General features: G+C 45.5%; 1 protein-coding gene across 44 annotated transcripts; it reads right to left on the bottom strand.

Moving 5' to 3' along the window:
- Positions 1–76,714: 76,714 nt before the first annotated feature.
- MAP4K4 (mitogen-activated protein kinase kinase kinase kinase 4) lies at positions 76,715–259,552 on the bottom strand. Of its 44 annotated transcripts, none has more exons than XM_062209965.1 (32): positions 259,387–259,551; positions 258,987–259,052; positions 167,880–167,936; positions 141,691–141,816; positions 139,967–140,077; positions 136,127–136,217; positions 132,769–132,899; positions 129,126–129,180; positions 127,671–127,749; positions 123,117–123,292; positions 120,259–120,331; positions 118,748–118,958; positions 110,481–110,642; positions 107,309–107,395; positions 104,703–104,930; positions 103,723–103,884; positions 101,015–101,248; positions 100,023–100,129; positions 98,590–98,741; positions 97,556–97,653; positions 94,795–94,970; positions 94,262–94,382; positions 93,021–93,212; positions 90,922–91,039; positions 90,453–90,623; positions 87,252–87,395; positions 85,553–85,687; positions 83,157–83,257; positions 81,260–81,433; positions 80,629–80,788; positions 79,808–79,947; positions 76,715–78,327 (listed from the first exon to the last, which is right to left on the bottom strand). In XM_062209965.1, exons 1-32 carry the CDS (start codon positions 259,441–259,443, stop codon positions 78,244–78,246), a joined length of 4,179 nt encoding a protein of 1,392 aa, XP_062065949.1. In that variant the 5' UTR covers positions 259,444–259,551; the 3' UTR covers positions 76,715–78,243. The 44 variants fall into 44 exon arrangements, with proteins under 44 accessions (XP_062065949.1, XP_062065950.1, XP_062065952.1 ...); XM_062209966.1 differs by having other exon boundaries at positions 98,590–98,738; XM_062209968.1 differs by having other exon boundaries at positions 104,703–104,837.
- Positions 259,553–288,358: the final 28,806 nt, after the last annotated feature.

Here is a 288,358-nt window from a genome sequence, read left to right as displayed (position 1 = left end):
AGGTGAAAAAGCAGGTATAGAAAATCTTTTAAGATTTCATTTTTTATGGGTGAGTAGTATTTCATCACCTATATATACCACAGTTTATCCAGTCATCAGCTGATGGACATCTGAATTGATTCCAAATCTTAGCTATTGTTAGTTGAACTGCTATAAACATGGGGGTACAGATAATTCTTTCATATGCTGACTTCATTCCTTTGGGTAAATTCCCAGGAGTGGATTGCCTGGGTCATATGGTAGATCTACTTCCAGGCTTCTGAAGAATCTCCATACTGACTTCCATAATGGTTGTTCTAATTTACACTCCCATCAACAGTACATTAGGGTACCTTTTTCCTTACATCCTTTCCAGCATTTGTGTTGTGTTGTTTTGTTTTGTTTAATTTTTGGGTGATAGTTATTCTAACACGTGAGGTGAAGCCTCCTTGTGGTTTTTATTTGCATTCCTCTGATACTGGTGATCCTGAGCATATTTTCATGTGTCTCCTAGCCATTTGCATTCCATCCTTTGAAAAATGCCTGTTCATGTTCTTAGCCCATTTCTTTCCTGGATTGCTTCCTTTGTTGTTGAGTTTCTTTTAGCTCCTTATATATCCTGGATATTAATCTTTTATCAGATACGTAATTTGCAAATATTTTCTTTTTTCATATTTTTATTTGAAATGCAGAGTTACAGAGAGAGAGAGAGAGAGAGAGAGAGAGAAGGAGAGACAAAGAGAGGTTTCCCATCTGCTAATTCACTCCTGCAATGGCCAGGGCTGTGCTAGGCCAAATCCAGGAGCTAGGAGAGTCTTCTGGGTTTCCCATGTGGATGCAAGGGCCAAAGTGCTTGGGCCAATCCCTCTCTGCTTTCCCAGGTGCATTAGCAGGAAGCTGTATTGGAAGTGGAGCAGCCAGGACTCAAACTGTTGCCTGTATGGGATGCTGGCACTGCAGGCAACAGCCCGACCCACTATGCCACAGTGCTGGCCCCAAATATTTTCTCCCATTCTGCTGGTTTCTCTATTTTGCTTAGTGTTTCCTTTGTTGTACAGAAGCCTCTTAGCTTAATTAAACCCCATTTGTCTATTTTTGCCTTCATTGCCTGTGTTTCTAGAGTCTTATCCAAGAAGTCTTTGCCATTACCAATGGCTTGCAATGTTTCCCCTATGTTTTCCTCTAGTAATTTGGTGGTTTCAGGTCTTAGATTTAGAGCTCTGATCCATTGTGAGTTGATTTTTGAATAGGGTATAAGGTAGGGGTCTTGTTTCATACTTCTGCATGCAGAGATCCTATTTTCCCAGCCCGATTTTTTGAAGAGACTTACATTCTCCAGGGAGTGATTTTAACTGTTTTGTCAAAGATTGGTTGGCTGTAGATGTGTGGATTAATTTCTGGGATCTCTAGTCTGTTCCATGGTTGACATGTCTGTTTTGCCAGTTCCAAGCTGTTTTGATTATAACTGCCAAGTAGTACGTCTTGAAATCAGGTATTGTGATACCTCCAGCTTTATTTTTATTGTTTAATATTGCTTTAGCTATTCAGGATCTCTTGTGATTCCCTATGAATTTTAGAGTCATTTTTCCCCAGCTCTGAGGAGAATGCCTTTGGTATTTTGAGTAGAATTGCATTGCTCTTTGCAACAAAATGGGTGCAAATGGAAACAATTATGCTTAGTGAAATAAGCCAAAGAGACAAACACTGTATGTTTTCCCTGATTTGTGGTAACAACATACAGAGAACAAAAAAAAGTAATTGGTATGCATGAAATTGACATTTTGAGATTTGATTATTATTTATACCGCTTGTCTATACTCCCGAGGATCACTGGTTTTTCTACTTAGTACTTGTTGGATTCTTTATTTAGTGGAGACATAAAGACAGTATGTCATTGTAAAAATCAAAAGAAAAATAAGAAAGAAAGGAGGAGGGAGGGAGGGAGGGTGGGAAGTGAGGAGGGAGCGAGAGTAGGGTGGGAAATATCGTTATACTCTTAAAACTGTATATATGAAATACATGAAATTGGTTCCCTTTATATAAATTTTTAAAAGTAAAAAGAAATTAAAATAAGAAAAAAACAAAGTAAACAAAAAAAATCTTTCAGAGAAATCTCAGGAATTCCATATGCAGAACAAATGGCTCAGAATCCAAAGGCTCTATTGGCCCTAGTTTTACTCTTTTGCTGACAAAGAAGGTAACACTTGAAGGTCAAAACTCAGATTGGGTAAGCAAAATACGAGAAAAATACAGTGGTAGATGGAAACTTAGAGGCGATCAAACCCATCCCACAGTCTGAAGAACAAAGTGAGGTCCAGGCATTTGAGGGGGTCTCGGGTAACTAAACTGCTAATTTCACGCACATACAACCTCACGGTGGGCAGTGTTCTCACGGTGGGCAGTGTTCTGGGAATAGCCTGATGTGGAAGTTGTTATATCTATGTTTATTCTTTTTCCAAGGACCAGTTGAGGAGGCAATATTTGTTTTTGTTTCATATTTGATGTGGTAAAATTAAAGAATAAGCTATAAAGCTGTGAGTGGAGTCAAATAAGTTTTAAGGTTGTACATTCACCCCAACAGGAAGTTCTCCCTAAATACCATCATTATCCCAGAATAAAGAACATGCAAATGACTGAGTTCTCACCATGCTCTGTCTGTGGTTAACCAAACACATCACTCCCAGCTGACCTGCCTTGTTGGGGATCCCGTTCACTAAATAACATAGACAGCCCACGGCTTAACATAGCCAAAGAGAGGAAGAAAAACTCTGCCTTTGGCCATGCTCAAGTATTATTGCTGATCTTGTGATCTAGAAAGAGGAATTTACGTAACCTCTTTTTTCTCTATGGGAAAATGTAGTCAGAGAGCCACATGAATTGCTTCAATGGCCCAGTCAAGAATGAATGTTCGAACCCAACAGTTGCCCAACGTAAGTCCCCACACCTGGCCTAGAGCTCACAAGCAATGGCTACTTTTTCTGCATCAATCCATCTGCGTTCATAGCCTACACTATGATGGCCCCACCATCAGAAGCATGCTCACTTCAATTTCCCCACCAGTTGATGGGAAGTGAACAAGGTACAGAATGTTCTGTCATATCTCAAATCCTCCCAGGATGTTTGTTGCAAAGACTGGGGAAATGTTTCTTCACTTCTTAGACCTAGCTGTTCTTTCCAAAGTCTGGCCTAGTTCAGAGGTCAGCAGCATCCTCTAAAAACCCTCGTGGCAAGGTTCTGCTCCCCACCTTCCTTCCACAGGATGTGCGGGCCAGGGGGTGCAGGAGGGAGGGATGGGAGCTTAGGGAGAGGAAAAGAATGTATGCTGGCTGCTGTGTTGTGTGTCACAACAGGGTCTGTTTGTTCCCAGTCATGCGGGACAGGCTCATTTCCAAATACTCTACCTCAATATCTCCATACATCACTCATTCTTATCAGAGAACAGATCTACATCAATGTGATTCCAGGACACATGGTCATGAAATCCGTAAGATAAATTATCATGAAGCCCCATAAACTGACAATTAAGGCTTTCCCTGAGCAGCTGGATAATAACAGAAGTTAAGTCTACCTCTGACTTACAGTGGCATGAGAAAGAACATTCCTTTCTCATTAATAATTTGCAAATTAACCACTAAAAAGGATGACAGTGGCTGCAGATGGGCTTCCGCCTCTTCAGTTGGGGAAAAAGGAGTTTGTGATGGGTTCCCATTGCTGCTGCACCACACTGCCTCACACAGGATGTCAATCCTGTGTCCTCTGGCAGTGCCGGAGGGCTACGGTCTGACATGCAGCCCAGGGGGCTGAAATCAAGTTGTAGGCAGTGCGGAGCTGCTCCTGGAAGTTTCAGAGGGACAATCCATTCCCTTGCTTTCCCTAGCTTCTAGAAGCTTCCTCATACTTCCTCCTACAGCATCACTTGCTGCTTCTTTTGACTATCTAGTCTCCCTCCTACAAGGGCCCTGATATTATAATCAGAGTCCATAAAGATAACCCAAGTACCAAGTCCTGGGTATGACTTCGGTTTACTGTATCCCAAAGACCCATACGTGAAAGGTTTGGTCCAGAAAGTCTATGTTAATGGTACCAAAAGCGTGGAAACTTAATCTGATTATGCTGTTTGGAGGTGGAGCCTTTGGAAGATGATGGGATTGGGTTGGGTCATTAGGGTTAAGCCCCTTGATGAAATCCTGGTGGCTTAACCCTAATGAGACTACGTGGACACAGACAGCAAGGGAGCTTTTTCTTGCCAAGTGAGGCTCTGAGCTTCCAGCAAGTATACCACCACCAGCAGCAGCATCTATCCCAATGGGACCTGCCCAATCTTGGACTGTGAACCTCCAAAACAATAGCCAAGGTAAGCTCTTTTTACAATTGGTTACGTCGAGTATTTCATTGTAGTAACTAAACACTGGCTGATGCACCGGGGTAAATGTTCCACCTTAAAATCTTGATTATCTCATCCACAAGGTCCCCTTTGCTGTATAAGGTAGCACATTCACATCTTCAGGAAATTAGGTTGAGGACAACTTTGGGCTTTGTATTCAACTCAAAGATCCAACTCTCACAGTTTGTGCTTTAGGATTCTTTAACAAAACCATGAGGAAATGACTCTGTGGGTGGGAATACCATGGTTCCTTTCAGACCTAGCCCAAGTTGTCTAGAAGGGGGAGACAGTAGGCATAGAGCTTTTGAAGCATACAGGATTTCATTTCATTTCAATTCAGAAAAAAAAAATCTACTCTTTATTGCAGAAGACTTTTTTCTGTTGCTGCCTTTCTTCTGACTTCCTTCTCCCTATCTCAAGCTTCTGGAAGAGAAACAGGAAAGGGTGAGAATTCTGGGGAATCCACCTGTAACCTGACCACCACTGCCCACTCTCTCTCCAACCCATCCTCCACAGGATCCAGAACACGATGGCAGAGAAGTTGGGACCCGGCCCCATTTCAGTGCCTACTCTCTCCCAAGGGTGCCCAGGTCCAATCCAGCACCCTGCACTCCAGGTGCTCTATTCTCCTGCTCTTCCGTGCACACAACCAAGCCTTCCCCCTGACTTGGGGCTCAGCACCATGGACTCTCATCTGAGGCCTGCAGTCTCCCTTGCATGTGTCAAAACCTAATAACAAAGATTCTCCAAAGACAATGAATTGATTTAGGAACGGATTTGCAAAGGCACTGTGCATGCAACAGCAGACAATGTGCATATTCAAGGAGCTCCCGGCAAGGGCAAGTTTTTCAAGGCAAAACCAGGAGGATTATATATGTTACTTTGAGACAATCGTCCTTAGGCACGAGGATTAATAACGAGAGCAGCATTAGTCAAGGATTAAATGGGAAGTTGCCAGGCAGACATCTTTGCAGAAGTGTTTTTAGGGCAAGGTTGTTGTGGCCTTTTGCCTTTGTGCAGGGTTTTGGTTTGGGCAGTCTTTGGGGTAGTTCAATTATGAGGCATGTGTGCGTGAGATGCCCTCCTTTGCAACCTCTTTGCTTTATTATTATCCTTTTTAGGGTTTGACAAAGGTGACTCCATTTTGATCCTAAAAATTTTCACACATAGGATGGAAGCCCCTGGGTTCTCAGCCTCACCCTTCTGCCTTCCTGGAGTAAAAGAAACTGACCTCCAAGGGCACTGATGGGCACCATCGGGAGGTGGGCCCTCACTCTCTGCTCTGGGGGACAGATGGGAAAAGATCTCCAGGGAAGGAAATTTGACTTGCCTACTATCAGTGAGCCACACGATGGTTATTCTTCCTGCTAGGAGCTAGCAACACCACACCAATCCTGCTCCCAGGTAAGCAGATCAATCTTTCCCACCACCAGTCCTAGTTGCTTTCAGATCTGCTCCAAAGTGACAGAGAAGACCCCAAATCCTGATGATCACACAGACACAGCCCAGTCACCCTCACGTGCAACACCTTTGTTCCGACAGATGACACAGTGCATGGATCGAAGCAAAACTCCAGTCTGGAGCCATAGGAGCCATCATTCCCATGGCATCCATGACCTACAGGGCTCATCATTATGAGAGCTGATGCTAGATTTATCCCTACCATGCTCAGCAGGAAGAGGTGGAAGGAAAACTATAGGACAGCAACTATTAGATCCCAACCAGTGCCTAATGTTAGCCAACCCCCAACACCTACCAAGCTGACCACAGCCACCCCCAGCCCATTTTCCAACATTTCCCTTCCCTCTTCTCAGTGACCTACTACCAAGCACTCCCACCAGTGGTTCTGATCAATGCCCTCATTGGACCCTCTCAGCTCCTGCTGGTAGGAAGCACAAATAGCTGATTGGTAGAATTGACTTTTGACTCATAATAAAGGTGGTACCAAAGAGAGGGGGCAGGGAGAGATCTACCCTGTACCTTGCAGTTCCCAGATGTGTGGAGGTGCATGCTGTGTTGGGGTGGAGTTGGGGAACAGCATAAGCATTGTGTGTGCTTGTTTGGTTTTTAAGATTTATTTTATTTATTTGAAAGACAGTTACAGAGAGAGGTAGAAACAGAGAGATCTCTTCCATCCACTAATTCACTTCCCAGGTGGCCATAACAGCCGGAGCCAGGAGCCAGGAGCGTCTTCAGGGTCTCCCACATGGGTGCAGCGGCCCAAGGACTTGGGCCATCTTCTACTGCTTTCTCAGGCCATAGCAGGGAGCTGGATAGGAAGAGGAGCAGCCGGGACTAGAACCGGCGCCCATATGGGATGCCAGCACTGCACACCAGGGCTTTAACCTGCTGCGCCACAGCACCGGCCCCATGTGCTTGTTTTTAAGGAACTGCTGCCCTTCACTCCAGCTCCCCTCAGAGCCACGCCCAACCTCCACCCCCACCACTGCCTAACCCGTAAATGGTGCTTCCAGCTGGCGCTGAAGAAGGGAGTCTCCAGTCACTACAGCTGTGCAGGTCTCTGTACAGTAAAATTTAAAGAGCTGTCCCTAAGCAAAGTGACAGGCTTCTGGCTCTATTGTTCAATGTTATGTTTTGAAAACAAATGCTTTAGGGTTCAACTCTCATATGTATAACTCATTTGGAAATAAAACCTCAAGTCTCCATCCACCCTTTTGTGAGAGGGGTCTTGGTCAAAGGGCCTTTCTCACATACACCTCCAGCCCCTGCCCACTCCCGCTGTCCTATCCCCAGCTCCCATATCATCTTCCAGCTTCCAGGACTTTTTTTTTGCATTAAATCCTCTGCTTTCTAATAATCTGTCAGGACCACGCTGGACATTTTGCTTGGTTCAGCTGACATCTGAGCCCCACGCTTCTGAAAAGCATTTGATGGAGGCTGAATCAGCCCGCAGGCCCCCAGAGCAACCACTTCCTTCTCTGCATGGGCCCTGTTACATAAAACAACAGCCTCGTGGAAGCCCCACCTGTGCACTGGGACATGCTAGCCCAGCCGTCAGGCACGCCAGCATCATGCAGGGAGTGAAGCTTTGATTCATCATCTTTGTCACACTCATCTACCCCGAGGCAGGTCAGCACGGGCAGGCTCAGCAGCCCTTGACGGCTGGAGTGATGGCCACACAGGGGAATCCGTGCCTGTCTGGTGTGCTGGCCTGGGCTGGCACAGCAGCTCTCCCAGGAAATGACACTGGGCATGGTCACCCCATGAAGCTGCTTCGCCCAACACTGCTGACACGAACACTGCTGCCCATGGGCACGTGCTATTGCAGACAACCTTGCTCCATGGAGTGTAGGGAAAAGAACCCCCACCCAGAGTGAAACAGGAGGGTAGGCAGCCAGGCTCCCTCTCCTGGCACAGGGCAGACTGGCAGGGTCTAGAGACGAGGGCAGTTACACACCACTGCCTATTGATGGACTAGCCATTGTATGTGTTTTCATTTTTAATCTTTATTTAAAAGGTAGAGACACCTGGAGATAGAGAAGTCCCATCCACTGGTTCACTCCTCAAATGGACCAGGCCAAAGCCAGAGGCCAGGAACTCAAACCCATCTCCCACATGGGCGACAGAGACCCACCTACCTGAGCCATCCTCTGCTGCCTTTTGGGTGTGCATGAGCAGGAAACTGAAGGCCACAGCAGAGCTGGGACTTGAACTTGAACCAAGACCCTCTAGTCTGGGATGTGGACATCCCAAGTGGTATCTTAACCACAGCACCCATACCTGTCCCCAAGACAAAGACTTCTAACGGGATCTGTAAGGCATATTGTTTTGGTTTTTTTTAATTTTTATTTTTTTGGCAGGCAGAGTGAACAGTGTAAGAGAGAGAGTTAGAAAGGTCTTTTTCTGTTGGTTCACCCTCCAACGGCCGCCACGGCCGGCACACCGCGCTGATCCGAAGCCAGGAACCAGGTGCCTCTCCTGGTCTCCCATGTGGGTGCAGGACCCAAGCACCTGGGTCATCCTCCACTGCACTCCCAGGCCACAGCAGAGAGCTGGACTGGAAGAGGAGCAACTGGGACAGAATCCGGCACCCTAACCGGGACTAGAACCCGGTGTGCCGGCGCCACAGGTGGAGGATTAGCCTATTGAGCCACGGCGCCAGCCAGGCATATTATTTTAATGTCTGTCCAGCTCAGAGCCAACAATTCCTCATTGTTCTGTCAAATACCCTGTGTTAACCATGTCTTCACTTTTCTGTATCCTGAAGCTTTGATACGTGGGGTCTTGCTGACCCTGGAGGGACTACCCTTCCCAGAACTAGATTCTTCCGAGAGGAGCAAACATCTCACCCACATGCAAATTGCTTAGACCAACCCATCTGGAGCCCACAGCCCAGCCACCTCCTCTAAAGGGGCTCTCACATTCTGGGCCACCAGCCCCTGCCTTTATCACCCCAGGCCAGGCACCCCAGAGCCCCAGGGTCACCTCTATGTCCACAGCCCACTGATATTATTCCAACCAGCCTATGCTAAGGCTACCTGCCCTGCCTCACCTCTTATTTGCTTCAAAACCACAATAAAGGTAATGTCCTTGATCCCCCTCCTCCTAACCCAGCCCCCAGCTTCTCCTTGGGCCCTCCGTGGCCCTCACTGGCTCTCAGGGACCTGTGACTATAACGGTCTCTTCGATGACAGCCACCCTCAGATCTGTCAGCTTTGCCACACTTCACTGATTTAACAATCCCGGCATTACGGGACCCTCCCTCCCCAAGTCCCGGGAATGTTTGCGTCCCAGGGGCTGACCCCTACATTCAGCTTCTCATCATGTTGTTTTCCTTAGGAATTTTAATTTGGGCCACAGGACAGAAGTTGTTCCCTTTGAGGTGCTAGACATCAATCATGTAAGGTCAAGAGCCGAGGGGCCACCGTGTCCCACTGGGACCCAGCAGGCTCACAATTCGAAGAGCTAAGAGCAAGGGAGACCCAGAGGGAAGCAGCAGTGAGCACTGCACACAGCCCAGGGGCCCCAGCCTCTCCCCAAACATTGGTCTTCTCCTCGCTTTGAATTCCAGCTGCTCCCTGCGCCTTCACAGCACACCTGGGCATCTCCCAAGCCACATCTCTGGTCCAGACAGCACTGGTATGCACTTCCAGGCTGTTCATTCCCCACCTGGGCAAGCCCATTGGAGAACACCTTTCGAAGAATTTGCTGTGGTTTCAGTGTGCCCCAGAATTCATGTGCTGAAATTAGAGTCCTCAAATTTGTACAATAATGGCATCTGAAGGCAGGGCCTTTGTTGTTTTCTTTTTTTTTTTTTTTTTTTTTTAATTTATTTATTTAGGCCGGCGCCGTGGCTTAACAGGTTAATCCTCTGCCTGCAGCGCCGGCACACCGGGTTCTAGTCCCGGTCGGGGCACCGATCCTGTCCCGGTTGCCCCTCTTCCAGGCCAGCTCTCTGCTGTGGCCCGGGAGTGCAGTGGAGGATGGCCCAAGTGCTTGGGCCCTGCACCCCATGGGAGACCAGGAGAGGCACCTGGCTCCTGGCTCCTGGCTTCGGATCAGCGTGGTGCGCTGGCCGCAGCAGCCATTGGAGGGTGAACCAACGGCAAAAAGGAAGACCTTTCTCTCTGTCTCTCTCTCTCACTATCCACTCTGCCTGTCAAAAAAAATTTATTTATTTATTTGGAAGTCAGAGTTAGAGAGGGAGAGACAGAAAGACAGAGAGGGAGAGAGATCTTTCGTCTGCTGGTTCACTCCCCAGATGGCCATGACGGCCAGGACTGGGCCATGCTGAAGCCAGGAGCCAGGAGCTTCATCCAGGTGCCAGGGGCCCAAACACTTGGGCCATCTTCTGCTACTTTTCCAAGGCCATTAGCAGAGAGCTGGATCAGAAATGGAGCAGCTGGGACAGGAAGCAGCATCTATGTAGGAAGCCTGCAACGCAGGCCACTGCTCTATCCGCTATGCCACAACATTGGCAAGGCTGGGCCTTTGTGAGGTAGTTAGGATTGGGTGAGCTCCTGATGGCCTTGCTGGCTTTATAAGAAGATGAAGAAGGGGAGGGATGGGCATCTGGCCTGTGCTTTAGGAGCTGTTAACATGTTGGTGCCCCATATTGGAGGTTCTATCCCTGGCTCTGGCTCCTGACTCCAGCATCCTGTCAGTGCAGACCCTGGGAGGCAGTGTGATGGCTTAAGCTGTTGGGTGTCTGCCACCCACAGGGCACACACCTGAACTGAGTTGCTGGCATCTGATTCTAGCCCCTTCCCAGCCCTAGCCATGGCAGGCATGTGGAGAGTAAACCAGCACCTAGGATCTCAATCTCTCTCTCACTCTGCTTCTTGAATGTTAACATTGAAACACACACACACACACACACAATAGGAAGACCAGAGCTGGGACACTTGCTCAGTCTTACCTTGGCTGCTGTCTCCCAGCAAGAAGGCCCTCACCCATTCCAGTGCCCTGCTCTTACTTCTATACGCCAAAGACATCTTATTCTCTATAAATGACCCAGCTTCCAGGGTGGTGTTGTAGCTACAGAAAATGGACCAAGAGCCTTCCAATTCCCTTTGGGCTGAGAAAAGTAATCAATTTGTTTCCTCCCTCCTGGGAGGGATCACCCAGAGTCTAGTGTAGAGAAGAACATGAGTGCCCCCAGGGAGAGAAAGAGAAGAGCCAGGACAGCAGGGTAAGGAAGCAGGAAACTCTCACGGTCAAGGTCAAGGTCTTCGGCGTGGCCATGGCAGAGCCCTACGGCTTGGGAGCTTGTTAGAGCTGCATAGCCTCAGGTGCCGCCCAGATGAATGAACCAGAAGCAGAGGAGGGGCAGCAGTTTGTGGTGAACAAGCTCCCCGGGCAACTCTGAGGTTCAGGAAGCTTGAAAGAACACTACTGAAGTGGTTCTGCCCAAGAGGCTCAGCCCAGGAAGCTCACTGGAAGCCCTGATGCCCAGATCGCCCCTTCACACCTGTAGAGACCTTGAGAGAGTGGTGCTGGGCCAACGAAGCCTTCCGAAGCTCCCCAGGTGATTCTAATGCGTGGCCTGCCAGGGTTGAGAGTTAAACCACTCACATTCTCCGTGACCTGTGCCTCCGACTCTCACAGAGAGAAAAAGGCAAGTGAATAGGGAGGGAAAAAATCACAAAGCTGAATCACAGATGACAGAGACTGAGACAAAAAGTGAGGCCGGGGCTGGCAGAAGAGATCTGAGCGGGCCTCACGCACAGCGGTGCTTCCTTGGTGAACTTGGGGACAACTCAGGGGAACTAGGGGCATCGGACTCCAACTCCCACTAAGCCAAGGTCAGCCTCCTCACGTGTTCGTTCATTCCGACTACTAGTACATCCTGTTTTGTGCACCTGCTCCAAGCGCAGAGTTGTTCTAGGCACTAGGGATTCCCACTGCAGCGGAGAAAAGCAACAATGATTGAGATGTCCACAAGTAACTGTCTTCATTCCTGCCTGTGAGACGCACTAGGACCCCTCCCCAGGCCGGTCCTCTTCTCCGGGCAGAGCCATTCCAATGTGACTCCTCAGAGGACTGGGTCTCCGTCACGGGGAGTATCTTTTCTCACCCTTGGGCTTCCAAGCCTTGAACTGACTACACTGATCCAGGAAAACTAGAGGAGCCTTGATGCTGACATTTTTGTAACAGGATCACGGTGAACTTTATTCTGATTCCATCTCTTGGGAAAAGGGCGGTTAAGTAAAAACCACAAAATGCAGAGACTACACATCACATACTTCAGAAAAAGCTATGCACCGTAAAGTGATGACGCACAGATAACAAATCATAACTATGTGTTCCAGGTGTCTTCTATTCAGAACACACCCCTGGCCTGGACCTGTTTCCAGAATGTTCTTGGCAGACTTCCAACTACTTTTTTTTTTTTTTTTTTGGACAGGCAGAGTTAGACAGTAAGAGACAGAGAGACAGAGAGAAAGGCCTTCTTTCCGTTGGTTCAACCCCCAAATGGCTGCTATAGCTGGCGCGCTGTGCCGATCTGAAGCCAGGAGCCAGGTGCTTCTCCTGGTATCCCATGCAGGTGCAGGGCCCAAGCACTTGGGCCATCCTCCACTGCATTCCTGGGCCACAGCAGAGAGCTGGCCTGGAAGAGGGGCAACCAGGACAGAACCCACGCCCCAACTGGGACTAGAACCCAGGGCACCGGCACCACAGGCGGAGGATTAGCCTAGTAAGCCGCAGCGCCAGCCCCAACTACTTTTTGAAATATATACAGAAGGGCACTAACTCAAGCCCTTCTGCTTTTCAAAGCAATGGGTGAAAATCAAAGTTGTTAGTGTCTTAGTTCGGGCTGTGTATAACAAAGTACTTGGTGTCTGAAAAACAACAGGAATTTAAACCTCGTTTCTCACAGTTTCTGGAGGCTGGAAGTTCAAAATCAGAGTGCCAGCATGGTTGGGTTCTGGTGGGGGTCCTCTTCCTGGGTACAACCTGCCCACTTCTTTTTTTTTTGACAGGCAGAGTGGACAGTGAGAGAGACAGAGAGACAGAGAGAAGGTCTTCCTTTACCATTGGTTCACCCTCCAGTGGCCGCAGCGGCCAGCACACCATGCTGATCTGAAGCCAGGAGCCAGGTGCTTCTCCTGGTCTCCCATGCAGGTGCAGGGCCCAAGCACTTGGGCCATCCTCCACTGCACTCCCAGGCCACAGCAGAGAGCTGGACTGGAAGAAGAACCCGGTGCCCTGATCGGGACTAGAACCCGGTGTGCCGGCGCCGCAGGCAGAGGATTAGCCTAGTGAGCCGCAGCACTGGCCTGCCCACTTCTTATGGAGTCCTCGCATGTGGGAAAGAGGGTGAGGGGCTGGCCCTGTGGCATAGTGGGTAAAGCTGCCGCCTGCACTGCCAGCATCCCATATGAGCACCAATTCAAGTCCAGTTGCTCCAGTTCCAGCCCAGCTCTCTGCTATGGCCTGGGAAAGTAGTGGAAGATGGCCCATATCTTTGGGCACCTGCACCCATGTGGGAGACCCGGAGGAAGCTCCTGGTTCCTGGCTTCAGATCGGCCCAGCTGCGGCCATTGCGGCCAACTGGGGAGTGAACCAGCAGATGGAAGACCTCTCTCTCTCTCTCTCTCTCTCTCTCTCTCTCTCTCTGCCTCTCCTTCTCTCTGTGTAACTCAAGTAAATAAATAAATCTTTGAAAAAAAAGAGGGTGAGAGAGCTCTCTAGGACCCCCCCTTTTATTTTTAAATTATCTTTATTTTTTTGACACATAATAATTTTACATACTTGTGGAGTACAGTGTGATGTTTTGATTCACATGTATATTGTGTAATGATCAAATTATGGTAATCAGCATATCCATCATTTCTCTATGATGAGTGAATACACTTAAAAAAATGCTGTCCTCTATTTACTTTTAAATCATAGTGCATTACTATTTATCATATTCACTCCCAGGACTTATTCCTCCGATCTAATTGTAATATTATATGGGTTCCTTTTATTGAGACTCTAGTCACATTCATGAGGGCTCCACCATCGTGACCTAATTATCTCCCAAAGACTCCTTTGGCTGCACAGGGCCAGGCCATGGGACGCGACACTGGTCTTGACAGAGGCCTCTCCCAGAGCTGTGTCTGGGTTCAGGCAATCTTAAGTTCCTAATCCAGCTTTGAAACCTCTGGCAAGTGCCTCAGCCTCCCAGGGCTTGGTTTCCTGCAACTCTAATAAGAGGGTCATGGTCAGAGCAGCTCTCACACAATTACTAATGCCTGACTCTGTCCTAAGCCTTTATTCACATATTGGCTTATTTTACCATCCCACCAACCTATGAGGATGGTATATGGGGTGTGAATGGCCCCGTTGTTCAGATAAAGAAACTGAGCTACACACCTGTTAAGTAACTTGTCAAAGGTAACACAGGGCTATGGTTGAATTATATCCCCCGAAAATAGCTGTTGAAGCCCCGCCCCCTCCCCAACACCAGTATCTCAAGATGCAAAGCTTTTTTGGAAATAGTGTTTCCCCACAGGCTATGAAGTGAAGATGAGGTCATTAGAGTGTGTCCCAGTCCAATGGGACCGATTCCAAAAACAGTGGGGCCAGGGCTGTAGCTCAGTGGATTAAGCCACTGCCTGAAGCACCAACATCCCATATGGGCACTGGTTCGAGTCCTGGCTGCTCCATTTCTGATCCAGCTCCCCACTAATGTACCTGGAAAAACATCAGAATATAACCCATGTTCTTGGGCCCCTGTACCCGTGTGGGAGACCCCGAAGAAGTTCCTGGCTCCTGGCTTCAGCCTGACCCAGCCCTGGCTGTTGCAGCCATCTGGGGAATGACTCAGTGGATGAAAGATCTCTCTCTCCCTCTCTCTCTCTCTCTGTAACTCTGCCTCTCAAATATTTTATTTATTTATTATTAGTAGTATTTATTTATTTATTTGAGAGGCAGAGTTATAGAGAGGGAAGGGGAGAGGCAGAGAAGTCTTCCATCTGCTGGTTCACTCCCCAAATGGCTGCAATGGCCAGAGCTAGACCAATCTGAAGCCAGGGATCAGGAGCTTCTTCTGGGTCTCCCACACAGGTGCAGGGGCCCAAGCACTTGGGCCATCTTCCACTGATTTCCCAGGCCATCAGCAAAGAGCTGGATCAGAAAAGGAGCCCCCAGGACAGGAACCAGCAGCAAGGACAGAAACCGGCACCCATATGGGATGCCAGCGCCACAGATGGAGGCTTAACCTAGTACACTACAGCGCTGACCCACATAAATAAATCTTATGGAGGGGGGGAAGGCTATAAACACAGAGATGGGCAGGCACAGGGGAAAGATGATGTGAAGACATCCAGGACACTCCTGATATGACTCAGTGACGCCTCTATGGGCAGAGGGACATCAACACCAGAAGCTGGAGAGGTGAGGAGGGATCCTCCCCAAGAGCCAGCAGAAAGCCAGCAGGGCCCTATCCATGCCTTGACCTTGGACTTCAAGCCTCCAGGACTCCTTGTTCCAAGCCACTCACTTTGCGGTGCTTTGTTATGGCAACCCTGCACACCTAACACACTTTGGTACTTCCAGTTGGAGCTGGGCGTCCATTCCCCCATGGTGGGGGTGGGGGCTGGGTAAGCACCCTAAGGGGATGGAATAGACAACGTTTTATTGCTTGTCCACCTATATTCTCAGAAGATCAAAACAGATGATAAAACACGGTAAATATCACTAACAAGACTGAAACCATCCCAGCTCCTCGGCATGTAGCAACAGAGCTGCTCCTTCAGGAATGGCTTGTACCTGCAGAGATGGGCAGGGTTTGTTTACCGCTGTCCTTTTGTAAGCTCTATCTCATTCACTGGAAGTGAGTGACTGCTGCTCCTGCCAGGTGGAATGAGGCCAGAGCCATACATCTTCCCAGGAAGGCAGGTGAGAGGCCCTCCCCAAACCTGCTCCTCACTGAGCCTGGTCAGCACACCGGGTCAGCCCTGGGTCCCAGACCTGGCACAGCCCCACTGTAACTCGCTGGAAGTGCTGCCCCTCGCCCTGCTCCAGAATTAGAATCTGCATTGCTGGGGGCGAGCATTATGGCACAGTGGGTTAAGGCACCACTTGCAACACCAGGATCCCGTATCAGAGTGCAGGTTTAAGGCCCAACTGCTCCACTTCCAATATAATTTCCTGCTAGTGTGCATAAATGGGCAGCAGACGAAGACCTAAGTGTTTGGGTACCTGCCTCCTGCATGGGAGACCCCAATAAAATGTCTGGTTTGGGCCTGACCCAGCCCTAACCAGCAGATGGAAGATATGGCTGGCTCTCTCTCTCTCTCTCCCTTTCAAATAAATAAATCTTTTTTAATGTGACAGAGAGAGAAGGACAGACAGACAGAGATCTATTTGCTGAATCATGCCCCAAATGGCTGCAACAGCTGGGGCTGGGCCAGGCCAAAGCCAAGAGCCAAGAGCTTCATCAGGGTCTCCTATGTGGGTGCAGGATCCCAAGGATTTGGGCCATCTTCCACTGGTTTCCCAGGCACGTTAGTAGGGAACTGGATCAGAAGTGGTGTAGCCAGGTCCTGAACCAGTGCCCCTATAGGATGCCAGCGTTGCAGGCAGAGGCTTATCCTGCTATGCCATAACACCAGGCCCTAAATAAATGATTTTTTTTTAGTTTAAAAAAAATCTGCACTACTGGGCTTAAACATACCCCTTAGAGATAGAGGCTCCTGGTGAGCGTGAGTGGGGACAAAACCCACACAAAGCAGAATCACTCACTGATTCAGGCCAGTTTACCAAACACTAAGCACCAGTTTAGTTTGTGGCTTAAAGTGCAGGGGTGAATATGGCTCTACTAGTTCATGGCTGGGTGCAAGGCTTCAGCTCTGTGTCCCTTGGTTTTCCCTTCTACACCATGGAGACAATAGTAGTCTCCATTTAAGGAGATTTCAGGATGAAATCAGCTTTCAGAACAGTCTGGGCAAAAAAGGAAAGCAATACGATGTCAGCCAAGTAAACATCAACTAGTTAACGTGCAGGACACGAAGCCGGCCTGAAGTATGAGGGCACCCAGACAGCTGTTCCTAGAAGGAGGACTCCCCCTGGGAACAGAACCCTCTGCCCAGCTCCCAGCCTGGGCTGCCTGGATTCTCAGCCCCCATCCGCAGGCCCCATGCTGGGAGATGGAGGAGCCCAGCCGATTTCATGCAGGGGGAGAGTTTTGGGAGCCCTAGCATGGCCCAGGATGGCTTCAGCCACGCCAGCCTCTGACCTTGCTCCTGCCAAGCCCCACTCCCAGGGCAGGCTGGGACCCGCGCAAGCGGCATTGCAGACTGTGCACAGACATCTGCAGAAGGCCCCGGGGGAAGCAAAGCCAGAGGCCAGGACCTTGGCCAGGTGCTCGGAAGGTGGTGATATCCGTGGGGGAAGAGGTAGGTGAGCACGGTGGCAGCAGGCGGCTGGGAAGCAGCAGGAAAGCAGCAGGTGGTAAACGGTCTGTTTCCCCTTCTAGACTCTCCTAGCACCTGTGGAGTGGTCCTGGGCTGGGCTTGGCCTTGGGGCCCTAAGGAAGCAGATCCTTGATCCTCCATCCTCATGACCAGCCTTCTCCCATGTCCCTGTTCCCATGAAAGGAGGCAGGAGGAACTGCAGTTCACAAGCTTGCCTTTCGCTGCAGGCACCAGGCTCAATGCATCACATGCGTGGTTGGCCTGAAGCTCCATGCAGGAAAGAGTAGCATTCCCAGATCCGCTCCCTTCTCGTGCCAGGCTCGGGCGCCACCTCCAACCCACAGCTCAATCCCCTGCTGCCCCAGCTGGCCTGGCCTCTGCCCCCTGACCTTCTCAAGGGCCTCCCCTAATTGCCAGGGGCTGCAAGTCCATCTTTGAGTGACACCTGTACCCAGTCCGGGCCGTTCTATGTTCTTCAGCACCCTGTTCTCATAGTGGGGTATCTTTAAAACTGATTGCTCTGATTGGGTGGGCAGAGCTGAGAAGTCAGAGAGATGGGGCCCTAACAATTCCTGCCTGGGACACAGAGGGTTGTGAGCACTGGGCGGGAGGTGCTGACACACATACACCTGCAAGACACCACAGGGGGTCAGGGATTCTGAGTCCACAGGACTTCTCACCACCCCAGCAATGCTCTTGGCCACACAAAGACTCCTAAAAGCACCCAGTTGCCCACTGAGTAGCATGACCACAGTCGAACCAGAACTTGGCCCCTGTCCTGCAGAGAGAGGGGTCCCTGGTGGTCTCCTTAGTAGCCAAACTCAAGATGCTGCCCTTGGAGCTGCATAAAAGGACGGTCATTCCCCACCATCACCTGCTGGCCTTGGCCGTGCTATCTGCTGACCAGAGGCCCAGATCTGTCCTCAAGCCTTCTTCCTATAGATCCTGTAGATGCTCACCCAACCCCTTGCTCCCAGCTGCCTCCCCCATCCTCTCTCACCCTCCCTCCTCTCCCAGAGCAGCCTCTGCCCCCCTCACCTCTCCACCCCAGGCCTCACCAGGTGAACTGCTCCCAGAGGGCCACAGTCCCTAATCCCGTCACCTGGGAACCTTGGCTCTTATCCCTGAAGTTCAACAGTTACGGGCATTGGAGCAAGCACTTGAACCCAAAGCCCTGCTGACCTCCTCCTCAGTCAGGGAGGGGACCGTGACTGCCTTTGTCCTTTCAGGATCCTCCTTCTGCCCTGAGAACCAGAAAGTGGCACCCCAAAGGGCTTTCCCCTGCCCACGGGCAAGTGCGTGGTTGTTAGCTCCCTGCTGAGGGCCCCAGTGGGGGAGGGCAGAGCCGTGCCGGTGCTGAAGCCCTGCGCCAGGACAGCCCCCACCACGGTGAGTCCATGCACAGCATAAAGGAGAAACAATGCAACTGGACATGAATTAGACCCTGACCCTCCAGAGGAAGCTTCTAGAAACACTTAAACATGGCTCTCTCCCCGCCATGGGTGCCTTTCTCCCATGATGACCAGGAAGCTGCTCTCTTGGCTAAAAGTGGGTGTATGAGAACAGCATTTGACCAGTCTGGAGCCAGACCCCACCCCAAGTCTCCAACCAGGCCTTCTTTGTCAGAGCCGAATTCCTTCATTGTTGACACCTGGGCATTGCAAGGAAATGCCCCAAAAGTGAAGTGGCCAAGCACACTGGTGATGTCCACAGCACAAGACCCCCACCTTCATGACATCCTCCCCTAGAAGAACATTCCAGTCTCTTCCTAGCCCAATGGCTCCTCTCTTGCAGGGGCAGGAGCTAGGGCTCAGCTAGCTAACCTCCTGTGGGACGGGTTTCTTTCTCCAGTCACTCTCACCTGGCTGGCCCTGGTCATCACCCGGAGACTCAGCCATCAGCACCACAGCTCGCAGTTGGTCTGGGCATCAGAGCCTTTAAAAGATGCCCAAGGGCATCCCGGCGCTTCTTTGAGTTGGAGATTCACAGCTCCACGCCCTGAGCTGGACTTCACTCTTGTACAGGTTGAATAGCCCTAATCCCAAAACTTGAAATCCGGAATGCTCCAAAATCCAAAACTGTTTGAGCATCAAGGTATCATCACAAGTGGAAAAATCCTCACCATGGCACCTTGCTTCATGTATAATATTTTATACGTTAAAATATTGTATAAAATTACCTTCAGTCTACGTGGCTGAGGCATATATGAAATAAAAATGAATGTGGGGTGTAGACTTGGGTTTCATCCCCCAAATATCTCATTCTGTATGTGCCAATATTCCACCCCGCCCCCCGATGAAAAATAATCCAAAACCCAAAACACGTTTGGTCCCAAGCATTTCAGGTAAGGGACACTCAACCTGTGGTGCCATCTTTGTGCTCTGTCTGTCACACCAACGGACAGGAGACACCCAGCATCCCTCAAGCAAATCTCCAAGGAGTGCTGTCGAGCAGTCAAGAAGAAGGCTGAAGACGGTGAAGGCTGCTCCTCCTCCCCACTGCAAACTTGCTACCAGCTTACCAAGTCTGAGGCCAACTCTTGCCCGAGACACATACAGACATGTTGTTCTAGAGTAAACTTTCATGAGCAAGCAAGGACCAAAAACACTGCTCATACATGCTGTTCTCTAAGCTGCAGAAGTTTCCAGAGCTCCATCTTTGTAGATAGCCTCAGGCATGAACTATTCATGTAAGCGAAAGTCATGCCAGTATTAGGCAGCCGGAATCTACCAGGGGCCAGGGCCGGATGCCAAATGAACAGGGCAGCAGCCCTGAGGATTCTGATGTCCTGTTTATGCAAGAACGAGGGGTGCTCCATAAGTCTACCAACCTACTCGTCTTGAGTGTTTATGCTCAGCCGTGAGAGCCCATTTCCAACGAGCATTAGCAGGCAACTATTTGCACTAAGGAAACCCACTGAAAGTTCAGCCAGTGATCCGTGGAGAGACAGGTGGCAGACGCCTCCTCTGGGCCATGCGTTTCTTACCAGAAGTCCAGCTGATCCCTTTGCCTGCCCTCTCCTAACGGGAGTGCTAGCTGCCCCCAGCCATAGGGTAATCTCAGGGCCATGTGTGCAGGTTGTGATATCACACACAGATGCTACATGACTTGAAAGTCAAGTCATTGCCTCATACACTGAGAAGATCGTGCTGCCCACCCAAGGCACAAACTTGCATCTACCCATGAGCAAATGTCAGCTAGAAAGCACGGGACATGGCCGGCGCCGCGGCTCACTAGGCTAATCCTCCGCCTTGCGGCGCCGGCACACCGGGTTCTACTCCCGGTCAGGGCGCCGGTTCTGTCCCGGCTGCCCCTCTTCCAGGCCAGCTCTCTGCTGTGGCCTGGGAGTGCAGTGGAGGATGGCCCGAGTGCTTGGGCCCTGTACCCCATGGGAGACCAGGATAGGCACCTGGCTCCTGGCTTCGGATCAGCGCGGTGCACCGGCCGCAGCGCGCCAGCCGCGGCGGCCATTGGAGGGTGAACCAACGGCAAAAGGAAGACCTTTCTCTCTGTCTCTCTCTCACTGTCCATTTTGCCTGTCAAAAAAAAAAAAAAAAAAGAAAGAAAAGAAAGCACGGGATGAATCTCTGTGGAAAAATCCACAAATGTCCTGTATATTAGACAACTCAAGAGGACTCCAAAACGTTCCTGGAAAATAGCATTAAAAGATAACACTCGTTTTGGGATCAAAAGAGCTTTTACTTAAATCCATGCACCATTTTCTCATAATATAGATTTTCAGTTATCTTTTTGAAGACCCATGAGAATTCTTTATCATCAGGAAATATACCCTGAAGTATTTAGGAGAAAAGTGGAGTACCTGTTTATACTTTTAAAAGAGTCAGAGGAAAAAATACAAATACACACACACACACACACAGGAGAGAGAGAAGGGAAAAAATGAATATAATGAAATGTTAGCAAACAAGGAATCTGGATGAATAAGGTAGAAATTCTGTTTACTATTCTTGCAACTTTTCTCTAGGTCTAAAATTAGGTCAAAATTTTTATTATCTTTTATTTCGGAGACAGAGAGACAAATGCACACATACACACACACACACAGTGGCGGGGGGGAGTGGCACCCATTTACTGGTTCACTCCCCAAATGCCTGCTATGGCCAGCAGCACAGTTACGTGAACCATCTCCACTGCATTGGCAGGAAGCTGGAGTCAGCATCCAGAACCTGGTATTGAACTTGGGCACTCTGATGTGGCACAAAGGTATCTTAACCTCCAGGCTAAGTGCCCATTCTCAAAATCATTGTTTTACTTTTTTAAAAAAGTCTGTCACCAGCCCCCTCACGCCATCTCTACCTGGCTGGAGTTCCCATCTGCTCATGGATCTGTATCTCCTCTTCCTGGTCCCAGCCCCTGTGCACATGCCTGGGACCTCCGAGGGCAGCCACACAGGCCTGTTTGCCAGGCTCTGGCGCCCCTTGGCTCCACGGCTCACTTTCAGGGCCTCACTCTAAAACTGCCTTGCAGTGGTCAGGACAGAGGCCCTTGTGGAAATCCTTCATCTCTCCCCGGAGCCCCTAAAAATCTTCCCCCAGCCTTGTTGCACTTCCTCTCCAGCCCCCACTGACTCCTCCCTCCCCTCTTGCTCCCACTTCCTCTGAGAGCTGGTCAGGTCAGGCTCTCTCTGAGCTGGCCTGGCCCACTTGGTTCCAGATCTCTTCACAGGTCCTGATCCAGGCTTGTGCAGACATAAAACGAAGACTATCCAGAGGAGGAGAAGAGACTTTGTTCAGAGTTTGCTAACGCGTGGGAGTCAGCACTGTCATTTGCATTTTTGCAGAGAAAAAATGCAGGTAGAAGAGTAGGAAGGCTATAGAGTGGAAAGAAGAGATGATGATGTCAGGTGCGCCCTGATTGGGGAGCGGCAGGTAGAAATGGGACAACGTAGCTGATTGGTTAGGGGAGAATGTTTGCCTTTCTCTGATTGGTTGACATATTATCCCATTTTGTTGTTGCTGTTGTTGTTACTAGAATGAAATGCTTGAGGCTAGGGACATTTATAAAGAAGACGTGTTTATTTATCTCGCAGTTCTGAAGTTTGAGGGCATCGTGTCCACATTGGCTTGGTTCTCATTAGAACCTCCTGGCAGAGGGTCTCACAATGGAGTAGAACCTCCTGGCAGAGGGTCTCACAATGGCAGGCATGCATGTGAGAGGGAGCATGATGAGACAGGAAGCCAGAGAGTGATTCAGGGGTTGGACTCACCCTCACAACGCTGAGTTCTCAAGAACTCAGTGACCCACAAGAATTCAGGGGTTGGACTCACCCTCACAACACTGAGTTCTAAAGAACTCAGTGACCCACAAGAATTACACATTTGCAACAATCTAAGAACCTCTCTCTTAATTGTCCCACCACCTTCCAACATCACTATCACCTCCCACCATCCCTACACTGAGGACCGGACCTATAATATATGGACTTTTGTGTTACAAACCACATCCAAACCATAGCAGTTGTAAATTGAAAATAAAGACAAAAAATGTAAAAACTAAAAGGAAAACAGATAATCCAGCCTAAAAATTAGCAAATGATCTAAAAAGTCATTTCTCACAAAGAAGACATACAAATGGCCAACGAGTATATGAAAAAATGTTCAACATCACCAGTTATCAGGAAAATGCAAATAAAAATCACTAGGTATCATCTCATGCCAATTAAAATAGCTATTACCCAAACGATGCAAAAAATAACAAGAGGCTGGTGAGTATGCAGAGAAAAGGGAAGTCTTTTTTTTCTAAGATTTATTTTATTTATTTGTAAGATGGAGTTATAGGGAGAAGTAGAGACAGAGAGAGAAAGAGGCCCTCCACCCACTGGTTCACTCCCCAGATGGCTGCAACAGCCAGAGCTGTGCCGATCTGAAACCAGGAGTCAGGAGCTTCTTCCAGGTCTCCTACGTGGGTGCAGGAGCCCAAGGACTTGGGTCATCTTCCACTGCTTTCCCAGGCCATAGCGGAGAGCTGGATCGGAAGTGGAGCAGCCAGGACTCGAACTGACACCCATATAAGATGCCGATGCTGCAGGTTGGGCCCTTAACACACTGCACCACTGCACAGGCCCCAAAAGGGAAGTCTTATGCACTGTTGGTGAGAATATAAATTAGTACAGTGATTATGGAAAAGAGTATAGATGTTCCTAAAAAAACTGAAAATAGAATTATCATATAACCCAGAAATCCCGCTTCTGGGTGTTTCATAATAATTATATGATTATAATTATTATGTCAAAGTGTGCAGCACAACGCACAAACGCCAAGACATGGAATCAACCGATGTGTGCACTGGTAGATGAATGCAGGTTTTTAGCGTGGTATATACGCTCAATGAAATATTATTCAGCCATGAAAAACGAAAATTCTATCATTTATGGTAGCATGGATGGAATTAGAGGTTATTGTGTTAAACAAAATAAGCCAGGTGCAGAAATAAAAGTGCTTCATGTTCTCATTCATTTGTGGAGACTAAGTACGTTGATCACACAGAGGTAGACCTTAGACTAGAGGTCACTGCAGACTTGGAAGGGCAGGGAGTGCAGGGAAGCTGAGAGGGTTAGCACCAAAACACAGTTAGACAGGGAAGTATGTGGAATGTCCCACAATGGTAGGGTAACCATAGTCTACAACAAGTAATTAGCCATTCCAAAATAACTACAGGGAAAGAGATGGAAGATCCCAAACACATACAAATGCTAATATTTGAGGGAATGGAAATGCTATCTACCTTGATTCAATCATCACCCATGGTAGATATGCCACATTACAATACAGTGTCTCGGCCAGCGCCGTGGCTTAACAGGCTAATCCTCCACCTTGCGGCGCCGGCACACTAGGTTCTAGTCCCGGTTGGGGCGCCGGATTCTGTCCCGGTTGCCCCTCTTCCAGGCCAGCTCTCTGCTATGACCCGGGAAGGCAGTGGAGGATGGCCCAAGTCCTTGGGCCCTGCACCCGCATGGGAGACCAGGAGGAAGCACCTGGCTCCTGGCTTCGGATCAGCACAATGCACCGGCCGCAGTGGCCATTGGAGGGTGAACCAACGGCAAAAAGGAAGACCTTTCTCTCTGTCTCTCTCTCTCTCTCACTATCCACTCTGCCTGTCAAAAAAAAAAAAAAAAAAAAAAACAATACAGTGTCTCCAAATAAGTACAAATTATTATGTCAGCTGAAGAGAGAAATACGCTTGTCCCAGTCTTCCCGGTTTACAAATAATGTCCATACATTTTATTCTTTGGTCTCTTGAAATAGGCAAGGAATCAGCAGGCTTCATTTACGGCTCAGGAAGCTGGGGCTAGGAAGGACGGTCTAAGCTGCCCAAGGAGACTATGCTGTTTTCCTGACTCAAATTCGAATCTCCTTTTCGCTGTTCCTGTTAGCCTCATCTGCTTCATGTGGACATTGCAGACCGGCACATGGTTGAGAAAATATCCCAAACTTCGCAATTTCTAATCTTGTCAATTATTGAATGCTGGCTAATATTCTCCTTTACTCTCTACTATGTCACCATACATTTGTCCTAGAAAAGGTTGCAGGGTGGTAAGTTGCTGTGAGTTGAATCAATCGTCCCATTGACTCACCTGGAAAATCATATATAGATGGGGCCGGCGCAGTGGCTTAGCGGGTTAAGCCACCGTCCGCAGTGCTGGCATCCGATGTGGGTACCAGTTCGTATCTCGGCTGCTCCTCTTCCCATCCAGCTCTCTGCTATGGCCTGGAAAAGTAGAAGATGGTTCAAGACTTTGGGCCCCTGCACCCACATGGGGGACCTGGAAGAAGCTCCTGACTCCTGGCTTGGGATTGGTGCAGCTCTGGCCATTGTGGCCAATTGGAGATTGAACCAGCAGATGGAAGACCTTTCTCTCTCTCTCTCTTGCTCTCTCTCTGCCTCTCTCCTTCTCTCTGTGTAACTCTGACTTTCAGGTAAATAAATAAATCTTAAAAAAGAAAATCATATAAAGATATGGATGACACACATATATAGCTTGTACATCAGATATGTCAGTAAATAAAGCATTTCTCAGCATCTCTCCACTCCACATTCTCACCTCCTACACCATTTCTCTCTTTTGTTGGTGTAGTCATTTAAGGTGTGACAATAAAACTGAAAAACAACATTAATCCTGCTTATTATCATCTTCTAACTTTACTCTTTAATTTAATGCAATGTTTTCCACTTCAAAAGTTCTTAACCTGATTGTAAAAAGGGGTTTAAACTTTCCATAGGGAACTTCTTTCTTAAAAGCAATAGTCATACCCAACACCACGTCAGGTCACTAAAAAGATTATATTCCCTCATGAACTTCATAAATTGGCAGAGACACTTAAAAAAAAAAAAAAAAAAAAAGCTAGAGTAGCTCTTGGTTACTAACCAAGTGCTGGTTTGGGGCCAGCTGTGACTGGGGTTATTGTTTGGTCTCCTGGGCCCATTGCTAAAGAAGTCCACTGGTTTCCTCCATGTCTGGTTTAGAGCAGGCTGGCTTCCTGAGCTGGTTGCTAGGGATACGAGTGGGTTTCCTGCGTGGCTGTTGCACGTGGGCCGACGTTCTATTTTGGAATATATCCTGACCCTTGTCCTTTATTCGGTCTCTCACTTTCCAAGTCAAGGGACTTACGTTGGCTTTCAAGTCCCACACATGGTAGCTCTGGAAGGAGCTAGAACAACCCCATTCTCTCCGACAGGTGCCCAAAGATGTGTTGGGGTGTATTTTGCAGTCCTCAGTCAGCCAACCAAGGCACATGCACTGTGAACCCTGGGGCCTGTCTGCCTTAGCCGCCCAGGGCTGCCACTGCCCCAGCATCTCAGATGAGTCAAGGTTCCAGCCCTCCTGCCCAGGGGCGATAAGTCACCCCCTCCAAAACGCTCTTAATTTCTGAACATACTCTGTTGTCTTCCTAGCTATCAGGTCAGCCTGTCCCATTCCCTGTCCATCACGCTGGCCCGTGCATGTCAGGCCTACAGACGGTCTTCCCAATTTCTACTCAACAGCCCCGTGTACCCCTCTTCTCTCTTGGAAGGGTTGCTGAATTTGGAGAGTTTGTTTCGGGAAGTTTCTCGTGTTGCAATTGTTGCTGCTGCTGCTGGTTTAGTCATTGTAAGGCTGAAGTAGGATCCTTAAAATCCCCTTCCACATCCTTCCCTTTCTTCGCGGTGCCCTGTCTTCTAAAGGACTGCAGGTGCAGTGAGTCAGCACAGGCCGAGGCGGCACGAAAGCTCGCTGCAAGCCCAGGCAAACCGCCCAGGGCAGCAGCCACGGCACTGGGTCTATAAGTCTTAGATGCAAGACACTTGGCCTTCTTCATTTTCCCACATCAACTTAAATCTGGCTCCGAGCCTACCAGCCCTCCTCGCCAACTTCCCTATCAGAAATACACCTTAGAGCAAGGTGAGAAATTCAGCCCCAGCCTACAGTCCAATCTTGGCAGAACCCCTTCCATTGCCTGGATCAAACGAAATCCATAGGATGGGCCTCACTCACCGTAGGGTCCTGGCTCCCTGCCAGAAGAGACACCAAAAGCCCTGTGCAGGCAAGCCCAGCCCCCAAGCCCCACAGTGCTCGGAGCCCAGCCTGCTGTGTAGAGAGTGCTCAGGGCCACCTAAGGCCATCTGTCTTCGAAACACCACCCCTCCACCCAAAGCAAATAAATACACCTGATGTTAGAACACAGTTTTGGAAAAAAGGTGAAATCACAATTCTTCTACAAATGTAAAAATAAACATGCAGAATTTACTCACATGACATGAGGCACGCAAGCAGATGTTATAAGTGGATCAAAGAAAACATTAAAAAAAAAAGCCACGTGAAAAAAGCCATGTGGGATGAGTTGCAAATGGACACGAAACTGGTTGTTCCAAGGAGGTGGAGGGAAGCCAGTTAAATCATCACCAGACAGAACACACTTGCGATCACAGTTTGCTCAGAGTTATAGAATAGCTTCGAAAGCACATCTCGACTCTGATAACTCAACTTGGAAGGTACACTATGGATGATGCATAGACTCCCATCGAAACACACACTGTCTTTCTTCAACACGAAGTTGGGCTCCACCCTTGTTCTCCCTTCCCAGCCCCAGGCTAATCTCGGGCAACAAGCCCATTCCCCCTGGAGGCGGAAGGGGATGAGAGACGGAATACCCAGCCAATGGCCAGACATACTCGAGGACTTCAAAAAGTGCATGGAAAATGGAATTAAAAGATAAGTTTCTGGAAGGGGCATTTGGCATAGCTAGGCAGTTAAGATGTGTGCATCCGGCTCCTGCTATCAACTCCAACTTCCCACCAATGCCAATCCTGAGAGGCAATGGTGATGGCTCAGATGATTCGGTTTCTACTACACACATGGGAGCCTTTGCTGTAGCCCAAGCACAGCTCTGGCCATTGCTGGCATTTGGGAAGCGAACCAGCATATGGGCGTGCTTATTCTTCTCTCTCTCTCTCTTCCTCAAATAATTTTTAAATGTGTTTATTTTGGTGCAAAAAATGTTGCAATCCATGAAACGGAATATATAAAAATAGCAATCTGATACACAATGTGTAGCACCCATCCAGGACATGAATCTTTTTTTTTTTTTTTTTTTTTTGACAGGTAGGGTTATAGACAGTGAGACAGTGAGACAGAGAGAAAGGTCTTCCTTCTGTTGGTTCACCCCCCAAATGGCTGCAACGGCCGGAGCTGCGCCAATCCGAAGCCAGGAGCTAGGCACTTCTTCCCGGTCTCCTACGCAGGTGCAGGGCCCAAGCACTTGCGCCATCCTCCACTGCCCTCCTGGGCCACAGCAGAGAGCTGGACTAGAAGAGGAACAGCCGGGACTAGACCCCGGCGCCCATATGGGATGCCAGCACCGCAGGCGGAGGATTAACCCAGTGTGCCGCAGCACCGGCCCCCTGGATACCAATCTAATACATCTAGTAGCCAGCTGAGGAAGGCAGAGCACTGTCTCCAGCAATCACTCCAGGCAGCCAAACAATAATACCCATGGCAATTAGCACAAAATAATCACAAGTTGATTAATAACGGTTAGCTGCCCTAATCCACCCCCCCCCAACACACACACACACACACACACACCCTCAGCTGTGAGTTTCCAATTTAGGACCAACCAGAGAAAGCCAAATACGTCCCCCACACCAGTCACATTGTTGCTCATTTCCAGCTGGCCGCTTCGACCTCCCCGACACACACAGCCTCCAATCAGGGCTCAGCTGACATCTTCCCTCGTCTCCACCATGCAGCTTTCCCTTTCTTCCGTTTGCCTTTGTATCTCTGCCAAAACGCAAGGGTCAGAGGGCAGCTTCTTGGCCACAGTAAGCTCCGTGTTTGCTTATTCTTATTTGGGTGAGTGCCATTATTTACACGAGGGCATGAATGGATATAAGTGTGTAGTATATCCTTGCTACAAGGGAAGCCAGAGTTCAACACCTAAAGGCTGTGTCCACCCACCTGTAGCAGACAATAGAAACCTTACTGGGCCTGGCACTGTGGCACAGCAAGTTAAAGCCCTGGCCTGCAGCAACCGCATCCCATATGAGGCTGGTTCGAGGCCTGGCTGCTCCATTTCCAATCCCACTCTCTACTATGGCCTGGGAAAGCAGTAGAAGACGGCCCAAGTGCTTGGGCCCCTGCACTCTCGTGGGATACCTGGAAGAAGTTCCCTGCTCCTGGCTTTGGATCAGCCCAGCTCCGGCCATTGCAGCCATTAGGGGAGTGAACCAGAGGATAAAAGAACTCTCTCTCTCTCTCTTTCTCTCTTTCTCTCTCTCTCTCTCTCTCTCTCTCTCTCTGTCTCCACCTCTGTGTGAGTCTGTCTTTCAGATAAATAACATAAATCTTTAATTTTTAACAAAAGAACTCTTACTTTGCTCATTCTCTAACAGAGGCAAGCACAAGATAGAATTCTACTTCACTATGAGCCTGGCTCATGGGTAGGGTGCACAGGACACAACCCAGCAGCACTGTGCACTCCATCCCCTCCCAGCCATGATGTCCTGAGAAAGAAGAACCAAACTACACTACTGGGTAAAAAAGTATGGCTACTTCGCCCCTTCCCTGAGCAAAATCCCTTCATCTCAGCCTCTCCTCCCACCAGACCACCCTGCCAAACTCCATACCTGCTCAGGTCCCCATGGCAGCTCCATCTGTGCTGGCGCCCACAGCTGAAGTTACCCTGTGGGTAAAACAGCCAGCAAGGGGGGCTCCATTCTGGGAGATCTTCCTTGGGGGCCCACCCCCTGATCTCAAACCCCCCAAAAGCCCTCATTCCAAACACTTTGGCAGGTGACCTTACATTAAGACTTCCTACAAAGCTTTCTTTACAAACCTGGGGTGAGGGAGGGGCAGGGATGGAATCCTCACCCACACCAGAAGTTACCAGAGAGTGAATTAACTATACTCACACATGCATAAGTCACCATTTATCAAAGTTATAGAGATAGACGCTTCCTTGCTCCATAAAACAAAATAAAAATTCGTTAAAAATCCATTAACAGCATTGCGGCTTTTTTCTTTGTGTATTTTCACAATAGAAAGATACTTCAGACACCATGACGGCGATCAAGTGGGAGATTACATTGGTTTCTGGACAGACTTCTAGCCAATCCCAGCTTCTGAGTACAGACCCAGGGCCTACAGATTCCAAGAGCACCCAAGCAAGCGTCTGGCAGAAGAGAGAAGCTGTCACAGCTGACCCCACAGAGGCCTGTGTCCAGTGCCTCTACTGTGACTGCGATGAGCCAACCCCCGGTCTAGGCCAGTCCTGGCCCCTCCCACAGCACATTCCCTGAGCAAATCACAGCCTCTCTGAGTCTCCTTCCCTAGGAACTCCCAGGAAGACCTTTCCCGAGCAGCTTACCAGGCTGATAGGAGAATCACATTATGTGGACTGTGTGGTGGTTCTCTGAACATGACTTAAGAATAAACACCTCCAATCACCCACATAAATAAATAAAGACCAAAGCCACAGTGTTCACACACACATAAGATGTTCTCGCCTACCAAATGTCACCTGCCATCTTCTATAATTCTAGAAGGTGTTGGGAGAGGGGATAGTAGCCATGACCCCAGCATTTCCATTCTGTAAACATGTTCTGGAGGCAGAGAGACAGACCGGATTCCCCAAAGACAGGTTCACTCCCCAAAGGCACACAACTGCCAGGTTCGGCCAAGTCAAAGCCAGAAGCTGGGAATTCAGTCCAGGTCTCCCACATGGGCTGCAGGGACGCTACCTCCTGGGATGTGCGTTAGCCGGAAGCCGGGGGCAGGGGCTCCGCAGGGACCAGAGGCCACATGGTGTAATGTGGGACGCAGTTGTGTAACCATGAGATGAAATGCCTGCCCCAGCATTTGCATTTTGTAAGGAACTATTTCTTACTTTTGGGGAAAAAAGAACTGGGGGAAAGAATTTAGTGTGGGCTTGAACCAGCCCTGCTACCTCCAACTGTATGATCTGGGCATCTTGATTGAGCTGCTATGAGCCTCTGTTTTCTCATTGGTAGACTGAGAGATGGTGGCACCTACATTACACACTACTGCGAGGAGCACAGGAGAGAATTCCCACATAATCCTCTTAGTTTTGATGCCAGACCACCTGAGTACTCACAGTAAGTTCCTAATCATTTATTATTATTGAGAATCCACTTGTTGGATCCCTACAACATCAGATCTTTGAAAACGAGGGGAACTAAAACCTCTTCAACAAGAATGTTTGGAGTGTCAATATCGCACGGTGCCAAGCATGAAACCGAAGCAGAACAAGCAGCCCAGCCCACCCACCCCACCCCCATGTGTCTAGAGTTCCCCTGGGAAAGCCATCACACCCCTGAAAACAGGACCAGGTGCCTCTGCCTATGTATTTTACTTCTGCGTGACAGTGAGCTGGCCATGCGAAACATGAAAAGGAGACTCCAGAGAAACATGGGCAGGAGAGGAGTCCCCCGTGCTGAGCCTACAAGGGCGCCCCCAGCAGGCAGAGCAGTCCCAGGGTTCCTCCAGCCTGGACAGAGTGTCGATGATGTCACCCTGCAGAAGGCAGATCTGAGCAGGCACAGAAGGAGGCACCCCCCCCCCCCAATCCTCTCCCCTACCAGGCTGGTGGAATGTGCTTTGGAGTCTCCTGCGACCATCTTTAAAAGGAAGATCCAGCCTTGGAGCCCAGCAGTGGGACAAGGGAGCCAGATGCTTTCGAGAACTGGTACCAGATTTCCCAGAAAGAGGGTGGATGAAGGCTCACAGACTCTCCAGCACGAACAGCACCAGGCTGTTGAGGCTGCTGGTGGAAGTTGCGGTTTTCAAGGCCATATTCCTCGGGGCGGGGAATCGCGCCCCTTGGCAGAGGGAGAGAGGGCGGCTTGTTCGAGGTCACCCACAGGATGAGTGGTAACCCCGGCTCCTGGCTCCGGAGACGCCCCTTTCTCAGCTCTGCCAGGGTAGTGACCCAGCAGATGGGCGTTCTCCCTCCCCCTCCCCCGTCCCCTCCCACTCCCCCTCCCCCGTCCCCTCCCACTCCCCCTCCCCCTTCCCCTCCCCCTCCCTTTCCCTCTCTCCCTCTCCCAGCAGGTGAGGATGAGCATCTGAGAGCAGGCCCTCGCCTTGCTCCTCCCAGACTCCAGCCAGGCCACGGAGCCGTCTGCAGACAGAGCCTGGAACCTCTGGAAGCTTGCAGAAACCACAGAGCTGGAGCTAGGACAGGGCCGGGCTCAGTGCTCACGGCGGCCGTGAGTGGTGGGCTCAGGCTGGTGGGGTTCAGGCTCCTGGGCTCCCACTGGACTGTGGCACCTGTGTTCCCGGATGGAGCACCTGCGTTGAACTTCAGTTTTGTGCAACACCCCCTTGCTGAGGTCTTGACCCACAACGTGCAAGTTTAAAATGGAAAGCAGTCATTGCATTGGCGCTCTGACTAGACTGCCTAATGGTGGGTTTTCAGCAACACAATGTGGCTACCATTTAGTGTGTCTTAGCCTCACATCTCCCAAACCTCAGCCACTTCGGTAGCCACCAAGAGGCCCTTGACAGTCTGAGTCCGGTTCTGCCATCCCTTGGCACAGTCCTGCCCTCCTCTGGCTAGCCATCCTCACTCTAGTCTAAATCACCAGGCAAGAGGAAAGCCTTGCCAGCAGGACAATGCGGGCAGCTGAACATAAGAGGCTGAGTTTCCTGTGTTGAAAATAAGAGAAGAGGCTTTTTATCCCTTCCACTTTCATGCAACATTTAAAAACCTTATGGTGATAGATTCTTTCCCCTGTGTCTTTGAAATGTATTTAAATCTCTTTTTTAAAAGATTTATTTATTTGAAAGGCAGAGTTACAGAGAGGCAGGGGGAGAGAGAGAGAGAGAGAGAGAGAGACAAGTCTTCCATGCGCTGGTTCACTCCCCAGATGGCTACAATGGCCGGAGCTGTGCCAATCTGAAGCCAGGAGCCAGGTACAGGTACAGGGGCCATCTTCCACTGCTTTCCCAGGCCACAGCAGAGAGCTGGATCAGAAGTGGAGCAGCCAGGACTCGAACCGGTGCCCATATGGGATGCCGCCACTGTAGGCAGTGGCTTTACCTGCTACGCCTCAGTGCAAGTTTCTCTAAATCTCTTTTAGAACACAGATAAGCTGCTGGCAGCTATATGAGGCAGGTTTTTCTTCCCTGGGGAGCTAGGAGCCATCTCTCTTTGACATGCAAACACCCTGGAAGAGAGCGCCCCTGTATCCCAGTTTCTGGGGCAGAGCAGGAACCTAACTTCGGCAGGTACCTGGCTCCAAATCGTAAAATGACCTCCTGTCTTCAAGATACTGCTGGGAACCCCAATTACCGGGTGAATTTCGGATGAACTCAGTGTAACACATGGTGCTGCCCAGTCCTCTTCCCGGAGGACTGATGACTGCACATCCCGAGGACACGTCTGGAATGGGTAGCGCCTGCCTGGCTATAGGAAAGGGTGCGATTCCCTCCTGTCTCTGCCATCTCTGTGATGCACCTGCCATCCTGCTTTAAGGTTGCTGTAATGATATGATCGTTTTCTTTCTCTTTGACCTTTGTCGAGAGACTTTCTGGGTTGGCCGAAGATTTTGTTTGGTTAGGCATCTCCATTAGAGCTAAGTAGCCTCACCTCCAGCTTCTCCCCAAAGCCTGGGGTGTCCCCCAGCTTCGGATCTCATGGCATTCGTCTAGCTAGTGCACTCCCACAGCTTCATGCCTTGGATGGTACTTGAACTTGAACCCTGTAGCCCCCGAGAGCCTTTGCCTGCCCTCCTACCTTTAGGAGCAGTTCCCCAGCCCTGAGCACTGCAAGCCACACAGCGTGACCCAGGTGGTTCAGTGAGTGCTGAATGCCTGGTCTCCAGCTAACGCCTAAGTTAACCCGAGGCCAAACAGCGTGGGAAGGGGAGGTGGCAGGGAGCCAGGGCTGGGGACCAGAGACCCTCATAAGGACAGGGCTGTCTGGCCACCAAGAGGCGTGGCTGTTTCTCTGATGAGACCTTTTTCTCTCAATATGGTTCATCCAGTCTTTTCTATGCCATATTCACACCTCTTAGAGCCCAAGGGTTGTGGGAGTGGGAGATGGACCCCCAGCTCCCAGCTGGCTCTAGCAGATCTGTAGGGCAGTGGTTCCTGCTGGGTTGAACTCTGACCTCTGCAGAAGGCCTCGGGTGAGGTAGGGCTGAGGGACATGACATGAAGCCACAAGCTAACGTGCCTTACCCTCCCCAAGCACCGAGTGGACCCAGCTGATATTTAAAGTGTTATCTGTAAAGAATGCAAATGGACATGAGGTTGTGCGGTTGGATTCAAGATTTCACAGCTTCTCAGCCAACACTGGCAAGGGCAGATACACTCTGCCCTTGGCCTCCTCGCCCCAGCTCCTGGTGGAAATGGCTTGGCCAGGGCCCCCTGAGAGGTGCGCAGGGCACGGGTTGTCTGCAGCTTCTGGGGGTGAGACAGAATGGTATTTCCCATCACGCACACACGTGCAGGCGCGCACAGACATGCACTCACTGACCTCTGCTCTCTGCCCTGCTCGGGCTCCTTCTTGGCCTTGGAGATGGGGCATTGCGAGGAGATAAGGAGGGTGTTTCCTACCCACAGAAAGCTGCCGCAGACACCCCCTCCCCATTGTCCCCGTTTCCCGCATGCTTGGGACAGGGCCCTCATTCTCCTTGTCCTTTACAGGCGTGGGGCACCCCCCTGTGGCTGTCTCTGGCTGCCCCTACACCCCGTCACTCCACTAACCTGCTCACACCGCAGCCAGCCCAGCTGTAGAAACACCTGGGATAATTCTTTTGCCTGCTGAGTCCTGGCAGACACAGGGCTCAGCTACAGCTCCTGGGCTCCTGACTGCCCGAGCAGACACCTGCTCACAGGTGAGTGGGAAAGCAGCCTCTGCCGTGGGTTAATCTCAGCTGCTTCACAATGCCCACCCCATGTGTGAGTGACACCTCCCCACGCAGCACCTCACCCTGCCCCCTCCCTGCAGGTGGCACAGGCTCATTCTTTTGGGCTCCTGTGAAAGTTCTTCTAAGTGACTCTTCCCGATGTCCCCAGGGGCCCCAGGGGTGGGGACCTTGGATCTCAGTGGTCATTGTGGAAGATTGGAAAGGGAGCAGGCATTGAGGTAGGGGCTTTGCACAGATGATCTCGTTTGGCTCTCCAGCCTTCATCAAGCTGTATGCGCTGAGTGCCATTTTATAGGTGTGCAAACTGGGGCTCAGGGAGTGCGGGCTGCTGTGGCCGAGGCCTCAGCGCCAGCATGGCACGGTCTGTCTCCCCTCCATGCTGATGTCCCAGCATTCCAAGGCAGTACGCTCTGCGGTGGCTATAGTGAAAAGGACTGTTTTCAGGACAGAAGCCAAAAGCCTCGGGTTTGTTTTAGAAGCTGCAGGGTGTTGCAACACAGGAGTTGCCCAACCGTGTTTTGCTTGCAAAGGAGCGATGCCAGAATTTCTCCCCATGATTGAGAAACTACATACGGTTTGCTCTACGCAAAGCAAAAGCCCATTATGAAATGTGGCAAACCAGAGCCCAGGTGGCCACAATTTCTCCCCAGCTCCAGGGGAGAGGTTGTGGCAGGGGCCCTGGGAAGACTGCCTGAAGCCACACCACTACAAGGCTGCTGGCCCCGAGGCCCCTAAATTCCTTCACTCTGAGGTAAGCTCACAGGCCTCACCAGCACACAGAGATAAAGGCCCATAGCCTAGGGTTTCCAGAGAAAATCGGGACTTTCTTTTGGGTAGTTGAAGTTCAAGGTCTGCGTGACCAGGGCAGAAGGCCACGGTTCAGAGCCTGTTCTGTCTCAAGTCCTGCTGCTGCTTCCACTGCGTGGTGTCAGGCGGGTTCTCACTTCTTCACCTGCCATCAGCATTCCCCGGCCATCGGGTCACCAAGGGGCCAGGGTGGTCAGGAGTGGCTGGGAGGAGCTTGCACAACCTCAGTTCTTCAGGGTGCACAACGCCCCCGGTCACAGCACCTGCCTCTAGGAACCGACTTCAAGAAGCACAAGTCCATCTCCTCTACAACGCCATCAGCAAGAAACAAGATGTGTGCAGGCCTTGCACGGAGCGGGAGGGGAACAGGACGAGTCGGAAGCTCTGGATGACATCAGAAATGAATCACAGCCGCTCTGGGCCTCAGGTTCCCCATCTGCCCAATAAGAGGCATAGGTGAGATCTCCGCAGAGATGACTTTGGAGGTGCAGGCCACTAAAAGCCCTGGCACAGGGCCGGCGTAGCGGGTAAAGCCGCCGCCTGCAGTGCCGGCATCCCATATGGGCGCCAGTTCGAGTCCTGGCTGCTCCACTTCCAATCCAGCTCTCCGCTATGGCCTGGGAAAGCAGAAGAAGATGGCCCTAGTCCTTGGGCCCCTGCACCCATGTGGGAGACCCAGAAGAAGGCCCTGGCTCCTGGCTTCAGATTGGCACAGCTCTGGCCATTGCAGCCAATTGGAGAGTGAACCAGTGGATGGAAGACTTCTCTCTGTCTCTACCTCTCTTTCTCTATCTGCCTCTCCTTCTTTCTCTCTGTGTAACTCTGACTTTCAAATAAATAAATAAATCTTTAAAAAAAAAAAAAAGGATTAGAATACTTGCAATCCTTTAAAAAAAAAAAAAAAGGCAGCAGCCAGGCCCTGGCTGCCCTGCTCACCTGCCTGCCACGCTCAAGCCTGCCTCTGCCTCAGCTTAGATTCATGCAGAAGGCTCAGCCTGAACCCCCCAGCACCCCTCCCCTTGTCCTTCCTCAGTGGCTGAGCCAACTTGAGACCATCTCAGGACAGAAAATCCCCCTCCATGAGAATCTATCATTGCCCCTGGCAGTATCATGTTCTAACTGTCCAAGGCAGACAAAGGAATCACCGTGCAAGGGGTCACTGGATGGAGCAAACCCCAGCTCCTGTTTGCTTGGCCTAGGCTCGCCCTCTCAATAGGATACCTCGCGTCTCTAGGGGATTTGAGCTGAGTGATCAGGTGCACAGGAGAGGGGCTGCTGTTCCAAGCAGGAGAAACAGCATGGTTTGTTGCAGGAACCCCGGCTGCAGTGAACAAAGACCCCACGGCTGTGTCCTGCCCACTGTGTTGTGCCCAGGGTTGGCACCTGCTGTGTTGTGTACAGCCCCCCAAAGGCTCCTGTGCTGGAAGCTTCGTCTTTAATGCGAAGATGCTGAGGTGGTGGATCCTGTAAGAGGCGGGGCTGGTGAGAGGTAATTAAGTCCTTAAGGCACTGCTCTTGGAAGGAATTAATGCAGCTCTTACAGAACTCCAATTAATTCTGACAAGGGGGAGTTATTATTAAAAATAAATAAACAACCCTAGTCTCTGAATCTCTCTGCCTTCCTATCTGGCTAGGTGATCTGTCTCAGACCCTCCTACCATGATACCATCTGCCACACTGTAGCCACGAGGCTCTCACAGAGCAGATGCTGGGGCCGTGCTCTTGGGCCTATAGGCCTGTGAGCCAGATAAACTTTGTCTTTTTTATCCAGCCTCAGGTACTTCATCCAAGCTACAGAAAATAGACAAACACAGCAGCCAATAGAGTTGGGCCAATGCCTGGAAGCACCATCCCCCTGAGCCTGAGCAAAACTTCCAGATGGGACTTTTTATTCTCCTTGAACAACAAAAGAATCAGTTGTTCACGATGCTCAGAGTCCCAAAGGCACCTGAAGGGGTAGGATGAGGGCCTTGACACTCTGCTTAAGGATTGGCCCCGATCAATTGGCTGTCCCTGTGCCAGTTACTGTCAGGATTTACCTTCAGAAGCAACAGTAGACATGGAAACAAGCTGTTAGTGGACTCCCTGAGGCCCAAGACCAAGCAGGCCATTTTTTAAGCTGTGTGAAAGAAACAGGAAGAGGGAACCAGGTGTCCCATGGAAGCTTCTAATACCACAGATCCAAAAGCCCCAGCTGCCAGAGCTCGAAATGCAAAATAGATCCAATCAACTGAGCACAGTTTGAGAGACCACAGGGCACCATGGCCATCATCTAGTAGCTTCTGCTACTGCTACCAGCAAGCAGTATTGGGATTCTGGGGGCCACTTGCCAGCTTTGTGGGTAGTGGGAGAGAGCAGGTTGCGGGGTGGGGGGGGAGGGTGCTGGCAGCTTCCCAATTTCCAGATCAACAGCGTGATAAGCTCATTGCTTCAACGGTTCCAGGCCTGGTCTCCTGCGGTCCCACCTGCTTTGTCATAGTCAAGGCAACACCTTCCCTGGTGGGCCAGTTCTGTGGAATTATTCGTAGCGTCATCCCAGGAAGCATCTCCCAGAACTTGCTCCAGTCCTGCTAATGTAAGCTCCCACCATGTGCCAAGGACTGACCTGTGCATCATGGCAGCAGAAGTAGATCATAGATCGGGTGGAAATGCACAGACAGACAGTGGGCTCCTCCCTCCACCCCTCACTTCCCTGTCCGGGCCCAGCTCTGGCCACGGAAACCCTACTCTTCCTTCAGGGGTTAGCCCAGGTCTTACTTCTGCCGGGGCCCCTTCCTCAATATTGTGCTAGAAGCACTGTGCTTTTTGACTCCTTCAGTTGCAATGCCGTGTCCCACCTGTAGAAGACAGGACACTCATATGGTATGAGTAGCTACTTTCAGGAAAACTACTGTTTCTGTAGGACCCTCACCGTCCCCTTTTGGGGCAGAGATGTTGCCTTTTTTTTCTTTTTGTTTTGGTCCTTCCCAGTAGTTGACCTGATATGTGGTAACTGGAAGCACCCCATCTCATTAAACACCATACTTGTTGGTTGAATGACTGACTCACAGTCAATGAAGAGACGAGACTTGGGCAGAAGCCACTTAGAGAGCAACATGTGCCATTTATGTAAGAGATAAACCAGGTGCTATCATCAAAGAATGGCAGGTTCTTCCTGCCTCCCAGTGGCCAGGTGTCTCCTGTCCCCACTCGCCACCCACACATTAAGCTCAATGCAGATCAATGATCAAAGAAAGAGGGAGAAAGGGATTTTTATCTGACCCAGACAAAAATCTGTTTCCAGAATTCCCTGAGCCAGGTCTGTGTTAACCTCCAGCACAAGAAATCAGGTCGCTTGTGAGAGATTTGACTTGTGTCAAACCCTCAGAGAAAATGTCTCCAGCTTTGGAGATGTGTCACTGGCAAGGCCAGCTAACCATCTGGCCGCCCTCACGAAACCCCAGCCACCATCTCAGGCCTCATAAATGTGAATGGAAGGTGATGAGTCACCAGACATTTCAGGAAAGTGCCCGCTGTGGAAGAGGAACCAATGAGGTAAACAAACACACAGAAAATTAAAGAGAAAAGGAAAGAGGAACAAAAAATTTAAAAGCCTGGTATGTCCTTGAAGTTACAGGATTCTGCACCTGTTTTACCTGTATCTATTGTAAGAACAGTGCCTTACTTAAGGGTAAAGAATAGTCAGAGATCAAGAACAATGTTGGAGAAATTGTAAGAATTTAGCCAATGATCAAGTTAGTGGACAGAGATCACAAAATACTTTGCTCAACGCCAAGTCCCTGGGGTTCTCCAAACCACTCTCAGGATTGACAATTTGCTAGAAGGAATCAGAAAACTCAACGAAAGGTATCATGCACATAGTTACGGTTCATCGCAGGGAACAGCGACAGATCAACAGCATCAGGGAAGGTACATTAGGTAGAGTCCCCGAAAAACACAAGACATCATTTCTGTTCTGAGTCCTGCCCTGATATGGGATAAGGCAGGTAGCCACACCTCCCCCGCCCCTATGGAATCCTATCTACCCACCTGTCAGTCAAATGACCCCTTCCCCAGATGTACCACACGTGTGCATATTTTTCTCACCTTTTAAATAAACTTCATCACTTAGGACATTGTATTTGCGCCTGTAGTTAGAACGCTTCTCCAAGTAAGAGGCAAGAGCCTGGAACAGGAATTCAGGCCCAGCCTAGCCTACAACACCCCAATTGTCAGGGCACTGGACTCCCAGCACGGATTTGCTACCAGATGCAGGAAGTGTTGCTCCGTGGGGAGTCTCACCTGAGCCTTGGCGCACCGAGTTTTTAACTGGGGCTCTTTTATGTAAACATAATTGGTCCGTGTGGTTGGTTTCAGTCTCCACTCCTCCTTCCCTCCAGACCTGACCTGAAGCCCCCAACCCTGAATTACACTGTCAGTCTTTCTAGTGTGGCAACCCCCAAGTCAAATCATACAGCTGCTCTAGATATAAAAGGGCTCCAAACATTCCCTTCCATGGACCCTTAGGAAGAAAGTACTGGAATTTGGGCTCTTGTAGAACTAGGGAGTAGAGCGAAAAGAAATAGCACAGGTTTAAATAGAGTAGGGGGAAAACTGCACAAGTGCTTTGCAGTTCTGTTTTCTCCCTTGCATCCAGGCTGCTCCTGTGACTCATGTTGACCGAAACTGTTTCTCTTGACCTTGATGTTTGGGAAGATTACAGTCAGCTCTTGCAGAGGCTGCCCCACAACGATGTGTGGTTTATCTGAAGTTCCCCACGATGAGATCCATGACCTGAATCTTAGGCAGAAATCTCACCCAGGGAGTGTTAGTCTTTCCCAGTACCATGATGTATCCATTGCTTCACTCCCACACAGGTGCAGGGGCCCAAGGACTTGAGCCATCTTCTACTGCTTTCCCAGGCCATAGCAAAGAGATGGATCAGAAGTGGAGCAGTCAGGACCCGAACCGGCACCCGTTTGGGATGCCAGTGCCACAGGCAGAGGCTTAACTTTCTAGCTACAGCTCTGGCCCCTGCTGTAACTGTTAATGATGACGATGAGTGGCACTCATAGCATGTGACATGGAAATCACAAGCCCACCCTGAGTGACAGCATCAACACTGGTTAGAAGCCAAACTGGGCCGGCGCCGCGGCTCAATAGGTTAATCCTCCGCCTTGCGGCGCCGGCACACCAGGTTCTAGTCCCGGTCGGGGCACCGATCCTGTCCCGGTTGCCCCTCTTCCAGGCCAGCTCTCTGCTGTGGCCAGGGAGTGCAGTGGAGGATGGCCCAAGTCCTTGGGCCCTGCACCCCATGGGAGACCAGGATAAACATCTGGCTCCTGCCATCGGATCAGCAAGATGCGCCAACCGCGGCGGCCATTGGAGGGTGAACCAACGGCAAAAAGGAAGACCTTTCTCTCTGTCTCTCTCTCTCACTGTCCACTCTGCCTGTCAAAAACTAAAAAAAAAAAAAAAAAAAAAGAAGCCAAACTGCTACCTGATTTGGGATCCCAGCTCTGCCCCCTGCTAGCTGTGTGCCCTCAGGCAATTTGCCTAACATCTCTGTGCCTCACTTCTCTTATGTGACCATTAAATGAGTTAATACAAGTGCTTAGTACAGTCCCTAGACCATGGCTAGGGTGAGGTTTAGTATTTGTATTTTTCAGTTGCGAAGGCTTTTTTTTTTTATGCCATTTTTTTGTGCCATTGATGTGCAGGGAAGCAAATGGGTCCTCCCCAGGAGCTCTCATTCAGCCATCACCGTCCTCCTGCTGAAAGACCCAGGATCTCCACCACAAAGCCTCTCCTGGCCCCAGGACCACGGCTGCATCTCCTCTTGCTGGATGGAGCAAACTCCCCTGGGACCATGGTCGCCCACCCCTCCCTGCCCACCTGCCAGCCAGCCCAGCTGCTGCTTGGCTCAGGAGAGAAGCAGGTGGCTGGGAGAGTCTGTGGCCAGGGCCCTGGGCACTTTGCAGATGGCCCCTTCCCTCCAAACCACCTGGGCTCTTCTGGTTCCAAAGGTAGCTGGCCAGGCACGGGGCTAGGTGGGTGAGCCCTTTAAGGCCAATGAGAACACGGCAGTGACTTTGTGTTAGTTCCTGAGGTTCGGTTTGGTGTGTGAGGCATGTGTGCACCTGTTTTGGGAGCCTGTGGGGCCTTAGGTGAAGATCAGCTTAAGGGAGTGAGGTCAGGAAGGAAGCAGATATCCTTAGAAGTACTCACACGCTCAGGAAAGCAATGATGGGGCAAGGATGGCAGAACATGGGTGTGGACTCGGCATCTCCTTTCCCTGACCTCGTCTTCCCAGATAAAGGACTTCTGCTCTGGAAATAGCCCTGCCCACCACCGCCGCCAACTCCTCCAACAGCAGAGAAGAGCTCACAGCCGCCATCCTGCAGAGAACCTGAGACACTGGCAGTGACCACAGGAAACCTGCCCTCGCGCCTACCTGTCCACCAAGTGTGGTGCCAAAGTTCCCCTGGAGGCCTCTTAAACGCTGTTGAATGAAAGGAGGGAAGGGGCTGGCATTGTGGCACCAACAAGCTAAACTTCCACCTGCGATGCCAGCATCCCATATGAGCTCCGGTTTTAGTCCGGCTGCTTTACTTCAAGTCCAGCTCCCGGCTAACGTGCCTAACAAAGCCACAGAGGACAGTGCAAAGTACTTGGGCCCCTGCCAGCCGCATGGGGGACCCAGACGGAATTCCTGGCTCCTGGCTATCGACTGGCCCAGCCCCAGCTGTTGCAGTCATTTAGGGAGTGAATAGGCAGGTGATTTATTTATTTTTAAATTTTATTAATGTATAAAGAACATATTTCATGCATTCCTAGGCACATGGGTGACAGGAGCCCACGTACTTAGAGAAATTAATCAGAGCGCTATTGCATTCTATGTTGGGGCCAGGATGATATGGTGCCACTTTGCCCTTTCCACCTAACTGAACCTTCCCCTCTGTGGTTCTCTGAAAAGTGGAAATCAGCTGGACTGGACAGGGGCCTCAGGCCATGAAGAATGACTCCTTCATAAATTCCCTAAGTTTTCTTGTTTTAAAGATTTATTTATTTATGGGGCTGGCGCTGTGGCACAGCAGGTTAACACCATGGCCTGAAGCGCTGGCATCCCATATGGGCGCTGGTTCTAGTCCCGGCTGCTCCACTTCCTATCCAGCTCTCTGCTATGGCCTGGGAAAGCAGTAGAAGATGGCCCAGATGATTGGACCCCTGCACCCGCGTGGGAGACCCAGGGGAGGCTCCTGTCTCCCAGCTTTGGATCGGCGCAGTTCCAGCCGTTGAGGCCATTGGGAAGTGAACCATCGGATGGAAGACCTCTCTCTCTCTCTCTCACTCTCTCTCTCTCTCTCTCTCTCTCTGTGCCTCTCCTTCTCTTTCTGTGTAACTCTGACTTTCAAATAAATAAATAAATTTTAACATCCAGGGCTGTGCCAATCCAAAGCCAGGAGCCAGGAGCTTCCTCCAGATCTCCCACATGGGTGGAGGAGCACCGCGTCCATCCCTGGCACAGGCGCCCGGCTGGAACTGGAGGATAGCCCTCCGCCCGCTGGAGAGCGGGCTCGCTGCTCGCTGCCTCCTGCTTAGTCCAAGTGCTGGCGCCCTAGGGACGAGTGTCCGCCCCGCCAGCCCGGGGAGGGCGCCCGTGCCAGGGATGGACGCGGTGCTCCTCGGGCCTGTGGGCTGCATGCCGTACCGGGGCCTGCAGGCATGGCTGCCCAGCACCCCCGTGACGGGCCAGGGCCAGCCCTGGCCAGCTGAGAGGTCAGGTGCACCAGGAACATGGTGCGCCGGTGGCGGCGACTGCGGGCGCTCCGGGGATTCCGCCCCCCACTCACAGCGCCGCTCCAACCTCAGCCTCACTCACGGGGCACCGCAGCCCACGACGCGGGACGGCGACAACGTCGCGCAACCCGGGAGGGGCCCAGCTCAGTCCCGGCCCCTAGCTGTTCTGGGGCCTGCCCGCCGCACGCCCCCGCGCCTCGGTCTCTCCAAGGCCCGACACCTGCAGCCCACACTCAACCTATTTGATCTTAAATGCAGGAGTAGGTAAGTTGTATTTTGTTTGTTTAGGCCCAGAATCTTAATTTATGCAAATTGTAGTATTTTTGAGTCTGTTGTTCAACAAATGAGATATAGGTTTTTTAAAATTTATTTATTTCAAAGGCAGAGAGAGAGAGAGAGAGGTCTTCCATCCAGTGGTTCACTCCCCAATTGGCTGCATCGGCCAGAGCTGTGCCTATCCAAAGCCAGGAGCCAAGAACTTCTTTCGGGTCTCCCACATGTGTGCAGGAACCCAAGGACTTGGGCCATCTTCCACTGCTTTCCCAGGTCATAACAGGGAGCTGGATTGGAAAAGGAGCAGCCGGGACTCGAACCGGCGCCCATATGGGATGCTGGTGCTTTAGGCAGCAGCTTTACCCGCTACGCCACAGTGCTGGCCCCTTGATTTAGTTTTATATGTAGTATTTAAAAATTTCTATGATAGTATTTTTAAACAGCTTAATTAAATGTTTAGTTTTTCTATATTACATATTTATATAGATATATATTATATATTAAACTAAACATAATTATATAAATATACTTTCATATATTCATGTCGAGTTGAAGAGCACTGTAATCCAAAACAGTGGCACAGGGACTTGCACCTCAAAATCAGTGAGTGAGTTCACAAAGAAGGTCAGATCCAGCTTTTGAAGGACTCTGGAAGCAGTCCAAAGCCTAGAGCGTGGGTGGCTTTGTGGCATAGCTGGCAACACTACTAGCCTACATCTGAGTGCCAGGTTGAGTCCTGGCTGCTCACTTCTGATCCAGCCTCCTGCTAATGCTACTGGGAAGGCAGTGGATGATGGCCCCTGCTGCCCACATGGGAGATGGGGATGGAGTTCACAGCTCCTGACTTGGCCTGGTCAGGTCCAGGCTGTTGTGGGCATTTGAGGGGCTGAACCAGCAGATAGAAGAGCTCTGTGTGTGTGCATGCGTGTGTATGTCTTCCCTTCTCTCTGTTACTCTGCTTTTGAATAAATAAATAAGTCTTCAAAACAAAACAAAAAACTTAGGACAACCAAAGAAAAGCTTTCTAAAGAAAGCAGCTGTTTCGCTGTGTTTAGAGAACTGTGGTTCCCTTTCACTGCCCATCCACCGCTTCCCAGTGCCCAGTGGAAGGTGTGAACATTGCAGGTACACTCCAGGTGCAAGTGGTTATGGCTGGAGGGACGATTCAGATGTCTTTCTCAAGCACTGTGGTAGTGTGTTTTGACTTGTCTGGCCGCTCCCTGAAAGAAGGGTTAGAAAGTCTGTTTTGATTTCACTGACTTTGAGTAATCTTAGCTGGAGTGGCTTCCTAGTCAGCACTTGTGAAAAGCATTTAAATACAAAAGTATTGACTGCAGCAGCCTGGGGCTAGGGCAACAGTTTGGACAGACAATTGAAGGAGAACCTGGGAAAGAAGAGTTCTGGAAAGATTTCTGGGAGAACTAGGGCTCATAAAACATCCTGCATAAACTGGGAGATTAAGAGGACCACATGGAAGCCCTGCGCTGGACACATGCCTAGAAAAAGCCTGAGAAGGCACTACATTCCCCTCTGGCTGATCTTCAGGCGCTGTGCCAACAGGAAGGGAAGGCTAAGGCAGAGTTATAGCCCGTAAAGGCCGGAAGAAGACTTTTTGTTTTGTACTTCAAATATTTAATGAAGCTCTGGCAAAACACTAGCTGAGCAATAAGTTAAGAGAATTCAGACATCAGTGTCCATACACAACAGAGAATACAGAAACAGCCTAGCATGTCACCAAACAGAAGCAGGCATTGGCCTAGCAGGGAGGAGGCTGGTTGAGATGACCACATCCCATATCAGGGTGCCTGGTTTGGAGTCCTGGCTCCACTTCCAATTCCAGCTTCCTGCGAATGCACACCCTGGGAAGCAGCAGATGATGGCTCCAGTAGTTGGGTTCCTGCCACCCATGGGGAGACCTGGGTTGAATTCCCAGCTCCTTGGTTCAGCCTGGCCCAGCCCACGCATCGCAGACAGTGAACTGGCAGGTGAGAACTCTATACCTCTGTCCCTCTACCTCTCAAATAAATAAATCAGTAACATTTTTTAAAATGTCACCAAACAAATAGAAACAATTACCCCTAACAATCAGGAACAATCTCTGAGGAGATGGGACTGTTAGACTTCCAGAACTGCAATGTAATAATCCCACTGTCCAGTAATCAGCAAGAAGGGATGAAAAAAGAAAAAAATTGAAAAAGAAAGGAAAAGAGAAGAAAGATCCCTGCACATAATGAACTAATAAAAACTGTCCTTGAGAAAGTCCAGCCATTGGACTTAAGAAAGATTCTAAATCAATTATTTCTCTTTTTTAAAAAAAAATTATATTTTATTTATTTGAAAAGCAGAGTTACAGAGATAGAGATCTTCCAATCACTGGTTCATTCCTCAAATGGCTGAAATATCTGGGGCTGGGCCAGGCTGAAGCCAGGAGCCAGGAGCTTCATCTGGGTCTCCCATAGGGGTGCAAGTGGCCTAAGCACTTGGGTCATCTTCCACTGGTTTCTCAGGTACATTAGCAGGGATCCGGATCAAAGCAGAGCAGCCAGGACTCTAACCAGCACCTATGTGGGATGCCGGCATTACAGGTGGCAACTTAATCTGTTATACCACAATGCTGGCTCCTAAATCAATTCTCTTAAATATTGTTAAAAAAAAAACTAGCAGAAAATATAGAAAAGTACTAAACAAAACCAGGAACACAATGCATACACCTGTAGCATATACCAACCAAAAGATAGAAATTAAAAAATAGGAACCACATGGAAATTCTGGTGTTGAAAAGTATAACAACTGAAATAAAAAATCCATTAGAGGAATTCAGCATCAGATTTGAGCAGACAGAGAACCTGAGATAAGTCAACTGAGATGATAAAGTCTGAGGAGCAAGAAGAAAAAATGATAAAGAAAAATAAGCACACAGTGAAGGGCCTGTGGGGCTCCATAAAGTAGGCCAACATCTGCATGGTAGGAGTTTCCCAGAGAAAGGAGAGAGAAAGGGATGAGAAAATATTTCGAGAAATAATGGCCTGCGACTTCCCAGATGGATGAAAGACCTGAATCTACACATCCAAGGTGCTCAGTGAACTCTGTGTAAGATAAAGTTCGAGGTCCACAATGAGACAAATTATAATCAAACTGCCCTAAGACTCGGATGAAGAGAGAATCTTGAGAGCAGAGGGAGAGAAGTGACTGTTCATCCCCGAGTCAGCCTCAGCAGAATCAACAGTCAGTACAGAGGCTGGAGGGTAGGGTACCATACTTGTACTTAAAGTTCTGAAAGACAAAAAAGCCCTAAAAAACCACTCTTGGAAAAAAGCGGAGAAGTAAGCCTTTTTTTTTTAAAGATTTATTTATTTATTTGAAAGTCAGAGTTATACAGAGAGAGAAGGAGAGGCAGAGGCAGAGAGAGAGAGAGAGAGAGAGAGAGAGAGAGAGAGAGAGAGAGAGAGAGGTCTTCCTTCTGCTGGTTCATTCTCCAAGTGGCCGCAATGGCTGGAGCTGCGCCGATCTGAAGCCAAGAGCCAGGAGCTTCTTCTGGGTCTCCCACGTGGCTGCAGAGACCCAAGGTCTTGGGCCATCTTCTACTGCTTTCCCAGGCCACAGCAGAGAGCTAGATTGGAAGAGGAGCAGCCAGGATTTGAACCAGCACCCATATGGGATGCCAGCACTTCAGGCAGCAGCTTTACCCCCTATGCCATAGAACTTATAAAGATTACTGGTTCAACCCCCTAACCACTAACAAGATAGCAGAGAATCTTCAGTGGGCATTTGGCCAAGGGGTTAAAATATTTGTACCCCGTATTGGAGTGCCCGAGTTTGATTTCCAGCTCTGGATCCTGCTAATGCAGACCCAGGGGTTCAAAGATGATGACTCAAGTAATTGGGGTCCTGCCACCCATGTGAGAGACCTGGGTTGAGTTCCCAACTCCCAACTTTGGCACCAGGACCCAGAGCCCCTCACAGATATTTGGGGAAGTGACCCAGGGAATAGGAGCTCTCTGTCTCCCTACCTCTCAAATTTAAAAAAAAATAGTTAAATATTAAAAATAATATTAACAAATCAAATCCAGCGACATGTTAAGGGATCATGTTCCATGGCCAAATGATATTTAAACCAGGAATGCTAAAGTGGTACAAGATGCAAAAATCAGTGTGATGTATGGCATTCATAGAATGAGGGAAGAAAACACCCCATCTGGGGCCGGTGCCATGGCTCACTTGGTTAATCCTTTGCCTGTGGCACCGGCATCCCTTATGGGCACCAGGTTCTAGTCCCGGTTGCCCCTCTTCCAGTCCAGCTCTCTGCTGTGGCCCAGGACGGCAGTGGAGGATGGCCCAAGTCCTTGGGCCCTGCACCCGCATGGGAGACCAGGAGGAAGCACCTGGTTCCTGGCTTCAGATGGGCGCAGCGTGCCGGCCGTAGTAGCCATTTGGGGAGTGAACCAATGGAAAGAAGACCTTTCTCTCTGTCTCTGTCTCTCTCTCTCTCTCTCTCTCTCTCTCACTGTCTATAACTCTATCTGTCAAATAAATTAAAAGAAAAGAAAACACCCGATCACCTCAATTGGTTTAGAAAAAGAATCTGACAAGTACTTACAACTTTTCAAGACAAAAATGTTCAACAAACTAAGAATGGAAGGGAACTTGCTCAACATGATAAAGGGCATTTGTGAAAAACCTACAGTTAATATTTTTGAAAATATTGATTTATTTATTTGCTTGAAAGGCAGTGTTACAGAGAGGCAGAGGCAGAGAGAGAGAGAGAGAGGTCTTCCATCCGATGGTTCACTCTCCAGATGCCCATATGGCCAGAGCTGCGCTGATCCGAAGCCAGGAGCCAGGAGCTTCTTCTGGGTCTCCCACATGGGTGCATGGGTCCAAGGACTTGGGTCATCTTCTACTGCTTTCCCACACGAAATGGAAATGGAGAACTAACCGTCCACCTGAGGGTTTTCCTCTGGCCATCAAGTGTCACCAGGGCACGAGGACCGTGGCAGTAGTTAGATTTTTAAATCAAACAATTGTTTGGCAATGGAAACCCCTGTAAAACTGGTGTGACGTCTGGGGAAGTTGTCACAGCGTGTGACCAGGCTCTGATGGGACCCTGCCCTTTGCATCATTGCAGCTGCACCATGGCCACCCCTCCACACCCAGGGTGCTGCTGTGGCCAGGGCTCTTACCCAGGCCCTCTCCTCGAAGCAGATTGACATGGAGCTGGCTCCTGAGATGGTGTTGGCCGCGTTTACCATGGCGTGTGGTCACAGAGGGTCAAGGATAATCAAGACGAAAATGGAAAGAAGAAGGAAGGAAACGTGCTGATCCTAGAGACCAGCGCGTGGGCCGTGACTGTCACACTTGACTCAGGGTCTTCTCCAGCAAGAAGAGGAACAAGCTTTTGGCACCCCCTCTGCCGCGGGGTAAAGTTCCCATTTCCTTCCCAACCCTCCCCACAAATTCTTGAGCTGTTGGTTCGCTGGAATTTGGGGGATGATTGGGACCATAAGAGATGTTTTTTTTTTTTTTCCCCTACCTGTGTTGTGTAACAAGTGGAGGTGTGCATTTCAGCTGTGTGCTTCTGGTAACAAGCCCTCAGAATAAAACCCCTGTCCCGGGGGGAGGGGAGGTGAAGGCTAATGACAGCCAGGTGAGACAGATCCCTGGGTCACCTGGTCACCTGGTCTTTTCGCTTTGAGATGCGATTGTGTGTTCTAGTTAATCCCAGGCCTTCTTTTAGAGCCTGAAGATTTGTTAACTCCTGGTAGGAGGAGAGCTCTATGGAACAGGTGTTTGGGAGAAGTGGCCTTGGATGGTTTTCCTTCCGGCTCTTTCTCCCCAGGCTGGGTTTTGGATGAGAGGCACAGCGGGCAGGCTGGGCTCGGTTCTCTCCGCGTTTTGCTCCTCCATGAGGCTGGGTCACGGCCGAGGGGCAGACACGGTAAGTGGGTAGGTGAGTTGGTAACCTTCTGTGCAAATTCTGAACCTCACTCCACCTTCTTGCCCCAAAGAGAATGGAGCAAAGCCGAGCTGTCCTGGAAGCAGTCTGGGATTCGCCTCACCACCAGGAAACATTTCGTGCAGGTAAGGTATTCCTGTGCAAAGCTTGTGAGCCCCAGGACGCCCGCATTGCAGTACTGAAACGTGTCCTAGGAAACCTAGCGTGAGGGGAACTTGACCTGGCTTTCTTCGTAAAGACCACAAGCACTTTATTCCCACCATCCGTTCACCAACTTTCCCATAATCCCCTCAACTCTCACTATGACACTGTTTTTAATTTTTTGGTTTTTTTTTTGAAAGCTTTTATTTAATAAATATAAATTTCATAGGTACAGCTTTTTGGAATATAGCAGTTCTTCGCCCCATACCTGCCCTCCCACCCCCACTCCCGTCCCACCTCCTACTCTCTCTCCCCCATCTCATTCTTCATTAAGATTCATTTTAAATTTTCTGTCTAAATATAAATGTACCATTGGGATGTGACAGGAGTCCACCGTGGTTTGTCCTCGGCAAAGCTCGTGGTGAGGCCTGGCTCCTCGGCACAGCTGTGTTGTGGGGTGGCAGGGGTCTCACCCGTGTGGAGGGAGTAACGCAGCCCTCCGAGGGGGCATGAGTTACCACGAGAGTGGGTTACAAAGCAAGCTCCCCTCTCCTCTGCCATGAGACGCTCACCAGGAGCCGAGAAAACACTGCTGAACTAGGAACCAAATGAAACCGCTTTTCTTTATGAATTACCCAATTTCATATATTCTGTTACAGCCACAGACTAAGACAGACACAGTAATTTTGGCAAGCTCAGGCTCAGCTGGTTAAAAGGATGAGTTAGGGGGCTCCATTGCAAGAGGGTAACATGAAAACATCTTTTTTTCTGAACTCCCTACCAAAAAATACGAGGGTACTTCAAAACACTCATGGAAAATGGAACTACGAGATAGTTATTTCGGTGCAAAAAGAAATTGAAATCCATACAGATAAGGGGTCTTCAAAAAGCTCATGAAAAATATGTATCATGAAAAAAACTACACATGGATTTCTAAGTTTTTTTGCACCAAATAAACATATCTCTAAAAACTATTTTGCATGAACTTTTTGTACTGCGTATGTGGATATAGATGGAAATAAATACAAGGAGTGAGTGGGCTTCAATGGATGAAAATGTGAGCATACCTCTGGGCGGGGAGAAGTGGATGAGACTATGACGCTGTAAGAAGTCAAGTGAAGGGAGCCAGGGGCGGGCTTTATGCAACAGAAGGCTACAGGGGGTTACGAAAGAGCTCTTCCCAGAGAAACTCGGGGGCCTCAGAGTCAGAGGTGGTAGGTTCTAAGGAACTCGTAACCCAGAGTTGATGGCCAGGCAAAGACCCTAGGGAACTCTCCTCTACAGAAGTGTACGTAGTTGAGTGGGGATGGGTACTGGTACAGGACTCCTGGAATTTAGAACACTCCCAGCCAAAGGGCTGTCAACTAGTCAAAGCTCCCAGGCAGCTTTCCCACTCAGCCCTCAAGAGGGACAGACCTGCTTAACACCATGGCAGAGGAAACACAGTAGCGTCTACAAGCAAATCTGGTCCCAGGAAAACTCACACACAGCAGATACATGTGGACACCAAGAGTGTTGAAAATGAACAAACAACAACAAAAAGCACCTGCAAAATCAAGAAACATAAGTTAAAAGATTCTCATCTAGGGGCCGGCGCTGTGGCGCAGTGGGTTAAAGCCCTGGCCTGAAGTGCTGGCATCTCATATGGGTGCCTGTTCGAGTCCAACCTGCTCCTCTTCTGATCCAGCTCTCTGCTATGGCCTAGGAAAGCAGTAGAAGCTGGCCCAAGCCCTTGGGCCCCTACACCCGCATGGGAGCCCCAGAAGAAGCTCCTGGCTTCAGATTGGTACAGCTCCGACCGTTGCAGCCTTCTGGGGAGTGAACCAACAGATGGAAGACCTCTCTGTCTCTACCTCTCTCTGTAACTGTCTTTCAAATAAATAAAATAAATCTTTTAAAGAAAACATTCTCAGTTACATCCCCATATTGTATCTATGAAAGAAGAGGACACTATGAAAAAGAAATGAAAACTTACAAAGAGTTTTTGTATCTTGTTGACAAAATTGTTATCTGCTCCAAGCTCAAAATATATTCTTTTATGTTCTACTTTAGCAGTGTTATTGTTGATTTTTCACATGTAGAGCATCGATTTAATGTTCCTGTGAGATCAGGATACATAGGTTTTTACATATGGATATAAAAGTGGCACAGTTTCATTTACTGAGAATTCTTTTTCCATTACTCTGCCCATTAAATATGTAGTTTATTTAAGACTTATTGCAGCTGGCACTGTGGTTTAGTGGGTAAAGCTGCCGCCTGCAGTGCTGGCATCCCATGTGGGCACTGGTTCGAGACCCAGCTGCTCCACTTCCAATCCAGCTCTCTGCTATGGCCTGGGAAAGTAGTGGAAGATGGCCCAAGTCCTTGGGCTCCTGCACCTGCATGGGAGACCGGGAAAAAGCTCCTGGCTCCTGGCTTCGGATGGGCACAACTCCGGTCTTTGTGGCCATCTGGGGAATGAACCAGCAGATGGAAGCCCTCTCTCTCTCTCTCTCTCTCTCTGCCTCTGCCTCTCTGTAACTCTGCCTTTCAAATAAATAAAAAGATCTTAAAATTTTTTTTTAAATTTTATTTCTTTAATCGAATTGCCCATTCTTGTGTGAGCCCTACACTACTGTATAATATCTTGATATCTGGAGTAGAAATACTTCAGTTTTTCTTCTTTATCAGTGTCTTGAACATTCCTATTATTTGCATCTCAGTACACGTGATCGAGTCAGTTCGTCTTTTTATTTTAAAAAAAGGCCTGCTGGCATTGCGCTAAATCCATATAGATCAATTTGGAGTGAATTAACATCTTTTTAAATCTTCCAATTAACAAATATAGCATATCCCTGTATTTGTTTAGATCTTTAAATTCTTTAGAAATTTTCTACATAGAGGTTTTGCACATTTTTTCATTAAGATTGTTCCTAGGAGTTTTATTTCTTTTTTAAGCAGCCATTGTAAATAAATTTTTTTTTAGTTTGGAATTTCTGATGCTGAATAGAAATTTATTTTAATAGCTTTTTATTTTTAAATAACTATACATTCACAGGAACTTGTAGTAACTACCGTTCAAGTCCATTCTGCCCATTTGTAATATCTTAATTATATAATATAAAAACTGAAAGATTGACAGTGGTATAACCTGCAGAACTCATTCATATTCCACATTTTCATATGTGTTTGTTGGGGGGGGGACATGTGCTGTCCTTGTGATCCATACACATTATCACACATATAATTAAACACCTATAATTAATAGGGTCTGAGTAACATTTCATGATATTCATACATCATTTTTCAACCATTCACCCATTGCAGACAACGGAGTGATTTCCTACTTTGTGCTATTACAATAAAACTTGTATTAAAATTCATGTGTGTATGTATGTGTGTGTGTACATGAATTTTTATGTCTCTGGAGTAAATGCCCATAAGTGCAAGCATTGCATCTAACAGCAAATGCATACAATTCCTTTAAGTTGCTGAATGATTTTCCAGAGTGGTGATAGCCATTTTACATTCCTGATATTAATATGTGAGAGATCAAGTTTCTCCACTTCTCACCAGCTTCTGATATGGCTGTTATTTTGCATGTTGGTTCTAAAGGGAGGTAGTGTTATCTCGTGGTTTGAATTTGTAAGTCCCAGTGCCTAATGACATTGAACATCACTCCATGTGCTGATTGGCCATCGGCATCTCTTCTTTGGTGAAATGACTCTTCCTGTCTTGCCCATTTTTTACTTGGATGACAGGTGATATATCTAAGAACTCTTCATTAAGCCCTAAATCTGAAAGATTTTCTGTTTTTTTTTTCTAGAAGTGTTATTGTTTTGTATACTAGATACACATTTTGAGTTAAATTTTAGGTAAATAGTGCGGTTGAGTTTGGGATTTTTCTTTTGTTTACTTTTGGTCCACAGATGTGCAGTTTCTGCAGCACCATTTGTTGAAAATGTGATCTCTCCTCCATTGCATTGTTTTGCACTTTTGTAAAAAAATAAAATAGGCTGGACATAGTTGGGTGTGTTCCCTTGAGCCATTGTCTATTCCCCTATCAGCACCATATTGTCTTTATTACTGTAGGTACTTAGAAATTATTTTTAAAAAAGATTTATTCATTTATTTGAAAGCCAGAGCTACAGAAAAGCAAAAGGAGAGAGAGAGAGAGAGGTCTTCCATCTGCTGGTTTACTCCCCAAATGGCCACAACAGCCAGAACGGTACCGATCCGAAGCCAGGAGCTTCTTCCGGGTCTCCCATGCGGATGCAGGGGCCCAAGGACTTGGGCCATCTTGTACTGCTTTCCCAGGCCATAGCAGAGAGCTGCATTGGAAGAGGAGCAGCCAGGACATGAACCTGCACCCAAGTGTGATGCTGGCACTGCAGACAGAGGCATAGCCTACTATGCTACTGTGCCAGCCCCTCAACATGCATTTTTAATAGCTTCATTTATTTACTTTAAAAGGAGCGAGGGAGAGAGAGTGAGAGAGAGAGAGAGAGAGAGAGAGAGAGAGAGAGAGAGAGAGAGAGATTTTCCTTCTGCAAATTCACTCTCCAGATGCGAGCTGGGCCAGGTCAAAGACAGGAATCTGGAACTCAATCCAGGTCTCCAATGTGGATTGCAGGAGCCGAAGTACTTGAGCCATCACCTGCTGCTTCCCAGGGTGTACATTAGCAGGATGCTGGATCAGAAGCAGAGGAACTGGGCCTTGAGCCAAGCACTTTGACAGGGGATGTGGGTGTCTCAAGCAGCATCTTAATTCTGTGCCAAACGTCTACCTCTCAATACACATTTTGCAATAAGCTTGTCTGCATCTACAAAAACATCTTTTTGGGATTTTGATGCAATTGCTTTATACCCATAAATAAAACTGACATCTTTACTAGGTTGACACTTGCCAACTCAGGAGCGTATTGCATTTCTCCATTTGTTCAGATCCTCTTGGATTTCTTTCATTAGCAACTCGAAGTTTTCAGCACACAAGTCTCAAGTGCTTGAAATTTTCAGCACACATGAATTGTGTGGGTTTTCTTTTAAGATTTATTTATTTATTTGACAGGCAGAGTGACAGAGAGAGGTCTTCCATCTGCTGGTTCACTCCCCAAATAGCCACAACGGCCAGAGCTGCACTGATCCCAAGCCAGGAGCCAGGAGCTTCTTCCAGGTCTCCCATGTGGGTGCAGAGACCCAAGGACTTAGGCCATCCTCTAATGCTTTCCCAGGCCATAGCAGAGAGCTGGATCGGAAGTGGAGAAGCTGGGACTTGAACTGGTGCACATAGCACACATGAATTGTTAGATTATCTAATTTTTTTTTGAGAGGTTGCAGATGGTACTGTGGCTTTATTTTGATTTCCACCTGTCGATTGCTAGTATATAGAAATACATTTGACTTTGGGAATTTGGTTTTGTATCCTGTGAACTTGCTGATCCCATTTATTGTTTCTAGAACTTTTTAAACAATGGATTTGATTTGTTTATCAGTTATAGGGCTATTCAAATGTTCTAATACCTATTAAGTGAGGTTTAGTAGTTTGTGCTATTCACAAAATTGCTCAAAGATGTTGAATTAACGTGTGTGAAGTTTTTCCATGGTATTTCTTTATTAACATGCTACTTACTCATGGCTGAATCTATAGTAATGACTCTCGTGTTTATGTATGATACTGGTAATCTTCATTCTCTGTTTTTTTTCCTTCATCAGTCTTGCTAAATGTATGCCGATTTTACTGATCTTTTCAAAGGATTTGTTTTGTTTCGTTGATTTTTTTTCTTTTGTCTTCAGTTCTATTAACTGCTGTCTTATCTGCACCATTTCCTCTGCTTATTCTGAGTTTACTCTTCAATTTCTTTTTTAAAATTTTTTCTCTTTTTTTCCTTCAATTTCTAGTTGCTTGAGCTAGTACCTAAGATCACTTGATATAATTCATGTCTTTTTTTTCAATGTAGCTACAGGACCATCAATTTTAGTGATTTTTTTTAAGAATCCAACTTTTTTAATTGATTATTTTCTTATCCTTTTGTTTTCCATTTTACTTATTTTTGTTCTTATGTGTTTAGTGTAATGCATTTCTATCTCATCACTGTGTTCGCCATATTCCACATATTTTGATATAGTGTGCTCTCATTTTTGTTTTGTTCAATATATTCATTTTTTTTTTTTGACAGGCAGAGTGGACAGTGAGAGAGAGAGACAGAGAGAAAGGTCTTCCTTTGCTGTTGGTTCACCCTCCAATGGCCGCCGTGGCCGGCGCGCTGCAGCCGGCGCACCGCGCTGTTCCGATGGCAGGAGCCAGGTGCTTCTCCTGGTCTCCCATGGGGTGCAGGGCCTAAGCACTTGGGCCATCCTCCACTGCACTCCCAGGTCACAGCAGAGAGCTGGCCTGGAAGAGGGGCAACCGGGACAGGATCCGGCACCCCAACCGGGACTAGAACCCAGTGTGCCAGCACTGCTAGGCGGAGGATTAGCCTGTTGAACCACGGCGCTGGCTAATATATTCATATTTCTAAGACATTTCTGTGGGCCAGCACCGTGGCTCACTTGGTTAATCCTCCGCCTGCGGCACCAGCATCCCATATGGGTGCCAGGTTCTAGTCCCGGTTGCTCTTCTTACAGGCCAGCTCTCTGCTGTGGCCCCGGGAGTGCATTGGAGGATGGCCCACGTGCTTGGGCCCTGTACCCACATGGGAGACCAGGAGAAGCACCTGGCTCCTGGCTTTAGATTGGCGCAGTGCCGGCCATAGCAGCCATTTGGGGGTGAACCAACGGAAGGAAGACCTTTCTCTCTGTCTCTCTCACTGTCTAACTCTGTCAAATAAAAAAAAAAAAAAAAGACATTTCTGTGAGACTGTCTTTGACCACTGGACTAATTAGAATGTGTTCTTTCCAAATATTTTGATTTTTCTTTATGTACTCTGGATTATTTCAATTCTTTTTACCTTCGTTGTAGTTTATTTTCTAACCAAGGATATGTCCTACCTTGGCAACTGTTCCATGGAAATGTATAAGGTTTTGTGCTCCGCTGTCACTGGCTGGAGTGGTCCATTAGTACTGATCAGATCTGGTTGGTTGGCAGCTTTGTTCGGCTTTTCTAGGTCCTTCTTGATTTTCTCTCTATTGTGCAGCAGTGGCCTCTCATGTATGGGTTTCACTTTCCTTGGTTTTGTTTACTCATGGTCAAGGAGAATCTGAAAACGTTCAAAGGGAAGTTCCAGAGATAAACAATTCCTAGCCTGCATGGTGCCCTCCTGGGCACGGTGAGGAAGCCTCTGCCCCTCAGCTCTGCCCTGCTGAGCACGTGAGTCGTCCCCTTGCCCAGCACAGCCAGACCGCGTGGGCTGCCCTCTCGCTAGCTGACTTGCTGGACTGCCACAGCGCGTGTCTTCAACTAGCTCCTTAGCAGTAGCGCCACAGTGCAAGCTTTTACTGCGGTACATTCTTACAATTAGCCTGTTTTATAATTCTTCTTCTTCTTTTTTTTTTTTTTTTTTGACAGGCAGAGTGGACAGTGAGAGAGAGAGACAGGGAGAAAGGTCTTCCTTTTTGCCGTTGGTTCACCCTCCAATGGCTGCTGCAGCCGGTGCCATGTGCTGATCCGAACCCCAAAGCCAGGTGCTTCTCCTGGTCTCCCGTGGGATGCAGGGCCCAAGCACTTGGGCCATCCTCCACTGCACCCCCGGGCCACAGCAGAGAGCTGGCCTGGAAGAGGGGCAACCGGGACAGAATCTGGCGCCCCGACCGGGACTAGAACCCGGTGTGCCGGCACCGCAAGGTGGAGGATTAGCCTAGTGAGCCGCGGCACTAGCCTATAATTATTATTCTTAATGTCTTACTGTGCCTAATTTATTAATTAAACTTCATCTCAGGTATGTATAAAGGGTCTTGGTCCCCTTGTATGTATAGGAAAAATATAGCAGATACAGCATTCGGTACTGTCCATAGTATAAGGCATCCACTGGGGGTCTTAGAACACATCTCCAGAGCAGTAGGGGATTCCTGTACAAGTTTCTGAGATGAGGCACTGGAATCCCCAACAATAACTGTGGATCTGCCTCTCTCTATTTTACTCAGCTCTGTCCATTTCTGCCTCAAGCATTTTGAGGTTCTGGCTTTTTGGTGCATACACACTGATGATCACTTTGTCTTCTGGGTGGGTTGATCCTTTTTTTATTGTGCAGTATGCCACATCCTTGTCCTTAGAAACATTTTTTTTTTTTTGCCCTGAGGTCCATTTTATATGATATTAAAAAACCTTTTTACATTTTAATTCGTTTTTGCATGCATTATTTTTCTTTTTACTTTGATTGCATCTGAATTGAGTTCAGAAAGTACTTTAGAACATACATAGTTGGGTGAAGGCTTTTTGCCCACTCAGCCAATCCTGTCTTTTAAGTAGTGCAACCAGACCATTTACACTTGCTGATTTTTTAAATTGACTCATTTGCTAGAGAGAGAAGGCATACAGGGGTGTGGGGGAAGGGGGGAGGGACTATGTGCTCCCATTCATTGGTTCTCTCCCCAGATGCTCTCAGGGTCAGGCCTGGGAAACCAGAAGCGGGAAACTCTTTCCGGGATTCCCACACGGACGGCAGGGGTCCACTTACTTGAGCGGTGACCACTGCCTCCCCCGGTCGGCACAAGCAGGAAGCTGGAACTGGGAGCTGGTGGTGGGCCTTGGGCATCCAGCCTGCGTTTTAACTGCTAGGCCAGCCACCCCTTCCTCAATTTCTGGATATAATTCGTGTCTTCTTTTTCATTGCAGCTACAGGCTCATTAATTTTAGTGATTTTTTTTTTAAGAATCCAGCTGTTTCATTGATTATTTTTCTTGTCCTTTTTTGTTTTCCATTTTACTTATTTCTGCTCTTCTCCTTGTCATTTTTTCTTTCACTTTGTTTTACTTGCTCTGTATTTCTAGTTCATTATCATAAATGAAATCGTTCCTTTTTAATATGAACATTAACACTATGTGTTTTCCCCTCTAAAGACTGCTTTAGTAATATCCATTCATGATAAAAAAAATTCTCAGTAAGTTAGAAATAGAGGGAAACTAATTAAATTTAATGAAGAACATCTATCCACACACACACGCACACACACACATACACACAAACATCATGCTTCATAGTGGAAGGCTGATGACTTCTCCCTAAGATCAGGCACAATATCCACTTTCCCCATTCTTATTCGACATAGTCCTGAAGCTGTAACTACTGTGATAAGGCTATCTTAGCAGGGCATTCAGATTTGAAGGGAGAAAATAAAATTAGTACTATTTGCACATCGGAATCTACACTTAAAACTTCCCAGAAGTGATGAGTTCAGAAAGGTTGCAGGATACAAGATAAACATACATATATCAATCACTTTTCTATATACAAAAGTGAATGTGTGGAACCTCAAATTAAAAGCACAATAATCATTAACAAGAAGATACTACTGGGTCTGGCACTGTGGCGTAGCAGGTAAAGCCACCGCCTGCATTGCCAGTATCCCATATGGGCACCGGTTCGAGTCCCAGTTGTTCGAGTTCCAATCCAGTGTCTGCTATGGCCTGGGAAAGCAGTAGAAGATGGCCCAAGTCCTTGGGCTCGTGCACCCACGTGGGAGACCCAGAAGCTCCTGGCTCCTGGTGCAGCTCCGGCCATTGTGGCCATCTGGAGAGTGAAGCAGATGGCAGACCTCTCTCTCTCTGCCTCTCTTCCTCTCTCTGTGTAACTCTTTCAAATAAATAAATCTTTTTTTTTTTAAAAGGAGATACTACCACACACCTATTAGGAGGCTTAAATCTAAAAGCAAGACCACATGCTGACAAGGATGTAGAGCAACAGGAATTCTCCTTCATTGCTGGTGGGAATACAAAACGGTGTGGCCACTTTGGAAACAGTTTGGCCATTTTTTTTTTTAAAAAAATATTTATTTATTTGAAGGGCAGAGTTAGAGAGAGGCAGAGGCAGAGAGAGAGAGAGGGAGAGAGACAGAGAGAGGTCTTCTATCTGCTGGTTAACTCCCCAGATGGCTGCAATGGCCAGAGATGAGCTGATCTGAAATCAGGAGCCAGGAGCTTCTTCTGGGTCTCCCATGTGGCTGCAGGGGCCCAAGGACTTGGGCTGTCTTCTACTGTTTTCACAGGCCATAGCAGAGAGCTGGATCAGAAGAGGAACAGCTGGGACTCGAACCGGCACCCATATGGGATGCTGGCACTGCAGGCAGAGGCTTTACCTGCTGCGCCACAGCGCCGGTCCTGGCCATTTGTTTTTAATAAATTAAACTTACACGTGCTTTGCAATCCAATAATCATAGTCCTTGTCATCTACTTAAATAATCTGAAAACTATGTCCACTCAAAAACCTGAGCACAGATGTCCATAGCAATTTTATTCATAATTGGCCAAAATTGGAGGCAACGCAAATGTCCTTCAAGAAGTGAATGATAAACAGACTGTGGTGCATCTATACAATCAAATATTATTTAGCAGGGGCTGGCGTTATGGTGTAGTGGGTTAAGCTGGCACCTATGATGCCAGAATCCCATATGGGTGCCAGTTCCTGTCCCGGCTACTCCACTTCTGATTCAGCGCCCTGCTAACGGCCTGGGAAAACAGCAAAAGACTGCCCAAGTAATTGAGCCGCTGCCACCCATGTGGGAGACCCAGATGAAGCTCCTAGCTCCTGGCTTCAACTTGGACCAGTGCTGGCTGTTGCAGCCATTTGGGGAGTGAACCAGCGAATGGAAGATCTCTCTGTCCCTCCCACTCTCTCTGCAACTCTTTCAACGAACTAAATAAAATCTTTTAAAAAATATAATTGGGGGCCAGCACCATGGCTCACTTGGTTAATCCTCTGCCTGCGGCGCCAGCATCCCATATGGGCGCCAGGTTCCAGTCCCGGTTGCTCCTCTTCCAGTCCAGCTCTCTGCTGTGGCCTGGGAGTGCAGTGGAGGATGGTCCAGGTGCTTGGGCCCTGCACCCGCATGGGAGACCAGGAGGAAGCACCTGACTCCTGGCTTTGGATCAGCGCAGCGCTGGCCATAGTGGCCATTTGTGGGGTGAACCAACGGAAGGAAGACCTTTCTCTCTGTGTCTCTCTCACTGTCTAACTCTGCCTGTCAAAATAAAAGATATATATTTAAAATATAATTATTTGGCAATTAAAAATGAGCTTCAAGCCACCAAGAGACATGCAGGAACTTAAAAAAAACTGAGTGAAAGAATGAAAGAGAGCAGTCTGAAAAGGCTCCTTAATTGCATATCCCAGTTTTACAACGTTTTGGAAAAGGCAAAACTAGGGAGACAGTAAAAAGATCAGTGATTGCAAGGAGTATAAGGATGTTGGGCAACTGAAATTTTTCACTACTTTGTACATTTCCACAAGTGACGTTAAGTCCAAGTATTGATTTTTAAGCCACTAATAAATTTTAGCAAATAGGCAACCTCACAAATAATAATGGACTGTAATCACTAGTTTTCTTCTGTTTTTAATATTTTCTCTTTATTTGGTTTTCAGCAATGTGCCTATGTCTGTATTTCTTCCTGCTAGGGGGTTATAGCAGTTTTTTTTTTTTTTTAACTTGTCATTTAATATTCTTTCATCAATTTCGAAGTCATTTCCTGAAATCTCTTCAAATACAGCTTCTGCATCATTTTCATTTTCTTCTTCTTCCAGGACGTCATTTTTTAAAAATGTGAAGTTTTTGGACCATGCCCATGTCTCTTCGGCATGTTTCTGTGTCTTCCACTCTTCCGTCTCTCTCTGCTTCACTTTGGGTGCTTTCTACTTTCCTATCTTCCATCTCACTACTCTTCCAATTTGCTGCATCTAACCTGCTCTTAATTCATCTGCAGAGATGGCTTTTTCCTGTTATTTTAAATTTCTTTGTTTGTAAAAAATATATATAACAGAATTTTTCACCTTTACCTTAAGTGTTCAATAGTGTTAAGTTCATTCATATTATTGTGAATCAATCTCTAGAAATCTTTTTTATCTTATGAGATAGAAACTCTATAACCATTAAAGAACTCCCCACTGTTTTGGGTTTGTTTTTGTTTTTTGCAAATTGTTAAGCTCATGCTTTATTTATTTATTTAGCCCAAAGAAACCTTTTATTTAAGGAGTACAAATTTCTTAAGAATAACTTTAGGAATATAGTGATCTTCCCACCATACCCACCCTCCCACCACACTCACACGCCCTCTACCCCTCCCCCCTCCCAGTCCCATTCTCCATTAAAATTCATTTTCAATGAACTTTATACACAGAAGACCAACTCTTTACTACGTAAAGATTTCAACAACTTGCACACACACACTCACACAAAAATACTGTTTGAGAACAAGTTTTACAGTTAATTCTCATAATCCAACTCACCGAGGACAGAGGTCTTGCATGGGGAGTAAGTGCACAGTGACTCCCGTTGTTGATTTAGCAATTGACACTCTGATGTCTGACATCAGTGGTCCCCTGAGGCTCTTGACATGAGCTATGGAAGACGTTGGAGTCCACGAACTCCATCAGTATTTGGACAAGGCCGTAAGCAAAGTGGAAGTCCTCTCCTCTCTTCAGATAAAGGTGCCTCCTTCTTTGATGGCCCCTTCTTTCCACTTCCCCACTGTCCTTTCCACCAGCACTTGACAGCTGCTATTCTGTGAGGAGACTTCAAAAAGTTCATGGAAAATGTGAACTGTGGAAAAATTAGGGATTTCAAAAGTTTTTGCACCAAATAAATGTATTACCTTTTAGTTCCATTTCCCCACAAACTTTCTGAGGCGCCCTCATATTTTCTGCCTTTTCAAATTTAACTACTTTGGTCCAGGTACCTCGTGTAAGTGAATCCAGAGAGTAGCTGCCGTGTGACTGGCTTATTTCACTTTGCAAATGGTCCTGAACGTTCATCCATGTTGTAACATGTCTGAATTTCCATTGTTTTTTAGGCTAAATAATATTCCATTGTATGGAATATTTTTGTTTTATCAATCATCTATCAACGGAAGCCTTTGGTCATTGTGAATAATGCTGTTATAAACATGGGTGTATAAGTATTTCTTTTACACCTTTAAGTTATTTAGATAGCTCTTGTTTGGGGTATATACCCATAAGGGGAATTGCTGGATAATAAGGTAAGTAAGTGTTTGATTTTTTTGAGGCATTGACATACCATTTTCCGTAGTGGCTGAACTATTTTACATTTCCACCAACAGTGCAAGAGAGTCCAGTTTCTCCACATCTTTGCCAAAACTTGTGACTTTGTTTGGCTTTCATCACAGCCATCCGAATGGGTGTGAAGTCACACCTTGTGGTTTGTGCTTTGCATTTTCTTAATGCTTAGTGGTGGTGAGCATCTTTCCCATGTGTCTCGATCAGCTGGAGATCTTCTTTGAAGGAAGGTCTGTTAAAATCCTTTCCCATTTTTAAATCAGGCTGTTGTTGAGTTGTAAGAGTTCTGTATACATACTGGGAATGCCAACCACTTAGCAGATTCATGATTTATAGGTAACGTCTACCATTCTGGGGGTTATCTTTTCTCATCCATGGAGTGATTTCTGTCATCAACTTTCCATTTGCTCCAGTCTCTCTGCAGAAACTTTTTAATCTTTTTTAACATTTATTTTATTTATTTGAAAAACAGTTACAGAGGACCCAAGAGCTTCTTCTGGGTTTCCCACATGGGTACAGGGGCCTAAGGACTTGGGCCATCTTCCACTGTTTTCCCAGGCCATAGCAGAGAGCTGGATCAGAAGAGGAGCAGCTGGGACTCAAACCAATGCCCATATGGGATGCCAGTGCTTTGTTGGAACTTGATATTTACAGAATCCAATGTAACTCCAATATCTGCATCACTGGAAGATTTCTCTATATTATTTTTTATTGGTTTATTTTTTCCTATCCCTTGGGAAGCCTGATTTTTTTTTATTGCATACTAGGCATTGTGCATGAAAAATTGCAGACAGAAATTAGAGGTTACTAAAGTTATCTCCCTCCACAGAGAATCTCTCTTGCTTTCTGGCAGGCAGTGGGAGTAAGGGCAGATCACCTTGCCCCATCTGGGACTGAGTTAATTCAAAGTTAGCTTTCTATTTTGGCAGAAGGCTGGTATTTTTCTGCTTTGCCCTTAATCTTAGGGTATAGCCTTCCTATGCTATTGTGGGAATTCTGGGATATTTACCAGAGCCTCTCCCATGGACTGGGCCACTAACTGAGGGTTGATCCTTCCTAGACGCTTGAGACTACCAAAACCTTTGCTTCATTTCTCAGCTTCACAGCTTGTTGGACCCATGCTGCTTATGAAACAGCATCGTCTGAAGGAGAAACTAGGACAAAACGATGGCTCAATCGCAGTTTGGCTTCTCCTTCTCTGGGCTCTTAGGCGTTCAAGTCTTGACCTCTCTGGTAGTCTTGACCTCTTTGTCTCTCCAGTTACTGTGGGACTGCTGAAAGCTCAACTTAGCTTCCCAGTTTATTCACTGATGTTTTCTGCTCTTGGGCCCATATCGCTTTCAAACGATCAAATCTGTCAAGGGTAGAAGCACTACAGAATATTGGATTGACTTCATGCCTGTCCTCTCTAGCGCCATGCCCCACTAAGTTCTATCTGCTTCAATAGCTCTATAATGCTTTCAAGTAATTTGTTTTGTATTTTTTATAGCTTACATATTTTTCTTGGTGTTCTGGGACACACTATTTTGTCATTACCTGCACTTAAAAACATGGCCAAAATGAAAAACCAAATCAGTAGACAGGCTGAAAACTGAAGCCAAGTCTTTATAGTAAATATGCAGAAAGATGTCCAAAATTTTAATTTAAAATAGAGAAAATAAGAATCAAGCTACCAGAAAATCTAACAGTTATTGAATGTAGGAGACAAAATACAGATCAACAGACTTCAGTTTGAAATGGACTATAAGTGTTAACTAGGATAATTGAAAAAAATCCAAAAAATGAATCCAAATTTAATGTATAGAATATCAAAAAAGGAAAAAATCCTAGATGCTTCCAGAGGTAGAAACTTTTAAGTACAAAAGAATGAGTCACAATGATACAAACCCTTATATTCCAATCAAATGATAGAAGTTAATGTAATAATATCTTTATAATTCTGAGGGAAACATGTTAACATAGTATTTTATTTCTAAGTTAGCTATCACTCAATCTAGACATAGAATGAATGTAGCTATTTTCAGATAGATAGATATAACCTAACCCTTTACCCCAACATCCCTTTTCTGAGGAAGTTACTCAAGGATGTGCTTCAAGAAAACAAGGAAGGAAAAATAAAAAAGAGAAGGAAGTGAAATCCAGAAAGCATTTGAAATCGAACCCAGGTCGGGGGAGGAGCAATGATTATTGAAGCAAGTCCCATAATGAAATTGGGCTGGCAGTCCTAGACAGCAACCCATCCAGGCTGAACAAAGACGTAGTAATGGTCTACAAGGGCTGTTGCCAAGAAACATGATTGCATTGTATAGGCGAAATCAGTGAAAGCTTACATTACTAGGAAGATACCTTTTTTTTTTTTTTTTTTTGGACAGGCAGAGTGGACAGTGAGAGAGAGAGAGACAGAGAGAAAGGTCTGCCTTTGCCGTTGATTCACCCCACAATGGCCGCCGTGGCTGGTGTGCTGCAACTGGCGCACCACGCTGATCCGAAGGCAGGAGCCAGGTGCTTCTCCTGGTCTCCCATGCGGGTGCAGGGCCCAAGCACTTGGGCCATCCTCCACTGCACTCCCGGGCCACAGCAGAGAGCTGGCCTGGAAGAGGGGTAACCGGGACAGAATCCAGCGCCCCGACCGGGACTAGAACCCGGTGTGCCGGTGCTGCAAGGCGGTGCTGTTGAGCCACGGCACCAGCTGAAGATACCATTTTTTATAGGCAGTTTGGGATTCTAGGGAAATACACTACTTGGGAAAACCATGGTTAAAACACGAACGATGGTTTGAAGAATTGATAGAGTATAGGAAAAGATAACTCATTTGATCCAAAGACCAGAAATGCTCTTTCAGTACAGAGGTCACACACTTGACAGCAGAGGGGAAAACACTTCTACCAACCCCTTGCCTAGGCTGAGAATAATATTTATAGGTAGCAGAATGTAAATACTATTGCATCTTTTCAACTTTCATAATCAACCCAGGAGGGGAGTTTTGTGGATGTTGAAAGTGTTCTAAAACTGTTTTGTGGTGACAGATGGGACTATATAAATATACCAAAACTTGCCCAGTGGGCCTTTTGGATGAGTGAATTTTATAGTATTGTGAATTATAGCTCAGACATCTATTTTTAAAATGGGACACAGGGGCCAGCATTGTGGCATGGCAGGGTAAGCCAGTGCCTGTGACACCAGCACTCCACATGAATGCTGGTTTGACTCTTGGTTGCTCCACTTCGAATCCAACCGAAGATGGCCCAGGTGCTTGGGCCCCTGTTACCCACTTGGGAGATCCAAGCGGAGCTCCAGGCCTAACACAGCAATTACAGCAATTCAGGAGAGTGAACCAATGAATGGAAGATCTTTCCCTCCTTTCTCTCTCTTTCAAATAAATAAATCTTTTTTAAAAAGGAGTACAAAGTACATTTATATGGGGTGATCTCCAGGATATATTATTAAATGAGCAAAGCAAGGTAGGGAAAAGTGAGATGGCAAAAGATTGAAAACTCGTTTTAATTAATGGATACTGGGGAGAGCTTGGTGCAGTGGTTAAGCTGCTGCTTGGACACCTGCATCTCAGAATTCCGGGGTTCAATCCTGGCTCAGCTTCAGATTCTAGCTTCCTGCTAGTGAGCACCCTAGAAAGCGTCTGGTGATTGCTTAAGGATGTGGGTCACTGCCACCTATGGGGGAGACCTGGATTGAGTTCTGAGCTCCAACCTTCAGCCTGGCCCAGCTCTGGCTACTGTGGGCCTTTGAGGGAGAGAATCAGTGGATGGAAGACCTCTCTGCCTTTCACAATAAAGAAAAATAAAAAATAAAAAATAGAAGAATGACCCAAAAAAATAATACAAATGATTACAGAGAAAATGGAGGACACTGGTGGCAGGAGGAAGGGAAACTTGAATTCTGTATTTGGTTTTGTCCCTTTGGCTTTCACACAAGATAATGTTTTACATGATTGTAAAGTTTTAAAAGCTGTCCCTAAATATCTAAAGCAAAATGAAATACACACTAAGGTGGTACCTAATAACTCTAAGGACAGATGACAAAACAGGAACAAGACAAAGCCCACTCCCCAAAAAACTCTAATTGCTCTGAGAGCATTCTGAGCCTGTGGTATGTGCACTTTGGTAAAAGGATGCTGGCGTCGATGTTGTTGGGAACAGGGATCTTCTGGATGGGATGAAATATTCAGACAAGGAGAATGAAGAAGTTAAAGAAAAATCCTAGCATATTGAATTCTGGTACAAATTCATGATACATTTTCTTGCACTAAAAAAAAAAAAAATCATCTTTACATTGAAAAGACCCAGAAAAATGACGACTGTGTGACAGTGAGCAGCCACACAGACAGCAGCCTGTGATCACAAATCATTTAGCATGATAAAAGCCCGGAGTCCTGAGAAATGGCTAATGCCAGGGCGAGGGTGGGAAATCCATGAGAGGAGCCTGGAGCTGGAAGAAAGGCAGGAAAATTACCCAAGACCACAACCGTCATGGTGGAAAATAGGTTCAAGAGCCAACTTGAGGAGGCACCTGCTGACCTAAGCTGGATCATTTGAGCAGCAATAATCATGACTTTTAAAAAAATCCAAAATTTAAAAGAGGGATGGATCAAACAATTACAATGTGTTAAATTTGCCCTAAAAAAATACATGTGAGGCAATCAGGGACATCTGAATGGCTATTTGAGGAAATCAAGGAATTTTTGCCAGGTTTTTTTGGTGTCAGAATGGTTTGGTGGATGGTGAACCAGTCATGGCTAAAACAATGTAATGCCTAGGGATTGCTTGTAGACAATCTTTGAGGAAAGTAGGGTGGGAGAATAATTGAAAATAATGGCTGGACATTGACAACAGTGGAAACAGGGTGACAGGTGCACCAGGTCTGTTTTTCCTATTTCTGTATCTATGTAAATTTTATACAATAAACAAAGTGTCCGCCTATTATTTGTACATTATGTCACAAATGCAATTTTGCTTCGTTAACTGGGCAAGGAGTGGCACATTATTTTTAAGAAACCAGATCCAATCTTCTCTAAGCTGCCGCTGGTTAAAATGTTGAGAAGTTCAACTTCCCTTGTGTCTGGCGATGGCGGCTTCTCTGCAGGATCATTCCAGAATCTTTGCGACTCGGGAGACAGGACTGGAGTCTTCTGTCCATGGTGATGCTCCTTGTTCTAGCTTGTGGGAGCTGTCTGTCCCCTGGGGCTCTGCTCATTTCCCAAGAACACCTCACCTCTTCACAGGCCCCCTCCTGGTGGGGGCTGGGCAAGTTCCCACCTGCGGAGAGCTCTCCCACACCTGTCTGCTTCACCGGCTTCGGGGAGCTCACTCTCTTTCCTCAGTTGGACCTTGCGTTACTCTGGTGGACAACAGGAATTCATTTGCTCAGTTCTGGAGGTTGGAAGTGCAAGATAAATGCGCCAAGCAACTTGGTTCTCCTGAGGTCTCTCCCGTAGGCTTGCCAACGCCGTTCATCCTGCAGGTGCAGCCCTGGATGCTGGTCCTATTGGCTCACTCTTACAATCTTATTTCATCTTAATTCTCTATTTAAAAAGATCCCTGCTCCAAATCCTGTTACATTGGAGGTTGCAGCTTTGATGAATTGTGTGTGTGTTGGGGGACAGGGATGTTGGACAATTTAGCCCATAAGAGACCCCTTTGTTTCTCCCCACCACGCTTCCCCGGGAGATCTGGGCAGAATTCTTGGTGAAGATGATCTTCCAGGGGCCTGCAAGCATCTTTTGGTGCTGAAATGCAAAGCCCATCACCGCCCGTGGGAGGACAGTGTCTGCCCCAGCCAAAGCCAAGAGCCAGGAACTCCATCCATGTCTCCCATGTGGGTGGCCGTGATCTGAGCACTTGGGCCATCTTCTGCTGCTTTCCTAAGCACATTAGCTGGGAGCTGGACCGGAAGAGAAGCCAGGATGTGAATCCACACCCAGGTGGGGTGCTGGCATCACAGGGGGCAGCCTGATGCACTGAGCCACAACACTGGCCCCAGTAGGTCAGAAAGGAGACTCTCAGACAGCTGAACTTGACTATCTGAAGTTGAGGAATATTGTCCAAGACCAGGGTTCAGCACTAGCAGGTGAGAAGACTTTTCAATGCCCACTGCATGGTGTTTGCTCCATTCTTCCTTCCATGGGTTACGCGTGGCAGGAACCAGTCTGTGCACAGTGTTGGGCCAGGTTTTCCCCAACTCCGGGAAGTCTCCAGGAACCTCACTTGCCTGCAGGCTGGGCCCCCGCTGGCTCTTCTGAGGGACCGCAGAGGCTCCTGCGGGGGCACCTGGCCCCGCACAGCACAGGGCGTTGTTCTGTCGAAGCAATCACTTGCCTGGGGATGCGGCCACCTGGCTGCAGAGATCCTACACTGGAGACTTCTCTTGGGCCACGGGCGAAACCTCGGCCGATTCCCTCTTACTCACGTTCTTAAGGGAGTGAGGCAGCCGGTGTGGCAGGGAGGTGTCTGTTCTGGAAACACACCTGCCGGTCCCTTGGGGGAAGGAGGAGGCCTCCTTGGGGCTCGGGTGCTGCCCAGCTCAGCCCCTGATTTGTGAGCTACAATCCTCTGTCCATCTCGGACTCTGCCCTCTTCTGCTTCAAGAGAGCCAGGCAACAAAAGTGTCACTGACCAGGGGAGGGGGAACCAAATTCTAAACTCCACGTCTTCTGCCTAAAGGGCCAAAAAAAGGAACTGAGTCCGAATCGCACTCCATCCCTGGCTGCACCCAGGTAACCCTGCCGCGGAACTGTGTCTCACGCAGGCCTCTGACACAACAATCCGTGTTCAAAAAGGTGCTCTTAAAACACTAATCAAAATAATACTAAGGTTTAGAAAAACTCGCCTCTGAAGACTAGCGGACCAGGTCTTTATTCCAGCTCCTCTTAAATTTTAGACTGGAGGCCAGCGCTGTGGTGTAGCAAGTAGAAGCACCACTCGGATTTCGGCTCCGAATTCAAAACGAAGTCCACTATAAGGAATGAAGACACAGTATGGGGCCGATGTGTGGTATAGCAGATAAAGCCGCTGCTTACCATTCTGGCATCCCATGTGGGCGCCGGTTTGAGTCCTGGCTGCCGCATTTCTGATCCAGCTCTCTGCTATGGCCTGAGTCCTTGGACCCCTGCACCCACATGGGAGACCCAGATGGAGTTCCTGCTCCTGGCCCAGCCCACGCTCTCACTAGCACTGGGGAGTGAACCAATGGGTGGAACGATCCTGCCTGCCAAACTGCCTTTCAAATAAATGCATTAAGTATTAAAAAAAAATTTTTAAATATTGATTACATGCTCAAAGTAATATTTTAGAATATATATTCAATTATGTGAAAATCAAGGCGGACTTCAAAAGTTTGGGGAAAATAAAATTTTATTTTGATGCAAAAAATTTCAAAATCTGCACCTAAAGTTTTTTCATCACACACATTTGTCACAACCTTTTTGAAGCACCCTTGTATGTTATTCAATTTTTCTTTTACTATGCCAAATATGTACCTTACACTACAGACCAACGACAGCTTGAGGGGCTGGGCTGATGTATTTTTGTGTACATCTTGAGAAGTTCTCCTGTACCCCTGAATAGCTACAAAGTATTTTTTTTTTTGACAGAGTGGATAGTGAGAGAGAGAGAGAGAAAGGTCTTCCTTTTTGCCGTTGGTTCACCCTCCAATGGCCGCAGCGGCTGGTGCATCTCGCTGATCTGAAGCCAGGAGCCAAGTGCTTCTCCTGGTCTCCCATGCGGGTGCAGGGCTCAAGCACTTGGGCCATCCTCCACTGCCTTCCCGGGCCATAGCAGAGAGCTGGCCTGGAAGAGGGGCAACCGGGATAGAATCTGGCGCTCCAACCGGGACTAGAACCCGGTGTGCCGGCACTGCAAGGCGGAGGATTAGCCTGTTGAGCCACGGCACCGGCCTAGGTTCTTACCTTGACTGTTTAACTGCCTAAAAACCGTGACTGTATACCTGTGGCCACTAAGAATTCTCTCTGTATTGGAGAACTAAAAACAAAAAACAAACTTGTACACACATTGACATCCACAAACTCTGATAGCAAAGCACTATCTGTTCTTCTTGCTTGCCCTTTGAAGAATGTTATAAATTTGAACTTATAATCTCCAGCACTGTTTCTTTAACTCTCTTTAAATACGGGCACGCCATGTTCCAATGCTTGCCAGTCTGACGGCCCTGGGTTCGGGGACACACAGACATGACTTTTGCAGCCTGGAGGGTTGGTGCCACGAGGAAAGCTCTCCAGGGCCAGCAGAACCAAGCCGCCGTGTCTCACCTCCGGCAGGATCTGCCCATTTCCTGTGCTGGGGAAAACTGCAGGCCTCCGACCTGAGCCGCTGTGAGGTTCCGAGGGGACAGGTCAGACCCTAGCAAAGAGGAATCGAGTGTGATGAGCCTTCCAGAGGCCCTGGTGAGATCAGGGCAGGGGACAGAGTTCTCACCTCTGCCTTTGGGGAGACCCCGTTCTTGTACCATCTGTAAAGGCTCATGAACTGTCCCCCACCTTCGCGTATACCCAAGCCCAACCCCAGGTCAAGGCTGGCAAATGCTGGAGGGTGCCAGACAGCCCCATCTCAGAAAAGCCGGCCTCTAGGCCGCAGCCTGGTCAGCCATTGCCGGTGCCTGTTGCATGCCCGTGGACCGGTCCAACTGTCCCCTGCATCCTGCAGGCCAAGTCTGCTCCTGTATACTCCACCCACGTTTCCTAGCTCTGCCACTTGGTGCCTGCAACTGTTATCCCTGGGAACATACTTGTTCATCAGCGGGTACCCCACATCTCCCCTGCTACAAGCCAGGAAGCCATACAGAGGGCCCGGCACGGAGCAAATGCACGCGAGAACCTACTGCCATCATTGCTGTGATGAACGCCAAAAGGCCTGATCAGTCGATCGATCTTCATGTAATTACTCCTGTTACCCTGAGTTACCACCAGCACCTGTCGGCACGAGCCTGCAGCCTTCTCCAGCCGGGTCCCTCTCCTGTGATGAGACAGCATTGGTCTGGAGCTCACTGCGTGTGCGTGGAAGTCGGCCCTGGCCACAATGAGGGGTCTGCTGTCTGCTCTTGCTCCCCAATTTTAACCACGCAGTCCAAACACGCAGGAGCTTTGCGGGCAGCTACCTCTTGCTGTAGTGACCGTGTGCTGTTCTTTTCTGCATGCAATGTTACCAAAGGCTCTGCCTGACCCTCCCGGGTACAGGAAGCCCTGTTCCAAGTGACCCCCTGGTCACCTCTGCACTTCCCCACAGGAGCACCATACCTTCACCCTGTGCTCAGCACTGGGGTTGCTCAATTTGCCGGGCTGACCATCATCTACCGACTTCCCAGAAGTTCACCAGCGTCCACATTACTCAGCAAAGTGCCAGACGAAGAGCCTGGAGGGTGGTTAGGCTCTCAGGATGCAACACTGAGGCAAACGTCCTCGAAGCCAGGAAGGCACACACGAGTAGCCAAGGCCCTCTTGAACCATTATCGGCCCAGGATGAGAAGAGGACCCTCACTCAGCAAGGCTGGCTCTCGCATCCCTTCCAAGGGGGAAATCGGGGCCATCAGAGGGCAGGACTAGGGGCTCAATCTCTGCGGCAGGTTGGGCCACGTCTGCAAGACTGGGCAGCTGGGATCCCAGACCCCTCTCACTTCAAGTCGATCTCCTGCACTCACCAATGAGCTTGATGTTTAGCATCAAGATTGCTCAGCGGGGACTACTGGGTTTCTAAGTTTTTGCTTGACACTGGGGACCTGGCTGGCTAGTGGCTCCCTGCTTCCTCCTCAGCCCGGTCCCAGCTGCCCCCAGACATTTAGGGAGTGAACACCTGGTTGGGAGCTCTCGGACTCCCTCAAGTAAACAAACTACAATCTTTCAAGGCACATTACAGAATCATTTATCGTGAAAAGTTAATTCAGGTTTCTTTTTTTTTTTTTGACAGGCAGAGTGGATAGTGAGAGAGAGAGAGAGACAGAGAGAAAGGTCTTCCTTTTTGCCATTGGTTCACCCTCCAATGGCCACTGCGGCCGGCACATTGTGCTGATCCAAAGCCAGGAGCCAGGTGCTTCTCCTGGTCTCCCATGCAGGTGCAGTGCCCAAGGACGTGGGCCATCCTCCACTGCCTTCCCGGGCCATAGCAGAGAGCTGGCCTGGAAGAGGGGCAACCGGGATAGAATCCGGCGCCCCGACCAGGACTAGAACCCGGCGTGCCGGCGCCGCAAGGCGGAGGATTAGCCTGTTAAGCCACGGGGCTGGCCAATTCAGGTTTCTAATGCTTGCAGACCCATCTCACTCCCAAACCAACCCAAGGATTGTTCTATCCACTTCCCTCCACAGAACTTCTGGTGGGGACCATGCCAGAATTTCACACCTTAGACCAAAACAGAAAAGTGGCTTTAAAAAAAAAAATCCTTTCATCTAATTCAAATTTCCTAGCAACAAGCTAGGGACCTGGGCACAGGACTCGGGTCAGGCAGTGCTGTCAGTTCCCCACACTCCAGCGGGGCAGCACAGAGGATCCCAGGCCTGCTGTGGACAGGGGGCCTCGCACCACACTGCCCCCATCCCCACCCAAACTGCCTGGTCTGTGCAGGCAGATGGCTGCAAGTTCCCCGAGGCACACAGCAGAGTGCAATTCATAAACCGTGTTAGCTCCTGGCTCCTGGCTGCGGTCCCAGCCCTTGTGATCATCTGGGGAGTGAATTAGCAGATAGAAGCTCTCACCATCTCCCTGTAACTCTTTCAAATAAATCAATCATCATGAAAATGAGCAAACAATCTCAACTCACAATGCGGGCTCTGTATCCAGACAGGAAATGAAACAGTGGACAATACCAGCCAAGTCATGAGAGGGATTAGGCTATGGCTAGAGAAGCTGGGGGGAGAGGGGGAGAGGTAGGCAGTGTCCGGAGACTCTGAAACATGGAAATGACCTAAGCTTAAGGTCAAGGGAGAGGAAGGCTTCGCCCGAGACCCTAGTACTCCAGCGGGTTTCTTTTCCTGTGAGAAAATGTAATGCCTTCTCTCAATTTTTAATCCGTTACCCATTCTACTTTTTAAGACACTGTCCACTTCTCCGGAGTGAGGCATGGCGTGTGACTGTTACACTCTAAGAGGTGGATGGTGGAGGCGGCAGCTGGTTTACTGCATCTCTGAACGCCACGCCGGCACAGAGCGGCTGCTGGCTACTGGTCCGATTTGATCTGGGTTCCTTCCTTCAATCTCAACCCTGGGAGGGGAGGGTTGGGGTGGGAGGGACGCATGGCAGTCCGATGAAAATTCCGCCAGATTTTCCCGTGGTCCTTGTCACCAGCCAGCCGCAACAAACATCAAGTCGGAAAAGCAAAAACCTGCTCCTCGGGCAGCCAAGGGATGCACAGCTTCATTTCCACTGCAGAGAAGTGGCGTGTTTCCCGCGTGAAGACAGAGGAGGTGGCCTGGTGGTGATGCAGCCCGGGCGGCCTTCAGGTGTGTGCAAGGTGCTGATCCACAGGGGGCTCCAAACATCAGGCCCCAGGGAGCCTTAAGGCACAGAACTCAGTGAGCTCTTCTGTCTTGTCCACTACCGTCCTCCCGCTACTTGACTTTCTGGCCCGATCCAGACGTGCAAAGACCTTCCCTCTGCCTTAGAAGTCAGCTTATTTAGCTTCAGGAAAGTGGCGATGGACAGCTCAGCGCCCACTTCCTCTCTGAGGTCTTCCCACAAACACTCGGCGTGCTAATGACCCAGGTCAGAAAATCCTTGGGCAAGCCCTCATTATTCAACACAGCAGGGCACAGGGGCAGGTGCTGTGGGGCAGTGGGTCAAGCTCCAGCTTGGGATACCTGCATCCCCCACTTCCCACAAATGCATTGGGCCGCAGCAGATAATGGCTTGCGCACCTGGGGCCCTGCACCCACGCGGCAGACCCGAATGGAGTTCTTGGCTTCTGGCTTTGGCCTGGCCCAGCCCTGGTGGTTGTAGCCATCTGGTGAGCAAACTAGCCTATGGAAGATCTCTGTCACTTTGGCTTTCAAAAAGAAAAGAAAGAAAAGGAGGAGGGGGAGGGGAGGGGGAGGGAGGGAGGGAGGGAGGGAAAGACAGACAACAGACAGGAGGACATGCGAAGGTGGTGTGCATAAAAATATGGAGCTCCACAGAAAAACAAATTCTGAACAAATATGAAACTCATGCCACATGAAGTAAGTGTCATTTTTACTTTATTTCAGGAAAAAGAGGGGGAAGAGGACAACAATAATTTTCAAGATACACAGTAGACAAGTTAGCACTGCGAAGGGAGGGGGGGAGCTATGTACTTGCCATCGGTCTGCTCTGCAGTTTTATTAGTAAATTTAATGCAGTTTGTCACCTGTATTGTTTAGCAAATTTATAATTGGCAAAATTAGGGATTATGAACCACCGTAAGTGTGCTATGCCTAAATAACCCATTAAAATCACCTAAAAATAAAACATAAATATGTGATGCACATTAGTGAAACAAAACCATTTTTGTAAACAATTTCTCCAACATGACATGTGCATGAACAAAAGTAAAAACACTGCACTCAGAATAGAGGGGGTTACTCCCAATGAAACACAGAAAGGCAGTACTTCAGTAAAGCTCTGACTCAACCGAAGACGGACTTGTGTTCTGTTTTGAAGAGCAGTCCTGCAACAGTTCAGTGGTTCCTATTAACGGTTTCAGCATAATACTGTTTCCTCTTGCCATTCTGCCATATTGGCACTTCTGTGGAGAAATCACCACCTTGTGGAAGGGGAGTGGGGGGGGATCACTATTCCGTAAAAGAATCCGAAATCTCAACAACTCATCATCTCTCATGGTGAAACCTTCCTCGGCACACACACGAAGCTGTAGCGATTCAGTCTGGTTTACAAGGTGGTGAAGTCCAAGAACGGAAAGAGCACCGGAGGGCTAGGTACAGCGCGCCCTGGGAAACCCCTCCCCGCCACCACCACAAGGACAGACGCTGTCCAACTGCAGGAAATCAGGCTCAGCCCTGGGTTTGACCAAGTTCCCCCAGCGCACCATGGCATTGTCCCCTGGGCGCCTGGGCTGCACAGCTCAGACCTGAGCTCGGACCCTCTTCCAAGAGAACCTCCCCACCCCCGAGAAACTTCTGAGCATCCTAATGCTAGTGAAACACCCTCTGCGCGACTTACAGACGCTGCCAGCCGCAACGCCGCATCCGCTGCGCAGTCCTCCTCACTGGCGGCACCTGCTCGTTACTCTTCAGGCATCCGCTCACCTCTCTCCACCCCTCCAGTCAGGGCAGGGGCCGCCGCCAGCCACCCCCTTCTCTGTCCCCTTTCTGTGTGCACACGGGTGTTCTCTACAGCGTGTTCCCTCCTGGCAAAGCGTGCACGTTGCTGGGGCGCTGCCGACGGGCAGTGGATTCTCACTGAAGTCCTCCAGGGATGCGATCTGGCCTGGCCTGGCTCGGGTCCCTTTCAACCTTGTCTAGGTTAACCTCAGATTAGTAGGGAAGACCAGTTCTTTCTGCTTTGGCTATCAGCACGATTCCAACATCATAGGAGTGAGAAACTAGTTCCATCTGCCTTTTCCTCCGGAAGAAAAGGCCTTCTCTGCTCATCTTGCCTTTGTGGCCGTGTACAACCTGCTGGGTTTTCCCGCATTTGGGAGTGTACGTATTTTTCACTAGGTTCCTGTAGTTAAGAGGAGAGCCCGTGGCAAGTATGCTGAACCAGGAAGGAGAGAACAGTCGTGGTCAGAATGGAACAGGAAGGTGGGCAAAGCCCTGGAGAAGAGGGGCAGGTTACTGTTACATGGGGGGACCCCCCCCCATTTTCGTGCTGAGAGAAAATGCACCATAAAGGAGTAGGAGCAACCCCCTGAAACACCCAGCTTCTGCTGGTGAATGAAGCTGAAAGTAGCCATCACACAGTGTTCCCGCTCAGAGGTGGACAAGAGGAAAGGGAGGTGGCAGAGCCACGACTCTGACAAAGGGACATCCTTGGAGGGGCTGAGTGAGGACCATGAAGCCACGAAACAGATTATTACCAAGACATTTATTGCAAATGCCGTGAACATGTTCGCAAAGTAAAACTGGTTTTAAAAAAACAGAGAACAAGAGAGCAAGTGAGAAAGGAGAAAAGCCAGGGCTTCGATATTACACCGAAAACACAGGAAGATGCTGTCTTCATGAATGATTAGAATTAACTACATTCTTAAAATAGTTTTAGTGCATTGCATTTTTAGAAAAAGGGAAATATCTCCACCCCCAAGAAAAGGTTCCTGCAACATTGAACAGTTTGTGTGACTATGCTAACGTGACCACCTGTCTGCTACCAACCCCCGACCTGGGAACAATGCGATCTCTGGCGCTGCAGGCTGCAGTGGCCCCAGCAACCACGCATGCTGAATCTGGGGAAAATGAGGCACTCTGCTTTCCAAATGCAGAAAGCAAGCCGCATCAGCCGAAGGCCGTTTCCCATCTTCATGGAAGGGTTTTCTTGTGCTGCTGAGATTTGTAACAAAGTTAACAGTCAAACTGGAATCGCATAGTTTTGGCATTAAGATTAAATTAAACATTAATGGTCTCTTCCAAAAACATATAAACTAAATCACCTCTCAATGCATTAAAAACAATGAGGTAGGCAAAAAAATAAACACGTGGTTTGAATTTTTTCTTCTGCAAGTGCAGACTGTGGTAAAACTGCTGTTGCACTTCTAGGTTTAAACAAAAATTAAACCTTTAACTGAGGCAGTGCTAATACTGTCACACAACAAAGTTCTGGCCATTATACAAAATGCACACATTTTCTTTTTCTTCTTTTTTTTTTTTTTTAAAGTTTCCATCTGCACATGATTTAGGCAAAACTTGGTACACAGAAAAATGACTGAGTTGTTGGCCAGGACCCCTCCCTCCCCAGATCCAAAGAAACAAAATGGGATCCCTTAACCCATCCCACCCCACCTCCCATGCCCCACCCACAAAAAAGTTATCCTAGTAACTGTGTCTTTCACATTTTATAAATATTAACTTCTTAAACCTGCACCTTCTTCTTTGTCCACATATTGTCACATTACAAAAAAGAAATGTCAATTAAATACATTGTTAATGTTACTATATTAAATCTGCTCTCTGCTTTAGCCAACTGCTCCTTCCACCAGCACTCTTCACCTCCTTGTGCCCACTGCCAATAAAATCAACGGCGTGTGCAGCATCGCCACCTTCACACACCCACAGGACAAGAGTCATTCAGAGACAAGGAATTCTGGAGCTGTAGGAAAGATGTTTGCTTTCCGGCCTGATGCTCAATCCCAAACACGTATAGCACCTGATGGTAGGATCCGAACAGCACCAGCTGCATTGCAGCCTTGATTTATTTTTGAGTAAGGAAAAGAACAGGAATAAACTGGTCAGAGCGGGAAGGAAGGGACGGGAGAACCCAACACGTGAGTCTGCACACACAGCTGTCCTGGCTGTACTGGTGCAGCGTGGAGCTCCAGTTGCAAGGAATTCCAAGTTCTCAGGATCTCGAAGACTCTGGAGACCAACAATCCCCGGATCACTCTGCTTCTACCAGCTCAGAAGGGAAGTCCTGCCTAAGGTCATGAAATACACCTGACTGCTGCCACCAGACCGAACAGAGGCAAAGAACACCTGCAAATCAAGAGGAGAGCGCGGGTTAGCACGGCCGTACAGCACCTGCTGTGGGAGCAGGGTTCCCGTGTTTTCCAACCAGGGAACTGAAGCCATCATCTCCTTCAACACTGCTATGTGCAAGGAACCCACATCCCAAAGAGCCCTTGTAAAAGCAGCTCTGGCATGATGCCAGTCTGAATTTGGAAGGAGTGACGCTCTGCAGCCAATTTTCATTACCGCTAAGGCTTGTCAGCTGCACTGCCGCCTCGCCACACTGTGAAAAGTGGGTTCTTTCTTTCCACTTCCACTACCACCACATTCTAAATGAGCATATTTGAAAAATGCAGTGAACCATAAGGACGATACCCGATTTCTTTCTAACGAGCAAGTAAAAATCAATTCATATGATCCCACAGAGAAAGGAACTTCTCTTGTGTCTTTTATTAATAATATTAAAAGACAACGTCATACTTGATAAAAATATTTAACTGCCTAAAGTTTAAAGAATATTTTAGTTATGGCCATAGGAAACACACTTAAGAAAGCTGACAAAACCCCAAATTAGGTCTGAGTTAGACTTTAAGGTAACAGCGTATCTTGGAGACACTCTGTAGCGGCAAATCCGAACGTCACTCACAGATGAGTTCAGGGCTGCAGGGGCTGGGGGCCGTGGGAGCACGTGCGGCACGTGCAGACAAGCAGGAGGACTAGCTGCAAGGGCACACGGCAGCGCTTCCTCCTCGCATCAGATATGTAAGCTTAACCTACAGTCAGCCACAGCTGAAAACGCACTGCAACATGGAGCAGGAGATGGACATGCTCTTCGAGAGGCAAGTGTCTGAGGCATGATGTGTTGCCTTGGGAGTGCCTTAGAGCTCACTGGACAGGAGAGAAGGCTGGGCTTGGGAAAGACCCGCTCAATTCTTCACCGTCCTTCCCAGGGCAGGCCTCCCAGGTCCCCGAAGAAGACAGGGGTGGGGACAGTTTTGAAAAGCAAAAGGGCTTTGATGCCCTAGGATCTAGGAGGCACGTGGTATAGTGCTCCTGGATGAAATAAAATGATTGCTACTGCTGAGCATTCCTGATATGCAAGCTAGGAAGCTGATGCACTAATGCACATAACATTGCATCAGGAGAGAGGAACCTCTCCCCCGATCCAAAGTGTACGAGTGCGGCCTTCTACTCACAAAAAAATCCCATCCAACCCAACGAGCAGCTTTAATGGTCCCCATCTCTAACTAAATACAGCCTCCACACGTAACCCAGTGGGGGTTTAAAGAAAAATACACACACACAGAAAAATCCCTCCATAACCGCATAGCAAAAACAAACGAAATACACTCTGGCCCCACAAATATACCTAAAAAGTCATGTCTAAAATGTTCTCCAATGAATTTATTTCAAAATCTATCAAACATCAAGGGAATTTATCACAGGGAAAATAAACCACTGCTAAAAGATAATAACAACTACAAATAAGCCTTAAGGAAACCATTACCTTGTCATTGCGTTCACATAAGAATTTTAGTCTTTGAGCCCTTTTGTGCATAAACACACCATCCAAATGGCCAGTTTCCACAGACCGGATCTCAATGGCTTTCTCTCCCCAGCCCATTGTCTGATTAGATCGAATATATGCTATGGGGGGAAGGAAAAACAGAAACCATTAAATGTAAGTCAACACCCTAAGATGACAGTGCTAATGTGACAGCTGTATCACACCCTCCTGAAGGCCAAGCAGTTAAGGGCTTGTGTTGATAAGGAACTTCACATTTGTAACTGTCTGTTCTACCCTGGGAAGTAACTTGAATCGATGGTTAAATCTATCCATTTCCCTTAGGCCTTTCACACTTACCTTGAGAATGACCCACTGAGTTTAGAGTTTAGCGCACAGACTTTCATCAATCCAGTCATAAGAGAAGGCAGGGAGAAGAAAGGGCAAGTAGACAGAGACAGTGACTGAACTGCAACAAAATCACATGATTCTGGGATATACATGTGAAGGATGAACATTAACTACCAGCCTCTGTTACCGACTGCAAACTGGAAGACTGTATACGAGGGCGTCTAGCTGGATTCTTCCCCTCAAGCGGAAACCACTTCAACAAAAACATCTGCCCCATTCTCACTGAACGTCTTAAGGATTAAATGAGAGTTTTAAAGTGTATAAAATAATTTGCATTTTGTCCTAAAATAGACCTCTATGTCCACGGTCTACAATCTAACTTCCCATCGTCTGTTGCTGAGTGTCCGCTGGAACAGCATACACAACTGGTGTGATGAATACAGGAAGTCCCGGGGAAGGCTTCACTTTCATACCTACAGATGTGGGCATCTCTCCCCACTGCAGAACCACATCCTTGGTGATCCTCCCATACGTGTTCACATAAACTCCCTCGTCTTCATAGCACACCAGAAGCTCCATCCCATCTGTGTTGGGGAGGATGATGATAGCGTGGGGTTTGATGCTACACTGGATCTAGAGAAGAGGAACAGAGTGCAGGGAAGCATGTTTGTGGCAGTTTCCAGCCTGTGAAAGTGTTCAGCTACACTGTCTTGGCGAATGCACTGGTACCACATTCCTGGTGATAAATACAGCCATTAGAGAACACTCTGGAAAAACCCATGCAATTTACATCCCAAAGTCTACCTGTAACGGGTCACATACTCCCACATTTCCTGAGGCCTCTGAGCCATATTGGGATGGTAAGCTCCTTTTGGAAGCTACTCCCCAGGGGGCTGCCAGCAATGGTCCCCAACCCATTCCATGTTAGTCAAAGCAAATTCTAAGAGGTTTTCAGGAGGGCTTGACAGAGCCAGGAAAGTGGACTTCCACTTGTCTCAGCATGGGGCGTGTCGTTCAAATACTCACCCCCACACCCAGGGGAAGTGTTAGTGCATTATGCAGAGTAAAGAGAAAGTCAAAACAAAATGAAGCCAGTCAACCAACCATAGAGTGTGGGTTCTTTCTTACGTGTGTTGGTAGATAAATGTCGTAGACTGATCCCGAATCCACATCCACGGCATGGAACCCTGCACAGGACCCGTAGATCACTTTGAGCCTCTGGCCCTCTTCCACAGTGAGATCCACCAACAGTGGCTTATGCGCCAGCTCGCCGAACGACTGCAAAGAAGCAATAGTGAGAGAAGCAGCTGAGGCAAAGCAGAACTTATTCTTAACAGAGATCAGGGAGCAGAGCCAAGGCTGTCGACTACTCAAACACCAAGCAGCTGTATGCAAAAATACTCTATAAAATTAGTTTTTAACTATCTTTTTTGTCTGTTAATTAGCATAGGGATGACACTTCTTCCAGAGTTACATATCAAATCCCCCTAGTCAGCCCAAGAATTCTGCCCTGTCATTTGCTGTCCTATTGTTTGTCTAGATGTGTAGTGTATCATTTGACTCTTCACTTGCAGATGGTGGAGCAAGGAGTCATCGTAGGAGGCCCGCACTGAGAATCCACCCAGTCTTTAATACTGGAAAGCCCATTGCTCATTAATGCCAGCACCCACCATTCCTAAGACAGGGACAATGAGAACAGAATGGATTTAAATAGGAAATATTTATAAAAGCAACTAGTATGGTATCTGGTACGTAACAGATATAAACACCACATCTCAGAGGAATACGTGATTTTGTAACCAATTATCTCAATTCAGTAGCACTTGGATTTAGTTTTAAACAAATATGAAAATTCTATTTGTACTGCTTTACCAAGAAATTAAGCAATAAGCAATTTAAAAATTCAAATATTCCCCAAATAACTGAAACTTATCCTTTCAATATATATAAACTATTTTAAAAAATAAGTAAGTAGAAATCAGTTTAAATGAAAACTTCTTAATTTCTTGTCCTATACTAAAATGGCCCAAAGGTTAGCTTAAGGTTTTATGTCTCCTTTTAGAAATTATGTTATTAAATTATTTATAATATGTAATATCAGGATAATATCAATTAAGAATCTCATAAATTTGCTTTGGCGTAAACTCTAGGCTAAGTTGTAAAAATATGTTAAAAATTCACAAAAAACTGCTCATCTTCTATTTTTTTCAAAAATAACTATTTAGATACACTGGAGACTTAATTTTATCTTATACTGAAAACTACTAATTTTACACTGACAACTATTCATTTTATTTTATTCACAGTTCTTTAGATATCAGGCAAAGTGAGGTAATCCACCATGGTTATAAGGGCAGGCAGGAACTCGAGAGAGAACAAACTTAAACAACAGGCTCATTCACTTTCTTCTTCAAACTGTATATACACAAAATGGCAAATCCATTTTAGCTTTATTTATCAGAGTTCAGACATTGTATCTACAGTACTTTTTATTTAAACAAAAATGGGTCATATGATACATATTTTAACTTGCATTTCCCATTTAATGTATAATGCATATTCGTCATCAAAAATTTCTGTAATTGCATTTTTAATTAGTAACGTACTGAACAGATTTTATAACGGCTCCTGCTGAACACTTTTTGTGACTGAGAATGCCAGTGCACCCTAATCCACGCTCGTGACTGTTGGTGCAGGTCTGTTACTGGAGGGTAGAAGTGGTCTTGCTTTGCCTCTTCCTCTGTTACCACATCGCCACGCTGACCAAAGTGTGACAGTGCAACACTCAGCTCTCTTGTTCCCAGCCTCCGAAGGCACAGAAAGTACTAAGCCTACTGCAGCCGTCAGCAGTGGACTTGCTTATGCTTAGGACAAAGTTATATGCCATAACAGCACACAGCTTTCATATCATCATTTTAAGTGCTCGGACTTTTTAAGCTTATTCTCTGACTACTGGTTGTATCTTGCACAGCTAATGCTACTTTTCAATGCACTTGGTTACCTTAAAGGCCATAAATTTGTGATATGGCTTAGGTGCCCACGCATAGACTTCCACAGAACTCTTCAAAGCAATTACTAGAAATTTGATTCTTTCATATTTTACTGGAGGAAAAAAAAAAAGGAAAACACAAGTAAGTATCAACATGGAACTTCTTAAAAATTCTTATAGCCAACTTTTACAAACTTGATAACTATGTCTTCTGGTGATCACTCAAACTATCAGGGGAATCATGCAGTCAGAGAGAGTAAGCCTCACACAGTTCTTTCCCAGTTCTTCAATGTACAGTCCACCTCGTTCTCATGTTGTGTTGGCTCAACTCCAGTGCGCTGGGAACCAGCAGGGAATACTTTCACTAATGTTTCTAACCTTCTTAGACTCCACCCATTGGATAACCAAGGACACTGCCAGGCATCCTAATGTCTCCAGGGCTCTGTCACTACTTCAGAAAGGAAAACGGCAGGATTAATTAGCAGCCGGCTCCCGGATCCCAGATCAAGGTCAGGGTCTCCCCGAGTTCTGCAAGGCGCTCACATGGACTAAGAAACACGGAGGGCTCTGCAAAAAGACTCAGTGGGTCTTGATTCCTGCCAGCGGACAGAAGTATCTGTGCACAAACCCAAGTGCCGCTCCAGACCACTTCCTGATCCCAGCAGAGCTGGGATTTCTAGGATTCACACTAAAGCTCTGTGCCAGCAGAGCACAAGTAAAAATAAATCTCTTTTCAACTGTAAAATAACTGCTTCCTTTCTATAGCTGTTCTGGTTCCCTCAGAGGCAGGCAACTCTGTTAAAACCAGCTGTCCTGAGAGGTCCCTGACCACTTGTGACATACTGCTCTGGTTTCTTTATAGACCATCTAACACCACACTTGATTCTTTGTGCATGTCCGCTGCCTTGTAAACTCGGTAAGTCTCCTTGTCAAACCCCATAAACTGTCACTATTCAAATAAATCATGGAAACTAATATTAACACAAAAAGGAGAATAGGAAGCTGTTCAAATCAATACTACTTAGGAGAACTTTCTGCAATGGTGGAAATGTTTTATTTCTGCACAGCTAACAATAGCCACTGGACATATGTGGCTATGAGCTAGTGCCACTGACAATAAATTTTAAACTTAATCTACTTAAATGTACTTTAAATGGCCCCCTGTCCTTGGGGGCCAACTATATAAATAACAAATGAATGGTATCACCCACACTTATCCCCAGAGACACTTGTGTTTCACTCTGTAAGAACGGATGGTTGAAGACACTGCTCTGTCCTGATGAAAAGCCTTTTACAGTCTAACATGTCTTCCTCTAGCTCCCCCTGTAGGATAATCTCCTCATGTATTTGAGTTGTTATGAGCTAGCTCATTAAACCTGGCCTTACAGGATTTTAGCTATACCTCAACAAATAAAAACACTTCACATATACACAACACAGAACTAATTTCCAGTATCACTCAGAAGCCTTCCAAATGTTGAAGTGGTTCCTGTAGTTATCACGAACCAACGTGCTGAGGGCTGTAGGGAGACCACATAAACAAGAGGACTATGTCAAGGATTACAACATCCCTGACAGTGGAGGAACTCACTACAGCACACAGTTTCATGATATATAGAAAAGAAAACATGCAAGCAAAAAATCAGTGTTCACTAGGTGCCTGCTTTAAATTCTCTTAGAATACATCATCTTTTCCATAGAACTACAGTTCGGTTAAAATCCATTATGTCCCCCTTTACTTCCAACATTGGTATCAGTTATTCTGATTCTTTTCATATGCAAAAATAATTGGCTTTGGTTTAGTTCCTGTAGGAGTTTACCTCATGAGAATCACGAAATTCACACCACAGAGAAGAGAACGAGTGGCCACAGAACATCACCTGGCCAGCTGAACTCATCCACGCACCCAGAGCTCAGCGGCTCTGCACAGCACACCGAGTTCAAAACGAGAAGCCATCACTGTTTGGGTCAAAGTGAAAGCTATCGCTGACTGCCAAGGCCTCATAGTCTTCTTCACAGAAGAGTAAGCCCATGATTTAAAGAAGAAATCCAAATCGGTTGGCTTTCACCTGGCAAGACGTCCTTAAAGAGGTTCCTCCGCTCCACATTTTACAGAGAAGAATGTGGACTAAGAAAAGGGGGTGAAAAGGCTCTTGCGAAATGAACGGCGTTGGGGAGAGCGAGAACACAGAGTGGGAAAGCACCCCATGCCACGTTGCAGGTGCACACAGGTAGTAAGTCACTGTTGCTGAGACTTCAACATAAGAATATGTCTTAAAAACAGAGTGCCAGAAATATGCCACATGTTTCGGAAACCAGTTTTTTACTACAAGCTTGAAAGATCATGTGAATTGTAAGGAACTCTAATGAGAACTACAAAAGACTTCTCTAACGCTTCTGGAACTCACCAACTTTATAGTGCACACACCCTTCCAGATCCCCTACGGTTGTCCATCCCTGCTTCTTCTCAACTTCTGGATCATTGTGAAGTATTTTATTTCTTAACCAAGACAAATAGTAGACACGTAACTTATCCTTTTTGCCTAGAAAAAAATATATTTTACATGCACATTCAAAAACAAGTATTAACAATAGGAACCGAAAGAAAACTCTATAAACAGTAAATAGTTTTTCCCTTGAGAGAAATCATTCCATACCAAAACATTACTAGAAACTCAACTGCTATTTAGATGGACTTTCAAAACTTCTACAGAATTATCATTAGGTATAGGCATGGGTTAGAAGGAAAGGTTATAAAAGAATAACAAATTCAGACTTATATAGTAAGATGGATGGTTAAAACACAAAACAAACAAGCTGGCACTGGCAATGTAATAAATCAATACCACTAATGGTATTGAGACCTGTGTGAAGTCTTAGAATGGTGCCTATCTTTTGACCCAACAATAACACAAATTATTAGGAAATTATGGTCAATGCAACACAGACATGTTATGTCCAAAGGACACCTGTGAAAAATGTTTACAAGAAGGGAATAAACCTCCAGGGAAACAACAGCAGAACAGTAAGAAAGTGTCTTCCAGGCCCGTGAAATGGGCAAAACGGAGAAAGGCTTACCGGCTTGGAATGAAGGGTTAATAACAAGCTCATGGGCTGGACAAGCAGGCTTGAGCCGGATGGATCCACTTAATTTCAGGACAGAGGTCACCATGGGCAGGAAGACGGGGGTGGGAGTGCTGACTGCATGTACAATCATGTATCTTAATGCTTGCTAAGCCTATCTAGCCTACACATGGCTATCATCTGATTCTATCATTGCTATCTGCTGTATGTCTGAAACACCACCAAATGCACTGTGCAGATTTTTCTCCATAAGTGCATATATTGAGTGTGATGTATACTTAAAAGACTGGCAATTAAAAACTTACCAAATACTATAACTGGATGATTTTACTTTTTACTTTTCCTACGTGCTTTTCTATAGTACTTTCTTAATTTCTGATTTCTACAATGGATGTCCTACAGAAAATGTTCTTTTGATAAAAAAGAAACTTACAGTTCTAAGTGTTAATCCATGTAAGGATAAAAGACATGCTATAATGCTGGCCTAGTCACACTGACTGTCAGAGTCCTGAACGCCGGCCTAGTGTTAAGACACCTGCATCTGCATCCCACACTCGAGTACCTGGTTTGATACACGGCTCTGGCTCTAGACTTCAGTCTCCTGCTAACACAGATGCTGGGAGGCAGCAGTGATGGCTCAAATAACTGGGTTCTTGCTAACTTATCCTGGCCCCCAGCTTTGCTGACCCCACACACCGCCCCCAGCTGTGGCAGGCCATCTGGGGAGTGAACCAGTAGATGTGGGAGGGAGTGGACAACACAGACCTAAACACTGGCTGGGGCAGTACGGAGTAGGGGGGCAGGGGTGTGTGGGAGACGTCAGTGAGAAGCACAGGTTGACGTTTTTCTCCAGAGTATTCTTAGGAAGAATGGCAGATCAAGTGTGCACGTGCATCACATCTGAATTCCTCTTCGCCTCTCGTTACTGTAAAGTCACAATACAGACGTATGGCCTTCTGCCAGCACAGACACTACACTGACTGCACAGCGTCAGATAGTCGTCTTCTCTACATAAACACTTACCAGAGATGGTCACCAGGACGTTCAAGCCTTCCAGCACATCCATTTGTTGGAAGCGTCTTCGGTTGATCAGAGGATAAACCTTCCCTTGGCCACTTCTGTCCAGCAGCATCAGGCCACTCTCTGTCCCCACCAGCAAATTCACTCCTATTTCAAGGACACAGAAAGGCCTGAATGTTATGCTCTGCTTGGTAAACAGTTGAGTGATCTGAGCAAGGTAACACCACTCACTTGGAAAAGAGGGCAGCTTCCTTAACTCACCCAGAAATGGAAATGCTTAGAGGAATCAGGGGCTAGAGCAATCACACCTGCAACAGCTCACCATACCGTGGTGATGGCAGCACAGCTGCTCAGACAGAACGAGGCGTAGATACAGGAGCAAGAATGAGGGTGCTTCAGCCCTGTTCTCCTTCACCACCTACCAGGTTCTGGTTTTCCCTCACTTCCCCCAGAACATGGCAAGATCGCTATCTCTTTGGTTTTACAGATGCTACTTCCAGCCAGTCCCATGAGGCTCTTGAACAAACATCCATCTGATACAATGGACTCCTCGTGTTTTACCCTTCTCTGTTTTCACTGGCAAACTTCCAGAAGGAGCTATATATGCTGTTAATCTTGATTTGGCTCCCATCACCCAGTTACACGTTTCTCAAAGACTACTCTCTCCACCACCATCAAGGAAACACCTGCTGTGTTCTTGTCCCTCCACATCTCTGGCACACTGAAGTGTTGTGACTTCTCCCTGTGACCCGTCCTAATTCTCTGATCACACACTGTGATTCTACTGCCGTAGTGTGAATCCAGTTTCACCTCCATGCACTTGCTCTGCTTCGGGTGCTGTTTGGTCACACCCGAGCCCACCCAGCCTGTGTTCCGGTGGTACTTTGGGAACCATGAGTCCACAGGGCACCTCCCTGCTTTGCCACCCACTATATATTTCCACTGAAACCATATTCCTTGCTCCAAGATAAACCAGCGACCAACACCAGATGAGGGCTCATCTCCTCCTTTGCCTCTGTTCTTGCTCTAATCATAAGCAAGGGATAGACTTTTTTTGTTTTTTTTTTTTTTTTAATTTTTATTTATTTTACAGGTAGAGTTATAGTGAGAGACAAGGAGAAAAGTCTTCCTTCCGTTGGTTCACTCCCCAATGGCCACTGCACCGATCCAAAGACAGCAGCCAGGTGCTTCTTCCCCGTCTCCCATGCGGGTTTCAGGGGATCAATCACTTGGGTCATCCTCCACTGCCCTCCCGGGCCACAGCAGAGAGCTGGACTGGAAGAGGAGCAACTGGGACTAGGAACCCGGCACCCATATGGGATGCCGGCGCCGCAGGCGAAGGATTAACCAAGTGAGCCACGGCGCCAGCCCAAGGGATAGACTTTAACTGTGGTTGTTCAAATAGTCTGTCTACCTTCTCATGACTGCCCATCAGTCAAATAGGCTAAATCTTCCTAACTCCTTGGTTGAGTCACTCGGTATCTTTACAGACAACACATTTCATGAAGTTCCAAGAGCCTCAGTCTGGCATTTAAACCCCCTGTCCCTTGAGCTGACTCATTTCTCCCTCTTTATCACACTCATTTCCCCAGATGCACTAGCTTCCTTAGTCTAAAACCCTCACTGTCTATAAATCACTTTTGTAACAAGTAGCATAGATTCCCTTAAAGTTCTTGTGAATTGGGCACATATAAGGTTATTTCAAAAAGTTGATGGAAAGGCCGGCGCTGCGGCTCAATAGGCTAATCCTCTGCCTGCGGCACCGGCACACCGGGTTCTAGTCCCAGTGGGGGGGCCGGATTCTATCCCGGTTGCCCCTCTTCCAGACCAGCTCTCTGCTGTGGCCCGGGAGTGCAGTGGAGGATGGCCCAAGTGCTTGGGCCCTGCACCCCATGGGAGACCAGGAGAAGCACCTGGCTCCTGCCTTCGGATCAGCGCGGTGCGCCGGCCACAGCACACTGGCCGCGGCGGCCATTGTGGGGTGAACCAACGGCAAGGGAAGACCTTTCTTTCTGTCTCTCTCTCACTGTCCACTCTGCCTGTCAAAACAAAAAAAAGAAAGTAAGCAACCATTTTGTTTTGCCCCGAAATGAGGCTTAAACATGCATGCGGCTTCTGACTCCTTCCATCATCTGAAATTATGCTCTGTAAAACATGCCATTCGAGACCAGCCCTGTCCAACAGAACTTCTGTGGTGAAACAAACGCTCTTTACATGCACTGTCCACTAGACAATGGCCACATGCGGCCACTAAGCCTGTGAAACTAAGAAACCGGACCTTCTATCTTAGGTCACTCAAATAGCCACAAGCAGTCAGCAGCTATCATGCAGTTATGGATGGTAATAACATTTTATAAGTGAAACAATATCATCACACTGAATTCAAGTTTATGGCCTGATACCTGCTAAACTTATGGCAAGCCATTTGGGTTTTCACAAGCCATTTCTTCTTTAATGGAAATATCACACATTTCAGTTAGTGAGTTAACACTGTGGAAAAAGAACTGCTATTCAATTTAAAAGCAGATTTATTATCTATAAAAGAGAAATTAATATCTAACATATGCCATGTTTTACTCATTTCATATGTTTTTATTTTGACATCAGCAATCTGGCTCTTACTATATTGCTACTAAGTAGAAACTGGACTATTCTTAGTGCTTTTCTTCCATATTCCTAGATAAGTTAATTCTAAAGCAGTTTATCTATCTGCAGAAAAATCAAACATTTGCTGATGGAGCTGAATCAAAAAGCCTATTTCAAGCTTACATTTTCATGTAGTATTTTGATACTCCATTTTATATAGTATTTAGATATTTTACTGGCCTTTCTTCAATGTCAAGTATTAAGTCATCATCTATTTTTCCAAGCCTCAATGAAGTTCTTCATTCCCCCTCTAAATACGGACCAAGTGTTAGCCTCATCTTTTTCCTTTTCTTCTTCACACAAAGGGGAACTGGTCATTCTCTCCACTATCTGTCTGCTGAAATGGGTACAAGCACACACAAGTAGCACATCATTCTAACGCACCACTCACCCAACCTACAGGAGGTATGGGGTGGCCATCCTAGGAGTCTCCTGCCATCTCTGTCAGAAATCCTTTAAGAACAATTCCCCTGACAACCTAAAGTGGTACTTTTCTAGAAGACCCTCGCACCCTATAGAATAGAAATGAAACAGTCAGACTGGTAGCAAGATACCTACCCCATAAGGCTGCACACAGAATCTCAGAGTTAAACCTCTTCTTGTATTTACGAATCTCAGGGGTGTCACTCTGTGGTCTTGTGTTGGTGGGATTCACATTGACCACTGAGCCCTTCCGGGTAGGATCTTGCCTTATGGCTTCTGGCCTCATTCCATCACAGGAAAATCCCACTGAAACACAGCACATAGGAAATTATTTTCTGAACCTGTATTTACTACATCTGCCTCCCTCCCCACTATATGTCCAGTAAATAATCTTTCTCTGTTAGAAGAAATTTGTAAGAATGTATATGGGAAAAGGACACTGACTTATGCAGCTCATTGCAAACAAGGCGATGCAAGTGGGTGGGGCTTCTGTACCCCAGGCTGAGCCTGTGCACAACCATGATGCCATGCCTAAGCCACCTGCAAGCAACGCACAGTGCCAAGTCCTGTTGGCCAGCGACATTCTTGCTGCTGCTATACTTACCCACAGAAGTCACTGTCGTCCCGCTAGATGGAGAAATCTGTAGTAATCTGGGGTCTATAAAAGGTGTAAAGGAGGAGGAAGATTTGTGTTTCTGGAGTGTGCTACTAGCGGACTGAGTCTGCAATGTAAATTTCAGTTTTATTAATACAAATGACATTTAAAAAGATGAACATTAAAAAAAAAAAAAAAAAAACAGTTTGAATCCCCTCCACATTACACTACTTCCCAGTACAAAGCCCTATCCCTCCTGCCTCACTCCCAAGACGCTGCCGGCAGTGCCGCGCAGGCACAGCACAACCCAACAGGTCACTGCACCTAGAAACACTGCTTCCTGATGAACTGCTCACGCACGCAGCAACTCTGCAAGCCACCAATGAAACCTGCACTTCGTGCTGCCAGGAGTATCTAAAAAAACTTAATAGCTTATAATGACGACTCCGAAAGGAGGTCTGAAAGGGCCTCAAGTCATCAACTTCTGAATTTACTTGTAATCCTGTCCAAAAAAGTCCAATTAATCTATGTTGTAACATTGGCAAATCTTATGTTAAACTGAGCCTCTTGCCAGAAAGCTACAGAAGCTTTGGCTACCATGGTTCCAGATGGATCACTGTTAAATCCACGCCAATCGGCGGCTCATTAGCGAAAGGTGCAAACGACAAAACAAAGCATATCCTTTTGATTTTTCAGGAGCACCAGTGTTTCAGTTAATAACGTAACTTAAGACAAAAAATAAAAATAAAAATAAAAAACAAGAAAGTGAAACAAATTGTTAAGTGGAAATGTAATGACGATTAAAAGAAAACAAACAGAAAAATAAACTTGCCAGTTTAGTGAGTTAAAGGTTATAGTAAAATACTGTACATTAGAGCAAAATGGAGCAAAGTTTAAAATATAAACATAAGGAGGAGTGTGAGTGTAGGAGGGATATACATCTTGGGAGCAAAGGTCAAGTGCTTCTATCCCACTACATTTCACCCCCTCCAGGGCACCTGAGGCTATCACGTCCTGAAGCCCAGGCCCTCCCGCACTCCCCGCCCCTCTCCACCCAGCAGGCTACCCTTCCCGGCAGATGGGTCAGTGGCCAATCCAGACAACGGCCAATCTGATGCCAAGCCTGCCTGCTACTCAAGAGGAGAGAACTGTTCTTATTCTAACAAGGGAACCACAGCAGGCACTGGGAAGGGAGTTCAGTGTTCATGTTAACGCAGCTGGCTGAAGCTACATGTCAGTTCCAGTCTCCCTCTACTGTCACATAAATGCATTTAAACCAATCTCCCATGAAATCACATCACTGTTTAATTAAGTACACAGTGCTCAAGGTGGGCCATGTCACAGCACTTGTGCATAATCATGTTCAAAGAGCAAAGAATCACCCAGCCAGCACCCAGACCAAGCACCACAGCCAAGCCTATGAATGAGCACACAGATTTCCTACACTACATTTTAAATTAAAAGCATGCTCAACACCTTTGTCCTTGCTTAACATCCTGATTTTCTAGGTTTCCCTGGAAAGCATTTAGCCGCTCCTTGAATTCTGAATGACTGTGAATTTCAAGTACAGAAATCCTTTTAACAGGGTTGGTGGAGACAAGTAAGAGTAGCCAACCAACTACCACCCCCCAGAAAGAGAAAAACAGTCCAGCCCTGTTGGAAGGAGGTCCCTGTACAGGTAACATGTTTGTCCAGACAAGGCCAAGTCTGCTTAACCAAACTGGCCTACAATTTACTTACTGGATACAAACAATGAAAAAGGCAGATTCTGTTAACAACTACAATAATTTCATGCCAAATACATAATGGGTTTGAAAACACAGCAATCATCTGATTTAGATTTTTACAAATAAACTGAATAAAGAAAGCCATGCAACTACACTTATCTAGAAAAGTAAAAATGAACTGGCAAGTTTGGAGGGAAATTGCTCTCGAGTTAAGGGATTTGTTTGCAGATCTGGAACATGTTACTTGAAGGCTGGGGGTGACAGAAGAAAGCAGCGGGTAGGGAAGGGGTGAGGGCGTAGGAAAGGTCTCCTTTGCAAACTAGCTCCTAGGCACTGCGGGTCTAACCCCAGGAAAGCAGCCAGCTGTGGTGCGAGACATACCTCATTAGCAGTGAGCTTGTCCTGGGGTGTCTGTGGGGACATGGTGGGTGTCGGCTGGCTGGAGGATGGGGAGGAGGAGGTGGAGGAAGTGGAGGAGGAATGGCTTTGCTGTAAGAGATCTGGCAAGAGGTGAATGCGACCGGCAAAGCCATTGCTCTCATGATGGCTGGCACGCTTTTGGTCAACTGTACTCTGCAGAAAAAACAGGCACACTTGTCTCGCTCAAGCGCTGCTGACATTGCCTATGCTCTACTGATACTGCTCTGTCAAAGGTGCTGTGGGACTTTGCAAACTCTGTTAAATTACCAAGGAAAAAAAACAAGGAAATTAGCTGGAACTGCTCAGACTTCCTCGCCAAATGTCCGCCAACAAAATTCAGACTTCCTCCTCTGGTGGCCCCAGGACAGAAGCAGTGAGCCTTCCACCTGGTTTATCTGTCATTATCTGTTTATCTGATACATTAGCTCCTAGTACCAAAACCATTACCGCCCCACCCTTAGCAAAAACAATCTTTGTCAACCTTTTTTGTCTAAAGCTCTAGAAAGCATCCCGGGATCTCTGTGAGCCCTGGTTTCTTCCAGTCTTCCCCTACTTTCTATCTGAATGCACTGCTAGAGCATGAAACACAATCAGGGAGAGCCCCACAGTAGTAGCTAGATGCCCAATTCTATTGCAATGAGGAGCTTATTGTGTTGACAGTCTAAGGTAGGAAATGAACAGAGCTGTAAAGCTTAGTGGTCCAAATGGGACACACCTGCTGGCACACAGTTATCCAGCGGGGGGGAGGGGGACACAGACACCTGGGAGCACAGAAGACAGGCCACCTCCAACTTGATCTCCAAGGGGCCGTGGCAAGGCTGTCCTGCAGAGCTCAGTGCTCCTGGCAGAACCACCACGGCCACTCTGCCACAGGCTCCGGTCCTGCATTCTCACTCGAGCAGAGCCTGTATAAGGACTTCCCTGTGGTTTTTCTCCCGCTCCGACACAGACCGTGACACTCAGCGTGGTGCTCGAATGAGGGCTGCCACAGACATGCACAAGAGCCGCAATGTGGGGTGGAACTACGCACTGCCTCCGTGGCATGCAACCCACACCTGTCTGCCTGGCCCCAACACACCCCCCGGGTCCTGTTAACATGAAAACAGATGACGATGTAGAAACAGCATGAGTGAGAGAAGGAGCAAGGGTTAATGACCACAGGAGAAGCTCAGCCTCTGACAACAGAGAGGAGACGCGGGTACCTGGCGGACAATCAGCGTGCCATCCTTGGATGGGGTCATGGCCGGCTCACTTTCGACGTCGTCGTGGACAATCATGGTTTTCACAGATTCCGTTTCCCCATTGCTCAAGTTCAGAGACGACCTACGCAGACAAAATCCACAAGTGACGGCCTCGTTCTTGTGAGTCAAGGGTGTCCTGATCAGACTTTCCTGAGCCGAGGTTACAGGCACAGAGTGCCCTCAGCTTCCGCCCTGAGCTCAGCAAAGCATGCCCTTTGCAGCCACTGTGCTTCGGAACAAACACCCAGGAGGAACGCTCGTGGGTAACTGAAAGAGTCGTATCAGACCGAGAGGTCTCTTCCACCGCTTTCTCAAATTAAGAGGAAACACTAAAATGTACATGGGGGTATGGGGCAGGGCTGACAGGGGCACACACTCTAACGGGGGAGGGGGACACGAAAGCTGTCTGCTGCTGTGCCCAAGGAGCCGCGCACAGCAGAAAGCAGGCCCAGCGGAAACACCCTCATGCTGTCCAAGCTACGGCAGGGACTGACGCGGCTCTGGTGTCCTCCGGTCCCGAGGTGGACTCGTCGGCCCCTTCCTGCTCCACGTCGTCGTCCTCCTCGTCCGTCGTGCCGGACTCCTCACTGGAAGAGGAGTAGTCAGTCACTTTGTGAGGAGGCCGCACGTCTTCCACAGCTCGGAGCTCTTTGGCCAGTGCTGTCAAATCCTAACGCGCAAGGGGTGCAGGGGAGAACACAGGGAAGAGTGATGAGATCTTTATCTCAACTACCAATACATAGCCACAGTGTCACTTTGAGGAAATAAGAGTTCAGAATAGTTTCCAGTTTCATATGAAGGCAAGCTTTTGATAGGAAAAAAAAGAGTGAATGGCAGAAAAAAATCAGAAAAGACCAAAAAGAGGACAGGGATGATGAATATAGTTCAAACTCCACAACAATAAACACACAAAAAACCTGCTTATGGTAAGTGGATAGAATTTTCTTTTAAGTTTTCAAATATAATAAAGTAAAATTCCAGACCAGTAAATGTACAGCAGAACCTCAGCCTTACTGTAAACACATCTATCTGTATGACACCTTTCCCATCTAGAAGGCAGGCTTCTCGTCCAATAGGTCTGATTTAAAGTATTTTTGAAGTTTACTTTTTTTCTCTTTTATTATTAAAAATTCCAACGCTACAAGAAAGTGAAAGATGAGTGAGGTGAGCACCAGTAACCACTCACACCTTGCTGTACTGACTGTTAATAACCTGTCACCTCCTGAAACAACGTTATGGCCTTTGTTTGAAGGAAGCAAGCGGCGACCCTGTGTGCTGTGGGGAAAGGTCAAGAGGGTCGCCCCACATTCCAGGTAACCCACATGTCCCTGGAACGATACCAATGCTTGTGAAGCTCCGAAAGAAAAGAAATCGTAATGAAATGTATACAAAAAAGGGCTTCATTTCCCTTTTCTATATTAAGACACTTACAAACTCAACCAAGAGGCGGGTGTTGTGGCACAGAGGGCTCAGCCACCCCTGGAACAGCTGCCTCCCCTAGTGAGGCCCTGGCTTCCTGCTAATGGCAGCAGGTGACAGCGCAAGGGCTGGGGTCCCTGCCATCCACACACAGGAGACCTGGATGGAGTTCCAGGTTCCTCGCTTTGGCCTGGCACAGACCTGTCTATTGCGGGCATTTAGGAAGTGAAGCAGAGGATGGAAGGTCTCCTGCCTTTCCCTGTATCGCTCTGCTTCTCAAATAAATCAACAACTTTAAAAAAAAAAAAAAAAACTCAATTCACTCAAAGTAATTTTCAAGGGTATTACTATTTAGTCTCTACATTTTCATATAAAAATCTAAGACTCTTCTTTCTGCTTGAGAATTTCATTCAAAAGTTGTGACAGTTTTTAAAAAAACAGGCTACACTGCTACTTTTCTCATTTATTCTTAGTTTTCTTCTTTTCATCAGTTGAGTATATGTGCATTGGCTGCGAACGTGACCCTCTAAAATAATAGTGAACGGGTGCTGGGTCTTAAGTCTGGCTGTTTTGTGGCTACTTCTATAGCTTTCTAAATAACGAGTAATAATCAATGCAAGCAGCAGATTTTATGTGTTAAGAAAGCTAAAGAAAGGTTTGTTTTTAAACTCGGGAACAGAACAGAAAGGCCAGCTGAGCAAGGAGGAAGCATGCCGCTCCAAACACGGAAGCTGGAAGGCAGTCGGGAGGCGGCTGTGCCCTGCACCTCGCACACACAGGACTTACCACTTCAGCCTTCATTCAGGACGGGGAAGTTCCAGAGTGCCAGAGACCACCGTTGATGAGCAATGAGCAGTCAAGGGAAGTGCAGCAGAAAGAAGGGAGGGGGCAGAAGTACAGAAATCAGTTGGAGCAGGAAATCACCACGCTGGCAGGTTTAAAATTCCCCAGTGTGAGCACGGTCAGTCAACCCGGCAGGAGCACAGGAGAAGCATGAGAAGCAGGCTTGACTATCACCCCAGATGCCACAGAGCAGCGGTCAGGCAACAGCTAAATCCAGGAAGAATAAAAGTGTATTCTCAAAGTGAGCCCTGCAAGTGCCCAGCTCATCACAAGTAAACAGAGGTTAATGCCAAACGAAGAGATACAAAGGCTTTTCCTTGTCTAGCATTTTTAAAAGTGTCTCTTTCAGTACAAGACAATTTCACTGAATAGAAACCGTGCTCTGTTCAGTGACCTTGGTAAGGCTTTCCACAAAGGATATGGTTAAACACTAGAAAAAGGGTTTTATCGGGGCCAGCACTGTGGCATAGCAGGTAAAGCTGCCGCCTGCAGTGCCGGCATCCCATACGGGCACCAGTGTGAGACCCGGCTGCTCTACTTCCAATCCAGCTCTCTGCCGCTATGGCCTGGGAAAGCAGTAGAAGATGGCCCAAGTCCTTGGGCCCCTGCATTCATGTGGAAGACCCAGAAGAAGCTCCTGGCTCCTGGCTTCAGAATGGCCCAGCTCCAGCTGTTGCAGTCAATTGGGGAGTAAACCAGCGGATGAAAGACTTCTCTCTGTCTCTACCTCTCTTTCTCTGTGTAACCCTTTCAAATAAATAAATAAATCTTTAAAAAAGAGGGGAGGGTTATATCCTGCTGAGGACTTTATGTAGGAAATAAATGTCTAAGGAGAGGGGCATGATTGTGTCTGGGGGTGAGATTAGTCCATGGAATTCCTTCAATCTGTGAAGACCCCAAAAGAAAGAGCTATAAACCTCTCAATATATTTTTTTAAGAGAAAGATCTCATTCAAGACTAAAATAAGTAAAACTGAGTTTATGTCATCCTTACAGCAGGCTTGAGAGGTCTAAACACTTCTTTTTTATCTTCTGGCTTTTTAGTTGCGTTTTCAAGGCGCTGAGATGGAGAGCCTTCAGACTTGGATGACGCTGTTGAGTTTGAAGACAAAAAAGACAGATATTTATGAACACAGAGGTGCATGAAACAAACCTGTCCTAGCCTTCTACTCATCCCTGCCCTCACGCCCAACCCACTGTTAGCCCCACCCACTTGCGAGCAGGGTCTTCACAGGAGGTGTACCCCAGGCAAAATGTGACCAGAGCACTTTATCAATCTTTCTGATGCCTTAATTAAAATCTTCCAACTGGGTTGGACACTGTAGCACACCAGGTTAGTCCACCTTCAGCAGTGCTGGCATCCCACATGGGAACCAGTTCAGGTCCTGGCTATGCCACTTTTGAGCCAGCTCCTTGCTAATGCTCCTGGGAAAGCAGCAGAGGATGGCCCAAGTCCTTGGACCCCTGAATCCACATGGGAAACCCAGAAACTCCTGGCTCTTGGCTTCAGCCTGGCCCAGATCCGGCCTTTGTGACCATTTGGGGAGTGAACCAGCAAATGGAAGATCTCTCTCTCTCTCTCACTAACTCTGCCTTTCAAATAAACAGATAAGTCTTTAAAAAAAAATTCTATCAGCTCATCCTCCTTAACATGTGCTCACAATTACTACATTGTTATGTTATTCCAATAACAAAGAAGAAGGAATTTTCACTACTCTATTATTATGAGTAGATTAAAAGGACCAACATAAATGACAGTATTAAGTTCTGCAGTCCTGGGAAATGGGTTCAAAATCCCAGTTCAGATATTTAGCTAATTGTCTTAGACAAGTTAGTTAATAGTATCAGGCACTAGGCATATATAAAGCTCTCAAAATTTAGTGTCACTACCTACTTACACTAAAACCATTTTGTGGCATGCGGCTATAAGCAAACCACAAGTCTTTTTACAGATTAAAAAGTGTTTCCAATACACGGATCCCAGTCCAAGGTTATCAGCAGGGAGAAGAAGAAGGAGAGGCCACCTACATCTGACTCTGAAGCGTTCTCCGGAGCCACTCTGAGACCCAGGGTGCGACCCAGGCTGGGATCCCGAGTTGCTGGACCCTGAGGAGCTGCCACTGCCAGGCCTGGGCACCAGCTTCTCCACTCTCTCCCAGAGGAGCCTGGGCTCGATACTACTGTTTAAAAAAAAAATGGGGGTGGGGGGGGGTGGGAAGAGGGGGACAGTTGATGCATCATTTCAATATGTGGCACCAAATTAGAAACATGTGTGCATGTCATAGGTTGAAATACAATGCTGAGAAAAGCAGCCTGTAGACATTACTGAACACTAAATTCACCAAAAGTTGGGATGACATTATTCAATGATTTTATCTCATTCTAAAAAGTCAAAAAACCCTCAGTGATAGCCTACCATAAGCAGGCCTAAAATCTCCGTTAGAAGTGAAACAAAGTATAACCACTCAGTTTAGAATTATCACCATTTTGGTCACAGCTACAAACTCAGTTCTTCCTATTATGAAAAAACTACACTTGGATAATTATACACAAGTTATCTTCTGTTCCTAAGCTGATCTAACTCATCCACTACTGCTCTCACATACAGACAACAAGGTACTCGTTGGTCTGAGCTATGCTGGGAACGTGACAGACAACATGGGCTGGGAAGGATTCCTGCCAAGGACAGACTCACAGCACGTCTGTTAGGGAAGAACTGATGGCCACCATCCACCCTGGTCATTGCACTATCACCCAGCTGACCTAGCTTCCATGTGCAGCAGACTGACTTTACAAGCTCAGTGATGATCAAATCACAAAAAAAATCAGTAGGATGGGCTTTTCTTTTCAGGACACCGCTGCTCAGTAGAACTTTCCGAGATGACAAAACGTTCTGAGGGGTCCAGTGTCATAGCCCTAGATACATGTGGCTAAAAAGGCACTTGAAATGTGGCTGGTGCAGTTAAAGAAATGAGCTCTTAATTTTACTTTCATTAACTTAAATTCAAATTTACGAAGCCTCGTGTAGCTGAATGGCTACTCCACTGGACACAGCAGCTCTAGGACCTAAAAAGGATACTAGTTTAACTTATTAGCTTACTGCAGACTTTCCTGAGTGATCTGTGTGTCATTTCTTTACCATTCCAAAGGCCTTACAATATCCTTTAGATAAAAAGCATCCTCAGATCACAACTTCCTTCCCTGCTGTTCTCTCTCCATTTACTTACAGGTAGGTGGCTTTCATTTTGAAACTACTACAATACTCATCCGCGGTCAAACTCTCTTCTTACTACAGATTAACTTTGTGTTATTCAAGTTAATGGATCTTAAGCAGTTTTTTCCCTTTCACAACTGATAATCTCTTTGCCCCAGAACTGGTCTGACTGCAAGTGCTTTTATGAAAGCACTGGACTGCAGGAGAGCGCAGACTGCACAGTACGATCCGGCCTTCACTTCCGTACCTGGTGGAGTTTCTTTGTCCGGCTTGGCTGTTCTGCTGTCCACTGCCCTGCAGTGGGGAATCCCGACGGGACAGAACAGGGGAACGAGATGTTGTTCTCACAGGAACCTTTTGGTAGAAAATAAAGCAATTAAATTACTGAAAACATGAAGACAAAAAAAGATCTCCCTGGCAAAACATGTATCTACAGCAGTCCTCATTATACCGATCTTCCTATCACCATTCCACCCCCACCCAAAGCCTTCCCTGGACCTGCACTGATACAACGGGGAGAGAAAAAAGGCATCCAAGGAGCCCCTCCATGCCCTGCCTCATTTACATCCTGTGTGCATGGAAGCGGGGTGGCAGAGATGCACAGTTATTCTGCTGAGATAATGTAAGAATCAAGGACATAAGCTCAAAGAAACCAAACAATGGTCTACAAATGGATCAGCAGGAAGCAAAGACTGGCAGGAAGCAAGAAAATATTCAGAGGAAGCAAATTCCAAGTGGAGAAAAAAATAAGCTAAAATGTGTTCTTTTGTTCATTTTCCATTAAGCAATTATAAAAGCCAAAAAACTCTTCAATTTGATAAAGAAAAAAACCATTTTCTTTAAGATTTTTATGTTAATTTTTTTCCTTGAAAGAACTTTGTGAAATTTTGATATTAATTTTGCAAAATAATGTACAACTTCTGAATGAACTTAAATGCAAATTGCTAAAATAAATTATGATTCTTTTTTGTTCTAGAAGCAGATTCTAAAATTTGCAAATCATTTTGCTACCTTATTTTTAGGTAAAGCATTAACAACAGTAATTAAAAGCTAACTAGCTACTGGCAAAATACTGCCGAACTATGGCACCTTCTCCCCACTGTAAAAGTTCCTTTGAAATCTCATTGCCCCTTTAATTCTGGTGCAGTCATCATACCCATAATTAAGAAAAATAAAAAAATATATATTTTAAATAACAAAAAGGACAAAGCAGCACACATCTGTCTTTCTGCTCCTTACCCTTGGAGGCACCTCGTCACTGTCTGATCTAGACCAAGCCTTTTGGGTGGGGTCAGGCACCTCCGACTTAGAGTCAGAGCTCTGACTGAGCACCTCACTGCGGGAAGGTGGACATGGGTCCTGAGAACGAAGATGATGGTGTGCAAATTTGGGAGGAGAAGGGTCACTGAAGGAATGGGATCGCGAGACAGGGGAAACATTGTTCTTGAGAGATGCCAGGTGGGACCACTGTACCTTACAAGAGAACAAAACACAAAACATTCAATGCGTTCTGCATAAAACTGGCTTTTCTGGTCAATACCAAATCCAAAGCGGGAACTGGCAAAGGGGGAATGCAAACTGGGGCAGTACAGTATTAGGTAAACCGAGCAGCAAAACAGTTACATTCCAGGTAAAGAAGTGGTCAGAGGAACGCAGTATGTAGAAAGGACAAATGCACATTTATACAGAAAACTTCTAATACCCAAACATTCCACATAGCAGTTAAGTGTGAAGGGTTTTTAGAGAGAGCCTTACAGACTTACTGGGAAGGGGGGAAGCATGTCAGAGCAGAGGGCGCGAAGCACAGGAAGCCAGAGTTCTACTAAGATAAAGGACACTGCCCAAGAGGCAGACACGCCTGGCCATCCTTGCTCGACCTGGTAGTGTGAGGTCTCAGACCAGGGACATCCAAACAGCATGTTTATGAATGGAGACAACCCCCACCCCTCCCATGACTCAACAGATTCTAACAGTATAATCTAAAAACAGCTAACTTGTTAAATACAGGAACTTCTCTTATTTTGGCCAAATCTCAAAACAGGCACAACTAGGTATATCTACACACCTTCATACTCGTTATGAAAAAGGTACTACAATTTCTATAACAGTACTCAGTACAGTGGATTCCCTGATTGGGGTATTTCATCTACTTCACAATTAGGAAATACGACAATTTTTTCTCAACTGAGTTTTTGGGATTGCTTTTAAATTGGGAAAATAATCCCTGAAATAATCCACAAAGTGTTTATTAATTAATTAATATTTTACTATTTTAAAATAATTGTTCAGTATTGCAATTTATATAAATTTATATAATTCTAGCTATGTATCTATTACATCAACCTATTTAATGAAAACTAAAAATCCCAAATCACAATTTGTTCAACCTTTCCAAAAGTAAGATGTAATATTAGTTCCAGGTATATCAGTTCTATGATTTACAGGTGAGATTCACACTACTGGTGTAATTATAGACTTCTAAAATGTTTAAGATGTTCAGGGGGTGGGGAAGCATTACCTGAAATTTTTAAAAAGGGCCTAAATGCACAGTTTCTCCTAAAGACTATTTCAACCAACTTCAGGGTAGATAAGGGAAGACAATTTCCAGGTCCCACATTAATTAACCACAAATATAAAAATTAGTCCACAGAATTCAGGAACTCCTGGATTTTCTAAACTGCTAGCAGCCAAATAGATGGTAGGTTTAACTTGCAGAACAGAAGCTTTGCTCCTGTGCTCTCCAAATTCACCTGGGAGACAGAACAAAGCTGCTGAAGAGCGAGCATCATCGAGCATCATCAACCCCACGTTACTGGTCTCCCGCTCTTCCTTTCCCACATCCCCGCCTGCCTTCCTCACACTCTGGAAGTGCCCAGCTGTAGGCAAGTCAGCTGTCTGGGGCTGCAGAAGCTATGACCCTGTAACTGCCTCACATCTCCTACGCTCCAGTCCTGGTTCTTCTTTCTTCCTATCTCCCAAGAGATTATTTACTGTGTAAGCAGATTCAAATTCTCATTTGCACTTGCTTTCTAGAACACCACAGTTGCTTCTGACACAGCAACATGAACTTTTGTTCTAGACACAGGCAAACATCAGTAAGAAATAAACTCGGACTCAACCTTGTTCCTAACATTCCGGATTATACACAGCAGCCAAAGAAGATGTCTAAATGTCACTTACTTTTGGCAGGAGGATGGTCTCTCAGATTTCGAGGATCCCTGAACTGGGTAATCTGTGCGATTCATTCTCCCCTCCAGACAGTGCAGTGGCCTCTCTTTTAACCACACAACACTCAACCTAACACCTAGACAAGGCAGCCTACTACTGTTGACCTAAGGCGAGGTCACGACCTTTGCCCTGACCTATCCTTCAGGGAAATCCACACTTGAACCACTGGATTTAAATGTTTTTTGGATCTTGGTGAATTCAATAAAAAAAAAAAAAAGGTTTTTTTTTTTTGACCTTTGGGAATTTGATAAAAAGACCTTTTCTCAGAAAAATATCCACGGGGCGAGATCCACAATTTTGACATGGCTTCTCGGGGGTGTATTGGCTCTCTGAGGTCCACCCAGGGGACGGGAGAGAAGCCAGGAATCACAGGGTACGCACTTACTTACAAAATGCTTGGGTGAAAAAGCTCTGATATTCCTTCTTTGTGCTTTTAATAAGAATTCTCTAGAGAAACTAATTTAAAAAGCTTTGTGTTAGAAAAAGGAAACAAATGAGTTAGAGGCAGAAAGTTAGAAGAAATCACTGACTCTTGACATTATTAATGATTTTTTAAAAATCCTTTTTTTGCTATCAACAGAGCAAAGCTGTGTCCTCTGTTATCCTACAGCTACCCCTGCTATTCTGCTCTCCTTTACATGTGGCTGTTCTAAGCAGGCCCACGGCTGGGTGGGCACCACACGGTCTCCTCCATGCGCAGCAGGGCTGGCTGTTGCTACCTGTGGCTCCGTGGGTCTCTGCAGGGCAGGATGCACAGACTCGGAGTTGCCATTGGAAAAAGACTCTGATCGGGAAGGCACTGGCGGCTCCAATACTCTGCCTGTCTGCTTAGACTGGGCTTCGGGGGAGCTGTGGTTAGTTTTCCTAAATCTATCTTCCACCTGCATCAGAGAATTAGAAGACATAAGTCCAGGTTAGTAGGGGAAAGCACAGATGACAAAGAACTCCAAGACAAGTTTTTTGTTCTCTTCAGCTACAAGCAAAGAGAGGGCAATGGCAGGCAGGGTGCAGATCAAGCAGGCCAGGATTGGATTCAGAATAAAGAAAATGCTTCTGATGATAAAAATTGAGTGAGGCAGCTTGTAAGAGCTCCTTGCCCAGAATTCTAGGATTGTATATGGTGAAAAACTAGAAAAACAATTAGTCTAAACCAGAAGATTAAAGACTATCATCAGTAATCCAAAACACATTTCATTCCATCAAAAATAAAGGCAGAACACTTGTCCCTGGAATCGGCTCCTTCTGAGGGCAGATACAGTGGGACAACGCCACCTAGAGGCCAGCATCCCACAGCACTGGAGGCACACCAGCCCGAAGGCACCAACTCAGTAACAAATCAAGACGGTGGAGTCCGTACAAGCCTACCAGCTTTGGAAAACTCGTTAACCAGATCATCATTTCTCCCGCTTACATTTTTAAGAATGATTCCACCACACCATATTCTTTTTTAGTTTAGTTTGCAATTCTTCTGAGATTTGTTAAGCAGGGCACTCTGGTCCTTTGTGCAAAAAGCACCAAGTAGATAGGACACCCTGGGCAAGTCCCTCCACTTCTCTGAACCTCAATTTCTTAGCAGGAAGCAGAACAGGTGGGTCATTAGCCGGCCTCCACACCCGTCTCAGCATTAATATCACACAGTTCTGAAGAGTCACTAGGTTGCTTTCGGACCCAGGTGGAAGCAGCGAAGGGGAGGGGCTACCTCTCGAGCGCGGTCTGCAGGCTCGTAGTGGGGCTTGGGCTCGGGAGCGTGGTAGGCTGGCTTGCTCCGTTCCTGCTGCAGGGGTGGCTGCTGCGGCTGCTGCGGGAGCTGCGGGGGCGGCCTCCTGTGGTCGTGCTGTAGAGACAGGAGATATGCTTGTTCTTGTTGCAACTGCCTCTGGAGCCTCTCTGCCTGCCGGTGCTCCTCCATCTCCCGCCATCGGCACTCCTTGGAGAGGGAGAGGATAACACTAAATCTACGGGACACTGCAGAGCTCGCCTTTTCTTTGCATTTGTTCACAACCTTTTCTTTTTAAAGACAATACTCCCCGCCCCCCATCTTGTTTCATGGCAAGGCAAAATGGCTGAGATTTCAAATAGCATATTACCTGTGGAAAAAATCTGACAGCTGTTGCTAACCATAACAGAAGTGGACAGAGTAAGGCGTGGTGTATGCATCAGGTAAAAATCCTAAAGCCTGTGCTGTGAACCTACATTAACAGCATTCTAGTTTGCTCACTGAATGTGAAGTTCTGTCAAAAACTTGTCTGTATAGCAAACAAAAACAGTTAACTCATGAACGGGAAGTTCATAAGCCACCTTGCAATGAGCCCCAAGCAGTGAGACTCCAGAGGACGTCTCCATTTGAACCTGGCAGCCCACAGCCGAAGCAGAAGGGCCCGGTGATCACCACGGCTTGCCTGACTCGGGGTGGGGGGCCACACGTGAGCCTCAGCACTACAGACAGGACAGAGGCGGGACTGGGGGGGGGGGAACACGTGAGCCTCAGCACTACAGACAGGACAGAGGCGGGACTGGGGGGGCACACGTGAGCCTCAGCACTACAGACAGGACAGAGGCGGGACTCGGGGGGGCACACGTGAGCCTCAGCACTACAGACAGGACAGAGGCGGGACTCGGGGGGGGGGGGCACACGTGAGCCTCAGCACTACAGACAGGACAGAGGCGGGACTGGGGGGGGGGGCACACGTGAGCCTCAGCACTACAGACAGGACAGAGGCGGGACTCGGGGGGCGGGTGGGGGGCACACGTGAGCCTCAGCACTACAGACAGGACAGAGGCGGGACTGGGGGGGCCCCACATGTGAGCCTCAGCACTACAGACAGGACAGAGGCGGGACTGGGGGGGGGGGCCCACATGTGAGCCTCAGCACTACAGACAGGACAGAGGCGGGACTGGGGGGGGGGGGCCACATGTGAGCCTCAGCACTACAGACAGGACAGAGGCGGGACTGGGGGGGGGGCCCCACACGTGAGCCTCAGCACTACAGACAGGACAGAGGTGGGACTGGGGGGGGGGGGCCACACGTGAGCCTCAGCACTATAGACAGGACAGAGGCGGGACTGGGGGGGGGGGAACACGTGAGCCTCAGCACTACAGACAGGACAGAGGCGGGACTCGGGGGGGGGGGGGCACACGTGAGCCTCAGCACTACAGACAGGACAGAGGCGGGACTGGGGGGGGGCACACGTGAGCCTCAGCACTACAGACAGGACAGAGGCGGGACTCGGGGGGCGGGTGGGGGGCACACGTGAGCCTCAGCACTACAGACAGGACAGAGGCGGGACTGGGGGGGCCCCACATGTGAGCCTCAGCACTACAGACAGGACAGAGGTGGGACTCGGGGGGCGGGTGGGGGGCACACGTGAGCCTCAGCACTACAGACAGGACAGAGGCAGGACTGGGGGGGCACACGTGAGCCTCAGCACTACAGACAGGACAGAGGCGGGACTCAGGGGGTGGGGGGCCACATGTGAGCCTCAGCACTACAGACAGGACAGAGGCAGGACTGGGGGGGCACACGTGAGCCTCAGCACTACAGACAGGACAGAGGCGGGACTGGGGGGGGCACACGTGAGCCTCAGCACTACAGACAGGACAGAGGCGGGACTGGGGGGGGCACACGTGAGCCTCAGCACTACAGACAGGACAGAGGCGGGACTGGGGGGGGGCCCACACGTGAGCCTCAGCACTACAGACAGGACAGAGGCGGGACTCGGGGGGGGCACACGTGAGCCTCAGCACTACAGACAGGACAGAGGCGGGACTCGGGGGGGGGCACACGTGAGCCTCAGCACTACAGACAGGACAGAGGCGGGACTCGGGGGGGGGCACACGTGAGCCTCAGCACTACAGACAGGACAGAGGCGGGACTGGGGGGGGCACACGTGAGCCTCAGCACTACAGACAGGACAGAGGCGGGACTGGGGGGGGCACACGTGAGCCTCAGCACTACAGACAGGACAGAGGCGGGACTCGGGGGGGGGGGCACACGTGAGCCTCAGCACTACAGACAGGACAGAGGCGGGACTGGGGGGGGCACACGTGAGCCTCAGCACTACAGACAGGAAAGAGGTGGGACTCAGGGGGTGGGGGGCCACACGTGAGCTTCAGCACTATAGACAGGACAGAGGCGGGACTCAGGGGGTGGGGGGGCCACACGTGAGCCTCAGCACTACAGACAGGACAGAGGCGGGACTGGGGGGGGGCACACGTGAGCCTCAGCACTACAGACAGGACAGAGGCGGGACTGGGGGGGGCACACGTGAGCCTCAGCATTACAGACAGGACAGAGGTGGGCGTTACCAGTAACATGGCCTGCTCCTGGAGCAGCTGCTGCTGCAGGATCTCCAGGTGCCGCTGCTCCTCTTCCAGCTGCCGCCTGATATACTCCTGTCACACAGAAAGTACCCAGCAGTCAATTTATCCACAAAGACGGCATCGGAACCACAGGACTGGAGCACCGAGAAGCAGCTGCTCCAATCATCTTTCGTGACAGTTCTCTGAGGGGTGACTACTTCAAAAGCTCTGGCTAAGGATTTATCCGAGAGTTTCAAATTGGCCAATAAGACCCAAGGAGTCTGATAAACACGCTATGCGCTCCCACGATGTGTACAGAGGCATGGAAGCATTTCTGTTAGAACACGGCTGACACACACAGATGCACAGCTTTGAAGGAGGGCACCACTGGGCTCTGACTCCTGACTGTCTGCTTCTCAGCTGTTATTTGTAACAAGCCTGGCTCACCAAAACTTATTTAACATTAGAAACAAGCATGGTCTGTGCTATCTCAGGTGATCCAGATGCTACCTGGAACGACTGCTCCCTGAAGGCTGGGGCCCAGGCCACTGCCTACTAATAACCCTGCTCCGAGTTCTTGTGAGCCTCGGATGGGGTGATTCTCTTCTCCCTCAACATAGTCATCAACCCGCGTCACGATGCAGAGAGGTGAACACACCCAAACTCACTTCTGGAAGGAAGACTGGAGCTGTGTGCGTATTACAGCGGACACAGCCCTTCCCCTAGCTCTAGCACTCTCTGAACCTCCCATTATCTTGGGCTTCACTTCTGGGAAATGAGAGTCAAAAACCTCCTCTCCCAATGTTCAAGAGCTTTTGTGAAACTTAAATACAAGATGTTAACTTTGAAAAGCAAGAAATATTTTGCTAATAAAAGAAGAGTCCTTTCCTTTTTTAGAGGGGAAAAAAAGCTAATTACCTGCTCTGGGAAGGCAGGGCACAGCGAGAGGGTGGGTAGATAAATCTTATCCTAAAATTCAGATTAATTCTGAAGAGTGTCTACTGCCGACCACCCCCTTTCATCATTGCACACACCTTAAAATTAAAATAGTCACAGGCACGGGCTGTTAGTTAGCCATCATTACAGTGGGAGAATACTGGATATCAGAAATCATGGCAAATAAATATCCTTAAAAGTCCTTCTCTTGGGAGCAGGCATTGTGGCATGGAGGATTAAGCTGCCACCTAGGGTGTAGGCATCCCATCTGGAAGCCATCTGATGTCACAGCTGCTCCATTTCAAACCCAGTTTCCTGCTAACAGCCAGGGAAAGCAGTGAAAGACGGCCTAAGGTCCAAGTGTTTGGGCCTCTGCATCCATAGGGGAGACCTAGCTGAAGCTTCTGGCTCCTAGCTTCTCCCTGGCCCAGCTCTGGCCGTTGCAGACATTTAGGAAGGAAACCAGTGGAAGGAAGACTGATCTTTCTAATTCTGACTTTCAAATAAATAAATAAATCTTTTTTTTTTTTAAAAGGAAATCCTTGTCCCCCCTCCAAAAAAAGCCAATCTGGGGATAGCTTACCCATAAGAATAGTGGCACAGACACCTGGGTCCTAACCAGGCTCCAAATCCCTTTCATTTACACGAGCCCACCCACAACCACGCCATGGCAGTAACTGCCCTTGCAGTTCCTGGGGCCTCACATCACCACGACTGAGAAGGAGCATGACTCCCAACTCACTTGTTTGAGCCAAATTCAACCAAATGTTAACTTGGTAAGCAAGTTAGTACACTCATCTGTTTTCTGCCTTCAAACCACAGGGCAGGCTGGCACCGTGGCTCACTAGGCTAATCCTCCACCTGCGGCGGTGGTGCTCCGGGTTCTAGACCTGGTAGGGGCGCCGGTTCTGTCCCAGATGCTCCTCTTCCAGTCCAACTTTCTGCTGTGGCCTGGGAGGGCAGTGGAGGATGGCACCAAGTGCTTGGTTTGCACCCGCATGGGAGACCAGGAGGAAGTACCTGGCTCCTGGTGGCCACTGCAGGGTGAACCAACAGAAGGAAGACCTTTCTCTCTGTCTCTCTCTCTCACTGTCTAACTCTGCCTGTCAAAAAAAAAAAAAAGAATCACAGGGACAGCCTATCCAAATCACTAAGGTTTCAAGGACACACAGTCCATGAACAAGCAGAATACAACACATCTGTACACAAACCCACACTTGATGTGGGCATGAGCTATGTCCCACTATACTCACTGTAACGGGGAGTTATTATTTTGCAATAAAGAAAACAGAGCAAAACTGATTTTAGATTTTTTTTATGTAAGAGATACAGAATACTTGCTACTCAAAAAATCTACTGTCACACCATCATATCGTTTCTTAAAATGAAATCGTGGGAATTGTTTTTAGATTTAATTCTTAAAACCTTGCCTTTTTTCCTCCTCTTTGCAGATCCCAGGTGAAAACGTAACTAGAATATTAAATTAAGCATGCATGCTCAATCAGTTAACTGCTCAGAGGAGCATCACTGAAGGCCCTAGGACATCTGTGATGCACATGGCCGGCACCAGTCTCTGCAAACCCAAGGCACGTGACTAACGGTCAAGGCTGGTGGCTGAGAGTCACACCTGGAAATCAACTCCAGAGTTTGTGAGCATTTTAAACACGAAGTTTAAGTATTTAAACCGGTCCCCATTCATACTATTTTTCTCTTCATTGAAAGCTCATAGCAAAGACTGATCAAGTAAAAAACATGAAAGGAGACTGGGCATAATCAATTTCTGTTTGTATAGGTGGCTCAGTAATCAATAGAAATTTCTAAATAAAACTTTACCTCATATTTAAAAAATGCTGAGCATTTCAGGCTGAACAATACGTTAATGGGTTTTTTATGTTATACAAGCACAGATGACATTATACACAAACATGTATTACGATATTCGCTTAACCACTGGATTATTTCAAACATTCGTCCTAAGAGATTACTTGCAATGGCCTTACATTTCATTTAGGAGCAGTTATTTATCCTCCAGATACTTGGGGTTTACCGCAATCACAGGGGGGCTGACAAGACACACGCAGAGGCCACTGTCTGCATACACATCACTCAGCTGGCATCAAGAGCTCTCGAAAGGGCAGTGATTAGCAGTCTTCCCGAAGGCCAGACAGCTGCCTACTGTGCTACCCCGCTGCACAGAGTCAGACTTCATGACTGCCCCTTGGAAGAGCCTTTGAGAACTAACCTGTTCCCTTTCAACCCTCCGCTTCTCCTCCTCCGCCCGTCTCCTCTCCTCCTCCTCTTTGCGTCTCCTCTCCAGTTCCTCCAGGCGCCTCTTCTCCTCTTGTTCTCTCCTCCGCTGCTCACGTTCTTGCTGCCTTCTAGCTTCTCGCTCTCTCCTTTGTTGCTACGTAAGTAAGCAAAAGCATACAATTACCAGCCATCCGCTTCTGGCTCCCATATGGTTTGCCGCAGGATACAGGTGCATGGAAGTGAGGGACACCATTTCTACTGCAGTTATTTCCACACTGGCACCTAACCCCATCAAACACCTTCCTCACACGTCTTGGTCAAGGTGCTGCATTTCTGTGACTTCTAGGATTTGGTTTCATTTGGTAACAGTGACTCCTCACTGCATCACAACAACTGGAATACAGGGAATTCTTCCTGTGTGTCACTATCAGAGCTAGTTAAGGCCTTTCAGTCAAGAGAAAGACTAAGAAAAAGGAGTAAAAGACACAAGAGATAGAGAGACAAAGATGAAAAACAGGAAGCACACCTCACGAAAGAGGAACTGGCATCAGTGAGAGTGACAGGCTCCCACTACTACTGCCATGAACAGAACATTTTCAAAACCATCATTTAACACACATGCTTACAACTATGAGCCTGCCACTGTGCTCAGAATCTGTAACTCTGATCACAACAGCAAGTCAGTACTTCATCTCGACGGGAAAAACCAGTTCATGAAAGTTCCAACACTTGCCCAACGCCACACAGCCAGCAGAGCCCCAGGTGGAAGTGCCACTCTGCCTCTAAAGTGCATAGTCCCGACCACATACCACCCTGCAGCAGGTGTAAAGGCTGCGACTGAATCACTCTGCCAACCTCCCAAAGTCCAGACCGCTCTGTGCGATCCTGTGGCATACAGCACTGCACTGACAGCTGTCTTGTCTAGCCCCAGAGGGACTGCTGAATATTAACATTAACCAATTCTGCCCAAGAACATGAAGAATCAGTGCTGCTCAACAGAACTCTCTGAGATGATCAAGATGCTGTCTCTATACTGATTGATACTTAAGTCACTAGTCAAATGTTACTAGTGAGCACTCAAAATGGAGCTGTGTGAATCAGGAACTGAGTTTTCACTCTTATTTTACTGAGTTTACTTTGAACTTAAATGGCCACATGTGGCCAGCAACAGCTCTAGGGGACCCAAAGCCATCAAATTTCTCAGACACAGAAATCTGGTAATAGTACCACAAAGTTTATTGTGACACTAACACTAATATTTAAACAAATAAAAATGTTCGGGGTGAAGATACTGGAAACAGTGGACAGAACAATTTATAATGGGTATATTAAATAAGCATTTATTGGAGCTTAAGTATTCCTTCTGGGTCGTCCCCTCAAATTTGAAAGCAAGACCCTTAAAAATGATAAGAAATGTCTGACACGTGGGATAACTGGCTGGAAATGATGCTTGCTGTTCTGTCTTATCTCAGCAGAGAGAACATTGTCATTATTCTCAGTTTTGAGTGGGCTTTTAGTACCACCACCTCTCGTTACCTAATTTTGTTCTTTTTCCACTGCTGGCTCTTAGACTTCAATGCACAAAACCCACCAGCTTCCCATGGGGCAGGAAACAGAGTCCCGGGAGACTTGAGCACCCGTTCTGATATTTAAAAACTTTCAAGGCTAAGACAACTTTCTGAAATTCTAAGACCTACACTGCGATGTGTTGCCTGCCAGTCTAATGTCTTTAGTGCAGGAGTTGAGATGTCACTTAGGATGCCAGCATCCCATACTGGAATGCCTAGATGCAAGTCCTGGCTCTGTTTTTGATTCCAGCTTTCTGCTAATGTGGAACCTGAGAGGCAGGTGTTGGTTCAAGTACATGGGAGTTCCTGCCACCCACCAGGGAGATCTGCACTGTGATCCAAGCTCCTGACTTCAGCCTGGCCCAGTCCTTAGTGTTGCAGGCATTTGGGGAATGAACCAACAGACTAAAAACTTCTCCCTGGAGGACAAGTAAGAGCAACTCCCATGGACCAAAGTGTGCAACAGCAGGGGCCTCCCTGCCTGGTATCATTCTCTTGTTGCCATGACCAGTCTGCACTCAGGGTCAGAAGGGAATGGGGACACAGGCGCCGTGCCCTGCCCTGCCCTCTGCCCTGTACTAGAAAGGCGGAGGCTTCTGAATGCAGACTTCATGCTCACATGGCTTCCAGAGACCTAAAACCTTTTTTCTTTTCCTTTAAAAACGAGCTACCTGGAAATAAACAAAACCACTGGGCCCCAGGACTCTATGAACAACATAACATAGAACTCTGATGTATGAGATTTGAAAAATCACACCCAAAGAGTGTTCCTGAAGTTTCACTTTCAAAGTAAATTAGGCTAAGACTTTCTATTTCATATCTTTTAACTGCTCTACTCTGAAGCAAAAACTATAGGCTGGTTTTCACCAGGATATAACTTATAACAATTATATATACCTAAGAACACAATCATTTTTCCAACTCTCATAATAAAAATCACTGTATTTTGACAATTGAGAAAAACAAAGTCTCTTTGCTTTGGATGCAAATTACTTAATTCCACTAGCCAGCCCTGTTTAGTTTTCTAAGTAAGGCTCTTGGGATGTTTTCTCTGAACTTTTTTGTTGAGTAAAGCACATTACAAATAGAACAACAAAGACATATGATAAACCTGAACTGCAAAGCATAGCCCTTCATTCCCAGTTTTAAAGCTTAGAACACATGAGCATTTCCCTGGAAGGGGTGAGCATGGAGTGAATGCTGCTTCCTGTCCCCCAGCTCTGAGGAACAGTCGTTGGAAAAGTCAGCCAGCACCAATGGACAATCACAGTGTGTGCAGGCTCCCAAATGAGGAATGACTAGCTCCAACACACTGGGTGGAACAAACACCCTGCCAAGATAAACTAAGAAGGATAAAGGAAAAAAATCTGCAAACACAGCAAAGGCAGGCAGGGAGCTGCTCACTGCAACAGGTGCACAATCTCCTTCAGTCTCAGACAAAAGCAGAGAAAGGCAATGAGTGTGTGCATCTTTAAGATGCCCGTTAGCTTCAGAAAACTCAGGCTCCAAGCCAATCTGATTATGTAAACAGGAGAAGCAGAGGACTACAGACTCATAATGACCAGGTATGTACAGGAGTGAAGATAGGCTGCACAGGGTCTTTGGGAAGTGACTGCAGGGTTGGGGCCACAGACTGGCTGTGCTTCCCTGGTACAATCTTCCTCCTCTGTGGGCCCCACCTTCCTGATTCGACTACACAAGAGGTGTGTGTCAGGTGGAATCTGTGCTAGAAATTCTCACCATGCAAATTCTCATGGTGCAAGGCATATACTTTGCAAGAAGTCATGGCTAGCGTCTAAGAATGGAAAACTTTTATTTAAAAAAATGTTTCTTATCAGTGAACATTAAAAGGATCAGCCCTCTTCAAAAGAGGTGGGCTTACCCAGCCCACCACCCTGATGATGCAATGACATGAAAAGAACAGTGGAAGGTGGGAAGAGAAGACCTGAAATGGTCCACTTCTCTCTGCATAAGTGGTCTCTAAAAGTGAGCACAAAAATTCCTCTGAGTACAGGGGAGGGGAAAAAAACTAATCACAATTTCCGTTTTAGCTCATCCTTTTACAACTGCTATTTTACATTTTATAAAGTATGCAATTAGCACAACCACTTATTAGTAGACACATCTCTGTCAGATGTATGTGGTTCATCTTGTTGCTGATCAGAGGTAAGATCAAACACCTTTCAAGGGACCGGCACTGTGGCTCGGTAGGCTAAGCCTCCGCCTGAGGTGCCGCCATCCCATAAGGGCACTGGTTTGAGTCCCGGCTGCTCCTCTTCCAATTCAGCATCTCTACTATGGCCTGGGAAAACAGTGGAAGAGATGGCCCAAGTGCTTGGGTCCCTGCACCCACATGGGAGGTCCAGAAAATCTCCTGACTTCAGATTGGCCTAGCTCTGGCCATTGTGGCCATCTGGGGAGTGAACCAGCCGATGGAAGACCCCTCTCTGTCTCTCCCTCTATCTGTCTGTAACTCTGCCTCTCTCAAGCAAATAAATAAAAACCTTAAATTAAAAAAAAAAAAAAAAAACACTGAGGGCACTGCTTTGCTCCAAACATCACATGCCCCTGAACACATCCCAAGAACCTGAGAGATGTGCTTACTGCCATTTCTTTTTATTCATGCAGGTTGCTAGAAGTCTTAATTTGAAAATAAACCCTGTCCCTGTCTCTGCTGACACCTTAGCTTTTACCAGCAAGGACTCATCCAGAAAAGAGAAGAACAAGGAAAACAAGACAACTAAGTTACAGTCCTGGCTGCGGCCACACTGGAAGGAATCAGTGCGGCCCACCACACCCTGTCACCCAGCTATCGTCTAGACGCAGTCTAGCATCCCGCTCCAACCAGCCTCATGGTTCAAATCTGTACCATGTCTCCAGAGAAGAGAGAGCGAGCGAGCATGTGTGCTGTGTGTGCATGTGTGCACGTGCGCACATCGCGAGCATCAAGGGAAAAACCGAGGTGAGGGATGAAAGCTCAGAAGTTGAAAGTGTCAAAGCGGACTTTCCACGTACCAGTCCTCTCACCTAGAAATGCTGAGCGTTCCCTTGTCCACCCAAGGGCAGAGAAGAGCTCAGGTCTACACCCGTACCCAAGACCCAGGCCCATCTCACGTCTTTCTGCCTTCCACCCCAACCTGCCTGAGCTGCTGACACCTTCAACACCAAGAAATCACAGGCCCTTGGCACACACTCTCTGGTCACCCTGAGTGAGAGCATTCATTCCCTTAGACAGTGCTAAACTCTTAGGTGGTGAAACGCATAGAATCCATTTTCTTGCTTGCTTCCAGCTGCATAGAGGATAGGGCTTCCTCCAGCTCAATGGAAATTTTTGAATACCTTATTCAATTAAATTAAATGCCTTTTTTTTTTTTTTTTTTGACAGGCAGAGTTAGACAGTGAGAGAGACAGAGAAAGGTCTTCCCTTTTTCCATTGGTTCACTCCCCAATGGCCGCCACGGCTGGTGTGCTATCCAAAGCCAGGAGCCAGGTGCTTCCTCCTGGTCTCCCATGTGGGTGCAGGACCCAAGCACTTGGGCCATCCTCCACCGCACTCCCGGGCCACAGCAGAGAGCTGGACTGGAAGAGGAGCAACCGGCGCCCTGACCGGGACTAGAACCCGGGGTGTCGGCGCCACAGGCAGAGGATTAGCCTATTGAGCCGCGGCGCCAGCCCCAATTAAATGCTCTTAAGAGGAAAATTAAAAATGCTCTTACAAGTAGATTATTCTTTCTTCTTCCATTGTATTTGTCTCAGAATTTTTAATCACAATAGTAAATAGGTGCTTTAAAAAGTCAAAAATAAACTATATGTCAAAAACAAGCTGTCTCACCTCTCTAACTCCAAATTCGTACTCCTAAGGCACAAAATTTTCCAAGAATTTAGTTCTCCTCATAGCATTTACACTGTTCTTTTAAAGAACAGGCTTATCGAGCTATTTAATTTTTGTTTCCAGTTTAGACACCACCTATTGACTGCTCCCAAAGAATATTCATTGCCCTACCCCATCCCATCTCATGCTCCCAGTCCAATCATATGACAAGTCTTGTGTAAATGAAAACCATATTCATGGCTGAGACATGGATAAGTAACTTTCCTTTTCGTTTTTCAAGGAGTGATTAATCGCTTGTTTTTTGTGTGTTTCTTTGACTGGTTTTCTTTGGGCCTATCAGTAAATTAACTAGAAAATGTCTTACAGTGTCATAAAGCTTTCAATATGATTAAACAAACCAGGTCTTGTTTATCGTGGAGATCAGTGTTCTCAGTCATCTTCTTTGATACCAATCTACTGATTACACTACGGTCTTCCTGCATTTCTATCCAGCAGCTTCCCAGGAAAGCTTCTGAACCGTCTCCTACAAAGGATTCTGTCATGGGTTACTTTTATGGTGTCAACTTGCCTGGATGAAGGAATACCTAGCAATCTAGAAAAGTTTTATTTTGGTTGTGTGAGAGGGTGCTTCCAAAATGAGATTAGCACGTGAATCTGGGTGGACCAAGTGGAAGGACTGGCCTCAATGTGGGCAGGCACCATCAATCTGTTGGAGGTTTAGAAAGGAAGGAGTCATGTTCAACTCCCACACTGGGTATCATCGCTGGCCTCTGGACTCCAGGACTCACACCAGTGGCTCACTTGCTAACATTTACACTTTCGGCCTCAAATTGAGAATGACATCCTCAGCTTTCCTGATTCTGAGACCCTTGAACTCAGTCTGAGTCCCCCAATCAGTTTCCCAAGGTCTCTAGCCTGCAGATAACCTATGAGACTTCTCAGCAGTCATAATCCTAAACCAAGCACTCTAATAAATCCCCCTTCATTTGCCTACACATATCTTATTTATTTTGTCTGTCTGGAGAGCCAAACCTGATACAGATTCCCTGCTTCCTGGAACCCTTGGTCATCATCTCAGTTTCGGTACTTCTTTATCCATGTGCTGGGCACTTAATAAGCTTTTCGGTCAGTCTAGAAACTATGGATTGACTCTACTTTTCTTTGGTTCTACTATTACCAATCAATTTCTCTCTCCCCACCCTAAACTTTCTGGAAGTTTTAATTTTTTTTTTTTAAATTTCAAGAATTTTTTCTGGGGTCAGCACTGTAGCATCCCAGGTCAAGCCACCGTGGTGCTAGCATCCTACAGGGGTGCCGCTTTAAGTCCCCGCTGCTCCATTTACAATCCAACTCCCTGCTAATGCACCTGGGAAAGCAGAAGATGGCCCAAGTGCTTGGGCTCCTGCACCCACGTGAGAGAACCAGAAGAAGCACTTGGCTCCCAGCTGCCAATCAGCGCAGCTCCAGCCATTGCGGTCATTTGGGGAGTGAATCAGCAGATGGAAGATAGTGTGCTCTCTCTCTCTCTCTCTCTCTCTCTGTAACTGTCATTCAAACAAATAAATTTTTTTTAAAAAGATTTTTTTGTTATTTTCTGGATATTCTTGCTTCATGGATTTAATACCATTTCTTTCCAAGGTTAAGAGTTTACGTATGCAGATGTAAGATGTTTAGTTCTGTTTCCGACAGTGCCTCTGTTTTCTACAAGCTTCTTTTTCTATTTATTTAGAAATCCTTCAGGTTCAAGAATTTCTTGAGTGCCTGTGATCTTGGCTGTCCATTTAAGACACTGAAAAGCCAACTATTAAGGGTCAGGTAGAGGGCCAGCATCAGGCAACTGTAAGGCATGCTGTCATGTCACTGGAGCTGTACGTCCTGTGCACTGGTCAGTCATCTCCAGGCAGGAATCTTTACAATATCGGTATAGTGCCAGGGCCCTTGGTTAGGCACTGATCTTCTACACAGGGACAAAGCATACAGAGCTTTCAGACTGCAAATACACAACATAAAACCAAGGACCCCCTCCACCCTCCCACTGCTGCCAACCATCAACATGCACTGTTACATGACTTGGCAATAAAAGTATGTGTTGCTATTTAAATTAACTCCATTAGGTAACACCAACACAGGGCTTTGTTGTTATTGGGTTCTTTTTGGAGGAGAATGATGAACAGTAAGGTATACAAATTAAATGGAAGCAGAAAGGACTGTGAATGAGAAATCTGAGCTGTGAAACACATAATTTAGTTAGTCAAGAAAACAAAATCAGAAGACTCGCCTGCCGAATGAAACAAAGGGAAGTAATGTATTTCTATAAAGGAAAAATGATCAAACTATAGGCAAGCACATTCCCCATGCTAACAACACTAATGAGTTAAATGAGCAGGAGAGCAAAATGTGCTTCCTCACCATAGGACACAAAATCCTGCTTTCTGCATTCCTTCTTAAATATACCCAAAGTTAAGGAACTCAAAGGAAAATCTGTCTGTAAAAAAGTCTGAAGCCTCAGAAAAATACATCCACATAAACTGGAGGACAAGAGAGGCAGAAAAACCAGGCCAAGCCTGGCAAGCCAGCCTGAACCACGAGGGAAACAGGCCTCACTAAGCTGGGGTGAAGGCATCTGGGACACAGCTACTCCACATCCAGTGCTCTGCAGGGCAGGTCCTCCAAGTGTCTACAAGGAGGGAGGCCTCAAGGCACGTGAAGGCCTGTCGGTCAACACACAAGCCTTCCTTCCCATGCTCTTGGGGAGCTGCGCCAAGGACAGGCAGCACCCCTGGAGGCCACAGAGAATGTTCCTTTGCATGTCTGGCTACCACTGTGAGTGAGACCAACAGGGGCAATTCCCTTTTCTACCTCTTCCAGCCGCCGCCTCTGTTCTTTCTGCTGCTCGATCCGCTTCTGTCTCTCTGCCAGCAGCTGCCTTTTGTACTCTTCCTGCTCGCGGAGCTGCTGCTCCTGCAGCAGCTGTTGCCTGCGAAGAGCCTCAGAGCGCTCCTTGTTCTCCTGCTGCAGTCTCAGGAAGTCCCGCCGCAGAGTGGACTCACCAGGCACATTGACAATGGAACTGTGGGAGGAAGGAGGGGCTTTCAGGGCGGAGCACAGACCACACAGCCTCCCCACCCTGTGGGTGCTCAGTCTGTCACCAAGTAAGGCTCTAGGGATTCAAAAAAATATGCTCACAGCAGTGATCTCATCTACACCTCAACAGTCCCACATCTTCCTTTACCATTCAGCAATCCTCTTAAAGCTCTGTCCTCAACACTGGCTGGACAAGGTACTTCTACTCAGGATTCTCCCAAAGTCTTGTCAAACCAAAGGCTGAAACCACCTTCCTCCAGGTCGCTAGTCCCTTCTCCTCCAGTGAACAAGTCCCAGGGCACTCTTCCTTCCTCCCTTCCTCCTCCTGTCCCCATCTGGTCAACCACCCCGTCTCCACACGCATTCCCTCCCACTCCAAACCAAGTGCGTTTCCTGAGTGCTCAGGTACAATCACCAGCTCGTGCTTGGCTGGTCCTCCAGCTGAGAATCACTCCTCCAATTCCACAGGCGCAGCACAGGGCAAACCATTTAATACCCTTGCACTGCCTCTTTCACACATCACATTCCTATCCAAAAACATTTATATTACTCATGAAGTCAGTTCAATTTCCTCTAAAATTATTAGTTTAAACTACATCCAAATCTTCTCATAGTTTAAGGTATTACAGAGTTTCTTCATATATTTTGTCTTATCTCTCTTCAAACTCCCATGCCCTGGTACAGGTTTGCCACAGATCTCTTGGCATCGGTCACATGTAGCTGCAGCATAAACAAGTGCCAGGCAAACCCATTACTAAAAATTCCAAGATCCCCCATTCCCTGGTTAATCAGTCATCAGGAGACTCATGCTACCAATGTTAACTCCTCAACTTTCTGCTTCACTCTACCTTGGAAAGCCAGAGGTAAACCCAATTATAGACCATAAAATGGATCAGTAGAGAACACACCCTAAACTACAGGAGACAAAAAGAGGGAGAAAAAAATTGGGGAGTGGGGAGAACTGCAGAGCCTTCAACAGAGGCCCTGCTGGCCCAGGAACAGACAGCTGTGTGCTGGACTCCTCGAGGCACCACAAAACCTCCAATCAATGCCAAAGGCACTCCTCCACGCCCAGCCCCATCTGGTGCCAAGTGACTGTCCTTGCTGAGGAGCCACTGGAGGAGGTGGGATGGGAGGACTGCAGAGGAAAGCATGGGGAACAGCACGGCGCTCTGAAGTCGTTTAAGAGTCATCCCTCCTGCCCACGAGCTCTCTGAAGTCCCGGGACCAGCATGAAACTTGATCTCTCCTTTGAGCAGGGTGCTGGAAAGCGGCTTTGTCCTCACCTTGGCTCTCCTTCCTGTTCAGGCACTTCCTCCTCTTCTTCCTCACTCCCACTATACTCGTACTCAGTTTCATCTGTGAAAACAAGGGGAAGATACGGGGACAGCTCACCAGTCTGACACATGTCTACAGAGGCGATCATCTCCAAGAGCATTATGGCAGAAAATACACAATGGGTTCTTTGTGGAAATAGCAATGTGTGTGGAGAACCTGGGTAGGACTCAGGAAGGCCAGGAAAGACGCCACATTTCCATATTGAACAGTGCAAGATCCCTGGGTCAGCCCTGCTCCCACTGGAAGTGCCAATTCCTGTACACAGGATGCACTGCTATGGGATACACTGAGCCCTGACACACAAGAAGTTGCCCAGGAGCATAAGCAAATACAAAGTCTACTTTAATTCCAAAATTCAAAAGAAAGAGAGGTAACTATTCAAACTAACCAAAACAAGCAAGAAAATCTGGTTATTTTAAGCAATTAGGGATTCACCAAGACCACAGCAGTATTGAATACAGCAGCACTGTATTGAAAAAAAACTTGAGTCATTAAGTAGGAATCTGCTGCAAAAAACAAAATCAAACATTTCCACAAATTTAAAACAAGGCAAAACCAAAGAAACAACACAGCAAAAAAAGAGACAAAATTGTTCTACTTGGGCCGGCGCCGTGGCTCAACAGGCTAATCCTCCGCCTTGCGGCGCCGGCACACCGGGTTCTAGTCCCGGTCAGGGCACCGATCCTGTCCCGGTTGCCCCTCTTCCAGGCCAGCTCTCTGCTGTGGCCAGGGAGTGCAGTGGAGGATGGCCCAAGTCCTTGGGCCCTGCACCCCACGGGAGACCAGGAGAAGCACCTGGCTCCTGCCATCGGAACAGCGCAGTGCGCCGGCCGCAGCGCGCCTACCGCGGCGGCCATTGGAGGGTGAACCAACGGCAAAAGGAAGACCTTTCTCTCTGTCTCTCTCTCACTGTCCACTCTGCCTGTCAAAAAAAAAAAAAAAAAAAAAATTGTTCTACTTGGACCTGTCTTTAAACAGAAGTTTTAACAAGAACTCATTTTTAGTTTTAACAAGAACTCATTTTAGTTTTACAACATTTTCCTAAAAGTAACATGCCACCTTACTGGTCTCTCCACAACTATCAGTATCTAACTTTAAGAGAACCATCCCTTTGGGTTTTTTTTCTGTTTTTTCTTCATAATTTTTGTTGAACTCACTACTTAGTGTAGGGTTAATCTTAGGAGTATAAATTTAACTGAAATTGGATTTTGTAAAAAAAATAAGAATGGGAGAGGGAGGAGGAAGAAGGGTGGGAGTAGGGGCAAGAGGGAGGGAAGGAATAATTACTATGTTTCTAAATTTATATATATGAAACGCATTATGTTTGTATTCCTTAAAAAGAAATTAAAAGAAGAGAGCAACAGCAACCCAACGGAAGAGGCTGGGGAGAGAGAGAGAGAAAAAAAAAAAAGAAGAACTATTTATAACTATATTTCTATTTCTTGGCAGAGATAGGTAAGATGAAAACCAGTTTCCTGGTAAGAAAAAGGGTCTCAAGAACCTAAAACATAATTCACGAAAGTTCATCAGTCTACATACATGACATCAAGTTCTTCTCTGTTAGATAATCCAAACTATACAACTGTAAAGGACATTTAGATAAAAGCCAGCTTCTAAGGAAAATCCCAACCGAAAATCACCTTTGGAATTCTTTAATCTGTTAGCTTAAAATTTTCATACTATAAACTACCAATTATTGACAAGTGGCTGAGGATATATGGAAGTTAAGAGGTCACTGTGACTTGACAAGAAAGGAAGATTAGGTACCCCACGTTCCCCCCTGCAGAAGCACCTAGGGCAGTCAATGTGGCACGAATGTTAGCGACTATAAATAAGTCATGATGCAATATGCAAATAATTTTTTCCAAAAAGAGGGCTACTAGGTCAAATGAGGGTTAAGGGTGAAAAGGGGACTTACTTTCAACCTTTAGTTCATTCTGTTACAGAGGCTCGATATACAAAGCTTAACTACTTAGATGACTGAATGCATCAAAGGGAAAAGAATTTACCTTGAACACCAATGACTTAACTAGAAGTACCAAAACTGCATGAGATTCAAATGAACACCTGGCAAGCTCAGTTTAGGCCTCCAGTGTGATGCAGACCATTCTCACTGCCTTGAACTTGTCTTTTTCTTCTTTGGTCTTCGACACTTGCGTGTCAAAACAAAGTTCATCAATGGCATGCTAGCTATCCAAATACAATTCTATGAAGTTACTGATCAATCCTCTGAAAGGGTGGTTTAATGATGATGATAATGAAGCTTAAACTGCACCTTGTCGAACAAAAGAACAGAAGGAAAACAGAGGGCACTCCAGGGAGGAGGGCACAATGTGTGCAAAGATGTAAAACAAAGGCCGGGGACAGAAAGGAACCTTCAGTGATTCGCACAAGCACGTCCTGTGCAGTCCTAAAAGTCGTCAGGTACTGCACGTAGCCCATGCCTGACTGCCACCTGCATGCGGCAGGGCAGAGAAGGTGTTCCTGAACAGGAAAGGAACATTAGGACACATCGACAATGATGGCCACAAAACCCAAATGAAGTCCACCATCAACACATCCACAACGACATCAGAACAAAGACGTCTGCTGTGATGTCAGTGTAACTGGTGACAGCGTGGCACACACCACACAGCTCTGGTCCACAGCCCCTTAGCCACATCACTGAAATGAGTGGCAGTGAACCATACAAGCACTGGCCAATGGACACAATCTCACAGCCATGAAAGTGATGACCAATTCGAATGGACAAGAGTCTACCAATGAAAAATTTTAAAAGATGAAAATAAAAATGGCATTACAATACCTTTCTCTCCTCTCTTCTTTCGGGTCCGGTCTATATGATCCTTAAGTTGGATTCTAACTTGCCTTTCATTTGGCTGGTCCCTTATGAAAGGATGTTTCAAAAGCTGTTCTGTGGAGGGCCGCTGCATATAATTCTTCACCAGGCATCCCTCTATGAAACTAAAAAATTTCTTTGACCTGTAAGAGGAAGGAAAAAGCTTCAACAACTTTTCAACACAAAGAGCCAGCTCCGAAGTATCAGTCACTTGCAAGCCTGCAAACAAAGAGCTCCAAAACTCACTGTGAATGCAAATGAGTAAGAATTCACCTTCACCAATGTGCAGGAATAACAAGAGGAACAGAAACACAAATTCAGAACCGCTGGGAACCAGGAACATCAATTGACACAGTTCAACGGTTACACATCACTGCCAACACTCCACAGAGAAGTAGGAAGGTAAGCTGTATTTAAATCTAACATTGCTTAGTAGTCACTTACTCATGGGAAGGTACATTTGTGAACAAGCAAGATGAAGGGACCAGGTATTTTCTAAAAACAAGGACATTCACCACAGTATAGCCGTCAAAATCAGGAAATTAACAGAGACGGCACTATTGTCTCATCCATAGACCGTATTCAGATTTTGCCAAGGATCTTCTAATATCTTTTTAGCAAAGGAGAACATATAAAAAGGAGGAGCAAGGGGGCAGTGGGAAGTCTATGCCAGAATGAAGGCAGACAGAGGACGGATGTCTGCTGTCTAAAAGGTAAGGACAGAGACAGAGGGAGAAACGAAGCCCGGCAGGGCCTAACTACTGGGCTCCTGAATCTGCTCACTGACATTCCGGCCAGAGCTTTGGACCAGCTGACTGCTCAGTTATGAACGCCTCACGTGCACACGTAGAAACGACAGCTGGGAGAGGGCAATGCCTCTGACATCCCATGCACCCCTCTTGCCACTTTTATTCTGGCTGCTTTCTCCACGCCTGGCTCAAGGTGAACCCCAGCCCTAACCCTCGTCAAGACGCCCTTACCCAGCCTTTTGCGACTCATAAGGCTTTCCAAGTACCACTTTATCCCACATTCCCTCAGTCAGGAGAATTCTTCTCAGGCTACCTACTTTTAACAGACTGTTTAATTGATTCTGTTGGTATGACATGGTAATGGTCAAGAATTTCTTCCTATTTTTCAATTGCCAGCAATGCTTAACACGAAGGATGGTACATCACTATAGGTTATGTAATAAATTTTTGTTGAATGAATGACGTACTGAGTCTTGAAAAATGTGATTAAAAGAATTCATGCAGTTCCTTTCAGTAATTTACTGCTTTTAAGTCACTTCTATCATCTTACTATTTCCATTTTAACTTAATTATTTTTTTCAATTCAACAAATAGTTATGTATATATTTGTTTAGGTTAAGTTCTATCAGAAACACACATAGGAAACAAAGTGGAGAAATTTTAAGTATACATAATAACAGATTACAATCAAACTTCCAGAGGAGGAAAAAAAAAAACAAACAAACAAAAACTCCTACAATAGACTGGACAACAAGAAAAAGCAGGATATTTGATACTCCAAAAAGAGGGAGAGGGAAGACAGGGTTACAGAGTAAAGGAACAACATGGACAAAAGCAGAGAATTCTGGAAAACAATGAATCGCTTTCTGAGGTTTACAGGGAAAGTGCAGAAGAATGGAAAAATGAGTTGTGTCTGCTCAGAGAAAGGGCCTCAAAGGCATTAGAAGAAGCTGTACTTTAGTCTGTGGTTACTGAGGAGCACAGCAGACTCCACACAGTACAGTGAAATACTCTTAATAGAGAGATGCCTAAATTCTGCTGCCCAAGGATCACTTCATGGAATTCATAAAAATACAAAGACCTGAGTCCCTTTCCAGACCAGAACGTTTGACTCTCATCCACTGTGCCCACCAACGAACATCTGAACATCAACAATGTACAAAGTATTCTTTAAAATCTACTATTGGGAGCCAGGTGCAACAGGTTGTGGTGCAACAGGTTAAGCCTCTGCCTGTGACACAAGCATCCCATATGGATGCCAGTTTGAGTCCCAGTCACTCCACTTCCGATCCAGTCCCCTACTAATGCACCTAGAGAGGCATGGGAAGACGGCCTGAGTGCCTGAGGCCCCGCCACTCACGTGGGAGATCCAGGTGAAGTACAGGAAACCTGGCTTTGACCTGAATCAGTCTGCCTCTGTGGCTATCTGGGGAGTGAACCAGCAAACAGAAGATAGATATCTCTCCTTCTCCCTCCCTGCCTCCCTCCCATCTGTGTGTGTGTGTGTGTGTGTCTCCCTCCCTCTCTCACTCTAAATCTGCCTTTCAATTAAATAAGTCTTTTTTAAAAAATCTACTATTGAGTTCTGCTGGAAGAATGGTCACTGGTCATCTTTTGAAAGCCACTTCTCTGAAAACAGCAGAAATCTGCATCTGGGGAGAGCACGGCGGCGATCACAGAGGCGGTCATATCATCTCGTCCTTTCAGAAGCTGTGGGTACATGGGAATCATGATGTACTTGATGAATGTGGTATCTTTAGAGAAACACAGGAAGCATTTATTTATTACCTTCTGTAACTGTCTCTCTGTATCACTTCATCACATATAGGGATTAACCCCAAACTGCAAGTACTAGAATGATCAGTGTGTGGTTATTAATTAGGTAATCAATTCATGCCCTGGAGAGAGACCATTAATTCAGCAACTCTTCCAGGACAGACTGCCTTCAGTAAAAGCTGACAGAGGTGTGGGCATTTGTAGCAGTAGGTAAGATGCTGCTTGGGACTTCCACATCCCTTATCAGAGGGTCTGGATTCAAGTCCCTGCTCTGCTTCCAATCTCAGCTCCTGCAAACATGCATACTGGGAGGCAATGAATGATGGGCCAATCACCTGAAGCCTGTCACCCAAATGGATAATCTAGTTTGAGTTCTACTCTCCTGGCTTCTACCTAACCCAACCTTGGCTATTGTAGGCATTTGAGGTGTGGGTCAGTGGATGAAAGATCTCTTTCTCTTTCTCTCCCTCTCGCCATATACTTTTCCTTCTCTGCCATTCAAATAAAAGGGAAATATGAAATCTGATTGACAGCAAGAAATGGAAAAGCAAGTATTCCCTAGTTCAGGTAAGAGTCGCTCGAGCCCTATAGCTCAGTCCTGGGTGATGCCCACCATACACATCAGGCTTTCCACCCAGGAATGCCCAGAAGTCTCATGTCTCAATACAAAGAACAAGTGGGCCTAAAATCTTTGTACCGAGTGTACTATGTACTATAAGAACTGTCCAAACACTGGTAAATGGAATTAGACAACCACAGTTATCTGGAGTTGAAGACAATAGATCAAGAATGAGAAAAATCCTGCCAGCAGAAAAAAGTGTGAAAAGATTGGTGAGATGTCTGGGCAGTGAGGAGCAGGGAGACACATGAAGCAACCCAGTGTGAAAGTATGTGTGTGTGCACACCCAGGATGGAAAAAGACCCTGAAACATCAGAACACGAGCAACCAAGAAGAGAAGAGCAGAAAGTAACAGCTGAAGAGGCCAGATCTGGGTTGGAAGGCTTAACATTGAAATCTTCTTCATATTTCAGAATGAGAGAGGCAAGAAGACAACCTAAACTATAAAACTAGTATGAATAGTTTCAAACAAGAAAAAACAAGAAACAAATAACTCATGGCAGGTGGGCATCAGTAAGATGGGCCCAGGAAAACAGAGGGAAGACTCACATAAAAGGGAACTTTAAAAAGATAGTGGAAGAAAGGAATTATAAGATAAGTTTATTTTGGTACAAAAAAAAATTCTGAAATTCATTCATGTGGGGTGTTTAAAATAAAACTCATGGAAAATGTGCATTACAAAAAAATTACGTGTGGATTTCAAAATTTTTGAACCAAAATTAACTTATCTTTTAATTAAACTTTTCCTGAACTTTTCAAAGTACCTCTGTCTCTGAGGAGGTTGGGTGTAGATAAGAACAAATGGGCAGGCCCAGAACACGGCAATTCTACAAATGTTCCTTAAGAAAGGCATCATTCTCTCCATGCCTCTATGGATATTAACATTTGGGATTGACAGTGTATCAGAGTTACAAGGAGAAGGCCACCCAAGGAGAAAGGATCACTGTGTTAATACGCTCTTCTGGAACAAGAAAGGATATGCCTAACTTCCATTTTTAAAAAATAGTTACAGTAAATCCTTCCAGTAATTTTGAACTTCTCCTTCATCTGCGGAACTCCAGGTCAACACAGCTTTGCATTGTTTAATGGAAAGATGTATAGTAATGTATTACACATAAAACTTTAAATATTAAAATGGAGCCTCCATCCTTAAAATCATGTCATAGTGATTCAAATGTTCACTTATCACTATTTTGTAATTTAAAGAGAACTGAATAGAACAAGGTACTATTTAGTTATGTTTTGGAACACTGGCTCTCGTGTTCTTTGGAATTTAAATGGCCAAAATTCCACCTCAGAAGAGAGTAAAACTAAAAAGAAACAATTATTTAAAAAAAAAGAAAAAAAAGAAAAAGAAAGCAACCAAATATAGCTTACCATTTTTTTGACTTCAGCCGGGGAGGAGGGTTTCTGGGAATGAGAAACAGTGCTCTCATTGGATGCATGTCACAGAGAGCTGGGGAGAGGAGACGGTTGTGTCAGTATGGCACTTATTTTACTTATTTTTGATTTCTAGGGCTCACTTACAAATAACATCAAATGCTGTGTCCCACTGCATTGTCCAATTAATTCAGAAGCAGTCTAGACATCTAGTTATGAACTCTAGGGTAAGCCTTGACTGTCTCATTTAAAAACAACAAAATACAAGGAGGACAAGAGCAACAAGAAGAATATACCATTTCAAACAGAAATTGGAAAGTCTTCATAAATTAAAGGTAAACATTAATTCAAAGTCTTAAAGGAGTTAACGGGGTTTTAAACCATCTGTAAGATTGCAATGAAAGTTATGGTATTTTCATAGAGTTGTAGGGATTAAGTTCACATGGCTTGTGAGCAACTTCACATAATGCCTGGAACAGAGTAAGCACCGTGATGTCCTCCAGAAATGTTCACTGTTCATTGTCTAACTACTGGTACTATGAAAGAGCAAACATGTGAGAGGTGGAGTTGCTTACTTCTGTGCAAATAATGCTTGTATTGCCACTATGACTAGCTCCAGTAAACACATGCCAGGCATACACACACACTGATGTCACCAGAGGCCATATACATGTCCATGTATTTATTTACCTGCAGGACATGCAGGCAACACTATCCAAATTGTGAAAGAAAACTGACAATGGGGTACCAATACTTCCCTTCTCCATTCCTTAGCAGGACACAAGAGAACATACACATACGATGTTTGAGGCAAATATCCATTTCCTTATAGCAAACTAACTGTCAACTATCAATATTTTTCATTCATTCAACAAATATTTATTTAGCAGTAACCAGGACTACAGTGATGTGTTCTTCCAGTTTATCTTTTTCGGGGAAACTAGCAGAAAATGCTGACTTTTCTTGGCTCTCTACAGGGCCACCCTGTCCCTGATCAACACGCAACTGTATGAAGTTCTCACTGATTTAACCCAAACAAGACACAAACACTGTCACAACATTTCAGAGGTAATACCAAAAAAATTTATGCCTCCATTTGTAAAGTCAAAACTTAAGTGATACTAAAATTTCATACATTAGGATCAATTTCAATATTAAGTCTAAAATGTAAAAAGAACAATTATTGCTTATTATCTGATGTGAGCATATTTTCAAGACACATATGTGAATCCAACTGAAGAGAAAATATACAGCCTATAGACCTCCAAGGGGTCTCCAAAAGGAAGTGTGCTTGCCAAGAATCCCTCTTACATCTACGACATCACTGTATTTATAGTTCCTGCATCTAGCGGCCCCACCAGGACTGTCTTTATCCATGTAGTTGTTCTTTTGAAGCCTTGGGACTGGTTTAAGTTACATTTAACAAGTGGGCTAAAAAGGAAAGTTACTTACGGGGAGCACCTTCTGCCATCTCAATGGCCGTAATGCCACAAGACCAAAGGTCACTCTGCAAAAATAAAACAGGATGTTACTGATACCTGTGAAGCCACCAACTTACACAGCTGGCCTTTTACACAAACAATATAAAAGATTTCTTTGGCAAATAAACTGAAAAGAAAGTGCATTGGGAAACTGAAAGCACAAACACATTTTCAGGATACCTTACAAGTGAATGATTGATAAAACAAAGAAAAATTGGTTTATTAATTACAACCTCTCATTTCTAGAGATAAGCTAAAAATGGTCTTCATAAAGGTCCCGCTCTAACTGCCCAGGGAAATGTATACTGTTCAGTATGTTTGTTCATTTCTGTCCAAGCAATGGTTTAGATTCCTGCCCCACATTATATTTATCTTTATATTAATACCTCAAATTTAATTAAGCAGAAAGCAATCTTTATAAAACGCCCAAAACAGAGTTTGTAAAATCCATCTTGGATCACTAATTTAAACCACGCTGCCAAGCAACTGCACTCCACCTTCAAACCAAACAACTGTGAGTTGTAAGTAAATTGTCCTCTTGTTTTCCCTAAGTTAACCCTCAAATTTGAATTAATTTCCCCATTCAAATGTAAGTTCCATGAGGGTAGGCACTTTTGTCTACTTATACTTTCACTTATATGCTATCCTAACCAAGGAATTACCTAAAATTGCTCAGTTTAAGGATTTCCTTAAAAAAAAAAAAAAAAAAAAAAAACCACTATAACATAAGTTGGAAAATAAAAATGTATCTTCATGGAGTTCTCTTTCCCACAGGAGTACAAATGGGTTGGGCTCCAGCTTAACACAGAGGCTGCCCTTGGCAGTGGCAGTGGCAGGATAAGCCTTGCTGCACAACCCTGGTGTGAGGCAACCCCAAGCATACCCATCTCCCAGGAGCTGATCTTGCTAAGGTTCTCCTTGATCCTAAATGAGCCTTTCCAGTTGGCAGGAAACACAGATCTAGAGGGCAGAACATTTTACAACAGGCCCAGCCTCTTTAGCAAGCCCCTTCTGTGAGGAAAAAGGGATACAAAGGGGAGGCAGGGATGGGGATATTCAGTAGAAAGAAACAATGGGCTAGGGGTTTGGCACAGTGGTTGGGCTGCTGCTCAGCTAGCAAGCCTGTACCCCAGACACTGGACTCCCATGTCCCAGCTCCACTTCCGATCCAGCTTCCTGATAACACAAACCCTGAGAAGCAGCAAGCGATGGCTCAAGTACGTGGCAGACCCAGAATGAATTCCAGGCTCCTGACCTCGCCAACTACCACCAGCTCTTTGGGGCATATGGGAAGTAAATCAGCAGATAAAGATCTCTTTCTCTGCCTTTCAACTAAATAAGCAGAATAAATTGTTTTTAAAAAAAGAGATAGCACTGCACTATGGCATAGCAGATAAAGCTGCCACCAGAAGTGCCGGCATCCCACACTGGAGTTGGTTCAAGTCCTGGCTGCTCCTCTTCTGAACCAACTTTCTGCTTCTGGCCTGGGAAAGCAGTGGAAGATGGCCCAGGTAATTGAGCTCCTGTACCAGCATGGGAGACCCAGAGGAGGCTTCTGGCTCCTGGCTTCAGATTAGCCCAGCTCCAGCTGTTGTGGCCACTTGGGGAATGAACCAGTGGATAGAAGACTTCTCTTTCTCTGCCTCTCCAAACTCTGCCTTTGAAATAAATAAATCTTAAGAGGGAGAGAGTTCAAACAACCAAATTCACTATGTTTTCTCATATTGGATACTGGTTTGGACAAACCACCTAGCTGATCTAATGGATGTTATAATAGTACTTCATTTTCCTTTTTTAAAAAAGATTTATTTATTTATTTAAAAAGCAGAGAGAGAGAGAGAGACAGACAGACAGAGAGAGATCGAGCATCAGCTGGTTCAATTCCCAAATGGCCACAACAACCAAGGCTAGGAGCCTCTTCCAGATCTCCCATGTGGGTGCAGGGCCCAGGGTCTTGGGCCATCTTCTGCTGCTCTCCCAGGTGCATTATCAGGGAGACGGATGTTAAGAGGAGCAGCCGGGACTGGAACCAGCGTGCATATGGAATGCCAGCACTGCAGGGTGAGGCTCAACCCTCTGTGTCACAGCAACGGCCCCGGAAGTAATTTATTTTCTTAGTGACAATAACATTTTACATATGTCAGAAAATGTTTTCAAATTTTACAGATTGCAATGGCACATTAAAGAGTGGAAAGTCGGCCGGCGCCGTGGCTTAACAGGCTAATCCTCCACCTTGCGGCACCGGCACACCGGGTTCTAGTCCCGGTCAGGGCACCGAATTCTATCCCGGTTGCCCCTCTTCCAGGCCAGCTCTCTGCTATGGCCCGGGAAGGCAGTGGAGAATGGCCCAAGTCCTTGGGCCCTGCACCTGCATGGGAGACCAGGAGAAGCACCTGGCTCCTTGGCTTCAGATCAGCGAGATGCAGCGGCCATTGGAGGGTGAACCAACGGCAAAAAGGAAGACCTTTCTCTCTGTCTCTCTCTCTCTCACTATCCACTCTGCCTGTCAAAAAAAAAAAAAAAAAGAGTGGAAAATCTATAATGTATCCTAAAGTACTTTAGCACATAAAAAAATTATTCTGCACCACACAGGCTTAAACTAAGCCTTATTAGCTAGGTATCTGTAATAAACATTGAAATCACTGAAGACACAGACTGAATTGTGAATATCATTAACAGATACATTAACCGCTGTGGCTGAATATCATTAACAGATACATTAACTGCTCTGGCTTATTCGCTTAAAGCAAGCGATGCTGTCAGTTGGTTGATTTTTCCTAAGTTCTCGTGAACTTGGCCAATCTGAGTCTGAATATCAAACTCAGACTTGGATCAAAAAAGTGCATTATGATACACGTCCCTAGAGGTCACTCTAGTAATTTAAAAATATTTGCATAACAAATCAGAGTTGTAAGTTCTCTAGCAAGAGCGCTCCAAACTTTCATAGATGAAGCTACTGCTATACTTGTAAACAATATTTTTAGAAGGCTGAACATTTGATTCTACTGTGCTCTTCACATGAGAAAGGACAGCAGGGTCAAGCACTGGACACAGCGGTGAAAATCTAAGGTTTTACTTGAGTTGCTGCATTCCATCCTGGAGAGTGAGGTTAAAGTCCCCGCTCCAACTCTGACTGTAGCTTCCTACTAATGTGCACCCTGGGAGGCAACTGGTGATGGCTCAAGTAGTACTTGTTACTCACATGGGAGATTATGGAGTTTGGCCTGGCCCAGCCCAGCCTGTTATGGACATCTGGGGAGTAAATCTGCAGATGGAAGGCCTCTGTCTGCATTTCTATTTCTCTCTCTCTTTCCCTCCCTCCATCCCTTCATCAAATAAAATGAAGGGATTCATAAATTCTTAAAAGAAATAAAAGGATAGCAAATGGGCAGAAATAATGTAATTTACTCACAATATAAAAGTCGGTGCACAACACTGTGTACCAGACTGAGGAAAGCATAGGCAGTATAAGCACCCACCATGTAACCGGGTGCCCATGTCTTCCTCACTGAAAACACAGGTAGGGATAAGGGCTGTATAGTTTGTGAGCATAGCTCCCACTCCTCAGGACCATCAGCAACCAAGCAAAGGCCCAGCAAGAAGGTGCCTCTTACCCTGTAGTCATAGGTGGCATCTGGGTTCTCGTCACAGGCAATGACCTCGGGAGCCATCCAATAGGGGGTGCCAATGAAGGTATTCCTCCGTCCAACCGTCCTGTCCAGCTGAGCACTCACACCAAAATCAACTGCGAGAAGAACAGAAAAGAAGGAAGAGTGAAATGCGATCAACAGACAAGGAGTAAATACACAACTAAGCGTTAGGAGGAGGCATCCTCATAGAAAACTGAAACGCCAGAGCTTCCGGAACGTGCGCTCTTCAAGGCACGGCAACACATCCAAAGCAAAGGTCCTCTATCACACTGGGAGCAGCTGGGACGCCTGGACCAGACAGCCTACCGAGCTTCCTGGACAGTGGAAAGCAGGAAAGCAGCGGACCTTTTCAATGAGTAACTGTTCCCTGTTTCAGAGAACACTGCTGCCACAAACAAGATCAAGCTCCGGAAAGCTCCAAGTTCAGGAGCATGGACAGAGAGCCCCTTGCTTAGCCTCTCAAACAGCACTGACAGCCATACAAAGATAAGCCCACAGAGGCTTACTTCCGCTCAGTACTGCATTAAATAAACAGAAGCAAGACTACAAGGACCGAAACATCTTCAAGTCACTGGTGCTTCTACCGATTTTCCAGAGCAGCTTCTACATCCCACCCAATGTAGTAACGGCAATGGTCTAGAGGGAAGTTCCAGGATGGGAGGGAGGGTTGGCAGGAAGCCGCTGGCCTCTGACAGAACACCTGACCATCAGTACCTGCCAACATCATCACTATACAAACGCATACTGTCGATCCATGCGGAAGAATGTGAAGGGGGATGGGTTCATGCCATGGGCCTACAAAGTACTGACATGACTCACAGGAGACAAAGATTCAACTTTTGTATACATGCAAGAAACACCCTGGCCAGGGGCAGGCTCACTCACTGAACACCGCTCCTGAGACACAGACACACGGGCCACAGCCAGCTGCATGGCAACACATTACTAAGTGACTGCTGGACGGCTATCACAGGCGGGGCACCAGGAGCCAGTGCTTCCTAGCTCAGCTCTGTGAGAAGTTGCCAACGGAGCAAACTGTCCTTTTACAAATGAGTAAACATAGCCACTATGCAAGAAAACAATGCTGAAGGTTTTCTTTCTACACCTTTTTGAAAGAAAGGTGGACTAGATCGTGGTAAACATGAAGAATTTCTGTGTGCTAAGATGCCTTCAGTAGAAGCAAAATGAATGTTAATTCGGTTTATCCCATTATGTCTCTGTCCCATATACAGGACACCTAAAAACACCTAAATTGAGCAACACACACTGTATCACTTATGGTAACACTAAAATAAATATTATGGTTTTAGAGCTCTAGTCTTTTGAGAAAAGCAAGAGGTGAATGATGAGAGCATTTTAAGTTTATTGTGAAAATGGCAAAACTTTACTACAAAAATTATTTTCACCAAATACTCAACTGCAAAAAGATCATACACATAAACTGATATGCAAGACATAAGTATTTTCTAGAACTAGGTTGTCACCTGATTTCTAGGAATGCACTATTATTTCACACTATCAATGTCCTAAAATAGCTGTCCTATAAATAGGACACTGGGACGGTGTCCACAGCACAGCGGTGTTTGCGCACTGCCCTGCTGCCTGACAGACTCCAACGTGTGGCTACTGTTGTCAAGCTGTGAGCTGGGTGCTTGGGAGCAAGGAGTTCTATGAATGTTTGAGGTAGCAGAGAATCCACAATCACATGCTTTCCCGCACTATTTCTATTCATTGGTTACACTTTGGTACACTTTGGAAATATTAAGATTTCATGCTACAGGCACCATAAGGGAAAATTGATTAAACAAGTACTCTCTGAAACCCACAACACTGGTGAAAAAACAAGCAATCTGAAATCATATCATCACAGACTCAGTATTAAAAAAGAAATCTTCTTTGTAAAATGGTTAGTTTAAAAAGGTATCATGAGGGGGCCGGCGCTGTGGCACAGCGGATAAAGCCACTGCCTGCAGTGCCAGCATCCCATATGGGCGCCGGTTCAAGACCCAGATGCTCCACTTCTGATCCAGCTCCCTTCTGTGGCCTGGGAAAGCAGCAGAAGATAGCCCAAGCCCTTGGGCCCCTGCACCCACATGGGAGACCTGGAGGAAGCTCCTGGCTCCTGGCTTCAGATCAGCACAGCTCCAGCCATTGCGGCCAATTGGAGAGTGAACCAGCAGAGCGAAGTGCGCGCGCGCACTCTCTCTCTCTCTCTCTCTCTCACATACACACACACTCTCTCTCTCTCTGTAACTCTGATTTTAAAATAAATAAATCAATAATAAATAAATCTAAAAAAAAAGTATCATCGTTCAACCATTTGGCAAAGTTCAATGATGGAAAAAAAAAAAAGTATAGAGCTCATGTGCACCAACCAAAAGTATCTGGTTAAGACCTGGAGTGCCTGTATCCCATATCAGAATCTCCTGTTCTGAGTCCCAGCTCTACTTTTGACAGAGTTCCTTGCTAACGCACACCCCGGGAGGCAGCGGGGGATGGTTCAAGTACCTGGGTCTCTGCCACCCACGTGGAAGATTCGGATTAAGTCACCAGCGCCCAGGCTGGCTACTGCAGAAATTCGGGAAGTAAACCAGTGGGTGGGAGATCTCTTTCTGCCTTTCAAACAATTTACAGTGAACAAAATCAAAGTCATTGCACCCCCAGAATTTATATTTTGCCAAAGAAGACAGAAATAAAGGCAAACAAATAATCATGCAATCACAAACTGTGTATAATACTACAAAAAAAAAAAAAAAGCAATGTGGCCAAAGACAGATTTGGGGGCCAGAAAATGCTCCTGAAGTCAAGGAGGAAAGTGCAACTTCCCAAGTGAAATCAAGCGTTTCCAATGGAGGAACAGTATGTGCAAAGGCCCCAAGGCAAATTCCTAGGTATTAAAGGAAACAAAGACAGGGACTAAGGAAAAATAGAGAAGTGAAGAGGGTCACAAAATGAGACAGCAGCAAGCACCAGATTACATATTATTTTTATGGGGCATCACAAAACTTACATTAAGACATGTGGATTTTACCCAGAGTAACATAGGAGGTCACGAAGGCTCTTTTAGCAAGAAAGTGACATGGTCTGATTTAAATATCGGTCTGGCTGCTGCGCAGAGAACAGGGCAGAGAGGAGAAGCATGGGAAAAAGGAGGTTGGAGCCAAGCTGAGGAATAAGCCCAGTTCCCACATGCATCAACAGAACAGAAAGAAAAACCACAGGCAGCAGGCTGAACCTTGAGCTAAATGTCAAACAGGGCAGGGGGTGTTGCCGGCTTGTACAGGGACAAGGATTAGGTTAGGCTGCAACATCCATCACATACCGAGTTTCACCTCAGCGTTCTCGGTCAGCAGAACATTCTGGCCCTTGATGTCCCGGTGAATCACGTGATGAATATGAAGATGTGCCAGTCCCTGAACAGGAAAGACAGATCTCAATTTTAGTTCTTCGTAAATGGCCAGGACCACACCTTTTATAACAAGGCCCCCAAATTGTCACCAACTCATACTCAGAACCTCAAATTTCCTCCTAATAAGTTTCCAAGAAGGCATCTCCAGTCCTACTACACATACACAAAGACACTCCCCGCCCACCCCCTGCCATTCCCACGGGATGACAGGTTCTCAGCGTGAGGAACGTCACCACTTCCTAGCTGTGCCTTCAAGTCATACTTTAGATCACCATCTGCAGTTTCTCCGCTATAATTTGTGCTATTTGTGTGCAGGGCAGTTCCTTTCCCATGCTAAACATCTATCTTTCAGTGGGTGGCCCGTGGGTATATCTGAGTCAGACACATCCCAGAGGAAAGGTGAAGGCTACAGAGGGGTTTAAATCTGGCCCTCACACTCTGGCTCATCTTCCCACTGCTCAGTGACAGACTGCTAAGTGCAGATCAGTCCCACCTCCAACCGAAACACACAAAGTTTCTGCTGTCCAGAGATTTGTGCTCCGATAAAATATATCTCTTTCCCTAAGGAAACAAACTTTCCTGGGTGTACAGCACTTTTTGATGACCTTGAAGCTGGAATGAAGCCCAAGAGCATGTCCCTTATGAGCCATAAAAGAAGAACAAAAACACACGCTGCATCCAAATATGGTCTGAAAGACAGCGCTGCATCACTCTCAAAACTCATTTCCTTGCTCTGTCCTCAGAGAAGCCATATCTACAGCCTGCCTCAACACGCAAACAACCCATTTACTCTAAAATGTCTCAAATTCACATAGGGCAGATTAGAAGAAAGGGTTTACTCAATTCTCCCGCTTAACTGTTCTGTGAGGTTTTATTGGCATCATTACTTTGTAGGGTACGAGTTAAATACAAGTAATCGAGAGCACTAATTTTTCATTCACTTACTAGTCTGCCTGTGTGACAATAGAGCTTGCATGATAGCACTGTTCATTCTGACAACACAGTGTGTGCACAGAGTATTGACCATCTATGGTTGCTTAGTGCTCTAGGTAGGAAGAAAGTCCTCTTCAGCACAACACAGAACAGTACAATAGTACAACACAACACAGTACAACACAACACAGTACAACACAGAACAGCAAAAGGATAGACAAAAACGTTACTTCCCTAATCTCTTTGATAATTCATACTTCTATTCCTTCAGTTCACTTTTGTTCTCTAACTTGCACAAATATCCCTCTCATACTTTATTTAGCAAAAAAAACTAAGCACCCACATCTTCCCAAATAGGTGTGGTCTCCATGTCATCTTGTTCCTTACCAGCAATAAATGTATGAAATAATACTCATTTCCCTGCCCCTACTGCTAAAGAACACTTCTGTGTCGAAAACTGCTGAAAATGTTTCTAGCAAGTCTGCAATGATGTTGAGCTATGATAAATTTCAATAATAAATGCATTTTTCCTTCATGAAGTACCTGGGTTTGTGTGTGTGTGTGCACGCGGGAGAGAGGGAGAGAGCGAGCGAGCGAGCTAGCTCTCTACCTCAATGTCCTGCTTTACCTTTAACAAAACCCACTCTTGGAAACCCCTGCCACAAATGGACACTGGCATATGATGCTCTAACTCTCCCTGATGCGTTTACTTGATTTTAATTAATGTGAGCTTTTGCTGCATGAAAAACTCCCATTCTAGATGAAATGTGGGTGAAGGAAGCTCTGGTTTCAGAGGCCCACTGAAGTGGCAAAGCTCTGCCGCATCTCAGAAAGATGTGCACTCACCACCACGCTGAGAGTGACAAGAAGCCTCAGGCCACCGAGGCCACGCTGCCTGCAGAGTGCTGCTGAGCTCAGCGGTGGCACAACGGTTAAGCATACACATTACACGTAACGGCAAACAAGGCTTATATTAAAGACATGAAAACTGGCTTTGTCACCTTTGAGCGCTGACACACATTTTACACCTAGGACATTATGCTAAAAGCTAGTCTCTGCTTGAGAAATCCTACACTAGAAAGGGATTTAAATACAAGACATGTCTAAGTATGTGTGTTTATAACACAGTACTGACAACAATTGATAGTTATGAAAACTAGCTATATATATGTCCACAGTTAACATTAAATGAGCTGTGTACAATAAACTCATGGAATTCTAACTATGGTAATTTTATAGGTTTGGTATCTAAATTGCACAGATGAGGGAAACAGGAGCTGGAAGGTGAATAACCCAGGATGTGCAGTAGCTAAGTAACAGAGGCAGGGTGCAAATCTAAGACTGAAGAACTCTTGTGCCAAACCTCCTAGCATGGCTCCACGCTGCCTGCCATGCTGAGTTTTAGTTGTTAACACAATAAACACATCTGCCCGGTGACCGAACTATTATATAGATTACGGGACCATACACTTAGTTTTCCACCTTCAGGTTCTGCTTCCTGTAACAACCACAAAAGACTTACAGTTCAATAATGTTTGCATGGGATTATAAAAAACAATGGTGCTCCCACCACCAGACTTCTTGAAGGAACAGCTTCCTTTCAAGGCATCTAAACAAAATGAAACGTTCCTCTAGGAATTTTAGATGGCAGTTGTTTAACCTGCAGTCTTCTATGAACCTTAAGCATTAAAAGTACACTCATTTACTGATGAATAAAAAATGAAATAACTACTTATCAGCTATTTTAATTAGTAGAAGACAGCTAAGACTGGGATTTCAGTTATTTTTAGCTTATTTTAAAAAAAAAAAGATTTCCTTGTTTTTAAAATGTGACAGGCAACTGAGCTAGTTTAAGAATATAATTTAGGGGTGAATAGAAAAACTGTGGTGGTTGAATGAAGGAAACAGATCCAGCTGGTGACTCACATGCACCTTTCCAATGAAACCCCAAAGCCCCTGCCTGCACTGTTGGGACTGCTTCACTCCTGAAACAAATCATTTACAAGCTGCTCAGACAGCAGCTCAGAAACTTACTCTAAGATCATCAGCCAGCTTTCCAATTGAGTGTAAATGACAATAAACATTGAATTTTTCTTCATAAATATTGCAACAGGTTTTGAGAGCAAATGTCCAAATCCCAGAGATGGCTTTGAAAACCAGCTTCCAACACCATTAATACTGATTTATAAGCTTATGCACCGGATTCTTATAAAAACAATAGTTTGAGATTGTTCCTCTCATCTCTACTCTAGCTCCCTTCTAATGCCAAAGGAAAGAAAAGCTGCCACTAGCTATGTCCTCAAAGGATGGTTCCCTCTTGGTATTCACAAAGGGTTGGTTCCAGGACACTATGAGAATATCAGAATCTGCAGATGCTCAAGTCTCTTCTATAAAATAGTCTGATCCTTGTGCAGTGCCTACACAATCCTCCTATACTTTAAATCATCTCTAGATTGCTTCTACTACTTAATGCCGTGTAAATACCATGAATAGAGGTGTTCTACTCTATTGTTAAGGGAATAATGACAAGAACAAAAGTTAGTACATGTTCAGGACAGGTGCAATTTTTAAAAAATATTTTCAGTTCACGGAGGGCCAGCTGTAGCATAAGTCTACCTTCTTCAGATACTTAGCAGAGTCAAAACATGATGTAGTTGAAACTACCAAAGCTAGTTAGCTATACAGAGCCTTTGATCGTCAAAAATAGAATAATCTGCATGAGTGTCCCTAGTGCAAAGGATTTCCTGAGTCTGGGAGAATGAGATGGACACCCAGGAGCAGCACTGGGACCCTGCAGCCCACATGCTGCGCTCTCCTTACCCTCAGGATCTCTCTGGAGATGTACGCGATCCAGTCTTCTTTGAGCGTGTTCCCTTTGGTGTTCTTCACGAGGTCTGTGATGGACCCAGCCCCACAGAACTCCATAACAAGCTAAGGAGCAGACAAGACACACTGTGACTATCATGTCCCAGATTCCAGTGCACTGAGAGAAGTCAGGAAACCCAGTCGAGCCCCCGACCCCTTTCCTGCAGACCTGTGCGTGAGATCACTCTGGTGGAGGCATCCAATTGCTGAGAGCTCATTTCGCTGCCCAGTGTCCCCTCTGTGTGTTCTGCTCCTGGGCCCTGAGAGTGCCTGACAATCTGCAAAGGGCCAGCACAGCAGCTCTCAAGGGCCCTTCTCTCCCCAAAGCACGCAAGCATGGCGGAACAATTCAGTTCTTCACCATGGCACATCTGTCTAACTCTGAGTCAAACACTCCCTAACGTTTGCTCTCATTCTGCCTCAAACGTCCTATTTTTCGCAACCTAGGATTCTCAAACTATTCATATTAACTAAATTGAGCAGTATATTAACTGGTAATACAAAAGAGAAATGCAATTTTAAGCAGTTATATATTTTTTCAAAACTGCAATATTTATAAATGTTTGATAACAACTATATTTTTAAGTCCCTAGAAAATGTCCTGAGTTGAACTATCCTAAAATTTTAACCACACCTAGATTTGGGCAATGGAAATGACAGTAATTTTTTTCCTTCTACTTTTTAAGTTTTATAAGAAATTACATTTTATAGAACGGCCTTTTAAAAAAATTAGATGAAGTACTAACCTCTTTTGCTGTTTTATAAGTGGAATGGCTTTAACATAACTAATGTGATAACCACAGAACTGATACTACTTCATCACCTTGAACATATATGTGTTCAATGACATGTTGAATACTTCAATCCCAGAACATTTCCTGGAATTTACTGTTGTTAATCAACTATGAAAATTAATATTATTAAAGATGCTGACATTTATTTTCATCAGATCTGCTGCTCAGTTTTTTGGTGGTAAAGAAACATGTAATTTTACTGGGCTTTCATAGTAACTGGTTCCCATAAATAAAGTTTCTATAGTATTGCTGTAAAGCTCCTAATATCCTTGTTACTTGGTCAGATTGCTTCTCAAAAGTGCTATTTTATTCCTGAAACACAAAGTTAGCCTTTCGCCATGTAATGTGAAATCAACTGGCAAAATAAACAGGCTAAGGAAGCCTACAGAATTTCCCAGCTACAGCCCTTTCTGTGTTTTTGCTCCTACCCCCTAGAAAGTCCTTAGTATCAGGCCGGCGCCGCGGCTCACTAGGCTAATCCTCCACCTTGCGGCGCCGGCACACCGGGTTCTAGTCCCGGTCGGGGCACCGATCCTGTCCCGGTTGCCCCTCTTCCAGGCCAGCTCTCTGCTGTGGCCAGGGAGTGCAGTGGAGGATGGCCCAAGTACTTGGGCCCTGCACCCCATGGGAGACCAGGAGAAGCACCTGGCTCCTGCCATCGGATCAGCGCGGTGCGCCGGCCGCAGCGCGCCTACCGCGGCGGCCATTGGAGGGTGAACCAACGGCAAAGGAAGACCTTTCTCTCTGTCTCTCTCTCACTGTCCACTCTGCCTGTCAAAAATAAAAAAATAAAAAATTTAAAAATTAAAAAAAGAAAGTCCTTAGTATCCTTACCACACAGTCAAAGAAGAATGTTAACAAAATCCTCAGGAAACATTCACCTACCCAGAGTTGGTCATCGTGTCCTGGAGGGCTCTTTTTAATGAAAGCACCGTAGTATGTTGCAATATTTCTATGATGAGAGTATTTCTTCAGCATATTTATCTCCAGTTTGATTTCTTCCTCTTCATCCTTACAAAAAAAAGAAAAGCCATGACGTTTGAATGACATGCATCATTTTACTTTTGCCACATATACCCAATAAGCTAAAAACACAAGCCCCATCCCTCCAGAAGGGGAAGGGTGGAGGGTACACATTCACTTTATCCTTGTGCCAAGTGGAGACCTAAGAGGCCACGACCTTGGCAACGTGACTATAACCTATGGCAGGAACGACGTGAAGTGTGAGAGTGAAGAGGAACGTGAGAAGCAGCAGGGAAGAGCAGTGGGCACAGGGCCAGCCCCGTTCTTCCACCCAAAATGTGGCCTCATGGTTTCAATTTGCTTATCGATTTGCTCAACTGGGGCCAAAAAAGAGGAACTAATAGTATTTCAACTAATTACTTGGAAAGGCTATTTCCTTTCTAGAAAACATTTTTTAATACAAATCACCTGGCCCCAAAAGTTTGCAAGGCTGCAGGCCTGTACTGAATATGTGAGTACAGGCCAATAGTGTGGCCCCCCAGTGGTGTGCTTAGTGAGACTATGCCAAGCCAGCAAGAGGTTCAGCTGGCCCCAGAAACAACACCTCACTCGGCAGGCTGTTCCCCTGGCCTCTTGCTTTATTTATTAAAGCATGATAAGCAGAGGAACAGAGGCAGGGCTTGTGTGAGAAGATGGGTGAGTAAACAGATGGCAACACAGGTTTAGAAAACAAAGAAGTTGCTCTACTGAATGACAGAGGCTCAAAAGGCTGCGGTCTCTGCCATTCCCTCACACAGGCCCAGGAAAGAAACTGTACCATCCCAGGTGTGCATTCCGTTCCTTGTTGTTCACCCATGACAAACTGTCTGCATCAGATTAAGGAAGGTTTGCATGAGAGTGAGGGGGAGGCAGAATTAAAATGAGAAACGAGAATATACAGGAAAAGAGAAAACCAGGTTTGGTTAGGAAAACAGAGTGTAAGAGCTTTAAGAAAGACCTCAGGATGTGCTCTCTAGATCCTACAATGACATACTGTTTAAGGAACTTCCCTACTTTTCTACAGTGACACCCTCTTTCCACTTATAACTGCTGTTCTCCCCTCTCCAGGGCAACTCCGGGTTTCTGATGAGCACAGTGTGTGTTACGGCCAGGAGAGAACACATGCACATGCACACGCACACCTCTGAAAAGGCCACTGTTGTAGCCTAACAACTACACAACTAGCCTCAATGGTTTACAGACCTAAAGGAAGTTCAGTTTGCAAATATTATAACCGCAAAAAAAGGCAAAAGCTGCAACATAAATTAGAAATTAATGACAACGCCAAATGGGAAAAGATCGTCTTTTTAGAACAGAAATTTCAGGAGTGTGTGTTTGGCCTGGCAGGTAAGAAGTCAGTGAAGATGTCTATGTCCCACACTGGAGTGCCTGGCTTCCAACTCCAGCTTCCTGCTAATGCAGACCATGGGAGGTGGCAATAATAGCGCCCGTAGTTAGGTCTCTGCTGATATAAGCAGGGAGGTGGCACTAGCAAGGAGTTGAGGTCTGATAGCCTGGGCCAGCCCACATAACAGCCTAGCCTGTGCTGCCCACAACCATTCGCTTCTTCGCACCACCCAATCCCCTCTCCACACACTGCCTCAAATCCCCATTCTGTGCACTGCCCAAATCCCCCTCCCATGTAGCAGAAGACCACATGCTCTACGATATTGCAACTTAGAACCAGTGTCAGCTGAAAATATTCTATATGGCCGTAGGCTGTGTCCACCTGGTGATCTTTAGGTCATCTTAATGTCAGTATAATAAATGGCCATCACTCTCATCATGCACCCAACCCTGTGACTTCTGAGATTTCCCCCAAATGGCAAGGAAATGGGTGATACTCAGTCTCCACCACAAACTCTTTGAATCTTTAGTTAAGCCCCACTCCAGACACCATTTCCTATGCCTCCAGATCATGTAGAAGGATGGCCTGAACCTTGTTTGCACTGCATTCTCTGCAGAACCTGCCCACAATCATCCCTCTGAGTGTACTTTTGCTTTAAATCAGTCTTATATCTGTTCACTCTTATCTATCTCTTCTTTGAATTCCTTCTTATGATGGAGATAAAAACTTAGATTAAGCCTTGCCAAGGGTCACCTCCTAACACTTGCCACACGTGGCAGACCTGGCCTGAGTTCCTGGCTCAGACAAGTTGGGACTAGTTTTGATGTGTTAGTCTTTCCTTTTAGTTTCAAAACAAACCTATGTTTTCTGGCATCTAATTTGTTTACCACTCTGTAATAAGAGTTAAGACCTTCCATAAACACTTGATATTTTCACAATCTAGTGAGTGGAAAATCAAGCACACATTTTAAAGTTCTTAAACACTGTTGGTAGACTGCCGTGGCACACTGTATTTCTCTGATTAGACAATGCTCCTGGATAGAGATATTACATTATTTTATGGAATGAAACTGTGACCAGCATCAACCTTAAGACATCCATTGTAGTATCTTCAAAACTGTGCTGCATTTATAATCAGTGAAGTATACAAGCACCTTTAGACATAATCAAATCTGGCGACAGCTTTTCTAATATGACTGAAATGCCCAAACATACAGAAATACAGTGATCAGAGTATTTTACAGGTCTTAGATAAATCCTAAAAGCATATGAAACTAAACTATAAGAAATACTGATGAGGCCAATGTTGTGGCATAGTGGGAAAAGCTGCCACCTCCAGTGCCAGCATCCCATATGGCCACTGGTTCAAGTTCCAGCTGCTCCACTTCCAATCCAGCTCTCTGCTATGGCCTGGGAAAGCAGTAGAAGATGGCCCAAGTCCTTGGGTCCTTGCACCCTCATGGGAGACCCAGAAGAAGCTCCTGGCTCCTGGCTTCAGATCAGTGCAGCTCCGGCAACTGTGGCCAACTGGGCAGTGAACTAGCAGATGGAAGACCTCTCTCCCTTTCTCTCTGCCTCTCCTCTCTCTGTAACTCTGATTTTCAAGTAAATCTTAGAGAAAAAAAGAAAAAAATATTTAGAGGAAACCTCTCAAATTTTAGGATGAACTTTATATAAAGTTTGTTTTCATGATTTTAAAATAGATCACTACCACACATCTTATACAATAACAGGGCATTTAACACCACTAAATGTCATTAAATATCTAATTATGGGTGCCCACCTTGGAGAAAAAGCATTAGAAATACAGAATCTGCCAATGGCTTTGAGCCAACTGTAACTGGAATCCTAATTATGACTGATGCTTATTACACAATACTTCATGTTGTCTTTAGAGTAATAATGAATCAACTTCTGAGTTCCAATCTGCCTTTGGTCATTGTTTAAAAACAAGTCTGGGGTTTCATTCCAACACTTAAATACGCGTACACATACTACCAACATCGCTGCCACCATCTAAAACAAACACATCATTTGGGCTGAGGATATACAGCAGAAAACAGATGTGAAGCCAGCTAGAACAGGAACTTAAATACAAGAACAAGCCCACTTGTGAGAAGAAAGTGGAACTGGCAGAACTACCTGGAGGAAGTTTATATACCTCATGCGTCCAAGCCCAATCCAAACTAACGTGCCCTTCATGCCCTTCTTTAGGAAACCACAATCCTACAGACGACAAAAGTACTAAGAAGGATAACTTGAAAGGGAAGGCTCCCTCCTGGTTTTCTCCAATAGTGAGGCAGCTGCTACCCTGTAATTGGTGATTTAATGCAGCTGATGCCAATTAGCATTCTGGACTCCAACCAGGGGGAGCAAACTCCCATAGAAAAGGGCTTTGTCTCAGTGAGTTTTAGTCGCATCCTCGGCTGCCAGAGGGCGGGGGAGGGGAGAACATCTGCGCGGAGCTGACCATCACAAGCAGCAATGAGTGTGTAAATGAGTCACATGACGAGCCCTGCACTCCACCATGTGGGCACACAGGCGTGCATCTCATCAGTGCTTTGTTGTTTGTTTTTAATGCCCACTGAAAATGCTGTTTAAACTTGTTATAAATGCTCTCTCATCCCAATGATGCACAGTAACTACGTGAGGAGAGACAAACATCAGAAAAGGGCACCTGGAACCCAAGAGGCCTGGGCAGTATTCTGAGCTAATTGATCATCTTCCCCCCTGCTGGTGTCCCCTCTTTATGGACCTAAACATCTACTCAATGATGGCTGAGCAGTCCACTGTCCACTCTTACCTCTATGAGCTCATAGAGTTTACAAATATCTTGGCCAAATTTCTGCACCAAAATGTACAAGTGAATATGTATTTAGAATGGATATATCTATCTTTTAAACAAGTTTCCAAGTTTCCCTTCTCAATCCTTCTTTACATGAGAGTGAGCTGGTTAAAAAAATGAGAATAGATTGTCTTTTACCTGGCAAACCCCAAGATCAGTCAGTTACACAATAAACCCCCAACAGAAAACATACCCCAAAAAGTCCTACCTAAAATGCAAATTCAGACACGGAAAAAACACTGTTCTAAAGACAATTCACACTAAAAGGCATGCTCTCTCTAGCTCTGTACTCAGTGAGCTTCTTTTGGGATTCCAAAGCCCAAGGGTTCTGGCCCTGCAACCTTTAACCTGCATAGCTAGCTTCTGTTTAAAGGCACAGTACAGAACTTCTGCTATGCCCAACCAAGTTCTCACACAGATCTCTAGATCTCCGGTGTCTTTTACAGAGCTTGCCGCTTGCTGAATGTGTCAGTGAGACTGTATCACTCAGCTGGTATCCACAAATACATGACAAATTACACAAAGCCTCTGCTCACCCGGATGCAGGCAAGGGCCTTCAGGCTATGTATGATGCAGGACAGGGAACACAACTCATCCCATTCCCTCAGCATCACTCACACGTGAACAACCCAGGGAAACTGTGCCCATGAATGACACCCAGAACTACAGGGAGGCCAACACACAGCTCTCTGATAATCCCCACCAAAAAGCACAGCACGACAAACACCGAACGTGGGAGCCTACTCAAACATTAAAATCATAAGACAGATTACTATTTTCTTTATGAAACCATCAGATCTTTCCAAAGTTTCATGTCAGAAATCATGCCAAACCCCACCAGAGAGCAAAATACCTGGGTACAAGTTTCATTTAAAGACAACTCTAACTTGAAACAATTCCCATCAGTACGTGATTTTGGAATCCCTCCTATTTCCTCCTCCATTAGGGAGTCCCACACACAGCCCCAGACCCACAGCCAGCCACACACACACACCAGCACCACCACCACCATCAGGAGGATTTGCTGCTGAGGCAACTTAAACCAGGTCCTGACACCCGGATCCTGATGGCGATGAGAAACGGAACTACCAAGTCATTCTCAATGTGACCAAAAGCAAATCATCTCCCACAGTCTTGGGCCAGAAAAGATCAGCAACCCAAAATGTTCAGTACATAACAGAACAGTATATTCTAGACATCAAGTTTTTTCCATACACAATACGTGTCTGTTCAGATAACCACATGTATGCTTTAATGAATGCACATGAGTGAAAAAAAGGAGGGAGGGGAAGAAAAAAATACTACCAAAGATAACCTCTGGATTATATTTTCCTCTTAAATTTCCTAATTTTCCACACTTGTTGTGTATCACTTTGCCATTTTGGATAAAACAATATTAAGAGTTTGAGAAAAAGAAGCCTGCCCCCATAAGAACTAAAAATGAGCTTTTGGTAATTCCTCCCATGTTCTACCTCTTTTGTCACTGGCTAGAGGGCCCTTCCCCTCTTTGCTGCCCTAAGGTCAACTGCCAATCCACTTCCTTGGGGTGTTCCATTTTGGTACAGTGAGGCCACACAGCTGCTCCTGCCTTGGCCTCATGGTCTCTTCTTCCTGTCTGCTGTGATGTGCCAATCCAGGCCCACAACTTCTAAAAACTGAGTCTTTCCAGTGTTCCTGGAGCACAGGGAGAATTAAGTGGAGCGCTTGTGATGCTGTCTTCATTTTCCTGACCTGCCTCCATTCAGTTAGACCCTTCCTTAAACCAGTGGCAAACTCCATAAAGCTTCCCGATTCAAGCAAGAAAAGAGTGCAGACTAGAGTATTGCTGAAGACACTAAAAACAGGTCCAAGAAAGAAATAGCAACAAGGGGCTCAGCTCTGACAAAGCTTGGTAAGCAACGCTTGTGCATTTTGTATGGGATCCATCTGTCCACTCACATGCAGCAGAGTATCTATTTATATGTCGGACATGGAGTCAAACAAGTGCCAGGTTCAGAAAAGATCTTCAGTAAATGAGAACATGGGGAACTCCGGCTGCTGGCCAAGATGATTTACACTCCCACCTGAGCAATTAAAACCAGACGTACATATGAAGGAACTTAAAACACCAGGTAATACGAAGGACACTAATCCCCGACAGAATGAAGCTCAGGTGGAAGCCCTCTAATTGCTCCAATCTGGTGTCTTGAGAAGAGAGTCTTGGTTGCTGCAAAGGCAGAGGAAACCCAAATGGAGTGTCTAGAAGAGACAGAGCTGAGGGGCCTGGGGCAACCACAGTGACTGTAAGTGCACAACAGAACAGCAGAGAGCACAGAGCTGCAGATAGGGAGCAAGCCCTGGAGATCCCTCACGTGAGGGAGGATTCAGTGAGCACTAGCAACACAGCCTATGAGGAAACCATCTGAGGTCAAGGGAAAGACCTAGTCTTCAAAGGAATCCATGGAACAGCATTAAATTAGAATGTAGCACATGCAGGTTCTAGAATGCAACAATTTAGATTTACCAGGGTTCTAACCCCTCAACTAGAATCGCAGAGTAAACATTCTATTTCCTCCACTCAAAGAATATTTTAAAGTCATTTTAACACAGATGCAGGAGGGGCTGGCGCTGTGGCGCAGTAGGTTAAAGCCCTGGCCTGAAGTGCCGGCATCCCATATGGACGCCGTTTCGAGTCCTGGCTGCTCCTCTTCCGATCCAGCTCTCTGCTATGGCCTGGGAAAGCAGAAGATGGCCTAAGTCCTTGGGCCCCCTGTACCCAAGAAGCTGCTCCTGGCTCCTGACTTCAGATCAGTGCAGCTCCAGCTGTTGCGGCCATCTGGGGAGTGAACCAACAGATAGAAAACCTCTTTCTCTGTCTCTACCTCTCTCTGTAACTCTTTCAAATAAATAAAATAAATCTTTAAAAAATAGATGCAGGAAAAAATTAATATATGAAATTATACTGCTTTTTGATAAAATTAAAATAATTTTTGTTTGATTTCAATTCCTATAAACAAGTTATTCGCATTGCCAAAATGAAGCAAGTACTACTCTATACACCATGGTTGGAGAGGTACTGATTTCTGGGGCAGGGGAGAGCCAGGTTCATGGGCAATATACCAGTATTTACACAGCTCAGTGATTTTCAAAATTTTAACCTTAAGGCTACTTCAGGTCAAGCAAAGATTTTTTAGTATCATACTTTTAATCTTTCCCTCACTTTCATGTCTCCTCCATTTCTATCTTAAGTCACCCCAACTCCTGCTTATATATTACTCTGATATGTCTCATGATACAATACACCACAACAGGTGAGTGAAAACAGAAGAGACTGAACAACGAACACCTAGAGAAGACGCGCACATCCTTCCCTGGAAAGCCGTCTTTCCAGTTTCATGGTTACACCAAACCAGCAGCACCTCTGCTTTCTGCTTGGCTCCGCTGCCTCCCCACTCCCCTGCCCCCCACCCCTGCTGTGAGAAGCAATTTGCTAAAGTGTGTCAATTATAACAAGAAAATAAATGTGTGTACACTGCCATTTTCTTACTTTCAAATAATTCTGTCTCATTGTGGACAATTTATCTTTCTTCTGAAATGGCATTTCCATTCAAATATAATTGAGCAACCTCTGAATCGAATTTCATTTGCCTGAAGCCTCAAAAATCCTCATGGGAAATACCAGGTGTGAAGAACCACTCTCACAGTTCTAAGGATTCAAACATATTTTCCATAGACTTGAGAAGATAGTGATTAGGTTCCACACAGATTTACATAGAAAAACAGAATTGAGATATTCTAATTCCTGATGAGACTTCCTTCATTTAAGGGATCTTAGGCAACAAAGCGCAGGAACACGCATGTATTTGGCAATAATATTTAAAATGTCTCTTCCTCCAAACTTTCTCTATTTCTTAGAAACATATCAAGCCATCTGAAGGGAAGAATACAGAATCAGAAGCTTCAAAGTCCTAACAGAGAAACTCCCCCACTTGACCAGCCTATGAGGGCATGGATTCTACAGGCCACAACTGTACCCCAAAGCATTAAGGAACATTTCCAGCAAATGGGCCCTAAAACACTACCGCTCTCTATTTAGTATTTTCTCCCTGAGATATGCTTAGATATTGAGCACTATTTGTATTTTGTCAGAAAATGTTTTCTTTTGAATGTGAGTCTAAGATATACAGTATTATTACTTAAAATGTGAATTTTACTGCATAGAAATAGAAAGTGCTTTCCAGAAAATAAATCTCTAATTTTACAACACAAATGAATAACAGATTGATTAACATAATCCAATTTAAATATTTTCATAAAACTCAAATTTCCATAAATCTTGAAGTTGGTGTTACACTATCTTTAACTTGTTTTTGCTTTATTATAGCCTCCTGCCACTCCCCCCCAGGACTGTGTGCAAGCTGTACACCAATTACTTAAAGCAAGGATGTAGTTCATGAGAAAGATAAGCAATCAGCACACTTGTTTGCTATTAGTCATTTTATACAGAACTTTAAGGCAGTCTCCTGCACACGTTTCACAAAACTGTAAGAAGTCAGTCATTATGTTCTAAGAGCAGGTCATTAACTTGAGGCTGTGTTCCTTAACCCATTTCTCCTTCCTCTGGTGGAGGTGGCCTGGAAGCTGCAGGAGTGGCTTGGAGAGAGATGTAAAAGGCAGGCTCTCACCACTGCAGATGCTCTCTGCCAACAAACACCACCACTCCCTAAAGAACAACACAGTCCTCCCATTCTCATGATCAGCATCTCCCCACACTCCGAATGACTATGAAGCAAAACACATGGTACGAGTACGCGTGGTGTCAGTCTAGTGGCTCTCAGGCTAACCAAGGAAAGGCAACTGATTTAAAACTGGAACCTTCGAAGTGGGAAGCAAAAGAACAGAGCTGTCAGAAAGAAAAAAGAAACAAACTATAACACACCAATCTTCAAAGTAATAAGGGCTGGTAGGGGAAGTAGGTAGATTTCTGTGCAAAACGGAATGTGCACTTATCAACATCAGGAAAACCATATCAAGTAAGTCTTCAAATAGCCTTTCTTCCTTCAAGAATATTAAGTGATTTAAAGAAACCTAAATTTAAGGCAGTTCATTACATGCTCAAATAAATGTCTCCAGTAAAGTCATTCACCAACTCAAGTTCGTTAAGTACAAAGGCTATATGATCATGCTGGAATCTGCCCATCTCCCCCACCTTCAACTACCAATACAAACTGCCAAACGTATCATCTGCCATTAACCCCAACACTGAAGGCTAAGAAGCTGTGCTGACACTTTCCTTGACAGTCTTGACAAGAGACTCATGCACAACTCCATCTGTTGGTACAAATGCCTTCAGTATGCATGGATGTACGGGGGGCCTGCTTCATCGCAAGCTGGGTACAGGGCACTGCACTGAGAGAGCAGGGTCAGGACTGGTAAAAGATACACGATGGGCCCACAGTGCAGATGGACAGGCCCGAGGCACAAGGAACAGAGGATACACAGCTAGTGCCTGCATGGAACTTACCAGGAAGAATGAAGAAACCTGGGAAGAACCCACGTTTAAAAAAAAAAAAAAAAAAAAAAAAAATCCAGAACCAACACAGCATACAGAACCAAAGCAAGAAAACCAAAAAGCGGGAAAGCAAGATTATTTTGACATTCTCAAGCCTAGACTAAGCTATCAATAAAACAAAGCAAATCTACACAAGAAATCAAGAAAAGGCTCTCTTTTCCAAATAAATAAAAGGAAATTTTTTTAAAGGCCCTCTTTTCCTAACTGGTTCTGACCTCTTAGCAGTGTGCAGGAGTGCTCTCGTGTGTGTGACTGTTTACACACTCAGGTACACTTACAGCTGTGGAAAGCCCTGTGCTAAAACCTGTACACTATAGTGCAGTAACTTCTATTTGCAGAACTAACTAGTTTTATCAGTTTTCCTAACTAAAAACACATGCAGAATAGGGAAAGAATGAGTTAAAACTTAAGTTATCTAAAACTACAAACTTTAAAAGGAAAACCTCCAAAAGAACAAGTTTTAAGAGTCCACAGTAAGCTGTGGTGCAGTGGGTTAAAGCCCTGGCCTGCAGCGCCAGCATCCCATATGGGCGCTGGTTCAAGTCCCGGCTGCTCCTCTTCTTATCCAGCTCTCTGCTATGGCCTGGGAAAGCAGTAGATGATGGCCCAGGTCCTTGGGCCCCTGCACCCACATGGGAGATCCAGAGGAAGCTCCTGGCTCTTGGCTTTGGATCAGCGCAGCTTCGGCCGTTGCGGCCATTTGGGGAGTGAACCATCAGATGGAAGACCTGTCTACACCTCTCTCTGTTATCTATGTCTTTCAAATAAATAAAATAAATCTTCAAAAAAAATTCTAAAATCTTAGAGATAGAAGTAACAAATCCTGAGTTCTTTGTACTTTTAAATGGTATTTTGAGCTTTCTCCAAGAAAACAAGACAAATCCAGAAAGTCCAATGTAAGAGAGCTAATGAAGTTAACTTTCTATGTTAGTTATATGTACAAACTAATTATAGGTTTACAATAGACAGTATAAATGTTTTGATTACATAAATACAACTAAATTAATACATACACATTAATTACCTATTTAAAGAAAAACCCCACAGCAGTGCTATGAGATCTCTAAGTATCCCTTAACCACCACCCAGGAGCTGCTGAAAAACACATCTCAGACTTGAGTCCCTTGTGAGATTCAGTTCAGCCAAAGCTGTTTTTACTAACTACTGTTCCCAAGCAGTCATTTCTTTAACTTGCAGTAAATAAAATTAGCATAACCATGGTAGCATACAGTATGAATTAAGTGACATGGGTACACAGTCAGGAAGAAGATGATCCTTCTTAATCCACTGAAGGCCAGGTTTACATGGAAAATCATATTGGATTTTTGGGTCACCCATGTCTTCCATGTCAGACAAGTGTATATTTGGCATTGTTCTATTAATGTAGCAAGTAAATTTCATATAATTGCAAGATAAAAGAACTACATTTTTAGAGGTGTTGGTACTGGGGCTTCCAAGCACACGGAAATTCCACAGCTGTGTCCATGCTGTGACATGATGTCACAGGTCAGCTCAGAGACAGGCTAGATGGCCAGTTGTCTTCCTTCCTCACAAATGAACTAACAGATGCTGAACATAAGAAAAGACCAGGGCTGAACCACCTTAACTAAGATTTAAGTAAATTGGGGCCAGCACAGTGGCCTGTGGCATTGTAGGTGAGGCCGCCGCCTGAGGTGCCGGCATCCCATGTGGGCCTGGGTTTGAGTCCCAGCTGCTCCACTTCTGGCTCTCTGCTGTGGCCTGGGAAAGCAGTGGAGGATGGCCCGGGTCCTGGGGCCTCTGGGGCCAATGTGGAGGACCCGGGGGTGGGAGGAGCCCCTGGCTTCGGATCAGCACAGCTCCAGCCGTTGCGGCCATCTGGGTAGTGAACCAGTGGATGGAAGGTCTCTCTTTCTCTTTCTCTCTCTCTAGCTCTCTCTCTCTTCCTAGTTCTGTCTTTCAAATAAATAAATCTTTAAAAAACCAAAGTGCCAAAGCTCACAAAAGAAACCATCATACAGGGGTCTCCAGGAACATGATTCAGCATCATGAAATACCAAGTAACTAAACATTTAGCCAACCAGTTACCACTGTCATTGCTGCTCTCTTAGGTATGACCATACACGGCAAGGCTTTGTTTTTTAAAAAATCCTTGTCATCAAACACAAGAATAAGTAGAACCTAAATAAGAGATTTCTCACTTGAGGATCTCCAGTGTGCGTTGGGGAGCAATGCAGGTTGGAGAGTTGGGGGTAGCAAGAGCACAGGCTTGTTTGGAATTTTGTTTGGCTCTAGCTCCCTATCTTTATTCTGCCCTAAACCTGCACCACACCAAGAGAGATGGGAAGACACGCTGCAGGAGCAGCAGGGTCAGCAGGAAAGCCAACTGGCCTCACGAGGAGGGAAGAGCAGCAATGAGGCCTCTGCTAAGAGGCACGTGACCAGGAACTCTCTCCTGGGACCTGAAGGACCGGGAAAGCTCTGGGAGCCAACCAGGCTGGCAGGGAGTGCTGAAGAAGCTCTCAAGTGATACTTCATTCCAAGTCAGCAAAAGTCAGCAACACTACTTACTTTGGATTTGGACTCAGAGTTAAGCCAATGAAAAACAAATCAGAAAAGATGTTCCTACATTAGGCAAACACCCTTCTATTCCCACATCAGTTTAACTCAGCACCTCCTACACGCAAGGCAGTGCCAGGCTGTGTGACCAGTTCTGCATCAACAGCAGAGATGGACTCACCTGGAGACTAATGGGACACCCGAGAATCAGCAGTGAGAATGAACAAACCACCCCTGAATGCACGGGTGCACTTCGCAAATCCCACACTCAGAGAAAGAAGCCGGTCACAAAGCATGCCATACGGTTCCCACTTCATCAAGGCAAAAACAAGCCACGGTATTAGAGGTGGGAGAGGGGTACACCTGTGAGGAGGAGTGGCTGCAAGGCAGTCCCAGGGTGCTCCCAGGTGCTGGCAACATTCTACTGTTTGATCTGGTTGAGGTTCACGGGAGGGATGTGTCTGAGTTTTGGAGACTTCTTGAGCTTTTATTTGTGCACTTTTCTGTATGTATGTTATACCTCAATAAAAGCCTCAGAATGTAACAACTAGTGAGTGCTAGACCTACAGACCTAAGCCAGAACACCTCCAAAGGCAAGCAGGCAATGCTAGCCTTGAGAACTGACTGCTTCCAGACCTCTCGAGCCATGCTGCTACTGCCACTGCATGAAGCAAGAGGGAAAGCCTGAGAACCTCTAGACACGAAGGACTCAACAAGGTTCCTATGCTGCAAGAAGGGCTCACTGCACAGTTCAAGGCTGCAGAGTCCCAGGGATACCCAGAGAACCAACACATAACAGATCATGCTGGCAGGCAGATTTCTGCTTGGTCAGGACTTGCACCTTGCATCAGAGCTGGAAAGAATCAGTGCCCAGGAGCACTAGGGAGAGGAGCCAGAAGATAAATTTCTTTCATCCCACCATGGTTTCAACCAGAAGTTAAGTAACTGTAATGATCCTGAAGATCATTTTAAACTTCTGATACACACCAAGCTACACATAATGCCCAAAGTTCATTGAGTTTGTCAAAAGTGAACAAAACCGAATTCCAACTCTGGGGCAGGATATTGGAACCATAATATTGGTTCTGTCATGCCGCCTTGGTGTGTAGAGTTAAAATCCAGGGGACAGAGTATGTGATCTGCAGCACCAATGCTGTGGTGTGCGATGTGGAACAGTCCTTAGAGGGGGCTGCTCCCACAGGGTCTGCTTGTTTATCACAGGACGGCTTTCGGAAGAGTTTTTCTGCCCTTGGGTTATACAGCCCAGCTCCCCACATCACTTACAGTCATTCACAGATTCACACACCCAGAAAACTAGGGATGTGGACAGAAGCTGAAAACTCAACCTATCAACTCCTGGCTCCCTAATCTTAGCTCAATCCCACTGAAATCAACCCTCTTTTCTAGTACAGGACTCAGAATAATGAAAAGATAAAGATTTCTCACTACACATTGCTTACTTTCCTTCTCTCAGAGCATGACCTAACCAGGAGGGAGAAGGGTTCAGATTTTCCAATTAAACTGTTATTCTAAAATGATTTTATTGGCATATAAAATTTAAAATCCTGTTCTTATGATAATCACAGAACACACTGATAGACTACCAAACTAAGCAATTCCACAAAATGTTACCATACAGACATATGAATTTATACTCAACTCCTATGAAGAAAATGTAAACTTGAACACAGTTATAGTAATTAAATTTAGGAGGAAGGCACTGAGGAGACCCTTCTATCTATCTATCTATCTATCTATCTATCTATCTATCTATCTATGCAGCAAAGAGAGAGAGGCTGAGACTGAGAACAAGAGTTCCCATCCACTGGTTCAGTTCCCTATATGCCTGCAACAACCAGTGCTGGGCCAGCCCAAAGCTGGGAGCCAGGAAAGGAACTCAATCCAGGTATCTGACAAGTGTGGCAGGGACCCAACCTGAGCCATCACCTGCTGCCTCTCAAGGTGTGGATTAGCAGGAAGCTGGAATAGGAAGCAGAGATAGGATTCACACCCAGGCACTACAAAATGCATGCAGGCATCCCAGGTGGCATTTTAGCCACTATGCCAACGATTCACATTTAACAGGTGAAGCGCTTCAATGGAATGGGCACAGGGGATTTGAACGCTTTTCTTTCCAACTATATTGCTTTACCATTTTACCATATCAAAGGGTATCTCATCATATATAATTAAAAGACAATCAAAATGTTTAATCTTCAAATAGTTTTCATGAACAAAAGCACACACAGACACACATATACATGCTCAAAACTCCTCTGAGCTTTAGGTTCTTTATATATAAGTAAGGGAGAGAACAAACTAGTAAATTTCTGGTATGCCTTCCAGCACAGCTCCTATCACTGAACCAATGTGCATGAACCACAGACACATGGAGGGACGATCACTGAAAAAGGCGAAGTGCCCGTCATCATGGAATTCATCTTTTCTTGGGGGTCAGGAGGTCAGTGGGGTGGTGGTGAAGGCAGGTGATACACCCTCAGTATAATAAATGAGCCTGTTACACGCCGTGACGTGGTGAAAGAGCACACACAACAGGGTGCAAGCCTTCCAAGGGGGAGGGTGCCATCCAGCACGTGCACACACGAAGGGGGGAGTGAACCACATCGTCACGAGGGAGTGCGTTCCAGGCAGAGAGAACAGACCACAAGAGACAAGGCTTCAGGAAGGAGCAGCTGGCAGGCTGGCGGTACACACACAGCCTGTGTGGGTTCATGGAGGACTACAAAATGGAAGCAGAGCAGGACTCAGGAGGAACCGGTTTGGGAGGCCGATCGAGCAGGGTACTGCTGGCCACTGTAGGAACCTGGGCTTTTCCTTTAATCTACATTAGTGCTGTGGAAACATACAGATCTGACTTTGCTGCTGTAGTGAGAAGGGACTGGTGAACAGGCCCCGAAGCAGAGAGGCCTGCTAGGAGCTGCAGCAGGACGGCAGCAGGAGAGCTGTGATGGGAAGGGGCAGATCCTCGTGCGTGCTGTTTTCTTAGACTCATTGGCTCTGATGAGACCATCAGACTCACAAATGTAACTTGTGAATTTCAGAAATACAAAAGTAGAACAAATACTGCCTATAATGCAGATTCAACAGTTATTGACTTGAGGCCAATACCCCCCACACACAATCTACTTCCTGCCAAGGTTGTTGTGATACAAAACGGACACTGAGGCAGCACCAACAGGATTTCCTGACAAGACTAGCTAAGTGGCAGATGCCAGAAGTAAGCAGGACTCCAGAGCTGCTTTGGCCTGTGTATTGAGAAGGGCGGGACTGCCAGCAACAGAAAGAGGGTAAGACCAGGGGCCATAGGAACTCACAAGAGACATGCTGGGTTTGGGCAATCACACATGCAAACAGGGACAAGGGGCAGGTGATGGATGAATGTGGGAAGAGCTGTCTGCTCCCAAGGGCTAAACTAGCCTTAGAAAGCTCTGCCTTAGCTGGCATCTGGGCTTTTAATTGCATGACAGTCTCTACCACTCCTGGACCTGGAGTGGCTCAACATGCCTAGACGGTACACAGCACAGTTTATGCAAATATCTACGTTCCTCCTGGGAATCGACAACTTTTGGTATGAGCCAGGCAGAGGTGGTCAGAAGACCAGCACCAACTAAAACTGCCGGGCACCGAGTCTGCAGTGAGTTCCCCTGCTAGACACCATTTCACATGCGCTCTTAGAGCTCACTGCTAGAGTAATGGAGCACGTCCCACATGACTCCCCTGCAACAGGACTCCGGGAAGCCTTCAGACTTGGTCCCACACACCTCTTCCCCTCACTGGTTCTCCTTGTGTCCTTTCATGTCCTATTTTAAAAGATGGTGGGGAGAGGGATGGGATGATGAAAGTATAACATCCACACTTTGAAAACCAGCAATTTTGGTTGTGCAAAAATTGCTGACTTTTAAATTCAGTTATTTCTTTTTCTTAGAAAAAAATGCACTTGACTCATCCAGTGATGGAATTAATCTAAGAAACTAGGATCAATCTGCTTGAAGAGTGCTCATTAACAATTGCAAGGAATCTCTTCTCACAAGTTTTACTTTACCAAGAGATTAAGAAGTTCCTTCTAAAGCATAATTAATCTAATTTCACTCAAACCAAGAATAGAACGTTTTCAAAAGACTAAGTATTTGGCAATTGTTTAAAAGAACAAATTACTGCAATTTTGTGAATAGCTTTAAAAACAAAAGTTAAAAAACCTGCAAACAATGATTTACATTTGACATTTCCAGTTCCAATGAACCAAAATTGCATGAGACCAAAGCAATTAGTACTTTGGCACATTTTCAGTAGGAATAAATACATTTTCTCTATTTCAATATTTAAAACTATCCCAAATAGTACAGAAAATGATTAAGTAATACATTTTAATAATTCTTAACTTTTTAATTTATTTGCAAGGCAGAGAAACAGAGACATCCTAACACCGAGAATGACTTGCTAGTTCACTCTATTTCGACTAGGTTGGGCCAGACCAAAATCAGGAACCAGGAATTCAATTTGCATCTCCCACAATGGGCTACATGGTCCCAAGCACTGGGGCAATCACCTACTGCCTTCCCCAGTCCTTATTAGAGGAAAGCTGCAACTAGAATGGAGTCAGGACTCCGACTCGGGCACTCTGGTGATGGATACAGGCATCCCAAGCAGCATCTTAACTGCTGTGCCAAATACTCCAAGGAACAGATTTTTAAAAACACTAGCACACACCTATTAAAAGACTGTCTCTAATTTTTAGAAAGAGATATATACTACATACATATTTATATATAATTTTTTTTGGCTAATGATCAAAGCATTCTCCTTTAAAACTACCGTTACCCCCAAGGACATTCTTTAGAAAGAGCAAATATAAGAAGCTGGGCAGCATATCACAAATCAGAGGGGCTCTGTCATACACCTGAAGTGTGATGAGAGCCCCACAGAGTTTACAATCCAGTAAAGAACATTAGCATGAGATCAACACGGGGGGGCAGTGTTCTCTAGTTAATAGTGAGGACTGCAGTAGAGCTCACTGGAAGAACAAAAGTAGTTGCCAAGAGACTACAGAGTGGTGGCTGTGCACAGAGAGCGGATGATGAAGCCACCTGCTACAGGAGCCTGCAGGGAAGGGGCAGGGCTGCCTCTCGGGATCAGGAAAGCACGTGGCTCAGAAGGGCATCTGAGGGCATTAAAAAGTCTTCAGAAAAGTGGGAGAATCTCTAACAGGGAAAAGGGACAAGGGAAATCCACACTGACGATGTAAAAATTAATATGCCAGATTTAGACAAAGATTTGAACTCTGACAATAAGCCTATGAGGTAGAATTACTATTCCACTATAGGCATGAGGAAACTGAAGCTTTAGCACAGTTAATTGTAGGCACTAATCTAAAAAGGAGGTAATACAGTGTTGAGGCAAAAGCCAGGACATGACTACTCAATAATGAGGCAAACTTTCTCAAGGCTCATAAACTATAAATTGACCTCAAAAAGTCTTTATGGGTCTAAAATTTATGCTAACAGGAAAGAGGAGACAAAGGTTAACTCGTTTTTATGAGTTCAGTGACAATTCTTAAAACAAAACCCAGAAACGTACTCACTCTTTCTAACCACTAGTAACTTTCCTAGAGGGATGAAATTTAACTGTGAAAATAAAAAGGAGCAGATCGTGCTCTTATTTATGATTAACATTAACAACAATGACTAATTTTGATATTTTTTAGTGCAAAGAATGAAAATAATATGAAGCATCGCTCCTATCTCCACCAATCACCTATTGTCGGTCACAGTCATAGCACAGAGGGTCAGTGCTGGTAAGCCACATGAATGCCAGTTTAAGTCCAGCTACTCCATTTTCAATCTACCTCACTTTGCACCTGGGAAAGTAGCAGTACTTGAGTCTCTGCCACCCATGTAGAAATCTAGATGGTGCTCCAGGCTCCTGGTTTCAGCTTGGTCCAGCTAAGGAGGTTGCAGCCACTTGAGGGATGAACTAGGAGATAGGAGGTCTCTCCTCTCTTTTTCTCTCTCTCACACCTCTAACCCTCTCTCTTTCTGTTACTCTGCCTTTTAAATAAATAAATCTTTATTTTAAAAAGACACCTACTGGAACAATTCTTTGTATTCATCTAAGTTTCTTGGACAATGAAAATATAACTATATATATATATATATATATCTCAATTATCTGCTTTTTCCAACTACCCAGAGTTAATGCTACCACCAAAAATCAAGCATCCTATTTAATTTTTCAGAGACTCAAGTACCTACTACTTACACAGAACCTTGTTAGGTGTTATGACTTTAAAACCAAATACAAGTCGGTGCCGTGGCTCACTTGGTTAATCCTCCACCTGTGGCACTGGCATCCCATATGGGCACGGGGTTCTAGTCCTGGGTGCTCCTCTTCCAGTCCAGCTCTCTGCTGTGGCCTGGGAAGGCAGTGGAGGATGGCTCAAGTCCTTAGGCCCTGCACCCGCATGGGAGACCAGGAGGAAGCACCTGGCTCCTGGCTTCAGATCAGCGCAGTGCCGGCCATAGCAGCTATTTGGTGAGTGAACCAATGGAAGGAAGACCTTTCTCTTTGTCTATCTCTCTCTCTCACTGTCTATAACTCTACCTGTCAAATAAATAAATAAAATAAAATAAATACAACCAAATACAAAATAGCACTGCAGTGCTCCTAGAGTGAACTGGGAGGTATGAAGATGGAATAAAAACAGCTAGGATCCTACCCCATCAACAAACTGCAATGGGCCCATGAGGCTCTGATTTCCAGTGGCTGCTATCACACATAAAGCAAAGGCTTTTCACATGAAGAACACTGAACAACACAACACATTGGGAGGGGGGGTCCTTAACTTTCCCCTGCTTGCTTACTTACCAAGGAGGAATTTTCATATTTTGTAAATTCCCAGTTAAAATCTTAAGTTAGAATGAATTAATCCAAAATAGAAACACATTCAACCCATGCCAAAAACAAAAACAAAACAACCTACTCCTTCAAAACATTATGATGTCGTGCCATCACCAGTATAGCTATCTTTAAAGCACTCAGTTACACTAGGCAACTTGTTGAACACGTCAACCTTAACCCCAAATTATCTATTACTGTGGGGAAGAGAAAGCTTTCCAACCAGAAAAGCAAAGTCTGAGTTTCAGAATGTGTTTTTTCAACTAAGGTAGAGGGGATGTGGACACTGGTCTCCAAGGCTGCTGTGTACACTGAACTGTCCATACCATACTTCATACAATACATGCTACCCAATGCAATCCACAGTGCACAGACTTTAAAAAGAATCCTCATAGATGCTGGTGCTGTGGCATAGCAGGTAAATCACCACCGGGGCACCAGTTTGAGTCCTGGCTACTCCTCTTCTGATCCAGCTCCCTGCTAATACACCTGGGAAAGCAGTAAAAAATGGCCCAAGTCCTTGGGCCCTGCACCCACGTGGGAGACCCAGAAGAAGCTCCTGGCTCCTGGTTTTGGATTGGCCCAGCTCCAGGTGTTGAGGCCAATTGGGGAGTGAACCAGCGGATGGAAGATCGATCTCTCTCTGCCTCTCCTTCTCTCTGTGTCAAACTTTGACTTTCAAATAAAAAAATCTTTAAAAAAAGAAAAAAAAAAAAAAAACACAGGAGCAAGAGGAAAAAATCAAAGCATAAGATGAAGAAACTATCAGAGAAATCTAGAATGTGGTATATTTTGTGAAACTACTGGCTGGACTCTTCTAAAAGTCAATTTCTTGAGAAAAAGGAAAAGGAGAAAAAAGAAAAAATGAGGAGGAAAGAAGGGGGAGGAGGAGGAGAAGGAAAAGGAGAAGGAGAAGTGGGGAGAGAAGGGTGGGAGGTGGGGAAAAGGGGGGGCAGGGGGAGGGGGGGAGGGAGAGAGGGAGGGGGGGAGAGGGAGGGGGGGAGAGGGAGGGAGGGAGGGAGGGAGGGAGGGAGGGATTCAGAGAAACCACAGTAGCTTAAAAATGAGTCAAGAGCTAAGAAAACCAATATACAAACTTAGATTAGACTATAATTTTTAAAAAGTTTTAAAAATATTCTTGAAGTAGGCATTGTGGTGCATCAGGTTAGGCTGCTGCTGGAGATGCATCCTATATCAAAAGGTGGTTGAGGCCAGTGCTGTGGCACAGTGGGTTAAAGCCCCAGCCTGCAGTGCCAGCATCCCATATGGGCACCAGTTCAAGTCCTGGCTGCTCCACTTCTGATCCAGCTCTCTGCTAACGTGCCTGGGAAAGAAGCAGAAGACGGCCCAAGTCCTTGGGTCCCTGCACCCATGTGGGAGACCCGTAAGAAGCTCCTGGCTTCAGATCAGCTCAGCTCTGGCCGTTGTGGCCATTTGGAGAGTGAACCAGTGGATGAAAGACCTCTCTCTTTCTGTGTCTTTACCTCTCTCTGTAACTCTGACTTTCAAATAAATCAATCTTTAAAAAAAAAAAAAAAAGTGCTGGTTCAAGTCTCAGCTACTCTGTTTCTGATCCAGCTTCTTGCTAATGTACCTGGGAAGGCAGCAGAGGATGGCTCAATAGTTGGATCCCTGCCACCCAGGTTGGAGACCCAGACAGAGTCCAAGATTCCTGGCTTTAGTCTGGCCTGGCCCCAATTGTTGTGGTCATTAAGGAGTAAATCAATTTGCCTTTCAAACAAATACATCTTTAAAAATGTATTCTTGGAACAAATGAGGAAATCCAAATACAGACTGCACATCAGATGAACTGGAATTATCGATTCCTTTAAGGGATATTATGATTACATAGAAGAACACCTTCATCTTAGAAGAAACGTATTCCAGTAATGGGCAACATTCCACAGTGGTATGTATACTTTCAACAATACACATACTCAAACAAAATGTTAACAACTGTGGAATCCAAGTGAAAGGTAAAGAGTATTTAATATTTCAACACTTCTGTATGTGTGAACATCTCCATAATAAAAAATTGGGAATTTATTAAAACACAAATGTCTCTTCTCAGAGGACACACTTTACCCAAAGACTTTATAAATCCCAAGTCAATGATCACTAGCCTAGCTCACCTTTACCAGAGTGTTAAAAGTACTGGGATAACCTAAAACTGCAATGCCATGGATTAAGCAGAAGTTTAAGTCTTAATGTCAAGGGTTGATGGATTAAGGGTGGAGACTTCATAGTATGGTGGGAGGTCTGCAGTCATTGGGAGCTTGCCCTCAGAAGGTAGTTCTCACCAGAATTAGTGATTTAAGCTGAGTTGAGCCTAGCTTCTTTTTCTGTTTTCTGGCTTACCATGTAATGCAACCATTCTTCCGCACCTGCTCTGTACCCCCAACAGGCCAATGGAGCCATCTGATTCTCAACAGTGAATCTTCAAATTGTAAGCTAAAATAAACCTTTGCCGTCCCAACAAGCTCCTCTCAGGTATTTCAGTTCAAATAACAAGAAATTGACTAATATATGCAAGAATAAATATTGGTCACTTATGTATATCAGTCCTTTATGTAAAACAGAAGCTTTGACATTAAAACAAAAAGAAATGAAATGGCTACAAAGGATCCAAATAACCAATTCAAATTCATTTGAAGCACAGCACATTCACAAAAATGAGTAAATGTTACAATGGGGACATCCATATATGTGGAACATATCAATTTCTAATACTTTGCCTTGTTCTAAGTCGAGCAAGCAGACACAGTGGGGCAGTGTAGCCTAATTTACTAGAACTGAAAAATGTGAAGTCCAGGTCAAATCCTTAGCTTATAAAAAGCACCCACTGCCTTGCTTTGTTGTGTGCGTCCTTCAGTTATGATATTTTACTATAGTTTACTGGGAAAACTGGGTACATGAGCCTTTCCTATACAGTATTCAGCAAACTCCTGTAAATCTGAAAGAACTATAAAATGAAACAAAAAACACATTATAGATCTGTTCTCCTAGTGTTGTACACAGTTCAAACACATCCTTAACTTGCTCCTTAAACCCATACCAAACCAACCAAAAGATCACTTTCCTTCCAAAGAGCCCTTCACAATTCTAATGGTCAATTCTTAATACTGTAAAAGCACTAAGAGATACTAAGAAATGTTTACCTCTCTTGCAAATAATGCCTCCCCCTCAGACCGCTTAATTTTCAACACTGCCCCTGTCACCTCATACCAGTAAACTAGCAGATGGAAGATTTCTCTCTCTCTCTCTCTCTCTCTCTCTCACTGTGCCTCTCCTTTTCTCTCTCTGTAACTCAGCCTTTCAAATAAATACATAAATCTTTAAGAACAAAAAAGAAAGACTGCAGATGAAGTGGGCCCCCATTTTCTCTCACTGCAGCCAGTTCCAAAAAGCTCAACTCATTCAGGTTGCCAGCAGCTAACAGCTGCGGAAAGGAGCAGCCCTGCCATTCATCTTCCCACACCTGCTGTTCTTGCGTTCTGAGCCTGACCAGTAACTAGCAGCCTGGTAAGTGCCTCTCAGGTTCATCAAAGGAGGCAGAACAAGTCTGTGGTTTTTCCCAAGAATGAATGAGGATTCGCACCTTTTTGCTCCTGAAATGAAGCTAAAAAGAAGTCAGAAATCCAGAAGAATTCCACGCTTTCCAAGAGAATCCTGGCCAACAGACCCTTCTGCTGGGGCTGGAACCAGAAGGATTAGCTGCAAAATCTCTCACTCCAGCTCCCAGATCCCAGTCAGGCTATTGCTTACAACTTAAAAGAGCCAAAGGCCTGGATGTGGAGGGTAGGTTAAGATGTGTTTCCCAGGCTGACAGCTAGTCTTCTATCTACAAGCAAGACTTAATTCTGGGTGCTGACTGTGCCCTGTGGTATAGCAGAGGTCACTGCATGAAAATAGCACACAAAAAACAGTACTGAGAGGCCAATACAGTATAAGAGTGACTGAGTTTGTATTTTTTTTTTTTAAGACTCAACATCTGGTTTTCATTTTACCTGAATACGTGCCCTTTGCATTAATTATTTTTAGAGGAGTCTTGAAAATACTTGTATCAAACATTTGCCCAACACTGTCTGAATTTTTCAGGCAAGGAAATACCTTTTGCATACAACTTAAGTGGAACACAAAACACCCATTACATACAGATATGGGGGGGGGGGGTCTTCAAGAAGTTCATGGAAAATGTATTATGAGAAATAGTGTGTACTGATTTCAAATTTCTTTTGCACTAAAATAAGCCTTTTAGTTTCATTTTGCCATGAACTTTATGAAGTGCCTTTCTACACGTTTTATAGCTGTGCTCATGGAAAGATGGCGGAAAGCACAGGCACCGAAGCACCCACAGTGGCACAAATGCAAGGATTTAATTAACCATATATTCTCGTATTTCAATCTTTTAAAAAATTTTTCAATGTACTTGAAAGAGAAACAGAGTTAGAGACAGGCAAGGAGAGATAGACAGACAGACAGACAGACAGAGAGAACACGCACAAGAGCCAGCAAGCAAGCTCCATCTGCTGGTTCACTCCCCAGATGCCCGTGATGGCCACTGGCAAGAACTAAGGCCGGGTAGGAGTCGGGCACTCAGTCAGTCCAGGTCTCCCATGTGGGTAGCAGGAACCCAGGCACTTAAGTTGGCACACTTCCTGCATTATCAGGAAGCTGGACTCAGGAAACGGATCTGGGACTCAAACCCAGGTACTCCAATGTAGCAACATGCATCCTAATCAACATCCCAACCACTAGGCCCAATGGCCACTCCGATCTTTTTACAGTGACCACACACTGCCCATTTACAATCAGACCCACACTGAGGTGAAGAGGCCCTCTACTGAGCAGATCAACCCCATCTGGACTCCACTGGAGATGAGAAAGTGAGCAAACCTTGCTAGCCGTAACAGTAGTGCCAGGCCAGGCAGCAAAGGCTGAAGGCATGCCAGTAAAGACACTGAAATCTTAGTTCATAAAATCCCAAAGCTGACATTTAGAATGGTACCCATAAGCCTCCCAGTAAATGAAGTATGCCTCCCAGTAAATGAAGTATGTGAATAAATATGCAAAACTGTAGGCTCCTGCAACACCATTTCCCAATGCATCACCAGCAGGATCTGGTACATTAGTGTGAATACAGGCTTTGATATGAAGGTGCCAATGAGCACCCAGAGGGAGCCTAAACTCTATTACTTCATTTAATTACAGTAAGTTAGAAAGTACTATTGTTCCAACACTCCTTAAAATAATGCTAAATTGGACAAATAAATAAAATAATGCTAACTGGACAAAATCTCATTCTACCACTAGGCTGTATGACAGGGTAGGATCACTGTAATGCACACAGTGCAAAACACAATGTTCTAATAATGTTTTGGCAATTTAATCAAGCAACAGTTTTTCATGTTAAAATCTCCATTACCAGCCGGCACCGTGGCTTAACAGGCTAATCCTCCGCCTTGCGGCACCGGCACACCGGGTTCTAGTCCTGGTTGGGGCGCTGGATTCTATCCCGGTTGCCCCTCTTCCAGGCCAGCTCTCTGCTATGGCCCAGGAAGGCAGTGGAGGATGGCCCAAGTCCTGCCCTGCACCCGCATGGGAGACCAGGAGAAGCACCTGGCTCCTGGCTTCGGATCAGTGAGATGCACCGGCCGCAGCGGCCATTGGAGGGTGAACCAACGGCAAAAAGGAAGAACTTTCTCTGTCTCTCTCTCTCTCTCTCACTATCCACTCTGCCTGTAAAAAAAAAAAAAAAAAAAAACCACTCCATTACCCTGTTTGATAAGAAAAGACAAGGGTCAGCTCAAAAAATGTAACATCTTCAAATATCTATATGAGGGTATCCTATAGTCCAGAGACAAGAATGTCCCTAATTCTCACTGGCCAGTATGCACAGTGTAGATTCCCATGCTGTCATGGAGACCATGCAGAGGGGAAGGCAGAGAAGATCTTTCCAGGTAACTGAGTGGTATGTCTAAGAGAAGTTGAGCTACTGTTTACCTGGATAGACCCCAGATTTAGGGAAAATTACAACTTGATTTTAAAATATCCCAAATCCTCAAGGCTGCTGCTAGCTAACTCCAGAATCTGAAATAGGATGTTGTCTCCTATTCACGATTAGACAAGTTAGGAGCAATCTTAAGAGCACACTAAATTTTCATATAAAAATAACTTGAAGTTATGTGGATTTAGTTCATTAAAATTTACAGCTTTTTAAAAAAAATTTACATGTGTGCCCATGCATACATGTACAGGCACACACGGGGGCTCACAAACACACTTACCTTTTGTCTGAGTTAAGTTCTCCTCTTTCCCATCTAAAGCTGCACAGTAAATCCTCATGTGACCATGTCAAGAACTATTTTTTGCTACTAAATTTTGCCAACAATCTGCTCAGCAGTCCAGCAGATGTTTCTGTTTTCCAACCTCTGGGAACTTGGCTGGATCTGTTTTCTTCCCCCATGTTAAAAATAAAAGAAATGGCACAAACATGGCCTAATACCCTAGAGAAGCGTCCCCATCCCACAAGTGCACCCTCCCTGCTCATGTGACCTCCAGGATCCCTTCTCGAATCCTTCCCTTTCCATTAGAGAAGATGTTTCCAATTATGGCCCATTCTGTTGCCAAGGATGACATCACTCAGATTTTTTTGCTTTAAAAGAAAATGCTACTGACTCTTAGTTACTTGGGGAGCATCTGCAACAATTTAGGCCAACTAGTCTGCTGCTGGACCTATGAACTCGCAGTGTCATGTGAGGGCAATTTGTTCAAGGGATCACATTCTCCAAACAGAATCATACTCTTACATTGTTGGGGGTTGGGGAGATGTCTTTTATCTAATGATCTCTTTAAAAACATGCATGATCCAATCTTACCTCAGTGACATCCATAACCTTGATGGCCGCCAACTGACCCGTTTTAACATGTCGACCCTGAAAGAACAGAGGGAAAAAACGATCAATAGGCACCAATGTTTCTGCACAATCATTACAACAGAATGGCTTAAGTTTTCAACAAATTATATCCCTTCTATGTTTTCCTCTTATTAACAAAAAGTTATAATGTAATATTCTGTTCTCTCCAACAGAACAAGATAGCTTGTAATGCCAATGAACAATTAATAAACAAAACAATTAGTAGAATAAATGAACTGATAAAGCATCAATTGATTCCTTCTTTCTCAGGTTTAATTTACATTTCATTATCTCCAAACAAGTTAAATAACGCTTCCTTCTATACATCAGGTTGACCACCCTTTCTTTCTTAACATACCATGTGGAAATACACGAACGCCCAAAAGCCCCTCTACATATTTATTTTTGTCAAAACAGATTAACAGTAATTTTCCCCTAGGCCCTAGAAAAACCCATTATTTGATGTCACAAGAGTTATACTGACAATCTTCCTTGGAGCTTTCTGCTATCCCAAGGGAGGGAGGTTGGACTATAACCCAGGATAAAGGGAGGATACAAAGAGCTTTAGGGATAGCTTTCTTGCAGCTATATTCTAACTCCTGACCCAGGACCTAAAAATGTGTGTTTCATTGTATTTCAGACAAATTTGGTATCACTCTCCTCTCACCCAGATGAGGAACACTGAATTTAATTACCATCAGTCTCTCTATCTACTCTTTACAGTGCCCTGCTGGTCACTTCTCAGACCAGTAACAAAGAACAACGCAGATATTCTAAACATGATTCACTTAGGACTCAGTGGAAAATGACTCTTTTCCAACAAATGAAAAACAGAAACAATGCCCTATATTTTTGAAAATCCTGTCTCTCCTGTGGTTTCATGATTAACGCTAGTGAACTTCAGTGTGTTCAGTGCTTCAAATCTGCAGAAAGATCTCCACTTATTCTAGATCTGCGAGCAACTCCATCTGTGATGTTCCTGAATCCAAGCCGAACTTAACAGGATCTAGTATTAAGTATTCTTCTGATATTTCTATATAAGAAATACAAAGATCATCAATCCTTAGCACCTCATCAGCCTTCAAATTTGTTATTCTTCTCGCATTAGGTCTGTTTCCAAATTCCTGCGCAACTGTCTGGCGCAAAATAACCAAGTGATTGGAGAAAATGCCACACAAGTGTGCTGGCTCGCCTTCTTTTCAAGAGGGTAAGGACACTTGCAGGGTAAAATCTGTGGGAGAAGATATCGGACATGGTAACACAACAGACCCCTGCAGATCAAGAAAATCATAGGTCTTTGAAGAAGTCCCTCCAGATGCTTATACAGTGGTATCAAGCCTTTGTTTCAAACAAGTCTTAAGATAAAGACACAAGAAGCAACTGGAAAATGATCTGTGCAACATCCTTCTATGCCTTCCACTCAGCACGAAGTATGCATTCTTAAGACTTAGCACTTGGACAGTGGTATAAAAGTTGAGTTTTTTTTTTTTTTTTTTTTCAATTCATTCAGCATCTGCTTAATACAGAGTGTGAGTTTCCCTTACTAAGGGATTACAGACTCAGGGCCCAATAACTAATTGATTATTTTGGTGAAGGAGGCCAGATTAAAGATATTAATCTTCTTTATCACATGCTAGTCTCCAAACTGGTCCATTTTACATTTAAATTTAAATCAGAAAATCTTTGAAGAATTCTGCCTCCTCCTTTCCAGGAAACAAAATAATGCACTGGAAGAAATGATTCTGGGATTCAGGCAGCCTCGACTGGGTCTGCCTCTAACCGCACATGGTAAAGCTGCTGAATCGCTGTGAGCTTAAGACTGCAGTGAGACCCAATGTGTTCAGAAGCTCTGCACCTGGCAGCTACAGGCAAAGTCCAGAGAGCAACAGGTGCACAGCAGCCTCTCAACTGAGTTTCCTCATTGTTCCACCCCATCAGAGGGCCGTGCTCATTTCCTGACCCCTTCTCCCTAATTCAGATTGCAACTACCTTAAATCTAGTCAATTTAGGTCCATTTGTAACTTTTTAATAAATTTTTTTCCTTTAATATTTATTTATTTATTTTGAAAGTTAGAATGGGGGGGGGGGGAGATTTCCATCCACTGGTTCATTCCTCAGGTGGCTACAATGGTCAGTGTTGGGCCAGGCCAAAGTCAGGAGCCAGGAGCTTCATCTGGGTCTCCCACATGGGTAGCAGGGGCCTAAGCACTTGGGCCAGCCTCTGTTGCTTTCCCAGGCGCATTAGCAGGGAGATGCATCGCAAGTAGAGCAGCCAGGACATGAGTAAGTGCCCATATGGGTTGCCAGCACCACAGGCGGTAGCTTAGTTCATTATGTCAGAACACTGGTCCCAATTCATAATTTTTGAAAGGCATGGCCGATATGAAAGGAGGCAGTAGTCTGAAGTCATCTACTTTTCTAATTATTTAGAAGGAACAAAAAAAGCAAACATCGAAATTTGAAACAGAAGTAATAATTATCTGCTGAGATGGGTCATCTCTGTGTAAAGGAATCACAAAGGCCAGCAAAATAGCCTGAAGAGAAAAACTAAAGCTAGGGTTCAATGTACTGAGTGCTGATATGTATACAATCGTGCATTAAGAAGGTTACACCCAGAGTTTTTATAAGGATTAAAAACGTGTTGTGATTTACTCCACACTACCCAAGAAACAGTATACTGACTTCTCCTTCGGGTTGGGCTACAAGATTAAATCTGCAAAAGTTAGGTGCCCACCTCCAAGGCAGGCCCTACCAGCACCTCTCCTGGCATCCCTTGAGCTGTATCACATGTGACCCTCCTTCATACTGCTTGAAGACTACTCAAAGAAGAAATGCCAAAGGCATAAATGGATCACACTGTTCTAAGATTGAAAGCACAGAGGAACAGGTGCTGCTCACCAAAGTTGGAGGCTTGATATTTATGGTACCACCCCTTTCTGACCTGTTCAAAACTACAATACAGGTGAACTATACCACACAGGGTCACTAAGATACCTTACTTAGTGCATGCAGAGATTATGAACTTAATATTAACAGGGTCTTCCTCTTTTTAATGTTTTACTTATTTTATTTATTTGAAAGGCAGAGAGACCTCTCATCTGCTGGCTCACTCTCCAAAGCCAGATATTCACGTGTATTTTCTCAAGAGATCCAAGAAAACCTTAAAAAGGCAAGAAAATGATTTGCTATCCTACTCTACTGATGAGCGCTTTGAATCTTAGTATTAAGTTCTCTGCCCAAGGTACAATGGTAGCAGAATCCCCAATCCAAGATGATTATATTATGTAAGATGGAAATGATGGACGTCCACTGTTTCTACCAAATACTGTCAAATTCCTGCTATCAAAATGTGCTGTTTTTAAACAAGTTATCCCCCACCTGGTGCTACCAAAAGCTTAGCAGACATAGCAAAATTTTGAATTAAATTTCCTACTCTAATCAATATCATTCCATGCAAAGTTTGACGGGCTCACATTAATTAGAATTTCCCCAAGTGGTACTGCAATTTTATGGGTTTTGATTCATATTTAGTCTTTAATAAATTTTAGGAAAATGAATATTTCTTTTTTAAAAATACAAAACTTAAACTGTTCTTAGCAGAGGTTCAAACTAAGGAAAATGGCTAACTTTCTACCCTCGTTCATGTTTCTAAACAAGCCAAAATAACCCCTGTGCATTTGCAAACATGCAATACACTTATAACAAATGCTCTAAGAAAGATCCCATTTAGAGTGAGAAGGAACAACATTCAAGGGAAGCTTTTAAAGATACAATGTTTCTATCTTCCTAAATTTTCTACTATTACAAGTCCCAGATAACTAATACACGCTGCATAATCTTTACCTAAACTCCAATAAGCCTATTAAAATACATTTGACAGCCAGTATTGGTGGCACAGTGGGTTAAGCCACCACCTGCACTGCCAGCATCCCATATCAGAGTGCCAATTTGTACCCAGGCTGCTCCACTTCTGATCCAGCTTCCTGCTAATGTGCCTGGAAAAACAGTAGTTGACGGCCCAAGTGCTTTGGTCCCTGCCACCCACGTGAGAAGCCCAGATAGAATTATGGGCTCTTCATCAAAGAAGGAGGTACCTTTCTCTGAAGGGAGGAGAGAACTTCCACTTTGACTATGACCCTGTCAGAATAAGATCGAAGTCGGCAAACTCAAAAGGCTTCCATAGCCTTGGCAACTCATGACTAGAGCCTAGGGAGATTACTGCCGCCATAAACAAGAGTGTCAAATTGTTAAGTCAACAACAGGAGTCACTGTGTACTTACTTCTCATGTGGGATCTGTCCTTAATGTGTTGTCCAGTGTGAAGTAATGCTATAGCTAGTACTGAAACAGTATTTTACACTTTGTGTTTCTGTGTGGGTGCAAACTGATGAAATCTTTACTTAATATATACTAAATTGATCTTCTGTATATAAAGATAATTGAAAATGAATCTTTTTTTTTCTTTTTTTTTATTTTATTTTTTTATTAAACTTTTATTTAATGAATATAAATTTCCAAAGTATAGCTTATGGGTTACAATGGGAAAATGAATCTTGATGTGAATGGAATGGGAGAGGGAGCAGGAGATGGGGCTGTGCGAATGGGAGGGAAATTATGGGGGGGGGGGAAGCCATTGTAATCCATAAACTGTACTTTGGAAATTTATATTTACTAAATAAAAAAAATTAAAAAAAAATTATGGGCTCTTGAATTCAACCCAGCCCAGCCCCAGCCGTTGTGGCCATCTGAGGAATGAACCAGTGGACAGGAGACATCTGTGCCCCACCCTACCCCCACTTCTCCTTTCAAATAAATGAATCTTTAAATATGTGTGTGCTGTGTGAGTATATTTGATGATTAATCTGCTGTTCTTTCACATTAAGAGGAAATGGGGATGGGTTTACAAATGAATCCAAGAAATGAAAGGCTGAACCCTTAACTTAGGGCTCCAATACTCAGAGACGGTTTTGGCAGCTGTACAATAACAACTGCTTCGGCAAAAAGTTTGACCCCTCCTCTCCAGCCTTCTCCTGTACAGTTCTGCCGTTTCGCGACGGCTCCACATCACAGCTGAATAATGGAAAGGCACTGACTGTTCACAGTGCTTTCCGCCCCAATCTTGCATTGTTCACAGAATCACAAAGCTTTTGTACACACAGACTATTACAGAAGGAAATTCTACTAGGAATAGCAAACAGTTTCTCCTTCGCTCAGCGGCTTCTACTCCAGCAAGCACAGCCCTTGTGACCCAGAGAGCAGTGCAGTCCTGGAGACACGGTTGTAGAAACAAGACAGACACACCAGGATGACTCCACTCCTAGGACATACACCAAACACACATGCAGTATCATTTACTCTTCCTATGAGGATATTTCAAAATTTTCATAGAAAATAGTTTTAGGGCCTGGTGTTGCGGCACAACAGGTTGGGCCACACTGCAAGGCCATATCCAATATGGATACCGGTTTGGGTCCTGGTTGTTCTGCTTCCCAACCAGCTCCCAGCTAATGCACCTGGGAAAGCAGCAGAAATTGGCCCAAGTGCTTGGAGCCCTGCCACCAACCTAGGAGACCCAGATGAGGCTCCTGACTATTGGCTTCAGCCTGGTCAAGCCTCAGCTGTTGCAGCCATTTGGGGAATGAACCAGTGGATGGAAGATCTCTGTTTCTCTAACTCTGCCTTTCAAATAAATGAGTAAATTTTTTTTTAAAAAATTTTACTTGAAAGAGAGAGTGAGGTAGAAACAGATGGAGAGGTCTTCCATCCAGCGCCCATATGAGATGCTGGAACTGCAGGCCTGGGCTTTAACCCACTGCACCACAGCACTGGGCCCCATAAGTGAATCTTTAAAAAAGAAAAAAAGAGGGGATGGTACTATGGCATAGTAGGTTAAACATCCACCTGTAGTGCTGGCATCCCATATGGGCGCTGGTTCAAGTCCCAGCTGCTCCACTTCCGATCCAGCTCCCTAGTGATGGCCTGGGAAAGCAGTAGAAGATGGCCCAAGTGCTTGGGCCCCTGCACCCCTGTGGGAGACCTGGAAGAAGCTCCTGGCTCTGGATCGGCCCAGCTCTGTCCATTGCAGCCATTTGGGGCATGAACCAGTAGATGGAAGACCTCTCTCTCTCTCTGCTTTTCCCTCTGTCTGAAACTCTGCCTCTCAAGTAAATAAATAGATCTTTTTTTAAAGGAAGAAAAGAAAGAAGGAAGGGAGGGAGGGAGGGAATGCAGTTTTTAAAAGGCTTATTTTGATGCAAAAAAAAATTCAAAGTTATGAATGTGAAGTCTTCAAAAAGTTCATGGAAATGTATACCATGAAGAAAACTATGCATGGGTTCCAAATTTTATTTAAAAAATAAGCTTATCTTTTAATCCTGTGTTAACGTTTTGAAGCAATCTATACAGCCCAACAAAAGTATCATTTCATAGATGAAAAACAAAAGTTTACAGAGAGTTGAGTTAGCCAGCTCAAGATTCACACGGCGACTTGCTCCCTATACTAGGCTGTGCACTTTAAAATAGAAAGGACCACAACTATCCTATATAACTAATTTGTTACATAGAAACTTCCAAGTACACTATGCTACAATATAAATACTGTAACTGACTATATTCAGACATAGCAATGAAGTCAACAACAATGAAAACAGATTTCCAATGCCTGGCCTTTTCCTCCTGTGATAAGCAAAAGAGCATCCCATAGGAGTTCCTGGGGAAACCTGAGGGCATTCAGAGACACTCATCATGGCTTTCTTCTTTCGCCTGGCCCCACCTGTACCTCACCAGAAGTTTTCTTCCAAAAAACACTGGAGATAAAAATGTTTCCTTTCTCTCCAGTGAATTTAATCTGAAACAGAGACTTCAGAGATTAACTGCCTGGAATTGGCATTATATTTAGCTAGTATTAAAACCTTTATGAATGCAAACAAGAGTAAGCTGAAGACTGTTTAAACCAATACCCAGGACATGTGCTACACTGCCAAGGGGATAAAACACGGCACCTGCCTTCAAGGAGCCCATGATTTCAATGGGTGTTGCTCCACTTTGACAGCAAGTACAAAACAGCTGCTATGGGAGTTTCCACTGTGGGGCCGGCATTGTGGTCCAGCAGGTTAAGCCACCACCTGCAACACAGGCATCCTGTTCAAGTCCTGGTTGCTTCACTTCTGATCCAGCTCCCTACTAACATCTGGGAAAACAGCAGAAGACGACAGCCCAGGGTCTTGGGCCCCCACCACAGATGTGGGAGACAAGGGAATTCTAGCCTCCTGGCTGGCTTTAGCCTGGCTCAGCTCTGACTGCTGCAACCATTTGAGGAGTGAACCTGTGGATGGAAGATCAAGACTCTCTCTCTCCTCCCCCCCTTCTCCTCCCTCTCTGTGACTCTACTTTTCAAACAAATAAATAAATCTTTATAAGCAGGGGAAGGAGTTATCACTATGGGGCTGGTGATGTAGATCCATCCAGGGGGCTGCAGCTGAACCTTTAAGGATTGCCTAGAGGCTTTTCAAGATCAAAGGATACCACATGGATTCCTCAAGACTAAACTGCCTACAGGGGACAGCTATGCAGGCAGCAACAGGTCAGGATAAAGGGGAGAAAGCAATGACTCATCCAGCACCAGAAGCTGTGACACAAAATCACATCACTTCTCTGCAGACAAGCAAGAACAGGAAGAGTTTATCATACACACTGCGCCTGAACAAGAGGAAGAGGGGACTCCGGCATGGAGTTGCAGGGTGCTGCTGCAGAAAGCACAAGCCCGGCTGCTTCTCACTGCCAACTGAGAAGTCCAAGTTCTGCATCTTTGCACTTGACTTTTTTTTTTATTAGACTGCACACTTGACTTTTTAACGATATTTTGTTGGCTTGGTGGCTGTTAATATTTTGGATTTAAAATATTATTGGGAGGAAGTGATATTTTTCTATTAAGCAAATCAAATTCAGCAAGAAAAATAAAATCATTTTACCAGTGTTGTGCAGACTCCCAGGCTCTACCCCAGACTTAAGATGAGTACAAGGGTGAAAACAAAGTTTTAAATAGACGTCTGGTGGTTTCTTAAGCACTCCGAAGTGTGGGGCTCACTTCTCCCAGACTGTATGAAAAGGATCAAACTGCAGTTCTCTCTTCTCTTTTGGACTACATAATATTTATTACAATAATGTATGCAACTTACTATTTCAGTTGGAGATTTGGTGTGTGAGGGTTAGATTCCTAACAAGTAAATTCTAGTATCAACTGTATTTTCCAACAAACACATTAAATTATATCCAGAAATGTTCAAGAGCTCAAAGGATAGGCAAGCCAAACTCAACAACAGGTAACTTTACAGATGAGTAAGGAAGCCCCCAGAGCCAGAAGAAAACACACACAGTAGCTAAGCTAAACTGAGTTTGTCAGTTCTCTCCCCAGAATGTCTCATACACACCACTCACGGTCTACCGTGAGCATTCGCGCTATCCACTCCCCTTTATTAGTTTCTCTAATTTTACAACAAACATGGAACTGCACAACCTTGTGGTGGATGGCAGGAGTCCGGTACTGGGCAATCCTCTGACCAACCTTCCCATCCACCCCAAGGCAAAGACCAGCTTAACTGGCTCTGTACGGGAAACCCCAAAACCACAGGCCTCGCTTTTTTCCAGGAAGTGTCTGAGAAACCTCCAAAACTACCAAAAGGGAAGGGACATTGGCCAGACAGCACGCCAATGAGCCATCGAAGACAAGGAACCATGTAGTTAACTTGGGACAGACAGCTCAGAGCACTCCAGAAAACATCTTGGTCTTCTAAACACCTTCCTACAAGAGAGCAAGAAGAAGGCAAGGCGATCCCACTGATCTATATATGCACTGTCCTCATCACCCTCCTCCAAAAGCTAGAGCAAGCCTGAGGTGAGCAGGCTCTATTGAGCACATTTCATCCTTGGAACTACTATTTCCTATTTTATCAGTATCTGCTTCTCCGTTTTTCCTCCTACCCTAGAGTAACGAGGGTTTTGGATGAACAGGTAGACAAATAATGCAAAGGAATATGTCTTATTAGATCAGTCAAAGCTTGGTATTTAATAAAAAGACAGCACTTTTGTTCCCTAAAAAGTTTAAGATTAAAGAGAATTTTGCCATCCTAAAGTCAAAGCTATCTCATCTGGAACAAAGTTCCCCTTAGAAAACACTACACCTCCATTCCAAGGAATATGTAGACCTCTGTGAAGAATGAAACAGTCAAAACAGACAGCATGGTTAAGACTTTACCTACCTAATGCCACCGCCCACTCCCCAATCAGTGAGTCAGTCTGCATAGCTTAATTAACAAATAACTGTAAGTAAAACAAATTATACACCAGGAAGCCAGGAGCTTCTTCAGGGTCTCCCACGTGGGTGCAGGACCCAAGCACTTGGGCCATCTTCCACTGCTTTCCCTGGTGCATCAGCAGCAAGCTGGATCAAAAGTGGAGCAGCCGGGTCTTGAGTCAGAACCCATATGGGACACATTGGTGCTGCAGCAGGCAGCTTTACCCACCACGCCACAGCACCTATCCCCTAAAGATGGCTCGGAGAAATCATTTTATGAACACCGATTCCTATCCAGTCCTTGCAATTAAATGACAGCCTCAGTGAATACTACATCAGGCAGTGATATTCTACTAACAAAGAAAAGGTCCAGTTACCTGGTTCCTGTATAGTATTTGTACTATCTCCCACAGTTATGTTCTAGAACAGACTGGGGAATGGGCAGGCAGCACAAGGTTCCAGTTAGACCATGCACTGCATGTTAGAGAACCTGAGACAACTTTGATAAACACATAACAAACACATAACAAAAAGAAATCCTGCCATGAGAGTTTATGAGCAATTCCTTCAAAGGTCGGAGGGTCTGGGCTGCAGGTCAGGTGGAAAGAAAGGGCAGCTGCTTTTTAAAGCTACCTGGGATAAAGCTTCACTAAATGGACAAGTGTCCTTTCCGAGGGGTGAAACAGTCCTATGGCCTGGGCTACAACAGTAAGTGTGAGGAACTGTGTGTAAAGGAGAGTACTACTGGCTAATCAGAAAGCACCCATCGTGCAGGGTCCAGGAAATACAAGGAAGGACATGGGATTAACACAACCATTCTTCAACAGGAGAGAAGGCACTACAAGTATTCATAGCAAAACACCTGACACTATGCAGATTTCAGATTCTGCAGGCAGCTGTCACATCTACATATACTCAACAGCCTTTTCCTCTACTAGAAAAGCCAACTTCAGATTCAACAATCAATCTAAAATAGCAAAAACAAGTTCAAGAGCACAAAGGACTACCAATTCTTTACTACAAGCAATCTTATATATAAAGTTATTCTTATATTGTAGCCAATAAGACATAGCATGATATTCAACAGTTAAGTAATCAGTTAATCTGGAAATGCTAAACCAGAAATTAGGTCATGTGATGCTGCCAAGACACATTCAGAATAAACACTATACTCCTGATAAACGACAACCAGCTGACCAACGATAAAGGAACTCCTCCTAGGCTGCAATCCACTGGACTGGGCCTTCTGACTGACCAGCTGGGGCATGCACGTTAAACCGGAAAAACCACAGGCAAGGGCCAAACCACACCAAACACGGTGAAGCCAGAGCAGGTGCCAGCACTGGAGCCTGAGTCCTGTGACTCCGTGTGACTCAAGAAGGCATCACACACAAGATAACCTGCTCATTTAGTGAAAAGCATGCATGAGGAAACTACAGAAAGTCTGTGAAAATGGTATTCATGGTAAGCTTAAATTGGTGCAAAAATTTTAAAATACACAATTTCTATTAGTTTTTGAGGTATTCTCATAACAGCTAACCATTTATATCCAGAACAGAAGACAAAATATGGAACTGTTGGGGTTCCCTTCCTCCCCCAGCAAGAAGTTTCTCTGCATTTCCTTATGACTTCACAGTGCACTTGATTTTTTTTTTATAAATGTAGTTTTTTTGTTTTTTTTTAAATAAGATTTATTTATTTGAAAGTCAGAGTTACACAGAGAGAGAAGGAAAGGCAGAGAGAGAGAGAGAGGTCTTCCATCCGCTGGTTCACTCACCAACTGGCTGCAATGGCCGGAGCCAGAAGCCAGGAGCTTCTCCCGGGTCTCTCATGTGGGTGCAGGGGCCCAAGGACTTGGGCCATCTCTACTGCTCTCCCAGGCCATAGCAGAGAGCTGGATCAAAAGTGGAACAGTCAGGACTCGAACTGGTGCCCATATGAGATGCCAGCACTTCAGGCAGCAGCTTAACCCCCTATGCCACAGGCCGGCCCCAGTGCACTTGATTTTTTTTATAATTATATCCACAACATAATTCCATTATTAAAATATAACATGTGGCATCACAAAGCACTCAAGCTGAACTATTCTCGTTGGCTTAGAGAAAAAAAATTTGAAAGTTTCAGGCATAAATCAAAAGGCAAGAGATTAAGTGATGAAAAGCATTCAGACTCCATTCTGGGCTCCTGATCCACCCATAGTCTCTTCCTGCTCACTACCAACCCAACCTTCAATTAAGGTTTTCAAATTGTTCCCTACTCAGCACATCAAGAGCTAGCTCTAAATAACACTGTCCCTGAAGCTGGGTGTATTTATACCATTCACATAAGGCAGACTTGAGGCAGCTCTGCGTCTCCTTGCACTCTGAACCCAAGCATCACGGGGCTCCTGAAACGGGTCTGCAGTGCTGAAGGTCCCAGCACGGTGGAGAGGACACAAGCTCTCCCCACACAAGGTCCCTGAGGGTACTGCTTGTTTTTCTTTCAGGTATTCAAAATCTGTATGCAACTCCTTAATTTGTCTATTTTGAATTTCATGTGAAATTTGATTCATTATAATTAATTTTATTATTCCTCCTTTGAAAAAAGAGAAGGCCCACTTTATAGAGTTTTGAGGTTCCATGTGACAGCATCTCTTGCCAGAAGTAATGCCCTCGTGTCATTAGCTCATTTGTGATAAGATTATCATGCAAACTCAAACCATGTCCACCTAAAATTTAACTTAGGGGGCCCGCATTGTAAACAAGTTAAACCACAGTTTTCAATGTCGTCATCCCAAATCTGAGACCAATCTGCTCTGCTTGTGATGCAGCTCCCTGCCAATGTGCCTGGGAAGGCAGCAGGTGATGATGGCCCAGTGCTTTGGCCTCTTGCCATCCAGGTGGGAGACCTGGACCAAGTTCCAGGCTCCTAGCTTCAGCCTGGACCAGCCCCTGCATTTGCAGCCATGTGGGGAGTGAACCAGGGAATGAGAGCTCTCTCTCTCTCCCTGTCCTTCTGCTTTTCAAATAAATAAGTCTTTAGAAAAATGAAACAAAATTTAATCTAGTCAAGATGGGGGAACATATGATGTCTTGAAAGATATTTCCATACAAAACAGAGGTAAGGAGACCTCTTGCGTCAACAACGGAAAGAGAAAACTCCCTCCAAAGCACCTCTGTTAAAAATCACCGTCTATGTAAGTAACCACAGTTTCCCTCAACATTACATAATCATTTCTTTTTTGGTGGTACACACCCTGTACTGCTTTCTCAGAAAAAGAATCAAAATGAAAGAGTTTGTGAGTAAGTAAATAAAACGGGACATGTTATGGCTTTCTTAGTTAAATAGTAAGCAGAGTGGTGCTGATGAAGTCCGCGCTCTAAGCACCTTCCCTGACTATTCAGTATCCCACAGCTAAAGGAAACATTCTGATGAAGCCTACGCCTGCTCTCCTCTCCGTCCTCCCACCAATACAGATCTGCTCGCCCACTCAGTAAGAAAGCACTCACTGTGCGCACTTGTCCTTTCAACAAATACTTTTCATAGACATATTTATTGCACCTGGTATATAAACAATGCAAAAAAAAAAAAAAACTTTAATACGTAACATGGGAAGTCCTTGCGTCAATACTCGAAGAAGAAAACCATAGCTGTTTTATTGCGGGGGGGGGGGGGGGGTACAGAAGCTTCATGAGATTAGCAAACTCGCCATATCACACAGCCCTTGAGAGGGCAAAGCAGAATTGTAAGTCAGTGCACCTTATCATAACTTGGATCAGCATCTGTCTGTCCCGACGGGTCACAGTTTTTATTTTAAAACATTTTTATTTATTTATTTTCACTTTATTTAAAGGCAGAAAGACAAAGACCGATATCTTCCATCTGCTGGTCCACTCCCCAAATGCCCACAACAGCCAGGCCTACGCCAGGCCAAAGCCAGAAGCCTGGAGCTCCATCCAGGCCTTCCACATGGGTAGCAACAGGGACTCACATACTTGGGTCAACTTCTGCCACCTTCCCAGGCACATTAGCAGGAAGCCAGATTAGAAACGGAGTAGCCAAGACTCAAATAAGGCACTTCGATATTGGGTACTGGTGTCCAAAGAGGCAACTTAAGCCACTGCACTACACATTCCCAGCCCCAGGATTTAAAGCCAAGGGCCTGTGTTCCAGAACCTGCTCTGTTCCCACTCAGTAAGGGGCCAGAGCCTGTAGGTGGAAGTCAGGGTGTAAACCTGGAGAGTGAGAAGCGCCCGTGGCATTCAGGGGCCTGTGCACTCCTTCCCACTCCTACACCAGCCATTCCCCGGGTACCACAGACGCAGACACTTGTGGTGGCGTTTCTGAAGGCCCTCTTCTCCTGACTCCCCTTCACCCCACCTCTACTTTTTGGTCACCCAAGGCACCTTGAGAAATCTGCCAGCTGCCAAGCAACCTGCTTCCCCACATGACCACCTGTGGAACTACTAAGTGCCCTGTCGGGGACCAGGTCAAGCCTGGGTCTCTTTCAGTGTAAAGAGACCAACTCTTGAAAATGATAAAAAGGAGAAAGAACTAATATTTCACAACTGCCTGGAGGTAAACAGAATGTCCTAAACACTGGGCTGGCCTCATAAGCTTGGGCTAACTAAATGTGAGCACTCACAAACCTAATGCAATTGCCTACTTAGCTCTCTCTACATCCTCAACTTGGGGTAGTGGGTGAAACACACAGCACCACTCCTTTCTTCTTGCGGATTCAGTGCTCCCCTGAATTTGGGTTCAGCCTGATGAGGCAAGGTCTATCTGACTTGCCTGGTTTTTTTTTTTTTTTTGTTTGTTTGTTTGTTTGTTTTTGACAGGCAGAGTGGACAGAGAGAGAGAGAGAGAGAGAGAGAGAGAGAGAGAGAAAGGTCTTCCTTTTGCCGTTGGTTCACCCTCCAATGGCCGCTGCAGCCGGCGCACCGTGCTGATCCGAAGCCAGGAGCCAGGTGCTTCTCCTGGTCTCCCATGCGGGTGCAGGGCCCAAGCACGTGGGCCATCCTCCATCGCACTCCCGGGCCACAGCAGAGAGCTGGCCTGGAAAAGAGGCAACCGGGACAGAATCCGGCGCCCCGACCAGGACTAGAACCCAGGGTGCCGGTGCCTCAGGCGGAGGATTAGCCTAGTGAGCCGCGGCGCCGGCCTGACTTGCCTGCTTCAACGCACACCGACAAGCATCCAAAATTATCCACATAACTGCAGGTAGAAAAGAATACTAGTTGAAACTCTTCCAGCCGTAAGGACATCAAAATTTATTTCCTGAGATAAATCCATGATATTAAAAGTAAAAAACACCTGATCATCTGAGTTAAGTGCTCTGCCACAGTTACATCCCTGAATAAGCCTATGAACTTGTCTGGAACGTGGCCACCTTGCCATACCATCTCTGTGGTACTTAAGTCTACTCTCCAAACCAGTATTTTGATTTACCAGGCACTGGACTAGACACGAAGAATTCACAAGTGAGCAAAGCGTATGAAACCTGTGCTCTTGTTCTTGGTGGGGTACACAAGCTGTAAAAAATAATAAAGTAAACACACTATTTGCTCTTCCGAATATATTCTGGTAAGAAAACCTGGCAGAACAAAGAGGAGAGGGAATGCCAGGGATGGGGAGGTTGTTATTTCTTCTGGGTGGTCGGGGAGGCCTCCTCAGATACCCTGTCATTTAGACAGAGAACAGAGAGCAGACAGAGGTGACGAAAGACTCACTCACCCTGTAGGACCTTCTGAGCCAGAGTTAACGTACACAGAAAAACTTGCACGGGGGTGGGCGCTGAGGCACAGTGGATCAGACTGCCAATTAGGATATCCACATCCCACACCAGAATGCCTAATAATGAGTCTCCCCTATGCTTCTGATCCAGCTTCCTGCTAATGCACACCCTGGGAGGCAGCAGACAATGGCTCAAGTACGTGGGTTCCTGCCACCCTTGTGAGAGACCCAGATGGAATTTCTGGCTCCTGGCTTTGGACTGGCCCAGCCTCAGCTGTTGCAGGCATTTGGGGAGTGAACAAGTGGATGGAAAAGTTCTCCCTCCCTCTGACTTTCAAATAAATAAAAATAATTAAAAATTAACCTCTATTAAAAAAAAAAAAACCTTACACAGGCACCAAAAGGCAGACCACACTAGAGTCACGGCCTCTGCTCTACTGCTCTTTGGCTGTACAGCAACTGTGCATCTGGTGGCATGCGCCAGCCCTCCTGCCCACAGCAGACACCACTGCCCAAGGGATACCTCACGGCTGCATGCCGCTTGTTGCCCAGCATACATCAAAAGCAGGCCCCCCCCCCCATCCCCCAGTCTCTGGGCACATCCAGCATTCCAAACACTGGCTGCTGCCTCACACAAAGCTCAGAGAAAGGGCTGTATGCTGCAAAATCAGAGGCCCTGGCCAAAATTAGCTACATTCCTCCATGCACCGCCTGACCATATTTCTGCTCTTTAGTAGTCATTTTTCAAGTGAAACTCACACAAGGTTAAGGTTTGAGGCCTCCACTGGCAGAGCCTTATCTTGATTTTCTAACTTAGCACAGAAAGCAAAGTCTCCTTTCTGTAAGGACCATAGCCAGAGAAAGAAAAATGAAAAAGTATATATTTTTAAAATTTAAAAGTACATATTTTTAAAATGAACCTTTAACGTTATGATGAACAGCACTGCATATTACAATTTGGCATGTGGTCACCTCAGCTATAACGTTACAAGGCTTTATTGAATAAGAGCTGATGAACAGCCACGTTAAGATAGCCTCTGCACACTTGTTATGGTCGTGCTGCTTCTACTTCAGATTGCCCTGGCATCTTATTAAAGCACTTCCTGCGGATTCTACAGCCAGAAACCACCCTCCAGACGCTAATGGCAGGGTTCTTCTCCCTGGTAATTCATGGACCAAATCATTGACTAAATCAGGCATCACATTTCCCATTGTGTCTGGGGGCGGGAGGGGGGGAGGGAGTTACTTGTTTCTTGTCTTTTTTTAGGTTGAATATTCCCAAATTAGGAAGTTGGACATTTTTAAATGCCTAGGTTTCTCTTTAAAAACAGATTTGTGAGACCTTGGCCTCTGGGCTAGTCCCAAGGAGACAGTGTCCAGAGTGGAGTGAGGGCTCCTCCGTCAGACCACAGGAGCTCCACTGCATTCCCAAGTCCTTCCGGCTCAGAATACTCCCAAATGCGTGCGGCCAGACACCAGTCCAGTGCGCTTGACTGGACAACAGTAGTAATTCTCCAGCCCTGGTTGAGAACCTGTCACTGGACGAGATTCTGTTGTTGCTGGTTTATTTGTAATTAAATATGCTTAGGCCTCACCCAGATCCATTAGAGCAAAATTCCTAAGGCACAGAGCCTAGCAACTACCTCCCCCTAAATAATTTACAATAACTGCAACCATGAGCCTGTGGGGAATAGTCAGGAAGACTCTACTATGTTCCACCCAAATCCACATTCTCAATAAGAAATTACAAGTTTCCAAAACATCAGCACCCTGGGTCACATGCTGCTGAGTAAGTTATGCGTCACCCCCCACTAATCAACTGCATGGCCACTATCTCCTGGACATGGAACAGCAGACACGAGAGGAGCTGGAGGAGCAGATGGCAGCACATGCCGTGAGCCCCCAGACAAGCCCTGGCTCCTTCCCCTCCACCGGCATGACTGTATTAACTTATCATCCAAACAGGGCACTTGAGACCCAAAGGGCCACTGTGCCAGGACAGCAGGTGTGAACCAGGACTGCCTCGGGAAAACAGGAGTGTGGTCACTCTGCCTTCAACTGGGCGGCAAGAGTGTTTGTTTTAACAGAGGGTGAATCACTAATTACTGGATTCTAGGTTCTCACCCCCAGCACTTGCCCAGGGCCTTCACACACAGCAGGCCCTCATGTTTTTTCAATGAATAATCAAGAGGCCAGTAGGTGCTTGTATGGCAAATCTATTCAGTAATTTGTAAACACAGACCTTTATAAACAATGTCAAGCAGGAGGTACAACCTCAAACCTCTCCAACTATCTCCCCAGTTTACAGAGACAGTTGGCTCGCCTCCCTCTGGGGGACACAGCCAGGGCTTCTTGTCTCCATGGCCAGACATCCAACGTTGTTCCGTACGGGTAAGGGCCAGCCTCAGGAATTCACCTTCCTGCACAGCACCAATAACGGCCCCGCAAAGCCACTCAACAACACGCAGGAAGCTTGACGTGTGAAGGGTTAAGACTGAGGGGGTAGAAGGGAACCCCTGAGTTACTGCTTCACGCAGCCCTTCCAACAGCAAAGACAGAACTCCTCACTGACAACCCAAATGGCGGTGTGACGAAGCAAGCAAGGCAGACCTAGACGGAGAGGTCTGCAGCTTGCCTGAGAGTGGACTCCAGAGGTTACATGTATTCCATCACCCTGAACCCTCCACCCACAGCCTGGCCCAGGGTCCTCCCAGGGAGCGCTCCCTCGGAAGAGTCAGATCTCCTCCAAAAGCAGAACTCACAGGAAGTGCAGGAGGGGGGCTTTTGAGGTTAACAGGACATCTGTATTCCGATTCCAGACACTCAAATGTGTGCCTGTGTCCCAACTCTATAAACTTTGCATCAAAAGAAAGTTCAATTTTACTTGATGATAATTTTTTCATAAAATGAAATGAGCTGAAGGGAAGCAGCAACGATTCAAACTCCAGTCGCGGCAGCGCCCTTTGGCCTCCTTTCCTGTTTGCTCAGTGAGTGGCCCCTCAGACAGACAGACACATCCGCTCAGTGAGCTTCGCAGGCATTGTCTTCACTCCCTCCCCCTCGCCGCCCTCCCTTTTCCTATTCTGACCGCAATGCCACGCTAGAAAGCTGCACCATTCTCAGCAGGGAAAACACAAAGCCAGTGCAGGCATAATTCTTAACGCCAGGTGCCGGCCAAGGGGAAAGAGCTGGGTCTCTAAGGGCAGATTAGGGCACAAAGCAGCATCAGAAAGGGAATCTAGAGTCAGCATTTTTACCAGCACTACCCTACACAAATGTGAATGTGTACTGTACTTTCTGAAAATCCCCTGCAAAGAAACAGACTGTGTCAACCCAGATAAAGCAGAGACATTCCCATAGAAGTGCTGTGTGAGAGTGGGCATTGTGGCTCAGCGTCACCCAGGATGCCCCCATCCAGTTCCAAAAGCCTGCTTGAGTCCTGGCTATTCTGGTCCAATCTAGCTTCCGGATAATGTGCCCTGAAGGCAGCAGATGATGGTCCATGTCCTTGGGCTCTACCACCCATGGGGGAGACGTGGATGGAGCTCCTGGCTCCTGGTTGTTGCTACTTTTGGGAAATGAATCATAGAATGGAAGATCTCAGTATCTCCCTCCCTCTCCCTCCATCCCTCTCTCTTTCTCTCTTACACTCTACCTTTCAAATAGCTAAACCTTAAGGGGGAAAAGTGGTGAGCAACCTGGACTCAGACCTAGAAGTCGTGAGCAGCGCTATCAGCTGCCAGAGTTCAGCTGCCCCCGCCACGGGCAGGTACCTACCTGACGCCCTCCCATGTGTGAGGCCCAGCACAGCGGCTGGCAAGGCACAACTGCTGACTATCAGGACTGCACATGCAGCTCTTCACCTTCTGTGGAGTGGGGGAAACGCTCTGCAGCACCAAGGCCCAGCGGAGCCTCAGGAAGCTTCCAGCAGCACTGTTCCCACCTACTGCTGAAAATGAAGCTCTATTATTTCACTAGACAGACTACTGAGAAAACGCGGCCACAGCATTTCTTTCACACTGTTTCTTGGGTGGAGGCACCTTAAAAATCTCATTCAAGTCTTTGCAAAGAGGGCCACAGTAACAGCCTACAATTTACAAAGAACAAAATTCATGTGGAGACAAGTATTTCTATAGCTATGACTCTTTTTCATTCAGTAGGTATGTCCCAAACTGGTGTTTAGATCAAAGAATTTTTTGCAACATACACCAAAGTCCACCAAGCTTAAAGAAATTTGATTGGATCTTTTTTACACATATGTGAACTGCAACTTCAGACAAAGGGTTTGTTAGAAATGGGGGGAGGGAGGGAGGTGTACCTGATAAGCCCTGGGGGGACAATATATGCTCTTCTAGGGAATGAAAACCAAAGAATTTATTTGTGAATGAATTTCAAGTGGCTGAAATGAGTGTACAAATCTGTGGGCCTACAGTCTTCTCCAGCAGGGGTCATACCCAAGTAGGAGCCAAAGACAACAATGTTTATCCCTGCAAGGCCCTTTCAACAAAAGCTGAGAAAACAGACTTTCGCTCCCCAGCAGAGCAATCACAAAGCAGGACATGAAGATAGCCAGGCTTTTCCCTGCTTAGGGAGACTTGAGAGACCTACAAAGAAACTCTGGACCCAGCATGCACCACAGCATCAGGACCACCAGCAATTACATTTCAAACTATGAGTCACAAGTCATCAAACTACCATGTTTCACTTCTAGTAGGAGTCACTGATGTAGAAATTTAGTTTCTATTTAAAGAGCAGTGAGCAGAGTCACATTTTCAAACAACGTGATCATCCTGGAGCACTGTGCATCTCAACTCAGATGTGACTGAGAGAACAGCAATGGCAGGGCTGGTCTCGATAACTGCAAAGATCCTATACAACTGAACCACTCACCTGCCACCTTCCAGGGTCTCTACGCAGTTGGACATTTGGTACAATATTTAAGAGTCCATTTGAGATGCCTGCATCCTATATAGGAGTGCCTGGGTTCAAGTTCCAAGTCCACTCCCAATTCCAGCTTCCTGACAATGCAGACCTTGGAAGGTAGCAGCTGACGGCTCAAGTACTTGAGTACCTGCCACCCATGTCGTAGGTGGGTGAGTTCCCTGGTCCCACCTTTACCCTGGTACAGCCTTGGCTGCTGAGGAGATTTGGGGAGTCAACAAGCAAGCAGAAGATATCCTCTCTACCTCTCTCTCTCCACCCCATCCCACTGCCTTTCAAATAAATAAAATTAAATATATTATATAGATTAAATATACATTTAATTTACATATTATATATAATATAATATACATATATTATAATATATTTATATGTTATATAAATATTATATATTATATATAAAATATATTATATATTTTATGTATTTGAAATTGAGCCAGGGCTGTCAAAGGCTAGGAACAATGTTAGGTGGGAACATGCTCGGACTTCTTTCCAGCAGGCACCTCAACAGAGCTCAGCAGAGACTTGAGCAGCTGGATCAAAGGAAGACAGGAGAGGATGAAGTGCTCAGCTCACTGGGCAAGGACAACAGGGGAGCTACAAGTACACGAAGAAGATGTGCGGTCTTGCTGCTCCCCTGATTTTGCTCTCCCTCCCCTCCCATGGTAGGGTACTATAAATGCCCCTGCTTCACCATGCCCCAACTGTGGGATAGGTCCAGAGCATCAGTCTTAAATACACAAAAGACAAAAAAACAGGGGCAGGTGTTTGCTACAGTGGTTCAATCCCCACTTCAGATGCCCACATCCCATTCCAGAGTGCCTGGTTCAAAGTCCTGGCTACTCTTGTTTCCAAACCAGCTTCCTTCTAATGTGCACCCTTGGAGCCAGTAGATGAAGGCTTAAGTACTTGGGTCCGGACACCCACACAGGAGGCGCAGACTTGGGATCCCAATTCAACCTACCCACTCCTGGCTATTGCAGGCATTTGAGAAGTAAAACCAGCAGATGGAAGAAGATCTGTTTTTCCCCCCCTCGATCCCCTTTCAAATAAAGTAAAAATGAATACAATTTTTAAAAGGAAAACTTGGAAAGCTCAGTATGAAAAATTCATGATTTTTTTTAATGTGACATGTTCAATCACAACAGTGAACTCCTAACAATATTCTGGAAGTGGCATCCAACTGTTCAATTTCAATGGTCATTGAGTGAATCAACCAGGTAGACACAGCTAGTAGACAGGATACTTTGGCGGCAGGGGAGGGCTGGCAGTGTAGAGAGCTACTTGTGCAATCCACGTCCATCAGGATCCTGCTCACAAGTTGACACCACCTGGTGGTAACTTACTGCTTCAGCTTAATTGTCTAGCCACAATTCTGGGTCATGTGCCTGGCTGCCTATACAGCAGCAGCAGCAATCCCCAGAATCCCAGATTAGGCTTTTGTATTCAATCCATGTAGATTAGGCAAGAAGAAAACCAGGTACATGAAGACCCGCCCTATTTAAGACATACTATAAAGCTAAGTAGAAGATGAGTGATATTTCCAACCATATTACTTGTAATTCCAGAGTTTTACATGATAATATTTTATGTTTTAAAAATTAAAATAAATGAAAACGCTGTATTTTGTGAAATTTAGAGCTAAAACCATGAGTATTTTTTAATGGTCATCTCTGAAGCCCTGAACTACATGTATGTTAATATCTTGTTTACAACACTCATCTGCTGAAAGAAAATACATGATATGAGAAATCCACAGTAACTGAAGAGAGATAAATGAAGTTCATCTTCCTGGTAAATGTTTATGAAATATAATTTTGCTGAGAACAAACTGTTGGCTTTTGTTACCCAGAAAAATCTTATCTCATTGTTACAAACCAGCTGTTAGGGTTGTCACCCTTATTTACCTTCATACTTCCCTTTGCATACATAACCCCCAACAAGTAACCCAAATTCATAACTCAGGACTTCTGGATGAGCATCACACTACCACAGATCTCAACATAGCTCAAAACCCAAACACATGAGGGAACCAAACGTATTTCAAATAAATTGCAAAAGTACATACCACAAAAATGTTGACGTTTCTTCCATCCTAGCCCACACATTAACTTACCTGTATTTCTACTTTAAATTTTACCTTCTATGACTAGCTCTGTCCCTCCATTTAAGAATAAACATAATAAAAGTACATATATGGAAGTACCGGGAGGCCAGGGGCCTTATCTTGCTGACTTTTTATTATTACAGCTCTAGAATTACCTGCTACTCAGTAGATATTTGTTGAAAGGAGCTGAAATCCACTCTACCTTTCTGTTGAAAGTAACAGAGACTTAGAATAAACAAGCAGTTAATTTTCTCATGTTAAAAAAAAAAAAAAAGACTCACTTAACAGCACTTTAAGATTTAGTGAATTGGAATTATTTCTGGGGCTGGAGCTGTGGTGCAGCAATTTAACACCCTGGCCTGAAGCACCAGCATCCCATATGGGTGCCGGTTCAAGACCCGATAGCTCCACTTCCGATCTAGCTCTCTACTATGGCCTGGGAAAGCAGTAGAAGACTGCCCAAGTCCTTGGGTCCCTACACCCACGTGGGAGACCTCGAGAAAGCTCCTGGCTCCCAGCTTCGCATCGGCACAGCTCTGGCCATTGCGGCCAATTGGGGGGTGAACCATCAGATGGAAGACTACCACCCCCCCACCGCCTCTCCTCTCTCTGCCTCTCCCCTCTCTGTGTAACTCTGGCTTTCAAATAAATATATAAATCTTTTTTTTTTTTAAAAAAAAAAAAGGAATCATTTTCAAAAATAATCCATACACCAAACATGGGCACAAAATTATCACATAATCAAATCCAATTCCTCTCCTATTATCTTTATAGCCAAAAAGAAAAACAAAATAACAATAACAACAAAAACACTGTGGTTTTTAAATCAGACAAGTTTGAGAAAGTTTACACCAACTCTGGCCACTGACATCTTGTGTCAATTGACAACTAGAGACTTTTCACAACAAAGCCATGGAAAGGCTTTTATGCCTTCTGCTGAAAAAAATGAGGAGGCAATATTTAAAGAAAGGTCAAAAGGCAGGACTTGTTTATTGGACACTTCATTGAGCATCTCGTAACATCCTTAGATTGTCCCAGAGTACCAACATCAGTGGTGTTGACTGGAAACACACTTGGCTGAGGAACAAATCTGTGTGCTCACCTTAAAGTATCACCACATCACTGCTAAAGACAATTAGCAGAAAAGATGGACAGAAGTTTTTTGTTTTTGCTTTTGTTTTTTTGACAGGTAGAATTAGTGAGAGAGACAAAGAGAAAGGTCTTCCTTCCATCGGTTCACCCTCCAAATGGCCGCTATGGCCGGAGCTGCGCCAATCCGAAGTGAGGAGCCAGGTGCTTCTCCTGGTCTCCCATGCAGGTGCAGTGGCCCAAGCACTTGGTGCCATCCTCCAATGCCCTCCTGGGCCACAGCAGAGAGCTGGACTGGAAGAGGAGCTACCGGGACTAGAATTCGGTGCCCATATGGGATGCCGGCGCCGCAGGCAGAGGATTAACCAAGTGAGCCACAGCGTTGGCCCTGGACAGAAGTGTTACCAGCACTTTGTCGAAGGTCTGCTCAGGGAAAGGTGGACTATACGAGTTCTGCCAATGCTAACGGAAGCCAAACATTTAATACTGAAACCGGTGGTGTGTGTTTTGCGACCGTACTCAGGACTGCTGCTCCTGAGAGATTAAAACTTAGTCTTTTCTAAGCCAATTCTCTATTCTTCAGTAAAAGCAATTACAACTATTAAAAAAGCAAAACAGCACATACTAAATACTATAATGCTTGGTTATCTCCCAAGTCCTCTGGAGTCACTGACAGAGAAGAGATCAAAATCTTACTGAAAAGGACAAAGCATACCCCCTCACTGAATGTGGAAATGCAAACAGAAAGTCATTTTAGTGCCCTTGACTCATTATAATATTAAAATATTACTATGATTATGATGCAAGATAATCATATTCTTAGGCAGCTTAAGTAATTGCCATAATAAGCCACGTGTAAAGAGGAAATGTACAAATAAGCAACAATTAAGAAAAATACTTTTACAAATCAGTTTCAATTATCTTCTCAAAAAACGTCTGAAATCCAGTCTCTTACTGAAACAGTAAGGCACCAAATGTAAGAGGGTTTTATTTGTTTGAAAGTAAGAAAAAGAACAGAAATAACAGGTCTGATACAAGCAACAGAATATTACAACGCATTCTGACCCACTTATTAGTAAGCACAACTGTCACAGCAATTATTAAAGCAAATGTCCTGCTTAATTAAAGGCTAAGAGAACCTGCTATACACCCCAGTTCAGTGCCAGTTAGAGGGGAACGTCTCTGTCTGAGAGGAGACCAGACTGGAGCCAGCAGCACAAGAACTCCGATAAAACAGGCAGGCAATTTCCAAAGATGAGAAACTGGTTCACACCAAAGATGAGCTCTGGTCCTGAAGTCTGAGAGTTATGAGGCTAGGCCATCCTGGAGACACCAGATCACAGCACACCCAATAACCAGACACACACCAGAGCAGGTGTTCAAGGGCACCCTTGGAAGCTAAATTCCAAACAGAAGAGCTTCCCAAAAACCCCTCTTATGGGAGAAGAGATAACTTCAGTTTTGAAATAGGAAATAAAATTCTAATGAAAAGCCAAGTTATATTATAGCACCTCCCAGACAACACCCACTGAGGTGACACACAGTATCCTAGATAACTTGCCTGCCACCAGGCTTCTTCTCATTCGACTGGGCCACTTTCCCAGTGTTCCTCTTTCTTACTGTCAACAAATTTCTCCAGTGGAAAGAAGTCGCCTCGACCTATAACCAGACAGCGTTTTTAAGATTTCCTAGCACAGCAAACATAAAGGGAAATGAGCTTAGAGACACCAAAGCCAGAAAGATGGTAGGAAAAAACATCCCGTTTAAAAAAATTTTAGGAAAACTCTGAAACAGAAAAAAAAAAAAAAAGTTTAACTCTTAGACAATAAGGCTCTCAAACTGAATAGGGCTGCAACTTGGAGGTTCATTGACTTCCAGACTCCCCAGTGAACTCACATTGCATTCAGATTTACACTGCAGGGAAGCAACATCAGCCACCTGTCCACACTCCAGAGATGCAGGCCCGCAGAACCCTCAGAGACCACCGCTAAGACACCCGGGACAATGCTTTCCAGAAGGCCAAAGTCCAATCAATTTACCTGAAGGACAGAACTTCGAAGTAGTGACCTCTGTGACTAGCATCAACACCTCCCTGCCCAGACCCCAGTCACTCAGAAAGATAGTAAAAAATCCACCCAGTAAGGTAATTTTCTATAGTTTTTAAAGATTTTGGGGCCAGCACTGTGGTGTAGTGAGTAAAGCCACCACCTACAGTGCCAGCATCCAATGTGGGTGCCGGTTTCGAGTCCCAGCTGCTCCACTTTTGATCCAGCTTCCTGCTAATGTGCCTGGGAAAGCAGCAGAAGATGGTCCAAGTCCTTGGGCCCCTGCACCCAGAAGAAGCACCTGGCTCCTGGCTTCAGATTGGCCCAGCTCCGGCCGTTGCGGCCAATTGGGGAGTGTGCTAGCAGATAGAAGACCTTTCTCTCTCTGTCTCCCACCCCCCCCCCCCAAACTCTGCCTTTTAAATAAAAAAGATAAATCTTTAAAAAAAAAAAAAAAAAGAGGCCAGCACCATGGCTCACTTGGCTAATCCTCCGCCTGCGGTGCCGGTACCCCGGGTTCTAGCCCCGTTTGGGGGTGCCGGGTACTAGTCCTGTTTGCTCCTCTTCCAGTCCAGCTCTGCTGTGGCCCGGGAAGGCAGTGGAGGATGCTCAAGTGCTTGGGACCTGCACCCACATGGGATACCGGCAGGAAGTACCCGGATCCTGGCTTCAAATTGGCACAGCGCTGGCTGTGGCGGCCATTAGGGGAGTGAACCAACGGAAGGAAGACCTTTCTCTCTGTCTCTCTCTCACTGTCTATAACTCTACCTGTCAAATAAAAAATATATATTTTAATGTATAGAGATTGGCAACCCACATTATTGCCCAATTTATTGGGCAAGAGAAAATGTTTTCCAGACGTGGTTGAGGGTAAGAAGGAGCTACTTGCCTAGATAAAGGTAAAAGTGGATCTGTGAGATGAACAGAGCCAGACAGACTAGGGTCCTGCACCTTTCAACTAACCATGTCTTAAGAGCAGCGTGTATAGACTTTTGTTATGAAAGTTTAAACAAGTAAGCTGAAAGGAGGCAAAAGACCAGCACAGCGAATAAATACCTTCAGAAGAAACCACAGGGGTCTACATTTTAAAATCTAAGCCATAGAATTGTCTCAGAAATGGAAATAAAGTCTAATTCTAATTGTGATGAGACACACACACACACACAAAGGTGAATGGAATGGTCCTAAATACAATGAATATATGATTTCCCAATACTCAGATTCAACAACTGTTAACATTTTGACTTTATTTACTGTTTCTTCTAAGATAGATTTTCTCCACTGAACCAGTTCAAAATACAGACATCAATATGTTCTGTTTCTAAATACAGTTAAGAGTTCCCCTCATCATTATCACAGCTAAGACAGTCAGCAATCCCTATTATTCAATACCCAGTCTACCTTCCACTGTCCTCAACACCCTCCCCCACAGTCACCTTTTTTTAGCTCGTTTCTACAACAATCCTTCCAATACCCCTTTGAATCCATGCACTGACTTTCTGAAAAACATTAGGCCAGTTGCCTTTTGTAAAAGGCCTCCCATTTTTGGATCTACCTGATAGTTCCAGTGTGCTACTTATTTTGGTAACTTGTTCCTCTAGCCGCACATTTATCTTACTAAAATTCTGACTGACATCCTTTGGTACATTTCATGGATAATAGAAAATACTACTAATCATTCCATGGGATTATGCAATGTCGGGATGTCTAACCGTGTTTTAGTGTCTCTAAATTTGACCACTTAGGGTAGTAAAATAAATCATTTGATTATTTCAGTTAAAGGCAGATAGGATTTCTAGAGATACGTATATAAAAAAGTAGAGGGAAGGCAACAGAAAGAAAAGAGAAATGAATGAGCCACAAAGTAAGGTCAGGGTCTTGGTTCTATCAGCTTAGGTTATAAGTAACAAATGTGACTATCAGATGAGGTGTTTGTACTAATTCTGATATATTCAGCTTTAGAAAATACTAAAGCTTTAAATAAGACACAGCTATGAGCTGATCAATAACACTGAAAAACTAACCCTACAACTAACTTCCTGGGTATCATTAAAATATCTTTAATAAGGTAATACAAGGGTAGACACTGTGACACGGAAGGTTCAGTGGCCCCTAGGAATGCCAGTATCCCCTCTGTGCATTTCGAATTAACTTTAAAAAAATAATAAAAATGCAATACATATGGTTTAACATCTTCTAAGACATGACATACGTTTTAATAATGATTGATTTAGCGGCCAGCACTGTAGTGCAGTGGGCTAAGCTTCTGACTGCTGCGCCGGCATCCAGTAAGGGCACCAGTTTGAGTCCCAGCAGCTCCTCTTCTGATCCAGCTCTCTGCTATGGCTTGGAAAAGTAATAGAAGATTGCCCAAGTGCCTGGGCCCCTGCACCCACGTGGCAGACCCAGAAAGAGCTCCTGGCTCCTGGCTCCAGATCAGCTCAGTTCCAGCCACTGCAGCCATTTGGGCAGTGAACCAGTGGATGGAAGACTTTCCTCTCTGACTCTCCTTCTCTCTGCCTATAACTTTACCTCTCAAATAAATAAATAAATAAATAATTTTTTTAATGATTTACTTACTCATTTGAAAGGCAGAGCAACAAAAAAAGAAACAGGTAGGGCAGGGGGCGGGGGATGTTCTATATGTTGGTTCACTGCCCAAATGGTCATAACAGCTAAGGCTTGGCCAGACTGAAGCCAAGAACCAGGAACTCCATTCAGGTCTGCCATCTGGGTGGCAGAAGTCAAGTACCTGCAGCATCATCCACTGCCTCCCAGGTACGTTAGCAGGAAACTGGGTCAGTACAGAGTAGCCAAGGGCTACAGAGGCCTCCAACTAGGTACCCTGATGTGAGATGCAGGTATCCCTAGCGGTGGCTCAACCTGTTGTGCCACAACACATGCCCCGTAAGCCATTACATAGTTCTTGAACACGTCTTTCTGTGTACAGTCACATGTCACTCAATGACAGGATATGATCTGAGGAATGTATCATTAGGCAGTTGTGCGAATATCAGTTTCTTTACATAAACTAACGAGGTTCTGAAGTCACTAGTGAGGTGATCTTAGGGGACCACCATCAAAAATGCAGTCGGTTGCTGACTAATGTTGCACGGTGCGTGACTGTATACATTCACACAATGCATCATCACAACAACCCCAGGGATTCAGGCAGCACAAGAATGTTCTCATCCTCATTTTACCAATGGAAATCTGAGCTCAAAGGCAGACAGCCAGGAACACATGATCAAAATGAAGTTAAATTCCAAGTCATCTGACCTTCAGTATAATGGATCTTCTAATAAAATGAGTTACAGATTTAACAACAAAGTCCAATTTGGGTACAATTTTTCAGAAACATGTTTTTGTTAACACACCTTAGACTACAATGCATCACTTATTTTTATATATGCATGATATAGTTTAATACATATTCTATATATACATGCAACATAGTCCTTAAAAAATCTATGATTGAGTAAACAATACTTGTGAGTTAAATGAACCATACAGCACCAAACCTGTATTTCCCACATACACTGCCTTACAATCCCACATGACAAAGAACAAAGGCTGTGACAGCACTGCCATACAGACTCCTGGTGCTCAGGCAAAGTAACAACGTTGGCAAATACCACCCCAGAGGTATGTGGCCAAGCCTGGGTGCAGTACTGGACCATTCATTTTTCTAAACAAGATTACATTTTAACCAGGAAGGTTATTTATGTTAAAAAGGGGCTTCGAATTTTAGAAAAAAACTATTTCCACATTAAAAAAAATAGTCCTTCTCTTTACTTCTCCCACAAATCTGCACAGACATTTTTCAAGCTGGTTCATCTCACTGAGCTACTGTGTGGTCTTGAGTCCATGAACACAAAGGCATTCTTGGCCAAAACTATTAGTGGATTTTAGTCTGCTGAAAATCTAGACTCACATTTCTTTTGCTAGAAGACGCAAAGGAGGAGTTCAATATTTTTGTACATTCTCTTATTCTCCAGTGAAGAAAAAAGCTCACCCGACCACTAAAGCTCAAAAGAAAAATGGTATCTAAACAGTATCCTTCAGTCATCTGGCCTGCTCACGACTGGTAAAGCAGCAATACTAACACCTGCATTAGGCTTTTTTTTTAAGTTGTTTTCTTTTTCTTATTTTTTAAATGTTTCAATTTTGTTTAACTGACACAAAAACTGCACATATTATGAAGTATAGTGTGGTGCTCCACCACACATGCATGTTGTACAATGGTTCAGCTCAGGCAGGCACACCTAGCTCCTTAAGTCTTTTTTTTGCATAACCCAAGTCAAAGCTGGGCTGCACTAAAGAGCTCCCAGCTACCTCCCCAGCAACCTGAGAACAGCCTTGACCCATCAGCTGTTCTGCTCCCCCAGACCCTGGAGCACAGGATTCCTTCCTGAAGCCTGTGCAGTCGATGAAGTGGCTTCATGCTCCCTGCACTACCAGGTGACGCAGCCAGAGCAGAGCAGAGCACACTCAGGTGGGCAGCAAGTCTGGGCGCTCTGGGGCTGCTGCACGGGGCTCTGTATGGCCTCGCATTCCGCTAGTCCAGCTGCCTATCGCCTGATGGTCAGATGTCACAGTTTCACAAATGGCGGCCATTCAGATGAACCCACACACACAGCACCCCAGCCCCCACCAGCCCCAAACAGCTGCTGGAAACTAGTGCAAAGCACACCATTGCTTCCATAATCCTTTCCTCTCCCAGCTTGGATCACACCCACACAGGGAGGGCCAGGACTGAGGAGCGGAGGAGGGGGGTTTTCATCAAGGCGGAGCCTCGCAGCCCTCTGCTGCCCCAGCAAGACAACAGTACAGCTTTGTGCAGCACACGCTCGGGGCTTTCTGCACACAACACAGAATGAGGAAACCCCGTTTACTGCCAGACTTTTGTTAAAGGGTTTCCATTTAGCTGGGCATGCCCTTAATAATCTTCCCCTGTGCCACTTTAGCCGTTTTACCTCCACAAGAGCTGACAACGCAGCAGATGGTATCAAAAGTACTTCTGTACTCGGGGTGAATGGGAGTATGAGGGCTGGGGCTGGACAGAGCTTCCATTCACAGAACGGCCTCCTTTGAAAACTCCTCTGGCATTCTAAATCCCAGGAATTCAAGTCACTGCTAAGGAAAATCTTTTCCTGGCCTAGAGGGGTGCAGAGAAAGTGACCTACTGTGCTACCTGAGCCAGCCAAGGAGCCAGCACCCCGGTGACACCTGGGTGATGAGGCATCCTATTCAGATGCGGAAACTGGCCAGATTCTGCATTCCCTGGGTGAGGATTTCTTGTGGTACTTAAAATGGGGCATTTCTCTATGAGAGATACACAGCTTCTGATGCCTGATGCCTCATCAGGACCATAACAGCACCACTGGCTGAACACGTAACCAAGGCAGTTCCATCTGGACACTCCCTAATCCTGAAAAACACCCTGCTTGGCAGAGACCCCTGGTCCTACTTTTTCAGACAAAAAAAAACAAAAAGCACACAGACTGAGAGGAGGGAACAAGGTGCTGAAAGGAGAGTCCACCCAGGTCTGGCCCGACTCTGAACTCGGTGCTGAATGAGACATTTTTAATGGTGTTTTCTCCTCAAAGCTCCCATTCTCACTGTTAATTCCCTGCCTAAAAAGACAAGAGGATCCTGAGGGCACACAAAACATACCACGCGGTGACTACGACACAACCAGGCCCAAGCAAAGTCTAATGCAAGTCGCTGGAACAGGGCACAAGCATCACCCTCTCTACAGTGCACACAATCCCAAAAGAAAAAAAAAAAAAAAAAGGTAAGAGAAAAAATGTCTAATAATAGCAAGCCCAAACCCTTAATTTGGATCATCTTAGACAAGAGTACTCTATTTCCACCAAAACAAAGTGAAAAGAAAGCCACATTCCCACAGTATACCTTAACTTCCATAGCATGTTCATAATACACAAATGTTTCACTTAAAAACTCTGGTAATTACTGCCTAAACATTTGTTCCCAGAGGACTTGCAATTGCAAAAAAACAAAAGATTGGCTCTCTGGATTCAAACTAGTCTTTTTCATCTACATGCAAACACGTGAAAACATTCAGTTTTGACCTGGAAAAAATCCTGCATTATTTCAACAAGTAGCCTTTCATCTCTGTCTCTCCACCACTTTTTTTTTTTTTTAATATAAAAGGACATCTTATCTAGTTCATACACAGATGTATAAGTCTGTCTGGAAGCCAGTTTAAGAACTTAAATCGGATGGGAACATGAAAATATTTAAAGACTTAAGTGAAATATAGTCTAAATCTCTCCAAGTGAGGAGAAAGGACCAAAGAAAAACTTGGGATAGTTTTCTCCTGAATTACAGCTCCCCTTCACAAACAAACTCCTTCCTCTTGGTTGGGAAATTCGGGATAGCAAACTAAAAGGAAATACCAAGAAGGTGGTGTCATGCAAGACTCCTTAAAGCAAAGGAAAACAAGTAAGAGCTCTTTCTAAGAGGAAAATGCCCAAGGAAACCAAAGGAAGCAAACTCTGCTCACACAGAAGCCTAAACAAACTAAAGAGCCTTCACAGTCTGCTAAAAACTACAAGCAGAATCCCAACATTACAGCCCTTTCTCTGGGTAACACCCAAGAGTGTGTAAGGTGATCGTTTCTAACGCCTACCTCTACCAAATTTCTCAAGTGTTTTGTTTCATTTCTTCAGACCACATGTTTCCTCCTCAGTGGATAAGCAGCTCGAGCAAAGCTAGGGGATCCATCAAGGTTAAGGTCATCCACAGGAGGGTCTGGAAAACCTAAAACTTGGGAGCATTTTAGTACATTTTATTGTCCCTTGTCTACACATAAAACTGGCAACATTCAATGTGTCCTTAAACCCCTTTGCAGCACATCTTCCAAATAAAGATGTCACATGGCTATCAGAACCATAGCTTTGACGCACAGCTTGACTTTATCACCTTCCAAGAATGGACTATATTCAGGACCATTTTAAAAGTTTAGGTTTTCCAAGGAGTGACCTGTGGCTATCATTATATGTCTGATTTACCAGGGAAAGGGGGGGGGGGGGTGTTCAAGTCTTGATCTTTACTACTTGCAAACTATATATATATACCTTACTGTCCTGTAGATCCAATCTGTTCCCTGTCGTATTTACTTACTATTCGCTGGGAAGACTCCTCAAATGTGAGAGAGAAACACACACACAGACCATATGTGGTATTTTTCAAAACCTATAACAAGTATTCCAGAGTTAACAAGAGAGGATGATCTAAAAGAAAAAAAGTTGATGTATCATTATTCCAAAAAGCACTTGTCAAACTGTAATTACTTCAATGAGTTTCTAATGGCACTGAAATGTTATCAAACAAAATTCCAAAGCTCTTTATGCACAAGGTTCTCCACATGAAAGGAGTTCCCATCCGGTTTATCCATTACCCCAAAGCCACAAACACATAATTCTGAGGAAATCTCAATAGATGAGTAAGACCCCAGATGTCCAACAACCCCTGTACTACTGTGCACTGGATGAAGTAAAACCCAACAATCGGCAACAATGGGGCTAAGGACCTTACCCAAAGACAAATCCCAAGTTAACACTCAAGTGAAACCTCTTCATGGCACAGTAATTTATCTCTGAGTGATGGAGGCCATTCTAATAACAAAATACACGCAGTAAAGTTGAGCTGGGACTCAAGGGACACAGATTAGAATCCTATCCTGTCACAGACAACCTGTGTGCATTTCTGACCAACACTATGTCAATGGCCGTTTTGGACTGCTACTGGGCAGGCATTGGCATTACTACCCAACAGGAATAGGCTGGACTAGATGGCAAGTACTCAGCTCGCAGAACCCTGTTGGCTAAGATTTTTGGTTAACACTGCCCGTACTGAAATCTTGTGGCAAAGTCTGGAAAGTGGCACTTGGGTCCCACAATTTCATTATGACCAGGGTGTGTTGGGGACCTCCTAAAAATAGCCGTTTCAGGAAGGAAGCCAAGTGGTATCCATTATTTTGCTTACAACATGGACTGAGAGAGCATACCTTCCTACTCAAACTTAGTCACTCCACTCAAGCCCACTTTAAGCCTCAGCAATACGGTAAAACGGTTTCTCTTCACCCCACTCCTACCAAAAACAACGTGAAGCAAAATCTCCAAGACCAGCAAAGTCCATGATATTATTTTTATATGCCCAGAAAACCTAGGCACATAACCCTGCTCAGTACAATGAAACAAGCGCAAATCCCCAACCTGCTATTTGGCCCAGCACTGAAGACATCTCATGGGAAACCTGCACCTGGTACTGGAATGCCTGGGTTTGAGTCCTGGCTCCTGGTCCTGGTGCCAGGTTCCTGCTTCTATGCACCTTGAGAGGCGGCAGTTGCCAGCTCAAGTAGCTGAGACTCGGACTGATGTGCCGGCTCCTGGCTTCAGTCTGGCCCAGTCCTGGCTCTCGTGGGAATTTGAGGAATGAATCAGCAGATGGGAGATCTCTAATCTATCTCTCTGCTTTTCAAATATACGAAACACATAAATAAAAATTATTTTAAAATGGGAAGGGAGCAAATTCTCATCTCCCAACATGGAACTCCAGTGCAGAAGCAGAGGGCACATTACTAAATCCACTTAACAAAAGTGATACTCTTCAGCACTGCTTCAGTCTACTTCAGTAATGAACCGAGGAAGAGTGCCAAGAACTATGACTTCACATATGTGCCATGGCCCAAATCTCCAACATGCTCACAGTGGCAAGCATTCTTCCTTCCAACAAAAAATGGTGAGCTGTTTTAATACCATGCTCCCACTACAGAAAAGGGGGGTAAACCAAGAATGTGTTACAATCATATCCTTCTCAAAAATAAATGAGAAAGCTCCAATATTCAGCATCTGATCTAAAGCATACAATTCCGTTTTTAAGTCCTTTCATAGTCTCACGGCTTTAAAAAAAATCCCCCTTAACTATAAACAGAGTCTATAATGGAAACAAGGACTTTATTTTCTATTTAGAAACAAAACATTTTATCTAAAACTGTTTAGAAAGAAAAACGGAAAATGTGTCTGGAAAATTCTGACATTGTGGTCCTGGGAGCGATAGATTCTTCTTAACATCCAACTTTCAGAAGAATGAACAATAAAGAAAAGGGAAACAATCTCAGAAAACTTACAACAAGAGAATTAAATAACAAAAGATATCCTTGCATGCACAGAAACACAGTAAAAGTTACTGCAGGCTGATGCGCACTTACTGAAGTCATCTAAAAAAGACAAGACAGGCAGCAAACACAAGTAACCATTTGCACAAACTGCCCTGTACAGGGACGAGCGCGGCAGTGGGTTAAGCCACTGCCTACAACGCCAGCATCCCATGTGGGCGCCAGTTCAAGTCCCAGCTCCTTGCTAATGCACATGGAAAAGCAGCAGAAGACAGCCCAACTGCTTGGGCCCCTGCCACCCACATGGGAGACCCAGCTGCAGTAAGAGGCTCCTGGCTTCAGCCTAGCCCAACCACAGCTATTCCAGACACTTGCAAAGTAGAAGACCCCAATTTCTATCTCTAACTCCGCGTTTCAAATAACATAGATAGATATTTTTCAATTAAAAGAGAGAGAGAGAAACTGCCCTGTGCAGCAACATAAAGCGTCAAAGACAAAGGCATTAAACAGGACCGAGAGGCAGGCCAAATTCAGCTGTTTAATGGAGAAATATAAGAGGCAGCCAAGGAAGAGCTGGAGAAGAAGGGATGGATACACACACAAAAAAGAAGAGAAGGGGGGCCACAGAGAGAGACAGAATAAGAACTCAGAACGTATCAGACAGAGATGATACTCGGAGTACTGCGTTCTAGAGTTTCTGTCCTTCAACACCGTCAGGTAAAGCTTTTCTTCCAGAATTTACCTTGGGGTTGTGGAGAGTGGCACAGGGCCTGGGTGGGAAGTAAACAACTCTGAAAGGAGCCCTCCGTGGGGCTGAGCAGCTATTCATCCCTGGCAGGGTCATGTGAACCAGCCTGCAAGCAGACAAAGCCCCTTCACTAGGAGTCCACAAGAAAACCTCTAAGAATGTTAAACCCACAAAACAAGACTCTTTCACTCTGCTTTTAAAGACAGAAAAAAATGAATTTTAAAAAAGCATTTACAAAGCTCTGACACTCTCTTAGCCATTAACGATCTCCAAATCTAGCAAACAAAGTCAATTCCTTGTAGGGCAAGCAGCTGCCCAGGCCCATGTAACCATTACCTCACTGGGTTGGCCTACATAGTAAACATGCACCTGAAGTTCCTTCTGGAGCAAGGCATAAATAAGAACAAACCCATTTAGCCATTCTGAAACAGCACTCCACGCAGTGGGAGTTTGTGGTCATTCTAAGTGACACTCATCCCCACCTCTCCGCCCCATCTCCACACCTTTCCCTCCTAACAACCCACAAAGCAGAGATAGCTGGCTTGCAGCCGGCAACATAAAGCTACTTTTGGTACAGGCCAAAACACCATCACTAGCCTTGTTTTAATTCACTCTGCTCAATGAAAACTTAGATCAACATCATTTTATGCCAACTCATCGTGTCCAGTACCCTGTGAAGAAAAGGAGTTCAAAGCCAGCGCCACGGCTAAATAGGTTAATCCTCCGCCTAGCAGTGCTGGCACACCGGGTTCTAGTCCCGGTTGGGGCGCCGGATTCTGTCCCGGTTGCCCCTCTTCCAGGCCAGCTCTCTGCTGTGGCCTGGGAAGGCAGTGGAGGATGGCCCAAGTCCTTGGGCCCTGCACCCACATGGGAGACCAGGAGAAGCACCTGGCTCCTGGCTTCGGATCAGCGCGGTGCGCCGGCCGCGGCAGCAAAGGAAGACCTTTCTCTCCCTCTCTCTCTCACTATCCACTCTGCCTGTCAAAAAAAAAAAAAAAAAAAAGAAAGAAAGAAAAAAGAAAAGGAGCTCATAACCCAGACCTTGAAAGTGATTTCCCACAGACAGGCAGCAACTGGCTCCTGTACCTGGTCAGTCATGTGAAGACATTTTCTGTTAGGAGCCCCTGCAGTTCATCTCTCCGCTAGAAAACATTTCCCATTTACATAAACAGCATGAGCAGTGTTAGATTAACTTCTAACACCAAAATCCAAGAATGATGGCATTCTTTAAGTCTTTTCAATTAACTTTAAAAAAAAAAAAAAAAAAAAAAAAAAAAAAACAGGGCCAGCAACACCAGTGCTAGTTCAAGTTCCAGCTGCTCTGCTTGTAATCCAGCTCCCTGCTAATGCACCTGGGAAAGCAGTGGCTGATAGCTCAAGTACTTGGGTCCCTGCTGTCTATGTCAGAGACCCAGACCGAGTTCTGGGTTCCTGGCTTCAGTCTGGACTAGCCCCTGTTGTCACAGGCTTTTGCGGAGTGAACCAGTAGATGGAGGACACCTCTGTGTGTGTGTGTCATTTTTTCAAATCAATCTTTAAAAAGAGAGAGGGAGAGAGACTGATTGCTTCACACTGGATTGGTCAATCACTCTCTCCTCAATCAACAAAAATAACCACCAATAACAAAGATCTGAGGGCTATTGTCTAAGCTCCAGTTAGAGGCTATGGTATGTGTGTGTGGGGGGGGGTGCTTTAGTGGACCCTGCAAAGCCCACAGGGAAAGCCCCAGGCAACAGGAGGAAAGGTCCCACCTACAGAGCCATTCACACCAAAATGGGCTAACTCCTCAAGCCACAAAAGGTTAACGAATTAAAACCAAAGAAATCACCCAAATCCCTGACTGTGTTGGCAAGTTCTGTACTGAACACTGCTTAAAATTAATAGATGATGGTCTAGATCAGAGGCCTGAAATGCTTTCACCAGGTTAAACAAAACTTGGTAAATACTCAGGGAACAAAAACGTCTGGAAGGGTAATTCATAAGAGTGCTAAAGGTGGTTCACGTACTTGTTGAAATCCCCCCTCACTATGCTTCAACCATCAGAACCAGGCCTTGAGATGCCAGTGACTTCATTTGAGGTCCAGGACCTCAGCAAATAAGGTGAGTGTAAACCCCCTTGCCAAGTGGCCGCCCCCAGTCTCCTGCAAGCACCACAATGGGAATATGTATGCTCAAAACACCAAAGGCACACTTAAAAACCTTCATTTCAAACAAAGATTCTTCTTTGAAAAAGCACATTATAAGAAAGGGAGAGGGGAGGGGCGGGTGGGGAGAGGTGAGCTCTAGAAGCAGTCTAATCAAAGGCAACTTTGGACAGGCTTTTAAGCTTGCAAGACATCAAATCAGAGCTCTGCCACTAGAGCTGTACAGTCTCAGGAAAACTGCAGAAACACCTCTCCGAAGCCTCAATTTTATCATCTAAAAAGTGCAGATACAGTGCCTGCCATATGGCATTAGTGTGAAGGATTAAGTGAGATAACATGTACACAAGTATGCTCTGCAACTCCTGGCTTGCATAAAACACGCACTAAATGCTAGCTTTTGTTATGATCATCATTTATTCCACAAAAAGCATAGAGCTGGCATTGTCCTGTGGTCTGCCCTATCTGTATAAGGCTGCCAATGCTCCCTGCAGTTGGAGCCTGGCACCAGTAGAAACAAGAAGGGTCTCCTGAGCCTGACATGGTTTTTATAAGCAGACGAGGGCCAGTGGCCAGCAGTGATAATGATGCAGAATGCAGACAAAGCTGGTCAATTCTTGGTGCAGTTTAAGGGAATGCGCCTGAATTCCAACTCAGCACCTCCAGGCTGTGTGACCACAGACAGGTAACTTAACCTTGCTAGGCTACCAGTTTGCTCTTGAGTTCAGTGAGAATATGCAATATCTCCAGCTAGTCCTCAGGTGCACCAGCACGGTGTCTGGCCCTGTGCACCATCTGTACCTTCCTCTTTCTTCCCCCCTTCCTTTACCCTGGAACTTCCTAATGCTCAGCAACTCCTGGCATAAGGCATGAATTTGTCAACTGCGATCATCAGAAAATAGGCTGGTTGCTAAGCGAGTAAGGGCATGAGAAAATGTAGATTGACATGGGAGCCGCATTCTCTCCTGAGCCAAGAATGAAACACCACGCAGTTGGATTAATGAACGGAACAGAGTAAGAAGATGAACCACAGAAACAAACTGCCAATAAGACACACACAACCTGAGAAATCTAAAACTGTGTGACCAAGAGTGATTCCTATGCCATTTTACCATCACTGACTTTCAAGACGTCTTTCATTCAAAGTAGGCTTTCAATACCTGGGGTTATTTCATTTGGAAAGTCATGAAACCACCAATTTCAATATCAAATTAGTGAATACACCTGACAACTCTGGAAGCATGGTGTTGTAGAAAGACAGTTCCAAAGGAGAAGATAAGGACAAACAAATAGGGAACTGAAACACCATAAACTTTGGAAAGCACTGCTCTCCAACATCCTCAGAGAAGGCTCCCACTGAGGCCACCTGCCCTTTGAGGAGGAAAAGACCAAGACCTGCAACACACTACACTGACAGGAAACAGTGGGGCGACAGCTGACACCTCCCCTACCCAGAGGAAGACAGAGCTGGCTCCTTTGGAACCAAACTCAGGCAAAACACAATGAAAAATGAAAACATCCCAGTGTGAAAACGAATGTGATACACACTATCCAGACCATCCAAAACACACTGAAAGCATTAAAGGTGTGAAGTTCAGTGTATGAAATACAATTTAAAAGTATCTTTCTAAGGCAGTTTAAATTTCATCTCCCCTCCCCTCAACCTTCTCCTCTCTGTTCTAACCACTCATTCCCAGGGTTTTACCCAACTCCCTCCTAACCCATTTTAGGGATACCAGGTAAGAAAGAACACTTAAAATATTTTTTTTCAAAATTAAGAGACACTGGAAAAAAAAGACATGATTTGCCTAACTCTTTCTCCCCCGTTTTGGCAAAAAGGGACACACACTCTACATGCAGCTCACCACAGGTGACTCACAAGCACCAAGTCCAGACACTGGTGCTCAGAACCACAGTCAGAAGGAAGCTTTGGTGACTCCTGACTGCAGTCCACATACAAGCATGACATACGGCATTCCACCCTAAGACCCAACCCATTTCTCAGTGGCCCATTTCTCAGAAAATATGGTTTGAACCTGTGCTATTTAAAGCAAAGCCTTACAATGAGGAACACATGAACACAACCAAGACCTATTACTGCTGATACAGGTAGGCCCAGAGCCAGCTGGGTATCGGGTGCTTTTATGACAGTCACTCTACACCTCTCCAGCGCCTTCACCTGCATCAGCAACCAGGGAAGCACACAGGTTGGCATTTTCATCCTTCTTTTCCAATACAGAAACAGACTTAAGCAGCAGTCATTCACCTAAAGATCCTTAAGACTAGAACCCTCGACTGCAGACACCTCGGCCCGTGCTCACCTGCACACCTGCAGGCGGGGTCGCCACACCATCCTCGCATTCACTTCAGATGAATTCAGATACAAGATGTGGCAAGACTACCCCTTCCCCCTGTGGATTTACAGGTGTAAAGACTGCAACATTTTCACTCCAAATATCTCAATATTTTATGACTTCCACACAGTTCTGTCTGGCTACAACTACCCTGGAAGCTGTACTTTTTTTTTTTCCCCAACGTGTACAACTTCAAGCCTTAAACCAAACAAACAAAATGCCTACAAAAAGCATCCACCAGCTAAACACTAACTAGCCTGCCACTCACACAAAAAAGGAATCCTCGAAAGAGACAAGACCAGGCGACTAAGAACCCCAGCAACATGTGTACTCCCACAGCACCTACACTGGAACTGCAGACACCCCTAGCCCAGGCCCCCGGCGTAGACAGGGCCACCCACAGGCAGAGCTTCCGGTTCTCTCCCTCCTCCACCTAGCTTGTGGGGAAGCCTCTAACAACTCACGTGTCTTCAAGTCAAAGCCAGTCTGCGAGTCACCACCTCCTAAGGATCCTTCTCCGTGAGGGCAGGCACAGGCCGTTTGTTTCCCTGGATCTGAACTCGTGAATCAGTACAGTGCCTAGCACTCGGCAGGCACCCAACAAAACCACCGCTGAATGAAAAGGGCCCTGCAGGAATCACCACGCTGGCCTTTAGTCTGGCTCAACTTTGCAGATGTTAGCCTCTATTAGTTTTCAGGAAGCAGCACCTGTCTCTGGTCTGAGCATTCTGCCTCCCCAGTGCGTCAAAGCAAAAAGGGAGGAGGAAGAGTACTGGCACACAGGTGGCAGCCGAGTTACCACCCCACCGAAAGCTTACCTGTTTTCCTCTTTCCCTTTGTACTTGACCGTATGCTCCTCCACCTGCTAAGAATGTGCACGTGAACAACTGTGCAGCGCTGATTCTTTACAGGAATGTTCATTCATAACTGAAATGCCGTGTCATTAAAATCCTGTCATACTTTCCATCACAGCAGTAGGGAGGTGGGTGTGGCACAGGCACCAACAAGAAGGGCCACCTCCTCACCGCAACAGGTCAGGCTCTGGGGCCTGCAGACAGCCCCCAAAACCAAAACACAAGGAAACGCAGTGGAAAGGGAAAAGGGTGGAGGGATTATAACGAAAATAAGGTTCTGGATACGTAATTCTGACAACCCACTTTCCTGTGAGATCCTGATGACCCTGGACAAATTTCTTCATTCTTTATTCCTAAAAGCAGTCTCTGTTGTATTCCTAGTTCAGAATCAAGAAATGGAAAATAAAAATTAAGTGAACAGATGAAAGTTCTTCAGTAAATTTAGAGTTCATCCCAAGGCAGAACAGTGGAGGCTATATTTTGTTTAGTTTTGCTAGCTTAATTTTTAAAAGTAAATACCAGAAGCATTTGTTATTTCCATATACACACACACACTTTTTTTAAGGTATACAAACGGAAATCTATTTAAGGGTGCTTCCTTGCTTTGAATAATTTCATTTAGAAAACTTCAAACTATTCTTCAGAAGTCAAAAAACAAGCTACAGTATTTACATACAGAGAGCCCCAACTTCCTCTGGAAAACCCCTTTAAATGCTACAACCTTCTATTTTTTACACATGATCTTAGCCAAAAGGCCGAGAAGCTATACAACCTTCTATTTTTTAAAAAACATTTATTTATTTATTTTGAAAGTCAGAGTTACAGAGAGAAAGGAAGAGACAGAAAGACACATATCTTCTTCCATCTACTGGTTCACTCCCCAGATGGCCACAACGGCCAGCCCTGGGCCATGTCAAAGGCAAGAGCCAGGAGCCCTATCCAGATCTTCCACATGGGTGGAAGGGGCCCAAACACTTGGGCCATCTTCCACTGCTTTTCCCAGGCCATTAGCAGTGAGTCAGATAGGAAGTGGAGCAGCTGGGACATGAACCAGCACTCATATGGTATGCAGGCATCTCAGGCAGAAGATTTACCCACTGTGCCACAATGCCAGACTCAAGATGTGGCTGCTCTTTTGAAGAGTATAATATAGAAAACTATATTATGGAACCATAATATGCCCCTCAGAATGTGCTGAAGTCATTAAAAGTCATTCCGCTGCTTGCAGGAAGGCACTCTCCCCTTAGCCTTAATGGTGCCATTCACCCAGTTCCTCCAACACCTCCGCAGGGGGTCCTCACTGAAATCACAACTCCCAGCAGTTACCTCCTTGCTACTTGCAGTCATTGTCAAAGGCTTTGCAAGGGTCAACCAAGTCTACCTCTTGGCACCAAAACAGGCACAGTTAGTATCGCAATGACATGTGGGAGTTCTGTTGTTGTCTGGTTAATTTGTTCCTCAGACTTTTCTAATCTCTACCTAAGAATCAGAAGGCAAGGGGGGAAAAGTCCTGAGGAGGAAGAAAAGATGAGCTTATTGGAACATGCACCCAGATTCTGTCCCAGGCCAACTTGTAATCTGCAGTCACTCGCAGCGCAGACCTCCTCTAATTAGAAGGTGGGAAATCTGCCCTTTTAAAGACGTCTTTAATTACTGCGTCCTTGAACGGCCGACCCCTGCTAAGAGACCAGCTTCATCACTCTCTCCTCAAACTCAGGAGAACCATATAGCATCCTTGAACAAGAACACAGACACAAGAGCCGCCCCCGCACAAACCTCAGCATTTCCAGCCTGGTCTCACGCTAAAGAACTCTGCCGTAGGATGCCAGCGTCAAACTGTCTAAAAGAGACGGTGGGGACACAGGATAGAACGTTTTGTTTTCAGTAAAATTTGGGTTCCCTGATTTTCCGTTTTAGCAACAATGCATGCTGGACTAGAAATCTCAGGTTTCACAAAGAACTTGAAAAGGAAAAAAAGATGAATTTAAAAACCAAAACTACCCACCTAAGTCAAGGGAGGAAGGAAAGGGGGGGGGGGGGACATTTAGCTCAATTTTTTTCCCCCGAACGCTGTACTTCCTCAGGCATGAGATGTAATTGAATTGTAATGTGAGCTTAAATCTAAATCTCCCTAATAAATATTTACAGTTAAAGGCATAGTTCAAAAGGAGACAAGATCCCCAAAACAGCATTTTTATAGCAAGGTATGATCCTACAATAAAAAAATACTATTACATTAAATTTCTAGAAGGCAGGATATAGAAATAGGTTCCCTGCCTGTCACTATGCAGTGACAAGTGTTTAATTTACTTGAATATATTTTACTGTGGCAGAACAACACACACAGGTACTTATTAAACTTAGAAAATATGAAAGTTATTTCACAGCAGGTGCCCATAAGCAAGAACTGTATTTATTCAATATACCAACAGTGAAAAATGTCAGCACACAGTTACATTAAAAAAGAAAATCAAAGGATACACAAAAATAGGATTTCAACTTGTCTGGTTTGAGCATAATCACAACAGAGAGCCAGGAAGGGGGAGGAACTACCCGAAAGAACAAACAAGCAGGCTACAATGTTTGCAAAGAGTCTGTTTTCACTCTAGGACTCCTTTCCCAAGCCACTGTATCCAAAGATCAATTAGCAGCTCACAACCAAATAGGCAGCTTTAACTACACCTTCGCACACTGATGACGTTCAGTGAACACTTGGGGGTTGGCTGGCTGGCTGCACACAGACTATGCTCATAGCTGGAAGCACCTCAGATCCTAAAAGGCCTTCAACACTGTGTGTTGTGTGTGTGTGTGCGCGCGCGCGTGCGCGTGCGTGAACATAGTATTTCAAATTTAAATACTTCAGTTACATACACAAGGAGAAAAGGCCCCAAATTCATGTTCCGAAGATAGTCACATAATAAAGGAGACATTTAGAATTCATGATCAGAAGTTATGGATTCTATATTTGTTTTTTAACCTGAGAACAAAAACGGGAAGCTTATATAGTACCACATATGGGAAACCACCACAGGGCAACCAGGCCACTTAAGTGGTACTATTTGGGAGGAGGGATGAAAATGGTACTGTACACGGGGACAGAATATTTTAACTTGTTTCCATCCTTTAATACTTCTGATTCAATTTATTTTGTAGTCTGAAATCTTATTTCATTGGCCAACAGACACATGAAAAACTGCTCAGAATCACTAGCCATCAGGGAAATGCAAATCAAAGCCACAGTGAGTTTTCACCTCATACCCCAGTTAGAATGGCTCTCATTGAAAAATCAAAAACTGATATATGTTGGTGAAGATGTGGAGAAAAAGGTACCCTAATTCATTGCTGGTAGGAAAGCAAACAGGCACAATCATTATGGAAGACATCATAGAGATCCCTCAGAAAACTGGGATGTGGCTATCCTGCTCCTGGGAATACATCTAAAGGAAATGCTATCAGCATGTGCAAGAGTTACCCAGGTTTACAGCGGCTCAATTAACAATAGCTAAGATAAAAATCAACCTTGGCAGTCATCAACTGATGACTGGATAAAGAGAATGTCGCATTTATACACGATAAACTATTGCTCAGCCATAAAGAAGAATGCAATCCTGAGATCTGCAACAAGACAGATGCAACTGGAGATCATTACGCTAAGTAAAATAAGCCAGACCAAAAAAGTCAAATATCACGTTTCCTCTTACTTGCACAAGTTAATATATACAGAGTATAAAAATGTTATGGATGTCATATTATTGGGTATTTAGTTATAAATAGTGTTTCACCGACTCATACCATGTAAATGACAATATACTCTTATTTCACACATAGAAAAAAGGAATGGGGGATGGCGAGGACTAATGGGGTACTAGTAACATTTTGGTTCTTAATTTGGATGTTGGTTATGTGAACAGATGATAAAAAAAACTCATTTATCTGTACATTTATGTGTATGTCTTGGTCTGTATACTGTATTTCAATAAAATGTTTATTTAAAAAATTTATTTCAGAAGAAATTCTGTAACAGGTTCATCTAGCACTTATATACCTTCCCAGGCAGCACCTGCTCTCCCTTTGCAAAGGATGCAAATAAAGCAAATGCACACACACACACACACACAGAACATTTTCCAGTAAATCAAGTCCAAGCATCATCATTATATCTATACTCAAGTTTTGGTTCGCACCATTACCCATCGTTCAGTCAATCAGTAGTGAAAAGATATCAATAAAACAAAGTTAAAACCTATATTCATTAAATAAAAGTTTAAAAAAAAAGATAAAAATTTGTAGCTACCCATCTTGACATATTTATGTTTGGCCTGACAATTAAAATGCCTGTGGGAATGTCTGTCCCATACTCGATGGATGCCTGGGTTCGAGTCCCAGCTCTGTTCCTGATTCCAGCTGCTTGTTGGTGTGCACCCTGGGAGGCAGCAGGTGACAGTTCCAATACTTGGGTCCCTGTCACCCGTGTGAGAGACCTGGAAGGAGTTCCTGGTGCCACACTTCACCCTGTCTAAGCCCCAGCTGTTGCTGGCATTTGGGAAGTGAACCAGTAGATGGGAGATTCCTTCTCTCTCTCTCCCACTCCCTGTCTCTGTGTATCTCTTTTCAAATATACAATATGAAATTTTTTAAAATTCCAATTTAACCTCTTTTTGTTTCATGACTGTTAATTGTGAAGGGCAATTATGCTGTGAAATTATAATTAACATTCTCAACTGATTTGGGGATTTATAAAATCCTGGGGAATTTTAAAATCTTCTGCTGTGGCTCCAAAAATACTAATGGGCAAGATATTACAGACTTAAAAATTTTACCAGCAGACAAAATTAAAAACTAATATATAAATTCTTAGAAAAATTTTTAAACCTAGTAACTGAAAAAAAAAAATGCCAGGAAGACTATATTATTTACGGAAGAATACAAAAAATACTTAAAGACCTTGTTTTAAAGACTTATTCATGGGGGCAAATGCTGTGTTAAGCCTCCACCTGTGCTGCCGGCATCTCATGGGTGCAGGTTTGTGTCCTGGCTGTTCCACTTCCAATCCAGCTCCCTCCTAATGGCCTGGGAAAGCAGTGGAAGATGGTCCAAGTGCTTGGGTCCCTGCACCCATGTGGGAGACCCAGAGGAGGTTCTTGGCTTCTAGCTTTGGATTGGCCTGCCCAACTGTTGCAGCCAGTTGGGGAATGAATCAGCAGATGGAAGCTCTCTTTCTCTGGTGCTCCCTCTCTTTTTCTACAACTCTGCCTCTCAAATAAATAAATATTAAAAAAAAAAAAAAGAGATTTACTCATTACTTTTTAAAATATCAACAAGTATTTTTTTTCTTGAATGATTGTTTATTTTCATCTAATTGAAAGAGAGAAGCGGAGAGAGGAGGGGAAAAGGAGAGGGAGACAGACAGGAAGAGGGAGAAAGAGAGAGATCTTCCATCCTCTGGTTCTCTCCCCAGATGCCCACAACCGCCAGGGCTGGGCTAGGCTGAAGTCAGAGGCCCAGAGCACCATGCAGGACTCCCACATGGGTGGCAGGGGCCTCAGAGCTGTACTGGTCACCGGCTGCCTCCCAGGGTGAGCATTAGCAGGAAGAAGAGTGGCCAAGACTCCACCAAGCACTCCGATACAGATACAGGTGTCCCACGTGACAGCGTAACCCACTGCACCACAATGCTCGCCCCTAGAGACACATAAGCATTTTATTCTCACCAACTGATGTGCGTTTTTCCTTTAAAGTGCTTAGAAAATCATTAAATCATTCACTACTGACTCAATTTCTAAATAATTAAATACACTCAAATAACAAACACCTCACAAATCAGAAATACCACATGATGTGTCAGGTCAAGCATTCTTTTTAGCGTTAGAGGCAATGAGAGACTAGAAGTCAATCAAAAAAATGTTCAAAACAGTACCATATAATATTACAGGAAAAAAAAAAAAAACCTCCCGCCCCATTACAGGCAACAGAAGCACCATGAGCACTTGTAGAACTCTTCTCCCCAAAAAAGCTACTAAACACGCTCCAGGTGGCTGAAGAGTAGCTCTCTGGCAGGATAACTCATTTCCTCCCTCTTTCAAATGAGAGGTTTCAGATGTAAGAACTATGGCCGTCCACACTGCAGTTTCAAGTCGCTCACTTTGCTCTTAGGAAGAAGAGTCAGCAAAGAACAGATGATCAGAAAGCGTGTCCTGAGGCCCAGCACCTTCTTCAAGTGAGGCAAGCGGCTGGCAGGCCCCTTCCAGGGAAGGAAAGGCCCACGTGGCCAAGCTCTGCCAGTGAGCGGCAGGACACCACCTGCTCCTCACACACCCCTACCCTACACACAGGAGGACAGCCCAGGCCAACTCACTCTCCCTTATGTCTCCCAAGCACAAGGGACCCAGAAACCCCTTGATGATGGTCAAAAGCAGACCTGGCATATCTACATCTTGAATTTAGTTTGTAATAAAAAAGCAAATAGAACTAAATTGCATTAATAAACGAACTGATCAAATCTCTAGACCTGCTCTGTCTGGTTTGAAGAGCTACCAGCCACATGTTTTCCAAGCGCTTGGAAAATGCCAGGTCCAGACTGAGATGTGCCATATTCATAATTACACACTGACTATAAAACAAACCAAGTAAAATGCCTGATTAACTCATTTGTTTAATGATGTGTTGAAGAGGTAATGGTTTGACTATATTGGGTTATATAAAATCTTTTAAAATAATTTCATTTCTTTTCACATTTTTACATGCATACTAGAAAAGTTTAAATTACATGTTAATCACTTCATAGATCCAGTGCTGCTCTAGAATCTTCAAGAATGAGCCATTTTATATTCTACCACAAATCTCACTGACAAATCTTCTTTAAACATTTAATTAATTAATTAATTGAAAGACGGAGAGAGGGGGAGAGGGGGAGAGGGGGGAGAGAGAGACCGACCTTCCATTCACTAGTTCACTCCCCAAATGCCCACAAAAGCTGAGGCTGGGCCAAGCACTAAAACCAGAAGCCCAGAACTCCTCCAGGTCTCTCACATGGTGACAGGAACCCAAGTAGTTGAGCCTTCATCTGTTGCCTCCCAGGCACATTAGCAGGAAGCTGGACTGGAAGCAGAGGCAGGACTCCATCCCAAGCACTCCAACAGGGGATGCAGGTGTCTCAAATGGTGGCTTAACCCACTGTGCCACAATGCCTGTCACATCACTGAGAAACATCAAACCCAGTCTTCAACAGCCAGATTCTGGTTCCTAGCAGAGCAGCAAATAAAAAGGCTAGAAACACCTTAAGAAAATAGGCAGAGCTTCTACCTTCTTCGTTCTTTCTTCTTTTAAGCATCAACTGCTTCTAGAAGTGTATTAAAACATGGGGTGTCTATCTCCCAGGTACAAACAGGTTTTGTGTCCAGGATGCAGGGGGCAGAACTGAAATAAACTTCACAACATGCTGTCAGTGAAGCACAAATCCCAAAGAGCCCAACGTGGCCCTGCCTCATGTTCCTGTTGTCTCAGGAACAGACAACAGATGTATGGCAAAGGATTGCTGTCACCTAGAGCTGGGGCCTTGACAAGCGCTCTATTCAAAGATGAGTGGCAAAATCAATGCCATTATTATCAGTCCATTATCAGGACAACAATTGCAGTTCTGCTACAGAAAACTCTAACTCTGTGACATTCACCAGGTTAGAAACATTGCTTACCAGGTGTAAGCCCCAAGAAAAGCTCTAGACAGAGAAAGGGGATCACTGGTAACACCAATCTGCTCTCAGGAGTCAGCGCAGCCCAAGCATCCTCCAAGTCCCTCTAATTCCAGAAAGGCGAAGTTGGCCTTGCTCTCTCACCAGCCCAGAAAAACCGAGGCCCAGTCAGAACCAAATGTAAATAGGCTTCTATTTTGAGGAAACTATTTAAAGCTTCTGTTTAAAAGGGGGTGTATGGCCAGTGGGCCTGATGAAAGCCTCTCATTTCACTCCAGAATGTAAAATCTGAAAAGAAACGGGCTTCTCATTTCAGACTTCAGAATCAGCACTGACATACTCCGGGGGAAAGGTGAAGCTGGCTCTCACTACCCCACTCATGGCTACAGTAGTAATTCATTAGTCTTCCTCCTCCCGTGTCAGGAAATACGATTGGGGGCAATACGTCTGTGTGCCCAAAGCACCTGCCCACCTTCTCTCTCCTCCTGCATGAAACACACACCTGCAGGGAGCAGGCTGGTCCAGCAAGGCCTCTGAACACCCAGCTCCAGCTGCTGAACCACCAGGACGGAGCCTTTCCCTTAAGAGAACAGAGGGCTGCAGAAACCAGGGCAGCAGTGCTACCTAGCTTTAGGTCTCTCACTTCACGCAGCCCCAAGTTGGCACTAGAGTAAAAGGGGTTTCATTCTCTGCGGCACACACTTTCTTAGCACAAGCCACCTAGAGACAGAAGACAGACAGGGAGAGAGTGGAGAGAGGGAAGCAGAGAGAAGAAAGCAAAGGGAGGTGGTAGCAGGCAGCATGACAACAAATGCCAAGTGGGACGAGAGAAGCAATTCACTTTGCAGGCTTAGGGAAAACAGCAGCGGCCCATGGGGGTGGCTGAAGAGACGACACTCCCAACCTTACCAACCAGCTCTCCGTCCACAGCCTGCTCCCTGGACTGCTGCCTCCACACTCCGCCTAAACTGCTCCAAGTCACAGCCTTCTAGTACCTGCCTCCACAGGAAATCCAGGTGACCCGGAAACTGGGGCTCAGATTCTCTCGTGGGCCACACTCTTCCTCTTCAGTGAGGCTAAGTGTCCCCAGAACTCAGACTTTGAAGGGTCCTCCACAGTTCTTCCTCTTGCCCCAGTGGCAAGGCCAGCTGAGACACGCCAGGCACTAGGGCAGTTCACACGACTTCTCTGCCTTTGGAAACAACCTCGTCCTAGCCAAAAAGCAATACGCACAGCATGCTCACCCCCTACACTAGTTATAAACACAATCACTGGGCTGCTGACGTGTCTGTCTGCCGCAAACTGGCTGTGAAATCCATCACAACGGGCAGATGTTTGCATCCCCACTAGACACAGCAGCAACGACCTTCATAGAGCGCCCAGCCCTAAGACAAACACTTAGCACGTATTATTTTAATTTCATTCCCACAGTCCTATTAGTTACTACTGTTAGCTCCATTTTTCAAACAAGGACCTTGAGAATCGAAGAGTAACTTTCAGAAGGGCCTGTAACTAGTAAACTCTAGAACAGGGTTGACTCAAAACCAGGACCTGGGAACCCCGAAGCCCGTGCTTTTAACCACTGGGCCAGCCGTTCTCAAACTTTTTAGTCTTGGGACCTTCTCACGCTCATAAAAACTGAAAACACTAAAGAATTTTAGTTTAGGGGATATCAACATTCACCACATTAGAAATTAAGTGGGGAGGGGAGAGCCCTTGTTCTAATTTAGCAAGTGGGCAAGCAGTCCCTCATCAAATGAAGCCTGGGGTGTCCCTGAGGGAGAAAATTCTCCATATAGATGGAGGAGGATTTATAAAACATCAGTGTCACATGAGTCCTGCAGCATCAGCAAGTTGGGTCTGATTCTCAGACTCACTTCCTATTTTAAGTCTTTACGCCTTAGGTGAGATAAATAACCTCAACCTTTCCTCTAGAGCTCTGGGAACAACAATAAATAGGGTACTGCATGCAGAACAAGATCTAGCCATGAACACTCAAATGCTGACTGCAATCATAGTTGTTGTTATTACAGAAAAGGAGAAGACTAGAGAGAACTTGATACTTCCACAAACCTGACAAGGTTTCTGAACAGACTTGTTTCCTTCCCTCACTCTAAAAATAAGGCTCTGTTCAGAGTGAGTAAGGGAAGGGCTTTGCTGATGCTCACAGTACAAACAGACGACAAAAATATTGCTCCAAATACTTATTTCCCCAGAATGTCAACATTCTTTTGTGTCTTCTCAGCAAACGTGAACAGTGACTGTGGACATCAAGGTCAAAAAGCACTGCATCAAGTTCAGATATTGGAGATAGTAAAACGGCCTTACTTATGCAGAGCTCCAGCTTTCTACAATAAATAAGGGGCACAACACAGTAACACAGGCTTTACATTACGGTGGCTAGTGAGAAAAAAAATCAAGATGCCATAAGTCACCTCTGAAGGAAAGGAAGCAGCAAATGCAAAGGCTCAATAGTATGGTCCACCCACCCAGGACACTCAGGGTCAGCATTCCTTGGGCCCAGGACCCCCAAGCCTCACCAACGCCTCCTCATCCTTCCTTTCCATAGTGTGAAGTACCAGGAGGTGGGGAGGGATGGCACCCCAACAGCACAGGAATGGCCACAATCTCTTACATGGGGGTGGGGAGAATAACTGCCCTAAAATCAAAGATTTACAGGACTTTGACTTACAGGTTAACCAGCAGGAGCCATCTGACGGTCCTAAGACTGGTCCCCAACAGCTGGAGGGGCAGACCCTCGGCATGCGGCTAAGGTTCAGCCTGGGATGCCGGTACCCTGCGTCAGAGTGCTCCTTCCTCATGAGCACCCAGGGGAGGCAGCAGGTGATGGCTCAAACTTGGGTCCCTGCCATGCACATGGGGGACCTGGACTGAGTTCCTGCTTCCTGGCTTTGGTCTGGCCCAACCCTGGCCATTGCAGATATTTGGGAAGTGAACCAGCAGATGGAAGATGTGTCTGTCTCTGTCTTTTAAATATACATATATTAAAAAATAGATGTTTTTTAATAAAATAAAGTCAGCTATAGAAGGGAGTAATTAACAAGCTTAATTTGAGTGAATTCTAAATTCATTTCTGGAGTTTAGTTGACAGATTGATTGGAAATTCTCCTATCTCTAGTTGTAACGGAAACAGTTTTCAGATTAGGACTTGTTTTTGTTTCCTTGTTTTTTGACCTTATTTAGTCAACGGTTTTTAAAAGTAAATTATATAATAAGCCCTAGTGCAATAAGGTATTGAGTGTTCAGACTGAGAATGTAGATGGCAAATTCCAGGAAACTTAAATTACAACTATTAGGAAATCAGACAACAGGCATTTAGCCTGCTGGTTAAGTCACTTGCATCCCACATCAGATTCCTGGCTCTGGGTCTAACTCCTGACCCCAGGAGCCACCCACATGGAGACCCTGATTGAGTTCTTGGCTCCAACTTCCACCCAGCCCAACCCTAGCCCCTGAAAGCATCTGGGAGTGAACCAGCAGATGGGAGCTCAATATTGCGCCCCCCCCCCAATAAATCAATTTTCAAAAGAAACCAGAGCACAATATATTAACTATTACAGAAGTAATGTTCTGCTTTGTATCTTCTAAATTATAGCTTATTATTAATTAGAAAAAAACTTTGGACTCAAGTAATTTTTTTTCAGAAAAAAAATTTCAGGCCTCCTACACAAGAAGATAAGCATTTATCTTCCACATGAGACAACATAAAATGTCATCATGTATGTTTTGCTTTTGGGTCATCCATGCTGTGACCTGCAGGCAACAGAAACAACAGCTTTGGGAACTACCACGCTCACCTAACACGATGATTTACTGCACATCAGCTGTGTGCAAGGAAGGACAGCACTGTGTTGACTGCCAGCTTCACCTGAGCAGTCAACTGCAAGGACGGTCCTGGAAGCCATCAAGGCCCTACCACAGGGCTGTACTTCCTGTCCTGGGTTAAATCAAGGACCCTGCCTTCCAGGAACTACAGGGCAGCAGTACACAACCATGCTGAGAGAAAAACAACAGGCAGTACAGCTCTGCAAAGGCTCTCGCAGCCCACAGGCGCCCTCCCCACCCCAAGATGCCCACGAGGGAAGAGCCCAAGAGGAGGCTGGTAAGGTTGGTGGCTAAACCAGCACATGCAGAAGTGAGGTCAAAGCCCAAGAAGGCAACCAGGAAGGACAAGTCATCAGATAAAAATATGTGAGCAAACCGGCGCCATGGCTTAACAGGCTAATCCTCCGCCTTGCGGCACCGGCACACCGGGGTCTAGTCCCAGTTGGGGCGCCGGATTCTATCCCAGTTACCCCTCTTCCAGGCCAGCTCTCTGCTATGGCCCGGGAAGGCAGTGGAGGATGGCCCAAGTCCTTGGGCCCTGCACCCCATGGGAGACCAGGAGAAGCACCTGGCTCCTGGCTTCGGATCAGCGAGATGCGCTGGCCGCAGTGGCCATTGGAGGGTGAACCAACGGCAAAAAGGAAGACCTTTCTCTCTGTCTCTCTCTCTCTCTCACTATCCACTCTGCCTGTCAAAAAAAAAAAGAAAGAAAAGAAAAAAAAATATGTGAGCAAAGGGGATGAGAGGAGCAAAGGGGAAAACAGGCCGAGATGGCTCACCAAGAAGCTAAAGACTTGCCTGCAAAAAACCAGAGAAACTAAAAATGACAAGAATCCAGCCTCTGATGAAGCAGAAGAGAAAGAAGCCAAAAATGATTAATATCATACACCATGTCTTACCAGTGGTCCCTGTCTCCTTGTACAACCCAGAGGAATATTTCTATCAATTATTTTGTAAATGCTAGTTTTGTAGTAGCTCTAGGAACATTTATAAGGAGGGATGCCTACCTCACCCCATTTTTAGATGTAAATGATTTTTTAAAGAGGTGAAATCATTTGCTGGTTGTCTATGGTACAACCAGAAAACAGTGGCATATTGAATTATAGGAGGCTTTGACTGTCTTGGGTGTCAGCTTAACATTCCATAAATGGGGTGGTTTTTATATCCTACAATACACGCATATTCAATGAAAATTTGGAGTCTCAATTGCGCATTCAATCTGTCCTGAATGTTTTCATTTACTTCTCCCATGTTTAGTAGAACTGTTTCCTACAGAAGACCACCCCTGTTGCTCTGTCAGAACCAGGTGCACTCCAGCACCTTGGGTTGTGGTTATCCAGTTTTCTTAATGATTTTGTTAATGTGCTGTGAAAGACTGAAAACTGAGTACGTCAAATATATGATATTGAATTGTGAATGAGTGCAATGTCCGTAACAGCAATCTCTGAAGATACTGGTACCTGACAGCCTCTTAAGGAAGAGCTGCCTCCAAATTTGATGATGGAAAGTCACTGGAATAACAAGAATGACAATTCATGGCTTTTTAGATTTTTAGTACTTAAGAGTTGTACACAAATTGAAATGTCTGTGTACTGATTCTCAACATCAAGAAAATCTCAATTATGAGGGAAAAAAAAAAAAAACAGTAAAAAAGAATGAAACATATGCCCTACCAGAAGCAACATGGAGTAATTAATGATGGCAGTGGCAAGTGCGCTTACTGCACCATTTTGTGTCACTTTATGAGCACCCTCATTTAACCCTAACCACCACCTCAGGAAGCTGGCACTAATGCAAGTAGCCGTAAGCTGCAGTGAAAGACATCCATTAGGTCTGGTCTCTTCTCCAAGGTCCCCACCAAGGTGGTGGCAGTCACTGCAGCAATCCTACCAACACTGTACTTCCCTTAAACTAGACGGACCCAAGGACAGGAACGCAGAAAGCAAGACAGCAACAGGGTTCAGAAGCGCTACAAGGAGCAGCTCCTGAATCAAAGCTACAGCACTGGAAAGCAGAGGGAATGGAAAGGAAGCAAAACAGACTCAACATGTGTTTTTTAAAGATTTATTTATTTATTTGGAAGTCAGAGTTACTCAGAAAAGAAGAGGCAGAAAGAGAGGTCTTCCAACCACTGGTTCACTCTCCAATTGGTCACAACAGCTGGAGCTGTACCGATCCAGAGCCAGGAGCTTTTTCCGGGTCTCCCACGTGGGTGCAGGGTCCCAAGGACTTGGGCCGTCTTCTACTGCTCTCCCAGGAAATAGCAGAGAGCTGGATAGGAAGTGGAGTAGCCGGGTCTCGAACCAGCGTCCATACGATGCCAGCACTGCAGGCGGCGGCTTTACCCTTTATGCCACAGTGCGGGCCCCCAGATTCAACATTTTTAAAAAGCAGACCACTGGGGTCTGTGCTGCACCACAGCGGGTTAAGCCATTGCCCATGATGTATCCCATATTGTAGTGCCGGTTGAGTCCCAGCTGTTCCTCCTCTAATCCAGCTCCCTGTGATGCACCTGGGAAAGCAAAAAATGGCCCATGTTCTTGGGCTCCTGTCACCCACATGGAAGACCTGGCAAGGGGTCAGGGCTTCTGTGTTAGGCCTGGCCCAGGTCTGGCCATTGCAGGCATCTGGGGAGTGAACCAGCCTCCCTCTCTTTGTAACTCTGCCTTTCAATTAAATGAAATAAGAGTACCTGGGTTCAATTCCCAGCTGCAGCTCCCAATTCTAGCTTCCTGCTAACACAGACCTTATGAGACAGCAGCTGGTGGTCCAAGTAATTGGGCTGGTCCCTGCCAACCATGTGGGAGACGAGGATGGAGTTCCCAGCTCCCGGCTTCAGCCTCAGACATTGCAGGAATTTGGGGGGCAAACCAGCAGATGGCAGCTGTCTCTATCTCTGCCTCTCAAATAGTGTTTAAAAAAAAAAAAAAAAAAGAAGAAGAAGAAGAAGAAGAACCCAGGTCAGTTTCTGTTCAGAACAGTTTAGAAATTTATTTCAATATTTTCTAGTTTTATTTATTTATTTAGTTAGTTAGTTAGTTGAAAGGCAGAGTTGCAGAGACAGGGAGAGACAGAAAGGTCTTTCATCTACTGGTTCACTCCCCAAATGGCCACAACAGCCAGAGCTGGACCCATCTGAAGCCAGGAGCCAGAAGCTTCCTCCTGGTCCCCCAAGAGGATGCAGGGGCCCAAGCACCTGGGCCATCTTCCTATGCTTTCGCAGGCCATAGCAGAGAGTTGGATTGGAAGAGGAGCAGCCGGGACACAAACTGGTGCCCATATGGACACTGGCACCACAGGTGGAGGCCCAGCCCACTGTGCCACAGTGCCAGCTCCCTTTACTTCAACGTATTAAGAAAGGATCTTGATCGAGTGTGTTTGTTTGTTTTTGAGGATCCAGATGGATATAAAATATTCTTAGTGCCCCAGCCTTTACCTAGGAATGTATTTTCTCGACCAAGAGAAGCAAAACTAAAGGGGCTTAATCCACAATGGCATAGTGGGTTAAGTCACCACCTGTGAGGCTAGTATCCCATAGTGTCCCGGCTGCTCCACTTCAATCCAGCTGCCTGCTGACAGCCTGGGAAAAGCAGCAGAGAATGGCCCAAGTGCTTGAGCCTCAGATGAAGCTCCTGGCTCTGGCCTGGCCCAGTGCTGGCCACTTTGAACATCTGGGGAGTGAACTAGCGGATGGAAGGTTTCTCTCCCTTTGTCTCTCCCTCTCTAACTCTTTCAAAATAAATAAATACTTCTTTAAAAAAAAAAAAAAGTGTGGTGAGAAGGTTAAAGGAGACAGGAGTCTAAATGAGGGAGTTAGATGGGAGGAGAGAGCAAAGAGAAAAGGCATAATTTGGGCCTTGAACGATGAGTAACCAGAAAATGACAGCTTTTTTCCTTTCCAAACTCTTTCATCTGAGTCACCTGTTCCAGGCACAGGATCCTGGCCTTGAGTAACTCGAAAGGAGTGGCAGAGAAAGAAAAGGAAATACATATTATCTTTACTGTGTACACTCATCAGCATGTTTAATAAAACACTACGCAGCCCTACCTCCAGATCACTCCGGGCCTGTCTCTTTCCCAGATATAGCTACTTAACATTTCCCAATCCTACACGCTGATCCATCAAATCAGACAGTGATTAGTAATTAGTAATAGCCTCTCCACCACCACCACCACCACCACCACCACCACCAAATAAAGGGGAAAGTCAAGAAGGCAGGCCTCTCATCCACATAAGCTCTTTGGAACCACCTGACCAACATAACTTAATCAAGAGAAAGATGGCCCAGGCCTCGTTCCCGAACAAGGGTGCAGTTCATTACTGCTGTGGTAAACTAGCAGCCCTGGCCCCAGTGGAAACACAGCCACTCCCCAACTGACTTTCAAATGCACTAAAAGTCACAGAGGAAGCTCTTCCTGGTGACAAATAATTTTACAAGATTAAATTTTACGGCAGCTTTATCACTGTGTTTCACCAATTTGTCATAATGATTAACCTTTCACAACAAAACTCCAAATTGCCCAATAAGCCTTTTTCCTGAGTGTGAACAGCTCATGACAGAACAACAAGCACATAATACCATGACAGTGAAAATGAGTTGTCAAGAGAAATGGGGGAAGAGAGAGGGAAGCAGGCAGAAGAACCCTTTTGCTGCCAGGGCTGAAACTAAGTCTAATTGAACAGAAAACTTTCTAAAGTCTTTCCAGTCAACAAAGCAGGTGCTACGTATTTTAAGTGTCAGAAAAAAGAACTGCTGCCCTGGAGCTGACTTTCCAGCAGGACAGCCAACAACTGGCTATGGTAAAATGCGAGGCCTGTTACAAAGTCAAAACAGGACACTAGGGGGCACACTGCAGAGGCTTGCACTGTGTGGGACAACCAGAAAAAAATATGCTGAATGCCACTTTCTTGATGATTGAAGGTCACCAACAGAATGAGTTATTATAATGGGCTACATGGAATTCAGTTACGTGCCAGGCACTGAGATAAGGGAGGGGGCGCAGTGCTGATCCCTCTCTAACACTAATCACAGACCACACAAACAACTCTAACACAACTGTGCCAAGAGCTAGGACAGTAAGAGACGACGTGTTGAAAGCGCCTGCATTCATAACCAGGACCCAGCTGGGAAAGTCAGGGAGAGGCTCACAGATTCCTTAAGGGTCCGGCAGACAAAGGCAGGCAAGAAGTGGGGGCTGACAGGCCACTGAGGCTGCAGCAAGAAGATGAGGGATCTGTGCACTGGACTGGCTTGGACCAACCCACACCTAGAGCAGTGTCCAGGGGCCCGGCTTATCGGATGAACAACAGGCCATCACTGAAGGAGGGTGACATGACCAGGTTATAGTTTTGAACAGGTCCCTGTAGCTGAACAGTGGGGAGCCCAGGTAAGGCCAGACAGGATGAAGGCTACTGCAGGGCACTGTGTGAAAACCAGTGGGAAGGAATTCTATAGCAGCACCAGCAGCTCTGCACTTTGCAGCTTTCAAAATACTTTAGGCTTGCCTTTGATGGAGCAAAACACCTGTATACAGGAGACTTCTGGCAAGTAAACAGAAGTCTGAAGGAACTGCACTTCTCCCCTGCAGAAAAAGCATCACTTGCATCATTCATTCCGAGGGTACCTGTGAGCAGCACTCGAAGTCACCCTGGGACTTCTGTGTCACCCCCACAATTTGTCTTGTCAGTGAAAACTCACCCATCTTCCTTCACATAGCTCTCGAATTTACAATCTTACCTTTCCATTTTCATCTCTGGTTCCTACTCCAACATCATCCAAACTGTACCCCTTGCCTCCTGTCACTCACTTCCCCACCAGTGCGGGAGTGGTCTTTTGGAGCACAAATCTGACTGTCTCAATGTCCTGCTTCAAGTCCTCCACCTGTAGCTCCAGAACGAAGCCTCAATCCCTTGGCTTGACAAAGAGGGTTTTCCATGGGCTGGCCCCAGCCTGCCTTTTTCCCTTGGCCCTGCACACCACAACAAACGAGTGAAGAGAATGTCTTAGTATGCTAAGAAGTGTGTACTCCAAAAGTCACAGATTTTGGCACTCCCTATCAAGAGGGATTCTTAGCACAAAACTAAAGCAGGTGGCCCCTACTTGGTGCCAACTGCTGTATTCAAGAATTACTGGGACCCTGAGAGATGAAGATAAACAGGGCTGGACTCCGCAGAAATGGCTAGCCCAGAAGCTTGCTGTAAGTGACACTATTCACCCCTACAATACTGCCCCCCATTTCACCTCCGCTCCCCCTTTCTGCACAAAAGCCATAGCCTTCCTGATTTGCTGATCTAACTCCCGCTGGCCACTGTAACAGGAACTGCATTTATACAGCACCTGAAACTCAACCACTGCAATGTGCACTTGCATGCTAAGCTTTTTATCAAGGGGAAATAAAGGGCTTTGATGCTGGACAAAGAAGTTTTAAGTTCTGACCACTGAGGGGAGGGAGGGAATGATTTTAGTCTGGTGCCTTAGTCTCTGAACACCATCACTCTGCCTACAAACAAGTCTAAACATCAGCTCACCAGCCAAGACACCAGGTCCACATGTGCTGAACCGCCCTGACCTGCACTGCTCTATTTGGAGAGTCCTGGATGCTAAGAACCTCTGAGCCCAATGTCTCTCCTCCACAACCTCCCCAAGCTGAAGCTCCAGCCAGACCCTAGCATGAGGATCACGCTGTTCCCTGGAAATCATGCCCAAGGCGCAGATCCAATTCTGCTGCCTCAACCTCTCTCCCTGTGATGCAGCAGAAGGCAAGCAGGGAAGCAGGGTTGGCTGCACAGAGACAAAGCAGCAGCCCACTGCCTGCCAGGCCGCGCATGGCAGGAGCGTAGGGAAAACAGGCCAGCTCTCAGAGCGCCACCTGGGAGCACGCGTTCTCCAAGCTGCACATGGGTGGATGGATAACAACCACGCACTGTCTGGCAAACTAATAATGGCTGAACAGGTGCATGACTGCAGATACAAAAGAACAGAAATGGACAAACACAAATGCACCTTAAAATTTGGCTTGCTGTATAATAAGGTCAGTTACAATCTTTTAAGTAAACTGTCTGATATTCATACTAAATTACCCTTCAGCATAATAGCCATAAAATAATTACGTATCTTAGATTTATCTGTGAGGTTTTTCTTGTAGCTTTTTAAATACAACAGTAAGCTTTGTACATGTAATGATCAGCTGAAGCAATGTAAAGAAAAATAGGATGAAGAGGCTATAACATTTTATCCTGTTACTATTTTCTCTACATTTTCCTCAATATTTGACTTTAGACAGCTTTCTAAGAGGACTCTCAGAAATTCAATCTTTCCTATTATTAAAGAAGCTATTAATAGTGTGATACCCTATATAATGGATAATGAATCAAGTCACTCATGGGATCTCCTTCCTAACCAATCTCAATAATAATGGTGAGAAAGGAGGTAAAGTCTTACAAGATACAGTGTGTGTGTGTGTGCACGCGCGCATGCTGTGGGGGGAAGATCCTCTGTTAAATTTACAACAGGCATCCCAGGTACCACAAAGATTGTGTTTGACACATTCCTCTTCCCACCCCCAAACCTTTCTTTCTAGAATAGTACAGAGACAGATCTTCCATCTGATGGTTCATTCCCCAAATGCGCACAACAGATGAGACACAGCCAGACAGAGGTCGAGAGCCAGGAACTCATTCCATGTCTCCCATGTGGGTGGCAGGGACCCAACAGTTTGAATTATCACCACTGCCTCCCAGGGTGCACAGTCGGAGAGCTGGAATTGGAAGCAGAGCCAGTACCTGAACCCAGGCACTCCAGTGTGGGATGTGGGCACCCGGTGGCTTAACTGCTAGGCCAAATGCCCATACCTCAATTCATCCATTAATCTTTCTACTCTCTAAGTTCAGAACTGCCATAGCCATGTTGCTGTTGAAAGAATACAGGTTCCAGAAACTTAAGTGACTTTTTCAAGGTCCCACAGTCAGTAGTCAAACGGAACTGGCTCAGAAACATGCAACTCCACATCTGCACTTTTTCTGACAGAACCCTTGCTCCTCCAAAAGAACAGCTGTCCAGGAGCTGGAGAGCCCCAGAGAAAACCCCTGGCTGGCACAGCACAAGGTCACTCACTGCACACAGAGTAAAGCTTCATGGGTCATCTGGCTCCAAAACCCATTTTCCCATTGCTCCGTGCAGGTGCCATACCTTTGGCCTGACGGGAGCTGACAGGCAAGCCGACTGTCCCCACACCTCCCCATCTCCACATCAGCGTCTGCTGCTGCTACACCTAGCGGACACTGTTTACCCTACGCTGTCAGTCTGCAGAGACCCAGCGCTTGTTTTAGACTGGACACCACCTTGCTGATCACCCTACCTAAGGGCGATTGCACCTGCTCTGGGATAAATAAGGCAAGGGGAGCCATTGACCTCAAGGGTCCAGCACAAGCCTCGCCCTGGGGGGTTTCCTGCCATCCCTTTGCTTTCATTACTCCCATAAAGAGGGCAAAGCCCCTCCTCACCATCCCTGCACTGTCACCAGCAACAGTCACTTCCTTCCTCAGCCACAGAGACTCAGGGTAACCTGCAGGTCTGGGCACGCTACTTTCCCGTTTCTGCCAACAGGGATCCCAGGCCAGGGCCGGGCAATCCGGGAACCTGAGAGTGGATTTTAAATCACTGTGGCTTTTAAATCACTGTGGCTCATGAGTATTTCGGCAATTCCAATTATCTCAAAAGTCACCTATAAAGCTTCTCGTGATATTGTCACACTGGCACGGGGTCAGGCTGGGGGACAACTGCTAAACCTTAAACACAGGCAGGGCAAAGACTCCAAGGGGACACATGTCCATCTTCCCAGAACTGGAAAACATGGTTGGGATGGGACAAACCCCAGAAAGGAGGGCACTTCCCGTTCTCTCAGCACAGTAGAAGGGGGGAGATGAAAGCGCTGGGTGATGGGCAAGAGGGCACGCAACATGAACCACACTGACCAGGACAGTAAAATCGCTTTCCCTGACCCGGTCTCCGCCCCTGGGAGCCAGTCTTGATTACCATTCCTGACAGGTAATCAGCTCCCAAAGAAATGAAATCAACTTAAAATAAGTAAGTCTGGGGAGTTTATGAAAGAAGGGTGCGTGGGTTACTTCAGCCCTAGGGCCACAGGAAATTACACGCCAGCTAGTCCTGTGGGCTTCTGGAGCCCACTTCATCTCCTGTTGAGTTTAAAAATAATAATAAATTATTAAAATCTGCTCCTTTTACATACAGGTTAGCACAGAAACTTTCAGAACCAGCTTCCCCTCCCCAACTCTCAAAAAGAGAAGTCCAAAAAAAGGGGAGGGTTTACTTTACTAGTAAGGCCACACAAAACTGCAGGGATTTTAATAATTTTAGGAATCATTCTGAAGGGGGGAAGAAAGAATAAACTACACAAAGAAGAGCCAAAACTTTTAATTTAACGTAATTCCAAGTGAAAAAAAAAAAAAAAAAACCAGGAACAAGTTCATTTTCAGAACCCCCAGCAGAGTTCTAGAGTCAGCAACCTGGAATCAGAGATGCAACATGATCAACAGGACTCACAGGACCACAAGGAGTGAGCTGGCAGGGCCAATGCCTTCCCAGACCTCGCCTTCTTAAGGGCAGTTCTGCAGCTACACCGCTAGTCTGTTAACGTCCGCCGCCTTCTGCTAACCAGCACAGCCTGCAAAGCTGTGCCTACCACCATCCACAAAGGGGAGAAGGGGAAAGGAGAGGAAAGCAGTCAGGAGGGCTGGCGAGCATGCAACTGTACGCACCCCTCCACATCACCACACACTCACAACAGCTGCCAAACAGGGAAAACAGTGTGCAGTCAGGAATGTAACCCTGAAATTGTCTACCAAACCGTTCCAGACCTGACAGAATGCCGTGCGGCCACTTCAATGATGAGGAAGATCAGAGAAGAAATAGGAAAAAAGGTTTCAGACACTAAGAACACGGCTGACGCAGAATCCGAACCTTAGAATATGCGAGCCTCTCCTTTTCTCCCCATCCCAGGCACAAAGACACTTTTTAAAGCGCTGAGTCCTCCAAGCCACTCCAGCTCCTGGTCCAGGTCTCCCCAGGGAAGGTGCTATCCTGTGCTGGGACTCTCACAAAGGGCCCACGCAGCTGCAGGAGGAGAGATAAGGACAGGCTCCCGCCCTCCGTCAGTCCATCTTCTGTGCAGGGTTTCAGGAGCTAAAACAGTATGCGACTTGGAGGCGCTGCTGTGGTCCTCAGAGGGGTGAGACAGCAGAGCAACAGCACCACCGTGATGGGTGCAGCCAGAGTGAGGCCCTACTCCAGACTGGAACACAGCACAAGGAAGATCCCACTGCAGGTAACAGCTCTTGTGCTCAAAGAGCATGCTGTGGGCTATGGGGCTGCGCCTCGTTTCAAACGAAATGTCTGTACACACAGTTATGCTAAAAACTATTTTTTTTCAATCATTCTTTTTATTTTTTCACTCACTCCTCACTTAGAGGAACCTAGTATCTCCCAGTCTAACTGCTTTCAAGCTATTCTGCTGTAATCTATAATAAAAAATACATTTGGGGAGAGCATGTGGTACAGTGATCAAGTCGCCACTTGGGATACCCTCATCCCATATCCAAGTGCCTGGGTTCAAATCCAGGCTCCTCCACTTCCAATTCAGCTTCCTGCTAACTGGCATTGTAGGAAGAAACAGATGATGGATTAAATACTTGGATCCCCACCAACCATGTTAGAGACCCAAACTGAGTTCTGGGCTGCCTGGCACAGCCCTGGCTGTTATGGACATTTGGACAGTGAACTGAAACATGGAAGATATATATATGTGTGTGTCTTTCAAACAAAACGAAAATAAATAAGCATACCCTTGAATCACCTCTAAAATGATAAAAAAAAAATCAAATACATTGAAAACTACTACCCAATATACAAGTATCAGTTTTTTAACTAAAATAAATGCTTCACAAAGTACTTACCCTCAGCACATGTGTGACACTCTATTAGGTTTGACCAAATAAACGGCTGTGCTACTCACTAATGAACTGCGTCCCACAGCTACAGAAACACTGCCTACTCTTTCACTTTACAAAAAGGCAGGCAAGATTTGACTGTTATGTACATCAAATAAAACACTAAGCAGATTATTTCCAAGGTAAACCTTAGGCGGGGGGAGGATGCTCTGGGAAGGATATATTTCTCTCCCTCTCAGCAAGTTATTTTCTGAGCCACAAATCTTAAATAGTTTCTACTTTTATCTGTTTCGTTTTTAGCACCTTCCAATTCCTGAAAGCTGAATATCTGTGCAACATGCACCAGTTTTCTTCATTTCACAAACTAATTTCTTAATTTTGCCAGTTTTCTAAATATAAACCTTTTTATTTCACATACCACAAAATATTGAGGAATCTAGAGCAATGCTCTCCAAACATGGTTTTACACTAAGATCAACTTGTGCATTTGTTTTCAAAAATACCAGGTCCACCCAGGGGCAGACATATGGCCTAGAAGGCAAGACTTCATGTTGGGGTGCCTTCGTCTCAGACTGGACAAGTGACATGGGTTCAAGTACCAAGTCTGGGTTCCTGATAACGTGCACCCTGAAATGCAGCAGTGATGGCTCACGGATATGGGTCTCTGCCACCCATGTGGAGACCTGAGGGGCCAAAGTTGTGTTGCAGCAGGTTAAGCCACAGCCTGAGACACCCACATCCCATCTCAGAGTCCTGGTTTGAGTTCCGGGTGCTCCACTTCCAATCCACCTTCCAGCTTATGCGCCTAGGAAAGCAGAAGATGGACCAAGCTACAAACCAAGTGGGAGACCCAGATGGAGCTCCAGGTTTCTGGCTTCAGCCTGGCTCAACCCTGACCATTGCAGCTACTTGTGGGGGTAGGGGGGTGTCGGAGGAAAGGGGAGATAAAACAGCAGATGGAAGTTCACCCTCTGTAACTTTGCCTTTCAAATAAATATTTTAAAACAATTTTTTAATAAAAATGAGTTATCCCAAGCCAAAGTCCCAGTTAATTCTATCAGCAACATACACACCTGAGGAAACCTAAAGCTAAAAACCTGCACTTCGAAGACCCTCCACATAGGTCACGGGACATTGAATGGCTCAAGACACTCAGTTTTTATCCAAACTTCCACCAAAAGAAACAGAAGGCAGTCAAAAAGAAGCAGGTCAAAACAGAAAGACAATATTGGAAGATAAGGCACCCACAACATCAACTACAGGGTTAAGCCTCAGAGAAGGCTAAACACCACCTGTGAATGCCACATGCCATGTCACCACAGGCGTCCTGGCTCCTCCCTGAATTTAACCACAGATGCTACTGCTCACTCTAGCAGTGTTGAGACGCTGCGCTGGCTGGGGCACCATGTGAGGCAATGCAGCTTTTCAGGCTATCTTGCAGGCTCCAAGCTACAGCAGTGCTGATCCTCACCACACACACACAGCCAGCAGCCCCAGTGTGCTTGCAGAGGCCAAGGAACAACCAGACTACACCATGGAGCTAATTCAAGACAACAGGTCTTAGAAGAGATGAGCATGGTGTACACCTTACCACTGCCTTTTGTGACTACAGATTACACACAATATGCCAAGAGTAAATGGCTTTAATACCATTTTGGGGGGAAAAAATAGCTTAAAAAACTTTTTTTTTTCTTCTATCTTTTTAGTCTGGAAAATTTCAAACACAGCACAAAAGTAGAGCGAGATATGTACACTGAACCCCGGGCACCTATCAATAGCTTGAATAATTATCGATGCATGGCCAGCCCAGTTTCATCTTTACTCCTATCTATCTCCTTGTATTCTGAAGTGCAATGCAAATACTTCACTATTTAAAAGAAGTGACTACTTCTGAAACTGCTACTTTCCAAACCGAGCTATACAGCCACTTGCAGTTTTTAAAATAAAATTAAATAAATGAATAAAATTTAAAAGTTAAAAAAAAAAAACCAGCATGGGTTTCTGGGCCACATCTGCAAGTCCAAGTAGGGTACTGGAACCAAGTGTCTTGGTACTCTCTCAGGACCAATCTCCACAGCAGGGCAGCAACCAGTCCTTCACCCTCAGACTCAAATCTGCTCACATTTCATCCTGCCCCCCAAAGACAAATACTCTGAATATGGAAAATAACAGCAGAAATACAAACCAAGATGCCAAAGGAGACCTAAACCACTGTCTGCAGTTAGCTTGCAAGCAGAACCAGGCACCCCATAAATTTCAATCACCTCCCGAGGCCGGCACTGTGGCGCAGCGGGTTAAAGCCCTGGCCTCAAGTGCCGGCATCCCATATGGGCACCGGTTCTAGTCCCGGCTGCTCCACTTCTGAGCCAGCTCTCTGCTATGGCCTGGGAAAGCAGTGGAATATGGCCCAAGTCCTTGGGCCCCTGCACCCACATGAGAGACCTGGAAGAAGCTCCTGGCTCCTGGCTTTGGATTGGCACAGCTCTGGCCATTGCGGCTATCTGGTGAGTGAACCAGCGGGTGGAAGACCTCTCTCTTTCTCTACCTGTCTCTGTAACTCTTTCAAATAAATAAAATAAATCTTTAAAAAAATATTTCAATCTCCTCCTAAGGAATCTCTACACAGGTTTCAAGACAGCTGCCTTTGGAAAGCACTCAACATCTTAGAGATGAATGGACCCACACTCGCCCACTCCTGTAGAAAAAGAACCTGAGGCCCAAGAGACAACATAATCAGCTCAAGACACCTGGAGGGAAATGCCTCCGCAGCCTCTCGCGGTCCTGCCACTCACCAACATCACGGCTGGCCTGCTGTCTGCTCTGTTACTCCGGCAGTTAGAATCTGGCAGACAAGTGTACAGGGCACTGCACACTGGTTCCATCCCCATGCACCACTGGTTTTTTGTTTTATGAATTATTGATTTGAAAAGCAGAGAGAGAGATCTTCCATCTACCTGGTTCACCCCTCAAATGACTGCAACAGCTAGGACTAGACCAAACAGAAGCAAAGAGCCAGGAGCCAGGAACTCCATCCAGGTCTCCCACATGAATGGCAGGACCCCAAACACCCGGGTCACCATCTGCTGCCTTCTAGGCACATTAGCAGGAAGCTGGATTGGAAGAAAGTAGTAGCAGGGATGGGGCTGGCGCTGTGGCGTAGTGGGGAAAGCCGCCACCTGAGATGCCAGAATCTCATATGGGCGCCAGTTCAAGTCCCAGCTGCTCCACTTCCCATCCAGCTCTCTGCTATGGCCTGGAAAAGCAGTAGAAGATGGCCCAAGAACTTGGGCCTGTGTGGGAGACCCAGAAGAAGCTCCTGGCTTCGGATCGGTGCAGCTCCAGTCATTGCAGCCAACGGGTGAATGAACCAGCGATGGAAGACCTCTCTCTCTGCCTCTGCCTCTGCCTCTTTGTAACTCTGACTTTCAGGTAAAATAAATAAATCTTTAAAAAAAAAAAAAAAAAAAGTAGCAGGGACTTAACCTACTGCAGCCTGATGCCCTCCCGGCACTACTGTTTTTCAACGGTCCATATCCAACTAGGGCATACCCATAGGTACGTGGCAGATACTAAGGATGTGTCAAATACAGACGGGCTAAAGACGCTCAGCTGACACCAAAGAAGCCTTAAGTAAACATGATGCAGGGACAAGGACTGCTCAGAGATGCTTTGGGAGGGCTTTCGGAACCTGAGCAGGAAGTTAAACCAGGTAACCTATACACCTTTCCAATTCCAGGATCAAGACCTCACTTAATCCCACCAGCCACATTAGAATTCCTTCTCAATCTCTTTCAACATTGAGAGAACAAAGCAAGGCTGGCAACAAAAAGCTTAAAAATAGTAGTCCATATCTGCAACCTTCAAAGTTGGAACTTCTAAGTTTTCTAAGGTGAAGCCTCCAGCTTTACCTATCCTTATACAGAACTCACTCAAGCTCTGGCCAGGGGTTCAGCCACTTAAGTTACACAAGTGACACAAACCTAAGAACACAGTGATTCTGACAGTTTCCAGAGGTTGTGCAAAAGACAAATTATAACCTACTTTATCTACCTTCTGTACTTATCCAAAGCCTATTTTTCCTATCTTTATAACTAGAAAACATCATCAGCAACTCTCTCCTATACACACTACAGTATAACCATGTACAAGAAAATGTTACAGTATGTTAGTTTATACAAGATGTTTGCATTACATGAAAAAAGAGGAAAGAGCCTCAAGATGTTACACACTCCTACTACAGCGTCAGTGTTGGCTGCGTGCAAGACTGACTCAATGATGTGTAAATCTAGAACACAGAATGTGGTAAGAAGCAGCTTTTGAAATCCTGTTAGTCCCTAGTCCCAAAAGAATAATACAGGTATTATCTAGTAGATGTCCTCTAATAAAACTACAGACAAAGTTACACCTATGAGATCAAACCTTTACCAACCATGAAAACTAACAATACATTCCCCAAAGAAAGACCCAATATAATGCCTGGCTGAAAACTTTAAGGCAGCCAGAAAGTCAACAGTAATTCATGGGGCCTATGTAGTGGGGAAAACAGCATTTACCTCTGTCTCAAATATAAAACTTCTAAGAAGAAAATTTCCACAATGAACTGAATCTGTGTTTCCCAAAACTGAGTTACAAAGCAGGGGTGGAGAACCTTTGTTCTGCTAAGGTCCAACTGGGTATTTATAACATCTTTTGCCCACCATACAAAATTATCAACTCAAAAAGTAGCCTGCTGGAGCTGGCGCTGTAGCATAAGTTAAACTTTTGCCCACAGCACTGGCATCCCATATGGGCACCAGTTCATGTACTGGCTGCTCCACTTCTGATTCAGCTCTCTGCTATGGCCTGGGAAAGCAGAAGATGGCCCAAGTGCTTAGGCCCCTGCACCTATGTGGCAGACCCAGAAAAAGCTCCTGACTCCTGGCTTCAGGTCAGCCAAACTCCAGCCATTGCAGCCATCTGGGGAATGAACCAGCAGATGGAAGACCTGTCTCTCCCTCTCTCTGTAACTCTACCTTTCAAATAATTAATAAAAAATAAAATATTTAAAAGTAAATTATAAAAAATGTCCTGCTATAGATTTACTGAATTTCAAGTACTGCCTGTGGTTGCCTTAGCAGGGCCAGGCCAAATGATTTTGCGGGTCACACCAGATGTTCCCTACTCATTACAAAGGTAAAAGAGACAGATAGGGGCTGGCACTGTGGCACAGCAGGTTAAACCACCACTTGCCATGCCAGCATCCAATATCAAAATGCATGTTCAAGGGGCCAGCGCTGTGGCGTAGCGGAGAAAACCGCCACCTGCAGTAGTGCCGGCATCCCATATGGGCGCTGGTTCGAGTCCCGGCTTCTCCACTTCCAATCCAGCTCTCTGCTATTTCCTGGGAGAGCAGTAGAAGATGGCCCAATTCCTTGGGCCCTGCACCCACATGGGAGACCCAGAAGAAGCTCCTGGCTCCTGGCTTCAGATCAGCACAGCTCTGGCCATTGCAGCCATCTGGGGAATGAACCAACAGATGGAAAACCTCTGACTCTCTTTCTGCCTCTCCTTCTCTCTGTGTAACTCTGACTTTCAAATAAATAAGTAAATATTTTTTTTAAAAAAAATGCATTTTCAAGTCCCAGCTGCTCCAAAACTGATGCAGCTCCTGCTTAAATGCCTGGGCAGAGAGCAGAAGATGGCCCAAGGGCTTGAGTCCTTGACATCAAGATTCAGCGTGGCCCAGACCTGGCTTAGCAGCCATTTAAGAAGTGAGCCAGTGGATGGAAAATCTGTTTCTCTTTCTCTGTCACTGTGCCTCTCAAATAAGTAAATATGGAAGGAAGGAAGGAAGGGAGGAAGGAAGGGAGAAAGGGAGGGAGGGAAGGGGAGGAAAAGGGGTAAAGAACATCCAAATTCAACATCTATTAAAGTTACAAGGGGAAAACTAGCCCATTCCAGCTGACAGGTATTGTCCAAATTCAGTGGTTTAGAAGCTGGAATGCACATTAGAATAATCTAGCAGCTTTGGAGAGGGGGGGAAATCCCACTGCTTAGCTGGGGCCCCAATCATGGGACTGCAGCACAGCCATCAAGCTTTTTCTTAGCTCCCAGAGTGACTGCAGTGTGCAGACTGGGATTTCTGCTCTAGGGTGAGGCTTTCAAGTTCCCCAAACTACTTCTAAGGCACAGTAAAGCTGAATGCCTCTGCCTTAGTTTTTTCCTAGGCAGAATGAGGGTTAGGACAGAGGCTCTCTGAAGTTCCCTCCAGAACCAACACCAGGGACTTGTGCATAAAACCACTGGCTTTAACCCAGCATCCCTCCAAAGGCACCTGAGAACACCTTTGCTATACAAACTTCTGCCCAGAATGGTTTGTTCCTCACTTGGTTCAACAGTCCCTTAAGTCTTTAAGCTCTTCCTACCTTCTAATCATTGCTCTCCCTTTAACACAGCCCTTATTCTCACATCATGCTTCTCAATTTTCCATTGCAACACTTTTTACCGCATGTGTTCCCGGTTGCAAGACAGTACATGTAATCAAGAACCAAATGGGTGTGGTATAGCAGGTTAAGCCTCCACCTGCGGTGCCAGTTTGTATCTCAGCTGCTTGTCTTCTCATCCAGCTCTCTGCTGATGACCTAGGAAAGCAGTGGAAGGTGGCCCAAGTCTTTGGGTCCCTGCACCCACATGGGAGACCTGGAAGAAGCTCCTGGCTCCTGGCTTCGAATCAGCCCAGCTCCAGCCATTGTGGCATTTGGGGAGTGAACCAGCAGATGGAAGACCTCTCTGCCTAACTGTCCCTTTCAAATGAATAAATCTTTAAAAAAAAAAAAAAAAAAAGGATGCCAAGAAGTCCATCCTGAAATTCCCCATTCGACCACATTTACACCTACCCATTCTTCTCCTCTCTTGACCTAAACAGGATGCTATCTGAAAGTACCACACTGGTGTCACCTGCTTTCATTAGAAATCTGCGGCCATGGCCTAGAAACCAATCCCTACACCTGACCCACTCTGGCCCACCTTGCCCAGAAACCAGCCATGCTGCTTATTTTGTATTCATTCATTCTCTCAGACACTTACTTTTATGGCAGGAAATGCACTCTGAGAATCACAATCAGCTCATGCTGTTATCACAGCATCAATCATCAACAGGGAGAGGGACGGGGCAGGCACTCCACTGCCCTGCTTGCAACCCACGGAGAAAGAGAACTGGAGAATGAGGGCCACACAACCCCTCACTGCTCAGCTGGAAGCTAATTTTCCTAAATATCCTGTGATTCTCAGAAAAATTTAATTCCAACCAAAAGTTAACGTCTTCTCCCAAGATCACTGGCTTTCATGTACAGATATACAAGACACACTTTACACTCTAAGCCCAAAAAAGCCACCCTAACAGCTCTGAATTTTAAAAATTACTGATTAATTCAAGCCAGAGTTTGTTCTTTTCCCTACACCTAAAGAAATTATTAACAGTTATTCTAGGAGCCTTAACCTCAAATCCTGAAAAGTCATCTTCAAACTTTACCTCCAGATACAGAAACAGCAGAGACAATCCAGTTAGTCTACCTCTAGTGATATCTCATTTCCCCTTCATCATCAACACTCGTGGGAAGCAGATAAACTTGATTTACTATCCTAAACAGCCAGTGAGAGGCAGAGCTGCACACTCAAAGTTGGGTATGCATGCTGCCTCCTGCCAACTCCATTTCTTGTCAGCTAAGAACAGCCATATGTGACCAAAACACAAGCACCTAAAACCAAGGCACCCATCTTGCTGTTATCACGCTATCTAAATTAACAGCTGAAAAAACCCTAACTGCTAGCTGCAAAACAGGGTAAACACTGAAATTAATGGTAATTAGACTCCTGTGTAAAATGAAAGTATTTTCAAAGGTCAGCATCGTAGCCCACCTAATACCCCAAACACAGAATTTTCCACAATATCCAAAACCTCTTTAATATTCTGTGATGGAGAATGAATGAAAGGAGAGAAAATTAGGAGCTATAACAGTACTTAATAAGTCTGACAACACTTGTCTTACACCAGGCAGCTACCAGTTAACTGCAAGTGTTGTCAGCTGCCTGAGGAGTCCAAGGAAACCCAGCAGAAAAGCTACCATGCTGAGTACAGTCCCAATACAAACCAATGACCTGCAAAATCACGAGAAAAAAAACAAAATGATGCTTGCATTAAGCCAGGAAGCTGGTGTGGGGGCGAAAAAAGCTCGGTGCAAGAGGAAAGGAAGCAGAGGCTAACTGGAATAGCCAGTTAACACCACCTATTTTTTTTTTTAATTAATTTATTTAATTATTTGAAAGTCAAAGTTACAGCAAGAGAGATCTTACTCCCTCTCCTCCGAGTGTAGCAACAGGTGGGGCTGGGCCAGCTGAAGCAAGGAGCCAGGAGTTTCTTCCTGGTCTCTCACATGGGCAGCAGAGGCTCAAGCACCTGGGCCACCTTCTGCAGCTTTTCCCAGGCCATTAGCAGGGAGCTGGATGGGAAATGGAGCAGCCAAGACACAACATTGCAGGTGGTGGCTTTTCCCACTTTGCCACACCAGCCTCCCATCTGTCTTTTGAAATCCCACGGAAATACCGAATGGATTTGATTTTTGCCAATTCTGTATCTCTCTCATCCAAACAGTATCTGTAGTACTTTTGGGTTGAATGAATCTGCTATATATGTGATCAGAAGACCCTAATGGACTTTCAAATATATCACTTGAGAACTCATCAGTGTTTTAGAGCTAAGTTATTTTCTGTGTCTTTAGTATGACAGAAACTTGAAGCCCAGAATTATGATTATACTTAGACATGAAACCTTTAAAGAGGTGATTGGGCAAAAGTGGGGTCATTGGGCTGGCGCCGCGGCTCAACAGCTAGTCCTCCACCTTGCGACGCCGGCACACCGGGTTCTAGTCCCGGTCAGGGCACCGGATTCTGTCCCGCTTGCCCCTCTTCCAGGCCAGCTCTCTGCTGTGGCCAGGGAGTGCAGTGAAGGATGGCCCAAGTGCTTGGGCCCTGCACCCGCATGGGAGACCAGGAGGAAGCACCTGGCTCCTGCCATCGGATCAGCGCGGTGCGGCAGCCATTGGAGGGTGAACCAATGGCAAAAGGAAGACCTTTCTCTCTCTCTCTCACTGTCCACTCTGCCTGTCGGGGAAAAAAAAAAAAATAGCACTGAATCTCCCTGCTTTCAACAAATACTAAAAAAAAAAAATTAAAAAAAAAAAAAAAGTGGGGTCATTAAGCTGGGCTCTGAAGCAACCTGACTGGGGACCTTGTAGAAAAGAAAACAGGGGCCAGTATTGTGTTGTAGTAGGTAAAGCCGCCACATGTGGCACTGGCATCCCACATGGGCACAGATTCACGTCCCAGATGCTGCACTTCCCATCCAGCTCCTTGCTAATGGCCTTGGAAAGCAGCAGAAGACGGCCCAGGTAGTTGGGCCCCTGAACCCACGTGGGAGACCCAGAAGAAGCTCCTGTCTTCAGCCTGGCCCAGCTCTGACTGTTGCGGCCATTTGGGAATGAACCAGCAGATGAAAGATCTCTCTCTCTCTCTCTCTCTCTCTCTCTCTCTCTGCCTTACAAATAAATTAATTAAAAAAAGAGAGAGATAAAACATCAGGAACACACTGCACAGAGGAAATGCCATGTGAGGATACACAGAGGACACAATCATCTGCAAGCAAAGGAGAAGCCACAAGAAAAACCAAAAACCATTAACTTGATCTTTGACCTCCAGCCTCTGGATCTGCCAGAAAGCCAATTTCTGTTGTTAAGTCCCCTAGGCTGTGACATTTTGTCACAGCAGCTGGAGCAGACTGGCGCAGGTATGGGGTTCACAACTGTTCGTGTTCTTAAAACTTCCTATTTCCACCATGTTCTCTGAATGGTGAAACATTAGAGGCATTACTAGAAGAGATGTTGGCGGCAAGGAGGAGAGGAGACTACGTAACCAGGGCTGTGGCCTCACGCCTGTGAAGGAAGAGTTCTGCATCCTCCGGAACACACCTCAGAGCCACTCCCTCAGCAGAGTACGAAGGAGATGACTCCCAGCCTCCTGCCTGCCCTTACAGTTAATGAGCCTGCACAGAAATAAATACATCGCTCAAATGAACTCCGCAAATGATTTAGAAAGGAATTTTTAATTCCTATTTTTATTCAAGGCTGGTTGATACTAGTGTGGAACTTTATATGAAGGATGGCTTTCTCATCATTTTTGAGAAAGGGGAAGACAGAGCTCTTATGATCACTTATATGTAACATAGCTGTAGACCAAATTCCTCACATTTGTAGAAGGCAGGATTTTCCTGCCTTTTTGTTCGAAGAACCTCTTTTGAAATACAAGATCGTTGTTTCTTAAATATAAATGTCACTTTGAGATGGCATAATTTTCCGAGTTAAAGTTCATTACTCAATAGAGGTTTCTTCACAAATAAAGGAAATTCTTTTTAGCCAAAACCTTTCTTCCCTATAACTCAGTCTTAACAGGTTGCTTGGGTGAAATCTGTGATCTTGGTAGTTCCTCTTTTGCTAATATTTATAATCAGGCAGCTGAAAAACTTAAATAAGAGGCCAGCATGGTGGTGCTACGGATAAAGCTGCCATCTGAGATGTCAGCATCCCATGTGGGTGTCAGTTCCAGTCCCAGCTGCTCCACTTCCAATCCCGCTTCCTGCGAATGCATCTGGAAAAGCAGAAGATGCCCAAGTACTTAGGCTCCTGCCACCTGCGTGGGAGACCTAGATGGAGTTCCAGGCTTTCAGCTTTGGCCTGGCCTAGCCCTGGATGTTGTAGAAATTTGGAGGGATGTGTATGAGTGTGTGTCTCTCTCTCTGCAACTCTTTCAAATAAATCTTTATAAAAAGAGAGAAAACTAGGTTTTGAGTACAAAAATTGTAATTCTAAAACTGAACGTGAAAACGCTTGATTGTTTAGCAGCGGTGTCACAACACCAGACTTCCCAAGTGCCTCAGTCACCACTATTCCTGGAAGCAAACCTCACGCCCAATCCAGAGCACCACCCATACTCTATGAGTGAGGTTCTAAGACAAAGATAGCAAACAACCTGCTCCTGTTATACCACCACCCAATTTCAAGACTAAAACTAAAATGGAAAGGCCCTTGGGTATTTGTTTTACGCAGGGTCAGATGACATTAACACTCTTTTCATTTATCATTGTCAAACTGGAACACTGAGATGGCAACATACATTTTTCTTCTTAGATGAAATATTTTACTTTTTTTTTTTTTTTTTTGACAGGCAGAGTGGACAGTGAGAGAGAGAGACAGAGAGAAAGGTCTTCCTTTTGCCGTTGGTTCACCCTCCAATGGCCGCTGCGGTTGGCGCACTGCGGTTGGCGCACCGCGCTGATCCGATGGCAGGAGCCAGGTACTTCTCCTGGTCTCCCATGGGGTGCAGGGCCCAAGCACTTGGGCCATCCTCCACTGCACTCCCGGGCCACAGCAGAGAGCTGGCCTGGAAGAGGGGCAACCGGGACAGGATCGGTGCCCCGACCGGGACTAGAACCCGGTGTGCCGGCGCCGCAAGGCGGAGGATTAGCCTAGTGAGCCGCGGCGCCGGCCCGAAATATTTTACTCTTTAGAAAGTTTTTGGTTTAACAGAATTACTTCATTAATTGACTCTTGAATTTTTTAGTGTTCCAAAGCCATAGGCTTCAACTTTCCCTAAACAAACTTCTCTATACTTTGTGATATGGTGAGTATATTATCTATTCTAGAATAGATTTTTAACAGTGAAAATTTTACAATGAACTATAAAATAATCTAAGTAGAGTTATTTTGCATCTATGTATCTTGGTTTGGTTCCCTTTTTCAAAGCTTTTCATTTTTCCTCTTCTATGTTACGTGCTCTTTAACTTACAGGGTCACTAAAATTCTGCAAGAATCACAGACATTATTATGACTTATTACTTGATGCCTTTGCAGGGGAGAGAGGTTTGGAATCTCTCTAGATGCTTCCTCACAAGTACGCGAGTGTCTACATCAGAACTTCAAAACGCTCATGGAAACTGGAACTAAAAGACAATGCAAATTTCCCAGGAATTCTCTGAAGCTCCTTCATATATGTAATGTTTGATGTATAAATAGACATTAGCCTGCAAAACAGTAAATATTTTAATTGTGAAAGGAGTTAAGTCCAATTCATAAAGCTTTTCATAACTACAAAAGATTTTTGGGGCAGGCATTTGGCACAGTGCTTAAATCACCACTTGGGATGCCCATGTCCATATCGGCATGCCTGGTTCAAGTCCCTGCTCTTCTGCTTTGGATCTAGTTTTCTGCTACTCAAGTGCATGGTTCAGGTATTTGGATCTCTGTAACCCACTTGGAATTCCAGGCTCCTGGCTTTGGTCTGGCCCAGCCACAGCTACTATGGGCATTTGAGATGTGAACCAGCAGATCAAGATCAATCTCTCCCCTCTCCTTCTGATTTTAGATTGTTTTAAAAAATTTCTTTAAAAATACATATTAAGGTCAGTCATTAGGATACAGAATAGCAAAATGAACTGATTTTTTTTTTTTTTTTGCAAAGTTGGAAGATCTACACTTCCTAATCTCAAAACTTACTACTACCTACTTAAAGTAATCAGAACAGTTTGATACTGGCAAAGAGTAGACACGGAGATCAACAGAATAAAATTAAGAGGGTAGGTGTCATGGCACAGCAGGCTAAGCCACTGCTTGCTTAAGGTGCCAGCATTCCATGTAAGAAGGCTGGTTTCAAGTCCTGGATGTTCCAGTTCTAATGAAGCTTCATGCTAATGTGCTTAGGAAAACAAGGGAAGATGGATGATCCAAGCATGTGGGCCCTGCCACCCACGTGGAAGACCAGAGTCCTCCTGGTCTCAGGAAAAAAAGTTTGTGAAGAAATGGAACTAAAAGGCAAGTTTATTTGGAGGTAAAAGAAAAAAAAATCAAATCCATGCAGTTTTTTTAAATAATTTTTCATGTTTGGAGATCCTTCATATGAATGGATTTCTTTTTTTTTTTTTTTTTTTTTTGACAGGCAGAGTGGACAGTGAGAGAGAGACAGAGAGAAAGGTTTTCCTTTTGCCATTGGTTCACCCTCCAATGGCCACCGCGGCCGGCGCACCGCGCTGATCCGAAGCCAGGAGCCAGGTGCTTCTCTTGGTTTCCCATGGGGTGCAGGGCCCAAGCATAACGTGGGCCATCCTCCACTGCACTCCCAGGCCACAGCAGAGAGCTGGCCTGGAAGAGGGGCAACCGGGACAGAATCCGGCGCCCTGGCCGGGACTAGAATCCAGTGTGCCGGCGCCACAAGGCAGAGGATTAGCCTATTGAGCCATGGCGCCGGCCATGAATGGATTTCAATATTTCCATTTGTCATAAACATTTTGAAATACCCTCATATACTCAACGTAGTCGATACAAAAATTTGCATAAAAATGTTCACAGCAGCATTATTCCTAATACTCCAAAAAGTGGAAACAACCCATTTGTCCATCAATTGATGAATGCTTAAAAGGTACTATACCATACAATGCCACAGTATTTGGCAATACAAAGAAATAAAGTGGGCCAGCCCTGTGGCGCAGCAGGTAAAGCCACTGCCTGCAGTGCTGGCATCCCATATGGGCACTGGTTCAAGTTCCAGCTGCTCCATTTCTGATCCAGCTTTCTGCTACAGCCTAGGAAAGCAGTAAGATGGCCCAAGTCCTTGGGCCCTGCACCCATGTGGGAGACATGGAAGAAGCTCCTGGCTCCTAGCTTCAGATCAGCACAACTCCAGCCATTGCTACCATCTGGGGAGTGAACCAGTGGATAGAAGACCTCTCTATCTCTGCCTCTCCTCCTCTTGCTGTGTAATTCTGACCGTCAAATAAATAAATAAATCTTATTTTTTTAAAAAAGTACTGATACATAACATAACATAGACACACCTCTATGCTCTGTTAAATATGTGTCCACAACAGGTAAATCTATGACAGGAAGTAAATGAGTGGTAGCCTAGAGCTTGGGTGGGGAAAGGGCAGGACTGGGGAGTTTACTCTGGGGGTGATGGAAGTGTTATAACATTGCATCTACGGTTATACAACTCTGAATATACTAACATGTATTCAACTATACAATGTAAATGGGTGAACAGTGTGATGTGTGAATTACATCTCAATAAACTTGATTTTTTAAAAAATGGCTCTTTTTTAGCCTAAAGCTGTCTTCTTCTGGGTCTCCAATGCCCCACTCAGAAATGGGAGAGAACTGTTCAGTTCCTCCTGTGGCTGGCGTCTCATAGTTAATGAATGGCTGAACAAAGAGATGGATGAAGCAGCACTGGACTCCGACTTCTGGCCAAGAGGGACTTATCCTTCCACCAGAAACAACCAAAACAAAGGCACACAAAATTTACACAACAGTGATTTACAAGAACCTACACAGCAAGCAACAAAGCACAATGATCCCTGAGAGATGGAAAATGTGTGAGCTAAATCATACAACTGTCTGAACGTACTCCCTTTACAGAGCTTCTGAGTTACGTCATAGGGAGAAGAAACCCAAGCAGAGCCCAGCAGACTCCCTTAGCTGAGAAGGAGCAAAGGTCTAGTAGACCAACGAGGCTAGAGAGAAGAGCAGCACACAAGAACTCCAGAGCTCTGTAGAGGGGCCCCCAGGGACTCAGGCAAGCACTGATCAGCACATGCATATAAGGAAACTACTCAATGCTGAAGATTAAAAAGCAAACTTTAAAAGGACTGGGAGGAACAGTGTTGGTTTTCCAGAGATGGGAATGGTGTCTGTTCCCACCAGACAGACTGGAAAAATGAACAACCCACAGGAAATCTAGTGGAGTACAGATGCTCCACAACATACAGTCTTACAATGAGGTTACACACGGAAAAATCCACCATAAATTGAAAATACTGTAAAAGCTGAGATATGAGTGTCATAAGATGCATTTTTTAAAGAGATTTATTCATTTATTTGAAAGGCAGAGTTACAGAGAAGCAGCGAGCGAGCAAGTGCGTGCTGGGCCAATCCTAAGCCAGGAGCCAGGAACTTCCTCTGGGTCTCCCACATGAATCCAGGGTCCCAAGCACTTGAGTCATCTTCTACTGCATTCCAGGCCATAGCAGGGCACTGGATAGGAAGTGGAGCAGGTGTGACTCCAACTGCCGCCCATATGGGATGATGGCACTATAGGAGGCAGATGTACCTGCTACACCACAGCAATGGTCCCATGAGATGCATTTAATACACTTAGCCCACCAAACATCATAGCTGTAGAGTATCAGTTATCTCCCCTTGTGATGGCAAGGCTGACTGGGAGCTGTGCCTTGCAGTTTAGCACCAGGGAAGAATATCACTCACATTGTATATCACTATCCCAGGAAAAGATAAGAATTCAAAATACTGTTCCAAGTGAATGTGCACTGCTGTCATACCATCATGAAGTCAAAAAATCACATCATAAATTGGGGACCATCTGTACTCAGGGTCATCTCGTCTGAGCAGTGGGGAAAAATTAGCAGTAAGCAAACCACTGCTCCAGACTCACATAACAGAACCATAAAAATGAGACACAAAAGGATCAATTTTTTTTTTTTTTTTTGACAGGCAGAGTGGACAGTGAGAGAGAGAGGCAGAGAGAAAGGTCTTCCTTCACCTTGGTTCACCCTCCAATGGCCGGCGCATCGCAGTGATCCGAAGCCAGGAACCAGGTGCTTCTCCTGGTCTCCCATGTGGGTGCACGGCCCAAGCACTTGGGCCATCCTCCACTGCACTCCCGGGCCACAGCAGAGAGCTGACCTGGAAGAGGGGCAACCGGGACAGAACCTGGCGCCCCATCCGGGACTAGAATCCGGTGTGCCGGCGCCACAAGGCGGAGGATTAGCCTACTGAGCCGCAGCGCCGGCCGGATCAAATTATTTTTATGTAACCAAACCCCCAGAAGAAAGCTTTAGAAATAGAAAAATATCCAGCACCAAATCAGGTAAAATTCATAATGCCTGGCATTCACTCAAAGATTGCCAGACAGGGAAATAGAACCAATAATGAGAATAATCTACCAAAATGACCAAAAAGTGACATAAGTCTTACAATTATAAACAAGGACATTAAAACAGTTATTATAACTACTACATTCCATATGTTCAAAAGGTTAGTAGAGACCTGAAAAATATTTTAAAAACCAAATCAAGTTTCTAGATATTAAAAAGTAAATGCATACCTGAGATGAAAATACTGGGTTTGATTACTGGTAGAGTTGACACCGAAGATGCAAAAGTTAAGTCTATGTGAACACAGAGCAATATTTCAGAACAGAGTCTCAAAAGAATTTTCAAAAAGAAAAGGGTGCATCAGCAAGTTAAAGGCAAGGCCCAAGACACATGTATTGGGAGTCACCAAGCCTAGGAAGAGGTAAGGGAGGCAATAATAGTAATTGCATAAAAATTATTACAGATTTGACCCACAGATCCAAGTTAACATGCACAAGAAACAAAGAAATGTAAACCAAGACACAGTATAATCAAACTGCTAAAAACCAGGGCTGAAGGAAAAACCTTACCATCAGCCAAAAAGTATTGACATACACATAAGACACAGGGAGAAAGTAAGGATGGCAGTAGATTCCTCAGTGTGTAAGAGCCACTATGTTACATCTCTGAAACACTGAAAGACAAATGCCTGCCTACCTAGAAATCTCTACCACGAAAATATCTTTCAACCATGAGAGGAAACAAAAACGTTTTCAAACATATAAAACCTGAATTTACCACCAGCAGACTAGTATTACAGAAAACGTTGAAGTCCAACAAGCAAATGATACCAAATAGAAATAGGGGTCTACACCAGAAACACAGAGCACTGAAAACCGTAAACGCAGGACAAGTATTTTTTTCCTTCCTTTTTGATTCTTTTTAAAAGCAGTTGACTGTTCAAACAAATACATGTGGGGATTTATAATTTATATAAAAATATAAAATGTATGCCAAGAATACTACAAAGTCAGTAGTAGAAATGGAAAGATACTATTTTAAGGTTCCCATACATGATAACATCATTTGAAGGTAAACTGTGATGGGTTAAAAATGTGTTCTACAAATCCTAAACAAACCTATAAAATAAACTGAAGATTTGGCCAATCAGCCAGTAAAGAAGACAAAATGGAGTGATTTTTTAAAATCCAAAAGAAGGCAGAAAAGGAGGAGGGGGGAAGAGGCAAAATACCAATAAGCATTAGGTCTTCAGCAGACAGAACCAGAATAAAATGAAACAGAAAACAAAGAACTAACATCCTATGTAAAACTTAGCATTTTAAATCACTTTTTTCATGTAAGAATAATATATCTTCAGTTAGCTAAGTTGCAAAGTAACAAAATATCTAATTCAATCTCAGAGTTGAAAACTGACAAAGCCCTTATTTAAATAAAACAGAACAAAATGAAGTTCACACACTTGTAACTAAAAAGTCATCTTCTCCACTTGATATTTCACTTGATATTAATTTTTTAGAAATCCACAAACCGGCCAGCGCCGCGGCTCAACAGGCTAATCCTCCGCCTGCGGCACTGGCACACCGGGTTCTAGTCCCGGTCGCTCCTCTTCTAGTCCAGCTCTCTGCTGTGGCCCGGGAGTGCAGTGGAGGATGGCTCATCCACATTACCAAAAAAAAATAATTTGAATGGTCTTCAAAAAATTCATGGAGAAGACATACTATTGAAAAGGTATGCATGAATTTTAAAAATCTTTTGCACAAAAATTAGTTACCTTTTAATTTCATTTGTTCACAACTTTTTAAGGTACATGCATACAAAGCAATTGAAGAAAAGAAATTCATTTTCAGGGGCCAGCACTTGGCGCAGCAGGTTAACACCCTGGCCTGAAGCGCCAGCATCCCATTTGGGTACCATCCCATTTGGCTGCTCCACTTCCGATCCAGCTCTCTGCTACGGCCTGGGAAAGCAGAAGAAGATGGCCCAAGTCCTTGGGCCCCTGCACCCTCATGGGAGACCTGGAGGAAGCTCCTGGCTTCAGACTGGCACAGCTCCAGCCGTTGTGGCCAACTGGGGAGTGAACCAGTGGATGGAAGACCTCTCCCTCTCTCTCTCTGCCTCTCCTCTCTGTGTAACTCTTTCAAATAAATAAATATTTTTTAAAAAAAGAAATTCATTTTCTTAATTACTTCCCTATATAACCGAAACTACAGGCACTTATTAAAAACTATCTGAATATCACAAACCTGTAGACCACTGTTACAAAGTCGCTTCTGGCCAGTTGCTAAACACAAGTCTCCTCCGCTGAGCAGAGCACGGCCCACCTTCAGGACGTCCCCTCACCAGACACTGCTCACAGGACACTGAGGTCTGATGAGGGCCGTCCACCGCCCACTTCTGATGGGGGTGCTCAGGGTGCTTCTTAACTCACAGTGAACACCAAACAGCACCAGAGGCTGCAGGAAAGCCTCCCAGGGGCCAGCTGGCCCAAGCAAACTGAACGGAGGCAGTCAATTATCATAATCAATGACACGCCCCTCCTATCTTTATTCAACCCCTCCTATTTTGTATTAGCCAAGATGATGAGTCACTGGCTCAACTGCACAAGGAGAAGGGAGAACGTTCACTGCTCAACACTCACTGGCGTCACGAGCTTCAATGCGCATACCACCACGTTCAGTTGATCAGATTGGCTTGGCCGTCATGTCAGACACTACCCAGGGCCTCTGCTCTTCCCCCATCTGCAGTATACTCTCTTGAACTGTGCATCTTCTGTCTTGAGCTTTAGGCTGAATGCTATGGAAGGACACCAGCTGATAGCCTTTCTCTTTCTTTGTCACCAATCAGCAGGCCTCCCACGGGATCCAGTACATATTATACACACATGAAGTACTTGAGTAATAAACGAAAGAGAAATCTTGCCCAGCAGCACAGACTCAAAATACGTGCAGACAGCAAAACAAAACAAAACATACAAGCCCTCAAAATCACTAATGAGGAAAGATCTGAACATCCACGTATTTTTTTCTGGAATCAAGGCAGGGAGAAACAAGAATAGATGAGAAAATATGCACATGAAGAGGAAGAACTGAAATGTTCTAGCATGCCAAGTTCAAGCAAGAGAGGTACTAGCCACATCCTAGCAAGTGAATGAATATATCCTATCAGTAGTACATCAACTGAACATATAGCCTCAACCTACAGCAATATTATCTAACTTTGGATCCCCAGTAAATCATTTATCACTTTGATGCACACCCCTAACTCAGATAAGCAGTCCTAGACTTGATATCTCAAAACTGAATAATCATAAAACTACACAGCAATTACATAAAGAAAGTCTCAGCAACACTGATGGGGGATAGGACCCAGCAGGCAACAGTACTCTTGTCAGTGTAAGAGTTTCCGGAAAGCTCGCAAGTACAAGAATTTTCAAAAAGTACCTGAGTATTTGATCTCAATGCATTAAGTCCCCAAGAAAAGATATTATAAAACAACTTTAGAATTAAAAAAATGCTCTGAAGGTACAAATTAAGATAAGTAATCTTATTGTCCCATATAACATAGCAAATCATTTATTTAACTTGAGACATATTCCTCTGACCAAAGATAACAGATGTTGTTTTGTTTTGTTTTGTTTTTAAATCCTTGGGCTTCATTAGCTCCTGCTAGAGACAAAGGAAACCTCCAGTCTTCAGCTTCAGAGACAAAAGCCTGGTTATCATACAATGGAATACCCCCAAAAGTGGTGAGAAAGTAAAACCAGTTTTGTCTCATTCCTGATACCAGTGACTTCACAGACAATGAGTACTTTGTCTTCACGGTGATAAGAGAAACTGTATTGGTGTTTAAAAACATCACAGAGATGACTAACACTAAGAGTGGGGAAGGTAAGGGTTTCGGGAGGCAGAACCTCCACCTGCCTTTCCCTCATCCAGTCACACAGGCTCACCAGAACCAAAACCCAGGCACATAAATTCCCTCACCTTTCTCCTCTCCGTAAGTGCAGTTCCATCAGACAGCTCTTCTGAACAAGTCTGGGATGCCAGGCAAAAATACTTCCTGAATATCTTATTCACAATAGCCAAAAACCGGAAACAACTTCAATGTCCCTCAACTGGTGGGCAGACAAAATGTGGTGTATATCCATATGCTGGAGTAATATTCAGGACCAAAGCACCACACTTCTACATGGATGAGCCTCAAAAACATGCACAAAGAACCTAGATCCATGGGTGCACAATCAGAAACTGAAGGTAGTGACGCCCCAGGTGAGAGGACAGGAAGCAAAGTGGGTCCTGCAAAGACTTAACACCTTTACACCCCACATACCTTTTCCAATCAGGACACTGGAGCGTGTACTTCAGAGAAGAGAAGGTAGTAAGCCGAGCAGGCAGCTGTGCTACCCAGGAAAACAGGGGTTTCTCGCACAACAGACATGCACCAGATCCAGGGGCAACCCTTCCAGCCCAACTCTGAGGAAAACTTGAAATCAGTGAGTTATCTTCTGAATTGAGCTTTAACAAAAGTTGGCAAGCTTTTCATGTTGTCTTTTAGGGAATTTGAGAGGGAAAGAAATGAGACACACAGAAAACTAAGCAAATGACAAAGTGAAGCAAAGTGAGGGGAAGGAATATTGTTTACAAAAGGACATGCAATCATATTCAACTGGCTGGCTAACAGATACATGGTATTTACACAGCCATGATAACAAACACCTATCATCTTAGCCCCAAATTATGATGTATTTATCTATTTAGGGAGAGGGCAAGGGTAGGAGCCAAGCAGTCAACTACTGAACCATCACCAACTCTAACTGGAACTACTGCTACAGGAAGTCAATAAATGTACAAAGCTGATTAACTAAAGAAATAGCCACAAACACACACTATAGAAAGAGGCAGTAATACCAGACACAGCAGCTAAGAGCATGTAAATACTTATGGACGCCTCTGGGAGACAGGATACCTCCGTTTTGATAGGAGAACTACAGTTATCGCTTGATTCTAACTATGTGCATTCATAAGCTTAAGTCTGTTAAGGCCTTATTTACCACATAAGTAAAATACATGTTTTTTTTTAAAGAGGGCCTTCTTTTAATTATTTAAAGCTGATAGGATAACTTATCTATATGAAGCCATACCTGAGACAGCTACAATGCCCACTGTCAAAGGCACTTGGCAATTAAGCACAAAGCATTAAGCACACATGTTCTGGCTCCCTACTTCTCAACGCTGGGGATCAAATTGTGGGGCACAGACAAGAGCCCACAATTCTCCAGCTTGGTAACCATCGCTTATTAACAGCCCTCCTCATAATAATCTATCCTGGCAGTTCAATACTCAGCAAGATTATTCGGAGAGGGAAAGTGAGCTTGCAAAAACTCTTAGTTCAATCTAAGAGGGTAACATTGTATCTGCTGATTATGGCACTACAAAATGCAGTCTGCTGTGGTGTACGGCTATTTTTTTCATTTCTCCCTTGTTTTTACTGTACTTTACTGTATAGAGAAGCCCTAATGAGGCTGAGCCATCTAGGCTTCCAAAGAGCACCCTGCAGGGTGTGCTTTGGGTCTGAATGCAAGTGCTCGGGGCACAGGTGAAGATGCAAATAACATAGCATTTACAGTTGATGTCACTTATTTGGCACTTTGCTCCTCCACCTCTATCCCACCTGTCTCTCCTGAGAGCAAGTACATCTACCACCTGCTTCACTCACAGGTGTGACTCAACACTCAGAACAGGACTCAGCAAGTCAGGTAACAGTGGCACGAAACCAGCTTATTCTACAGCTCATCACGCTTCTTGACTTTGTGTGGTCTCCCCAGTTTAGTTCTAAGTCCCTTACAATGCCACTTGGATACCAAAGTATCCAAGGTCCCTTTTTTTTTTTTTTTTAAAACAGAAAGACCTAAAACTTCCCAAACTTTTCTGAAATTCTTACAAGGAAAAGTACCTACCAACTCATTGCCTCCCATCCCATCACTTTAATTCACTGCTTCTTTGCAGGCTTTGGGATGTAACTAATCAGCCAAAAAAAATAGCCTTTCTTCTGAATAATGCCAGCTGGGTTCAACACCCAGCTCCAGCTCCGGCTCCCGACTCCAGCTTCCTGCCAATACAGATGGCAGCAGTAATGACCCAAATAACTGCCAACAAGCGGGAGACCTGGATTCAGCTCTCAGCTTCAGCCCAGGCCAGTTCCCAGGCCAGTTGCAGGCATTTGGGGAGTGACTCCACAGATGGGAGAGCCTTTTCTTTTTCTTTCTTTACCTCTCTCTCTCCCCTCCCACGTCCTCCCTCCCTCCCCCTAATTAACAAATCTTTTAAATTAATTAATTCAAATAAAACTTAAGAACATACTGTTGCCACACTGGCCACTGGCAATAAATACATTATCCTTAGTGCCTCCGTTTTCTTTCTAGCCATCCTTCCATATGTCCAAAAAATTTACCAAGACTCAATTCGCTCTAAGAGCAAAATAACTGTCAACCAAATCTTCTAGAAGTTAAATAAGTATTTGAGAATCATGACCCCCTGATAAGTGATTGCTTCAAATTAAATATTAAAAACATTATATTATCTTTAACATTGGTATCTCAGAATAGCATTGGAAGAAACACAATGATTTGGCGAAAAACCTATTTGTAGTAATGTTCCAGGTACATACTTGCAAACATTCTATATGATGAACCACAATCTACTATGTACCTATCTATTTGTGATTCAGTTTTTAAAACACTGACTCAATTGAGACCAGCATTGTGGAATAACAGAAAAAGCTGCCTATGATGCCAGTATCCCACATGGGTGCCAGTTCGTGTCCCGGCTGTTCCACTTCCAATCCAGCTCCCTGATAATGGCCTGGCCCAAATTCCCAGCCACCTACCTGGGAGACCCCAACAAAGCTCTTGGTTGGCTTTGGGCCGGCTCAGCCCTGGTCTTTGCTGCCATCTGCTAAATGACTGGGAAGATGGCAGCACTGATACTAATGAGAAGCGCAGCCACCATAAACTTGACCCAGCTGAGATGAGGGAAGCACCTGAAGCCACAAGGGTGGTCTTGGCTCCAGCAGCTGCTCACAACCAGCTGGGCTCGTGCTTACTAACAAAGCAAAGCAGCAAAAGCAAAGGCCATGTGTAAAACCTGTAGTCAGAGCACCGAGCTCTAAGGCAAAATGTGCTTAGGTTATGGTCTCTTTAGTTCTCTGGGAACTCCTCCAGTGATTCTGCTTTAGCTTAGCACACCTCTTCAGGGCAGCATGGCTTCCAAAGTAGGGTCTACTATTTCAAAGAAGGTCTCTCTGGACTTCAAGGCTCAATCTGCACCAAAATACTGTCAAACGGTATCCAATACTGTCTGGAGAGTAGTTCTGGGTGTCAATGTTGGTTAAGAAAAAAGGCAAAATACAAGTTTGCAGATGTACAAATGGTTTACATATTTATTACAAAGTTTCAAGTAATACAGTAAAAAAGCCCATGTCAGCAGGATTTTGTTTGGTGGTTGCTTTTTTCTGGAAAACTTTCAATGTTCCAGATTTAATGCAGCCTTTGGAAGTTTGGGGTTGATATTCTTTGAGAGCGACACACCATGACTTGCTCAACAGGGCTAGCTTCCTCCCATCTTACCCAAGCCCGGGAGCCTTTCCAGCATGAGGGAAATGTCTCAGGACAAGTCCAAACATGCCACTCAGGGCAAATCAGCTGTTACACCCTCCTCCCGATGGAAACGCCTAATTCTGCAGAATCTGTGTTGCTGCACTGGAAACTTGTACCTCCAATTAAGAACAGGAGATGCTACACTTAGAAGATAACATTTAGAGAGCCTTTCAGAAAGGTTTAAGTGCTTGCTCCGAAATGACAGACTAATGTCTTCAGAGGTCAGACAATTTACATCTCTGACAACTTACAGTAACTCTGGCACTTTCAAGTGTAAATATCAAGGCTCCTCCTATGTGGTGGAGAAAGACTACCCATTTAAAGGGACATACGAAAACCTGCTAAGAAGCAGTGAATTCAGCAAGTTAAACACAGCAGAGAGCAATGCCCCACCTGTCAGTCTGAGCCTCTCCTCTCTACCACCTCGGCCACTACCCTGATGCAGTCTTCGCCCCCTGTCTCTGGGCTACTGCCCAAGGCCAGCCACCTACCTGCTCCTTCCCAAAACATCACCTGACCAGGATCCCCAGTCCTACTCCCAGGGATCCCCAATCCCAACAAAACTTTCCAGTCAGCTCCCCAATGTGTACCTAAGGATGTGCTTTTGCTCCACTCCAACACAAGTAACCCCTCCGTGAGATGCCCACTGCTTCCTAACCCTCTTGCCGCTTCCAAAGGTCACTCCCCTACTGCACACACGTCTTCTCCCTGTTCTTCAATAAAAGAGGGTACACTGATAGCACAGTGCCTAATGGCTGGCCAGCATGCAGCGTTGGCTCCCTTACCATTGATGTCTTGGGGTTTCCAGCACTGCCTCCCAGGTCTACACGGACTTTCTTCGAGGGAGGGGGGGAGGGACAGCAGCTCTCTGGGTCTATCACCCCTCCTCAGCGCTCCCTTCAGACTTTTCACCTGCTGGGTTCTGGACTCCCTGACCTTCCCGTTCCAGTCCCCCTATGACCACCCCACCTTCAATCCTGCTGGACACAGCACTTGCTTCGCAGGCTGGCAGTCTCCCATTCAAGACAGTCTGACGCACCTGCCATCACATGTTCACAAAATACTAAACAGCACTGGCCACCCAAGGGGAGAAAAAGGATCAAATAAATATTAAAAAAATGTAAATCCAAAATAGCGTGGAACAAAGCTGATGTTTTGCTGGTTTTAATTCTCCACATTATCTCTGCCTTCACTGATGAAAATAATTAAAATTCACAATTTATTCAGTCTGAGCAATCAGTAAGCAGACACACATAGTACTATATTCTTTAGTAAATATAGATTATTCTGAATGTAATCTTGTGAACAAAATTCACAATTTTTTAAAATTTTCATTTATGTATATCCTTCTCTGAGCAAAAGCCCAAGGCTAGAAATATTTTTCTGTAAACAGAATATACCCTGTTGTTCAACTCCTCTTTTTAAGTTATATCGTGTTCAGCTACAGCACATCATTCACCATCTCTGTCAGAAACAAAAAATTAGAAGGTATCTCTCCATAAATGTCATTTTCACAGAACATATCAAAACTAGGAAAACTCCCTTCTTCAACTCATCTACTTCAGATAAACACAGTCCTCAAAACAAGCAACAACCATCACTAAAAAACTGGAAATCCACATAAAAAAGTGAATAATAGAAAATAAAGCACTGAAACAAATTAGGACTACAGGTGTTTCACCTGAAATTACTTTAAAAAACAAAAGACAAAGCTTGTTTTACAAATAACTAGTCACCAATATTTTCCAACCTCTGATGCTATTCACACTAAATATTTACCAGCAATAAACTAGAGTGATGATAATCTAATCCCAAAGACACCATAAGCAAATCACGCCAACAAAAAACCCTAAACTCCTGTTTGTAATAATGGCAAATGATTCTAAATACTATACATTTAATAAAGAAAACAGAGGGGCTGGAGCCATTGCATAGTGGGTAAAGTCGCCACCTGCAGTGCCAACAACCCACATGGGCACCGGTTCCAGCTCTCTGCTATGGCCTGGGAAAGCAGTAGAAGATGGCCCAAGTCCTTGGGCCCCTGCACCCACATGGGAGACCTGGTAGAAGCTCCTGGCTTCGTATTGGCACAGCTCTGGCCTTTGCTGCCATCTGGGGAGTGAACCAGCAGATGGAAGACCTCTCTTTTCTCTCTCTCTCTGCCTCTCCTTCTCTCTGTGTAACTCTGACTTTCAAATAAATAAATAAATCTTTAATAAAAAAAAAGTTGCTTTCTCCACTATTTTTATCTCTCCTAAGATTAAGGTTTGCAGTACAGTTCCTAAACACTGAAGAACTTCTTGTGATATGAAGAAAGTAATCAGGAAAATGTTAACACTGGTGATGTGAGGACGACACTGTGATTGCGTAAAAAACAGAAAAAAAAAAAAAAAAAAAAGAAACATCCTGAAGTATTTATAAATGAAATTGTATCTGGAGTTTAAGATAAAAGAGAGGAAGAAATATAGATGAAACAAGATTAGTCATGTGCTGATTACTTAAACTGAGCTTTCTCTTTTTCTCTTCATGTATGTTTGAAAATTCCCATAATGATTAAAAAAAAAAAAAAAGTAACCACTTGAGAGCAAAATCTCAGACACTTCTTCGTTCTGGACTGCACGCAACTTCTGCACAGATTTCTTCATCCTTGGGTTTGCATAATTAGAGAATTTCTCCTCAGCTGCACAGACTTTGTAGTCTGAGAGCTGTGTCACTGCCAGTATCCCAAATACTTCTCAAATGCAGGGCTCAGCAAATCTGCTTCAAGAGCTTGCGGGAGGGGGGATGGAACCCAAAAGGAAACGGGGGGAGGAGGTAAAAACTTAACGGTGAACCTGCCCGAACTGTTAAAAGCCCACCTCTTAAAATAATATGCACCCTGGTATCACTCTTTTCTTATGGTCTGAGAACTACTATGGCGCCCTCAAAGACTGCTCTGCTCTTAACACCCATGCTGACCAACCAAGATACAAACAAGTCAACGGCCGTGTAACCAGGTCAAAACCAAGCTCTGGCTAACTCACTTGGAAGACTACACTCACCACTTAAGATCTGGCCAGAAAAACTGGGTTAGAAAAAAACCGCCTGGTGCTTAAACAAACACGGGGGCTGGGAAGAACATCTCTTAAGCCAGTAACCAGCCACTCAGTGAGTTGCAACACAATCTTTTCCAAATTTTTCCAAAGCCTTCCAAATTCAGTTGAGCCCAACAGTTTAACAGGGCTCGTTTTCAAATTCAAAAATCTGGCCGGGGGCCCCAACAGTTCACCAACAACACACAGGCGAATTCACTAGAGATCACCTAAGAAAACCGACTCAACTTCAGACTACAGGCCAGGGGGAGCTGGGGCCGGGGACAGGCGTTCAAGGGGTGGATAAGCCCTATTCAGAAAGCAGGAGACAGACAAAAGGATCCACACTTATTAGGCCCAAGAAAATGTCTACAGTCAGCTCCCAACACTCCCCCCACCCCCAGTTTTCAATGAAACAATGACAATTCTTCATGGTGAACCACAAAGGGCTGTTTCACAAGATTTTTTTTTTTTTTTTCCCTAGCCCAACCTTGCACCCAACTGCAGATCACTTTGAGAAAAGGATTCGTCAACAAGAATCCAATCCAGCCTGGGAGAATGCATTCCCAAAGCCTGTACCTCCATTACCTACAGGTCTTTCATCACCTCTACAACGTGCACTGGATAAAAAGAACAACTCTGCGAGTCAACCAGATGTCAGCTACTCAGGGAACACTCAACAGTCCCCAGATTCCTTGATTTCTTTTACAGGGTTGGGGGGGCAGGGGGATAGTTAACATTTTTTAAAAAAAGAGAAAAGACCTGGGATGGGTGTGAATACAGAGCATCCTGGCTCGCCCTCATCGCTGTTTCAATTATACAGCTGTCAAACAGGTTATTCCTGGAATTCAGATTTTATAATCCCCACACAGGAATTCTTCTGCTCCTATTGCCCAAACACACACTCCTCGCTGCTTCTCCAAAAATATGGGTCCGTCAGTGGTGGGTCCGACAGGCAGAGTTAGAAAACAGTCCCAGGTAACACCAAACGCCCCACCTCGGGCACCTGGCAAGCCCTCAAACAAGGACGGCCGGTGACAATGTTCAGGAAGGCGCTGGCGCGGGTTTAGGATCATCGTAGGCGAGGCCTGCCCATCCTGAATTTTTAATCCACGCACAAACTCAAAGGCCACATTTGGAAATGAAAAGAAAAAAAAAAAATCCAGGTTGTCTTATTTAAAAAAAAAAAAAATCCGTTTCCATTTTACTTAAGAAAAAGTGCATGCCTAAGAGTGTAGCTTATTTCCTTATCTCAAAGCCAGGAAATGAGGTCCTGTAAGGCCACTGTGACCATCACACTGGGTGTTCAGAAACAGAGGGGCTGCAAGGAGAGAGCCTTTTCCCAACTTTGGCCAAGCGGCGTGGCCTCCAGTCAGCAGAGCATTCGTCCCCAACCAGAAGTTTCAACGCGCCCGGGCGAACAAAGAGGCGCCCCGCACCGACCTTATAGACTTGTCCGTAGGTGCCATTTCCAACCACTTCCACCAGCTCAAAAATCCCAGCAGGGTCCTGGGGAGGAAGGAGGGCAGCGGTTATCATTTAAAGGAGGCCCCGCAAAGGAATAAACACAGCGGGGCAGAGGGAGAGGAAGGGCGGTGACAAAAGAGGTGGGTTTCGCCCCGTGCGGTGCCCCCCACCCACCCAGCGCCCCCAGGGCCGCGCGGCGGCCGGGGTGCCGGGGGGTCGCGCCCCGGACCCCCCCACCGGCCGAGCGAGGCAGACAAAGGGGCCGCCGCGCCCGCGGCTCTGCCCGCGGGGGCGCCCGAGGGCCCGGCCGGCCAGGGCGCGGCCCCCGCTGCCCGCTGCCCGCGCGTCCGCCCGCCCGCCCGCGGGGCCCACTCACCCGCAGGGAGGAGAGGTCGATGTCCACCAGACTTTTTGCAGGAGAGTCGTTCGCCATTTTCCCTTTTTGCCACCGCAAAGCAAATAATACCAATCAATGTGCCTGGCGCTCCGTGTCGCTCAGCCGCGGGGCCACGCGCGCGGCAGCCGGGCCGGCCCGGGACTCCTCCCCGCCGCGGGGGCCGGCGGCGGCGGCGGGACTCGGCCGCGGTCTCCGGCCGCCCGGGGCCGCGCGGAGAGCGGGCGGGCGGAGCGTGCGCGGGCGGCGGCGGCGGCCGCCTCACACCATGGCGCGGGCCGGCCCGTCAGGCCCCGCTCCGGGCGTCGCCCGCCGCCTCAGGCCCCGGCGCCCGCGCCCCGCGCCGCGCGCCTCGAGGCCGGGCCCGGAGCGAGGGGCCGCGGCGCCGCCGAGCGTGGAGCGAGCGAGGGAGCGAGCGAGCGCGAGGCAGCGAGACAAAGATAACCCGGGAGGCGGAGGCGGGCGGGGAGGCGGGGAGGGCGGGGGCGGCGGCGGCGGCGCGGGAGGAGGGGAAACGGGACACCGAAAATATATTCTGAGGAGAGAGAAAACAGCTCCCCCTTTCCTTCTCCGGCAGGAAAAACGGGCGGAAACGCACTCACGCCCCGAAGCCCCGGCGGGGAGGCGCGGGGCGTGAATATTCATCAGGGGTGGGGCCCGAACAATGGCCGGGCCGGCGAGCGGCGCGGGCCGCGGCCCGGACCCGGCGCCCTGGGTGGGGCCGCCGCGCCCGAACCCGCTCCGGGCTCCGGAAAATGGCAGCAGAGGGGATGAAGCGGGGCTGGGGGCGCGCTCAGGGTGCGGGCGGGCACCGCCTCCGCCTGGCGCAGGGACCGCGACCCCTCGGCTGGGAGGCGGCGCACCCGCGCGTGTCTCCCGGGGAGAGGGCGTGTCCGCCGCGCCCGGGCTCTCCGGGGCCCAGATCTCGCCGCGTGGACCCCGGCCGAGGCGCGACCTCGCTCGGCCCTGGTCCCGCGTCTCCCCGTCCCCACCCCCGCGCCTCCTCCAGGGCGTCAACCTCGAGACCCTGGTTTCCGGTTTCCCCACACTCTTTTTCTCTTCCTTTCTCTCCTTTTCCAGGCTCGGTGGTAGTTACCGCATTGGCTGGGCATCGCTGGGCTGCGCCGACAGATCCCAAACAGCTCCTCTAATTGCCTGGTGCATGCGTTCCGTGGGTGAGCACCCTGGGGCTGCAAGTACCAACCCGTGTTTTCTACCTGGAGAGCACTCACGATCAACAAACAGGCTTCTTCCCGCGGCCTCGGAAGCTTGGGGGGACTCAGGCAGTTTAATCCGGTTTCATCAACAGTCGTTTATATCACAGCCCTGCACCAGACAAAAAAAAACGTTCAACAGCTCCCTGTGAACCTGACAGCTGGTGATCTCGAATATAAGTTCATCAGAATCGCTGATTATGGAAGCACTGATTGGGCCTGCGGTTGTGCTGTGCCAGGGCTACATTTTGAGGCAGCTGCCTCCCCGGGTTGGAAATCCAAGCATTTTATAATTGGGCATCACCATCATTACTGTTATCTATAGTCTTAGGCACATACGATTCCTGGTGGGGAGCCGGGTGCTTTGTGCTGAGTGCTGGATTTGCAGTATCCAGTTTACAGCCCTGGGGTAGCGGTAGCGATCCTGTTTAGGTAATTAAATCAACATACTAAAAGATCAGAAATGTACCCACCTTCCTTAGAAGCACAGCCCGCAACTTGAGCAAGGATTCACACCAGGTCAAGCCAACTCCCAAAACTCAAGGCTGAGCCAAGTTAGTCTGCTCTACCCAAAATATGTTTAGCGTTCTCCTGTTTCCCAGCAGTTTCATTCCCCAAATTTTTGGCTATGAGAGTCCCCTTGGCAATCAAAAATGTATTCAGGGATCCCTGGTATCCATTGATTAGGAAAACCATGATAACCAAAGTGTTCCCCTGGACATATTGATGCTAGAAATGACTGTGTCTCTTAGCTGTCAACAGCAATGGCACTATGAGTGCAAGTTAAATAATTTACTCAGAGAACTGGATTGGTGCACTCTCAGACCATATTACTATTAATAATATTTTAATACTATTCATTATTAATAGCCGTTAACACATATTGGGCCGAGACAATGTACTAAGAGGACCACATGTATTATCTCATTATGCTGCATTTGGGTAACCCCAAATGCTACTCTTATTTTTCCCACTTTATGCATTAGAAAACCAACATCTAAAGATGTGGAGTCACTTAGTCTTTGTGCCCAGTTGGACTTGATGCAGAAATTCCAAGCGCCGCTATGCAAGCCCAGCAACCTTTCACAGGCTGAGCCCTAAGCCCATGACGTTGAGGCCCACCTCAGCACACCGCCTTCCTCTCTGCCTATCCAAATTCCCTCTGTACCTGAAGCCCAAGTCAGAACCTTCTTTTCCTTTTGCAGCCTTTCTGCAGGACTCACGCCCTCCCAAGCTGCCATTTCCTGGCAAACCACTGGAATAGTTATTTCCCCATTGTCAAGTCAGTATGCACTGTTGAACGGCCTTCCAAGTGAAGACTGGCTTAGTCATGGCCGTGGGTATCAGGAAGAGCAGCACGCCTTGCTCTCTGACAGAGGGCATAGGACAGTTTCATAATCAGCTATAGTACAAAGCAATGGACTGTGTATGGCAGCAGGATGCAAGGAGCGCTTAACAGATCTGCTAGCAAATATGCCGGATTCGGGACAAGACTTAACCAGGCTTGAACCCTCCTGTATTATTTATTAGTTGTGTAACCTTGTACGTGTTGCTTAATCTCCGAGCCTCCATTTCCTCTTCTGTACACGGATGAAGACAGGAGATAAGAACAACAAATGGAAGAGAGTCCCGGCCAGGGCAGTGGAGCTGGCGACAGGAAATGCAGGTACATTCTCTAAGACTTGTCATCCAAAGGGATGTCAGATGGCAATGTAGATAAGTGATTAAAAGATTTGTTTATGATTCAGAGTCTTGTTCATGCAGGGGAGGATGTTGTCATGAACAGAGGGAAAGATGGGAGTTTCTGAGTGGTAGTGACAGGAAGGTTTGGACCAATTCAGTTTCAAGTAACGATTCCACCTGGCTTGCACATGTCCGTCTTCTCACTGTGTTGGATGCGTGAAATCGAAGGCTCTGCCAAGAGCAGGTTAAGCTAGACCTGCTAGCTAAGGAGATAGCAGACTTTTTTTTTTTTTAATTCTTCATTTGATATTTGTGTCCTCATTCTGTGCAGCCAAGTCCCAGGCAGTGACCAGAGCAGTGGGCCTCAGACATTTAACGTATCGCAGCTGAACTGGAATCATGAGTTTGACTATGGTGTATCTGATCCTGGTCAATATGTATCAAAGCCCCCATTGAAGATGAGGCTCAATCATAATTAAGTTTATCCCTTTAAAAATGAATGAATCTCAAGGTTCCATTAGGGATACTGCAAGCTTGCCAGTCTTATTGATTCGCAGTTCTCAATTATAGTGATTCTAGCCTCAAAACCTTATAATATGCTTTTTATAATAAAAGACTAAGGACATAACAAGAAGCTATGAGCTATAAATCTATGTGTTTATGACAGAATTTGAGGCCTTACTTTTTTTTTTTTTTTTCAAGATTCATTTATTCAAAAGGCAGAGAGAGAAGCGGAGAAAGAAAGAGAGAGAGATCTTCCATCTGTTAATTCACTCCCCCTAAGTGCTCACAATAGCTATGGGTAAGTCAGACAGAAGCCAGGAACCAGGAACTCCATCTGGGTTTCACACAGTCATGGCAGGAGCCCAAGCATATGGGCCATGGTCTCCTGCCTCCCAGGTACATTAGCAGGAAGCTGGATCAGAAGAATAGCTGAAGCACTCCAGCATGGGGTATAGGCATCCCAAGAGGCAGCTTGATCCACTAAACACAATGTCCACCCATTTTATTATTAATTTATTATTTATTTGAAAAAGGGAGAGACAGATCTTCCACCTGCTGATTCACTCCCCAAATGCCCACCACAGCAGGGACTGAGCCAAGCTGAAGCCAGGAGCTCAGAACTCAGGCTAGGTCCCCACATGGGTGGCAGGGACCCAATTACTTGATCCGTCACCTGCTGTCTGCCTGCCAGGATGTGCATTGGCAGGAAGCTGCCGTCAGAAATGGAGCTGGGGGGCCGGTGCTGTGGCGTAGCGGGTAAAGCTGCCGCCTGCAGTGCCGGCATCCCATATGGGCACCAGTTTAAGACTTGGCTGCTCCACTCCCAGTCCAGCTCTCTGCTATGGCTTGGGAAAACAGTGGAACATGACCCAACTCCTTGGGCCCCTACACCTGCGTGTCTCCCTCCCCCTCTGCTTCTCCCACTCTGTAACTCTGCCTTTCAAATAAATTAATGAAGAAGAAGAAGAAGAAGAAGAAGAAGAAGAAGAAGAAGAAGAAGAAGAAGAAGAAGAAGAAGAAGAAGAAGAAGAAGAAGAAGAAGAAGAAGAAGAAGAAGAAGAAGAAGAAGAAGAAGAAGAAAGAAGAAGAAGAAGAAGAAGAAGGAAGAAGAAAGAAGAAGAAGAAGAAGGAAGAAGAAAGAAGAAAGAAGAAGAAAGAAGAAGAAGAAGAAAGAAGAAGAAGAAGAAAGAAGAAGAAGAAGAAAGAAGAAGAAGAAGAAAGAAGAAGAAGAAGAAAGAAGAAGAAGAAGAAAGAAGAAGAAGAAGAAAGAAGAAGAAGAAGAAAGAAGAAGAAGAAGAAAGAAGAAGAAGAAGAAAGAAGAAGAAGAAGAAAGAAGAAGAAGAAGAAAGAAGAAGAAGAAGAAAGAAGAAGAAGAAGAAAGAAGAAGAAGAAGAAAGAAGAAGAAGAAGAAGAAGGAAGAAGAAGAAGAAGAAAGAAGAAGAAGAAAGAAGAAGAAGAAAGAGAAGAAGAAGAAGAAGAAGAAGAAGAAGAAGAAAGAAGAAGAAGAAGAAGAAAGAAAGAAGAAGAAGAAGAAGAAGAAGAAGAAGAAGAAGAAGAAGAAGAAGAAGAAGAAGAAGAAAGAAGAAGAAGAAGAAAGAAGAAGAAGAAGAAGAAGAAGAAGAAGAAGAAAGAAGAAGAAGATGAAGAAAGAAGAAGAAGAAGATGAAGAAAGAAGAAGAAGAAAGAAGAAGAAGAAGAAGAAGAGTGGAACATGAATTCAGGTTCTCCAATATGGGACAGAGTCATTCCAAGAAGCATCTTAATTGCTACACCAAAAGCCATCCCCCTTTCTTGCTGTTGTAGTGAACATCATTATAATCTTCACCTTCCTTTCCCTACCTGTGTCCTGTGTTATGTGGCCAACCAGCTTAGAAAAGGTAGGCAAAACCAGCTCAAGAGCCACGACTGCCGTGGCTCACCTCGATTTGTTCTTATTCTGCCACAAACAGCTCCTAGAGGTTATCTGGGAGCAGAGGAGTGGGCAGGAGTTGGAGGAAGGGAAGAATTAGACAAGAAGTGTGCCTGGAAGGTGCAAAGGCCTTACAGCTCCTGGAAACACAGCTCAGTGTCTTCCAAAAACAAGGACTGCTTATTATCATGGAATTGCTTCTTTCGTTGCACTAGAATGTATCACTATTAGCTGCTTGGGTTATTTTTTAAAAATATTTTGGTTTAGAACTCCTTATGGAGAAGTGCTATACACACGTGATCTTGGACCCACAGACTAGCTCTTCAGTTCTATAGAGAGGAGGAAATGCAGAGAACGTGGATGCCAGGCGACGGCAAGTGGAAATAGATATGGGCAGAGCTGGATGTGGACCCAGCATATGTCACTTGTGAGTTTCCAGGAACTCGGAGCAGGGCAGGCACACAGAAGACAGAACCAGTTGCCTAGGGAAAATTTTAGAGCTCTTTTTCATATCTGTTTATTCTTTAGATACATCAGACCCCTCTAAGAAAGGCCCTTTCTGGGGACAGTGCTGTGGCATGGCAGGTAGAGCACGCCGCCTGCAGTGCCGGCATCCCATATGGGCGTCAGTTCGAGTCCTGGCTGCTCCTCTTCTGATCCAGCTCTCTGCTGTGACCTGGAAAAGCAGTAGAAGATGGCCCAAGTCCTTGGGCCCCTGCACCCACGTGAGAGACCCAGAGGAGGCTCCTGGCTCCTGGCTTCAGATTGGCCTAGCTCTGGTGATTGTGGCCAGCTGGGGAGTGAACCAGTAGATGGAAGACCTCTCTCTCTGTCTCTCCTTCTCTCTCTGTGTAACTGACTTTCAAATAAATAAATCTTAAAAAAAAAAAAAAGGGCCCCTTCTGCACCAACATTCTAGCATATGTGTGCCTCAGAGCCACTGGGTTCCTGGCTTCCTAGGTATTCTAAGGGAATTCTGTGAAGTTAGCAACTGGACTGTTGAATCTCTCCCGGGCCCTCCCCCACTTCTCCCACACAAGTTCTGCTTTTCTTTGTTGTACAGAATAGGAATGTGAGAAATGTTTTTAAAAGATTTCTTCTTTTCCTTCTTTGAAAAGCAGAGTGACAGAAAAAGAAGGAGAGACAGAGAGAGAAGGGGAGAGATCTTCCATCTGCTGATTCACTCCCCCAAATGGCCGCAACGGCCAGGGCTGCACCAGGCTAAAGCCACGAACCAGGAATTCCATCTGGGTCTCTCACATGAGTGGCAAATGGCCAAGCACTTGGGCCACCACCTGCTGCCTTTCCAGGCACATTAGTAGGAAGCCGAATCAGAAGCAGAGCAGCCAAGACTCATGGAATGCTGGCATCGCGAGCAGCAGCTTAGCCTGCTGTGCTGACAGCCCCCCACCCCACCCTGTGACTATAAGATAAGTTAAGTTAACTATAAGATATAAGACTATAAGATAAGATAAGATAATGACAGCTAAGAAAAGTTAGAAAACCCTAAGTTACAGAATACTTAAAACCAAAACTTCCAAGATCACATGACAGGTAGCTATTAAATTTATTTCTTCTGAGTTCAAAACAAAGCAACACTGTAAATAATCATTGCTGGGACCTGAGTAGGGAAATAGAAATAATGCAAAAGTTGGAATCAGGGGATCTGAACCAGCTGTTTTTTTTTTTTTTTTAAGATCTATTCATTTATATGAAAGGCAGAGTTAAAGAGAGAGAGAGAAAGTGAGATCTTCTATCTGCTGGTTCACTCTCCAAATGACCACAATGGCTGGAACTGAGCTGATCTGAAGCCAGCAGCCAAGAGCTTCTTCTGGGTCTCCCACTTGCACTTGTGCCATCCTCTGCTGCTTTCCCAGGCCATTAGCAGGGAGCTGGATCGGAAGTGGAGCAGCCAGGTCTTGAACCAGCACCCACATGGGATGCCGGGGCAGCAGGCAGTGGCTTTACCTGCCACTATACCACGCAGAACTAGCTTCTGCCAGAATCTGTGCTCTCGCAGTGGTGAGATCACCCAGCCTGGTATCATGTTACCCATATCCTAATGTTTCACTTTCATGCTGATACACAGAGCTGAGGGTGGGCTGCCTACATGTGCCCTCAGTCAACTAGGGTGTTGTGATGTGTCCCACCAGACCTTGTTGAAGTTTACTTATCAGTGTGACAGTACTGAGAGGTGGTAAGGCCTTAAGAAGTATGTGGGTCATGGAGATTCCACCCCATGGAGGGAATAATGCAGTTCCCGTGAGTGTGCATTAGTTATCACAAGAGTCGGTCATAAAGCTTCCGGTGTCCGTGGCCCTAGCCATGGGCCAAAGCAGCGCTGAGACCTCATCAGAAGCCAAGCAGCAGCCACCTAACCTTGGGCTTCCAGTCACCGGAACGGTGAGCTAATCCTCTTTTCTTTATAAATTGCCCAGTCTCAGCTGTCCTGTTACAGTAAGAGAAAAGTGGACCAAGATTTAGGGACTAGGTAGGGGCCTGTTTTTTGTTTTCATTCTGTTTTGATTACATAACTTACCTCTTAATTCTCATGGAGCTCATTTTAGATAATTGGTAAGACAGTCAAAAGCATTTTTAATTCCTTCAGACTGAGATCCAAGAGATTGTCTATAATACTAAAAATAATAGCATTGGGAAGACATTAGGGCTCATCTGGTTCAGCTGCCTCTTGGAACACCTGCATCTCCTGTCTGTGTGCAGTTTGAGTTCTAGCTGCTCCACTTCTGATGCAGGTCCCTGTTAATGCACCTGGGAAGGCAGTGGATGATGTCCCAAAATCGTGGGTTCCTGCCACTCATGTGGGACACCCAGCTGAAGTTCCTGGCTCCTGACTTCAGTCTGACCTAGCCCCAGCTGCTGTGGTCATTTAGGGAGAGAACCAATGGATGGAAAATCTCTCTCTCTCTCTCTCTCTCTCTCTTTCTTTGTCTCTCCCTCTCTCTCTGTCACTCTTTCAAATAAATAAATGAATGAAGAAATCTTTCTGAAATAATAACAGAAAAAAATTATAAAATTCATGGGCAATAATTATTGTATTAAAAAGTTAAAATGATATTTATAAAAAGCTCATAATACCATAGAAAATGTAAGTAGTAAAATTAATTGAAAATATCACTGCACAAAGTTTTTATGAGATTATGGTCATCCCTCTGAATAAAAGAAAAACTATCCCTAGGAAACATAGTGGGAAGAAATAAATAAAATTTTTATTAGTATTTAGCTGACTCAAATTTTAGTTTTTGGCTCACAAAACTATGAGTGATTCCCGCCCCCTTCTAGTTGTGGTCCTGCAAAGTTTTTCCATGAACCTCTCTTACAATGTAAAAAAAATTAATAAAATGAAGTAATTGTATGAGTTTCCTAGGGGTACTATTAAAACCAGGTACCACAAACTAGGTGTTTTAAGACATCAGAACTTTATTGTGTCATAGTCCTGGAGATCTGGGCACCTGAGATGACAGCGTAGACACCTGTAGGGGAGGATGCACCCCTGCCTCTTAGCCTCTGGTGATGAGCAGCATCTCTACCACTCCTGGGCTTGCAGCTGCATCACTGCCTCTGTCATCATGGGCGCTTCCTCCTGTGCTGGCTTCTCAGGAGGACACCAATCGTGTCATTGCATGAAGGGCCCATCCTACTTCAGAATGACAAATGACATCTGCAAATTCCCTGTATTCAAATAAAGTGGCATTCTGAGGTCCTGAAGGTAAGGATTCCAACAGGGGTGGGGAAGACACAATCAACCCATTACAGGTTGAAGACCATTATTCTCTCTTATCCCAGTATAGTGGTTTCCACACTTTGGCATGTGGGTGGTGCAGGATAGTGGAAGTCTTAGTGGCTTTTGCTAAGATTCCCTCACCTTCTTTGTTGATATGTCTCCTGTTCTCTAATGTACAGGAGTGTTTATGAGGTTCATACTAAGTTTTGCACTGTGTTAATCAAAGCAAAAACAGTCCATAGCACAGTGTTAACCTATCAAGATGAAACATCTCACAAAACTCTCTTCTAACCATGAACTATGAGTTACTTTCATTTACAGTGTAATGTTCAAATATCCTGACTCCTTAACAAGTAGCTATAGCTTTCAAATCACTGTAAAGTGTATCTTTAAAGTTAAATTGTAAAAACATTTCTTAGATATTTTTACAAACATAAGATAATTGCAGGGAAGACTAATAGAGAAAAAAGAAGAAGACAATTAAGGTAGAAATAGATCTAAACAGAAGTTAAGTTTGCCAAAAGGAATATTTTTCCAGCATTGAATAATTTCCAGTGTAGATGGATATTTGTGAATTAGTTAATGTTTTAAAATAGCATCTCTACTGGCTTTGAACTATTTTTTGTGACTTTTCCCCACTGCAGTGCTACAAGTAGTTTCTTCATCTACGCTGAGATTTAAGCTTGTTTATTTAATTTTTTGGAAGAAAGATGTCTCTTGCTAAGTTTGACAGAATTGCCTGACATAAGAAAATAAATAGAGAACTACAGTGAGGTCCAGACAAAAATAAATACAACTTTCCTCATATTCCCTGACAATGATTAAATTGTGGCCACATGCCTTTGCAAGTAAAAATACTTATTTCTCTTGTTACATGCATATGTGAAATAAATATGTTAATGAGAACGTCAATGACATCTTCAAGTGGGCATGCAGTTACTCCCTTTTATTTCCATTCTCTTGTTGGGAGCACTTTGTTCTGTGTCCAGAAGCTAAGGAAATTAAATGCAAAGCTACCCAGTACAATGAAGCTTTACTACGTGCACATCAGGAAATTAAAATTTGCTGTTCTCCCAGCAGCTGATACTGGCTACTCTGAACATTGCATGTCAGAAAAGTTAAAATGGGGCGGTGTGTCCCTCTGCTGGGTCTTAGTCCACCCATACAAGGATGGACTGGGTCCGAGGAAAGGTGAGCGCGCAGCTCGTCCGTTCCCCAGCCTCCCGATCCCGGAGACAATCAGACGCAGCGGGGAGCCAAGTCTAGCAAGGACTCATTTACTTCCTGAGAAACAGAACCTTTTATAGCACAAAACTGCAGAGTCATTGGGGCAGGGCTAAGGACCAACCAATCACTTAAAAATTCACCTTACGGGGGGCTTTCTATAGGACTAGCCCTATGTCTATACACTTGTTACTAGTTTTGTTACCTCCACTGATGTTGCGCAGCCAATCAGTTTTAGTGGTAAACAACTTTGGATTCCGCCCACCTTACTTACCCTGGGGTCCATCATGTAACTAATTTCCCCACATATTCCCCCTTTTTTGTTTTAGCACGCGGTCCCTGTCTTAGGTTGCCCCTGGCCGTCCTTGCCCTTACCCGTCATTGGTAACCCAGGCAGCTTGGCCATGAGCCCTGTCTTAGGTTGGTGCAGGACGCTGGGTGCTTTACCTGTCTTGGGGTGTCGCGTGACTTGTTATTATGGGAGCGTGGTGAGCTTTCTCCACCGCCTGTCTTAGGTTGTTCCGGTCCATCCGGAATCTTACCCGTCGTTGGCAATGTGGAGAGCACCGGGGACACTTCTCCAGTTCAGGGGATCATAGCCCTCTGTGGCTAGCAGCCTCTGGTGATGAACCTCAACCTGTCTTACCCTTGTTGCCTCTATGCGCTGTTGTATAAACTGTACAAGCCTATTTGTTATGCATGGGCCAATAGCAAGGATTAAAAGCAGGGCAAGAAGCAGTCCAAGAAGAGGGAGGAGGTAGGGCAAGAGTCCATTAAGGCCCGTCCAAAGGGGGCTTTCTTGGAGTCCTCTTCGTCTTTTTCAGGTCCTCCTGAAGTGTTTTGATGATCACGTTTGGGTCATCAAATCCCCCGTCACTGGGCTGGGCACTTCAGGATCACAGCGAAGAGTAGCATCATCACCTCCTCTGGATCTCTGTCCATTTCTGGAAGAGGAAAGACAAGGGGATCTCCCTCAGGGGCAAACCGCTCCCTGGGTGGGTTGTTACTTGCATCGGGCATAGGCCTGATATTTCTGGCCGGTATTCAAATTGGAGTCAACTCCCCTATGGGGAACACACAGCCAAATCCTCTTCCCAACTGAATCAGTGGGTCAGGCCCTCTCCAGAGTCGGGTGAGAGGGTCTCTCCATCTAACGAGCATCTGAGGTTTAGCGGTTAAATGTCCCCAATGTTTTTGGAACCTTGACTCCCTTGACCCTTTCGAAAAATCTAAAATATTGATAGTAAACAAGGCCTTATGTAACTGTAGATGGGGGGTAGCCACTCCCCCTTTTTGTTTTAATAACTGTTTTTTGAGGCATTGATTTTTTTTTTTTTTTTTTTCCACCATAGCCTGTTCCTGTGGGTTGTGAGGAATTTTAGTAGAGTGCTGAATCGTTTTACATCTTGGCAGCACTTTTAAACATCCCAATTGGTTATTATCTCTGTAATATGAGAGATATATCTTTTGATATCTCCAGGGGCCCTTTTGAAGATACCAAAAGTTTAGAGAATTTAGAACTTTGATTTTTAGAAAGTTTGTTAAAGGTGCCAAGAGAACTTAGAGTATCTGGTTAGAATAGAATTCCTGAAATGATAACCCTTTATTAGACAGGATGATCTTAACAATTTTAGACCAGATCTAATCATAAAGGTATTTAGCAATGCTTTTCATCAATTTGAACTTAACAGAGACAGTAGAGTACACAATAGATTACCTTGACAGAACATGAATTTTATGTTTTTTTGTTATTGAATAAACCAGAAATAAACACCTTGAACATAAGAGTTAGTACACAAAATCCTCACATAACTTAGAACTATTTAACAGAGCTAAAAAGGACCTAACTTTAGAAATGGCAGAGTAACCCATTAAGCAGACACTGTTAAAATAGACGTTACAGTTTTTGCGAAAACAGATTCGAAGATTTACGACTTAGACCATTTCCAGATATTTACTAACATTAGTGCACATTTTTTACTTCAACTTTAGGTCAATGTAATTCTGGCATTAGCATGTAACTTAAAGAAAACTCTGTAAACAATTTTAAAGTTGTAAACCTTTTAAAACCTTTCATGACTTGCTCACACCTTCTGAAACTTTATACCTGTAGTTACTTTTACATAGTCTTGAATTGTCATGTATGGACAATCTATGAGAACACATGCTAACAAACTCAAAAAGTCTCTCTTATTAGACACTGAGTTATTAATGAATACCACACCATTAACTCCTCCTGGACAGCAAACATGGACACTAGTACATGTTTACAACTTTGAAAAGATCTTCATCGTTAAGAGAAACAAATTTAAAGCATAAATCCGAGCAAGTGAGCTACCAAGCAAACCGAAGGGCTTTGGCATTAACTTAATTCTCTGAACCAATCTGTATTGGCTTACTTTAGTTAACAATATAAGGGCTTGTATACACAGAATTTACTCATTTTTGTAAGGCCACTCTAGCTGGAAAGCAAGAACATGAATACAGTACAGGTCTGACATTATTCACAACATTTTAATATACTTTGCATAATTTGAATTGACTTAAACAGTTGTTACTTTAACAAATTTAGAGCCCCATCCTTTGAGAGTTCCAGGGATCCTACTGGAAGTCCCAAAGTTGTTAGACTCCATTTGAGAATTTTCTAGGAATTTTGTTGGAACATGAGAGTTACCGCTTTTGCCCACTCTGCACAGGACCACAGCAGTCGGGGACAGGGCCTCGGCTCGGGATCTCCTGGATCCTTGTTCTTTCTGCCTTCCCAGCTTCTCTTGTCTGTCCTATAAGAAGCAGCCCAGAGACCACAGTCAGCCCTCTGTATCCCCAGGCCCATCTGCAGGCTCTACCAGCCATGGGTTGAAGATGTTGGGGTGGGGAGGGGGAGTGGTATCTGTACCAAACATGTATAGATTTTCTTGTCATTATTTCCTTAACAATCCAGGATAGTATTATGTCCATCGCATGCACATTACAGTAGGTATTCTACATGAGCTAGAGACGACCTAAAGTGCACAGGCGGATGTGTGTGGGTTGTGTGCAGATGCTATGCCAGTTTATGTGTGGGACTTGAGACTCCTTGGGTTGGACTCCTTGGGGGTCCTGGCATGCCCAGAGGGTACAGGGGGAAACTAGAAATGGGTCTGTGCAGCATTGAGTGGTCAGCAGCAGGATGCCGTGGCACAGTTCCTGGTTTGCAGAGGGTTTTCCTGCCCACTGTGCCCTCTGACTCTCATCCCCGCCCTGGGCTGATGCAGCGTTCGGGAGAGACAGAAGCTCAGATTTAGGGGAGGTGAGTTGACTCAAGATCACCACACCCTGTGCACAGAAGCTCAGAGCAGATTCCACTGTCCTGCACCAGGCTGCCTCTCCTCAAGCAAAGGGCCTCTCTGTCAAAGCGTCTCCCACTGAACAAGTGAACATACTCTGCATTATATTAAGGAAACCCTTGAACTTGCTCGACAAGTAATTATCGTTATTTTTCAGCATTTGCTGAATTCCAGCCACATAATAGATGCTGTCCTATACACAGATGGTCCCAAGCTTTCGGGCTTGCAATCTTGAGAAACCTACAGGCCTGGCAAATGCGAGCAATGAGGGGAATGCACTTAGTTGAGAGGGGTCTGGAAAAGGGCACTCGTGGTAATTACATGTCTGGTTCCACATTCTTGACAACTGTTTAGAGCCGTGACTGACTGTGCGCACACAATGCCCAGTTTGTTGGTTAGAACAAAGGCAAGCAAGACCCAACCACAAGCAAGATTCTGTGCGCCATTTTGTAATGCTGAAGCAAGACAGGCTGGGATCACTGTGTGGGATGCGTGATTCTGTTCACTAAAACAGAGAAAAATGAAACCTTCAGATTTTCTGTTCATTTCAGATGTATCTGATGTATGGGCACTTATTAAACATTACCAAATACATCCTTTTTTTTTTTTTTTTTTTCACAGAAGAAGCCAGGCAGAGATAAATTCATACAAGCAGTTACAGTCATAGTATCTGAGGCCCCTTGCTGCTGTTTGAGAGGTAAGCGCCTGGGAAAGGAGAAACCCTGAGACTGGAGGAACATGAAATGATGCTCAGCACAGGGGCTACAACATTTTATTTTTTTAATTTGAATACAATAAAACATATCATTGAGGCTGGTATTACAGCGCCGCGCAGCCAGCGAAGCCACTGCCTGGGGCTCACACATCCCGTATCGGAGTGCCTGGATCAAGTCCTAGCTACTCTACTTCCAATCCAGCTTCCTTCTGCTGTGCTTGGGAAGGCAGCAGAGGATGGCCCAAGTCCTTAGGCTCCTGCCACCCACGTAGGAGACAAGGATGGAGTTCCCAGTTCCTGGCTTTGGCCTGGCCTACCCCTGGCTGTTGGGACCCTTTGAGGAGTGAACCACCCAATGGAAGATCTCTGTGTGTGTGTCTCTCCCTCTCTGCACATCATTCTGCTTTTCAAGAAAATAAATAAATCTTGATTTAAAAAAATGTATAATTAACTTAAAAATATATTTTGTTGTGGTGTTCCTGCATAGATGCTCCAGAATTAGCATACAGTCAGCAAAAGCAAATTTGTTATCCTGATTTTCGAATTTTACATTGAGCTAGAACTCTGAAACTTTCTTTCATTTTCTATGCAGGTGCTTCAATAGTATGTGAAAAATGGAATTAAACATTTATTTTGGGGTAGACGATTGACGCAGCAGTTAAAACATCACTTGGGATACCTGATTCCATATTGGAGTGCCTGACTCAGGTCCTGGCTCCTCCTCTTCCATTCTAGCTTCCTGCTGATGTGTATCTGGGTCTCTGCCATCCATGTGAGAGACACGTACTGAGTTCTGGGCTTCTGGCTTCAGCCTGGCGCAGCCTCAGCTGTCACAGGCCCTCAGGCAGTTGGGGAGTGAACCAGTGGTTGGAAGATCTATTTCTCTGTGTGTGTGTGGTGTGTATGTATGTGTGGCAAATAAATTGAAAATAAATACATAAAATTTCAAGAAAACTTTGGAAATTTATTATAGTGCAAAAAATATTTGAAATCTATTCAAATAAAGGGCCTTCAAAAATTTGTGAAAATGCATATTATGAAAATTGTATGATTATCAAATTAATTTTCCTTGAAAATTAATTTATTTTTAATTTCCATTTTAAATTTCCATTTTCCACAAACTTTTTGAAGTTCCCTAGAATATCTTTATGACAACACTACAGATAGAGCATTACTGCAGTGGTATGCTAACTTGCTCTAAACTTTGCAATAATCAAACCATTCAGTTAGCCAATTACTACTAACAATCTGGCTAATGGAAAACACAGCCATATACAAATGTAAAAGTTTTTTTTTTTTTTTTGATAGGCAGAGTGGATAGTGAGAGAGAGAGATAGAGAGAAAGGTCTTCCTTTTTGTCGTTGGTTCATCCTCCAATGGCCGCTGCGGCCGGTGCACCACGCTGATCCGAAGCCAGGAGCCAGGTGCTTCTCCTGGTCTCCCATGGGGTGCAGGGCCCAAGCACTTGGGCCATCCTCCACTGCCTTCCCAGGCCATAGCAGAGAGCTGGCCTGGAAGAGGGGCAACCGGGATAGAATCCGGCGCCCCAACCGGGACTAGAACCCGGTGTGCCGGCGCCACAAGGCGGAGGATTAGCCTGTTAAGCCACGGCACCAGCCCAAATGTAAAAATTCATCATGGTGTACACTTATGGTTAGCACATGTACAGTTCTAAGTGTTTGATATGAATCAATGTGGGAAAATCTAAAGAATCCGGACTTAAAGAAAGGGTAGATTTGAGTTCTCTAGTCTGAGCTCACCAAACTAATTTATCTGAAAATGAAAATTTAACCTTGAAAAAAGAAAACACACTAAGAAGCATCTAACCCTTTTTCATTACAGGGGAAAATAAGCTTCAAAGAGGTAAAGCAAATTGTCCAAATGTTACAATAAGACCTGTTTTCTTTCTTTTTTAAGATTTATTGATTGATTTGAGAAGCAGAGTTAGAGAGAGAGGCAGAGAGAGAGGTCTTGCATCCACTGGTTCACTCCCCAAGTGGCTGCAACTGCCAGAGCTGAGCCAATCCAGAGCCAGGAGCTTCTTCTAGGTCTCCCTTGTGCGTGCAGGTACCAGGCACTTGGGCCATCCTCTACTGCTTTCCCAGGCCACCAGCAGGGAGTTGTATCAGAAGTGGAGCAGGCAGGACTCGAGCTGGTGCCAGCGCCACAGGCAGAGGCTTAACCCACTACACCACAGCTCCAGCCCCAAGACTTGTTTTCAATTCAGATCTGATTCAAAACAAATTGCATGTGCACAAATTTGCTTCCAGATTCCTGTTTGAGTCTTAGTTTTTTGACCAATAAAAGGAGATTTGAGGTCTTATTGACAAATATATATATATATATATATATATATTTTTTTTTTTTGGTTTGGGTTTTGTTTTTTTTTTTAATTAAACTTTTATTTAATGAATAAAAATATTTAACATGAGTTAATGGCAAGACTTGGGAAGACTTGAAAGCTGAACCTCCAGTTTACAAGAATTACAGGGGACAAAAGAACAACTTAAATGACAACTTGAGTAAGTAATCAGATAAATTTAGAATGTAGGATTTTCTGCAAGGAACCTGGGCTCTCCAAAGTCAACTGTTTTTTTAAAAAAGAAAAAAAAAAAAAAGCAGAGGGAAGTAGGGTGCGTAGGAGTGCAGTGGGTTAAGCTGGGGCTTAGAATGCCTGTATCCCATACTGGAGTGCCTGGTTCAAGTCTTGAATCCCGGCTACTCCACTTCTGATCCAGATTCTTCCTGCAGGTGATATCCTACATCCCTGGGCTTCTGGCACCACATGGGAGAAATGGCTGGAGTTCCTGGCTCCCAGCTTCAGCCTGGCCCAGTCTCAGCTGTCGCAGGCATTTGGGGAGTGAACCAGCATATAGAAGATCTCTCTCTCTCTCTGCCTCTCTTTCCTCTCTCTCATTCTGCCTTCCAAATAAATAATACTTTCTAATAAAATAAAATTAAATTTTGAATAACATTCTAGATAAGAAGAGACTAAAGAGAGAAAACTAAATGGAGTTTGTGAACCTTGATTGTATCCTATTTCTAATAGTACAGCTGTCAAAGCCACTGTTGGGACAAATGGAAATGAAAACATAGCACTTTGGGTGATGTTACAGAGCCACTGTTGCAGCACTTCTGTGAAATATTAGTGTTGTGGTTGTAAGGGAGAATGCCCTCATTCTTAAGATATGCAGGCTAAAGGATTTAGAGGTATATAACCATGATGTGTGCAATTTCCAAATGGTTCAGCCAGAACCATATATAAGGAGAGAGAGAGAGAAAGCAGATTGTACAGTATATATCATAACATTCTTTCAGTTTTTCTGTATGCTTAAAATTCTTCCTGAGAGAATGTTGGGTACCATCAAGGAGGTTAGATGTAGTTTAATTTAATCAAGTAGCGTCACCATTCTTTCTGCCAGGTATTTTTTAGCATTATCATCTCTAATGATTTTTGAGATCTCGTCCAGCTGTGCTGCTGACACAAGTAACTATTAGTAGTAACTCACTACAATGAATGTCAAGCAAAAGCATGATGAGAATCTAACATCAGGGACCTGAGAGTGGAGACAGGCTTCAGCCCCATCAGTAGCAAAAAAGACTGGTCCAAACAAATGCACCGTGCCTGCCCCATCCTCTTTCTCATGTCAGCCTCTCCCTCTCTCTCTTTTTCTCTCTTTAAAAGAGAAATAATTTTATTTGATTATACTTTTAAAACTTTTAATTTTTTTAATTCAGAGAGAAATACAAGCGTAGACACAGTCTGTGTGCTTGGAAATTTAAACCCTTACCATGGGTAGGACTAACAGAATCCATGCTGGACAATTTGACTTGGGAATAGACCCTGGGTGTTGGTGAGCAGCAAAGCAAGTTGGCAGTAGGGTGGCTCATTTCATGAAGAGCATCACGTGGCTTAGGAGGGGAAGAGTGGGGGTCATAACGGGATTTTCCTGGCATGTTTGCTGCATGCAGAATTGTAGACAAGACCCCAAAGCGGAGGATCAAGGCACATTGTGAGATCAGAGAGCCTCTGATAGACTCCATCAGTTGGGGAACCCATCTCCTGGCAGTGCTGACCCACCTTCTCCTAAGCTGACTCCAGTGGAAACAGGTAAACATGTTTATAGACAATGGCTGCCTTTTTGTTCGTTTCTGTGGGTTGTGTCAGTGTGGAGAAGGGGAAGGGAATCTTTCTCTTCCTAAAGTCAGAGAGGAGAAGCACTCCAGGAAACCTGCATGTAATATTGGGGTACCTACAGGAAAGAGGCAGGGACAATACGTTCTGTTCTGTTGGACATTGCTTTGCTTACCCGGTGGCCGTAGTGATCTGACCCTGTACACCTGAGTAGTGGAAAAGATGGGACAGTGGTGGGGCCTAGAAGGAGGTGATAGCAGAGAAGCTGTCACAGTTTGAATGTGTTCCCCAGACCCCAAAGATGGGATGTTTGGGAAGTGATCCATCCGTTTGTGGATTGAGGGCTCATGGATTATTGCAGGAGTTTTGCTACAAAAAGTGACTTCTTTCTGGCAAGTTTACTTTGTCCCGTCTTGTGATGCCTTCCATCATGTTATGGTGAAGCAGGAAGGCCCTCACCAGAAGCCAAGCAGATGTTGGCTCCACGCTCTTGGACTTCCCCGCCTGCAGAACCACTAGCTAAGACTCTATTCTACTTGATTGACCCAGCCTGTGGTGTTCTGTGATAGCAGCAGAAAATGGATTAAGCCAGCAGCCGTGACTTACATCATTCGACATGGCAAGGAAATAGGTCTGTCCCCATGGACATTCAAGAAGCCACCTGGCATTTAGCTGCCCTGCCTGTTTGTCAAAGGAGGAGGCTATCTGAAAACAGGGGACCGTGAGGATCCGCTAGCTATTGGTGGGAACAGATGAAGTTAGAAGAGGTGACAGAGTTTGAACTGAAATTGAATTTCACAAGGAAGATATGGAGATTCTTGCTGAATAGAGGATACCCCCAAGTCCAGTTGCTTTTCACACTGAAGCAGCAGATATTTCATGCATCTTTGGCTCCAGTCAGCACACTTTTCTTCCACAAATAATTAAACAAGACAAAACTCATCAAATAAGTTGTCTATAATTATATCCTCTGAATGTTTCACCAAATTTGAATGCTAGAAAATCATAGGCTTTCTCAGCACCATTAATGCAAATGGATTTTTCCAACATCAGTATCGTTACAAAAAAATGTTAGCTTGGTTAACCTAATTGAACATAAATGAGAATATCTCTGTATTTTAAGAAAAAATAGCTTACTTTGGTAGAATACTGCAATTACTTTGGGTATAGTTATACCATATATTTCAGTTCTTAACAATCAGAATATTACTTTTTAACCACAAAAATTGTATCAGAAATAATTTTATCTTCAACATTGAAATTTTAACCTGATTTTATAGTAGCATTAACAATGTCAAATATTTCACTTTTAACATAATGAAGTTCCAAAAACTGTATTTTAACTTCATGACTTGCTGGAGAAAAAAATCATTACTAGAATCAACTTATTTCCTGTTTGAAGCCATATTTTCAAATGTAGACTGGCATATTTAAAAGTCCTTGCAGATTTTTCTATTAATGGAGCCAGTATGTACACAGTTATCTATCTACTTTATGCTCAGAAAATAAATTTAGAACAGTGACTTGATCTAAGTGAAAACTCATGTTTCTCATGCTTGCTTTAGTGTACTAGTGAAAAATGTTCTTGCCGGCGCCATGGCTCACTTGGTTAATCCTCCACCTGCGGCGCCGGCATCCCATATAGGCGTTGGGTTCCAGTCCTGGTTGTTCCTCTTCCAGTCCAGCTCTCTGCTGTGGCCCGGGAAGGCAGTGGAGGATGGCCCTAGTCCTTGGGCCCTGTACCCGCATGGGAGGCCAGGAGGAAGCACCTGGCTCCTGGCTTCGGATCGGCGCAGCGCTGGCCATAGCGGCCATTTGGGGAGTAACCAGTGGAAGGAAGACCTTTCTCTCTGTCTCTCTCTCTCTCACACACACAGTCTGTGACTCAACCTGTCAAAAAAAAAAAAGAAAACTGTTCTTGTAGGGCATGCTGATCTTAAAATACCTACTATTTTCAAGTGGATGTTGATGCTTCCTCTGTGGACATGCATCTTTGGTCTTTGGTCCTTTTTTTTTTTTTTTTGACAGGCAGAATGGACAGTGAGAGAGAGAGACAGAGAGAAAGGTCTTCCTTTGCCGTTGGTTCACCCTCCAATGGCTGCCGTGGCCGGTGTGCTGCGGCCGGCGCACCGTGCTGATCCGATGGCAGGAGCCAGGTGCTTCTCCTGGTCTCCCATGAGGTGCAGGGCCCAAGTACTTGGGCCATCCTCCACTGCACTCCTAGGCCACAGCAGAGAGCTGGCCTGGAAGAGGGGCAACCGGGACAGAATCCGGGCCACAACCAGGACTAGAACCCGGTGTGCCGGCACCGCAATGCGGAGGATTAGCCTGTTGAGCCGCGGCGCCAGCTTCATCTTTGGTCTTTTGATCAGTGAAATCGCTAATATCCTCATGGCGGTTGGTAGATGGCAACACATATTTGGAAGGTTTAAGTTTCACCATCTATGCTTATGAAAAAATGGAAGTTTGATACTTAGGTTTTTCATTAAACAACCACTTTTTCTTGGGGCTGGGGTTGTGGCACAGTGGGATAGACTGCTACTCGTGATGCCTGCATCCCATAATCTGAGCACTGGTTTGAGTCCACACCTCTCCACTTCTGATCTAGTCCCCTGGTAATGCTCTTAGGAAAGCAATGGAAGATGGCCCAAGCATCCATGAGGGAGACGAGGTTGGAGTTCCTGGATCCTACCTTCAGCTTGGCCCAGGACTAGCTATTGTGGTTGTTTGGAGACTAAACCAGCAAATGGGAATCTCTTTCTCACTCTGTCTCCTCTCTGTGTCACATGTGCCTTTCAAATAAATAAATAAATAAATCTTTTTTAAAAAATGAAATTTCACTTTTGTCAATTCCATTGCTCCAAAATCAATATAAATGTGCACTGCATTTCTCAAAATACCACATATTCTCAAAATCTTCACATATGTCTATCTCCACATATTTGTATCCTTACATAGACTTATGTATATAATTATATAATAAATCATAAGTCTTCTGTTACAAGACTGTTGACTGTTTTTAAAAGAGATTTATTTATTTATTTGGAAAGAGTTAGAGAGAAGATGAGATAGAGAGAGAGAGAGAGAGGTCATCTATCTGCTGGTTTACTCCCCAGATGGCTATAACAGCTGGGGCCATGCCACACTGAAGACAGGATCCAGGAGCTTCTTCTAGTATCTCATTTAGGTAACAGGTACCCAAGTCCTCAGGTCATCTTCCTCTATGTTTCCCAGGCACATTAGCAGGGAGCTGGATCAGAAGTGGAGCAACTGGGCCATGAACCACTGCCCATAGGGATGCCAGCATTGTAGGCAGTGGCTTTACCTGCTATGCCACAATGCTGGCCCCTTGTTCAGACTATTTTCTAAACTCTCTTTGGAGTTTATCTCCTGTACTTACAAGTATTTTACATACATCTATCATATAATTTCACATATTTTACATTGACCCTGATGATTACATCTCAAAGGTCATGGTTGGCCACAGCAAAACTGGCCAGGACACAAAGTGACTGGCAAGGGCAAAATTATCGAACATTTCTCCCAGTGTCGCCAAGACCAGAAGAAAGACGTGATATCCAGCCATCTCTTCTCTGAGCACTCTGTGCTGTCAGCAAGTGCCTGCACACTGTCCCTGAAAGGAGGTGTTAACTACAGTGCATTAGAAGTTTAAGATTTAAGGGGAAAGCTCCATTCACCATACATGGTCTTCACACCCTTTCAGCAAAAGCTGGAAGTACAAGGTGGAGTTATACCAAACCCAGCCTGGCTTAATAACAATATTTACTTAAAAAAAAAAAAAAAAAAACCAAGGGCAGCATTGTGGTATAGTGGGTTAAGCTGCTGCTTATGATCGGAGTGTGGGTTCCAGTCCCAGATACTCCACTTCAGATCCAGCTCCCTGCTAATGCCCCTGGAAGGTAGCAGATGATGAGCCAAGTATGTGGCCCTCTGCCATTTATATGGGAGACCTGGGTTGAGTACCTGGCTCCTGGTTTCAACCTGGCTTATACCTGACTGTTGCAGCCACCTGGGGAATAAAACAACAGATGGAAGATCTCTCTGTCTATCCCTCTCTCTCTGTTGTTGTACCTTTCAAATAAATAAATGAATCTTTTTTTTTTTTAAAGATAAACTAGACTTTATGTCAGGGCAACTGACATGACCTGGAGTTGTCTTGGGCAAATTTGAAGGCACATTTACATCTTAGAACACAGAGGTGAAGATAGGAAAGTTTTTACTTGAGTTGAAGAAGGAAATTTCAAAGTGAACAGGGTAGGCGTAAATACCAAAGTGGATTGATTAAAAACCCCAGAGAAACAGGCAAGATGTGGGATCTGGACATAGTGGTAAGAAATTTGTCACCCAGTGTAAGGCAGACCTAATAGTTGGAGGGGATTTTCTGAAACCATTAACTGTGGCCAGTGAGTACGTACCGTGCGGTAGGTTGATTCCTTCAGTGTCAGTGGATCCTCCCAGCCACCAATGGGCACAGTTGGGTTATCTGCTTCCCAGAACCCAGGTAAATTCCCACAATGGCAAACCACTAAGCAGGGAGTGGAAAGTGGACATGGATGTCTTTGTGACATTTCAGGAGAAAAGTCCGAGACATTGAAGTATAAGTAAAATCCCTCCATTGCACAACCAGGCCCTCTGCCATCCCAAAGAAACCTATGGGGCTACCCTGACTCTGGCTCCAAATCATAAACATTATTACTGAGTACAAGAGGCTAAAGAGGAATAGAAAGTGGCTGTCAGCAGTTCACGTTGCAGAGTTGGCCAGTGCTGCTAAGGAATCCCCTGTGTTGGAGGCGGGGCTATCTTTGTGAACGGGCAAAGTGAAATGTGAAATTCATCTGAAATTGCGCATGGAGGACCTCTCCCTCCAAAATACCTCAAATGCCCCTCTACTCACTGGATCCTTAAGGCAAGAATTGTTTTCCTTCATTCATCATCTTCCAAAGTATACAGTAGTTCCCCTTTATCCTTGATTTCACTTTCCATGGTTTCAATTACTTGAAATGGACTTTGGTCTGAAACTACAGACAACAAAGGGTATTCAAAAAGATTGTGGGAAATGCATATTATGCAAAAACTATCCATGGAATACAAACATTTTTCACAAAAATAAACTTATCTTTTAATTTCATTTTCTCACAAAGTTTTATGAAGTGTCCTGTATTTGACTTTTGGAGACTCCATTCACATAATTTTCATTACGATGCATTGCTATACTTGCTCTACTTTATTATTACTGTTGCTAATCTCTTTTACCTGATTTGTAAGTCAAATCTTATCATGTGTATGTGGGTGGGCATTTCCACTTAACAATGGAAATCACCTGGCCAGCGCCACGGCTCAATAGACTAATCCTCTGCCTGCGGCGCCGGCACACCGGGTTCTAGTCCCAGTTGGGGCGCCAGATTCTGTCCTGGTTGCTCCTCTTCCAGGCCAGCTCCCTGCTGTGGCCCAGAAGTGCAGTGGAGGATGGCCCAGGGGCTTGGGCCCTGCACCCGCTTGGGAGACCAGGAGAAGCACCTGGCTCCTGCCTTCGGATCAGTGCGCCAGCTGCAGCGGCCATTGGAGGGTGAACCAATGGCAAAGGAAGACCATTCTCTCTGTCTCTCTCTCTCACTGTCCATTCTGCCTGTAAAAAAAAAAAAAAAAATGGAAATCACCTGATGCATCACTACATGATTTCGCCATTGTACATCCAGCAGAGTATATTTATCTAGACTTAGATGGCTGCAGTGTCCCAGACAATGTGATCCTATGGGGCTACCATCACAGAAGTATACTCAGTCTGTTGTCATCAAAATATTATTGTATGGCACGTGACCATAAAGGAAAAACAGTAGATGTAGGATTGGGTACTATCCACAATTTCAAGCATCCACTGGGGAACTTGGAATGTGTCCCCCACACATAAGGGGCACCATGCACTACTGGCTGGGAAAACATGTTACAGTCCTAACATTTTTGGGCAAAGTATTTTCTGAGATAATTTTTTGTCTAGGACAAAGTAGACTCTTAGACAAGTGTACATTAAATGAAGAGAAACATGAGTTAAGGGAGGAGGGAAAGTTAAAAGGTGAAACCAGAATGGAGAGTGTACCAAGAACTGAGAAAAGGGAGTTAACTGATTCCACCAGGCATCAAGGCCTCCAGTGGGTGTGGATGGTGAGATGACGTCAGTCCCACCAGTTCAACCCTCTTTCTCTTCCTTCCGTGGCAGACGGTGTGAGTTTTAGTTTGTTTATTTAATTGTCTTTAAGAGACAGACAAACGGAAACAGAGATCCCATCTACTGCTTTACTCCTCACACAAATGCCAGGGCTGAAGCTGGGAGCTTGAACTCTGTTCAGAATTCAGTTCATCGTGTGGGTGGCAGGGGCCCAACGATTTGAGCGGTCCCTACTCCCTCCTAGGGTCTGCGTTAGCAGGAAGCTGGAGTCAGGAGCCAGGGCTCGAAATTGAACCCAGGAACTCCACTTTGGGAGGTCGCTATCTTAATCGCAAGGCTAAACATCTGCTCCTAAATAAAGTGCTTTAAAAGTGAAATAGACCGAATCCGTTAGAATTTGGACTAAGAACTAGAGAATAAAGCCTTTGGTTTTTATAGTAAAAAAAAAAAAATAGTGAAGTAGAGGGGCCAGCACTCTGGTGTGGTGGGTAAAGACACCACCTGCAGTGTCGGCATCCCATATGGGCTCTGGTTCGAGACCCGGTTGCTCCACTTCTGATCCAGCTCCCTGCTGTGGACTAGGAAAGCAGTAGAGGATGGCCCAAGTCCTTGGGCCCCTGCACCCAGGGGGAGACCTGGAGGAAGCTCCTGGCTCCTGGCTTTGGATCTGCGCATCTCTGGCAGTTGCAGCCATCTAGGGAGTGAACCAGTGGATGGAAGACCTCTCTCTGCCTCTGCCGCTACCTCTAGCTCTCTGTAACTCCACCTTTCAAATACATAAATAAATCTTAAAAAAAAAAAAAGTGAAGTAGAGAGTCCTGAGTCACTGGCCAATTGAAAACATATTATATCCCTCTTTTTTATTAAAGAAAGAATTAAATACACCAAGAAGATAATTTTAAGAAATATACTTCCATGGTTCAGAAATGTGTGGAATCCCTCAAAGACAGAAAATGTAAAGGATTGCTTTGGTGACAAGACAAGAACAATGCAAACCGTGTTTAAATTCAGGACCACAAAGGCAATTCTAGATTTTCATCACACTCAACCTATATGATTACAGAAAGCAGACCTGAACTTTCAAGCAATTGTCAGGGCAATTTGTTAAACTACATTTGAAGCAATCCCTTCCCTTCCACTTCTGTTATCGTACGTGTTCGGTGGTGACAGCATCATGTGTCCCCAGTTTAATAACCCTTAGTACTGCTTTCAAAAGAGAAATACATACTATGTTGGACTAAAGAGAGGTGCAGATGGACTCTGAAGTTCCTGCAGACCTTCATGGGGACACTGGGGGACAGGAGAAAGGAACAGAAAGAGCTAACTCACCATCTGCTTCTCCTGAAAGGGAAATTTGGCACGGGAAACCCACAGAATGGGTATTGAAGTCAGGACTCCAGAGAACTAACAGACCACAAGAGGGAAGAAGACCTAGAAGTCGAGATCACCAACCAAGACTCCAATCTGGGTCCTGCTCCACAATCGGAGGCAGGTTCTGCAGAGGATACATTCCACAACTCTTGGTGGATGCCTGGAACCACAGATAGTACCAAATCCTCTATATACTACGTCATCTCCTATATGTACATACCTGTGATAAAGTTTAACTTATTGTTAGCACAGAGATTAGATAATAATTAATAACATAAAGAAGTGTTTAACAATATACTACAATAAAAGTTATTTAAAACTTATGACTTTTCTATTTCTGAAATTTCCCATATAATATTTTTGGAATGTGGTTGACTATAAATAACTGAAATCATGGAAAGTGAAACCACAGATAAGGTGGGGGAAGGGCACTGCTGTATTCTTATCAATATATTCAACGATAAGTGAAGAAGAAATCACAAATATGAACAGAGATAATCAAGATTAGTGTAGTATTTGTGGAAAAGCAGTACTGAGGAAATAAAAGTATCAAAACCATCAAACTGAAAAAAAAAATACACTTAGGAGGGAAATAGCCTTAAGAGGAAAGGGAAAAAAAAACTACTTTATAGGCTAAGAGATGTCAAAGGCAGTCATAGGCATTCCTTAAATCAAGCTGGTAAGAATACATTTTTTCATACCAATTATCCCAGTAAATGTAGTGGGTCTAAAATTCTGTTAAAGGATAAAGATTCTAATTCAGTTGAAGATAAAAGTCTTGATACCATTAGCTAGCAGTGTGGTGTTTAATAGCACAGACTTTGGATTTGAATCCCAGCTCCAATACCTATTAATGACTGATGAAATAAAAACCTAAATAATCGGACTAAATTGAAGGATGGATTCAACTTAAAGTGTAAGATCAACCCAAGTAATTCTTCCTAAAGATAGCTCTGAAGGTTAAATTACTGATAATTATGAAACAGAAAGTACAACCTATGGAAGATAGGGAATTCAACACTTTTCTGTGGAAGTCTTCAAATAACAGTGAAAAAGGAGGGGAAGAGTTATTCCAGTAAATAATTGAAGAAAATTTCCCAAAAGTAATGAAATCTATGGCTTTTTAGATTTAAGAGATTACCAGGTGTTGAGTCATAAAAAAGGAAAAATAATCCACAAATGTCATCTTAATATTTTTCAGTTGCAAAGATAAAGAGAAATTCTAAAACTCTCAGATAACAAAAAATATGGATATTTAGAAAAGAGCAACAATCAGATCAGCGTTAGAAATAGTAGAAATTAGGAGGAAAAAAAAGATAGTAACTTGGAAATTCTGTGAGGAAATTATTTCAATTTATTCCCAGCCAAACTACCATTCAAATAGGATGGCAAAATGAAGACATTTTCAGACATTCAAAGACTTAAAATGTTTATGTCCCATAGGATCTTATACAAAGATAATATTCAAAAATGTACTTCAGCAAAAGCAAATTATGAAATCAGAAGGTAAGGAGTACTAGAGAAAAGGGTGAACAAAAAGGCCAGGAAAAAATGTTTAAATAATTGCTGATGGATAATTGAAAATAATTTTCTTTTTTTTTTAAATTATTTATTTATATGAAAGGCACAGTGACAGAGAGGCAGAGGACAATAATCAGTAATAATTCATGAGTAATTGCTAGAAAAAATAAAGTAGTATACATATCTTCCAAATCAAAGAAGGAAAGAAAAGAAATGGAATAAAGAAAATCAATGAAGACAGGGGAAAAAAAAACTATAACAAAAACTGATGCTAAGCTGGAGACATAAAGTGAGACTGTATATTAGTTACTTGTCATGGCAGCAAATATTCAGAAATCTTAAGACGTGACTTATGACTTGACACTTTATTCCCAGCTCACATTGCTTGAAGGTCATGGGTTGGCCATGGCTCTACTTCAGGGTGTGGGTCTGTCCTGTGTATTGTTTCATTCAGGGGCTCGGACTGGTGAGTCACAGCTCTCTGAGGCATGCTGTGTATGTGGCCGAAGGGAAGGAGAGAGGTTACCAGCATTCCCTTGGCTAACACAAAGCACATGTGCAAGTCCAATGTTGGAGGAACACTGACATAGACTCTTCCTGTTTGGAAAAGAAATCAATATTTTGTAGCAATGTTATAATTTATCATAAATGGTATGGACACATTAATCCATATCATTTATCCCAAAGATGTGATGGGTTTAAATTCCTTCACTAAAGGACAAAGATGCTAATGGATTAGAGAAAAAAAATCTTTTTTTTAAGATTGATTTATTTATTTGAAAATCAGAGTTACACAGAGAGAAGGAGAGGCAGAGAGAGAGCGCGCGCGAGAGGTCTTCCATCCACTGGTTCACTCCTCAAATGGCCGCAATGGCCGGAGCTGTGCCGATCCGAAGCCAGGAGCCAGGAGCTTCATCCAGGTCTCCCACATGGGTGCAGGGGCCTAAGGACTTGGGCCATCTTCTACTGCTTTCCTAGGCCACAGCAGAGAGCTGGGTCGGAAGTGGAGCAGCCGAGACTCGAACCGATGCCCATAGAGGAAGCCAGCACTGCAGGTGGTGGCTTTTCCTGCTACACCACAGCGCCAGTCGCAGAAAAAAATCTTGATACCCTTACTACTAGTAGATTGATTAGTACAGCAGTGTACACTCTAGATTTCCATCTTAGGTCCACCACCTATATAAATTGAGCATATGAATAGTATCTTCTACCTATTTAATAGTGTTGCTTTTAATAATAAATGAGACCATAATGTTTATAGCACCTGCCCTCCAATGCATGAATTGTATTATACATATAATACATGCAAATAGTGCATGTAAATAGTGCTTGATTATAGGTATTATTATTGTTATCATAGACGCTCGCAACAAAATGACATGTTTACAGTCTGAAAATATAGAAGCATGTAAAGATAGAACAAACA

The sequence above is a fragment of the Lepus europaeus genome, chromosome 13 (assembly GCF_033115175.1).
Source record: "Lepus europaeus isolate LE1 chromosome 13, mLepTim1.pri, whole genome shotgun sequence".
NCBI classification, from domain to species: domain Eukaryota; kingdom Metazoa; phylum Chordata; class Mammalia; order Lagomorpha; family Leporidae; genus Lepus; species Lepus europaeus.
Note: the sequence above shows the minus strand (reverse complement) of the source record. Positions and strands in the feature narration are given on the sequence as shown.

Excerpts from the sequence above, each read along its gene's own strand:
- MAP4K4 (XM_062209965.1), bottom strand. The coding sequence starts at position 259,443 with ATGGCGAACGACTCTCCTGCAAAAAGTCTGGTGGACATCGACCTCTCC. Across the intron at positions 110,643-118,747 it reads AGAGGCGGCGGCTGGAAGAG|CAACAAAGGAGAGAGCGAGA; the intron begins GTAGAAAAGGGA and ends TTACTTACGTAG. Across the intron at positions 80,789-81,259 it reads GAAAGAACCCACACTCTATG|ATCCAGTGTAGCATCAAACC; the intron begins GTTGGTTGACTG and ends CCTCTTCTCTAG.